Genomic DNA, 288,358 nt, shown 5'->3' with positions numbered 1-288,358 from the left:
GATGCCATGATAAGGGCCTTTAAACAGACCTGGTATAATCCAAAATTCAGGCTGATTGCAGAGAGTCTCTGTCAGAGATGTTTGACATGTCAACAGTACAATCCAGGAAGAAAAACAGTGGTGAGTCTGGGGACCATAGGTCGGGAAGGAGGACCTTTCACTAGAATGCAAGTAGATTTCATTGAAATGCCCCCTTATAACAAACTGAGGTCTGTTTTGGTGGTAGATTGTCTGTTCTCTAGGTGGGTGGAGGCATAACCAACCAGAAGAAATGATGGAATCACAGTGTCCAAGCTATTGTTGAGGGAATTCATCCCAAGGTACGGGTTCCCAATAACCATTGAATCAGACAGAGGAGGACATTTCTACAATGAGATCATGAAACTAATTTGTGAACAACAGAAACTGCATTGTGCCTACCGACCAGAGGCTTCTGGTGTGGTCGAGCAAATGAATGGTACCATCAAAAATAGAATCGGAAAAATGTGTTTGGCCACAGGGTTGAAATGGCCCGATGTCTTGCCTCTGGTCTTGATGACCATTAGGTCTACTCCAGATAGAACCACAGGTTTGAGTCCACATGAGATCATCATGGGACGTGCCATGAGACACATGTTTGTGCCAGTCAACAAGCTGATGACTATAACTGATGACATGATTTTGGATTACTGTAAAGGCCTGGCTGACGCAGTTCATTCTGTGTTTCACCAGGTTGGAGCGGATGCCACCACACTTGAAAAGAAACCAGCCCATGATTTGAGCCCAGGGGACTGGGTAAGGATAAAAGTACACAGAAGAAGAAACTGCCTGGTTCCAAGGTGGGGAAGGCCAAGACAGGTCATCTTGACCACAACAACTGCTGTGAAGTGTGCAGGACTGAAGAATTGGATACATGCTAGTCACACTCTGAGAGTTCCAAATCCAGCAGACGGCATTGGAAAAGAATACTTTGATGAATCAGAATCAAGTGATGAGTCAAGCAGTGAGAACATAAAAACAAAAGAAAACCCTGAAAGGGGGGGAGAATGAGCCAAGACTAGTTCAGACCCCCAGAGAGGAAATTCTGAGGAAAAGATTGCAGATTTCAGATACTTCAGATTCGGGAGATGAGCAAAACGCCAATGGTGAACACAGAAAGAAGAAAAGAAAAGAAAAGAACATTCAGTCAGAAGTAACATTTACACCAAATGAGAGAGTAGAAGAAATTCCACCTGAGAAAGTATTGGAAGAAGAAGAAGGGACAGTTGTAGAAAGAGAGGGACAGATTGCGGAAGATCCCCGAGGAGGTGTAGGGAACTGCAACACCCAGACAGGTGAAGGGACAATAAGTCAGCAAGAAGATTGCGTGACGGAAACCCGAGGAGGGACAGAAGTAGGGCCAACCCAAGAGGTGGAAAAGGAGACTTCTGAAAAAGAAAAATCAAATGAAACGGAATCTGAAGACAGTGAAACAGAGATACCAGAAGGTCGAGTTCTGAGAAAGAGAACTTGGATCGAGGAAAGAAACGGCAAAGACGGCAAACCAAGAAGGAAGGCCAAAGGAGATATTTGGCCAAATAAAATTAGGAAACTGAGATATAGATTGATACGAGCCAAACCCTCGGAAGCTGAACAGGTGAATGAAGTAACTAGTCAGCGCCCAGAGAAAGAGGGAGAAACAGAAGTATCAGAAGCAAACAAACGAGCAAGAAAGCCAAATCAGAAATATAAGTCACCTGAATGGACGTACGTGGCACTGCCTGAACAAGGATAAGAGGCAGATAGTCAAGGAAATCCAGAGGAGACTTGGCTGAAACTGATAAAAGAAGAAGAAACTGGGGAAATCCTGAGAGTTATCTTATCCGACATTGGAGAAGAAGCGGAAGATCAGGAAATCCCACATGTGGATGACGAGAAAGAAGTAAAAAACGACGAAAGACCAAGCTGAGAAAAATTCAGACGATCCTTGTAGGAATATACAGGATTGAATAAGAAAATTGCAAAAATTTGGACAACTTGATAAGTTTAGCTGTTAAAGGCTATAAGGGGTGGAGTAGAAGAGGCTAAGTCAAAAGACACGGTTAAATCTAAACAAGATGGCTAACATAGATGATTATAAGAGTAGATGTACATTCATGAGAAGATGGTGCAAGACATGTTGCTGTTGTACAGTACTATTAATGCTTCTTTGGAGCGTACTCGCTCTTTTGATCTCTTTCAAAGTAACTTTAGATACATTAGCAGGACATACTGAGAATATGACTAATATAGTGAAGAATTCACAAAAAGTAATACCGGTTAGAACAAGCACAGAGCATGTGCATCAAGATAGGTCAATAAATGATTTCTCTAGTAATGTGTTTTCAAAATTATTATATGAATATGTTAAAACAATGGAAGTAAAGGATTGCTACGTCTGCATGCAATTACCTGCATCTGTTTCAGAAGGGGTGACTTATCATCACCTCCCAGCAACTTATGGAATAACATGTAGCGTCTTAACTAGTATATTTTATCAAGTAGGAAAATTAGAGTATAATTTGTCTAACATAGATAATATTCTTGGATGATTGCCTATGAATAAAGAATTAAATCCAGCAAAAGAAGCTAATACATTAGGAGAAAGTTTTATAGAGACTAAAGGACTAACCTTAGAGTATATTTTTAAGAACAATTTAACTTGTAGTTTGAAACCAGAGGAGAAAACATTCTTGGATATGGTTGAGGAGAGAAGATTGAAGATACACAAGAATGCAGAAGGACATAAAGAAGGGGAAAACATTTGGGCAATAGATGGGAACAAGCAAACGCAAGGTGATGTTAGACCAACCATAGCTATAGATTCACCACAGAAAGGCAAATGATGCATCATGAGAGAAAGATCCCAGTATGATTACATATACATAGGGACAAGTGAGTGTCATGATACATACTTCATTGCATCTGGATGGGGATTTAGAGGTGGAGAAGACCCAGTTTTTCCTGGATTATATTATATTTGTGGGAATAAGGCTTATTACAGGCTGCCTGACCATTGGTATGGCACATGTTATGTAGGCCTGGTCTTTCCAAAAATCTTTCATATGGATAGAGTAGAAAATAGTGGGCCAAATAACCTACTAATGCGTAGCAGAAGAGAAACCTGGTTAGAAATTGTAGGTGATATTTTTGGAGCCTTGATACCAGCAGTGGGAATATCTTTGAATGCAAATAATATTCGGAAGCTGTCCACCATTGTGGATCGTTTGTCAACAAGCACAGCTGGAGGATTTCTATTGGTAAATACTGAATTAGTTGCCATGCGTGCTATGATTATGCAAAATCGACTTGCCCTTGATATTCTATTGGCAAAAGAGGGTGGAGTCTGTGGAATGCTGAAAGTTCAACATTTTTGCACTTACATTCCTGACGAAAGCAGAGATCTAAAAGTCTATATAAAAAATATTACAGAATTGCATGACGAAATAAAACCACTGGAGGTTGAAAGTATCTGGACTAGAATTAGTAATAAGATGGCTGCTATAAAAGCTTTCTTAGGTAAATTAGGTAGTACTATAATAGGGAAAATATTATTTCCATTAACCTGTGTGATTTTCGTATTATTACTACTTAGATTAGGATGTATGTGTTGTAGATATAGAAGAAATAAAAAGAAGGTTAAAAGAGAAATTTACAAAAAGAGAGAAAAGAAACCAGAAAAAGATCTCAATGAAATAGAAATGGAAGAATGGAAGGAGAGTATGTATGATAGAACCCAGAGAGAAGATGAAAGGGAAACAGAATTTTAATTAAGCAAAAAGACATTTCAAATTTCTGCAAAAAGGGAAAAACCAAATTGAAATTTGTGGGTTGATTTGGTGGTGATAAAATCACCAAAGGGGGGATTGCTGGAGCGGGTAAAATAAAAATATTTTGGTATACCCAATCCATTTACATAAGTTTTATTAAACCGACTAAGAAACTAATTCTAATGAATAATAATGTGTGGTAATTGAACTAATCAACCTTATTAACCAAACGAATATACGTGGGAATGCATTTGCATGGCTAAAATAATAAAGTAAACTAAGTTTGTACGCATATTAAATTTATATGTTTAGTTTAAGCAATGTTAATGTGTTTTGCGCTTAAATAAACCAGCATTAACGGCTTTAAATGTCACATATGGCTAGATAAATGCATACACATAAGGGTATTAGCAAGGGAATAACATTCTTTTATTCATTTCCATGTATTAACCTCTTCAGCGCGGCGCGGATTTCCGCGCCACGCTGAAGATTCCGTGCGCGGGCGGGGCCATGACGGAACGGTTCCGTCATAAGCACAGCCCAACCGACGTGCATGACGGAACCGTTCCGTCATGCGCGTCGAAGCGGTTAATTACGTTTTGTATTTCTTTACCTTAAGTTGACTATTTCGGCCTGCTAAAAGATGGCCGCCAACTGAATCCACACTAAAGTACATGACTTCATGCAATTGACAGCAGAGGAAGGCGTCTGCACTGACTACGTAGCAACCTCTCCTTGAACCCCTGAACCAGGTCCATGAAGACTACTCTGGGCGAGATGCCAATGTCCCTGAACACGGATGAAAATGTTGCAAAGTGGGAACCAAAAGCCACCTTTCCACAATAGACTGATACTTTCCTGACCTGGGAACGATTTTCCCATACGCCTAGTTTAATACATCATCCGTATGAGAATTTTTAAATTGTTGCTTAAAATCTTGGGACGGGGCTGAATTCAGCCAATGAAAAGCCTAGAAAATATGAAATGTTTCTATTATATGTAAATTTTAGTATAAATATTAGTAGTCCAGAGAGGGAAATTAGGTTACCACCCAACGAGCTTGAGACACACCCTGATCGATTCTTTCCACTACGCTGACAGCAGAGGACGGGACGCTAGACTCTTTGATGAATTTCTGAGGACCCGATTCTGGCTTAGAGAACGACAATTAGCCAGGATAGGTAATTATGACACAAGATTCTATTGCATTTGTTAGGATTTTAACCTGTAATTTAATTAGATAAAGAAAATTTATTATTTGAAGAACTGTGTCGGGTGGTTATTTCTTGAAATGTTTATTTTATTAGTATAAGAATTGAAGTGTTTGTCATCAAATCACTAGTTCAACTAAATGATCCAATTGGCCTCCGGATGGAGGAATTGTTAGGATAAAATTAAATAGATGTGGTCTCCTCCATCCAAAGAAAATAGAACTGTAGTTCAGAAGTTAAATTGAAGACCTCTCTCTCCTCTGTAGGCACGGATAGATTGATGAGAATGAATGTTGGTGTTATGGGCCCCACCAGCGTATGATGTATGAATGTGTGTGTGACTGTGGAATCATTCCGTCCGTGGAAGCAGAAGGAGATTTTGTGTTCTGAACTGCACCATACTCACCACTCTGGGTTCATAAGGTCAGACCAATAGTATCTGTACCTACAAAGAAAAAGAAAAAAGATGGTGCAGTTGTACATGAAATCTAATACATTTAATAGTTTCAAAAGAAGACTGCTGGAACAGTATGTTTCAGTATTCCACATTGGGAGTGAGTGTATCGCATCAATTATGCGTCTAAAAGGGATTAACTACAAAAAGGTAGGTAAACAAAGCGGGTAGAATCAAGGTTGCAGAAGTGTGTATCGCGCTATGTTGGTATAAGCGTCTGAGGATTGTGAGGAGAATTTCTTGTTATCGTAATGGTCAAAAGATTCTCAAAAAAGGGTGAATATGCTGTCCCATTCAGCGCACATGTACCCGAATTCAAAGTGTCATGCATTAGTATACAGTTTACATACTTTAAATTGGTGAATACGCTGTCCCAGTTTAGCGAGTTTTTAGTTGATTCTTGGTATCTTAATTACAGGAAGCGCTTGTAAAACTGGTCGTACAGACCTGAATGATAAGCTAAATGGATCCTAATCTTTAGGGGAGAATTTGTTTCTCTAGCGGACTTAATAAGTCTGAGCGGCTAGAATTAGCAAGATTCATGCCGATCGAGAATGCGATATTGAGAACTCTGTGCGTTATTGACAAAAATACATTGTTGGCAGGGAAATTACTCGCTGTTGAAACGCGCAACAAACATACAAGTTAACGGCGGCCTTTACCTTATAAGCGTTTATTAAAAAGCTTCATGGAGTTACCGGTGGGCCTCTGGATACCGAATCCTTTCTGGGGAGAGAGGTAAATGTTACAGTATCTTACTTGAGACTTGGGTGACGGCAGGGAAATCTGCTCAGAGGTTCGTTCGTATCTCTCACCAGTTCCTGTACAGTGATTCACTTGTGCTGGCTCTCACCACGGTGCTCCGAGTGACGCGGGGGCCGGTCACGGTTCGTTTGTATTCCCGGTAGTCATTGAAAGGGAAAAAGGACTATTTTTGAAATTGGTTGGCATGGTTGGTTGGCATAGGATCCTCTGTTATTAGTAAAAAGACTATGACCCTGTAAACTGGTCTTTCAGAGGAGTCTGAATTAGAAGTTAGTGTAAAATAAAAGTTAGTGTAAAATAAATAAATATCACATAGCAATTTGTTTGTTCTGAAACTGGTCGTAATTACAGAGAAGAATTCAGTGTGTAAGGAGTGTAAATCATCTTTTATTTCTAAAAGGACAGTTGGAATTTGCTTCCTTAATTATGATTATTCCTCGTAAATGACAGTCCCTTTGATAATTAAATTGGTTACACTCAGAACCAGAAGAAAAATAGGATATAGAGCAAATAAGTTCTATCTATCATTCTAATGGGGTTTTTTTTTGTAGACATTCATGTGTTGTAGGACTTGATGGTTCATGATAGGGCATGCCACGGGATATTATCGTTCATTCCTCCTGTGTCTGTGTGGAGGCGGTAAATCCAACGTTGTTCTTTCTCAAAAAGAATCTTCTCTGCGTTGTGCGACTTTATTTGTAAGGTCTCAAGAATTACCCATTGGAGATCATCAGGACCATGGTTATGTTCAATGTAGTGTTTGCTCATCTTGGTTGTTATTCGTTTGCTCTCTGTTCACAAATTCGAATCTTCACTTTTCGGCACGTCATCCCTATGTACTTAAGGCCACAGGGACATACGATCATGTAAATCACATGTGTAGTATTGCAGTTCGTATGATGGCGTAGCGTCCATGTGAGATTGGGTAGAAGTTGTAATGTTTTGGTTGTCTTAGTGAGTTTACATACTGAACAGGAGCCACACGTGTAGTGTCCAACTATTGGGTTTAGGTTCCAGAGTCTTGTTAAGGTTCCATCATTTGTAGTGACAGTTGGTCTTGTGTGTACAAGGAGATCTTTGATGTTTTGTGTGCGTTTATTTGCAAAGCGTGGTTTAGGCCAATGCAGATTGTTGGATGTTAGAATCCTCCTGTTCTTATTTATTCTTTTCTTCACAGCGTTTGTGGATGTACAGTAAGTTGTAACACATGTCAACAAATCTGCTGGTTCCTCTGGTGGAACTGATTCAAGTAAACTTTCTCTGGGCTGATTCCTTGCTCTTTTTTGGCTCTTCTTAATTATCTTCGTTGGGTAATTCCTGAGTTCTAGTTTGTGTTCTAGAGCTTCTGCTTGGATCTTATAATCAGTCAGCTTGCTGCAGTTACGTTTCAGTCGTAAAAACTGACTGTAGGGTAAGTTTTCTCTCAACGGTCGGGGATGGAAACTGTTATAAGATAAGATGCTATTTCTTGCTGTTGGTTTGTAGAAGGTTCTGGTTTGCAAAGTGTTGTTTTTAGAGAAAATCGTGACACTGGGCGCGAATGTACTGCCCATCGAAGTACCGTGACGTTGAGCAAAGAGGGTGCCTTCATATTCAAAAAAGTTTTCAGTGAGGGCCATCCTGCACTATTCCAATACAAAATGTCTCGGGGTTCTGTATTGCCAATCTTGGGAAAAGAGAATGTTCTCTAGAGTCTCTAGAGTTTTTTGTTGTGGTAGACTTGTATGAAGACTCTCCACATCAAGTCCTACCAGGAGCATTGTCCGGTCATTATATGTTAGATCTACTAACATATTGAGGAGATCTCTGGTGTCTTTCAGATAGGTGGGTGTTTTCTGTACTATTGGTCTCAGGAATTGGTCTGCAAATTGTGAAAGTGGTTCAAGTACAGAACCAATTCCTGAGACTATGGGGCGTCCTGGTGCGGGTGATTTATTTTTATGGGTTTTTGGTAGTGAGTAGAAATATGGGATTCTAGGGGATTTGGTTCTGAGAAATTCAGCTTCATGTTTAGAAATCCACTGATTGGTCTCGGCCTCCTCCACCATGAGTTCGATTGTTCTCTGTAGTCTCTTGGTTGGGTCCACAGTTATCTTTTGATAACATTTTGTATCTGAAAGTAGTGATAAGCATTGGTTTTTGTATCCTTGCTTGCTCAGGAGAACAATGGCTCCCCCTTTGTCCGCTGGTTATATTATCAGATCTTCATTCTGACGTAGTTCCTTCATTGCTTTCTTTTCTGGTCGTGTGATATTCACAAAGGGTCTTTTTGTCGGTCTCATATTTTCTATCTCTTTCATGATTGCCTGCTCAAAGGTTTGTATTTCTACGGGGACCATCTGGGTAGGTGGACAGAAAGTTGACTTGGGTCTGAGGTTGGTGTCACTATTTTGACTGTAGTTTTCTTTATCCATAAAGAAAGCTTTTAATTTGATCTTCCTGCAGAATTCTGACAGTTCACACTTTAGTTTGAAAATATCAGTCGTAGGTGTAGGGACGAAACCAAGTCCTTTATTCAAAACCTTCTCTTGGTCAACTGTGAGAATGGTATCAGTGAGATTGACTACCAATGATTCATTGAACTGGTCCCTGGTTGCTCTTTTGTCATGCTTCGTGTGTGTACTTGTCTTTCTTGTTCGCTCCATGTTACTCCTTTTCTCCTTCCTCTCTGAGTGTTTTGGCCTCTCCCTAAAAAAGGGGGCTGATGTATATTCAATAGGGGTCCCATGGTGTTAGGGCCCTGGAAGTAGGGGTTCATCCAGCCTTGAAAATTGGGTGCATAGGGTTGGAAATGGGGTTGTGGTTGATCATAATATCTTGGCATTTGCCTGTTGTTAGTTCTTCTTCTTTGATTGCGCCTGAATTGTCCTCTCCCTCTTCTGGGGTTAGGTCCTTCGTCACTGCTCCAGTCAGAATTATTACCAGAACTCTCTCCCGTTGTGTCCTCATCTTCTTGGTGGTCTGGTACAACATAGTCTGTTCTTGCATAGGGGTGCATTTTCTCCATTGAGAATTTTTTCAGATCTTTGTCCAATTTTTGAATTTTGTTTTGAGTGATGTAATCTTTTGTCTCATTCATTTCCTTATTTATCTCTTCCAAACGTTTCTTATATATGGAGATCTGGACCGTCGTTTTGAGATTAGCTTCACTGACTTGGATCTTAATGGTCAGGGCTTCTACTAATCTAGTTGCTGTTTTTATTATGAGTACTAAATAATCCTGGGTACACTTCCAGGATATGGAGGACCAATCTTTGCGGAAGGCAATGTCTTTAAGGAATATGCGTGGAGCATTTTGTACCCACAGGCCTTTTGGGGCCGAGTTTGCTCGTAAATATTCTTTCATGATAATCCCATGTATGGCAGTCCTTACTTGATCTTTCTTCATTTCCGTTAGTTCATCCCATTCGTTATTGTGTGTCAGAGTATGTGTTAATTCTTTATCTTGTAATAGTGAGGCTCCTGATAGAATAGCATTCACTTCTTCTTCTGTGTAGCTTAAACCTTGGTTCTCCGCCATGTTTACCAATATCTTCTTGTTGTATAGTATGCCAGTTCGTCTGCTGACACTCTTTTAAGGATTGGTTTTCCCACAGCTGCACGCTGCTTAATTATGTAATAATCAAAGGGGAGGGAAAGAGAAGCTATGGTCCATCCGGCTTCCAATGGTTAGTTATAAATCAAGGGGGGAGAGAGAGAATGGACCACTTGTCCTGTGTTACCAGGGTCTTTCGGTAGTGTCCGTCATAAAAAACCCTCATACATGTACACAGGTCGATGGCGGTATATTTTCATTCTCTGCCTTTTGTGTACTGTTTCAGCGTCATCATTGGGTCTTTTTTCTTTGTAAAATGCTGACCTCCGCCTGGAGGAAGACCCGCTGGTACTATCAGTAGTGGTCAGAAATAAAGGTGAAAATGTGCTCGTGCTATTGTGAAATTATTAAAATCCCTATGTCACTTATAACCTCAATGATTTATTGGGGAGGCAGTGAAATGGGAGGTTAAAAAGAGGTGTTGTGCGTTTCTTAGAACAAGTTACTTATCTTACGCACTATTTAGGGTCAACATGTTTCAGCCCTCTGTGTATTCTCGGGGCTTTCGTCAGGACCGAAGTTAAGTGTGCGGAGCCCCTTTGGCTCTGCATGGAGTGTTGTACTCACCACTCTGGGTTCATAAGGTCAGACCAATAGTACCTACAAAGAAACAGAAAAAAGATGGTGCAGTTGTACATGAAATCTAATACATTTAATACTTTCAAAAGAAGACTGCTGGAACAGTATGTTTCAGTATTCCATATTGGGAGTGAGTGTATCGCATCAATTATGCGTCTAAAAGGGATTAACTACAAAAAGGTAGGTAAACAGAGCGGGTAGATTCAAGGTTGCAGAAGTGTGTATCGCGCTATGTTGGTATAAGCGTCTGAGGATTGTGAGGAGAAATTCTTGTTATCGTAATGGTCAAAAGATTCTCAAAAAAGGGTGAATATGCTGTCCCATTCAGCGCACATGTACCCGAATTCAAAGTGTCATGCATTAGTATACAGTTTACATACTTTAAATTGGTGAATACGCTGTCCCAGTTCAGCGAGTTTTTAGTTGATTCTTGGTATCTTAATTATAGGAAGCTCTTGTAAAACTGGTCGTACAGACCTGAATGATAAGCTAAATGGATCCTAATCTTTAGGGGAGAATTTGTTTCTCTAGCGGACTTAATTAGTCTGAGCGGCTAGAATTAGCAAGATTCATGCCGAACGAGAATGCGATATTGAGAACTCTGTGCGTTATTGACAAAAATACATTGTTGGCAGGGAAATTACTCGCTGTTGAAACGCGCAACAAACATACAAGTTAACGGCGGCCTTGACCTTATAAGCGTTTATTAAAAAGCTTCATGGAGTTACCGGTGGGCCTCTGGATACCGATTCCTTTCTGGGGAGAGAGGTAAATGTTACAGTTTCTTACTTGAGACTTGGGTGACGGCAGGGAAATCTGCTCAGAGGTTCGTTCGTATCTCTCACCAGTTCCTGTACAGTGATTCACTTGTGCTGGCTCTCACCACGGTGCTCCGAGTGACGCGGGGGCCGGTCACGGTTCGTTTGTATTCCCGGTAGTCATTGAAAGGGAAAAAGGACTATTTTTGAAATTGGTTGGCATGGTTGGTTGGCATAGGATCCTCTGTTATTAGTAAAAAGAGTATGACCCTGTAAACTGGTCTTTCAGAGGAGTCTGAATTAGAAGTTAGTGTAAAATAAAAGTTAGTGTAAAATAAATAAATATCACATAGCAATTTGTTTGTTCTGAAACTGGTCGTAATTACAGAGAAGAATTCAGTGTGTAAGGAGTGTAAATCATCTTTTATTTCTAAAAGGACAGTTGGAATTTGCTTCCTTAATTATGATTATTCCTCGTAAATGACAGTCCCTTTAATAATTAAGGTGGTTACGCTCAGAACCAGAAGAAAAATAGGATATAGAGCAAATAAGTTCTATCTATCATTCTAATGGGGTTTTTTTTTGTAGACATTCATGTGTTGTAGGACTTGATGGTTCATGATAGGGCATGCCACGGGATATTATCGTTCATTCCTCCTGTGTCTGTGTGGAGGCGGTAAATCCAACGTTGTTCTTTCTCAAAAAGAATCTTCTCTGCGTTGTGCGACTTTATTTGTAAGGTCTCAAGAATTACCCATTGGAGATCATCAGGACCATGGTTATGTTTAATGTAGTGTTTGCTCATCTTGGTTGTTATTCTTTTGCAAGTTATGTTGCTCCTGTGTTCACAAATTCGAATCTTCACTTTTCGGCACGTCATCCCTATGTACTTAAGGCCACAGGGACATACGATCATGTAAATCACATGTGTAGTATTGCAGTTCGTATGATGGCGTAGCGTCCATGTGAGATTGGGTAGAAGTTGTAATGTTTTGGTTGTCTTAGTGAGTTTACATACTGAACAGGAGCCACACGGGTAGTGTCCAACTATTGGGTTTAGGTTCCAGAGTCTTGTTAAGGTTCCATCATTTGTAGTGACAGTTGGTCTTGTGTGTACAAGGAGATCTTTGATGTTTTGTGTGCGTTTATTTGCAAAGGGTGGTTTATGCCAATGCAGATTGTTGGATGTTAGAATCCTCCAGTTCTTATTTATTCTTTTCTTCACAGCGTTTGTGGATGTACAGTAAGTTGTAACACATGTCAACAAATCTGCTGGTTCCTCTCGTGGAACTGATTCAAGTAAACTTTCTCTGGGCTGATTCCTTGCTCTTTTTTGGCACTTCTTAATTATCTTCATTGGGTAATTCCTGAGTTCTAGTTTGTGTTCTAGAACTTCTGCTTGGATCTTATAATCAGTCAGCTTGCTGCAGTTACGTTTCAGTCGTAAAAACTGACTGTAGGGTAAGTTTTCTCTCAACGGTCGGGGATGGAAACTGTTATAAGATAAGATGCTATTTCTTGCTGTTGGTTTGTAGAAGGTTCTGGTTTGCAAAGTGTTGTTTTCAGAGAAAATCGTGACATCTAGGAAGTCTATTTTTCTGTTATTTGATGAGTATGTGAACTTAAGGCACTCATCTCTCGTGTTTATCCAGGTTAGAAAGTCTACTAAAGCTTCTTGAGTGTCTTCCCAGATCATTAGAATGTCATCTATGTATCTGCTCCAGAATTTCATCCGATCCAGAAATGGATTGTTGGAGTTCTGTATCCATTGTTGCTCAAAATCGCTGACGTATAATCCCGCTACACTGGGCGCGAATGTACTGCCCATCGAAGTACCATGACGTTGAGCAAAGAGGGTGCCTTCATATTCAAAAAAGTTTTCAGTGAGGGCCATCCTGCACTATTCCAATACAAAATGTCTTGGGGTTCTGTATTGCCAATCTTGGGAAAAGAGAATGTTCTCTAGAGTCTCTAGAGTTTTTTTTTGTGGTAGACTTGTATGAAGACTCTCCACATCAAGTCCTACCAGGAGCATTGTCCGGTCATTATATGTTAGATCTACTAACATATTGAGGAGATCTCTGGTGTCTTTCAGATAGGTGGGTGTTTTCTGTACTATTGGTCTCAGGAATTGGTCTGCAAATTGTGAAAGTGGCTCAAGTACAGAACCAATTCCTGAGACTATGGGGCGTCCTGGTGCGGGTGATTTATTTTTATGGGTTTTTGGTAGTGAGTAGAAATATGGGATTCTAGGGGATTTGGTTCTGAGAAATTCAGCTTCATGTTTAGAAATCCACTGATTGGTCTCGGCCTCCTCCACCATGAGTTCGATTGTTCTCTGTAGTCTCTTGGTTGGGTCCACAGTTATCTTTTGATAACATTTTGTATCTGAAAGTAGTGATAAGCATTGGTTTTTGTATCCTTGCTTGCTCAGGAGAACAATGGCTCCCCCTTTGTCCGCTGGTTATATTATCAGATCTTCATTCTGACGTAGTTCCTTCATTGCTTTCTCTTCTTGTCATGTGATATTCACAAAGGGTCTTTTTGTCGGTCTCATATTTTCTATCTCTTTCATGATTGCCTGCTCAAAGGTTTGTATTTCTACGGGGACCATCTGGGTAGGTGTACAGAAAGTTGACTTGGGTCTGAGGTTGGTGTCACTATTTTGACTGTAGTTTTCTTTATCCATAAAGAAAGCTTTTAATTTGATCTTCCTGCAGAATTCTGACAGTTCACACTTTAGTTTGAAAATATCAGTCGTAGGTGTAGGGACGAAACCAAATCCTTTATTCAAAACCTTTTCTTGGTCAACTGTGAGAATGGTATCAGTGAGATTAACTACCAATGATTCATTGAACTGGTCCCTGGTTGCTCTTTTGTCATGCTTCGTGTGTGTACTTGTCTTTCTTGTTCGCTCCATGTTACTCCTTTTCTCCTTCCTCTCTGAGTGTTTTGGCCTCTCCCTAAAAAAGGGGGCTGTTGTATATTCAATAGGGGTCCCATGGTGTTAGGGCCCTGGAAGTAGGGGTTCATCCAGCCTTGAAAATTGGGTGCATAGGGTTGGAAATGGGGTTGTGGTTGATCATAATATCTTGGCATTTGCCAGTTGTTAGTTCTTCTTCTTTGATTGCGTCTGAATTGTCCTCTCCCTCTTCTGGGGTTAGGTCCTTCGTCACTGCTCCAGTCAGAATTATTACCAGAACTCTCTCCCGTTGTGTCCTCATCTTCTTGGTGGTCTGGTACAACATAGTCTGCTCTTGCATAGGGGTGCATTTTCTCCATTGAGAATTTTTTCAGATCTTTGCCCAATTTTTGAATTTTGTTTTGAGTGATGTAATCTTTTGTCTCATTCATTTCCTTATTTATCTCTTCCAAACGTTTCTTATATACGGAGATCTGGACCGTCGTTTTGAGATTAGCTTCACTGACTTGGATCTTAATGGTCAGGGCTTCTACTAATCTAGTTGCTGTTTTTATTATGAGTACTAAATAATCCCGGGTACACTTCCAGGATATGGAGGACCAATCTTTGCGGAAGGCAATGTCTTTAAGGAATATGCGTGGAGCATTTTGTACCCACAGGCGTTTTGGGGCCGAGTTTGCTCGTAAATATTCTTTCATGATAATCCCATGTATGGCAGTCCTTACTTGATCTTTCTTCATTTCCGTTAGTTCATCCCATTCGTTATTGTGTTTCAGAGTATGTGTTAATTCTTTATCTTGTAATAGTGAGGCTCCTGATAGAATAGCATTCACTTCTTCTTCTGTGTAGCTTAAACCTTGGTTCTCCGCCATGTTTACCAATATCTTCTTGTTGTATAGTATGCCAGATCGTCTGCTGACACTCTTTTAAGGATTGGTTTTCCCACAGCTGCACGCTGCTTAATTATGTAATAATCAAAGGGGAGGGAAAGAGAAGCTATGGTCCATCCGGCTTCCAATGGTTAGTTATAAATCAAGGGGGGAGAGAGAGAATGGACCACTTGTCCTGTGTTACCAGGGTCTTTCGGTAGTGTCCGTCATAAAAAACCCTCATACATGTACACAGGTCGATGGCGGTATATTTTCATTCTCTGCCTTTTGTGTACTGTTTCAGCGTCATCATTGGGTCTTTTTTCTTTGTAAAATGCTGACCTCCGCCTGGAGGAAGACCCGCTGGTACTATCAGTAGTGGTCAGAAATAAAGGTGAAAATGTGCTCGTGCTATTGTGAAATTATTAAAATCCCTATGTCACTTATAACCTCAATGATTTATTGGGGAGGCAGTGAAACGGGAGGTTAAAAAGAGGTGTTGTGCGTTTCTTAGAACGAGTTACTTATCTTACGCACTATTTAGGGTCAACATGTTTCAGCCCTCTGTGTATTCTCGGGGCTTTCGTCAGGACCGAAGTTAAGTGTGCGGAGCCTCTTTGGCTCTGCATGGAGTGGTGTACTCACCACTCTGGGTTCATAAGGTCAGACCAATAGTACCTACAAAGAAACAGAAAAAAGATGGTGCAGTTGTACATGAAATCTAATACATTTAATAGTTTCAAAAGAAGACTGCTGTAACAGTATGTTTCAGTATTCCATATTGGGAGTGAGTGTATCGCATCAATTATGCGTCTAAAAGGGATTAACTACAAAAAGGTAGGTAAACAGAGCGGGTAGATTCAAGGTTGCAGAAGTGTGTATCGCGCTATGTTGGTATAAGCGTCTGAGGATTGTGAGGAGAATTTCTTGTTATCGTAATGGTCAAAAGATTCTCAAAAAAGGGTGAATATGCTGTCCCATTCAGCGCATATGTGCCCGAATTCAAAGTGTCATGCATTAGTATACAGTTTACATACTTTAAATTGGTGAATACGCTGTCCCAGTTTAGCGAGTTTTTAGTTGATTCTTGGTATCTTAATTACAGGAAGCTCTGGTAAAACTGGTCGTACAGACCTGAATGATAAGCTAAATGGATCCTAATCTTTAGGGGAGAATTTGTTTCTCTAGCGGACTTAATTAGTCTGAGCGGCTAGAATTAGCAAGATTCATGCCGAACGAGAATGCGATATTGAGAACTCTGTGCGTTATTGACAAAAATACATTGTTGGCAGGGAAATTACTCGCTGTTGAAACGCGCAACAAACATACAAGTTAACGGCGGCCTTTACCTTATAAGCGTTTATTAAAAAGCTTCATGGAGTTACTGGTGGGCCTCTGGATACCGATTCCTTTCTGGGGAGAGAGGTAATTCTTACAGTATCTTATTTGAGACTTGGGTGACGGCAGGGAAATCTGTTCAGAGGTTCGTTCGTATCTCTCACCAGTTCCTGTACAGTGATTCACTTGTGCTGGCTCTCACCACGGTGCTCCGAGTGACGCGGGGGCCGGTCACGGTTCGTTTGTATTCCCGGTAGTCATTGAAAGGGAAAAAGGACTATTTTTGAAATTGGTTGGCATGGTTGGTTGGCATAGGATCCTCTGTTATTAGTAAAAAGACTATGACCCTGTAAACTGGTCTTTCAGAGGAGTCTGAATTAGAAGTTAGTGTAAAATAAAAGTTAGTGTAAAATAAATAAATATTACATAGCAATTTGTTTGTTCTGAAACTGGGCGTAATTACAGAGAAGAATTCAGTGTGTAAGGAGTGTAAATCATCTTTTATTTCTAAAAGGACAGTTGGAATTTGCTTCCTTAATTATGATTATTCCTCGTAAATGACAGTCCCTTTGATAATTAAATTGGTTACACTCAGAACCAGAAGAAAAATAGGATATAGAGCAAATAAGTTCTATCTATCATTCTAATGGGGTTTTTTTTTTGTAGACATTCATGTGTTGTAGGACTTGATGGTTCATGATAGAGCATGCCACGGGATATTATCGTTCATTCCTCCTGTGTCTGTATGGAGGCGGTAAATCCAACGTTGTTCTTTCTCAAAAAGAATCTTCTCTGCGTTGTGCGACTTTATTTGTAAGGTCTCAAGAATTACCCATTGGAGATCATCAGGACCATGGTTATGTTCAATGTAGTGTTTGCTCATCTTGGTTGTTATTCGTTTGCAAGTTATGTTGCTCCTGTGTTCACAAATTCAAATCTTCACTTTTCGGCACGTCATCCCTATGTACTTAAGGCCACAGGGACATACGATCATGTAAATCACATGTGTAGTATTGCAGTTCGTATGATGGCGTAGCGTCCATGTGAGATTGGGTAGAAGTTGTAATGTTTTGGTTGTCTTAGTGAGTTTACATACTGAACAGGAGCCACACGTGTAGTGTCCAACTATTGGGTTTAGGTTCCAGAGTCTTGTTAAGGTTCCATCATTTGTAGTGACAGTTGGTCTTGTGTGTACAAGGAGATCTTTGATGTTTTGTGTGCGTTTATTTGCAAAGCGTGGTTTATGCCAATGCAGATTGTTGGATGTTAGAATCCTCCAGTTCTTATTTATTCTTTTCTTCACAGCGTTTGTGGATGTACAGTAAGTTGTAACACATGTCAACAAATCTGCTGGTTCCTCTCGTGGAACTGATTCAAGTAAACTTTCTCTGGGCTGATTCCTTGCTCTTTTTTGGCACTTCTTAATTATCTTCGTTGGGTAATTCCTGAGTTCTAGTTTGTGTTCTAGAACTTCTGCTTGGATCTTATAATCAGTCAGCTTGATGCAGTTACGTTTCAGTCGTAAAAACTGACTGTAGGGTAAGTTTTCTCTCAACGGTCGGGGATGGAAACTGTTGTAAGATAAGATGCTATTTCTTGCTGTTGGTTTGTAGAAGGTTCTGGTTTGCAAAGTGTTGTTTTCAGAGAAAATCGTGACATCTAGGAAGTCTATTTTTCTGTTATTTGATGAGTATGTGAACTTAAGGCACTCATCTCTCGTGTTTATCCAGGTTAGAAAGTCTACTAAAGTTTCTTGAGTGTCTTCCCAGATCATTAGAATGTCATCTATGTATCTGCTCTAGAATTTCATCCGATCCAGAAATGGATTGTTGGAGTTCTGTATCCATTGTTGCTCAAAATCGCTGACGTATAATCCCGCTACACTGGGCGCGAATGTACTGCTTATCGAAGTACCGTGACGTTGAGCAAAGAGGGTGCCTTCATATTCAAAAAAGTTTTCAGTGAGGGCCATCCTGCACTATTCCAATACAAAATGTCTTGGGGTTCTGTATTGCCAATCTTGGGAAAAGAGAATGTTCTCTAGAGTCTCTAGAGTTTTTTGTTGTGGTAGACTTGTATGAAGACTCTCCACATCAAGTCCTACCAGGAGCATTGTCCGGTCATTATATGTTAGATCTACTAACATATTGAGGAGATCTCTGGTGTCTTTCAGATAGGTGGGTGTTTTCTGTACTATTGGTCTCAGGAATTGGTCTGCAAATTGTGAAAGTGGCTCAAGTACAGAACCAATTCCTGAGACTATGGGGCGTCCTGGTGGGGGTGATTTATTTTTATGGGTTTTTGGTAGTGAGTAGAAATATGGGATTCTAGGGGATTTGGTTCTGAGAAATTCAGCTTCATGTTTAGAAATCCACTGATTGGTCTCGGCCTCCTCCACCATGAGTTCGATTGTTCTCTGTAGTCTCTTGGTTGGGTCCACAGTTATCTTTTGATAACATTTTGTATCTGAAAGTAGTGATAAGCATTGGTTTTTGTATCCTTGCTTGCTCAGGAGAACAATGGCTCCCCCTTTCTCCGCTGGTTATATTATCAGATCTTCATTCTGACGTAGTTCCTTCATTGCTTTCTTTTCTTGTCGTGTGATATTCACAAAGGGTCTTTTTGTCGGTCTCATATTTTCTATCTTTTTCATGATTGCCTGCTCAAAGGTTTGTATTTCTACGGGGACCATCTGGGTAGGTGGACAGAAAGTTGACTTGGGTCTGAGGTTGGTGTCACTATTTTGACTGTAGTTTTCTTTATCCATAAAGAAAGCTTTTAATTTGATCTTTCTGCAGAATTCTGACAGTTCACACTTTAGTTTGAAAATATCAGTCGTAGGTGTAGGGACGAAACCAAGTCCTTTATTCAAAACCTTTTCTTGGTCAACTGTGAGAATGGTATCAGTGAGATTAACTACCAATGATTCATTGAACTGGTCCCTGGTTGCTCTTTTGTCATGCTTCGTGTGTGTACTTGTCTTTCTTGTTCGCTCCATGTTACTCCTTTTCTCCTTCCTCTCTGAGTGTTTTGGCCTCTCCCTAAAAAAGGGGGCTGTTGTACATTCAATAGGGGTCCCATGGTGTTAGGGCCCTGGAAGTAGGGGTTCATCCAGCCTTGAAAATTGGGTGCATAGGGTTGGAAATGGGGTTGTGGTTGATCATAATATCTTGGCATTTGCCAGTTGTTAGTTCTTCTTCTTTGATTGCGTCTGAATTGTCCTCTCCCTCTTCTGGGGTTAGGTTCTTCGTCACTGCTCCAGTCAGAATTATTACCAGAACTCTCTCCCGTTGTGTCCTCATCTTCTTGGTGGTCTGGTACAACATAGTCTGCTCTTGCATAGGGGTGCATTTTCTCCATTGAGAATTTTTTCAGATCTTTGCCCAATTTTTGAATTTTGTTTTGAGTGATGTAATCTTTTGTCTCATTCATTTCCTTATTTATCTCTTCCAAACGTTTCTTATATACGGAGATCTGGACCGTCGTTTTGAGATTAGCTTCACTGACTTGGATCTTAATGGTCAGGGCTTCTACTAATCTAGTTGCTGTTTTTATTATGAGTACTAAATAATCCCGGGTACACTTCCAGGATATGGAGGACCAATCTTTGAGGAAGGCAATGTCTTTAAGGAATATGCGTGGAGCATTTTGTACCCACAGGCCTTTTGGGGCCGAGTTTGCTCGTAAATATTCTATCATGATAATCCCATGTATGGCAGTCCTTACTTGATCTTTCTTCATTTCCGTTAGTATATCCCATTCGTTATTGTGTTTCAGAGTATGTGTTAATTCTTTATCTTGTAATAGTGAGGCTCCTGATAGAATAGCATTCACTTCTTCTTCTGTGTAGCTTAAACCTTGGTTCTCCGCCATGTTTACCAATATCTTCTTGTTGTATAGTATGCCAGATCGTCTGCTGACACTCTTTTAAGGATTGGTTTTCCCACAGCTGCACGCTGCTTAATTATGTAATAATCAAAGGGGAGGGAAAGAGAAGCTATGGTCCATTCGGTTTCCAATGGTTAGTTATAAATCAAGGGGGGAGAGAGAGAATGGACCACTTGTCCTGTGTTACCAGGGTCTTTCGGTAGTGTCCGTCATAAAAAACCCTCATACATGTACACAGGTCGATGGCGGTATATTTTCATTCTCTGCCTTTTGTGTACTGTTTCAGCGTCATCATTGGGTCTTTTTTCTTTGTAAAATGCTGACCTCCGCCTGGAGGAAGACCCGCTGGTACTATCAGTAGTGGTCAGAAATAAAGGTGAAAATGTGCTCGTGCTATTGTGAAATTATTAAAATCCCTATGTCACTTATAACCTCAATGATTTATTGGGGAGGCAGTGAAATGGGAGGTTAAAAAGAGGTGTCGTGCGTTTCTTAGAACGAGTTACTTATCTTACGCACTATTTAGGGTCAACATGTTTCAGCCCTCTGTGTATTCTCGGGGCTTTCGTCAGGACCGAAGTTAAGTGTGCGGAGCCTCTTTGGCTCTGCATGGAGTGGTGTACTCACCACTCTGGGTTCATAAGGTCAGACCAATAGTACCTACAAAGAAACAGAAAAAAGATGGTGCAGTTGTACATGAAATCTAATACATTTAATAGTTTCAAAAGAAGACTGCTGGAACAGTATGTTTCAGTATTCCATATTGGGAGTGAGTGTATCGCATCAATTATGCGTCTAAAAGGGATTAACTACAAAAAGGTAGGTAAACAGAGCGGGTAGATTCAAGGTTGCAGAAGTGTGTATCGCGCTATGTTGGTATAAGCATCTGAGGATTGTGAGGAGAATTTCTTGTTATCGTAATGGTCAAAAGATTCTCAAAAAAGGGTGAATATGCTGTCCCATTTAGCGCACATGTGCCCGAATTCAAAGTGTCATGCATTAGTATACAGTTTACATACTTTAAATTGGTGAATACGCAGTCCCAGTTTAGCGAGTTTTTAGTTGATTCTTGGTATCTTAATTACAGGAAGCTCTTGTAAAACTGGTCGTACAGACCTGAATGATAAGCTAAATGGATCCTAATCTTTAGGGGAGAATTTGTTTCTCTAGCGGACTTAATTAGTCTGAGCGGCTAGAATTAGCAAGATTCATGCCGAACGAGAATGCGATATTGAGAACTCTGTGCGTTATTGACAAAAATACATTGTTGGCAGGGAAATTACTCGCTGTTGAAACGCGCAACAAACATACAAGTTAACGGCGGCCTTTACCTTATAAGCGTTTATTAAAAAGCTTCATGGAGTTACCGGTGGGCCTCTGGATACCGATTCCTTTCTGGGGAGAGAGGTAATTGTTACAGTATCTTATTTGAGACTTGGGTGACGGCAGGGAAATCTGCTCAGAGGTTCGTTCGTATCTCTCACCAGTTCCTGTACAGTGATTCACTTGTGCTGGCTCTCACCACGGTGCTCCGAGTGACGCGGGGGCCGGTCACGGTTCGTTTGTATTCCCGGTAGTCATTGAAAGGGAAAAAGGACTATTTTTGAAATTGGTTGGCATGGTTGGTTGGCATAGGATCCTCTGTTATTAGTAAAAAGACTATGACCCTGTAAACTGGTCTTTCAGAGGAGTCTGAATTAGAAGTTAGTGTAAAATAAAAGTTAGTGTAAAATAAATAAATATTACATAGCAATTTGTTTGTTCTGAAACTGGGCGTAATTACAGAGAAGAATTCAGTGTGTAAGGAGTGTAAATCATCTTTTATTTCTAAAAGGACAGTTGGAATTTGCTTCCTCAATTATGATTATTCCACGTAAATGACAGTCCCTTTGATAATTAAGGTGGTTACACTCAGAACCAGAAGAAAAATAGGATATAGAGCAAATAAGTTCTATCTATCATTCTAATGGGGTTTTTTTTTTGTAGACATTCATGTGTTGTAGGACTTGATGGTTCATGATAGGGCATGCCACGGGATATTATCGTTCATTCCTCCTGTGTCTGTGTGGAGGCGGTAAATCCAACGTTGTTCTTTCTCAAAAAGAATCTTCTCTGCGATGTGCGACTTTATTTGTAAGGTCTCAAGAATTACCCATTGGAGATCATCAGGACCATGGTTATGTTCAATGTAGTGTTTGCTCATCTTCGTTGTTATTCGTTTGCAAGTTATGTTGCTCCTGTGTTCACAAATTCGAATCTTCACTTTTCGGCACGTCATCCCTATGTACTTAAGGCCACAGGGACATACAATCATGTAAATCACATGTGTAGTATTGCAGTTCGTATGATGGCGTAGCGTCCATGTGAGATTGGGTAGAAGTTGTAATGTTTTGGTTGTCTTAGTGAGTTTACATACTGAACAGGAGCCACACGGGTAGTGTCCTACTATTGGGTTTAGGTTCCAGAGTCTTGTTAAGGTTCCATCATTTGTAGTGACAGTTGGTCTTGTGTGTACAAGGAGATCTTTGATGTTTTGTGTTCGTTTATTTGCAAAGCGTGGTTTAGGCCAATGCAGATTGTTGGATGCTAGAATCCTCCAGTTCTTATTTATTATTTTCTTCACAGCGTTTGTGGATGTACAGTAAGTTGTAACACATGTCAACAAATCAGCTGGTTTCTCTCGTGGAACTGATTCAAGTAAACTTTCTCTGGGCTGATTCCTTGCTCTTTTTTGGCACTTCTTAATTATCTTCGTTGGGTAATTCCTGAGTTCTAGTTTGTGTTCTAGAGCTTCTGCTTGGATCTTATAATCAGTCAGCTTGCTGCAGTTACGTTTCAGTCGTAAAAACTGACTGTAGGGTAAGTTTTCTCTCAACGGTCGGGGATGGAAACTGTTATAAGATAAGATGCTATTTCTTGCTGTCGGTTTGTAGAAGGTTCTGGTTTGCAAAGTGTTGTTTTCAGAGAAAATCGTGACATCTAGGAAGTCTATTTTTCTGTTATTTGATGAGTATGTGAACTTAAGGCACTCATCTCTCGTGTTTATCCAGGTTAGAAAGTCTACTAAAGCTTCTTGAGTGTCTTCCCAGATCATTAGAATGTCATCTATGTATCTGCGCCAGAATTTCATCCGATCCAGAAATGGATTGTTGGAGTTCTGTATCCATTGTTGTTCAAAATCGCTGACGTATAATCCCGCTACACTGGGCGCGAATGTACTGCCCATCGAAGTACCGTGACGTTGAGCATCCTTTGGAACCTCCTGACAGGTCTCGTGTATTGTATGAAGGGCGGAGAATAGAGTTGGCTGGTTACTTTGAAATCATCCTTGTACTCAATGGTAGGAAGATATTTGACAAAGTTTATGTGGCAATCAAGCAGTTATCTATTCTTGGGTGGTTCCATCAAGGCCTGTTTCAAATGGTTCTCAGACCTGCAACTAAAGAACAGGTCTGCATTGTCTCTTCTAATGATTATTCTGAAAATATTTTTCGACGTTTCCATCCATTTTTGGGTAAGGACTAGGACAGATCAAGGGTTTTACACATCTTATCAGGGTCAAGGATGATGCTATTCCAGTCAAGCAGAGGCTTAGAAGTGTTTCTTTTAGTGTCAGGGACCGTCTTGAGCAAGAGCTTAATGATTTCTTTGACAAAGGCATAATTGAGCCTATCGAGTCTTCCCTTTGGCTTTCTCCTTTGGTGGTAGCCAGGAAAAGAGATGGAAATCTTCACGTTTGTGTGGACTTACACAGTCTCAATAATAATATCTGGGTTGACTCACATCCTCTTCCCAAAATTTCAGAGTTGCTGACAATGATTAATAGGTCCAAGTGGTTTAGCAAACTGGACTTAGCATCAGCTTACCACCAGGTAGTTTTGGATCCTTCTTCGGGACACCTCATGTTCTTTGTGTCGCCTATTGGGACATTCTAATACTGCAGGATGCCTTTTGGTCTTGCTGCGGTGGCAGCTGTTTTTCAAACGATAATGTACCATATGCTTAAAGGGGTCAAGGCTGTTGCTGTATTTCAAGATGATGTACTGATCTATGGTGCGTCTAAGGAACAGCATGATGAATTTTTGTACATTGTCTTGGATATAATGCAAGAGAGGGGTACTGTTCTGAAAAAACAACAAATGTTTGTCCAGGTGCAGAAGGTGGAGTACTTGGGACATGTTTTGTCTGAACAGGGTGTTCAACCACAGCCTGGTCTGGTGAGGGCCATTGTTGAGTGCATTGCACCTTCTGATATGTTTGGACTCAAGTCATTTATTGTTCTCTGTGAATCTTACTCCTGGTTTGTTCCTGATTATGCATCTAAAGTTCAACCTGTCACCGATATGTTGAAGAAAAGTGTACATTTTGTTTGGGATGAACATTGTCAGGAAGTTTTTGAAAGGATCAAGACCTAGTTAGTTGGTCCTAAAATTCTCAAACCTTTTGATCCCAGCGCCAAATGCACCATCACAGTCAAAGCCAGTGGTGTGGGTCTGGATGCCATTCTCACGCAGTCTAAGGATGGTGCAGAGAATACTTTGGGTTACGGCTCTAGGGTTTTACGTAGTCCAGAGCTTAATTTTTCGGTCATCCAAAGAGAGTTGTTGGCATGTTGGTGGGCTATCAGGAAGTTTCATCCTTACATTTGGGGCAATCATTTCAAGTTACACACTGATCACAGTCCTTTTGTTTCCATACTTTCGGGGGACAGAGATCACACTCCCAGACTAGCCAGGTTGTCCACCAAGTTGTTACAGTACGATTTTGAGGTTTCTTACATTCCTGGTAATAAGAATGGCAGGGCAGATTTCTTCTCAAGGTTTCCTGTGTCCGAGGATGATTCAAGTTCTGGTGACGATGAAGCTGTAGACAATTCTTTTATTGGCTCCATGGTTATGGGCGAAATATGTGCTGTAAGTGAGGAGGAATGGAGAGATGAATTATCCAAGGATGTCATGTTGTGTCATGTCATGAAGTGTGTCAAAGGTGCTTGCCTGAAAGAAAAAATGCCCCTTATTCCCTGCAAACTTTTGTAACTTCCAACTTAGCACATAATATTGGCAATGGCTGGTCCACCGTTCATCATCCTGCTTCAAACCCGCAAATGGTGTCACTTTTACTGGCACTGAGGTGGAAACTGGGCTCACCAATTATCTCACTGAATCCAAGTAGAGGAGAGGAGTTGGCCTTAAGGCTAGGGCGGTTGACCTCGAATCTGGGGAACCGGGTTTGAGTCTTGGCAACGACGTTGAACATCCTGTGATTTTGCGCTAATTACTTAATCTCCCCGTGCCTGACAAAAATGAATGTGTCCTCATGTAATGCAACTGGTGCTCGTGTAAAGCGCTCTGATACCCGATAACTTCAGGTCAAGTTTGCGCTATATAAAACTCTGTAACAAAGGTCTCTCTTGAGCTTTCAATGGAGGACGGCATCCTTGTTAGGGGTGACAGTTTGATTCCTCCTGATAAACTCAGAGGAAGATTGATGTGGGTGCCCACAAGGGGCATTTAGGTAAAATGCTCACGAAACGCAGGTTACATGAGTGGTTTTTGGTGGCCTCTTATGGACCAGGATATTGATGCATTTGTGGGTGAGTGTGTTTTATGTTTAATGCGGAAAAGGGGATAAAGGTGAGGACCCCCCCTTCAACCCATTGATCTCCCATCTAGACCCAGGGAGAAAATTGGTATTGATTTGGATGGGCCTTTTAACCTTCTTCCCTCCTCTTCTCGTTATGCTTTGGTTGCCCTAGATTACTATTCTAAGTGGCCAGAAATTTTGTTCTGTGGCGAGCCAAATTCGAAAAATGTCATCGATTTCCTCAGGGACATTTTCTTACATGAAGGTTTTTCTGCTACAATTGTTTCAGATAACAGGGTACAATTCGTCAGGCAGGAATTTCAAATGTTTTTGGGCCAAAGTGGTATATCTCACTCAAAGAGTTCTCTCTATCACCCACAGACTAAAGGCCTCGTGGAAAGAATGAACAGAGCTCTGAACAACTGTGTGCAGTGGGCTGTGGCTAGCAAATGTGTTGTTCAAAATGCTGTGCGCTCCATGTTTTGGATTTACCATACCACTCCCCATTCTTCCACCAAGCTGAGCGTTTCATTCGTTCAATTCATGCAATAAATTAGGTATTAGTCAGGGCACTAGTCAGGGTACACGCAGGTACATGGCGTCCACCCACTCTTTTCACAGGGTGGACGCCGTCCCCCCTGCCAAGAAGTTGGGCCCCAAAGAAATATTCTGAACTTGTCCTGGTGTAAGACACCGGGAAACATTCAACAGCGCCTGCACGTTTTCTGCTTTCCATTTCCAGTAGCAACGTGCAAACAGCGAGGGGTGTTTTTTTTTTAACCTCCAGCCAGGCTGTAGTTAAGGGGCCATCAGGCCTCCTTTTCTTTGAATATCTGGACTGGAGGTGGCCTGGAACCTCACACAAATGTAAATGCCCAGAGGGAAACAAAGGCACACAGCTGGCTATCTCTTCACAGGTACTTAAGAGATTAATGCTTTTGCCTTTGTTCTGTCCCTGTATATAAGTGCAGACACTGTAAGACTCAGATGGGGTGGTCTGTCCCAGTATTTACACAAATAAATTAAATAACACCAGGGCACAAGTAAGGGTACCACGCGGGTGAATGGCGTCCCCTCACTTATTTTCCAGGGTGGACGCCGTCCACCCTGTTTATCACAACGCCGTCCATCCTGCAGTGGTCATCCAAAGCGTGATAAAGCGTGCACCAACCAAACCACGTATTTCCGGGTGATTACCTCGTGCTACCGGTCACCACGCCCCTGCAGGGACCTACCAGTAGACACTGTGATCTGCGACCAATCAGTGGTCGTAGCAGACGTCACTGGATGGGTGTGTCTGCAACTTGGCAGTCCCGCTCTCATGCTCCATGCACTTTATTTTTCTGGCTTGTCTGCTCTGGCTCCTTTCCTTTTTGGAAGTGACCAGATTCGGATATCAACGTGTCTCGCGGCTCACCCTCTCTTCCTGGCCATGCCTGCTGCCTGACCTGCCTCTCGCTCGAGACTTCCCTTCCTGCCTGGCCTCGCCTGCTGCCTGACCTGCCTGACCTGCTCGAGACTCCACCTCCCTTCCTGGCCTCGCCTGCTGCCTGACCTGCCTTGATTGCCCGTGGCATCTACGATCTACTCCTAGGAAAACATTTTCGGCTTGGCGACGGTTGGCGACAGTTTCAAGGTAGGAAGTGTTCAATACTGAATACTGAATCGTGGCGTGTTGCTGAAGTTTTATATATAGCGCAAACTCGACCCGAAGGTATCAGAGCGCTTTATATGAGCACCAGTTACATTACAGACTGACTGACGCATTCATTTTTAGGCACCGGGAGATTAAGTGATTTGCCTAGAATCTCACGATGCTTGATCCGACACCAGACTCCAACCTGGTTCCTCAGCTTCAAAGTCGGCCGCTCTAGCCTACAAAATTAAGTTAGACCTAGATTACGAGAGTCTCCTTAAACTGCGCCCCCCCTTTACAAACACCTGTGTACAGCGCAGATGTTGTCATTAGAAGTAGTGGAAATTTTTCACATTCTCTTGATTTTTCCCTATTGAAATTTTGGCATGTCAAACCAGCGAAATGTAACTGGGGGTGGAAAGTCCCGGTAAATATCGTTGAATGCTGTTTTTGGCGCGAAAAGCACCAACATTCGCATGCTGTGCCCCATTTTGTTTACGAGCAAACTCGTGGTTGGTGCTGTTTATCACACTGGGCGAATTCAGAACTTCTGGGTATCGGATTTCAATGGTTGCAGAAAAGGGCCGTTTATTTGCAGTTTTTCAATACGAGCAATCAAACAACCGGAAAAGAGTGCACGCTATCTCTTCGTGTTTCAGCTGTGGAATGTGGGTCTTGCATTATCATGGACACCTATAGTCTCCATACACCCAGGGATGGAGAAAGTGCATCATGTACACCTTATGAAGAGATATCCGATTATGTGCCATTACCAGGGCCACTGGCAGAGGAGAACCAAATTATGCGGCAAGAAAAGGCAAATTATTCGCCCTAATACAGCACTTTTTGTGATACTATTTCTTAATTCTTTTGTAACTTTTTTACATGTTGACACTGCTCGGCAAAAGTTTTACCTCATCCAAATACAGTACTATGCAACAGAAAACCGACAGATCAGCTTTTGCATAGGGCATTCCACTGAGCGGCACCACGGGTCAATTTCAGTTATTTTGGTCAGTTTGAGCCCCAAAAAAATTGTTGTTGTTAAATTCTGTGTTCTATGCGGTAGACAATGGATTATGTGGCAAATGCAGAATGCCTATAATAATGTGTAGAATTATGTCACAGAATCGGTTTAATGGCTTAATTCCAGTGGCTCTAGGTATAATGCACAGAAACCTGAAGTAGGGCTCCCGGTTTTATGGTATTTTTTTTTTAAACATTTCCGGCTGTTTTTACCCATATTTATTTTGTGCTTTGCGTATAAATCAGGTTGTCAAACTGTACATTCATAATCACTATTGTAGTTTCTAGCATGTGGTTTTCTTTGGGTTTTTTCAACGCACAAACTCTGCTTTTGCTCATGGTGCCATGTTTTAGTATGCCTCGCTTACAGCACTTAATGGCTTGACTAATGTAGTTGTACGCCAAACTTCATCCACATTTAGTCTGTTAATTCCTCTTTACAGGGACCTTAAGTCACAGGCTTAAGTACTGAGCAGCTTCAATTGTTAAATCTTGCAATATGTGCAAATGATAGATCTGCTGCACATGTGACGTCACTTCCTGTTGTGATGTCACTTCCTGTTGTGATGTCACTTCCTGCCGTGATCTCACTTCCTGTGACACCACCTAACTTGGAGAGTCCCCCCACTTCTTTTTTTAGGACTTGTGCCCTGAATAACACTATTTTATTTATTTTATGGCGCTACGTTGTGACATCGTGTGCTGTGATGGCACGCATCATGATGTCAGTTGCACAGTGTCTAACTTGGTCAGTCCCCCATTTCTTTTTATAGGACTTTTGCCCTGGTATTAGTTCAATCCAGAGATAAACTCAGTTCTTGTAAACTTGAGGGGTTACTTTATAGATATCGAGTTATTGATTATACATGCATTGGTGCAGAGATTTAGATTTTGTCATCAAACAATTGCTACGGCAATTCAAAGGTCTGCAGTGTTTGCATATCACCCTGCACTACTCATCCGAAACAGCTCTTCCTGCTCTGCGTGAGGCAGTTGGCAGTCCCGGCCGGCGCGCGCTTCCTCGTGCCCCACGCATCCGGCGCGCTATAGAACGCTTCATGCAGATTTATCTCTTGTACTAATACAGAGGCGTGGATCAAATGCTGCGCGGCAATAATGTGTCTCCGGGTCAAGATAAAACAAGCATTGGCATAGCCAATAGGTATCGCTTTTGGGACCTTATAAGTATTTAGTTATGCAGCCCAATGTCCTTGGTGCAACAACATCAACTGTTGCATGACTAAACACTGATAAGGTCCCAAAGGCGAGACCTATTGGCTATGCCAATGCTTGTTTATTTACTGTAGCCGCCACCAAGTATTAAACAACAGAGTGGGATAAGCCCAGTGGGTAGAGCATCTCATTATAAAACCTCAAAAAATAATGCACAGGGAAAGGATGGTTCAGTGCCAAGAACAGACAATGATGCTTGCTATACAAATCCACAGAAATTCCACTAAAAACTTCAGTTGCAATGCAGCGCTACAAATACACTGAATGGTGTCGAGCAAATCAGTCAAAACACCCCAGAATGCATTGCTCCTGGCCTCATTAAGGTGCCCCCGTTGATGACGCATGGGCTCGGGCTTCACTCGTAACCCTCTTGCTTGTTAAAGGGGGGCGAGGGGGCACAGCAGTGCTGGGAGACAACGGAGGCGAGCTATGGGGTTAAGTAAGATTTCATAACATCTGGCAGGCAGGTGTTGTGTTGTGTGCCCTAGGCCCACATGCTTCTAAAAGGATTGACGCGGACACAGTGTCTATCGTTATTCAACTAGCCCCGAGCACGTGCACTCTGGCCCTTTTATTAACCGGGTCACGTCACTCGTGACACCGGTGATGGATGGGTGTGGGGTGTGAGTGTGCCCACTCCCATAGGGGAGTGGCTACTAACTCTGTGCCTGTCGAGACACTAGAACGTGTCTCGCAGGACACAACATTCCTCCCAAATTTTAATAAAAATAAAAGTTCCCTAATCCAACCTGTAGGGAGAAATAACAATGAAATATACACCACAGGGTCCATCAGTTTCTTGGGTCAGGCATCCAGAAGACAACAGACCAGGACTGGTGACTCCAACGGTAGCAGGACAATCTCGGCGGGCCTTCATCATTTAACCAGTGTGATTCAGGACACGAATGCTTGCTTGAAGATGTCCGCGCCACACTAGTAACGTGTCTGTGGAATCATGTCCTTTGGTCCCAGATGACTTCCCTTCGCTTGAGGATGGTAGGTGGTGATTAACAACTGTTCATTAACTGGGTGCGTCAAGATCATGGTTGGAGTCCATGGTGAAAGTTCACTGGATTATTTCTGTATAGCCGGAAGTCTCTATGAGGCTGTCTTGCTGTGTCCGGTGACCTGTCGGTGGGACAATGTCTTTTCCAGTTCTCCCGCTTAGGGAGGCCCTTCTTCGGACTTGCCACGGGACTGCTGATAGGCTACGATTGGGGCTGCGTCTGTGCCGGCTGGGGGCAGCTGCAAGCCGACCAAGGAGCCAGTAGCCAGTCTCTCGCACAAACCTCAAGGGTGTATGGATCTTGGTCAGGACATGCTCTCGCTGCCGCAGTTCAGGTGCAGACCAGGGTTAGCAGGTAGTCTCTGAGTTTTCTTGTTGGCTGGTTTGGCAATAGCGTAGGACTCCACTCCATGTGTCTTCGAGATTGTGTTGGTTGACGCACTTGAGGACTGGCATGGTGGCGTTGCCAGGCGTGTGGTGAATCTGGACGATGGCGGGTGACGACTTGCCTTGATGGATGCAGGCATCTAGTCGGGAGTCGATCACCTGAGGCAGGGAGTGGCCAGGTACCTCCATGTTCTCAGGGGAGGCATTGGGAATTGTGAACTGGTGCTTCTTGGGCTGTTGGGACTTTGATGACGGAGGAGTGATGAACACGCTGTTAGAAATGGTATTTCTGGTTGGCTGAAGCTTGCGCCAAAGCCAGGCAGAAATCACCACTCTAGTCAGGGTAAGGGGGTACACACTGTAGATAACACCTGCTCACCCCCTTGGTAGATTGGCACGAGCAGACAGGCTTATCCCCAAGGCAATGTGTAAAGTATTTGCACACGCACAGTAACACAGTGAAACGTCACACAAGTTGTTTATAAAAATATCAGTATCTTTATATAGTTTAGGTCAGCTCAAAACAGTAGAAAAATGCACATACATATAAATAAAGATTTTCTGTCTCTGAAAATGGCTCCTTGTTATGAAAAGTTCACTTCAGGAATGCCTGTTGTGCTCACACAGTTCACCTTGGTCATGCTCTTGGCTATCAGCCCAATTCCCTTCAGAAATAATGAAATTGGTGCTCTTCAACACCCCAGTAATGCTGCCTTCTGTAGCGCGACATGTGCGCCCCTGGTTGACTCAGGGGTAAACAAGGAGGAAATCACCAACTCCCCCCGTGTCCCAAATGCGCGAGTGCGCGAAGATCCTTTCAGCTCAAGAACAACAACACTCCCGTGTCCCAAATGCGCGAGTGCGCGAAGATCCTTTCAGCTCAAGAACAACAACACTCCCGTGTCCCCAATGCGGTGATTTTCCCTCGTTGCGGACGAGCCCCTCTCAGGGACTCCCTTACGTTACTGAAGAAATGCTCCCACAAAGCGTGAAGTTACACCACCTACCAGAGGGCAACGGCCTCGGTACCGCAGCCCTCCTGATGCCGGTATGGGCCTCACCGATTCCTTTGCACTGAAGCTGCCACCGTCGAATTCCCCCACCGTCCTCATTAAAAAGCACAGGTTATGCGCAGAGACACACACACAGCTCCTTGCACAATTTTTTCTTGGGGAACTGGATGTCCCTGCGTTCCCAACAGGAGGCCAGCTCAGCTCAGGCTCTTGGAGACTCTTAGGACACAGCACACAGCAAAGTCCTTTCTTTTGAAGCGGGGCGGGACACAGCACACAGCAAAGTGCTTTACCCTCACCCTCAGCAGAATCAGTACACTGCAGGTCAGCCCCAGAACACACTGCAAGGGCAGCCCTTCTCCTCAGTTTCTTCAGGCGATCTTCTTGGGCAGAGGTTCCTCCTTGGTTCCAAAAGTAGTCTGAATTACAGGGGTCTTAGGTCTTACTTTTATACCCCAAAAGTCTTTGTTCATACATGTGTGAGGGGTCCAGGATCCAGTCTCAACCAGTTCTAGGTGCCCTCTGCAGGGGATGCCTTCTTCCTTTGTGAGGGGAGGCCAGGGTCATCAGACACACCGCAGGAGGTGGAGCCAGCATTGTGGAAGGCAGGCACAGTCCTATTCAGGGCCAGGTGCAACTCCTCCCACCACTCTAAGTGTAGATAGGTCTATTCAGCCTAGGGCTGACTCACCCAGCCTCCTGCAGCCGCCCCCAGCCCCTGTCACTCACAAACCAGACAGTCAATGCACAAACCGGCAGAGGCACACAGAAAGGTTGAACAGGAAAATAGTCACTTTATAAAACACGGAATTTAAAAACCATCTTTCCTAAAAGATGTGTTATCAAATTCTGAGTTCAGGGATACCAGACTCCATATGTCTATCTTGCCGCTATGGGAAGATATGCAGGTAAATATGATACACAGCATTCCCCATGTTAGCCTATGGGCAAGATAGCCTTTCAATAGTGAAAAACGAATTTGGCAGTATTTTCACTATCAGGACATGTCACCCACACTAGTACATGTCCTACCTTTCACATACACTGCACCCTGCCCAGGGGGGTACCTTGGGCCTACCATAGGGGTGTCCAATGTGTAAGTAAAGGGAAGGGTCAGGCCTTGTCAGTGTGTACACTGGCCAGGACAACATGGCAGTTCACAGACTGCGCACAGGCACTGCGGTGGCAGGCCTGAGACACCATTTTAGGGCTACTCAGGGGGCACAATCAGTGCTGCGGCCCACTAGTAGCATTTGTATTACCAGCCCCGGCACACTCAGTGCACTTTACTAGGGACCTAGTGGTAAAACAAATATGCCAATCATGGATAACCAATCACAATAATAATTTACAGGGAGAGCATATGCACTTTAGCCCTGATCAGCAGTGGTAAAGTGCTCAGAGTCCTATTGCCAACAACACAGGTCAGGAAAAACAAGGGAGGAAGAAGCAAAAAGTTTGGAGATAACCCCGCAAAAAGGGCCATTTCCAAAACACGCTGAGGAACGTAAGGCTTGAGGCTCTGTTCGCGCAGGCTATGCGGCTTACTCTCGGACTCCCGCTGTGAGGCTGCCAGTTCCTTCTCGGGCTATTATCCTCTTCCCTTGCTGTCGTTGTGTCAGGACTCACTCCTGATGTAGCTTGGGTTCTCTTCATCGACTGGCCCTGACACTCATGACTTCCCCTTCTGGCCTCAGTTGGTTGTCCGATTCTCAGTGCGGACCCTCCGGTCATACTTCCACGTTTTCTTGCTGAGTGCGGTGTCGGGTGACGACTTGCCTTGATGGATGCAGGCATCTAGTCGGGTGTCGATCACCTGAGGCAGGGAGTGGCCAGGTACCTCCATGTTCTCAGGGGAGGAATTGGGAATTGTGAACTGGTGCTTCTTGGGCTGTTGGGACTTTGATGACGGAGGAGTGATGAACACGCTGTTAGAAATGGTATTTCTGGTTGGCTGAAGTTTGCGCCAAAGCCAGGCAGAAATCACCACTCTAGTCAGGGTAAGGGGGTACACACTGTAGATAACCCCTGCTCACCCCCTTGGTAGATTGGCACGAGCAGACAGGCTTATCCCCAAGGCAATGTGTAAAGTATTTGCACACGCACAGTAACACAGTGAAACGCCACACAAGTTGTTTATAAAAAATATCAGTATCTTTATATAGTTTAGGTCAGCTCAAAACAGTACAAAAATGCACATACATATAAATAAAGTTTTTCTGTCTCTGAAAATGGCTCCTTGTTATGAAAAGTTCCCTTCAGGAATGCTTGTTGTGCTCACACAGTTCACCTTGGTCATGCTCTTGGTTATCAGCCCAATTCCCTTCAGAAATAATGAAATTGGTGCTCTTCAACACCCCAGTAATGCTGCCTTCTGTAGCGCGACATGTGCGCCCCTGGTTGACTCAGGGGTAAACAAGGAGGAAATCACCAACTCTCCCCGTGTCCCAAATGCGCGAGTGCGCGAAGATCCTTTCAGCTCAAGAACAACAACACTCCTGTGTCCCAAATGCGCGAGTGCGCGAAGATCCTTTCAGCTCAAGAACAACAACACTCCCGTGTCCCCAATGCAGTGATTTTCCCTCGTTGCGGATGAGCCCCTCTCAGGGACTCCCTTACGTTACTGAAGAAATGCTCCCACAAAGCGTGAAGTTACACCACCTACCAGAGGGCAACGGCCTCGGTACCGCAGCCCTCCTGATGCCGGTATGGGCCTCACCGATTCCTTTGCACTGAAGCTGCCACCGTCGAATTCCCCCACCGTCCTCATTAAAAAGCACAGGTTATGCGCAGAGACACGCACACAGCTCCTTGCACAAATGTTTTCTTGGGGAACTGGATGTCCCTGCGTTCCCAACAGGAGGCCAGCTCTGCTCAGGCCCTTGGAGACTCTTAGGACACAGCACACAGCAAAGTCCTTTCTTTTGAAGCGGGGGGGGGGGGACACAGCACACAGTAAAGTGCTTTAGCCTCACCCTCAGCAGAATCAGTACACTGCAGGTCAGCCCCAGAACACACAGCAAGGGCAGCCCTTCTCCTCAGTTTCTTCAGGTGATCTTCTTGGGCAGAGGTTCCTCCTTGGTTCCAAAAGTAGTCTGAATTACAGGGGTCTTAGGTCTTACTTTTATACCCCCAAAGTCTTTGTTCATACATGTGTGAGGGGTCCAGGATCCAGTCTCAACCAGTTCTAGGTGCCCTCTGCAGGGGATGCCTTCTTCCTTTTTGAGGGGAGGCCAGGGTCATCAGACACACCGCAGGAGGTGGAGCCAGCATTGTGGAAGGCAGGCACAGTCCTATTCAGGGCCAGGTGCAACTCCTCCCACCACTCTAAGTGTAGATAGGTCTATTCAGCCTAGGGCTGACTCACCCAGCCTCCTGCAGCCGCCCCCAGCCCCTGTCACTCACAAACCAGACAGTCAATACACAAACCGGCAGAGGCACACAGAAAGGTTGAACAGGAAAATAGTCACTTTATAAAACACGGAATTTAAAAACCATCTTTCCTAAAAGATGTGTTATCAAATTCTGAGTTCAGGGATACCAGACTCCATATGTCTATCTTGCCGCTATGGGAAGATATGCAGGTAAATATGATACACACCATTCCCCATGTTAGCCTATGGGCAAGATAGCCTTTCAATAGTGAAAAACGAATTTGGCAGTATTTTCACTATCAGGACATGTCACCCACACTAGTACATGTCCTACCTTTCACATACACTGCACCCTGCCCAGGGGGGTACCTTGGGCCTACCATAGGGGTGTCCAATATGTAAGTAAAGGGAAGGGTCAGGCCTGGTCAGTGTGTACACTGGCCAGGACAACATGGCAGTTCACAGACTGCGCACAGGCACTGTGGTGGCAGGCCTGAGACACCATTTTAGGGCTACTCAGGGGGCACAATCAGTGCTGCGGCCCACTAGTAGCATTTGAATTACCAGCCCCGGCACACTCAGTGCACTTTACTAGGGACCTAGTGGTAAAACAAATATGCCAATCATGGATAACCAATCACAATAATAATTTACAGGGAGAGCATATGCACTTTAGCCCTGCTCAGCAGTGGTAAAGTGCTCAGAGTCCTATTGCCAACAACACAGGTCAGGAAAAACAAGGGAGGAAGAAGCAAAAAGTTTGGAGATAACCCCACAAAAAGGGCCATTTCCAAAACACGCTGAGGAATGTAAGGTAAAGAGACTCTGTTCGCGCAGGCTATGCGGCTTAATCTCGGACTCCTGCTGTGCGGCTGCCAGTTCCTTCTCGGGCTATTATCCTCTTCCCTTGCTGTCGTTTTGTCAGGACTCACTCCTGATGTAGCTTGGGTTCTCTTCATCGACTGGCCCTGACACTCATGACTTCCCCTTCTGGCCTCAGTTGGTTGTCCGATTCTCGGTGCGGACCCTCCGGTCATACTTCCACGTTTTCTTGCTGAGTGCGGTGTCATGCACATGGCACTGATGACATAGCTGCCATTGGGACTGGACGACAGGTGGTGACGATTAACTAGGAGATGAAGCTTCTGGATGGACGTCGTAGCCACATGATTGCTTCTTCTGTATCTTCTCTTGCACCTCTGGCTTTTGCGGTCTAGGAGCTCTAACTCCAACTGCCGACACTCGGGGCTAGACGGTCTCACGGTCTCACTGTGAAGTGATGGGAGCAACGCGGTTTGCGCTTGCTGCGGCTTATGTGTGGTTCTCCCTTGGTGCTGTCGCCAGGGCCGTCGGTTCACCTTAGTGACTGTCTGGTGTCTTTCGAGGTGTTCTTGGCTTGTGGTGCTTCGAGTCCTCGTGCTTCTCCTCTCTTTGTCTGACATGCCTGCGTTTGTCCGGCTCTTCGGGGTGACACGATCTCCACTCTTCTTCTGCTTCTCCTCCGGGTGCAGTGACATGCATCGTGTTCTAACAAGGCCAACGGGCCTATTAACTTCAATGGTCTCCGGACCATACAGGCAAAACTTCAGTCGCTTTTCTCGGCTGCATAGCTGTAGTGCCAAACTTAGATCTCCCCTGGACCAAGGTATGTACCGTCACTTTCCCAGGGAGAGAATATCAGTTCCAAACTTATGGAATATAACATATACACAACACTTCCTAAGGTGGGCAAACTTTCAACACTCCCCCAAAGGCAAGGCAAGAAAACAATATATACACAGACTTTGCACATCACTTGCCAGGACTAGAACAACTTCCTATAACACAATTACCTGCTAGAAGGGAATTCACCCATCCTTCTACAACAGAATACTTGGCCAAGAAGAGTCCACACCTCCTGCTACAAGGAAAAGACGAATTGGTATATCTGGGATGTATTTATTAGTAAATAGCACCACACGGTAAGCCAAATGCACCTATCATAGTAGACTCTAACATATCAATAGTATGATTGAAACACAATCAAGGCAAACATATATGTAGAAATATATATGGATGGATTTAAGAATCAGAAAATAAGAAGGAAAGGAGAGAATCAGTAAAGAATCAAGAGACAGTTAGTAGCAGAGACACCTCACCTACTGCTCCATCATTTCATCCCACTTCGCTCAAGGGGAGTCCATTGCTTGAACCGGGCGAAAGCTCAGAGGTGAGACCAGCCTCCACTCTTCCGTTACAGCACGTCTGCTCCTTGGCGTGAACTTCCACCAGGCCAGTGTAGGCTCCCCTTTTTAATACAAATTCAAACACAGCGAAGCTTCTAGAAAGCCTCGCCCCCTCGTTCTCATGAGAGCCCGTACCAGCCTGCTCCAAGGCCACCGCAACGGTTGATCAGGCCTTTGCTATGGCTCCAAGACAGACCATGTACATTCGTCTGATAAGAACCAGTTCTCTCTAGTCAGAAAAATGCGAAAAACAGGAGGCAGAGCAGAACATGCCCTCTTCTTCGTGCAGGCACAGAAAGTTAGTTAAGCCATGCACACAAAGGCCCGAAGCAAGATGGAACCAGAAAAGCAAGGATGACATGAAACCATGTCAAAGGCAATAGTTAGCACCTATAATTCTCATCCACACAACTTACAAGCACCACCGTGCACACAGAAAAGTTTGAAGCAAGGTAAAGTCAGAAGGCAGAATTACATTAGACCACGTCAAAGCCAATAGGTCAAAGTCATAATTCACCGATCCCAAATAACACTATAGACTTTATCCTTCAGTATGCCACATTGAGCACATGTGTGCACCACCACCCACAAGACTGCACCTCAACATCCCAAACCTTCTATTCTTGGCATGACTATTCTACTAAAAGGCAGAAGAGAAGCAGGCATATGCAAGCCCATCCTACATTAAGTCTAGGGCAACATAGCACACTTAAGTCAGTACAAAATGGTGGTGGTTGAGGATCATCATAGGGTGTCAGACCACAAAAGTGGCTCATTCACTACAATGGCAAGCAGCCATTCATCTTGGGTGTTCCTTTTTCAGGCAGCTTCTCAATGCTCCTACTCTGAGTGTTCCCTCTCCAGGGAATGTCTTCCACGGGCAGTGGCGATGTGTCCAAAAACTCTTACTCCGGGTGTTCCCTCTCCAGGGAATGTCTTCCCCTGGTAGTGGTGAGCTGTGGTGGCGGCTGGCCACTTGTGGTGACGACTCTCCTCTCATCAGCCTTGGGTCACTGACGATTCCTGCTTGAGACAGTGTGAGGGAGGACACTGTGTTGTCTTTGGCCCACTGTGGGGCATCGCTGGTGTGGTGGAGATGTGGATGCTCTCCTCGCTGTGTTGAGCAGCAGCATACCAGTGCTTCATCATTGTGGGGATGTCTCTATCCATTGAGCGCCTGACCGGACTGTCAGGGTCGCCGGCATATCTGTTTGTGCACCTCATGCTTTCTGCCTTCTTCTTGGGCGCTCTCTGCTCGTTTGCGGTGGTGGCCATTCACCACTGGGATGGGTGGCGCGTGCTTCTCGTTGACTCAGTCTGTGGGCTGTCCTTAGATTCCTGGCAGCTTTGCAGTTGTGGCAGCTATGGCTTTCCTGTGGGGGTTAACAGTCAACAGTCTCTTCCCCTCATGTGTGCTAGGTGGCCACTGTGGGGTTGCGTGCATGGTGCATGTTGTCCTTGCTCCTTTATGGGGCTTGGCTGCTTTCGGTCCTTTTCCCTTCACTGGACTCTTGACAGCTTCCTTGGCTGGGCAACTTGTAGCTTGTTGAGGCTCTCTGCTTGATGCATCAGTCTCTTACTGCAGTATGGATTTCCTTGTTGCAGTATCCAGTCTTTCTCCCCCTTTTACTTCTCTTCAGCAGCCTGGAACTGCCTCTCTCTGATCAACTTCTGTGCTCCTCAGTCCCTCTTTCCTGGGTCTGTTGCACTTCATTTGTTCAGCGGGTGCGTTGCCGCTAGATGGCCACTAGGTGGCGCTGCAGGACTAGCTATAGGACCTTCTATCTGGAACCTCACTCGGTTCCGTGGTGCTGCTGTTTGTCCTGCTTTCGCAGGCGTCGTTGGGGGCAGAGAAATGGAGGGCGGCTTGTGGCGGGTGTTGCCTTCTTTGCACCCGATGCCCTCACGCTGCAGACACCTGTGTGCCTCTATGAATGCTGCCTGTGATGCGTCCACATTGCCAGAGCCTGGATTGGCCGCGGGACTTCTGCATATGCTGCGGGCCTTGCATTTCTTTCTGCTAGTGTTTTTTTTTCCCTCAATCATGTACTGCAAACAGCCGGTCCTGTGCTGCTGTGCATTTGCTTGGCAGTGTGTTTTCCCTTTTTCCAAATACACACGTGGAGCTGCCTCTCCTTCTGCAGTGTCTGCATGACTTGGCAGTCTTCACTGTGTGGTGACTTTCGGTTGCAGTCTTTCTTGTGGCATCATGTGTTACATAGTCCTTTCTTTAATTTAGCGGATGGAGTACCGCTAATAGGCCACACAATGGCAGTGTTGCTTTACATGGAACGTGGCCCAGGCAGCTCCCCAGCATCCGATGCCTCACGCTCGCTTCATTCGGAGAGTACCTTTGTGACAAGTACTGTTCATAGTCACTTCCCTCACAAGGCACTACCATTTGCAACAAGGTAAGTCCAACTCTTGTTCATTTCTCTTTCTGTCCGATCTCGACAGATGGCATTCATCCCTTGCCAGTACATGCACACAAACGGGGCACTTCTCTGCCGCACTCATGCAGGCACCCAGCTGCACTGCGATTGTCTTGAGCAGGCCTCACTTTCTGCAGGCCTCACTTTCTGCAGGCCTCACTTTCTGCCTTTGTTATTGCGGCCTCATGCGCACACTTCTCTTCGGGACGGTGGGGCACTGGCACCGGAGGCTGCTCCTACAACCTGCCCCTCCAGAGGTGCTCTCCACTGCTGCCAGCGCCTCTGCCTACAGCCGCCTCCCTCTCTTTTCTCACCCGCCGGCAGCCTCGCTACACACACGCTGCACGGGGACGGGGGGCTGGCTTCAGTTCTCGCTGGCCGCTCTGCACGGCCACGGGCCGCCCGCTGTCTCCTTTCCACGGCTTCGCCCCCATCGCAGCAGCCTCACACAGTTCACTTTGCTGCACGGGGGGGAGGGAGGCTGTAGTTGGCATCCGAGATCGCTTTCTCCATGGTGGGGCAAAGTTCCTTTTCCTTCACGGGGGCGGGGGAATGGGTAGCCACTCCACCCTCCCGCTTCAACTCCACTTTGCTGCACCTTCCAATCGTGCTCCGGGCTCACCTCCTTCCTCAGATGCGGGGTGGGCTCCCGCGGGTCTCTTCGCTTGCTACGGCAGTCTGCGGCTCTTCCGATGCGCGGTGGGCTCCCGCTTGGTTTCTCACACCCCCGGGGCTCTTCTGCACGCCCTCAGAAAGTGCGGCGCGTTCGGCACTTGGTCGTTGGGGGGGGGTGCAGTCAGCGGCAAGCACTACGGGGTGGGCACCCGACTTCCTCGCCTTCACCCCGGGGCACGTTGCATGCCCCGCGGGTCTTCGCGGCGGTGCGGGGTGGGCTCCCGGTCACCGTCTTCATGCCTGGGCTCTTCACATGCCCCGCAGGTGATTAGCCATCTCTCACTGATTCACAGGGGGGTACCCCTCGCACGGGCAGCTCTCCCCCTCACCCCCTTCCAAAAGGCGGCTGCACACGCGGGATTCGCCCACTTGTTGCCATTGTTGTGTTGTGGGCCCCAGGCCCACATGCTTCTAAAAGGACTGACTCGGACACAGTGTGTATCTTTATTCAACTGGCCTCGAGCACGTGCACTCTGGCCCTTTTATTAACCGGGTCACGTCACTCGTGACACCGGTGATGAATGGGTGTGGGGTGTGAGTGTGCCCACTCCCATAGGGGAGTGGCTACTAACTCTGTGCCTGTCGAGACACTAGAACGTGTCTCGCAGGACACAACAGCAGGGAGAGTTGAAGCAGAGTCAGTCACACAACAGGCTCCGGCTGTCATCCAACTGTCCCTGCCCCAGCCCTACTTGCCTCTGGGAGCCACCGGCCGTTACTTCCCATGATTCGTAAAAGTACTTTGGAGTAAAGAATTCTTTTATTGCGAGTCTTATTTTTCTTTCTAAAGGCCAGGAAAGGACGGCTGTTGGGGTTGCTAGACTCGGCTTGTCCAAACATACCATATACTTGTAGACCTGTTAAATTGGCAGCCCTTCAGACTGTCTTCCATGTGCTCGCTCACCAGTCCATTTGTAGTAGCACCGCCTTCTAGGGGCGTTACTGTCACTACAGGCGCACCATGTCGGACAAGGTGGAGGCCAAATAAAACACAGAGCAATATGAAACAATGAAATGCAGATTCATAACATTATTTAAAATTCGATAACAAGGCAAGTTCACGGGGCCTCTCTTTTTTCTATAAGTGTGTTTTACTCCCAAGAGACTTGTACTAACAGATTTGTTAATTGGGCCCAGAGTGAACAAATTTGCTTCTATGGAAACGCTAGGTGTAGTGGCAGATGAGCTCCTTGGCTGAAGCGTGGCACTGGAAAGATGAGAGGTGTGACTAACTAAATTCTTTCTAACTAAATTGTCAGTGCAAAACGGATAATGGGAATGGTTGAAGGCGATGGGAGGGTGGATGAAAAGCACGGAGGAATACGGAGAGAAGAGGCAGGGAGGGAGAAGAGAAACACAGGGGCAAGCCGCGCGCGAGAGAGAGACAGAGAGAGAGAGAGAGAGAGAGAGAGAGAGAGAGAGCGAGAGAGAGAAATTACAGGTGAGGGTTTGCCCAGAAGCACACAGTCTATTAAGCACTGGGGTCATACATAAGCACACAGTGCAAGAAAGTGGGGGGTATGGGAGAGAAGAAACATAGAAAGGAGAAAGATAAAACACATGCACGCTCATGGAGCCCTTCACAAAAAACAAAAAATCGAGTTCCTGGAAAGCAAGCACTCATGGAAGAATACAAGAAGCCAACCAGAGAGGTAGTTAAAAGGCTATGCGCCATGGGAGGGACAAACACAAGCTGGACAGCTTAAAACAAATAAAGGCAGAATATAGAAAGTAAACAAACGGAGATGACAAAAGCCAACGCAAATGGTAAGCAGTTTGTGGAATGCCCTTCTAGGTAAGCTTTCTGCATGTCCCCAATATGTCTTTCTTAACCAGACAACTGTGCAGTCTGGTAGGCTTCGATATAGAAACGGCCCCTACACTGACCAGTAAGACTAGTCCTTCTGGCACTGCCAGATTACCCTATAGGCCAGTCCAAACCTAGTCAGAGGGAGAGTAGTATATGTACACAAACTTTGAAACCCAAGATTTTTGTTCAGATGTTAATAATGCATCCTTCCCTACACTACTCAATCTGAGTATTGGACTTACACAAAAATGTGATGAGTTGTCCTCACACACCACCAGGTGTCATGCTTTATCATAGGACAACCCACGCTCTCCAAAAACCCAGTTTGATGGAGAGCAGGCCTTCATCTGGAGTCAGAGAGGCACTTCTAACTAAGAGTGGACCTGTGAATAAAGTGTATTAAAAACCAATGTGACATCCTAAAAACCTTTTACTCACTAGACATGACACTTGGTGTTAAAATCAAATGTGGGGACAAGGGGATTTAGTACCTCATCACCACTATTACCGTCGACATGTTTCTGTCTTGTGGCTGAACTGAGTCCATTGCATTCTTCAGGACAGGTATACGGGATCCTAATAAGGTAACCTTGCATTCAGAATAACCTCTAAGAAAGAGTGTCTTATGTCTACCTCTTATATATTCTGGCTCTTATACACCCCAATGCTGGGTCTTCTGCGCCCCATGGAGGGAGGACTAAGGAACCCCTGTAGTCACACTTTTGTCAAGGTGCGTTCCTCACACTCAGCTTAAACATGTCTGCTCCTTCCTCCTGATGTGTGTAAGGTAGAGTAGCCCAGATTCATCCTACGTGTTCCTACAATTTCTAACTCCCATAATGCACAAAAACAATTGTTTCTTGGTTCAGAATTTTACTACTCATGGGGGAGGCAGTAATGCTTAGAGAGCAGTAGCTATTAATGAACAGTAATGAACATTTTAAACAAAAGTTTTCACCTACTAAACACAAATAAAGTAACTAACAATAAAAAATATTTTACGTTGACTTATATTTCTCTGAGCCCTACGCATGCTCTGTCTCTTGTGAGACCGTTTATTACCTTATAGTGGGCTTAGAGGCTGTCCATGGGTTACCATTGGTTGGTTCAATTGCATCTCTCATTTGCTTGCGTCTTAATCGTCAGCTTCTGTAAGCTTCCTACTTCCTTTTGTGTGTGTCCCTGCCCTGGACATGAGTGGCTTACTGTGTCCTTCCACTGCTCGCGTTATCAGGTGCTCCCTCCCCCATTCAACAGCCGCCCACCTGTGTACTGCCACAGCTCCTCCCACCCACCCTCCGTTGTCCGTGTGCTCCTCAAATCCCTCTCGCCATTCCACAGGAGAGGGGGAAAGGACAGGGAAGAGGAGTTGGGGGAGCACATGATAAAAAAAGAAAAAAAGCTCTATGGCACAACTAACGCTAATGTGATATTTTTTTTTTTAAAGTGCATCAGTGAATGCCACGTCATAGCACGTTTATAAAATTATTTTTAGCTATTCTGTATAGCAACTGCACTGCTGTATAGCATGGCTACAAATCATTGCCAAAGACCTAGCTCTGACAGGCGAAACCCAGAGGCTTTCCCAATGTTTGTTTGCTTTTGCAATGGAGCCTAGAAACGAACAATACAGAAAAAACATCCTGGCTAATCCTGAACAGAGTCACAAGTATTGATTTAGCACGTTCACTTCCATTCAGAGAGGAGAACATACATAGATTCTAAAAGAGGGTGGAAGCAGAGAATGCAAGAGCTGCTTATTCCATATTGTTTGTGTATTTGAAGTTTCTTGTGAAGTACGGCTGACCCTAGAGTATGTTAGTAGTAACGTGAGCCTCCTGGTCCTGTAGCTCTGTTGCTGACGAGTTTTTAGTTATGTGGTAAAAATTTTTATGGCTTAATGATCATGCTGTGCACTGCCAAGCATTTGTTTCATTATGATGATACAATTATGCAAATGCGACAAGAATCTGTATAGACGACTGAAAGCAGACATACAGAAAGGCTTGACATCACAAGATGAGGAAAAGAAGCTACAAACAACAAGAGTAAAATATTTATTAGATCTGAAAGATAACAGTTTGCAGACGAATAGCACATTGCAAATGAATGACTGGAGCGTTATTTATAAAGAGATCTCAAACTTAGGGGGTGTTTTATATTCTGACGGGCAGATGGATCTGCCTGGGCGATGGAGTAACCGCCTGCCAAATTTAGAAATGACAGGCAAGCTGGCAGTTGTTCCTGAAGCCTTGGCAGGAACAACGGTCACAGCGGTTCCTGTCAATGCATTTTCAAGTGAGGCATGGCTCTGTCAACATGACGGAGCTGTCCGTCAAATGTATGTGTTTTTTTATTTTCAAAGAAAAAATTCCAATTCCAATGTAGAAAACAACACCCCCCTCGCTATGGAATTCTTGCCATGGGAGTCACTCCCATGGCGAGGGGGGCATTCCATTTTTTTTAATGCCCCTTATCGACAAAGTTTTCCTGACAGTGACTGGCAGTAAAAAACTCAGTGGCGGCTCCTCCACTAAGGCAGAGGAGAGTCGCCCCACTATTTTGCAGAAAGGAAAAAATAAATGATAATAACACAATGTTATTATAATTTTATTTTTCCCTGCTGAAGCAGTTTTGCTGGGTGGGAGAGGCTGCTCTGCTCACAGAGAAGTGGGAGGCGTGGAGTGCACACTCTGTCAGTGCCCATGGCGTTTTGGCCGGCCGTCTTGGGCCAGCCAAACAGTCATGCACACTTTGCATGTTCTCCACTTTCTGTAATGCACAGCCTGGGTGGAGAACATGCACAGGCTCCCACTACCTGTCTGAGTACCAAACCACTGCGCTCAGACCAATCGCAATGCTGCATTCCAGCATTGTGCTTGGCTTAGGGGAGCCTGTGTGCTTCCTGCTTCCATTCCGGCCTGAAGAGACATGGAGAGATGATGGAGGAGAGACGCAGTTAAAAGGTAAGTGTATTCTTTTCCTTTCTTCCCCCCTAACCCCTCCACGATCCGTGACAGCTGCCGTTGACAAAAACTGCTACATGTCCATCCATCTAAATTGGACAAATAGCCATTTCTGGAGTAGTCTTCACCGTCTGCATAGAAATTTGGCCGGCGGATCATTATATTGGTTGTAAGCATACTCCGTTTCAACGGAGCATGCTTACTGCCATTATATAAATCAGGCTGTAAGTATCCCAACACTTCAAATCACAAAGGTGAATCTGTTCAAAACTCAATCAGAGGAGTTGCCAAAGCGGTAAGTTTTGAATAAGGGGTAAAATCATCATACTATTGGAAACCAGTAGAGTGCTCCAGGTCTCAGCAAATAAACAGGAAAAGGAACGAACCCCAGTCCACCCCACTTATTACAAGGAAGTGAAAGAATGTTAATGTTAATGTTAAAAGTTCTTATAAAGCGCAAACAATCATCCTGGGTAGGATATCACGGCGCTATAGTGACAGTGATGAAGTGAAAGGTAAGTACAAGATGGTTAATTTTAGTCAAGTTTAGGGAAGAGAAATGTTTTCAGTTGCTTCCTGAAGGACAGGAAGCTGTCTGCTAATCTAAGATTCACAGGCAGCTCGTTCCAACTGGTCGCCGCCAGGTGGGAGAAGGCTCGCCCGCCCCTCCTTGCTGTTTTCACACGTGTAGTTCTTGCTCTAGCTGTAGTTTGGGAGCGTAGATTTCTAGATGGGACATAGAATTTGATTCTGTTTTTTAGAATACAAGGGCCTGTATTGTGCAGTATTCTATGCGTTATGCACAGTAACTTAAAGATAGCTATTTGTCTCATTGGCAGCCAGTGCAGTTCTCTCATACAGCTCTTGGCTGGGTCGTATTTTCTTTTGTAGCAGATTGCCTTGGCTGCAGCGTTTTGTACGACCTGTAGTTTGGAAAAGAGATAGTCAGCCATTCCTACAAACAAGGAGTTTCCATAGTCCAGCCTACTCATTAGTAGAGACTGGACCAAGATCTTTCTACATTCAGTGGGAATCCATGGAAAGACTCTTCTGAGCATTTTCAGGAGTGCAAAGCCTTTACCACAGATTGTTGATACGTGGGTTTTCATACTTAAAGTGTTATCTAGTGTCACCCCTAGATTCTTGGCCGTCAGTGTCGGGCTTGGGGGGTGCCTAATGTTGTGGGCCACCAGCTGCTGTCCCATAGCTGTGTATGTCTGTCAAACAACATTATTTCGGATTTGTCTGCATTTAGTTTAAGACAGTGACTATGCATCCAATTGGCTAGTTCCGTAAGGCAATTTAGTAATCTATCTTTTGGGTCATCCTCCTCGTCCAGTGTGATCATCAATTGGGTGTCATCTGCCTAGGAACATATATCGACCCCCCCCCATTTTCGTCCTATTTTGGCCAATGAAGAGACAAACACATTGAACAGAGTTGGGCTTAATGATGCCCCCTGTGGGACCCCATACTTGATGTTCCGGGGAGAGGATGAGAAGTCACCCATCTGTACTGATTGTGTCCTGTCTTGCATGAAAGACTGTAGCCACCCTAGGGCATTTTCCAGGATTCCTTTTGCGGCAAGAATTTCCAGTAACCGATTGTGAGGTACGGTATCAAATGCCGCCGAGAGGTCCAATGGTATCAGGGCGACTGTTTTCCCCTGATCCACCTGGGTTCTGATGTTATCCATCACTGCTAGGAGTGTTGTCTCCGTGCTGTTGTTGGTCCGGAACCCTGTTTGAGATATATCCAGTAGATCATTGGCTTCCAAGAAGAAAGCTGAACTTAGAAAAGCGCATCATCCTAAGGATGAAAAAATGTAAGACCTAAGTGGTATATGAAGAGCAGGCGGGGAGTGTGGTATGTATGACTTGGAGCAGTGAGACAGAGAGGGGTATGTAGCTGTGTGTGGTGTGAGGGGTCTACAAGTGGAGTGTCACCAAGGCTGTGTGAGACAACTGATAAGAGCTAGTGATGATGATGGCACATTAGGGTCAAGGTAGCATGTATCAGTAGACATACAGAAAAGTAGATTGTATGTTTTCTGTCCTTTGAGGATTATTATTCAACATGCTTATGTAGTCCTTAGAAACATCAGCTTTGACGTCAGCAAGTGTAAATAATGCCGCCTGCTTTCTGGCCCTGTGTGCATGGCAGGCCTCCATTGTTGGATGGTGAGTGCTGGAGTGATAACAGGTGATTGGCATTTACAGGAAGAAGTTAGAACGAAACCACTCTACAAGTACCACGGAATTTGGTTTGAGGAAAGAAAGGGGGGTCGCACCTTCCAACTTTCTTTAATGATAACTATAGCAACAGCCTTGAATTTGCTTTGCAAAGGCAAGTTTGCACCCTCGAGGTAAATTTTGTTAACATTTGTTTCCGACTCATGCCTACTAGAATCCATATTAAAATGCTTGATCAAGGAGGCAATTAATCAACGCCCAGAGCATAGACTTATACCCTGATTGGTTTTCTTAAGTAATGCTGTGCAGCTAATCAATGCTAGGGAAAGTCAATTACAATACTTCATTTTAAAATGCTGGCGAGGGTTTAGCAGAAAGCATTCCTTCAAGAAAGACTTTGAATACATTGCTGTGAAGGAATATGCTTGGATGATAGGATACAATAGGGAACCTGCCAGCAAGACCTGAATAGCCAGATTCCTTGATGTTTTCACTTATTTCTTCTGAAATAATTCTGTGGTAGCGGAAAGAATTTCAATAGTAATACAAGATGGTAACTATGTGATTATGGGGAGGTATCACAGCTGTATATAATTTGTTTAAAAACGGGCTCTGCTACGGCTAAGAACATGCTTTTTAAAGCATGCTTTTATACAACTTGGTTTGCAGAGTGGCAACAAAACAGAGTTACTTCCCAAACTAACTGGAAGCTTTTATTTTATTTTTTAAATAATGGTTCAAAACGAGTTTTTATTCAGAAAAATAAGTGTCTTTTAAATGTATTTGTGAATTATCAGAGTGTGTAAACTGTCATATTTTGTACAAGTTTATCACTATGCCCGTTTGCTTAATGCATTTTTTAGGTTCTGTTTTTAGGGACCCAATAGTGTGCGTTACATAATGATATCAGTATCCAATCGTTTTAATTAAATGTATTAATAAATATAAACTAAAATATTAACAAAAAAAGTTTCGAAAAAATATCAGAGAACAGAGAGCATGACGGAATTAATTGATTGTTTTTGCTTAAGACAACAGTCTTGACTCCAGCCTCCCCACTGCAGCTTAAAACCCAGCAGCCAGCAACATAGGTAAGATTTATTCAACGGGGCTACCCCGGTTCCACCAAGCCGGAAGTTAGTTTTACATTATGCTGGACACTGGTGGCGAAAGAGTTCTTGAGGAGTTTGGAATCCATCCTGTCCTTGTGGGTAGATCTCAAGAGATCCAGTGTACATCATGCTAGTGTAATAATACCGTAGAACCCTTGAAAGGGGAGTTTGTCCCAAATGTGTGTCTATTTGTGGCAAGTGCTTCTTGGCACAGGGGCTATCTCCTAGGACATCTTGGACCACAGGGCCTGTTTGAGCAAAGGTATAATCGAAAGATATTGACTAGGCAAGTTACTAACATTAGACTGATGAACCTTGATGGAAGTAACCATTCCACACATTTCACCAACTAGCATTCATACTTAACTGGAGACATGTGCTCTATCATTGCGGCCTTGCGTAAAAAGCCATGGGTCGATGTTGCAGTGATAATTCTTTTTGAATTTATTAAGTATGCCGTGTTCAATTTCAGGGGCAAAAGAAGTTAATATGAGCTCTTTTCCAAACGGCTTCTCGCTCTGAGTGGAGAATCACTCATTCTGCAGTTTCCATAAGGTTTGTTCAAAGCCCGGTATGAGGAAGCATAGGGTTTACTTTGCTTGGTGGCTTGCTTACCTTCAAACACGGAAACTACAATCAAACTGGGATGAGCATTCCAGAGAAAGTAATATGAAAAACCTGTTCAGCCCAAAGCTAGCCAGAGTTAACCAATAACTGGTTTAGTCTACAGACAGCAGTCCCCTTAATTGAAGGACAGTTTAAATGATAATGATTGGGGGGTGTCCTATCTGAGTGGTGAATTCTACGGGAGGATTTCTTGTGTTGCCCGGGATCTCTGACGTCTTCTGCCTGCCTGTGCCCGTGTCTCCCTCCCGACGCCGCGCTTCAAACACCAGCGGTTACGGCAAGGAGGGAGACTACACTTCCCAGCAGCACCTGGTGGGGCGGGGTGGAAGTTCATGCCCTCTGGACGCGCCTGGAGGCGCTTTAAAACCGAGTCCACCCTCGGTGGAGCGGAGGTGTCCTACCTGAGTGGCGAATTCTACGGGAGGATTTCTTGTGTTGCCCGGGATCTCTGACGTCTTCTGCCTGCCTGTGCCCGTGTCTCCCTCCCGACGCCGCGCTTCAAACACCAGCGGTTACGTCAAGGAGGGAGACTACACTTCCCAGCAGCACCTGGTGGGGCGGAGCGGAAGTTCACGCCCTCTGGACACGCCTGGAGGCGCTTTAAAACCGAGTCCACCCTCCGCGTCGTGGGACCGCGCGCGGGCTGAGCCCGGGCAGAGGGCGGGCCGTCTGTGGCCGTCAGGGGCAGGAGGAGGCAGGGCAGGGCCACTCCCTTTAATCGCTGCGATACGGACACTGTTGTAAGGTACTGTGATATTTGCTATCGTTGGGACATTGGCATCCTGTGGCACGTTGTGGATCTGATATTGCTGTACAGTGTTGACTGGGTCCGCGCCAGTTGCTTACTACACACTGCGCTTTCGTGGCATGTAGTTGGGCCTCTGTACTTTGTGGTCCCAGGAATACTGGTTAATTCCAGATTTGCATTCACATAGCACTTTTACTAATCAGTGTCCCATTTATGGGTTTTACCCGTGGTATTGTATTGTTTTCATTTTATGTTTAATGTTTATATTGTCGGAATCATTTCATAGTAAGTGCTATTTTAATTTTAATTGGTAGTTTTCTTTTTTGCTTTCGCAATTTTTAATTCCAAGGCAACATGTCCAAGTCAACTGCGACTTCTCGCCCTATTGTCTCTACACTAGATAATTATTTAGTCAAAGTTGTAGATAAGAACAACAAGGAACGTAGACTATCCCTGGGTCTGGCCAGTAATAGTGGCCTTGAGTCAATGAGCCAACTAGTCCCTGTAGAGATCCACCCCACTGATGATAGCCAAGTATTGGCTCTTACAGACTCCCCAGTGAGGTTGGGTACATGCGTAATTGAGCCAACACAGGTTCCTTTGTTTGATAACGATCCCTCCAAGGTATCTGATATTAGTAGGTCCCCTAATGATATTGTTGCTTTGACTCCTGTGGTCCTTAAAACGCACAGAGTGTTAAGATCAGGGTCACATCTTAATAGACCTGTTCTGCCCAAAAAAGGGGGCCGCAAAAGTAAAAAGAACATTGTCTCTGCTTCTAAGGCGGGCTCCTTTGAGCATATCTGTTCAAATAATGATGTTAATTTTACACACATGACACTGGCCCCAGATCAGCTTGAGTTGCTAGTTGGTATGATTGACAGCAAATTAGATAAAATTATCTTACCACTTTTAGATAAACTCGAGGCTGTAACTAGGGAAGTGAACAGATTGGGCGAATTGGTGCAATTTGGATTAAATTCCAATAATAGCCCTCAACCGTCCGCTGTGGTAATTGGGACTGCGGGTTTGACTGGTAAAAGTGTGCAACCTTCTAAAGATCCATCCAGTATCGGTCAGACATGTGCGGGCATGATTATCCCCTCACAGACAATGAGCAGGACCAATCCTGCTACTGAACGGCAGGGCTTTGTTGGTAACTTAACACGACCTGTTTCTGGGGACGCACCTAGTACTATTCCAGCCACACTTTCTTGCGCTAATGGTACCCCCCTTAACGCTGCTACCTACGCCTTGGGGAACGCGACTAGGACTTCTGGTAGGGGCAAGTTCAATAACCATGGCCTCTCCCAACCAAATCTGCCGCCTGACTGCGCACCCTATGTGGCAGTTTTGACCAATGTGCCACCTATCAGAGAGGATGGGCCTCATCGCTCTGTGGAATCACATGATTCCCTTAAAAATAAAACCGTGGCATGGCTTAACCGTGAGTGTGGCTTTCCTGTGGCTATGGCAGATCAGATTCTGGCTACTACCAGAACCAACTGGATTGGAATGTCCCCTAAAAACATTCCTGGGGATTGTGTTATCATTAATTTCAGTACCCCCCACCTTGCTACAACAGCTTTGATTCGAGCCACGTCCCGCCCCAGCATTGACCAGGGGATCTCACTCCGCCCTCTTGGCTTTTTCTATAGTCAGCATATAGAGCACTTTTCAGTGCACCATGGGGGAGGGAGATTAAGGAGAGAAGGGGTGTTCAGCTCGGTAAACAGCTCCCAGGTTGAAACTGCTAACCGTTTTCAATGCCTAAGCGGGTTGGACCAAAATGACTGACTTGAGGTGGGTGTCGTCTCAGGGTTAACCGAAGATCCCATATCAACGGACAAGACGGGTGACCCTGTAGTCTGTTCAGAATCTCGATTAGAGGTGGGTATGGTACCCCCGGATACTCCGGGGAACCAAGTTCTGTTGGGTTTGGCCCTAAACATATGTTTGCCAGGGTTGGAGGAGGAAATTCCTGGGTCAATCGTAGTCTGTATGCCTCTGGGCAAGGAGGGAGATCCAGTAGGTTTTCCTGTGTTAGACAAGGAGACCCCCAACTTGGCCACTTCTCAACAGGGCAGTAACTGCCTTATCTTGGGGTCAGGAATCCATGGTTTTTCTGGTTGTTATATTGCCAGTTGGAATATCGCTGGAATTAGATCGAAATCAGATAGTCTGGGGTGGTCAGAATTTTTAGATCTTTTTGATATAATTTGTTTACAGGAAACCTGGTGCACTGATTTTAAAGGCTATAGTGGTTTCAATTCATACCAGCTACCCGCTACTGGTTCGGTATCGGGAAGAGCTAAGGGGGGCCTACTTGTTTTGATTTCAGTTAAAGCCCCTTTGTCGGTTATAAAATATGTTCAAGTTGGGGCCCACTCCCAGATCTTATGGCTGTATATAAGAGGAGGTAGGAACATTCTTTTAATTAATTTTTATAATAATCTTTTTAACGATTCTAGGGATCAGGCGGTTAGAGATCTTTCACAGGCACTGGGTGATTTTCTCAAGGACTCAAATGAACTCTTTGACCTGTTTTTGGCAGGGGATTTCAATATTACCACCTGTCCTTTCTCAGAGGTTAATGTCTGCGGGTTGGTGGACGGTCATGGGGATGGGATTCTTCATTTTCAACACAATTATTATGGAGATGCCCTGAATAACCTCCTTGCCTCATATAACATGTATATCATGGCCAATGAGAAAAATGCAAAGGGGGAGACTTGTCCTACCTTTATAGGCCGGGGAACGAATTCAGTAATTGATTTTATCTGTATTTCCGCGGGTCTTGAGGCCTGGACCACGGCTCCTAAAGTAATAGACATTCAACTCAGTGACCATAACTGCCTGGTAGTAAAGGCTATGCTATGGGAAAATTATGGTGCCCGTAGCACGGGCCGCACTGTTAATAGTATTGAGGCCGAGCGCCCCAATGGCACAAGACTCAGATGGAAGGGGGATAAGGCTGACATCACGTCTGATTTTATTATATCCAGTTGCATAGTAGATATTATCGCGATCCTAGAAGACAATCGAGGTACTATTGGCTCTATTGAGCATTTTATCAGTATCAATGCGGCCATCAACTCTAAGCTTACAAGTACATGTAAACAAAAGGAGGATCGACCGCGGGGTTGGTTCAACTCAACCTGCACGTCTGCTCTGAGGGAGCTGACATCTGCTCTATCAGTTATACCTAGAGATAAGGGTCTGGTCGTAGATTTAAGAGCCAAATACAAAGAAACCCTTAAACGTAGGAAATTGGAACTCCGGCAGGAGGCATGGGACAATTTGACTAAGGCAGCTGAATTGAACAATTGTTCCCTGTTCTGGAAAACTGTCAATTCTCCATTTCTTAAAGATGACAAAATTCCGGTATTAACTTCCAACGTTATGCAGGTAGAGTGGGTCTCGCATTTTTCTAATATTTTCCATTCAGATAGTGCATCCGGTGTTTTAGGGAATAGATGGCCGCATACTCCATTAAATTTTACCGTACAAGAGGTTTTAGATAGTATACGGGACAGTAAAGGGGGAAAAGCACAGGGCCCAGATGGGGTACCAATTGACGTGTACAAACTGGTCCCAGAAATATGGGGGCCCCTGCTTACTAATATTTTTAATGTAGCTGTCAGTAATGAGATGCCCCCGACCTGGGAAGAATCCATCTTAATCCCAATTTTTAAGAAAGGCAATCGTGGGGAAGCCAAGAACTATCGACCGATTTCCCTGCTGGATTCTTCTGTAAAAGTTATGAGCCGAGTGCTCCTAGTGAGATTGGAGGAATGGGCGGAGGAAAATTGTATTTTAGCTGAGAGCCAGTTTGGTTTTAGGAAGGGTCGCGGTACGATTGAGCAGTCTTTAAATTTAGAACTGCTCGTCGGTAAATATACTTTGGCTAAGACCGGCACTATTTACCTCTGCTTTGCGGATCTAAGTAGTGCTTTTGATTTGGTGGATCACGGTATTCTCTGGGCAAAGTTGTTAGAAATGGGGGCCCCGGAGAGTATCGTCTTCTTTTTAGCACGCCTCTATTCCAAACTGAGAGCAAGTGTCCGTTATGGACCGCAAGGTGAATGTACAACCATGTTCAAAATTGGGCGTGGAATACGCCAGGGATGTGTGCTAGCCCCACTGCTTTTTACACTTTTTATCAATGAGATTGATTCCTTTCTTAAAACTCTGGCAGTGGATGCCCCCAAAATCAAAAATTAATATGTCCCTGTGTTACTTTACGCGGATGACGCGGTTTTAATTTCACGTACACCATATGGTCTTCAACAGCTGCTGGATGGTTTTATGCAATTTATCCAAAGCAGAAAGTTTGTTTTAAAGAAATCCAAAACTTATGTTATGGAATATGGTCGTAAGCACGGAAAGAAACAGCCCTCCTTTTTTATAGAGGGTCAAAAGGTTCAGGCTGTTGACAACTTTTCATATTTGGGGGTTACTTTTTCAAACAAAAATACCTGGGCAAACGAACATAAGAATGTACGGTCTAAAATGGCCAGGAGCGCTTACGGAATTTTTACAATGGCTACTAAATTGGGAGATAGGCGGGTAAACGACATGCTGAAAATTTTTCAATCACGGTGTGTTTCAATCGCCTTGTACGGAGCCGGCATATGGGGCTACGCCCCGGCAGGATCTCTTCAGGTTGAAGAGAATAAATTTCTGAAGAAACTTTTGTGCCTGCCAAGCTCTGTCTCTAATGCCTTAGTGCACAATGAATTGGGCATTTACCAACTTTCTGATTTAATTCTCCTTAGACCATTGACCCTATGGCGCTCCATTTGGACCAAAGAAGAGACCTCTTTGTGTAGAGCTATCATTTCTGACTGTCTTACTTTGGACTATTATACAAGGATCCCATGGTTAAAGTATGTTATTGATAACTTTCGGGAGATCTTCAACATCAATATCATTGTGGATCATCATGGGGCAGATGTGCTGTCCAAATCTGACCTTAAACAGTGTCTCTTTCACCAGGTTTCCATTAAGAGAAATCAAAATAGCTCTAATCTTTCATCTTATGTTTCTTACCATGATTTAAATGAACTTGTGGGTTTTCAACCATATTTGTCTCAAGTAACCTGGAAGGCACATCGGTTTGTGTTGACCAGACTTAGAATGGGAGTAGTCCACAACCTTGTTGCCTTCCCCTCTTTGAACCTACATCCAGCTGGTCCATGCCCATGTGATAACTCTACTCCCCAAAGCACCGTGCACTTTCTTCTGCTTTGCCAGTTGTATAAACATTTCCGGACAGCCTATCTGAAACCCTTGTTTGTAAAATTTGGGGTCAGATCACTACGCGACTGTATGTGTTTACTTTTTAACTTACATCATCCCGATGTGTGTTTTTTCACGGCTACTTTTCTTCTTAAATCCATTAATGCTAGGAAAAGTATGCTCTTTTAACAATTTTAAGCCAATGAATTTTCTGCCTCTGAATGTTTTTATACTGTTGTTTATTAATGTTGTGCTTTTATGAACTTGTTTTATGTTCGAATAAAGCCTTATGAAATGAAATGAAATGATAATGATGCAAGAAATGGCTCTCTTTGCAAAGGATCCCTATTGAGAGCCTGCAATAGGAGTTGTTTTTCTTCCGTCAGTTCAAGAAATACAGCAAATGACCACTTCTGCATGAGGCAATGTGTCTTAAGATAAGGTGCAAAACAGCATATTAAAAAATATAGTCAAATATGGAAGGACAGACTCATTAAGTGAGTTCTAGGATGGAATTAGAAAATGTAGAAATATTTATTACAAAAATTAAAAGAGTACTATACAAAAATTGAAAGTTCTGATGCATAAAGTCATTGCCATGAAGCCTTTCAAACATAGAGCAATACAAAATAATAGCCCAAATCAATAATTATCCTAAGTCCCAAATGAGCAGCAAACTGGTAAAAATCGATCATCAGCTAGCAGCACTGCGAAAGTCTCTGGCTTAGCTCCAAATTTGAGGCCTTATATAGGAAATATTCTCATAGAATATAGTAAAAACTGCAAATCCATCATAGTGTGAGCAAAAGAGTTACAGTTTCAGCAAATCAGAACATTGAAAATTAAAACATCATACTGCCTTACCAACTGAGCACTATCCCACTAAATAAACACTGATTCAGCCCCCTCTATGCTAATGTCATACACAGAGAGAAGAACAAACTAGTTATTAAACAGTGAACTAATGTGAATGAATTTGATACTGTGAGCAGGCAGAAGAAATCTTGAAGGTTGAAACATTACTGACTTTATGCTAGAGAGTCTTCTTCGAGAACAAAGTCATTTGGAAATAAAGTAATTTGACTTGCACGAATATGTGCAACAGAAATAATAATTCGTAAATGTGCAAGGTGAGACATCCATCTTGAAGAAGATGGAATTGAGGCCTAGCTGAGGCCTATCTAGCATAAGTCTGGAAAAGTCACTTAAGAGGTCATATCAAAATTGTTTTAAAGGCAGTAGCATCATATAAATATACACATGTTAATTTAAGTGTAGACCCATATTATGCACATTCTTAAGTATCAGTAATTAATATTAATTCACACAGTAACAGAAAAACATTTAAAAATTCTCCTTTCTGATTATCCTATAATCACTAAAACGCACATTTAACTATAATACAGACTGTCATTTTCTGTTTCTTGCTATTCGATTCCTCCAATATTGTCATTGATTATATACTCTATCTCTTTGCATCATCTAGTTCAAATTCATTAAATTTCTTTTTAGATAACTTCTTTTTCTATTTACACCCACAGTTGAGAAATATGAATTCAGAAAATGTTAATAAGATAAACAGAACTACAGCACAAATTGACATAAAAAATACATGGGTTAAGATTGTCCTAAACACCCCCCTCCCCCGCCACCAAGCTATCAATCCACTCACCAACCTTACTAAACACCCTTTTCAACTTCGCTAAACCAGGATCCTACTGCTTCACACAAGCCATACCCTTCAAAAGCTTGGACTTCACAAGAAATATTAGTTATATTTGAGACAAATGCATTAATAACCCCATCGTTATCTGGGATGAAGGTGCAACGCTTTTTCACCCTCAAAACCATGGAAACACTGCTTTTCTTCACACTGCCTTCCTTCATTAGAAGGATATTTAGTGAGAAGCGGTTTTGCATAATCAATGCACGCATAGTAATTCATTCACTGTGCATGTGTGTTAGTGAGCTGATCCACAAGTGTGGATAATTTTCTCATTTTCACATCATTCATATTCACTCCAATAGATGGAATCACAGCTTCTAATACATCTAACACAATCTGACCAAAACCACGTTCCACTCTCTTCAAACCAATACCATCATTCCTTTTATTCATTTGATAGACTCTAGGAAATTCCAAAGGCAGATGGCAACATCCCACCCAATTAAGTGGTAGGTTGAAATAGGCAGTTTAACCACACACATCATAAATTCATCTGAGTATTGGTTCTTCACCAACCAGGAAATCACCACTGACAACATAACTTCTTTCACACTCACTCTTTCCCACAAACTCTATTAATCTGTCTCCTGTAGGTTCATGATGCACCATAAACAATACATCTTTTCTCTCATGCTCAATTCTCAACCTCAGATGCAAATTTAAAGACCTAAATTCCTCTGCAGCCTTAATCTTTTCTCTAATTTTCCACTTATTTTTTCAGTCCCTCAAAAGCTTCACTCTCCTCTTATTATACTCTTAAACAAAAGCACGTTCTTCTTTACTCTATGTACACACATGCTCCCGCTAAGTTTGTTTAGTGTTAGGGTTAGTTTGTGCAACTGTATTTAAATATTTACTAAAGGTTACCCTATTCTCAGTATCTTCAGAAACAGGAAGGTCTTCCACGAAGCACTGAAATCTGACAAGCATGGCAATAGAAATTCTTGCTCATTAATTATACTAACAAAAACATTATATGAAAACCTGTAAGACATCAGCAATTCTAGATAGGTCACTCCTTCGCCTACAGAAGAAGGAAGAAAGGTACAAACTATGCAGTTCTTAACTTTTTTTTTTTTTTTACAGAGTTTTATATAGCGCGAACTTGACCCGAATCGGGTATCAAAGCGCTTTACATAGCACCAGTTGCATTACATGAGGACACATTCATTTTTGTTAGGCATGGGAAGATTAAGTGATTTGCCCAGAATCACAGGATGATTAGCGTCATTGCCAAGACTCAAACCCAGTTCCCCAGATTCGAGGTCGACCGCCCTAGCTGTTAGATCAACTCCTCTCCCCAACTTCCATTATGCTCACATATTCACCAGACATATTTTTGAAAATGTTTTTTAATAATAACTAATCTTCTTTTCTTTTTTATAAACAATAATCAAAGTAAAGAATTCAACTTCAGAGTATGTTTTTAAGTTCTTTTTTTCAGTTCATAGATCTTTTATCTTCCTAGTGCTTTCCTTTACATATTGTCTTTACTGCCTTAGGAGATACAAACTTGTATCTTCACTTCAGACTACTGCTGAGTCCTCTTCAGTCACAGTTGAACTTGTGCCTTGACCAGCATCAGCAACTCGACTTACTATGAACTGCTTTCTTCCTCTGGGGATTCTTGAGATTCAAATTTTCAACTGGAGCCTTTCATGAGCTGGATCAGAGACTATTTCTTGCTACTGCTCGTGACTGTGCAACAGTTCTTCACTCTGACCATCAAAATAAAACCGGCTACTTGTACCTTCACCAGGATCGTCACTTTCATTTCCATCAGCAACTTCATACTCTTCACCAGTTTCCTCTCCAGTATCTCCCCCCTCTAGATCCATGCTGAGAGCTTGAAATTGACTCTAAGAATCAGTGATTGTTGTCACCACCTGTTCATCTGCTGTCTTCACTCTTCTGATGTGAGCTGTGTGAATCCACTGCAGGATTCCAGAACACTTTATAGCAGTGATAGTCACATGCACAATTTGATGTGGCCCTTTCCAACCAGGCTCAAGGCCTCTCTGGCAGATATGCTTCTTAACCAGGACTCAGTCTCCTGGTTGCAATGGATGGCACTGAGTTACATTTATTAGTGCTGTAGCCAAATTCACCTGTTGAGAGACACATTTAACCACATCAGCCAAACCTTTGCAGTAATCTCATATGATAGCATTAGTTATTGACACAAGTGTTGCTGAAGGGATGGATGTGGGCAATCGTCATTACTCTGCCCGTTAACACTTCATGGGGGCGAGAGTCCAGTCTTTTTGTCTGGGGTTCTTCTAATGCTTATGAGAACGAGAGGAAGAGCGCCTGGCAATTTCAAATTAGTAGAAGCACATTCTTTAGCTGAGGGCATGGCTTAGTAACAAAGAAAGGGGTAAGATCGGTTTCCACGATTTGCTTGCAGATCAGAGTGTCATGTTCAAGGTTGCCAAACTCACCTATGACCCCAGAAGGGTTAGGGGTTTGGGTGAAGCACTGTGAGGCAACTAGGAATTGGGCCAACAGTCACTGATAGTGTAGATGGATTCAGCCCCTGCACCCTGACGTCCTGTTGCCCTAATGCACAGTCCTACATTTTCTAGTGGGAACCGTATAACAGGCATTTTGAGGGCAGGTGAACTATATACATTTTCTTTTAATTCTCAGAAGGCCTTCATACAAAGTTTTCCGACCGACCGATTATGATGCAAGTTAGGCTTTAGGAATATCCTAATCTGAACCTGACGGCATTCAGAATGACCGAGCCGTACGGAGCAGACTTGTACGTTTCTGAATAACCGATTACGATACTGGATACTGGATTCAGACAGCCTTTCTGAATCGTGCCGTCTGACTTGAATCTGCAGTCGGAATCAGACTTTGGGGGCTGTAGCACCGCCCCTGCCGCTGGAGCCTTCCCAATTGGGCCCATGGGGGTACCCATGGGTCCCCCCTTTCCAGCTATGCACAGTGTGGCAGGAACCAGGGGGTGCCTGCCACTGGGTGCCCAATTTTCCCCAGCCACAACTTTCTTCAGTCGGAGCCTATGAATTTGGTCAGAACATAGTCTCCCATTAAAGTCAATGGAAGTCCAACCGAATCGTATCTGGAAGCATCCGGATGCATCGTAATCGGTTGGTCAGACTCTCAGGATCCGAGTCGGTCGGAAACCATTCCCAAACCGATTTGGTCGGAATGATTTCCAAACTGCATCGTAATCGGGCCCTCAGTGCAGATTGTTAGAGGTTTCTCCAAATGCTTTGGTTAAAATGGTAGTAACAGCCTTGTATGGTTGTGTGTAGGTACAGTGCTATGATAGTTTGGATCATGGCTTGTTCAAAATCTGTTCATATTTTCTGTGGGGAGTAGCTTGCTTGTTTTAATCTTAATGCGGTTTAGTAGTTTGCAGTAAGTACCTCTTTGGTTTTTATGTAGTAGGGCGTACATGAATAGTATATTAGGCCCTGATTATGGGCAGTCCTAACACTGTGTCCACCTCCACTACGACACCCCTGCGCATGCGATCTACCGCCTGCCATATTACAAGTTGTGCTGCCTGAAACCCCAACCATGGCGCTCTTCACGCTGGGACCATGCGTGGTGGTCTGTAATCTTAGCGGTGCATCCTCCAACGCCATCACGTCCACGGTCCACCCGCTGAGTGTATTATGACTACACAGTCATACTTGCAGTCTCCCAGTGGCGGTTAACAAACAGCAGTTACCCAACGGTGGTAGACTGCCACGGTACGTGCAAAAAAAAACACCACAACATTGACCATTAGATGGATTTAAAAACAACACAGCTGATGTGTTTTGGCAAGTGGACACACCAGCAATTTACACTATAAAACACACCTCATCCCTGACTAGCATCCTTTGCTTCCCAACTGCAGCCCACAAGATAGGCCGCCCTTTTCTCAGCAACCCATTTTCATCTTCCTATTTAGCTCTCTCCACCACCTGTTATTTTTGTTTTGCACCTTTTTCCCTGTATCACTTGGTTGTTTTTCCTTTCATATACTCACTCACATTTTTTCTCATCATGCCTGCAAAAAAACAAAACACGCTTCACTGAGCAAGAGTTGACAGTTACGAAGGATGAAATCATTAGAGTAGATCCCCAAATATTTTGTTCCCAAGTCCAGCATACTCCTTTCAGTAGGAAAATAGAAATGTGGAACAGGATAGTCAACAGAGTTAATGCTGTTTGTACTACCTTGTGCACACAGAACGACTTTAGGAGGAGGTGGACTGACCTCAGGTTGAGGGTGTGTACCAGGTACAACAACCACCACCTGGCCCTCCCATTGTCCTATTACAATTCTTTACCTGGGCGGAGACGGTCTTGGCCACTCTGCTTTCTGAGGGCTTGGCAGAAATCACTGGGGAAGTGGACTCTGTTAAGTCATCCTTCAATAAATGGCACAATATCACAGTGTCCTGTTTGCTCTCAACTCTGCTTTTGTGTTCTCTGTCTACTTTCCTAACATGGAATACTCAAGTATCTAAGATGTTGATTTTTCTGTGTCAATGTGTATTGTTGCATATAAGACCATATTGTTGTTTAGTTCCTATATTACCTATACAGGATCTGCGTGTTTTGGATAACATAAACTGTGGGTTTAGTGGCAGACTGGTTCCGTGCACCCCTACCGGATACGTTAGCCTGTTTGCGTTAGCTAGCTCACAGTGCCACTAGAATCTCCTCTTATCGGGGAGAGAAAAGTTTCTGGCAACCTCAGAACATGACAACTCTGATCCCTCAGGATCGTGGAAACAATATACTACTTTTTGCTCAGTCTCTCTTGCTCACTTGGTTTGTCTCATAGATACACAGAATAAACAGTCTGGGCGTTTCAATAAGTATTTATTAAACAGTTGTTATTCTAGTGTTGAATATATGAGCCGCAACAACCATTAGACAGTAGCAGAGATATATGGTTAGCAATACTACAAAAGTAAAAGGATGGTACAGTTCTACCATTTTGCAGTAATCATGAATATATACAAGTACATAGAATACATGATAATAAAGTGCGTACTCCTTAGATGCCTCTCTAACTAGATGTACCTAAATGTACCTAGCATCTGTGTAGGTGTTATTCCAAGAATCCTTCTAGGATCTAGTCCACCCCATTACCAGAGAATTAGAGAATGTGGGACCCGTCCTGGTCTCGAGTTGGACACCCCACGAGGGATGTTAGACCACTACTAGCTGGAGCATCTGCATGCAGGAACCTCAGCGTCTCTGGTCAGTGTGTCAGCCGGGAAGTCACGGTCTCCTCTGTCTCTCTAAGCAGGACATGATGTATATATACCCACAGTTCTCCCCAGGGGTCCTACCTCACTGTGTTACTGTGTCGGCTTAAAGGATGACGTCGGACCTGAACTTTAACATAGATATTATACAGGAGATGTTCGTCCTGCTGTGAGTCCTGCTGTGCGTCCAAGAAGCCTCATGCATAATGTATGAGTGTCAAGTCTCTTACCTTGCATGCCCAAATCTTACACAGGTCTCAAATCCCAACCGGGTGTGCCAGTACAATCAAATATTGCACCCACGGGGGAAAAAGGGGAATGGGGATAAAAGAGAGACTGCCCTTCGGATTGAGAGACCTGTCGAACTTTCTATTCACGGGGTATTTTTATTCTCTGCATGGTGCATGTTGTTTCTACCCTGGAACGCTCTCTGACAGACTCTGCAGAAATGAGAGTGAAAAGACCTTAAACAACTCTAAACATTACTACAGCTTTCATTTCCTATTCATTAATAACGTATTAAATCTACCTGAAATCCTAACAGGCTTGCCCCTCTCTTAGTTGATGGTCAGTATACAACTTATGACTTTTAAAATCAAGAACTGTTTGAAGATACAAATGGTTCTAAAATACATTCACTGCTTAGAGTGACAGAAAGTTCAAATCCTTTTTCTATTAACTGACGAAGTGGCTGCTGTTTCAAAGGCTACAGAGTTCTTGCTTTTTCATTAGCTTTCTAGTCTTACTTCATTCAACGATACCAACGGCTTCCAGAATTCAGCTTCCGCAAAGTAGAATAGTGTCCAAAGACGAAATGCTCAATTACTCAAAAAAGGGAATACCCCTGATGTGCACACCCTTCCGGGATAGGCGGGGTAAAAAATTAGGAAATTACTAAGTCGAAAATTCTCCTCACCTTCGGCGCGTAGGCAGAATGCTGCTCTCCTGATCTGAACGACAGTTGAAGTGCGCGGCTCTTAGAGAGCGTGTGCAAGAGGTACACTACCGCTCGAGGGCTTTGTAGAAACACTAGAACGCCCATGAGCAGTAGCATGGCGGTGGCCATCTTGAAAAGTCTCATAACCGGTATTGGCAATCAGAAGCAACAGTCTATGCAAAAGTAGCCAAAGATGCGGACGTTGCCTCAACCACCTAGGATAATGATCTTATTTAGGTCTTTTCAGCTTAGGTAAGCGAACAAGGACACTTGCAATTGTTTTCCTGACAATGAGTATCGAACCAGGGAAAATCCCAATTTCTGAATGCAGTGTCGTATCTAGGTAAAAGGTAAGTGCCTACGAACTGTTATGTATGTAATGTAGGGAAGAATATACATGAAAGGTTGTGATGTTTACCTGTGCCTATATAATGTACCTATATGGAATATAACAATATGCATCCAACTCCATGACATGCCACATGTTGCAATGCTGTCCGTAAGTGCATTACTGTAAAAATACCAATCCAGGACCCATGATATGTATGAATATTTAAAAGAATGGTCTATCCCAAGTGCATGTTGCCAACAGGCTTTGTACAATAACCGTTTGTCAAGTTTTGGTTATGTGAGATTGAAGTGACTAAAACTATCATGGCCCCGTCACTGCAACTCTAACTAAGATGCCTGACTCCTTTGACCCTTCTCACTTGCCTGCCATGTTACACCTGATGTTCACTCATCATGCAGGTCACCATTTGTCAAGTGTTGATAATGTGAGGTTGAAGTGACCACAACTAACCATGAGGGCCTGTCACTGCAACTCTAACCAAGGTACTAGACTGCTTTTGCCCCTTCTCACTTGTCTGCCATGTTACAACTGATGCTCACTCATTATACAGGTTACTATTTGTCAAGTGTTGGTAAGTTGAGATTGAAAAGCTACCACTACTATACTGAGGCCCGGTGACTGCAACTCTAATCAAGATGCTAGGCTGCTTTTACCCCTTCTCACTTGTCTGCCATGTTTCTACTGATCTTCAATCATCATGAACTGTGCAATGTACAGACAATACTCCACTCAGATATATGTCTGAGTACGTTGCTTGATGGTGTCCTGGTCTCATTAGCTGAAACTATTGATGGCATGAGTGACACCATAACAATGGAGTACCCCTAATATATGTGAGCCATGAAGGAAACTCAGCAGATTAGCAGTGGCAGGCAGCTCCCTGACTCTGCACTTCTCACATGATGAACAATGCTAAATAAAGAAACAGGCTGGGTGTTTTCCTGTATTAGACAGAATTAGGCCTGGGAATAGACAAATACACATGTTGTGACTACACTGTGTTTGTAGCACAGTTTTGGAGATGTCATGTCTATCCCTAAAGCCAAAATGCCACATATCTGCTCATCTAGGGCCTCATGTAGGTAAATAAATTTTACCGGTTCTTAAATACCGAGCCGTACCGAATCGGTAAATTAGAATCGGTAAGTTACATGTAGGTAAAAATTCGGTAACAGTTACCGATTCGGTAACAGTCGGTAAATACGAATCGGAATTCACCGATTCGGTAAATACCGAGGTGATAATTACCGAATCGGTAAATACCGAGGTGGTATCTACCGAATCGGAAAATACCGAGGTGGTACGTACGGATTCGGTAAATAACATCACATGACTTGACGAAACAGCTAATCCTGTGCAACGACAGCCCACCCAACCAGGAACTGCCCACACCCAGGCAGGTGTACACAATTAGCCGAAGTGGCCACACCCAGGCAGGTGTACATAATTAGCCGACCCTGGAGAGGCTCGGAGTGCAGAGGAGAGGCAGGGAGCAGTTGCATGTGCGAGCGGGAAACGAACAGCATGTCCAGCCAGAGCACACAGAAAGACGGAGGGGAAAGGAGGAGGAAGCTCAAATTCAGCCCCAAGGAACTCCAGGTGCTGGTGGAGGAGGTGGTGAAGCAGCACCAGAAGCTGTTTGGGAGGCAATCCCTGCAAGTGCCTGAGGCCGAAAAGCGCAACATATGGCTGGCCATCCAGGCGCAGGTCAATGCTGTGGGAGTGACCCACAGGGAAATTGAGGTCCTCAAAAAGCGCTGGTATGACCTGAGGATTGTGACCAAGAGGAAGATGGGCGACATCCAGAAGGAGGCCAGCCAGACCGGAGGTGGAACCAACAGGGCACCTGCCCTCACCGAACTGGAGGAGCTGGTGGCGGCCACACTCGAGCAAGAGAGCGTCGTGGGTCTTGGGGACGCCGACAGCTCTGCCAGAGCCGCAACACACCAAGGTAAGACGAAAGCACAGCAATGTAGCCGCCCCTACCCCTATCCCACATCCCCCATTGTGACACGAGAATCACACTGCAGTCCACACGTGTCAGTGCAGACAGGCAATGCATTCCGGGAGATGTAGTCAGGGCAACACTAACCATGACGTAAATGTCACAGGGCAACAAGGCATGTCACGCACTCGAGGCACAAGGAGACAGAGGACAGATTGGAATGTGAAATGATTTATTGTGACGCTTGCAATGCAGCCCTTCGGGGACACTGAGCCAATGTTGTTTTTCTGTCCACAGATGTGACATCATGCAGTACAGGGCATGCTGCAGGGGAGACGGCACACCGGCCACAAAAATCACCTCTAGCCAGCACGAGTGCAGACCAGGGAGCAGGCCCACTTGCAGCCGCACCACCTACGCAGCCAGCCTCGCCGCACACAGAGCCAGCATCACCTCACCGAGAGCCAGCATCACCACCACCAGAGCCAGCATCGCCACTCATGTTCGATTCACCGGCCACATCTCCGCTTGCAGGTGTGAGAATGAGGAGGCGTCCAGCAGCCAGGCTACGAGCCTTAGACACCTCGTCAGACGACAGCATGGGCCCAGAAGACCGCACCGGGCCCCAGGAAGGGAGCCATCCCACTGTGCCCCAAACATCACAGGCAGCACAGACGGGAGCAAGAGGGCGCCGCAGGTCGCGTGTCCAGAGTCCACCAGCACCCACTGACGGCCATGGTGTCTTCTTGGGGCTCGAGGGCCAAATGTTGAAGCAACAGCGCCTGCAATCAAAGGCAGTAATGTCAGTCCAGAGGCACATGCGGGTGATGAGGACAAGCTTAGTCAACATGGACACAAACATTGGCGGCATGGCTGCGGGCATTCGGGACATGTCCCAGTCAATCCAGCAGTTGTGCAGCAAATTAGATGCTGACATCGAAGCACGGCGCCGGGAACGCCAGAGAAGGGACACTACCAGCAGGGCACTCAACCGTCTGGCAACTGCGACTTCCCTACTTTGCCGGCGCTCTGTGACGATGCAGGAGGGCCTAACACAGTGCTGCAGCGACCTGTCACGGGGGATGGTGCAGGTGACAAGTGCACTAGGGGTGCTATTGACAAGTCAGGCGTCGACAACTGCTGCAGGGGATGCTGCGGAGAGCATCGACACCAGCAGCAGCATCACACCCCCCGTCCCCGAAGCACGCAGGAGCAGCAGGCGGCTTGGGGTTGGCTCTAGTGAGGATGCACAGGCCGTGCAATCCACCACTGCAGCGCGTATGCGCAAACATTGATGTGGCCCTGCTTATCCACTTGCCATTGGGTGACGTAACCCTGGACATACTCATTGTATAGATGGCATATTGCCAGATTGGCCTGTTCATGTGTTCATGGCGTGGTGCCACATTAAACTACGTCATGACTTCTCACGACTCGCTGTGTCCCCTCACTTACTCAGAAATAGTTGCATGTGATCTCTGCCCGTCTCTCTCTCCCATCGATTGCAGTTGGCACTCTAGCTGCGCTGCCCTCTGGCTGGCCTGACTCATCCTCGTTGTCCTCAAAATATGTTAGTTCCACATCTGTACCTTTTTTCGTGGCAAGGTTGTGCAGCATTGCACAAGTGGCAATTATCTTGCAGCAGGTGATGGGTTTGTACTGGCGTGCGCCTCCGCTCTTGTGGAGGCAGTGGAACCTGCTCTTCAGCAGTCCAAACGTGCGCTCCACCACATTGCGTGTAGATTTGTGGGCCACGTTGTATCGTCTCTCACTCTGGGTTGCTGGGTGTAGGTAGGGAGTGAGGATGAATGAACGGCATGCATATGCACTGTCGCCTGGATGAGTAAAAGGGAGCCATCAGTTACATGCCTCTATACACTCTGATTTGCAGGTTTCAAGGGGCGTCACTGTTACTTACCCAGCAGGTATCCCTCTCCGAATTCTCCGGCTCTCAGTCGTGTGTAGATCCCACTATTCTGGAAGATGTAAGAGTCGTGGGTGCTCCCAGGAAACTTTGCAACAATATCTGTGATGATGTTCCCTGCATCACAGATCACCTGCACATTGATGGAGTGGGTGGACTTCCTGTTCCTGTAGATGTGCTCTGTGTCAGCTGGAGGACAGATTGGGATGTGTGTACCATCAATACAGCCGATGACATGGGGGAACTGTGCCATGTGATAAAAGTCTGTTTTTGTTTTCTGCAGTGCAGCCTGTGTGTTTGGGAAGCTGATGTAGTGGTGCATTCTCTGCATCATGGCATCCAGGAACTTCCTGAAGAAACGGGACAGGCAACTCTGGGATACCCCACCCACCGCAGCTATCACCACCTGATAACTGCCGGATGCCAACAGATGTAGGCTGCAGAGCACCTGCACATGTGGGGGTATGGCGTGCGCCCTTCTTATTGGCTGGTCCAGGAGTGGGTGAAGGTCCCTGATTAAGTCCATGATGGTTTCGGGGTGTAGCCTGTACCTCTCATGTATCTCTGCATCAGTCAGCTGGAATAGTGTGATGCGCTGTCTGTAGATTTGTTCCTCCCGTCGCCACACCCTCAGTCCTGCTGCCTGTAGACGTAGGCGCCTTGCAATGACGTACATAGCGGCCTTGTTGTCCACGCTGTAGCATTTTGGGATTGCTCATATGCATTGTTGATGGTTACCACCTGCTTTCAATCCGTGTTAATTACCGACTCTAATTTACCGATTTTCTTGGATTTCTTAATTACCGAGTGCTCCTACATGTCATTTTCATTTTTACCACTTCATATTTACCACTTCATATTTACCGATTCGTTAATTATGTATTCGGTAACTCTGAATCGGTATTTTGGAATTCGGTAAATATGAATCGGTATTTACCGCCTCATATTTACCGAAAATTGGTTTTGGGACTCCTACATCTCACTTGTCTGAATACCGGTCGGTAACGGCATATTTACCGAAAATCGGCCGTTACCGACCGGTATTTGGCTACCTACATGAGGCCCCTAATGAGCTAATGAACTCTACTGCATCAATTGAATGTCAAAAATATGTAGTAACCAACTTCAACGCCACGCAAATAGATGACAATGCTAATCTCTATCTTTTTTGTTCCATTCTTGGTCCCTATTTACTTTGATACAAACAACGCAGATGTAGGTACCGCCATTAACAATGTTTTCTATTTCTCAACAGGTCGATCCACCACTACACCTGCACAGAGGTTGGAAACCGAACAGAGTCCTTTCCACCCCAGGACGAAGCCCTCAGTGATGAAAGAGCTCCTGAAGAGGTGGATGTGGATGACAGTCATGGCCTATCAAGTCATCATGGGCAGACACCAACAGTGGGGCTCACTGTGCCCACAACAACAGCTCCCACCACAGCTGCAACAACATAGCCAACCATTGCTCCTCCAACCTGTGCATCTAGCACATTCAGTTCCATCCTGTGCCCCCCCCCCCCCCCCAGTCCTGGATTCTGAGCCGGCTATCTCCACCCCAGTCACAGAGGAGCCAGGACACAGTGGGAGGGTGCAGTCTGTGCCAAGGCCTCAGGGCGTTAGGATAGGCATAATTGGAGGGTAATTGTGGGCCCGCAGAGTGAGCCCACTGGGGACACTGACACCCATGCTGCCATCACCCAAGTCCTGGGAGTCTACCAGGACTCCCAAAGTGTAATGGGCCAGGTATTGACTGAAATCCAGGAAATCAAGGGGCTGCAGGGGGACACATACCAGGAGATGGTCGACATACACACCTAGGTGGCCTGCATGAACACCAACATAGCCTACCTGGTTGGGGTGCTGTGGGACATCAATACCATCCTCTGCATTGCTTTTCCACCTGCATCCATCCCTTCCTGTGGTCCAAGTACATCCAGACCACCAGCATCTGCCACAGCCACAGCCACATGAAGGGAGGCCCTGTCAGAGAAGGACATGCCTGCTCACGCCCCTGTCTCAGCAGCTCCAGATCCCCCCCTCTCAGATGAGGAGACATCCACCCAAAATTCCAGGAACTTAGGATGGCAAGACCCACCACCATCAGAAAGAATCCTTGCCCCTAATGTCATCGTGTGTATGCCACACATTCACTTTGTGAAATATTTCTGCACCAACTTTCCATATCTGATGGAAGGAGTATGTTGGACTTTGGACTCCTGACAATTTGGACTCTACTGCAATTGTTTCATCCACCATGACTGAAGACTTAACTTTTTGCTTGCACTGTGTAATTTTTAGCTAATTTCTTGATCTCATTCTTGTTCAATACATTAAAAACACACATCACCAAATCATTGTCTCTTGTAATTCTCACAGATAGCAATGTAAATGTACTACCATGAACTTTGCAATGTCAAGAACTGGGACTTCTGGAAGCATGGATATGTTGTATGTAAACAATCTCCATCTCAGGAGCACTACCATGTCACAACAACACATACATACAAGTGTCTGATCTGATAACATCTTTATTCCATTGTCCAAATTATAGTTTCTGACATAATGTCAGAAACATAGCAAATAAAACATGATTCAGTTATTCTGTGTGAGTGATCACATATTCAGTTGCAAACTTTCAAAACATGGAAGAAGGGCATACATATGACAATATCCTACACAATAGACAACAATAAATTAGGTCTACATCATCAGCTGGAGCTAAATTGCCTACCTCCCAAAAGGAATCCTACATCGAATAAGCAATTAAACAGACACATGTCAGAACACAAGTTTCAAACCACAGGGTCATTTCAATCCAGTGTTGCTTGCATCTGATGCAATGTCACAAACAAATGTCAGTGATGTGCCACAAGTCCTTTGGCCCGGAATGAGGAGACACATCAACAGCTACATTCAGTTCATACAAAATGAGGATTTAGCCAATGTGAAGGGAGACTACCATGAACTGGACCCAACAGTAAAAAACCTGATTTTTCTAACATCTGTGTCTGCCCTCCTCGGTGAAGATCAAAGCAAAGGTGTGGCCCCATTATTATTTGATGTTGAGATCACACAGTTTGTCCGTGAAGTCTCTAGGGCATTCCATCATCAATGAGGCAAGATACTGGAATATTTGTATGAAGTGTCCCTTGAAGACCAGGTCTGCCTTGTGACGTGAGGCTTGTAAAATAGCTTCCTTTTCAGTGAAAGAATGCACTTGCGTGAGGATATCAGGGATGATGTCTGGGCGTCCTGGAACCATGGCCACTCGAGCTCTTTCTAGGGTGAAGGCGGAGGCATCCTCATCCCTCTGGATCATCTGGAGTAGATCCGCCTTGAATGCCATGATGTCCGAGCCTTCAGCTTCCCCAGGCACACCATTAATGCGGAGGTTGTTCCTCCTGCTCCTGTTTTAAAAGTCTTCCTGTTTCAGTTGTAGGTCAATGTGTTGTTCATCTAGGGTAGAGATTCTGCGCCACAAGTGTTTCTGGTCTTCTGAGCGGGCATTTGCCGTACGCTGCAGATCGTCAACATGCCCCCGATCTCAGTAATGTCACGCTTAAGGTCATGAAGGCAGGCTTTGAATTTCATCATGACAGAGCCAATTTCAGACCTTATTTCCTGGAGGAAATTGTTAATGTAAGCTTGCGTAAGTAGGGGGGGGGGTCGGGGTCACCGGGTTTGGATGCAGTAGTAGAATTGATGGTAGCCATAGTCGGGGGTCTGATTTACGCCACAAAGAGGTGACCGGGTTGTTCCTAGGATGGCTGGCTGGGGTGTATTTCCTGGATGTACCACATGGCATGGCAGAGGGAAGGTACCGCCACCTGTGAGCATCCGTGGAACTACGAGGTGTAATACTATGGTGTGATTGATAGCCAAAGTATGTCAATGGCTATGTGAGTCCAGGGCAATTGCGGTATGATCCCCGTGAGTGCTGGAGATCTGCAAGGGGCTCCCTACACAGTCTAATCCTGAGTCATCAACAGCTGAGAGGCCCTGTAGAGAGCACCTCATCCAAAGCAGGCCAACCACAGTTGACGATGCAGGGGCCCCAAGAGCCATGACAGTCTGCCGTGGCCAGGAGAGACCCACGAGGGGCCAGGGAGAGAGTGCTGTACAACACCATACCAAGCCAGATCCCGCAGGGCTCCTGCCACGAAGCAAGGTGCCTCAGAAGCTACTAGCACCAGTGATCATACAGCCCATTGTGTAGAGGAAGACACAGGCAAAGATCTTCCCCAGGTTAAAAATCCACCCTTCAGCAGCACAGCCAGGAGGCAGCCTGAGCAAACTGGCACCCTGGAAAGGATAGAGTCATAAACAGCGCAGGCTAGGCTCTAAAATGTGGCCATGGAGGCAGCAGGAAAGGCACCCAGGGGTTCTGAGCCCAACAGGTTGCCCCCAATAGTGTCAGAGTGGTGTCAAAGCACTGGGTCAACAAGTCCAGTAGCTGCTAAAGGTCATCAGCATGGGAGGATAGCAGTGCCAGTGGGGTAAGTGACAAGCATGTGCAAAGGTTCCATGAGAGATAGTAAGTGGAGCCATGTGGTGTCCAGGAAGGAGTAAGACCTCGCGGGGGGCAAGGCAATGCCGTGGGGGGAAGGGTAGGGAACAAGGCTCGCTGCTTGGCTTCGCAGCTGAGCACCCCTTACATCTGGTGCAGGACCCCGACGCCCGGCAAGCTCAGGCCGGTCCAGGGACCCCTCCTCAGGCTGTCACAGAGATGGCAGCAGGCACCAGCCCGGGCCGCAAGCATCAGTCGCTAGTTTTTGCCCCCTACTCACAGTGGGGGGCGTGGCACAAAGCTACAATGTTGGGCGGGCCACTTTGCAGGGTCTGGGGAGTGAAGTGCAGGCTCTATGAGGAGCAGTGTTGTCGTTTTTAAAATACACAATGCCAAAATAATGTAAGGGTTTTTGGAATACCCGAGGGTAAAGAAGGAGGTGGCCCCAGAACTTATGTTGTCAATTTATTTCAGCAAGCATTCCTGGATTTGGTACACTGGGACATGAACTTCCAGATCCAACTGGCAATCTTTTTTAAAGCACGTCCTGCAACACCTATAACAGTAGACTCCATGTCCATTTTTGTCCGATCAGATTTATGTAAGGCCACAATGGACAGGTGCTGGAAGCTGTGTCAGTTAATAGAGAATATGTGTCATAATCCCGCAAGACATTACCCCGCATACCATTACCCCGCATTTTTTACAACGCAAGTGCAATTACTACGCGATACCATCACCCCGCAAACTTTCACTCCGCATATGACTTAACCACGCATGCCATTACAACGCAATGGCATGCGTGGTGAAGGCATAAACTGTATAAAAGTGCTTTACCTATATATATATATATATATATATATATATATATATATATATATAATCTACTGGCGGTCAGTAGATAGTTATAGTTAGGACCGTGTTTCCATAGGAAATCTCAAAATTCTATTTTGAATAACTTTGGCGCCGGTTGACGAATCTTCGCGAAATTTTCAAAACTAATGGGGCGCTCCACTCAGCTCCTACCCTGAAAGTCTCGGGGTAATTCGTCAAGCGGGGGCTGAGAAAAAAGGGGGGTCCCAAAACGCGTTTTCCCCATGCATTTTTCCATAGGACCTTTTAGTCGAAGGTACAGCCCGAACGGCTGAACAGAATTACTTGAAATTAGGCAGAGAGGTAGTCCTCAGGTCAGGGAAGTGCCTTTTGCATATATGGAGTCAATCTGTTCAGTCATTCCTGAGAAAATTGCATTTAAAAGCACATACATATCTATAGCCGCGCACCGTGCGCGCACCGTGCGCGCACCCTAACGTGCGCGAGCGTAATTCTGATTGGTTGTTACATGTCAGTCAACGTTCGAATTGGTCGAAATCAGGAAGTGTCGGCCGCCATTTTGTTTGTTTTCAGTGCGAGAGTGGAAAAGGAAGGTGACGAACGTGAAAAGGGGGCAGGGTAGAGAGTTCCTGACCCCCTAGCCTTGGTCAGGGGGTCCCTGAAGGACCCCGAAGGCAGAAAAAAACATTTTAATTTTTTTTTTTAAATCGCGGAGGTGCGCGCACGGTGCGCGCATGGTGAAAAACAATAAAAAAATAATAATTTTTTAATAAGTAGTTTATTGAAAAATAAATATATAAAAATAATTATAATACATACATAACTTAGCATTTAAAAAACCGTAAAAATTCACTGAAAAAAACATAGGTTTCACACACGTTATAGTTAGGTGGATATTTCACTCATAAAAAAACAATGAAATTCCCGCATTATAGTTACTTCAGATAACTATAACTCGCGCGACCGCCACTCTATCACAAGGATGATGTCATCAGTGATGTCAAGGGTGATGCCACTGACCATGTCATGAGTGATGTAATATGTGACATCATGAGCACAGGATTGCGGGCGCGCGAGTTATAGTTATCTGAAGTAACTATAACGCGGGAATTTCATAGGTTTTTTATGAGTGAAATATCCACCTAACTATAACATGTGTGAAACCTATGGTTTTTTAAGTGAATTTGCAAGGTTTTTTAAATGCTAATTCCTAACTATAACGTGTGAAACCTATGGTTTTTTCAGTGAACATATATATATATATTATCTACTGGCGTTCGCCAGTAGATAGTTATAGTTACAACCTCGTTTCCATAGGAAATCTCAAAATTCTATTTTGAATAACTTTGGCGCCGGTTGACGAATTCTCGCGAAATTTTCAAAACAAATGGGGCGCTCCGTTCAGCTCCTACCCTGAAAGTCTCGGGGTGATTCGTCAAGCGGGGGCCGAGAAAAAGGGGGGTCCCAAAACGCGTTTTCCCCATGCATTTTCCCATAGGACCTTTAGTCGAAGGTACAGCCCGAACGGCTGAACAGAATTACGTGAAATTTGGCAGAGAGGTAGCCATAAGGTCAAGGAAGTGCCTTTTGAAGGTCTCGTGTAATCTGTTCAGTATTTCCTGAGAAAATAGCATTTAAAAGCATATAAATATCTATACGCGTGCACCGTGCGCGCACAGTGCGCGCACCCTGCCGTGCGCGAGCGCAAATCTGATTGTTAGATGTCGGTAAACATTCAAATCGGTCGAAACCAGGAAGTGTCGGCCGCCATTTTGTCTCTCGCAGTCTGAGGGGGTGAAAAACAAAGGTGGAGAACGCGAAAAGGGGGCAGGGTGGACAGTTCCTGACCCCTAGCCTTTGTCAGGGGGTCCCAGAAGGACCCCCAAGGGCAAAAAAAGATTTTATTTTTTTTTCGAGTGCGCGCATGCTGAAAAAACACACATAAAAAATTTTTGTAAAAATTTTTTAACTGAAAATTAAGCGAGGTTTGCGCACCGTGCGCGCACGCAATCCTCTGCTGATGACGTCAGATATTACATCACTGATGACATATGTGTCTTTCTGAAAAATAAATATTTGTAATATATGTATAGCTAAAGATTAATGGAAGAAGACATGCGTAAATAAGTGTCTAAGGGCCTCATGTAGGTGGGCTGGCATTTACCACTTCATAAATACCGAATCATACCGATTCGGTATTTATGAAGTGGTAAATGTAATGTAGGTAATGAGTCGGTAAATATTACCGATTCAGAAAAATTCGGTAATTTCGGTAATGAGGCATACCTTCCCATTGATGGTAATGGGGGGTACACATGCAAGGGTGGCAGGGTGTCACAATGACACCCTGTTGCACCCCTGAAAAGGGCATGTATGTCTGCCACATTGCACACTTGTAGGCGCTTTGAAATGCATTTCCACATCCATTCTTCATTTACCACCAACTATTAGTTGGTGGTAAATACCGACTCCAAACATCACCCACACACTCCCCCTACATCTCATTTCTGTATTCGGAATTTACCGAATCGGTAAAATTACCGATTCGGTAATTTTACCGATTTGGTAAATTCCGAATACAGAAATTGTCCCCCTACATACCAAAAGCCTAAATACCGGTCGGTAACGGTATAATTACCGAAAATCGGCCGTTACCGACCGGTATTTGGCTACCTACATGAGGCCCTAAATACAGTGATGTAATATCTGATGTCATCAGCAGAGGATTGCGGTCGCGTGAGTTATAGTTGCCTGCACTAACTATAACAGGGGAATTTCAATGGTTTTTTACGAGTGAAATGTCCAGCTAACTATAACATGTGTGAAACCTATGGTTTTTTAAGTGAATATATATATATATATATATATATATATATATATATATATATATATATTACAGCTCCACACTGCCACTCGGTAGTCATACCGGAACACAGACGACAGCACTCACGGGGGGAGAGTTCCAGAAGTAATTTATTAGGAACCCTTGGCGCTCATAACAGACGCGTTTCGGCAACTCGCCTTTCTCGATGTTAAGCTCGGAACGCCAGCATTGCCACTGTTTTAAAATCATGTTTTCGCGCTCACATTAACAATCAACATGGTAGAAGGACTAACGAACTCCTGTGATCAGGATGTCAATAATCCGCCATCTTGAACGTACCATCAAGTGTCATAGTACATACAATTCATCAACAGTAATAAAGCCCAGGATGGGCATACGTTCATATAACGCGAAAACAGGCATGATATCTCAGTATTCCGCTAGAACGTGTCAGATAGTGACTCCAAGCATCCAAATAAATGCATTTCATCAACAGTCATAAAATTAAAGCCCTGGATGGGCATACATACTGTGCGAAAACAAGCCTAATATTTCAAAGCAGTAAAATAAAATAAAACAGTGGTCAGCGGCTTTCAATCCTCAACACATAATGGTTAAAACCAGTGCCTGTAGTGACAAAAATAGAAAAGAGGAAGATACATAGAGAGAGAGGACTCAATGAATACAAACGTCCTATGCAGTAACAGATGATAGATATACAGTAAAATAATTAGATGTATCAATCTCCTAAATGCACAGCCAACTCCTCACTGCTGTTCAAACCAGACGGATTTTTACTTTGCAGATCAATAATGTACCGTGATTCAAGACGTCTAAGTCTTTGTATCCTATCACCCCCCCTAGGGTTAATAGGTACTTGATCCAAGCAAAAGTATGTTAGTAAATCACGATCTCTCTTGTGGCATTGATTAAAATGCCGAGCAACAGGATAGGACTCGTCAAAATTGGCAATAGCCCTCATGTGCTCCAGGATCCGTATCTTGGCAGGATGGATAGTGCTGCCAATATAACGGAGTCCACAAGGACAGGTCAAACAGTATATGGTGTAGGGAGTGGTGCATGTAAGAAATTTAGTAATTTTCTTCGGTGTTGCTAGACCTGGGACAGTGTAAGATAAGGTCCTTTTACTTTTCTTGCAGGCTTTACACTTACCACAGGGGAAAAAACCATTAAGAGCCCCAAATGGAGATTTCGTATCTGTAGTAGGTTGATAGCTGTGTACCAGGGTGTCCCTAAGGGATCTGGCCTTCTTGAACGTTATCAGGGGATTAGGAGGTAGGTCACTACCAATGATGGTATCTGATAGAAGAATGGCCCAATTCTTTTTTAGGATGCGTCTCAGATGACCTGCATCCTTGGAAAATGTGGTGACCAGTCTGAATGTACCAGTGCTTTCTTCCTCCCTCTGTTTGTATTGGTTACTTAAGAGGTCCGTTCTATTTGCACACTTGGCCTTGTTGAGGGCTTTATTAAGTATATTCTCACTATACCCTCTCTGTCTGAAACGTGCAAGGCTTTCTTTAGCCGAAGAATCGAAATCTGTCGCCCTGGTATTGTTTCTCCTTAAACGTAACAGTTCCCCTTAGGGGATACTGTCAATCAGTTTCTTAGGGTGAGAAAGGCGAGTTGCCGAAACGCGTCTGTTATGAGCGCCAAGGGTTCCTAATAAATTACTTCTGGAACTCTCCCCCCGTGAGTGCTGTCGTCTGTGTTCCGGTATGACTACCGAGTGGCAGTGTGGAGCTGTAATTTGATGGCGGGAGCACCCCCGCCGTGACAAGCACCGTTCATGTGTGCGCTGGGCTGGTGCCTAACTCAGGAGCGATATATATATATATATATATATATAAAAATATTTTAAAATACCCACTAAAACCCATGTGTCCATTTCTATCCCTAAAACTAAACTTCCCCAAAAATGTTAAATTACCCATACCACACCAATACCAATACCCACTTAAATCCTAAATTACTCTTGCCACTCCAAAACTACCCTTTACCCTAAAATTACCCTGCACACCCCAAAACTCAAACCCACCCTGATCCCTAAAAATACCCCCAAAACCCTATCCCACCCTGAAACCTAAAAATACCCCAGCACCCCAAAACCTAAATGCACCCTGAACCCCAAAAATACCCCAGCACCCCAAAACCTAAACTCACCCTGAACCCTAAAAATACCCCTGCACCCCAAAACCATAACCCACCCTAACCCCTAAAAATACCCCAGCACCCCAAAAACCTAAACATACCCTGAACCCCAAAAATACCCCAGCACCCCAAAACCGAAACCCACCCTGAACCCTAAAAATACTCCCTGCACCCCAAAACTTTCACCCACCCTGAACCCTAAAAATACCCCCTACACCCCAAAACCCTATCCCACCCTGACCCCTAAATATAGCCCAGTACCCCAAAACCTGAACGCATCCTGAACTCCAAAAATACCCCAAAACCTAAACCCACCCTGAGCCCTAAAAATACCCCTTGCACCCCAAAACCCTAACCCAGCCTGACCCCTAAAAATACCCCAGCACCCCAGCACCCCAAACCCAAACGCACCCTGAACCCTAAAAATACCCCATGCACCCCAAAACCTAAACGGACCCTGAACCCCAAAAATACCCCAGCACCCCAAAACCTAAATGCACCCTGAATCCTAAAAACTACCCCCTTCACCCAAAAAACCTATCCCACCTTGACCCCTAAAAATACCCCAGCACCCCAAAACCTAAACGCACCCTGAACCCCCAAAATACCCCAGCACCCCAAAACCTAAACCCACCCTGAACCCTAAAAATACCACCTGCACCCCAAAACCCTAACCCACCCTGACCCCTAAAAATACCCCCTACACTCCAAAACCCTATCTCACCCTGACCCCTAAAAATACCCCAGCAACCCAAAACCTGAATGCACCCTGAACCCCAAAAATACCCCAGCACCCCAAAACCATAATTGGCTTTTGTCATTTTACAGCTCGGCAAGGACAGCACTGTGCTAGTCCTATGCTTAAAGACTTTGCTGTACAAATGGCAAAAGACTTTGGGCCTCATGTAGGTAGCCAAATACCGGTCGGTAACGGCCGATATTCGGTAAATATGCCGTTACCGACCGGTATTCAGACAAGTGAGATGTAGGAGTCCAAAAACCACTTTTCGGTAAATATGAGGCGGTAAATACCGATTCATATTTACCGAATTCCAAAATACCGAATCAGATTTACCGAATACATAATTAACGATTCGGTAAACATGAAGTGGTAAATATGAAGTGGTAAAAATTAAAATGACATGTAGGAGCACTCGGTAATTAAGAAATCCAGGAAAATCGGTAAATAAGAGTCGGTAATTAACACGGATTGAAAGCAGGTGGTAACCATCAACAGTGCAGATAAGCAATCCCAAAATGCAACAGCGTGGACAACATGGCCGCTATGTACGTCATTGCAAGGCGCCTACGTCTACAGGCAGCAGGACTGAGGGTGTGGCGACGGGAGGAACAAATCTACAGACAGCGCATCACACTATTCCAGCTGACTGATGCAGAGATACATGAGAGGTACAGGCTACACCCCGAAACCATCATGGACTTAATCAGGGACCTACACCCACTCCTGGACCATCCAATAAGAAGGGCGCACGCCATACCCCCACATGTGCAGGTGCCCTGCAGCCTACATCTGTTGGCATCCGGCAGTTATCAGGTGGTGATAGCTGCGGTGGGTGGGGTATCCCAGAGTTGCCTGTCACGTTCCTTCAGGAATTTCTTCCCCCATTTCATTGGCTGCATTGATGGTACACACATCCCACTCTGTCCACCAGCTGACACAGAGCACATCTACAGGATCAGGAAGTCCACCCACTCCATCAATGTGCATACCGAATGGAATGATTTTGTGAATGGTCCTGTGGGTGGCAGAACCAAAAGGTGGGCGTATGCTATTTACAACGAAGTCTGCAAGTTGTCGCACAGTGAGGCGGCTTCCAGATTGAGAGCTATTGACCAAGCAAACATGGAGAAGGCTTAAGCCGTTATAGATAATAGCTTTAGCACTCTCTCCTCTAGGATTCATACATGAGACAATAGGCACATGCAAGTACACGGCGCATGCAATGTACAAGCCCAGATTTTTGCGTGCGTACTACGAGGTATCCCAGTGGCTGTGATTACGCCTTCTTTCACTGTGCTTGCAAACGGTATATATTTAATTTTGAATAATGGAGCTTGCTGCGGGATGTGAGTGGGAATCCCGTACATAACTGTCTCGCATAAAGTTGTCTGCTGCAATACTGTTCTTTTTCCACCCCCGCATGTGCGGCTGGATGTTTCCATCTGGCCTTCGATTCCAACCTTGAAAGCAGAGTTCAACAAGTTGAGCAGAATAGAGCGCTATTGTCCCACAAAGAGGTGCCTTTGACTTCCTCTCGTTAAACATTTGTCCTTCACGTTGCTAATACGCGCACTGAGGTACAGGCGCCTCTGAATACTGACCTCCCCCTGCATTTCGGCTCTTTGATCCAAACTATTTTCAATGCCTCGTCCACGACCGCCCTGGCTCATTTTTTGAAACATGTGGCCTCGGGTCTCGTGACCTCCTTCCAAACTATTTTTTGGTGTAATTCCGGCATTTGTTCATTCACTTTTCTCGAGCATCTTTGGAGGTGTCCCGCTGCTCCTGGCGCTAGTGGCAGGTGTGCTGCTTCTCCGTTTCATACTCCGGAATGGCTGCTCCTTCTGTGCCACACGAGCACCTGTCCCGTCTGCATCTTCTTCGTGATAGGATGCTTGACTACTATGGTACTTTGCCATTGGCGACTTTGAGCCTGGCTTATGGTTTATCCTTCAGGTATTCCTACTTCACCTGCGTACAACCTGTATTTCACTGCCTGGATTGTCCCTTTGAATGGCCTCTGGATTTGTGCTTGACCAACATGGTGTCTCCGGTGCCGGATTTCGATCGACTGATGAGGCCCTTAGTGTCTCACGAGTTGTCCTGTTCTGGTGTCCGGATCATGGCGTGTGGTGCGGCGCATGGTATCCTGGGTAATTGGGACATCTCAGCGGCAGCCTACGACTTCTTGTCTATGAGCTATTTGGAGGAACATTCTGGGTGCCCTCTGATTGTGCTAGAGGCTCCGTTGGTTGGAGAACACGTATGTTCCTTTTCTTTACTTAATTGGATGGCTGAGACTTTCAGTGGCCCTGCAAACGATTTTTTGTTGGAAGCCGTGGCCACATATGCTGCCTATACATTCATGGATTAACTGGATTGTCGTCCATTGCGCCTGTGCTACTGGACAGCACCCTGGCGCAACATTTATTTCGTTTATTTCTCTTATTTCTCTTCCTGATGGTCGGTTTGAGTTTTTAACTATACTTGCATTGTGTTTTTTGGAATATTATGCTGCTATTAATTGGACTTTAGGACTTTGGCGCTGCATTGGTTACGCCTTGTTCTGCTCTGACGAAACTGAACTCTGCGTTCTCTCTTTTCTTGCCTATTACATCTTGCTTCGCTCAAGGGGGCGTGTAGTGAGTTCTCCCTGAATACGTACATACATTGTTCAGTTAGCATAACCACGTTGAATGTTATGTAGCCATCTTTTTGTCTTTGCACACGACACTGCGTTTACATGTTCTTTCTTGAATAAACTGCTGACTCGAGACTTCCTTCAGACGAGTGCAATCTGTTGTTACCATCCCAAGCTCTGCGCAGCGACCTTGGTCTGTACATGCTGTGCCACACAGTCTGGAATTTTACACAATGCATGTTTTCCAGTCTAGGTTGTTCGACCCACTATTTAGCCATGACACACGCGCAGCTGCAAATACCTGCAAGTTGGTGCTTTTCATATCACAGACGTCATGTTTATTATTCAGACCGAAGACGAGCCTTCCTGCGAGAAGGCTCCTGATGCTCCTGTGATGTGATTTCACTAAGCTGATTTTTGAGGTATGGGGTCCCCTATTTACGCCTAAGAGGCCTTCTATTGTAGCATTATTATGATATTTGCTACTTAGTTAAGGGAAGGTGGTAGTATCCTCGGTATTTTCCGATTCGCTAAATACCACCTCGGTATTTACCGATTCGGTAAATACCACCCTGACCCCTAAAAATACCCCAGCACCCCAAAACCCGAACACACCCTGAACCCTAATAATACCTTAGCACCCCAAAACCTAAACCCACCCTGAACCCTAAAAATACCCCAGCACCCCAAAACCTAAACGGACCCTGAACCCCAAAAATACAGCAGCACCCCAAAACCTAAATGCACCCTGAATCCTAAAAATACCCCCTGAACGCCAAAAACCTATCCCACCTTGACCCCTAAAAATACCCCAGCACCCCAAAACCTAAACGCACCCTGAACCCCCAAAATAACTCAGCACCCCAAAACCTAAATGCACCCTGAACCCTAAAAATACCCCCTACACCCCAAAACCCTATCCCACCCTGAACCCCCCAAATACCCCAAAACCTAAACCCACCCTGAGCCCTAAAAATACCTGCACCCCAAAACCCTAACCTACCATAACCACTAAAATACCCCAGTCCCCCAAAACCTAAACGCACCCTGAACCCCCAAAATACCCCAGCACCCCAAAACCTAAACCCACCCTGAACCCTAAAAATACCACCTGCACCCCAAAACCCTAACCCACCCTGACCCCTAAAAATACCCCCTACACCCCAAAACCCTATCTCACCCTGACCCCTAAAAATACCCCAGCAACCCAAAACCTGAATGCACCCTGAACCCCAAAAATACCCCAGCACCCCAAAACCTAAACCCACCCTGAACCCTAAAATACCCCTGCACCCCAAAACCCTATCCCACCCTGACCCCTAAAAGTACCCCAGCACCCCAAAACCTAAACGCACCCTGAACCCCCAAAATACTCTAAAACCTAAGCCCACCCTGAGTCCTAAAAATACCACCTGCGCCCAAAACCCTAACCCCCCATGACCCCTAAAAATACCCCGGCACCTCAAAACCCTAACCCACCCTAACCCCTAAAAAATACCCCAGCACCCCTAAAGCTAAATGCACCCTGAACCCCAAAAATACCCCAGCACCCCAGCACCCCAAAACCTAAACCCACCCTGAACCCTAAATATACCCCCTACACCCCAAAACCCTAACCCTCCCTGACCCCTAAAAATACCCCAGCACCCCAAAACCCTAAACCCACCCTAAACCCTAAAAATTCCCTCTGCACCCCAAAAACCTAACCCACCCTGATCCCTAAAAATACGCCTACACCCCAAAACCCTAACCCACCCTGACCCCTAAAAATACCCCCAAACCCCAAAACTCTAAACCCACTCTAAACCCTAAAAATTCCCCAGTACCCTAAAACCTAAACCCACCCTAAACCCTAAAAGTACCCCAGCACCCCAAAACCCAAACATACACTTAACCCTAAAATTACCGCTGAACCCCTAAAACATATACCCCCACACCCTAAACTCAAAACCCTTTACTTACCTTATACTTACATATAAAAAACATATGCTTTTACCATTCATGCATTTACAACGAATTACGTTGTAAAAGCATGCGTGGTAAAAGCATATAAAATCTAATGCCATGCGTTGTAATGGCATTGCGGAGTAATGCTATCTGCGTTGTCATTGTATGCGGGGTGATGGTATGCGGGATAAAAGATTTGTTGTAATAGGTGTTTACCTTTAATAGATCTTCTAAATTCAGTTGGGGCACAGGTATTTTTACAGGATCCTGCGCGACTTAAGGTTATCAAGGACAGATGATCACAGTTCTTTCACTCTGAACTAGAGGCCTCTCAGGCCTTGAGCCGTTGGAAATGAGCATCATCACACTACGGATGGGGGTTAAAGTTGGGCTGTCTTCTTAGCTATTTAGCTGTCTTACAGAGGAATGCTCACTTGAACTTAAGCTATGATTGTCTTCTTTTTCTTTCTTTGTTCTTTTTCTTTCTTTGTATAGTGTGATAGAAATGGGGGGCTTATAATTATTCTGATCTTTTAACTTGCAGGTGGGTGGGTGTCAGGGTGGGGGTGGTTCTGAGGTGTACCACTAGAGGGCTGTCATACCAGGTGACAGCAAAGGGGTTGGATGATTCCATTTTCCAGATACGGGGTGGGATGGGCGGTTCTTAGGGGGTTCTGGGGGGGTCACAGGAGGGGTGATTTTTCTCTTCTACATTACTGGTCACTTGGGGGACTTTAGGAAGTGTATCTTTTAGTATTTTCACTGTGGGTTTTTAGGAGTCAGTGCTTGTCACTCTTAAATCTTGTAATACATGCCTTACTTCGTTTTTAGTGACATTTGGGGGATGGTTGTGTTTCCTTTCATCAATAGCAACATCGTAGTGGCTCATCCATAGCAAGAGTTAGAGTAAAATTTTGTAAATTTCCAACTAATAATTTGTGTGCTTGTACTTTTTTTGCTGTAATTATAGCCCATGTGAGAAAGTAATGGTTTCCCTTTCTATGATGTGATGTATCTTGCTCCTTCTGTCATTAGGTCTGGAAATACTGCAATAATACAAATAATTAAATGATTAACATTTATAATACATTTATGGTTGGCATATAAAATTATGGTACTTGTTTCCTATTTATACTTACATTGTGTTATTCCTGGAAATTGCAGGCTTTGTTTTCGGGTTTTCCACTGGGGGTGTTGTATTGTGGGTCTGATGTTGTTTTTCAGTAGATTAGTATTTTATCAAAGTTGTAGTAATTTCTTTGTAGTATCTAAAGTTGAAGACATAAAAGCAGTACAGTGTTTTGTTAGTTATTTATTATTTCACTTTTTATTAAATTAATTAATTTATAAGTTAAAATAAGTAAATGTTTTACTCGGGTTGTGTTCCAGCAGAGTAACGTCTTCTAGCATCTTTTGTAGTTTACGTTTAGGAAGTAGCCATGTTATGTGTGACCTTTATATGGTTAGTTTAAATGATTGAATAATTCTATTGGCTAATTTGGTTTCCGGTTTGTTTGTATTGGGTAATATTCTTTTAGTTGACATTTTTTTCAGTTTTTGCCTTTAATATTGAAAGCTAATTAGGGTTTATTTTGTAATTTTAAATATGTATTATTGATGTATCTATTTATAATTATTTTTGCTTCATGTTTAAATATTAGTACTTGTTGGAAATATTTTGTTTTACTAATGTTTTATTGCATTGAAGTATATATTTTTTCTGGGAAGTAATTTATGTTTATTGTAGTCATGTATAAGTGTTATAATAAAGTTATATATTATATATTTTTTATGTTTATTTTAAATTTTTGTTCAACATAAAATGTTTTTATTGTTATGTTTTGTAATGAACCCCTTCGCTGCTAGGCCTTTTCCCTTCCTGTGCTAAGCCTTTTTTGGGCTATTTGGGGTAGTGCGCGCTTAGGCCCCTGTAACTTGTTTGTGGATTCTCCTAGAGGGTTCCCAGAAATTAGTCAAAATACAGCAAAACTTTGTTTTTTTTTGTGAAAAATGGGAAAAGCTGGCTGCAAATGAAAGCGTCTGGGTTTTTCTCTGCAAATGGTATCAAAAAAAGGTTTGTGGGGCTGAAATCACCATTTCTCCAGCTTTTAGGGAATGACAGATTTTTGTCAGAATTCCAACATTTTTTACACAGTTTTGGCATTTTTCTGGGACATACCCTATTTTCGCTATTTTTTGTGCTTTCAACCTCCTTCCAGTTAATGGTAGAAATGGGTACAAAAGCAATAATGGATCCTGGAAAGCTATACATTTATGAAAAGTAGACACAATTCTGAATTCAGCAAGGGGTCATTTGGTAGAACCATCAAGGTTTCTTTATAGAAACTAACAGTTAAATATAGGAAAAATTGAAAATTAGTTGCAAAAAGCAGCCTTTTTGGGATCAAGAAACCTGCCAAGAGGAGAGAGGCAAGATGGCCGCTGACTGACTGCAGCAGACAGTCGCATCAGACCACCCTCCTCTAATATGCTTAAATGCTGAAAAAACTAGGATAATGCCGGTATGAATAATCAAATTGATCTCTCCTACCTGATTGTGGATATTACAGCGCTTTGGTGGTTTGCCAGAACGAGAGCACTCCTCGGCGATCGGCTGCTGTTTTCATCTCGTGGCAAAAGCTGCTTGGGTAGAGTCGGCAGAATCGGGAGCGCTATGCCACCCAAAGCATCAAAACTACAGAAGGATGCGGAATCGGCAAAGCGGTCACAACCGCCAGTAACCAACACCAAGGAAAACTCTGTGAAGGAAAACGACAGAGAGACCTCGATGGCGGGTGCCCGTGCAACGATGATGCAGCGCAAGAGCCTTCTAAAATCAGCAGAAACATCGCGTGGCAATGGCGGCAATGGCGGAAATCAGGAACTCCGCGGTGGAAAAGACAATAATAAGGAGCTTTCTAGCCTCACATCGAAGGGCAATGCGGCGGGAAGGGATCTGACTTTTAGGCAGCCCTCAGTTAAAGAATCTTTTGCTGCGAAGGCGCCGGAACCTGCGGAGCCTCCGGCGGTGACAGAGATGCAGAGCGTAGCGGCGCCTGCAAGCTCCGAGCCGAGTCAGAGGCAGAGGCAGAACAGGCAGGGTGATGCAGAAGCGGATGCTGCCCATTCGAGTGAGGAGACGGAGGCGAGGCAACGGAGTGAGTCCTCTGATGGAATACAAATTCAAGACACAAGTAAGCAGGCACAAAAAATACCGCCACAATTCCTAAGGGCTGATATAGAAAGAACTGATGGCAGAACATTGACAGGGGGTTCAAAAGTGGGAGGCATAGCGACCATAAGGAAAATTACGAATATGGCAGTCATTTCTGAGGGGGAGGCCCCTGCTACACCTGATGGGGAGTGTTTTTTCTCTGTCAACGAGGACTCTGGGTCAGAGTCCTATCTTTCTAGCGAGCTGGGGGATGAAAGCCAAGAAATAAGCTCTGACTCTGAAGCCAAATCCTCTATCCAGAAAGCTCCACCAGGGCATGCAAGTTATCAGAGAAGTAAAAAACGAGCTAAAACAAACCTCTCAAGCAGCCCTCAACTGCAACCCTCAGATTCAAAACTTTGCTGGGATTACTCAGCAACGTTATCATTATATCAGGAGGAAGAAACTGAGGGGGCAGTCAACGGGGCAGGTAACTTAGGTGCACCCCCCTCGACACCCTCACTGGGCTTGTTGTATGAGACTCTGATGCAGATGCAAGCAGAGGCCAGAACCGAGAGTCGGAGAGCTAAGGTGGCGACAAAAAAGATACAGAGCTCCATGTGAAAAATGAACAAGCTGTATGAGGAAATGGCAGACAGAGTATTGCATGTGGAGGAGCGTACAGCCAGGCCTAGAAGACGACGTTACTCGCTGGCAGGCTTTCAAAGAGACGCATGAGAAGATGTCAGAGGACATAAGATGGAAACTCGAGGATTATGAAAACCGGCAGCGCCAGAACAATATAAGACTACTGGTGTGGCCGAAGGGGTGGAGGGGGAGGATGTGAGGGCCTATGTAATCAACCTGTTAAAGGGGGCTCTCCCAGATATTACCAAATGGAACTGGGAGAATGAAGTTCGGAGGGTCCACCGGTTTCCATTGATACAAAGGAACACATATGGGGGGTCGCAATCCACGAAACCTAGAGCTATCCTTATATATATTGGAAACTTTTTAGCTAGGCAAGATATAATGAATAAGGCAAGACCAGAGGCTAGGCGTAGCTTTGAGGGGGCCACATTCTTTGCAAGACCAGATTTTTGTCATGCCACGGTGGAGAGGAGGTGGCGCCTTAGGCAACTGATAGCTCCTGTACAGAGCCTAGGCCATGAAGCATACCTACTCTACCCAGCGAGGATCAAGATTATTGTTAAGGGATACGTAAAGATGTTTACTTCTGAGATAAAAGCGCAGCAATACATCGACGAACTTAAGGGGCAGAAGGTGGGATAGGTGATTTTTTGGATACGGTAGGCTTAGTTAGGAATTATAGGGGTCTTAACCCTTTTAGCCAGTACCTCCTCCTCTTCATACAATGATTCTTGTTTCACATTTAGGCTGATTACTTTTTCGTTTTGTTAGTGGGGGAGTGGGAGGGAGAAAGCAGGTTAACAACTGGCTTTCAATGAGGGGGGGTGGGACGCGACTGCTGCTTTCAAAAGCTGCCACACATAGGTCACGGCTGACCTATTTGCCTGTAGATGGGGGTAGGGGGGAGGGCGGGAGTCCGGGTAGGGGGGAGGGGGGTGTCAAGGGGGTCAAGGGGGAGAGGGGGGGGGGTTGGTTGTTATATGTAAGTTATGCACTTTTCACAGCATGTACGGTACTGCATACTCTTTACTGCTTTTTGGTGTTCACTCTAGTTACTCTAAAGATCTGGTTTTTCTAAGTGGTTGTACATTTGACGTGTTTTAATGTCATGCAGAATTGCATCAATTAACATTTGTGGGCTGAACGATGTCAACAAAAGAATGAGAACTGCTGCAATACTTAAAACACTACGGATAGATATTCTGTGTCTCCAAGAAACGCATATTGAGGGGGGTAAGGGATATCTCCTGGAACAACTGGGCTTTCATTTGCTGGCTTATTCTAAGCAAGGGACAAGGACAAGGGGAGTGGCAATCTTTGCCAAGAGTAGGGAGGCTGTTGTAAATAGAAAAAAAGAGGATCAATGGGGGCGATGGGTGGTGGTGGAAATAACATATAAGGGAGAGAAGTGCACTTTGGTTACAATATATGGTTCTACCGAGGATGATCCGGAGGTCTTTCAATTTCTAGACACTGAGCTGGCTCACTGGCCAGAACCCATAATATGTTGTGGGAATTTTAATATACACGACCCACTTAGCTCTTTTACGCAAGAAGGGGGGCAATACACTGGAAGAAAGAAGAAAATGTACAGGGCTCTGGCTGCAATGGTACACCACAACTCTCTGATTGATCCGTGGGTTAAATTGTACCCTCACAAGGAAGGTAGCACCTTTTTCTCTGCACCGCATAAGGTTTTGGTTAGGCTTGACTATTTTCTAATCTCTAGTTCTCTCGCTGCGAGCTTTTTTATGGAAAAGCATCCTAGGATTATTTCAGATCATAATCCCCTGATTCTAGTAGTGAATATAGGGCAGTCACAAAGACAGGTTTCACAGTGGACCTTCGAGAGAGCAGTATTAAAAGATGAGGGATATAGAGAACATATGAACATGTGGATCAAGAGTTTTTGGGTAATGAACAGAGGGACAGCATCCCCAGGAATGGTATGGGACGCGTTTAAAGCTGGGATTAGGGGGGAGACCCTCAGCTATACTGGCCATAAACGTAAGGGGGACAAGGCTAGATTGGATGGCTTAACTAAAGAACTCTGTAAGGCGGAAAACGAGTTGGTTCAAGGAGTTCAACTACATCTACCTCTGGAGGACCAGCTGCTCAAAATTATGTTGATCAAAACTGAAATCATTGAGAACATTGCTACGAAAGCAGCAGTTAGTTACCTAATAAGAAAAGAGAATGCATATGAACTAAGTGAGAGAGTGGGGCACATATTAGCCGTCCGTACAAGACAGAATGTATCCGCGGCGGATATCAAGGAGGTTACAGATGGACAGAGTAAGTTGATCTCAGACCCCGACGCCATAAGAGAAGTCTTTAGACAGTCTTATTCTGATCTGTACTCCCGTGAGGGTGAAAACCAGGGATTTGATGTTGCAGGGTACACTAGTAACTTACTGCCACCGAAACTTCCGCAGGAAGAGAAAGCAGCCTTAGATTTACCAATTCAGCTGGAAGAAGTCACAACAGCTTTGAATAGTCTTCCCTCAGGCAAAGCAGCTGGCCCTGACCAGATCCCACTCGAATTCTATAAGGTGTTTCTAGATATACTTATGCAAGATCTTTTTGATATTTTGAGCCGAGCACAGACAGGGGAATCAATTCCTAACTCTTGGGGGGGAGCAGACATCATAATAATTTTGAAGAAAGGAAAGTCTCCGTTACTTCCCGGGTCTTATAGACCTATCACGTTCATGAACGCAGATGTCAAGATATTTTCTAAAATCTTAGCTAAAGATTGGGTAGAGTCATTGAGAGCATGGTTAGCCCAACGCAGCATGGTTTTATTCCTGGGAAAAGCACTACCCAGCATATTAGGCGGTTAGTCACACTATTTGATGCAACGGAGGTCCTGGGAGACCCTATGGCAGCCTTATTCTTAGACGCGGAGAAGGCGTTTGATAGGGTTTCCTGGGATTACCTTTGGGCAATTATGAGATGGTATGACATAGGGGAGGGATATATAAAAGCCATTCAGACACTATATAGAGATCCTATGGCTAGGATAAGGGTCAACAGAGGGTATTCTCCAACAGTCAAGATAAGCAGAGGGACTAGACAGGGGTGTCCGTCATCCCCCTTGGTATTTGCCCTTTTTATGGACCCATTCTTACGTAACCTGGAGGCCAACGATAAGATACCTGCAGTAGTGATTAATGACAGAGTGTGTAAAACCTTGGCCTATGCGGACGATGTAGCCATTATAACGTCTAATCCATCGAAGGCCATCAGGGAGGTGGAACATGAAGCCTTCCGCTTTGGGCAGCTCTCAGGGTATAAACTTAACAGCACTAAGACACAGATTGTTAAAAATGGGTGTACACACTGTAATGATGATCGAGTTGTTAGGACGGCAGTATATCTCGGCGTTGAGCTTTCTGCAGAGGTGGAAAGTGTGATGGAGCAGAATATGACCGCTCTCATGGCAACGGTACGACTAGATTTGGAGCGATTGAACAATCTTCATGTATCTTTGGTTGGGTGTACCAATATAATTAAAATGGTAATTTTGCTGAAATTTCTTTATCTTTTTAGATCTATCCCCTTGTATTTTGAGGCTAGGTGGTTCCATGCATTAGAGTTAATTTTGAATAGATTTATATGGGCTCAGGGGAAAACACGGAGGGCTTATACATTTATTTCTCTTTCTAGAGAAAGGGGGGGTGGGGTGCACCGGATTTTAGATTATATTATTGGGCCGCGGCACTACAATATATGCAGGGTTTAATTGGGGGGGGGGGGTCACGACCGCAGGGTCACTAATAGCTCCACGGATGTATATGCAGTGGTTTTTGGTGAAGAAGCTGAAAACTGTCTCCTGAATTGTACCGACTTTTCATATTACAAGAGGATTAGGTTTAAGACAGTTAGTGCAGTTATCAAGATCTGGACTGCATTCATGAAAAAATTTGGAATAGGTAGATTCAATAGATATACCCGATTATATCGGAATAGGTCATTCCCGGAATTGATTTTTGCGGATAATGTTATGGCAGAATGGGCGAGCAAAGGGATAGGGCAGATAGGGGACCTGTTGGATCAAGAGGGAGTAGTGCAGTTTGCGGATCTAACCACTAAGTACCAATTGGATGTTAGAAGTTTTTTTTAAATATCTTCAAATTAGGAGTTTTTTGAACACTAAGAAAGGGGGGCCTGCCGGATTTGGGAATAATGTAATACTGGATAAAATAAGCAAGGGGGGGATTGTACAAAACGTAGTTTTTATGCAGTATTAGCAGAAGCAAAACCAGATGATATCTCCAAATATGACGCTAAATGGATGGGGAAGTTATCCATTGAATCGGGATTGTTTCAGGAATCATTGGTCCTTGGACATACCGTCCTCTGTTCAGCTCCACTGCAGGCCCAGCACTACAAAACAATATATGCTTTGTACTATACTCCTGCTAGAATTGCACAGTGGGGGGGCACCAAGGGGACTAGTTGCCCAAGATGCAACTCTTTAGGAGCAGATATTACTCATATATTTGCATCTTGCCCTCAGCTATATACATTAAGTCGGGATTTGGAAATGTTCTTAGCTACATATTTAGGTATCCAAGTCTCGCTTACACCGACTTTGGACTAGGGGTTAGCCCAGACCCGGGGGTCCCACATCGTGAATTCCTGTTTATAGCAATGGCAGTGTATAGATTAATTATTGCCAGGGCTTGGTTGGATACAAGACCCCCTGTTATGCACCAATGGCTGGCAAGCTTACTGTCCGCCTACAATTTGGAAAAAGCAATCTATGCACGCAAAGGCAAAAAGAAGAGGCAACTTGGATTGAAACTTTGGGAGCCTATAAGGAAATGGAAGGAGGAAATGGTGTCATTTTAAGGACTTTTTTCTTATACACTTGAGCTTTTTCTCTGTTCCATCTGTATATATATTCATTCTATCTTTTTAATGTTCCTTCAGGTTATGAAGTGATGATCAAAAAAATATCAATGATGTATGATTATTTTGTTATAAAGTAACGTCAATATTATTGAGCTAATATTGTATATAGGTCTATTTCATTGCAAAGTACTGTATAATGCTGTGATAATGATGCATTAATGATGGAAGATAAGTAAAACTTTTAAAACTAATAAAAATGGGTAAAAAAAAACAAAGAAAAAAGCAGCCTTTTGTGTCAACGTTTTCACCTGTAACTTCTTCTAATTATGACATCTCTTTGAAAGCAATGCACCGTTACATCCGCTGGACCTTCCTGGTTTTGGGGATATATAGGAGTTGTAGGTTCACCAAGAGCCCAACGAACCCAGAGTAAAAAACTGAGCAGCATTTTGCAATGGTTTTTTATTATGTTCCGGGTATATAGCAATTATTGTGGGAAAATGTATACATGGAAAAATCGGTATTAAAGACACCTATGTATTTCTGAAATGGGAACAAATTACAGAGTTTAGAAACAGTGCATATTTGCACATTTTCGAAATTGGGAATACTCATACTAGCATGAGAATTATTGGTGATTTTTCAAAATGACTTTTTTTTTACACAATGTCTTTCATTTGGAATGAAGAAATGCATCAAAGATCAATAGGTAATAACAGTTGCTTTACAAATCTGAACTACTCTAAGTCTCCCGATAAAAATGGTACCTCACTTGTGTGGGTAGGCATAGTGCCCACGACAGCAAGTGGCTCAAAACCTAACGTGAACACACCACATTTTCACAATGAAAATTTACACATTTTTTGCAAGGAGTCTAGCTGTAGTTTTTGAACCCTAGCTCTGCTGGCACCTAGGGAAACGTAGCAAACCTATACATTTTGTAAAAGTAGACAACCAGGGGAATCCAGGATGGGGTGACTTGACTGCCTCCCACCATGATCTGTTACCCAGAATCCCTTGCAAACCTAAAAATCGACAAAAAAAACACTTTTTCCCCACATTTCTGTGGTGGAAGGTTCTGGAATCTGCGTGGATCCATAAATTTCCACCCACCCCGTGTTGCCCAAAGTCTTACGAGAAAAATGGTACCTCACTTGTGCAGGTTGGCCTACTGCCCGCGACAGGAAATTGCACAAAATGCAATGTGGTCACACCTCAATTTCGTAGTGAAAATTGACCCTTTTTTGGCAAAGTGCCTAGCTGTAATTTTTTAACCCTAGCTCTGCCGGCACCTTGTGAAACCTAGAAAACCTATACATTTTTGAAAACTCGACACCCAGGGGAATCCAGGATGGGGTGACTTGACTGCCTCCCACCATGATCTGTTACCCAGAATCCCTTGCAAACCTAAAAAATTGACAAAAAAAACACATTTTCCCCACATTTCTGTGGTGGAAAGTTCTGGAATCTGCGTGGATCCACAAATTTCCACCCACCCCGCGTTCCCCAAAGTCCTACGAGAAAAATGGTACCTCACTTGTGCGGGTCGGCCTAGTGCCCGCCACAGGAAACGGCGCAAAAACGCAACGTGGTCACACCTCAATTGTGCAGAGAAAAATGACCCTTTTTTGGCAAAGTGACTAGCTGTAGTTTTTTAACCCTAGCTGTGCCGGCAACTAGGGAAACCTAGCAAACCTATACATTTTTGAAAAGTAGACACCCAGGGGAATCCAGGATGGGGTGACTTGACTGCCTCCCACTATGATCTGTCACCCAGAATCCCTTGCAAACCTAACAATTTACAAAAAAACCACTTCCTCCCCACATTTCTGTGGTGGAAAGTTCTGGAATCTGCGTGGATCCACAAATTTCCACCCACCCCGTGTTCCCCAAAGTCCTACGAGAAAAATGGTACCTCACTTGTGCGGGTCGGCCTAGTGCCCGCGACAGGAAACGGCACAAAACGCAACGTGGTCACACCTCAATTTTGCAGTGAAAAATGACCCTTTTTTGGCAAAGTGACTAGCTGTAGTTTTTGAACCCTAGCTCTGCCGGCACCTAGGGAAACCTAGCAAACCGATATATTTTTGAAAACTAGACACCCAGGGGAATCCAGGATGGGGTGACTTGAGTGCCTCCCACCAGGGTCTGTTACCCGGAATCCCTTGCAAACCTAAAAAATTGACACAAAAAAACACATTTTCCCCACATTTCTGTGATGGAAAGTTCTGGAATCTGTGTGGATCCACAAATTTCCACCCACCCCGCGTACCCCAAAGTCCTACGAGAAAAATGGTACCTCACTTGTGCGGGTCGGCCTAGTGCCCGCGACAGGAAACGGCACAAAACGCAACGTGGTCACACCTCAATTTTGCAGTGAAAAATGACCCTTTTTTCGCAAAGTGACTAGCTGTAGTTTTTGAACCCTAGCTCTGCTGGCACCTAGGTAAATCTAGCAAACCTATATATTTTTGAAAACTAGACACCCAGGGGAATCTAGGATGGGGTGACTTGAGTGCCTCCCACCAGGGTCTGTTACCCGGAATCCCTTGCAAACCTAAAAAATTGACACAAAAAAACACATTTTCCCCACATTTCTGTGATGGAAAGTTCTGGAATCTGCGTGGATCCACAAATTTCCACCCACCCCGCGTTCCCCAAAGTCCTACAAGAAAAATGGTACCTCACTTGTGCAGGTCGGCCTAGTGCCCCCGACAGGAAACGGCACAAAACGCAACGTGGTCACACCTCAATTTTGCAGTGAAAAATGACCCTTTTTTGGCAAAGTGACTAGCTGTAGTTTTTGAACCCTAGCTGTGCCGGCACCTAGGGAAACCTAGCAAACCTATATATTTTTGAAAGCTAGACACCCAGGGGAATCCAGGATGGGGTGACTTGAGTGCCTCCCACCAGGGTCTGTTACCCAGAATCCCTTGCAAACCTAAAATATTGACGAAAAAATCACTTTTTCCCCATATTTCTGTGATGGAAAGTTCTGGAATCTGCGTGGATCCACAAATTTCCACCCACCCCGCGTTCCCCAAAGTCCTACGAGAAAAATGGTACCTCACTTGTGCAGGTCGGCCTAGTGCCCGCGACAGAAAACGGCGCAAAACGCAACGTGGTCACACCTCAATTTTCCAGTGAAAAATGACCCTTTTTTGGCAAAGTGCATATCTGTAGTTTTTGAACCCTAACTCTACCGGCACATAGGGAAACCTATCTAACCCATACATTTCTGAAAACTAAACACCCGGGGGCTTCCAGGGAGGTATGGCTTGCGTGGATCCCCCAACGTTTCCTTACCCAGAATCCCCTGCAAACTTCAATTTTAGCTGAAAAAATCACTTTTTTCACACATTTTGGTGTGGGAAAGTTGTGGCATCACTGGGCTCACACAAATTTACCACCACCCAGCATTCCCCCAGGTCTCCCGGTAAAAATGGTGCCTCACTTGTGTGGGAGGCCCAAGTACCCGCGGCAGGCAAGGGCCCAAGACGTAGTGAGGCGACATCAAAATGGCCTATCGCAAAACCACCTGGTTTTGCAAGGAGGGCACTTGGGTTTTTGGCCCAGTGCTCGGCGGCCATCTAGGGAAACCTACCAAACCCATACATTTCTGAAAACTAGACACCCGGCGGCTTCCAGGGAGGTATGGCGTGCGTGGATCCCCCAACGTTTCCTTACCCAGAATGCCCTGCAAACCTCAATTTTAGCTGAAAAAAATCAATTTTTTCACACATTTTGGTGTGGGAAAGTTGTGGCCTCCCACACAATAGAGGCACCATTTTTACCGGGAGACCTGGGGGAATGCTAGGTGGTGGTAAATTTGTGTGAGCCCGGTGATGCCACAACTTTCCCACACCAAAATGTGTGAAAAAAGTGATTTTTTTCAGCTAAAATTGAGGTTTGCAGGGGATTCTGGGTAAGGAAACGTTGGGGGATCCACACAAGCCATACCTCCCTGGAAGCCGCCGGGTGTGCCGCCGGGTGTCTAGTTTTCAGAAATGTATGGGTTTGGTAGGTTTCCCTAGATGGCCGCCGAGCACCGGGCCAAAAACCCAAGTGACCCCCCTTGCAAAACCAGGTGGTTTTGCGATAGGCCATTTTGATGTCGCCTCACTACGTTTTGGGTCCTTGCCTGCCGCGGGTACTTGGGCCTCCCACACAAGTGAGGCACCATTTTTTACCGGGAGACCTGGGGGAACGCTGGGTGGTGGTAAATTTGTGTGAGCCCGGTGATGCCACAACTTTCCCACACCAAAATGTGTGAAAAAAGTGATTTTTTCAGCTAAAATTGAGGTTTGCAGGGGATTCTAGGTAAGGAAGCTTTGGGGGATCCACGCAAGCCATACCTCCCTGGAAGCCACCGGGTGTCTAGTTTTCAGAAATGTATGGGTTTGGTAGGTTTCCATAGATGGCCGCCGAGCACCGGGCCAAAAACCCAAGTAACCCCCCTTGCAAAACCAGGTGGTTTTGCGATAGGCCATTTTGATGTCGCCTCACTACGTTTTGGGCCCTTGCCTGCCGCGGGTACTTGGGCCTCCCACACAAGTGAGGCACCATTTTTACCGGGAGACCAGGGGGAACGCTGGGTGGTGGTAAATTTGTGTGAGCCCGGTGATGCCACAACTTCCCCACACCAAAATGTGTAAAAAAAGTGATTTTTTCAGCTAAAATTGAGGTTTGCAGGGGATTCTGGAAGGAAACGTTGGGGGATCCACGCAAGCCATACCTCCCTGGAAGCCGCCGGGTGTCTAGTTTTCAGAAATGTATGGGTTTGGTAGGTTTCCCTAGATGGCCGCCGAGCACCGGGCCAAAAACCCAAGTGATCCCCCTTGCAAAACCAGGTGGTTTTGCGATAGGCCATTTTGATGTCGCCTCACTACGTTTTGGGCCCTTGCCTGCCGCGGGTACTTGGGCCACCCACACATGTGAGGCACCATTTTTACCGGGAGACCTGGGGGAATGCTGGGTGGTGGTAAATTTGTGTGAGCTCGGTGATGCCACAACTTTCCCACACCAAAATGTGTGAAAAAAGTGATTTTTTCAGCTAAAATTGAGGTTTGCAGGGGATTCTGGGTAAGGAAACGTTGGGGGATCCACGCAAGCCATACCTCCCTGGAAGCCGCCGGGTGTCTAGTTTTCAGAAATGTATGGGTTTGGTAGGTTTCCCTAGATGGCCGCCGAGCACCGGGCTAAAAACCCAAGTGACCCCCCTTGCAAAACCAGATTGTTTAGACATAATTATTGGTTTGTTTCTACAGCGTGAGAATTTTGGAACAATATTGCAATGAAAATGTGGCAGACATTTTGAGGTTTGCAGGACATTGGGGATAAAAAAACTTTTTGAATTCACAAGAGAGACATCACCATGAACTCCCGTGGGTTTTCGACAATATCTACAGTTGGTGGGTTATTCTTACATGGAAAGTACACCTTGGCAGAGAAACTAAAGACAAATCAATCAATCAATCAATCAATCATAGCATTTTGTATAGTGCGCTACTCACCCGGAAGGGTCTCAAGGCGCTTGGGGGAAGGGGTCCGCTACTGCTCGAACAGCCAGGTCTTGAGTTGTCTCCTGAAGGCGAGGTGGTCCTGGGTCAGCCGGAGGTGGATGGGGAGGGAGTTCCATGTCTTGGCCGCCAGGTAGGAGAAGGATCTGCCTCCGGCGGTGGCTCTTCGGATGCGTGGTACGGTTGCGAGGGCGAGGCGGTAGACCGTAGCTGGCGGGTGGGCGTGTAGAAGGTCAGGCGGTCGTTGAGGTACTTGGGGCCCAGGTCGTGGAGAGACTTGTTTGCGTGGGTGAGGAGCCTGAACGTGATCCTCTTGTCAACGGGGAGCCAGTGCAGGTCCCTCAGGTGGCCGGAGATGTGGCTGCATCGGGGGATGTCCAGAATGAGTTGGGCGGAGGCGACAAAGATTCCTGCACAACCATCTATTCCTCAAACACACACACATACTGGTTCGATTTGGCACGAGGGCAAGTCATGGTTCAGTGTATTAAATTTTATTAACAAGAGATTTCACAAAAATGAAATGCACTGTCAATAATTAAATGCACAAAAAACCAAACCAATGACTCGCAGCTTGTGAGCTGTAAAGCCACGTCAAGGCACCAACCACTTTACAGGCCATTCACACACCTTTCATACGTGATACAAACAAGACCATTCACACCACCAGGCACAAAAGCAACACATTACAAAATTCACAAAAAGGGACAAGGTACACCCTGCTTCAGAAAGACAAATGTTACTGCACAGCCATCTAATCCTCAAGCACACACACATACTGGTTGGATTTGGCACGAGGGTGAGTGATGGTTCAGTATATACAATTGTATTAGCAAGTGATTTCACAAAAATGAAATGCACTGTTAGTAATTGAAAGGGCGAGAAACTGAACCATTGACTCACAGCTCGTGAGCTGTAAAGCCACGACAAGGCACCAACCTCTTTACAGGCTATTTATACACCTTTCATACGTGTGAGACATACAAAACCATTCACACCGCCAGCCGCGGGCCCATCACATAACAAAACTCACACCAGCACACAGCGCCATTCAAGGGCCCATCACATTCACACGCCCACAATCCTGACACAGCAACTACACAGGCTGATGGATTGCGTGGAGTGGCACTCAGCTAGCAGTGTGTGTAGTGACCAGCAGAAAGTCACTACTCACACACAGCGAGCCGAGCGCCAGTCCACACACACCGCTAGCAGAGCGCCAGTCCACGCACACCGCTAGCCAAACACCAGTCCACGCACACCGCTAGCCAAGCGCCAGTCCAGGCACACCGCCAGCCAATTGCCAGTCCAGGCACACCGGCAGCCAATCGCCAATCCACGCACACCGCCAGCCAAGCTCCAGTCCACGGACACCACCAGCCAAGCACCAGTCCGCGCACACCGCCAGTCCATGCACACCGCCAGCCAAGTACCATTCCACGCACACCGCCAGCCAAGCACCATTCCACGCACACCGCCAGCCAAGCTCCAGTCCACGCACACCACCAGCCAAACACCAGTCCACGCACACCGCCAGTCCACACACACCGCCAGCAAAAAAACAGTCCACGCACACCGCCAGCCAAGCACCATTCCACGCACACCGCCAACCAAGTGCCAGTCCACACACACCAACAGCCAAGCGCCAGCCTACACACACCGCCATCACATTTAGGATTTTTTTAGACAAAAATAAAAACACAAACAAATCGCAAATAGATACAAAACTACAAACACAAAATCAGCAACTAAATACATTGCACTAACGCCAACCTTGAAACAGAATCAAATTTTCCAAAGAATACAGACCAGGCAGTTCACTTTACCACTCATGAATGCTCCCAAAAATTCTTTTGCGTGTGGTATGCTCTAAAACAAGCAGGGACACACAGCCTAGGTTTAGAAGGACAGTCGGGGCAGTACATACGAATCTCCTTCCGCGTACCTCTTCGCCAACAGACTCTACATCTCCTACTGGGAAAATCTTTTGAGGGTGTGGGAGGAATGTGATCAGGAAAGTGGCGATCTCTCAATCTAGCAACATCCTCCACCACTCCAACTCTAGGAACACTTGCCTGTTCCACTACAACAAGGCTGCCTATTACAGACTCCTGAAACTTAGCAAACGTCATCTTTGACTCAGGGCAAGAATCCTGGAACACAACAAAAGCATTAAAGGTTGCCAAGTGGAAAAGATGGATAGCCAACTTCTTGTACCAAATGTAAGCCTTACGAAGAGCAGCGTAAGGTTCCAACCTCTGATCTACTCTGTCAACACCACCCATGTGCCTATTATAGTCTAAAATGCACACAGGTTTGCGCGCTTCAGCGACCTGACCCCAAACAGTCACAGGTGCAGTGCTTTCATCATGGATGGTAGTCAGCATGTAGACATCTCTCCTGTCTGAAAACTTCACAGCAAGAAGCTCCTCGCAATGCAACGCAACGCACTGCACTGTCCCCGCACAAGCTTTTGACAAACAAGTTCTTTTGGGAAACCTTTACGGTTAGAGCGGATTGTGCCACAAGCAACAGTGTCCACTTTGGCCAATTCCCTGAACAACCGCACACCAGTGTAGAAGTTATCTACATATAAATGGTGGCCTTTGTTAAAAAATCCTCTACCAAGTTCCCAAACAATTTTCTCAGCCACTCCAAAAGTGGACGGACAACCATGGGGGTTAATCCTGGATTCCTTACCGGTGTACACCCTGAAATTAGAGACATATCCAGTCCTACTGTCAAACAGCATATACAGCTTTATTCCATAGCGTGCCCTCTTACTAGGAATGTATTGCCTAAAAACCAAGCGGCCCTTGAACAACACCAAAGTCTCATCCACTGCAATTTCTTTCCCAGGAGCATAGATCTCAGAAAATCGATCAACAAAGTGATCAAGGACAGGCCTAATCTTAAAAAGACGGTCACACTCAGGGTGATCTCATGGCAACGCTAAACCATTATCAACAACATGCATCATCCGAAGCAGAAGCAAATACCTGTCACGACTCATGACTGCCGGAAAAATAGCAGTTGCCATCAAGGGACTAGTAGACCAATATGAAGACATTGATGGCTTCCTTAGCAAGCCCATCAAAAAAGTTAAACCCAAGAACTTCTTCATCTCTTCAAGATTTGTGGGAGTCCACCGGGTAGCTCTAGAGTGTGGCTTAAAACTGGCACTGTTGTCCCTCAAAAACTGATCAGCATACAAGTTAGTCTGCTCAACAATCTCTGCCAAAAACACATCGTCCATAAACAACTGAAAAAAATGTATCGGCAAAAAGTTTTCAGTATTCACTCTACACCCTGGAACACCAGTAAAGTCTGGCAATGCCGGCTGCACCATGCCAGGGCAACCCAGAGGTCATCACTTTCAAAGGGAAGCCTTGCAGCCCCAGCCTGCAGCCCAGAAGCCTCTTGCCGCACTACACCAACGGGAAGCCTTGCAGCCCCAGGCTGCAGCCCAGATGCCTCTTGCCGCACTATCGGCACATCAGTCTCCTCCTCTAACACAGGCACTTCATCCACACTAAGAGTATCTTCATCATCCGATGACTCCATATGGAGAGAAAACTCACTGCCAGAATCGTCCCCTGCCTCCTCTGCCTCAGATGCAGAGTCAGTCTCTGAACAATGGTCAGAGGAAGACTCAAAAAGCAAACCAACAACCTGCTGAGCAGTAATCCTGCGGCTAGCCATTATACTTACTAAGATAGAAGACTGCACAAACAAGTCAACAACAACCAACAATGTGCAAACCAAGTAAGTAAAGAAATGTGTACCTTTATCACAAAGATCAATGTACTCAAAAACTAAACAATTCAATTACAAGAGACAGCTACACTCACCAGAACCTACTCTGCAGTGACACAGCAAAAACCAACGATATCCAACTAGAAAGAAGAAAAAAAAAAATTACTCACAAGACAACAAAATACGCATCGAGCACAAATGCAAACAGTTTTTGACACTCAAAAACCAAACATACTGCTATTATAACACCATTTGCAAAAAAAAAATTCATGCAGAGAAATCAAACACATTTACATTATACAAAAAAAGTCTCTTACCAAACTACACAAACAGCAGAACCACCAGTAACGAAACCGCAAACTGGAAAGAGCAAAAGCCTTCTCCTAGAACAAAAAAGTAAAAAAAAAAAAACATTACAATTGCAATTCACAAAAAATATAACAATAAACATTATAATATGCTATGTTACTACCCAAATGGTCAATCGGGTTATGTGCCAGGTGGGGCAGAAAACAGCAGGAAAAAAAAACAGGCTAATCTGTCCAGGGGTGGGGGGTCCAAATACATATTATAAAAAATTGCCCGCTGGAAGCGACCCTTGCCCAAGGGGTCACTTCCATTTTTATTTAAACAAATTCCCTGGTGTCTAGTGGGCTTTTCTGCCCCCCCCCCCTGGGACCAGAAACGGCTACACACAAGACCGATCTGCCCCCAGGGGGGGCAGAAAAGTCTTGATAAATAATTGGGCCCCCAGGAAGCAACCCTTGCCCAAGGGGTCGCTTCGTTTACTCAAAAAATAACATCCCTGGTGTCTAGTGGGCTTTTCTGCCCCATCCTGGGAGCAGAAACGGCTACAAAAATGACCGATCTGCCCCCAGGGGGGGGCAGAAAAGTCTTAATATTAATTTTGCCCCCCAGGAAGCGACCCTTGCCCAAGGGGTCGCTTCCTTAACTCAAAATATAATATCCCTGGTGTCTAGTGGGCTTTTTTGCCCCCCCGGGAGCAGAAACGGCTGCTTAATCAACCGATCTGCCCCCAGGGGGGGCAGAAAAGTCTTCATTAAAATGTTGGCCCCAGGAAGCGACCCTTGTCTCAGGGGTCGCTTCCTAACACTAGAAAAGACATCCCTGGTGTCTAGTGGGCTTTTCTGCCCACCCCTGGGAGCAGAAACGGCTACTTAAACGACCGATCTGACCCAGGGGGGGCAGGAAAGTCTTAATAATATTTTTAGCCCCCAGGAAGCGACCCTTCCCCAAGGGGTCGCTTCCTAACACTACAAAAGACATCCCTGGTGTCTAGTGGGCTTTTCTGCCCCCCCCCGGAGCAGAAAAGGCTACATAATCGACGCATCTGCCCGATCTGACCCAGGGGGGGGCAGAAAAGTCTTAATTAAAATTTTGGCCCCCAGGAAGCGACCCTTGCCCAAGGGGTCGCGTCCTAACACTAGAAAAGACATCCCTGGTGTCTAGTGGGCTTTTCTGCCCCTCCCCTGGGAGCAGAAACGGCTACTTATGCGACCGATCTGCCCCCAGGGGGGGCAGAAAAGTCTTAATAATAATATTAGCCCCCAGGAAGCGACCCTTGCCCAAGGGGTCGCTTCCTAACACTGCATAAGTCATCCCTGGTGTCTAGTGGGGCATCCCTTCTCCACGATCGCGACGCTGTGCGCGATCGTGAAGCAGGAATGCCCAGCATTGAGACATCAGGGGAGAGGAAATACTCTTTCCTCTCCCCCAATGTCTCAAGGCATCCCAATTCCCCCCCCCCGCCACACCGGAGGCAAACACCTACCTCGTTCGTTGGACGCGCTGGAAGAAATGAATTCCAGCTCGTCCAACGCTTCCTGATGACGTCGGCCAGGCGCGCAACACCCATTGGACTCACAGGGCTTCAGCCCCCCCGTCGTGTGTGGCAGCCCGGGATGAGACAGCTTCCCGGTGCACACACAGCCGCACCCGAGCACTTCAAAGGTCTTTAAAAGACCATTTGCATGTTATTGAGGCCTCGCTGTTGTTTCACCCCTTCTAAGAGCCCCTGCAGCTCCACTCTGCCTATGGCTTAAAAGATTCAGCCCCCCCCCGAAATTTTTTCTTAGCCCCCCCCCCCGAAATTTGGCTCTAGTTGCGCCTCTGACGTCGGCGCACGCTGTGCACGCTGACGTCATGGGGAAGCGTGGGGGGGCTCGGGTGGCAGCGGAAACTCTTCCGCTGCCAACCCCCCAATTGGTAAAAAAAATTGAGCCCCCAGGGGGGGAGCGCCAACGCTTCCCCCAGGGGCTGTGCTCATGACGGAGCGGTTCCGTCATAAGCACAGCCCAACCGATGCTCATGACGGAACCGCTCCGTCATGAGCATCGAAGGGGTTAAAGTCATTTATTTTTATTGATATTAATGTAGTCGATATTGCGTGTTGTGATATATGTGACTGTGTATATGTTTACTTAAAGATTACAATATTTTTTATTACAATATTTTTGTTATCGATATAGGTGAAAATAGATATCGTTGACAGTGATTTTCTGGTTACCAATATGTGTATTCATATTAGTTAAGTATAGAAAGGCAATATTTTTGCAAACGATATTTATTTTCCGATACTTTTGTGAATCAATATTATTAGCATCGATATTGGGTCAGTGGTCCCCAGTATCGACCAAAAATGATAGGAGAGGGCCATTCACATCACCATCTACATATGCGCCACTCTGGTCTTCCTCTAGGACTACACCAAGCATGCAATCCTCCTCCCCGCTCGTCACTGTCATTGGGAATTAGTCCCTATTGTAAACTAATGGAAACTGTTATTCAGAATCAATGGCTTTTGATGATATCCTGTATTATATGGCATTTTGTTTTTTATGTGTTGCTGCATCATGGACCTACAGGAACAGTGGTATTGAACTGCCCTTAATTATGCACCTTCTGTATGGAAGGATGTAAGCATATTGCTTCTCAATTTGATTGCATTTGTTTTGCATTTTGCTGTATCTGGTGAAGAAAATCATTCTGAATTTGACCTTGATTCTATCTACACTTACACTTCCAGTTGCCAATTCTACCTCAGAAATGACAAGCTGTATTTGAATTCACTCCAGAATTATTCACATTTGCTCTACCACGACCTTATATACGCATCATCTCATTCCTTATTCCGACACCTTGCATAAGATGCACTTCATTTTTATGGGTGGTAATTATTATATTTTATTATGTATGCATATTGTATGTCATTGGTACTTGTTATAGTACATTTTATGTGTCCTAGTTAATTGTTTCTATTTGAATGTACTTTTAATTTTGAGCTTTGTGATTGTTGACCTTTTTGTTTGTTTAACGAATTGATATACATATTCTACCTCAGAAATGACAAACTGTGTTCTTCTTCACCAAATTAATATTTTAGTTCACTCCAGAATTATTCACATTTGCTCTACCACAACCGTATATCTGCCCTATCCTATTCCTCATTCCGACACCTTGCATAAGATGCACTACATTTTTTTTGGGTGGGAAATGTTATATTTTATTATGTATGTGTGTTGTATGTCTTTGGTACTTATTATATTAAATTTGTTGTAGTTATGTGTTACTATTTGAATTTACTTGGAATTGTGAGCTTTGTAGTTGGAGACGTTTTTTGTTGCTTAATTAATTAATATCAGAATTATCAGGAAGCACAAAATATGAATCAGAACCCATGATCTGATTTGTGTTGCTTTTCTGAATCTGCTTCATTCATGCAATCATCAACTTTGCCTTAATCTTTTTCTGCATTGCATCAAAACAATTGCTATAATATTTAGCATACTTTAAGATCTTATCAATACTCCTAGTTTGCCAGCACATCACACTCTGCTGAATATGAGAACTAAGGTCTAGAAGCACACCCAAAACGAAAGCCCAAAATAATCTGCTAATATCTTCTTTCTCAGGCTCTTCAATACCACTGTACTTGCTATAAATCTGCATGAACGGACTCCTTTGACTGTTGTGTAGCACTTATTATCTTAGCTCAGTTCATTTCTTTTTCTGGCACTTTATTTTTTTTAATGATCTATAATTACACTGTACTTTTCAGAAACCACCCCAGCTAGTGCAATGTTTGTTGCAACTCTAGTTAGTTTGTCAGCCGGCCAAGCAACAGCAGCCTTGCACGCATTCCATAAATCACTAGGACCAACAATTTCAAATACTGCAGTCAAATAAATCCGAGACATTTAAGATATTGTCACCAATCTATGAATTTCTTTGTACGACTTGTCAGGTACCTTTGAAAATTTTGGGAAATTTGTCATCGTGGCATAAATATCACACCTAGTTCAAGGCACATGAACATAATTCTCTCCATGCACTTCTCTCAAAGGAAATTCCGATAAACTTTCTGGTTCTGAATCACTAATCACCACTTTTGTTTCTTTCCTGTCTCTGTATTTTTCTTTTTAGTAATAACTTTCTTTTTCCACTTTTCGCTGTATTTCTTTAGGTCTCTCCAGTCCTTAGGTTTGTCAACTAAATCTTTAATGTGAGCTTACAAAGTCACTTAACTAATTTCTTATTTACACAAAAATACATTTTATAATTAATTTCTTTATAAATTCCTTGTCCTGCTTATATCAACTTCAGATTCATCAGCTAATTCCTCAAGTTTATTATGTGCTTTATTCACACACCTTGCTGCTTCTCTAATCAAATATCTAAATGAATCTACATTATATGGTTTTAGTCTATTTAAATCAACTGTTCCCTTTAAAATGTTTCCGAATTCAGTCCAATAGTAATCTGCCTCTCCTTAGGTAGTACAATAGATTTAAGAGAGGCAGGAACAGTAATAGGCCTAGTTGTCAAAAACGTAGTAGAAATAGTAGCAATAGCAGTATGCTCAAGTCGAGCACTTTTGCCTGCTGATGTACTTGCACTTGTCACTGCAAGCGCCACCTGTTTCTGTGCTCTCTTACTTGGTTCACCTCACATGCCAGGTACCAGGAAGGAGACCACTTGTGCCTGTGTCTACGGAGAAGATCTCAAATTCATAAGATCATTTAAAAAGTTATCCTCTTCATCTGAATCTTGTTCTTTGTCTTGTTCTCTGTCTTCCTCATCAGCTTTCTTCTTGTCTGCTGTTTCATTAACTATTGCAGGGAGAATTCACTCTTTCTATCATATCCTTTGTCCAAAATCTCTCCTAATTTTCCCACTCGTTTTCTAACCACTGCTTCAATGAACCCTTATACTATTTCTCCATTTTCTTTTTCTCCTCCTCTGGCCATTTAAACCTATTTGTTCAAGGCTGTGTAGGTCTAGGTAGTAACTTTCTCTCATTCATTGTCTTTCTTGACAAAAATCGGACTTTCTAATGTTAAATGTACCCTCTAAAGGAATCTGCATGCCCTTGTCGCCAGAGGTATACTCATGACAAGTACACGTATAAAGCCCAACATCCCTCAACATTTCATATGCAGATGAGCCCTCTGGAGGAATCTTCTGTCCATCTGGCCTACAGCTTTAGGCTTTTTCAACACAGCCCTCATTATCCTTTCTACTCAAAATAATCCTAAAACCATACAAAATTATAGCAACAACAACCAATCCAAGTGCGGCTATGCCAAAGGTCAACCAACCACAGTGCGACTTTGACAGCAACCAGCCAATGACAGCGCAACTCTGCGACAACATCTCACCAATCCCAGTGCAACTCCTCAGCTGGTTTACCCAATCGCAGCCCAGCTCTGTCTGTGAATGGAAAACATAACACAGCCTTTCTGTTGCTGAGCATCCACAAATAAACAAAAGCAAATCTTTTCTGTTCAACCTAAATAGGAGAAAAATCAGGCTAAACAAAAAGGAATATCACAATCAATACTATCGGGATGAATGCCTTTATATGCACACCAAATCAGACCTCCGCACAGCATCAATAAACTGCTGGTTAGAGTACTCACTCCTGTGAACTGAGGAGCAACACCAACCTAATTAGACACTCCAAACTCTGAAAGGAAAACTAGTTGTTAGAAAGAATCCCTATCTGTGTGAATATGGTGCCTCACAAATTACACTACCTTTTTGCAGACAAGTTTAACAATATCTCGAGATCTTATATTACGATAAATCGATTTACCGACTCAATTAAGACTAAAACCAAAACTTCTTCAATGCAACTCACAAATATGACAAGTACATCACAACCACAGCAATCAAACCACCAATTGAATCAAGAATCAACATTGCATAATCAAAAACCTCACATGCAACATAACAATCCATCACTCAACACAAACCACACTCTCAACTACACATCCGAAAATGCATCCCAAAAACACTTGTAATCTCAAAAATCACTCATCCCTAGTAATACTTACAATGCTTTACTCAAGAACAGCAACTGCAGATCCAGGAACTCAGAAAATAATCCAAAGGAGTGAACTCAAGAATGGAGATGAAAATAAAGTATAGAAAATGGAACAAACATTTGTCTATCCCCTTTATCTTCAACCACCCTCTGCTACCAAACTTTTGTGGGTGCAGGAAACCCCTAAACTGTTACACCCCAAAATACACCTCAGCAACATGCCCACATGTTGGGGGATCAGGGTGGTGTGTCAAGATAAGGTGCAAACAACACTATTAAAAATAGAGTCAAATAAGGAAGAAAAGACTCAAAAATTGAGTTCTAAAATGAAATTAGAAATGTTTTGAAAGATTTATTACAAAAGTTCAAAGAGTAAAATACAAAAATGTTAAGTACAAATGCACATCGGTATTGTAATGAAGGCTCATAGAAATAGTGCAATACAAAATTATAGGCAAAATCAAGAATTATTCCAAGTCCCAAATGAGCAGCAAACTGGTAAGAAATCGGACAGCATTGCTAGTTTTAGTTTTAGGCTCTCACGGGTCGGAGGAAGATCTTTTCAGGTGACGGCCTCCCGCCTTTGGAACGGTCTTCCTCTCTCACTCCGTCAGAATTCTGATCTTTGGTCCTTCAGACGTAATCTGAAGACGTGGCTCTTTCAGCTCTAGCTTCCCCTCCTCTACTTTTCTGGATGGCTTCTATGGGCATTTGTTCTTCGCTTTTGTTGGTTGTATGTGGTCATCTGTAGCGCCGGGACACTCCTTGGAGTAGCCGTGCGCTGTATAAATCCCAAATAACATAACACATAACATAGTTTCATCATAAAAGTCTCTGTTTCTCCCCTAAATTTAAGGGTTTATATAGGAAAACTCCTCATAGAATGTAATAGAAACTACGAATTCATCATGGTGTGAGTAAAAGAATTACAACTCAGCCAATCATAACATTGAAAAATTAGAACATCATACTGCCAATCCCCTGCTACGCTAATGTCATTCAGAGATGGAAGAACAAACTAGTTACAAACCAACAGTTAGCTATTGCATATGAATGCAATGCAGCGAGCAGGCTGAAGACATCTTGAAGGTTGAAACATTACTGAGCCCTTGCTAGAGAGCCTTCTTCGAGAAAATCACTCGGAAATAAACGAACATAACACATGAGTACATGTTACAGTTATAAACAGTGAATGTGCAAGATAGACATCCATTTGGAAGAAAATGGCATTGACACCTAGCTTAGGCCTTATTAGCATAAGCTGAGAAAAGGCACTTTAACAGGTCATATTTAAAGTCAGTAGAATCATATATGTATACACATTTGAATTTGTGGGTAGATCAATATTATGCACATTGGTAATTATGCACAAATAATAATAAAGAACAAAAATATGTCCACTGGTAACACCATACCATTTGCTTGATGGCGTTCTTTGGGAAAATGTGCCTAATCAAAATTTGAGCTCTACAGAAATGATTCAAATTCTACCTATTTTGAGAATCTCATTGGATGACATTGTCATCCCAGGTCTTTTTGCAAATTCAAGGTACATAAATGCTGTTAAACCATTGATGACTGACTTGAGTTTGAATGATCAATTGGACAATGAAGATCCATGGTTTGATGCAGATTATCATCAAACAGTCAACTGGATTAATACAATTTACTCAGAAAGATCACTGTGACACCCTGCCAAATTACGAGCTTAAACATTTTCAGAAAGGTTTTTTTATTTTAGAAATCATGACAGATCAGACCCATCTACACTTTATTTCCAAGACCGTGAAAAGTTATTAAAAAAATAATTACCCATAGATTTATATATTTACTACAATTTATTGATTCATTTCTTGAGCAAAGCTACACATATTGGCAGGATAATATCAATGAAAAAGGTGTTTGCAGAACAAACATTTTACAAATTGAGGGCATTGATACCTTCGACAGAGCAAGCATAATTCCTAGACAAATTATCTTTTTGAATAAAATTGTGCTATCTTATCATGTAAAAGTGGGTGGGCATTGTCTCACCTTAGCAACTGTCTAAGTGATCTAAACTTGTGATGAATAAATACCATAGATGTTGCCAACGCTATGGCCAAACAGGAGCCCTTACCACAGGATGGTTGGCCTGGTTGATGGAGAGTTGCTTGATGGACCTGTGGAGATACACACACCCAACTGAAAGAGACTGTACACCCTTTTCAGCTGCATCAAAACATATACACAAATATATTACTAGCTAGGCACAACAACAATAAGAGCACATGTGTAAAAGGTAGAAATTAAACATGTATGACTGTGAGACCATGCCCGATGTCTACTGTTCGCCAAGTGGTAGTTGCGAAGAGGTGACCTGAGACATGGAGGTAGAGGGGTAGCATTATTAAACACGAAGTTAACATTGTAATGATGAATGAAAACATCACTTGCTACATGTAAGACAAGATTTAAGGGGAAGCAGCGGTGCGTACACTTTGGGAAGGTACTGAAAGTGTTGGATAGAAAGGAACGGATATCTCTGTCAGCTAATAAAAATCAGAACAAAACGGAGAAGCAAGCAGAACAAGAGGAAAGAGTTGAGTTAGAAGCCATTCACATGCGTACTGGGGCCTGCAAGTTGAAAGTAAATTAGGTGCCTCACACGCCCAAAATGTATGCACAGCCACTGCTCCCGCAATATTGATTTGCTTGTTAACTAGTGATGTTTTCCTTCACCAATACAATGTTCATTTCATGTTGAAGCGCTTTGATTTAAACACGGCAGAATATCCTTTCCTTCACTTGCACTATAAATTTTACATAGGGGGGGCAACATATTTGGGAATATACTGGCACATAAACTATGATCCAGAGTAACTAAAGTGCATTCCAGAGGATGAAGGTCACAGGTGATGAGCAGATTGCTACAGTATTAAGGAATTTCTATCAGGCTCTCCACTCAACACAGGAACACAATAATAAAATTACCCTAAACTTAGAAGAGGCACATTCAAATAAACTAAAATTTGAACAAGTCAAGAACCTTGAAAAGTCTTTTAGAAATGTGAAAGTCATATCAGCCATTGAAAAGCTATAGCCCCTCAAGTCTCCAGGGTTCCAGATGGCTTTATGCCTTTCTGCTATCAAGCTTTCTGATAATCCTTGGCCCCAATCCTTACTAGACTCTTTAATTCCTTTGCTGAAAGTGGGACACTAACGCAGTCTATGCTGGTGGCTTTCATATACAATATCCACAAATTGGGGAAAAACAGGCTGCTCTGTAGATCATATAGACCTATCTTGCTGATTATATAGATCACAAACGTTTGTCCAGCATTCTGGTGGCCAGACTAAGGGCTATATTTAAATACTGGTGGGTGGCCCCTTGTTCCACCAGTGCGAAGGGGTCAATTAGTCCATTGCCTTGGTGGAGGGGCAGCCCGCAAGATTTATAAATGACTACCAAGCTGGTTGTCATTTGTAAAGCATTGCTAGGAACTGCTGTAATGGCGGTTCCTGTAATGGCGGTTCCTGTAAATGCATTTCGCTGTGTGGTCCAGAGCTCTGTCACCATGATGGAGCCCTGCACCAAACACTTTTCTTTTTTTTTTCAAAAAGAAAATCCTGAAAAGGATTTTCTTTTTGAAAATAAAAAAAAGAAAATGCTCCCCTCACCATGGGAGTCCTCTCCCATGGCGAGGGGAACACTTAGCAGTTTTCATTTCCCCTTACCACAAGGGTGTTGAAGGACAGTGAAAACTGACCTATATTTCGACCCTTCTAAATCAGGTGGGTGAATTAGAGATCTGCCTCTGACGGCCCTTACTCTGCATGGCCGTTGAATTGGTTTATTCACAGCGGAGATTGAGTAGTCTACACAGTGATTAAACCTATGGTCTGGCCGCATCTAAATTGGGACGGACGATTATCTTTGCAGTATGTATACTTTGTCACTGTTGTGATGGATTATACATTTCTGCAAGATATGAATCAGGCCCTCAATCCTCATATGCATCATTTGGTGAACCCAGACCAGGACGCTTTTATACTACACATAAACTGCGGTGATAACACCAAGCGTATACCCCACCTTATAGAAAAGGTACATACATCAAAGAGGGAAACTCTGCTACTTGTAATAAATACAGAAATGTGTTCGAAAGGGTCCACTATCCCTATTTGATTCACACTTTGAGTCATTATGGCTTTGGAAACAGGATTCAAGACAGCCTGGCTGATGAGGGGTGTTACCCCAAAACCGGTCCCGGTATGCTTGTTTCCAGTCCAGGAAGACCTAGCTTGGCAGTTTGGGCTGGACTGTTCCAATGAGGCACAGAGTCAAGACTGATTTGCATATGGCTGGGTTTGAGCTGGGGTGGCGAAGTGAGCTAAAGAACGATGATGGTTTCAACCCAGATCTGTGACTGGAGTGAGTGTCTGAAAAGTTTCAGTGCTCCGTCCATCATCTCCTTGAGTTTGCTTTGTTCGCCCTAAGTTGGCAGGGTATGCCCAGACGTGGGTCCCTTGCTCACTTTGCCACTGGATTCAAGCTAGCCTGGCTGATGAGGGGTGTTACCCTGAAACCGGTCTCTGGATGCTTGTTTCCGGACCAGGGAAGTTCATTCCATTTCCAATGTGTTAAAGGAAGTGGTAGTGTTGTTGTGAGGTCCTATTATGAGTGGCTTTCAAAGTGAACATGTGTGTGTGATTACATTTAATGCCAATATTTTAGCAAATAGCTTTAGGAATAGCTTGAGATATTGTGGGTCACAGATAGTCTATGCCATACATTATGTATGCCAACACCAAGGTTAAGGATATGCGTACAAATTCTGGCACGTGATTGTCTGCCCAGCCTTTGGCATAATGGGCCTCATTTTTAGACGTGCTACATCAGTGACGGGGTAGTGGAAATATGTACTTGGGGTACATGGTTGATTCATATGATTGTGGTGGAGTGTGTGGTAAAAGGGTAAAGAGAAGTGAAGATTTGACTCTCTATAGTTGTGTTGTCTGATAAACACTTCAATTGTGAAAAAGTATCGGCATACCTTTATTTTTTAAATGTTTATAGAAGCTTAGTGATAGAGTGCTAGCATGATATGTTAGTGTGACCTTATGCATTTGTAAAACATGCTTGGGGTAGTTAGCTGAGTGTTAATGTGGGTATGTAGTGTTAGACATGTGGCCAGACAGGGAGATTGGGTAAATTGCTGTTCAATATGGTTTAGTGTTTATAAAGTTAACTGTAGTGGCACAGCTACTCAACACAGTGCAGTTAAAAAATAATTTTAAATGTTTTACTTATGTTCTATTTAGTTGTGGATTGTGTTGTTCAACCATGATTACCAGATAGAGGTCACGGCCTTGGAGTAGCAGGAGCATATTGTTAGAGTAGGAGTTGTGGTTGCTGCGGGCAGTGTTTCGCTATTAATGCTCTTTTTCCTTCAAAATCATTGCAGAGGATGAACTGCCTTGTTTCAGTCGATTGAAATTATACTCTAAATACAGTGGATGGATTAGTCTCTTTTTGTCACTTCATTTGTCGTCTTTAGGGTATACAGCCATCGAGGGAGGAAGGAAAATGCAGGTGGAGGCAGCAGATAGTTGATGAACTTTCATCCATCAATCTACCATACTCTAAATCAGATGGGTTGACCTCCATGGAGGCCAATGGGTTAACATATGTATTTAGATGGCCTGTCTGCATCCGCTAAACTCTAAATCAGGCCCATAGTATAGATATTTTGGTTGTGTCCATCGATGGTGATGAGAGTTTTAGAACTCAGTAATACAACAAATATTCCTTTAGTCTCACAGGACTAATGATTGTTCTGTATAAGCAATCATCAAGTAATGCATAGGTGTTTCATGGGTTACAGTCCACCAGATCTGCTGACTCAAGTTGGTAAGTTGGCTCAGCCTGCACTTCTCCAGAGGGTTTCGGGTTTCTAAACTGGGCTGTATTTGCTTCTAAAATATAGAAAAAACATGTCAGGGTCATGTTATGGTGGTAGACCTCAGGACAGAAAAAACTGCATGCAGGAACAATGAAAGCAGCATAATAGTAATGTAGATGGATTCCAATGTCTACATGTTCTCACCTGGTCCGTTGGTTTGTGAACTATAATTAATGCTCACCTAATATTTTTATCTGGTTCACTTGTCCATCTGCTTTTCTATGATAACTGAAAGAACGATGAATGTTGATGTTGAAAACACCTATACTAGTGAAATATTTTGCAAGAGTGATAGGGTTCACAGGAGCTCCCCTGGAGCTTCTGTATCTCAATGAAGGTCATAGTCGAGGAGGCACTGTATTTGGTTGCAAGAGACCTTGAGCACCGATATGAGAACTCTTATTTTGGGCATACACTTTCCATATCTGCTCAAGGAATTGAAGGTTCTTGGGCATAGATATCATAAAGAGGAACCATTGTGTCAACTGCTTTGGTTTTCTCCCCCTGTGTGAACCACTAGGGTGATTTATGAATAAAGGTAAGATCTGCCCTTTTAGAGCTTGGGGAAGAATGCGAGGAGGATAGCTATGTAAACTGAATGCTCTATGCTGACAAATGTGGAGGTTTGGCTGTCATAAAATCGAAACGCAGCAAGGGAGGCCCAGCGGTCTACAAATCCCACTGGAACTGCACCCCCGTCAAAAACAAACAAGTAATGCATGCTGCAGTGACAGAAAAGTCAGGGGTGAAGTATTTGCAAGTTCCAGGAAAGTTAGCAAACAATGTAACTGACAGAGATTAAGATGGCCAACATTTTTCATCCATTTTAATGGTAATAGGTGTAAGGATAAAACCTAAAAATAGAATGTCATCTTTACATTCAGTTACAGATAGATCCAAAAGACCTGAAGGACCTCATTTATAGAAACAAAAAAAAGTAAAAAATGGAAAGTTGCTATGATAATATGAAGCCCAAAAGACATAACATATCACTCACAGACACAGAACTTTATGTGAAATGTGATCTTCTACCCAGATTCTCACTAGAACGCTGACAAGGTGGTATGCTCCATGCAAATCCAGTTTTGTACACATGGTTGCTTCCTAAGTAATTTAGATAGAAAACGCGAGAATGATAGGCAGCATATGTCTGTTTTTATTGTGATTTTATTAACAGTTTCATTCCCTGAAGATTTACCCATTTTTATATTAATCAAAACAAGGGAGAAGAGATGGAGGATATTGAATACCAGAAGAAACAGTTGGCTAGGCTCTCCTCAGTAAAGTGCCAAAGGTGTTCATTTTCTTAGTGCATATGTCCGATTACACGGAGGAGAAGCTTCTGAGTGCAGGTCATTCTCATAATGAAATATCAAAGGGAGACCTACACTTGCCCAAAACATTCTGGAATTCAGAGTACTTGCTAGTCAACCAGCCGACAGATAGATCGATATTCTCTAGTGAGTGAGAGGAAGATATAGTTCCACACTACATTGGTAAAATACATGGCTGAAGACTAGAAGGCAAGCAGTGCGTGAGACAATCAATATAATTTAAGAGCACTGCTCTAGCAGCTAAGCAATGATGGATTGTTTTTATTTAGCCCGGGGATACCCAGAATGGCTCTGAAGTGGATGAACCCAATCAGGTCAAATGCAATGTCCTTATTATGCCAATTTATGGGAGTGTTCGATTTTGGGTCTAGTAGAGGATGTGACCTGAGGTTATGTTTTTATAATTCACTCCTCAGGTAGAGGTCTAGTTCAACTTTTCCTGGTAGAAAAACTGAGAAAATAGTGAGAAAATACGCTTCTAGGTAGATCCAAGCTGTCCCCAAATCTATGAAATGGCCTGCTCAAGTTTGTGGTTATTTTCCACCATCAAAGTTATATACATGGTTAATGCTGTTGTGAAGTTTGTTGCATTAACCAAAGATAGTTAGATCATGGAAGCAGAACATCCTGACGGCGTCATTCACAGTCTGTGTTGAGCAGTGCAGTTTCCATGGTTGGAACGGAGGGATGATTTTGTCTGAGTTTTAGATTTAGGGAATCCTTCCCGGAAAAACGTCCAAATTGGCTGAACTATACACAGTGGCTCGGCATCTCTTTTATTTATCGTCTTTTGGCAATTGGCCTTAGATTCGTCTATAATTACGTGTGCTCGACTAGGCTCAGGTCCAGACCTTTGGAGGGCTCGGGCGTTGTCTCCATTAAGAATATCCATTACATTCAGTTTTACTTCGTTCTTTTACTTGGAAAAAGATTGGTCTGATTTTACTGCTTAGTTCATCCAATCGGAACTAGACTAATCCAGTGTTTTTTTTTTAATCAAAGTAGGAAGGAACAAACTGCTCAAAGGCATTTCTTACTAACATGCTCTGAGGTAGTATAGCAAAGCATCCTCTCTCTGGTACAGGCCATACATGCAAAGAGCCTCCGAAGTTTGATTATAGGTGGGCCATTTTGTACTGTTTCTTTGGCGTGATGATTGGTTGACACGGAAAGTATACTTGATACTTCTTCATGAATACTACAATTTTTGTACTCTCTCCTCACAATCTCACATTAAGAGGCGAAGTTGCAGCAGAAGACAAGAACCTGATTAGATTTAGACAAGTTAGGTTCTTAGCCCGAGAGTTGGCATATAATTCGGAGAGATTGTTGGTCTGCTGTGGTAGAAATGATTTTGCTGAAGTGATGTGGAACTACGATTTTGCTGGCTGAAATGCTGGTGGATCCCTATTTGAGTTGCCAGTGTACTTGCAAGGAAACGGGAATGATACATCTTTAGACATTGTAGAGCTGGTTTGGCCACAGGAGGAAACAACACCTGTGGCAATATGTCCCTAACCTGAGTTATATTAGCACAAAGAGCAGGGTTAAAACGAAAAGGAAGAGTAACCTACGAGGGCACACTATATCAATTAAGCACAAGCTATAATGTATTAATTTTATTGTGTATTTATTATCTTTGTTATTTATTTAAGGTAGTTGTATAGTGAAGAGCTAACCTCATGGACAACAAAGCAGTCATGTAAAACTCTACATAGAACAACATGAGAAACTTGAAGAAGGCAAGTGGGAGAACAGGTACATACAAGGGAAGTAGCATCTTTATAGTGCTGGATAACTAAAATGGATAATAGGCTAAATATTAAAGGACATTTTGAACAAGTGTGTCTTTAGATCTTTTCTGAAGGATAGCAAGTTAGTATTGATTCTTACATTATCCAGAATATAGTTCAAGAGCAGAGGTCTTCAAACGAAGGGGGGACCAGGTCCTTTGGGGAGGGGGAATTCATGTTGGGGTGGGGGTTGGGGGGTTTTGGGCTCTGGCCAAGATGAACTTAATCTCTTCATGGCTAAAAAGAATGCGTAATGTAATCTGGTGCTCATGTGAAATGCTATACCCCGCACACAATAGTACCTAACCTTTCTCTGTCTCATTTTAATTATCTAAATTGTCATATGGCTAGACTGTGGACCACTGTCCAGCTAGTGTGTGCTAAATAAATACCACTGAATCAGACACATACATACTTGCATTCCTTTAAAGTCCTTATCTGGTCCTGGCAACACCTGCAGGCTTTGTAGTGAGTGCACTGTAAGCTTGCCTTGTAGCCCGTCTGAACTACTGGTTATCCCCATCAGACTCCTCTTATTCTCACTTCCACTACTCCCCAGCCAGTTATTCTCACCGACAGGCAGGTTTCTCCTTGGCTCATCACTGCATATCACTTTACTGGCAGCATGTCCTTCAATCAATCAATCAGTCAATCAATCAATCAATCAGGGGTTTGTAAAGCATGGCTACTCACCCATAAGGGTCTCAAGGCGATGGGGGGGCGGGTGGGGCTGCAGATACAATTGGGTGAGGATGTTCAGTCGAAGATCCAGGTCTTGAGGTCCTTCTTGAACTGTGTCAACAACTTGGATTGCCTGAGGTGGAGGGGCAGGGTATTTCAGATCTTGGCGGCGAGGTGGGAGAAGGATCTTCCTCTGATTCTGGTCTTGTGGATCCGTGGGACGGAGGTCAGGGTGCGTGCCAGGGAGTATAGGCGTGTGTGTGGAAGGCAAGGAGGTGGTACAGATTTTCTGGCAATGCGTCGCGGAGAGCTTTGTAGGCATGTGTGAGGGGCTTGAAGGAGATTCTCTTGTTGATAGGGACCAGTGGAGTTGTTGGAGGTGTTCTGTCATATGACTGTGGCAGGGGATGTCCAGGACCAGTCTGTCTGTGGCATTTTGATTTCTGTAGTTTCCTGAGCTGTTTCTGGGTGACTCAGGCATAGAGTGTGTTGCCATAGTCCAGTCTACTGGTGATGAGTGTGTGGGTGACCATCTTTCTGGGTTCTTTGGGGAGCCATCTGAAAGTCTTTTGAAGTAGGCAGAGCATCTGGAAACAGAATGAGGATACTTCGTTGATTTGGCGGTTCATTGACAGCGAGGTATCCAATATGGTGCCAAGGTTGCGTGCATGGTCCAGAGGGGTGGGAGGGGTTTCTTGTGTGGCGGGCCACCAGTAGTCGTCCCAGGATGAGTACTTCTGTCTTGTCCGAGTTGAGCTTAAGGCAGCTGTCTTGCATCCAGGTAGCGACTGCCTTCATTCCATTGTGAAAGTTGATTCTGGCGGTTGTGGGTTCGTTGGTGAGGGAGATGATCAGCTGGGTGTCATCAGCGTAGTAGACAATGTTGAGTCTGTGACTTCTGACGATGGCTGCGAGGGGAGCCATGTAGATGTTGAAGAGGGCAGGGCTCAGAGAGGAGCCCATGGGCGCTCCGCAGCTGATCTCTGTAGGTTCTGAGAGGAACTGAGGTAGTCTGACTCGCTGTGTTTGGCCAGTCAGGGAGGAGGGGATCCAGTCCAGTGACTTGTTGTGGATGCTGGCGTCGAGGAGTCTTGTGATTAGGGTGCAGTTGGAGACAATGTTGAAGGCGGCGGAGAGGTCCAGTAGGATAACGGGCTGCGGTTTCACCCCGGTCGAGGAGAGAGTGGGTGTCATCGGTGGCAGTGAGGTGTGTGGTCTCTGTGCAGTGGTTGCTTCGGAAGCTCGATTAGGAGGTGTCCAGGACGTGGTTCTCTTCAATGAACTTGGAGAGTTTGGCATTGATGGCCTTCTCAATGACCTTGGCTGGGAAGGAGAGGAGGGATATGGGTTTGTAGTTCTTGAGGTCTGTAGTTTCGATGGACGGTTTCTTCAGCAGGGGGTTCAGTCGCCTGGGTAGGTGGCAGTTTTGATTGAGCAGTTGATGGTGCGGCAATGCTGGGGGGCGATGGAGGCCACTGCTCTGTGGAAGATGTGTTACGGGCAGGGACCTGAAGGGGCTCCTGAGCAGATGCTCTTCATGGTCTTGAGTGTGTCATCGGTGCTGAGTCCAGTTGAGCATGATCTGTTGGTGGTTACGTGCGGTGGTGGTGGGTGTGGTGGCAGGGTCTTCAGTGTTGAAGCCATCATAGATCTGCCTGATCTTCTGGTGGAAGAAGGTGCCGAGGTCTTGTGTGGGAGGGATGTCTGTGGTCTCACTGTAGTGCCTGGCAAATTCCTTGACGATGGCGAAAAGTTATTTACTGTTGTGTGCATTGGCATTTATTCTGTCTTGGAAGGATGTTTTCTTTGTGGATTTGAGGAGAAGGTGGTGTGCATTGATGGCGGATTTGAAGATTGCGTGGGTTTCCGGCATTTTGTTGTTCCTTCATATCTTCTCGAGTTGTCGGTGAGTACGGCTGGACTCGTGGAAGGCGGGGGTGAACCAGCTGGCTTGCTTGTCTGGTGTCTTCACAAGGGGGGACACAGTTTCGGCGCAGTTGGAGATCCATTGGTGAAGCTTGCGAGCTGCAGTGTGCGATGAGGTATACGATGGTGTCGGTAAACAGCAGGCGGGGCCGGGGGGCCTGTAGATGAGGGTGCATCGGAGGTCGGTCTTGGGGTTGGTCTGGATCTGAAAGTGGAGATGTTCCTTGGTTGCCATTGGATCATTTGAGAGCTTGGTCAGTCGGAGGGTTTTCTTGTGGATGATGGCGATGCCTCCTCCTGTTCAGTCAGTGTGGTCCTTGTGGGTGATATTGTAGCCATCTGGAATGGTGACTGTGATGTCCAGTCCAGAACTGGGGTTGGTTCAGGTCTCCGTGAAGAAGGCGATGTCAGGAGCGTCGGCGTCGAGGAGGTCCCAGATTTCTGTTGCGTTTGTGGAGGGATCGCACATAGAGGTGGATGCAGTTGAGCCGTCCGGGTACACTGTTGTTCAGCTGGACGGCGAGAGAAGCTGGCATCCCGGCAAGGGTGAAGGCATGGTTGCAGTTCCTGCAGGTGAAGGTTCCATGGGTCGCCTTCTGTGATGTGAGGCGGCAGGCGACGTGGCGTCCACAGTTGAGGGCGAGAAGGGTGCTGGTGTCAGAGCGGTCAAAGGTCTGAGAACCAGGGTCCCTGGCATTGGGCGTGGTCCAGGCATGGACGGGTGCACATGTTTAAGTAGTGCTGCGGGGGGCTGGACAGCTGGGAGGCGGGAAAATGCGGGAAGGGTCCAAGTGGGTGGGGCCGTGGGGGATTGCTCCGGCGGGGGCGACGAACAAGAAAACAGGAAGACAAGGACAGGGGAAGAAAAGCAAAAGGCACGGGCAGGAATGAAAGGAATGAAATAAAAGCAAGAGAGAAAAGCAGAAAGAGAGACAAAGGGGCAGACAAGCTGCAGAGCAACAACGCTCTACCACTGGACCACCAGGGATGAGGCGCAGGCAGGAGCCTGCGTGTGGAGGAGGGCCTCAAACTCCTGACCTCTGGGTCAGCAGCAGTGATGGGGACACAGCAGCTACCAGACGGAGCTGCGCTTTGAAAGGAGCAAGTCCACTAAAAGGTTAGTCCACAGCAGCCACATTTTTAGCTACAGACAGGCATACTGCAGCATTTTAACTGTTGTCTTCAACAGACCACTTTTTGCCTCCCAAGGGCAGGACTTCCTTGCCCAAGCAGAGTATTTTAACCCCTGGTAGGTAACTTGCTCTTGTATCCATCAACTCGGCCAGGTTTGTTCTTGCCACACAGATTGTGAAAGAGTTTATTTGTATGCATCATTAAAAATGAGCAAAATGTATTTCCGAACTCGATTATACATGTATACATGGATATGAAACTGTTGCTTTTTAAAACAAGTTATCTATGATGTGTAGAAGGTTGGTTTTCTAACATGGATTAACTAAGCCTCAGATTACACAAAGTGCAATCTTGTACAAGATGGATGCCATCATGTCACTTCTGTCCCCCCCACCCACATCTTTTCTTTCAAACTCTACAGCAGACAGTCAAGCAGAGGTGTACTGATTTATTTCCACTGTTATTGTTATTCTGCTGTTGATTAACTTTCCGTCACAATCTGATTAATTTCCAAGGTCCTTCCACTGGTTCATCATGCCTCTTCATTCATATAACATCTTCATGTATATGGCTTTGTTCTAGCATCTGTGGACGACATTTGCATAGAGGGTGCTGAATAATTATTCTTGGAGTGGGATTGTGCTTGAGTATAAAGGCAATGTAACATAAATTTTTGATGTGCTCTGATTTGGTGATAAAATGCTACATTTGCTCAGATTGGGTAATTTCATATTCGAAAATAATGTATAAAAACCATCATGCTTTGTGGGTGATCCAGAAGGCTTTCCTGTTCTACTATGGATGCTTTCTGTTTCTTTCCCGATTTTGCTGCCTATTTGGTACTTTCAGATTTTTGCATTCCCTGGATACATTTCCATTAAAAGTCATCATGGCATGGATTCTGTACTGCTTAGTTTTTTTAATCTGTAATATAACCTTATAAATGTAAACTTAACACAATTGCCCTGTTGAATCATTTAGCTGACAATGGTCATAAAGCTTCTCCCACAAAATGCAATTTTGTGAAAAGGAGGTGGCTTATCTTGGTCATCACGTTGAAAATGAAACCAGTAAAGTCTCAAAAGAACATGTTTCTGCAACCCTAAAAATGAATCCTTCTGCCACTTGGAGGGAGGTGAGGATGCTCCTGGGAATTGTTGGCTCCTGTTGTCAGTAGATTCCAAACTTTTCCTTGATTGCAATGCCTTTAGTAAGGCTGATTCACAAAGGTATAAAAGATCTGGTACCATATGATAAAGAATGCTTAGAGACCTTCCAGGTATTGAGAGAAAGTTTGTGTAATGCACTTGCCCTTGGAAAACCTGATAATAATTTGGAATTTTACCTTTTCTGTCATGAGAAAAGCTGGTGTGCACTTGCCATCCTTACACAAAAACATGGAGAAATCACAAGGCCTGTAGCCTATTCATCAGTTGTATTGGATGCATTAGCTGTAAGTCTTCCTGGTTGTTTCAAAGCAGTTGCAGCTGTTTGCATTGCAATTGAGCAAAGTGAAGGGATTGTAATGTGACATGCATTAATTGTATTTGTTACACACTGCTGAGATTTTGCTGACTCGTCAATGAACTCAGCATATGACAAACAGTCGACTGACCAGACATGAACAAGTTATATTGGCAGCTAAAAACATGTACATTAGAAGAGGCAATTTCTCATACACTGCAACTTCTCTGCCGATTACAAATAAAAGCTTGTTTTCTTAATGGGTTGAGGCCTATCCCACTAGGACATCGGACAATCTGATGGTTGCCAAAATATCGACATGGGATTTGCCATCAAGCTTTGGCCTGCCAATCTCAATCAAGACAGACCATTTTTTAAATAATATGTACAGCTCTTCAGATTGATCAGAGGATTGTAGTTATCATATTCAGCCCTCTGGAATAGTTGAAAGGTTGAACTGGACCATTAAAAACAAACTGGCCAAAGTTTGAAGTGATTGGATGCTCTTCCTCTTCTTTCGTTGAGTGTTACAAGTACTCCTGACAAAAAGACTGATCTTTCATCCCATTAGGTATTGATGGGCAGAGCAAAGAGATTGGTTTATACTCCTTCAGAAGGGCCAGGCTGGGAACACAAACCAGCCCTGGCAATTCTGCTGGACCGGCCCTAGAGAGGGAAGGTGGGGGGTGCTAGTGAGAAGCGAGACTGCTGCTGCTTTTAATACAGGGGGCTGATATTGCAGCACTGCTACAAAACTGGCCCCCGCCACTGGAAAAGAGGCCCCACCCTTCTGGCCCACCGGGAAAACTCCTGGTGCCCGCTACAGCCAGTCCGGCCCTGTCCTTCAGCAATTACTGATGACATCATTCAATATTACTGCAAAGGTCTGGCTAACATGGTGAAATCTGTTTCTCGCCAGGTGAACTTGGCAACAATACAATTGAAAGAAACTTCATGTCAATCATTAAACCCAGACGACTGGATAGTTATCAAAAGACATGTTTAAACGACTAACCCAGAGGAGGTGGTTAGCCCTTATCAAGTTATACTGGAGACTAACACTTCTGTGAAGTGTGCCAGAACTCCACAGTGGATCCATGCCACTCAAAAAGAAAAGAGTGAAGGGTGTGGATGAATAGGTAGTGAACACAACCACTGATTCCCAGTCAGGCTAAACATTCACAGTATGGAACCAGAGGGGGTAAAAAAATTGAAAGTGAAAGTTAAAAACAACTTAAAAGTGGGACTGGTGAAGACATTGAAATGTAAATTATTGTTGATGAGAGTGAAGATCCTGGTGAAGGTAATAACAGTAGTGGCCAGTTAAAGTGAGGATCAGAGTGAAAAGCTGTTACAATGTGAAAGTCACAGGCATAAGTGACAAGAAGTAGTCTCTGATCCAAATAGTGAAAGACTCCAGTTGAAAATTTGAGTCACGAGAAGCCCCAGAGGAAGAAGGCTACTCACAATGAATTGCACTGCTGATGCTGATCAAAATTTAAGTCCAGCAGTGAGTAGAGAAGATTCAGCAGTAGGTACACGTAAAGAAGAAGGGGCTGAAGTAAACAAGTCACTGAAAAGAACCTGTAAAAGAAGACACTGGTAGAATAAGAGACTGAAGCCAATCAATGAAGAAATTGAAGTAGACTTAGAAAATAGTGAAAGTGAATCACCAGCTGCTGAAAGACCAGCACAGACAGGAACTCCAAACGTAAAGTATGTTTCAGCTGAATGGTTGTTTCTAGTATCAGCATCTGAACAGAAGAAGAGACTGAACCATAGATCTACAGTTCAATAAACCGTTGCAGATATATTTTTAAAAGTGAACCTGAAAATGATCATGCAGAAGAGGAGCCCACTTGAAAAATCTCAAATACTTCTAATTAACAACATTTTTTTTTTTTTTTTTAAATATTTTTATTTGCATTTTCAACACCGAAACATAACTAGCATGTCAGAATGAATTGTCCAACACAATCTACCCCGTCACTACCCTCCTTCTAATGAACAAAATTGAACTGTGTGTACATTTTTGGGAAATCTAGGAAAGAAAAGAAAATATTTTAAGTATATGAACTGAATTAACTTCGAGAAAGAAAATGAATAAAAAAGAGGGAAAAAACGTTTTTGAGTTCATTTTGGCTTTTGATTATTATTTTCAAAGAAATAAGTAAAGAAAAGAAATTATTATTGTTTTACAGAAATATTTTTCTTTTTAGAGCTTCACTATACTTTTTTTGTCTCAACAAGAGAATATCATTTGGTAAATGTTACAAAATTGTAAGTTTGATTGCCTTTCTAATGATATAATGGTACTATTGAAACTAACAGTGGAACCTTCTAATTTACAGCACAGTATCGGAGGGTCTATCTGGGAGCCTATCCTTTTTTTTTTTCCGATCGCAACCAGCATATTGCGGTATGGTAAATACGTCTTTTAAACAAATCTTTGATAAACTTGCCAGCCAAACTGATGTTATCACCACGGTCTTGGACACACTCAGTATAGGGAAGATTCCCTCATATGGAAGAAAACTTTAGAGAGGATCTATTTCTCATATCACTAATACCGATTATGGAGTTTACAACTGATCTCTCATATAAACTGCCCTGAAGAAGTCCTGTCTTGGGACGAAACGCGTCGGCTGTGCCGCACTGTAAATGTTTTATGAACTCGGAATAAAGAAACAAAATTAAGGAATACTTTTCCGTCTTGTAATTGGAATGAGACCATATGTATTGCCTTAATTGATTATCACTGTACATGTGTGGTGCACCTTAGCTTTTTGATTTGCCTTTCTAATGATACTAATAATCGTAGGTGTCTTGTTGTTGTGTCTCCTCTCTCTGGTGGGCCATGACTTCACAAACGTTGAATTAAGTACATTATGTCATAATATTAAACATAACACACTGATACATAGGGAAAGTCAGCTAGTAGATTTCATGATAATATTTACACTAAAATGTAGAAGAATATGTTGAAATTATGGGAATAAAAAATTACTATGCTTGTACATTCCTTCTTCTGCAGGTGAGGGTGCTTTACAATTATCAATATCTAATGGGTTGTTGAGCAATGTGTTCGTTAGTATTTTGTAATAAACATGAATTAGTATCTCCATTCCTGATGAATTTCAGTGTCTCCCCAGAAGATCTATTTATTTCTGAAAATGAAGATAATAATAATGGTCTCATGTAAATGCAAAACTATGCAGAAACATAAAAGTACTAACCAGGAGTATGTGTGTAGTTTAAGTAATGAATAGCTTGAGTTTGTTAAGTAATATAATGGAAAAAGAGTTGCAATGAAAGTAGAGTAAGAGAGCAGTGTAAGGCTGAGGAAGAATTTAGATTGCCAAGTGTGCATTCTAACGTGAAAGAAAAGGTGAGTTGTGTATGGTTCATTGGGAGCTTACAAAGATTGGAACAACTGAATATGTGTAAGTAAATGGTGATTTATTATGTGTGCAGTAAAACTGCTTCTTTCAATTTGCCATGCAATTAGGATAGATCTTGTTATCTTGCTTTACTGTTTCCTAGTGTCTATCATATGAGTGGAGTGAATGTTGCAATTAGTTTGAAGAGATTAAAACATGTTTTTGGACAGATTGTTTTAGATATTTGGAGCCATTATTCCACCTATAGGTGTGGCTTTGAATGATGTGAAAATTAGTCTTTTGTCTACACTTAAGAACTAGCTTGATTATAAAACAGCTGGAGCACTGAGCCAAATTATTTCTGAACTAACTGCAATGCCGGCAATAAATATGCAAAACCACTTAGCACTAGATATCCTCTTGCGAAAGAAGGCAGTGTAAGCAAGGTACTGAGGGTAAACGAATGCTGTACCTTCATACTGCATAACAGTAGGGCTAATAATGCAAATGCACAAAATATTACTAATGCTTCCTGTGAAGTTCAAGCTTTAGAAGAGCATGGCATTTGGGAAGTGGTAAATTCCTGGCTTAATGAGATAGGAAAGGGTTTTAGTGAGGTTGGTGAATGGATTGAAAATTTGGGAGGGGGAATATTGAGATTAATTCTAACCACTGTAATAATTGCAAAGTTTTGTTCATTTGTCCTATTTCTCTTCTTCAAAGTTTTTGGGTATCTATTTTGAAATTGCAGGTATAATGATGAAGCAAAATCATTTAAATGAAAGAGGATGTTAAAGATTGTGTTTACAACCAGTTAGAATTGGTGGAGGAGTCAACACAAGAGAAACAAATAATGGCCCAGACTGTGCTATAATTTTGGCTAGATTAACCTTATTAATTGTGCATTCAGAGAATATAAAAATAATCAGAGGGCGGATTTGTTGAAGATTTGTATGTTTTATATTTTTGTGCATAATTATCAATGATCAGAATATCTTTCCTCGTGCAATTATAAATGTATACACTGATATAGTAGTGTTGCTTTTGAAACAAATTCTCGCTGACTTGTGAAAGTTTTTTCTTTAACATGTGTTAACTAGACCTCAGGTTAGACATAAGCACCATCTTTTCCATGATGGAAGCCACCCTATCACTCATGTTTCTTCCTTCACCTGCCCACTTCTCTCCTCGCAAACTCTGCAGCCCACAGTCAAGCTGAGATGTACTGGCTTATTTCCAATGTTATTATGCTCTTGATGAACTTTCAGTCACAGCCTGATACATTACCAAGATCCTTCCACTGGTTCATCGTTTCACTGTGCCTATTCATTCATACAACACATTCATGTATCTAGTTTTGTCCTAGCATCTCTGGACGACGTTTGCATAGAGATTGCTGAATAATTATTCATGCAGTGAGACAGTGCTTGAGTGTTAAGGCAATGTGATGTTTATTTTTCATGTGCGCTAACTTACTGATGAAATGCTACATTTACTCACACCACGGTGAGTCTGAAAATTGTGTAATTTCATATGCAGAATAATGTATAAAAACCCTCAGTTTTGGGGCTGGGCCAGAAGACTTTCCTGTTCTATTCAGGATGTTATCTGCTTCTTTACCTATTTTGCTGCCTATTTGGGACTTAGAATAATTTCTGATTTTTGTATTCTCTGTATATGTCTTCATTTAAAGCCTTCATAGCATTGATTCTGTACTTTATTCATTGATGCACTTTAATACAGTCTTATTATCGCTATACTGTATATTTTACAAAGTGAAGTACCAGATGATGCTGGAGAAAAAGGCAAATGCTAACAACCACTGACTGCATTTAAGCGTAAATAATTTTAGCGCACAAACCGAATATCGTTGTCATTTATTTCATTGGCTTTTATGAGGTTGGTGTACGGATAAGAGAGAATGTAGAAATGGCAGAAACTGAAACATTAATGCTGCACATTTTTCAATTCTACCAGGCTTCTAAGACTCGTATTGTTTCGTATCACTTCAAAATCATTGGCATTTTGTAAGCAAACGTGTATGACTTGATGTCAAAATAAAGTGACTGAACTGAATCTGTACTGCTTAATTTGTCATTTATGTAATAAAACCTTTTAACATTTACATTTATCTAGAACTCAGTTATTGAGTGGGCCATTCCATTTATCAATTCCATTGAATTTTTCTAATTGTGATGTTTTGGGAGGTGCCTTAATGTGAGGACACATTGCCCCATGAAATTGAGATTCAGCACGTTCTCTGATCCAGTATATGCTGGCATTCTGGCTGAGGTAATATTTTTGGGGTGTCCAAAAATCTCAGGATTCATCTTGCTCAAAAGATCACAAATACTTCCCACAGGCAGGTTCTCCTCCCAATCAGGCTTCCCTCATCCAATGAGGGAATCAAATCATAATTCTGTTAGTTACACTACGCCATCAGCATTCTCTTACTCTGGAGCAGCATGCCTCTGTTTACCTCCACCTCTTTGTTGGCTTACAGAATCTTTCTGGTGGGGCTTTGGGTGAGGTGCAAACAGACTCATCACAGATGTAGGGACATATATATGACCCGGTTTGTGTCGCTCTTGCACCAAGTAAAGTGGTGCAAGACGGACTTAAAGCAAAAGTCATATTTTTGAAGCCACTCAAAGCCACTTTGCATGGCTTTGAGAGGCTACAAAAATATGGATTAATGCAGCACATATCGCTGTGTTGCATTACCGTGCCGTGGGTAGGTGTTCCATGTGAGTTGTGTGGACGTTCCCACGTTTTTGACGCATCCCCAGAATTTCAAGACCTGGTAACGAGGAGAAATATGTTTTTTTCTCCTTGTTTTTTCCTCCTATGCATGCTGCTTTCTGCAGAAAACATAGAAAGAGGAAAACGCCTCTCTGGATTGTTATAGTGCAGGAAGGTGTCCCTTCCTGCAGAAAAACAATCCTGCCTACAACACAGGCCCTCTTGCACCATGGTGCAAGGGTGCCGGCGATGGCGCTAGACTGCCAAAACGGCGCCAGTGCAAAGGAAAAGGACAGGAATGCGCTGTATTGTATTAATACATCACATTCCTGCTCTTTCCCCCATGATACAATGCAGCAAGGTAACTTGCTGCACTGCCCTGCGCCACTAAAGTCGTAAATATGGCCCGTAAAGCCGAAACTCTGACACAATAAAATGGTTCTTTTTTATAAGCTGCAAAAAAAGCAGGTACTTTATATCGTCTTCTGTCCACTCGCTCTTCCAGATATTTCTCTTAAAACTGTCACAGAAAATCATTCTAAACGTGCAACCCACAGCAGCATCACTGCCTTCATCATCATCATTGTTTAAGGCACTCATTGCACCAACAAGGGACACAACATACCACAACCTTCATCGGTAGCTGAATATACATTTGGAAAATGATTGCTCTTAAACACTTTAACTTGCAACAAACTTAAAGCAAAACTTGTTTCCGATAATGAATGTGGCTTTGTTCCTACCGACAGAAGTTAATTTGCAGAAACGGAGTGGAGGAGTTGGAGAAGGCGCGGGCAACTAGGACGTGCCGCCATTATGGTGGTCGCACCAGTCCCCGGCCTCCCTGAAAGGAGGGGGGAGGCCGAGTCAGCAAGTGACACAGCACTCCTCCCCCCGCATCAGCCAATAGGGTGATAGGTTTGTTTGTGCGCCGGAAGCACTCCAGTGCTTCCAGCGCAGAAACGTCCCGCTAGCGTCCAGGCTGACCGGTCTCAGCCGGTCGGCCTGGGTGCCCTCTTTAAAAGAGGTGGTGGGGAGCAGAACAGTCTCTTGTTCTTGCTCCCCACAGATAGGGTCCCCGGGCCGGCTGCGGGCCCGTAACGTTTCTTTCTTTTTTCTTTCAGGAACTCAGCGTGCGTGGAAAGAAGATCGTCGCTGGACCACGGAAGATCGCGGTCTACGAGCAGGCGTCATGCGCGGATCCTTTGGAGCGGAGCTGCGGGTGTGGCAGAGAGCGTGCGCGGATCCTTTGAAGGGGAGCTGCGGGTTTGGCGGAGAGAGGTCTCCGAGCAGCGTCTCTTCCAGCGTGAACATCGTCATCGTGCGGAGAGCGGTCTTCGAGCAGCGTCTCTTCCAGCATGAGCATCGGCATTATCTGCAGCGAGTGGAGCCCCCATCGTCAGCGGTTGAAACGTTTTATGTTGGCGGTAAGCGCAGCGGTTTAGCGGGAGGGGGTTCCTTTGGCGGCAGCGCTGCGAGAGGTCTGGGGACTCCAACTCGCATGGATACAGATTCAGTGCCCATTGATTTCTGATTGTAGATCGTTTGAGTTTGTGGCATAAAGCAGCAGCATGTTTCAAGAAATCTAAGCGAATGACTAATGGTTAAGGTCTGAGACTCTTACTCTCAAGGTTGCAGGTTCAACCCTCATTGATTCTGATCCTGTAGACCCCTTAAGTTTGGGGCAAAAGCAGGGACAATACAGCCACGGTGCCCTAAAGTCTGGGACTCTTACATAGGCGCGCGACCATCTGTAAGGAGTGGGGATTCTGTATTTGTGCACTGCTGCTGTGTTTTCATGTTAAAGGTATTTCCTCTGTACGTTTGAGGGTTATTAAAGGGGTCAGGTGGCTAGTATTCGAATTTTGGACTGTTACTGCGTGCTCACTCGAAGGTGTAGGCAATAGTATTTCCGCTGAAAATCATTCTCAGTCCCCTGGTTTCCCAGTGTAAAAAGGATGGGGGGGCGGTAGGCACTTAGTCCTTCCTTTCAGTCCCAAGACGCTGTAGGGTTTGTCTGCGAACTAGCTAGGACTCCGCGCAGCGCAACTGGTTTATTTGTGTTTCCACAGTGCCAGCATTACGTGAAGGACAAGACGGTATCAAGGTCCAACGAATTCGCTGGTGGTGATTTGGGGGGACACGTTTGGGCGGCACCAGCTAGCCAGCATCTCATCTCTTCTGGGAGCCACAGAGGGTTTGAGCGGGCGGCTCACCTGAGCTTACTGGATTAGCCAGTAAGTCATGGCTCTGGTTGTGTGGGTGCAAAGGTTGGCTGGTGGCTGCTGCTTCCACAGGTAAGAGGTGACACAGTCACCTACTGGGGGGTTATGGTTACGCGAACAGGCAGGTCCCATTTAAGTTGTTTACATGGCGCCCCCGGTCCGGCGGCACGAGAAGCGATCGCGCACGGACGTCCTCCTGGAGGCTTTAATGCAGCAGGTCCAGGTCATGGGGCAGACGCTCAACAGGTTGCAGGATAAGGTGGAGGGTCCAAGGTCCCAGAGGGGAGGGTTGGCGGCCTATTGTACCACCAAGACCCTACTCCCCGCCACCGCCAAAGAGGTACAGGCGCAAGCCAGGTGGAAAAGGGGCAGCAGTCCCACCAAGATGTGAGCCCGCACCTGCGACTAGCCCCCAGGGTGAAGGGGGCGCAGGTGACCCAGTCCCACCCGTGGACCCGCCGGGCCCCGTGGGCAATGGGGACCCAGGGGACACTGTGCCAGCGGGCCCCATTGGTGAACCCACTATTCCCCCAGTGGAGGGGGCGGGCAGAGAACACCCAGCTGAACCAGACATAGCCGCCAACTTAGCGGTGGTTCTCCCCTGGCTGGAAATGGTAGGGAACTGGTCTCACGCCGCAGGGGCGACAAAGGGCGGGGTGATGCCATTGAAAGGGCTAAGAAATTGATGGCTGAACTAGGAAAGTGAAAGCCAGGCGAGGTGCCGGCAATACTGGCAGGGGGCGTAGTACCCGTTGCCCCAGCACCAGCTCCCGGTGGCGAGGTGCCGGCAGTACCGGCAGGGGGGGGCAGCACCCGTTCCCACAGCACCAGCCCCCAGTGGTGAAGGTGCCCGGGAGATTAACAGCGATGCGATGAATACAGACGCGGGCAAGACGGCAGATACAGCAGGTACGAGGGCAACACTACCTCCACTAGGTTTGGGGGAACTGCGCTCCGGGAGGGAATAGTTGGGGCGGCATCTGTCAAAGGAGACTAAAGAAAGGATCTGGAGAGGGGAGTACGTTAGCATGTTTTCCCTCTTGATTGATGAGGCAGACAGGGAAGAGGCAAAAAGGAACAAGGAATGGACACACTACAAAGAATGTCCAATATAGTCCTGAAATACAGAGTTAAGGAGAACTTGGCCAATTGGATACAGGGTTTCACTATTCATGGCCGTCATGTTAGAGCATTTCCCAGAGGTTGGATCTGAAATGGCGTGTTATCAGAATAGGATCACAGTTGCCCATGCTACACAAGGTGGTGATGGGTGGAAAGACTATGACAAGGAATTTAGAAGGGCAAAAGCGCAGGATCCAACCCTAAGATGGAGCCAGACAGACATGTTTATTCATCTGAGACATTTGGTGCAGGGCACAGGTGAGAGTGGGCGGGGCCAGGTACCTGACGCCGGTAACACGGGGGGTTCACGGGAAAGCCAGGGAGCAATGGAAAGAAATGCGTCTGTTTTCACTTCAACAAACGGACCTGCAGTAGAGCACTGGGCACATGTAGGTTCAAACATTCCTTTGGTTACTGTGGTAACGCATCCCACCCAGAGTCCAGGTGTCACAAGAAGTCCAGAGGCAGAGGGGGGGGGGGAAAGCAAGAATAGCAACCTGCTACTAAGGAAGGCTATTTCTCCTATTAACGTTAGCACTATGATACCTTGTCTAGAGTCTTACAATTGCCCTGAGGCAGCCAGAACGATCAGGGAGGGCTTTGTAGAAGGTTTCAGGATACCAGCCCTGGGTTACAATGGGGTGGCGCATTGCCGGAACCAGCTGTCAGTGAGGTCCAATGTAGGCATAGCAACAGCAAAAATCCATAAGGAAGTGAGCCTGGGTAGGGTAGCCGGGCCTTTTGTTGACGTCCCAATGAAGGATTTTGTGTGTTCCCCTCTAGGGGTAGTACCTAAGAAAGCCCTAGGCGAATACAGGCTGATCCACAATCTTTCTGCGCCCAGGGGGGGGTTCAGTGAACAATGCCATCTCTGACACACTTTGTAGCGTGAAATATGCATCTTTCGACCAAGCGGTAGACATGCTTAGGTCTTTGGGTCCAGGGGCTTTGCTGGCTAAAGCTGACATTGAGTCGGCATTTAGATTGCTACCCGTGCACCCCGCGGATTTTCACTTACTGGGTTTACAGTTCCAGGGGAAGTATTATGTCGACAAATGCATGCTCAGTGTCCTGCGCCTATTTTGAGAAATTTAGCTCGTTCTTGGAATGGGCATTCAGACGGGTGTCAGGGCATCGCTGGGTGCTACACTACCTGGACGATTTTCTGTTTCTGGGGGCGCCACAATCTGGGGAGTGCGAGTCAGCATTGTCAAAATTCTGTGCATTAATGCAGGAGTTCGGTGTGCCTTTGGCGCCTGGCAAAACAGTGGGCCCAAGCACAACAATCGAATTTTTGGGGATTGAATTAGATTCTGTCCAAGGGGTCTTGCAGTTACCCGCTGACAAAGTTAAGGATTTCGGGGCGGCGTTGCAGCACTGCCTCAGGAAAGAGAAGGTTACATTGCACCAGCTACAGCAGGTGGTGGGGCAATTGAATTTTGCACTACGCATAATCCCAATGGCGCGCCCCTTTTCGCGCATGCAATGTCAGGTCTCAGGGAGAAGCATCACCACACCAGGCTGTCCGGTGAGGTCAGGCAAGACATGTTGATTTGGAAGACATTTTTGCGCGATTTTAATGGGAAAGTGGTGTGGCCCAGCCCACCTAAGTCCAGCCCGGAGTTGGGTCTCATGACTGACGCTGCAGGTAGCGAGGGTTTCGGGGCCATCCTGGGGCACGAATGGGTAGCTCAGCGTTGGCCAGACTGGTGGAGGGAATCTGGAATCACCACCAACATAAGTTTCTTAGAGCTTTTTCCAATTCTGGGGGTACTGATTGTGTGGGCAGAGGTTTTGAGAAACCAGTCTGTGATATTCTGGACAGACAACATGGCAGTAGTAGACTGCGTGAATAGCCAAACGGCCAAATGTAGAATGATACTGCGGTTGTTGAAGGAGATTGTTTTGCAATGCATGAAATTGAATGTCCTTTTTAAAGCTAAACACGTGCCAGGTATTCTGAACCACGCGGCTGACCCATTGTCTCGTTTTAAAATGCAGGCTTTCAGGTCACATATTCCAGAGGCAGCAGTGCACCCATCACCTTTCCCAGAACAGCTGTGGCAGATTGGTGCCCCAGAGTATCGAACCTCGTGGCAGCAAGCCTAGCGCCCAGAACGAGGAATGCCTACGAAGGGGTGTTTGGGTCTTTTTGCTTGTTCTTGGGGGAACAGTGGGAGCACAAATGGCAGGACCATGAATCAGTAGTTGACTACCTGGTGTACATGAGAGAACAGGGGCGCACGGTCGCAGGGGCGAGAAGGCATATCTCAGCCATATCATTTTTTGCAAAAATGAAAGGAAAGGGGGATCCCACAAAGAACTTCATAGTATGCCAGGCGCTGAAAGGGTGGCAACGCTTGCAGGGAGGGCAGCCGGATGTCAGACGACCCATAGGATTCGAAACACTAGGCAAGCTACTGGGGGCTCTGCAGCGGGTTTGCACTTCCTCAGACGAAGTCATTTTGTTTCAAGCTGCATTCTGCATTGCATTTTACGGTGCTTTTTGGGTAGGCGAGTTAGTCACCAGGAATAAGGAAGATTGGCTGGGGGGCCTGCAAATGGGACACGTTAGCATCAAGAAAGATTCAGTGCTGATTTCCATCCGCAAATCAAAAACCGATCAAGAAGGTAAGGGTGAGAGCATAGTATTACACAGAGCAGGAAACACACAATGCTGCCCGGTTTACAGGCTTGAGGTTTTCATGGCCCAACGGGCACGCACTCAGGGAGGGCCTCTCCTGATACATGGGGACGGGACACCACTCATGGTATTTCAGTTCAGGAGAGTCATGCTCCTAGCGTTGAAGAGTGCCGGGCTAGACCGTGCCGATTTCGGGACTCATTCGTTTAGGATAGGAGCAGCCACCGAGGCAGCCGCAAGAGGGCTGGGGGACGAGCGTCTCAAAAGGATCGGTAGGTGGTCCTCTAATTTCTAGATATGTGCGGGTGCACATGCTCTAATACGGTGCGACTGTCCAACTGTTAGGTGCACAAGGGGGTTTCCCCCCTTTTTTCTCCCTGTTTCTCAGGGAAAGGGGTTGTGTCAGTGTCGCTAGCTGACAGGCGCTAGACGCCGTTTCATGGAATTTTGTGTGTTTTTTATGCCAGCATGGCAAGGCACTTACCCCCCCTCTTGTTTGTTTCATCGTCAGTTGCAGTTTCTTCATCCTGTGACTCAGGAGAGGAGTCTGGACTCTTTCCCATTCACAGAACGCAAGAGCAAGCAGTAGTACGGCGGGTGCCGAGTTACGGACAAACAGCAAGCATGGTGGCGCAAGTTCACTCTTCGCACCAGGAGGATCAACATGTGTGGATGATAGGGCACTCATATTTTCGACGTTTGAAGAATTTCTTTTCAGGAGCTGCCAAGACTAGGGCCACTCAGCTAGGGTTAAACTTATCCTTTTTCGGGCTGGGTGGTTTGTGCGTTGGTCAATTCAGGGAGTTGGCGAACCGAGCTTTGAAAGCAAGTACGGGACCACCCGCAATCTAGATCCTGCACTTGGGGGGTAACAACTTGGCCCGGTTAGGCAGGAGAGTGCTGGTCGAGGATCTCCTCACTGAAGTTGGATGGCTTGCAAGGCAGTATCCCCAGTCGATAATAGCATAGTCACACATGATTCCCAGGTCGCACTGAAGGGGGGGTGAGTCAGTGAGAGCGTTGAATTACGCGGTAAAGCGGATCAACAACAAATTTGATAAACTATTTAGGCTCCCTAGGCTAGGGTCCATAGGACACAGATACATCAAGGGGGAGCAATTTTTTCTTCAGGACAGGGTGCACCTCTCACATAAAGGGAATCAGGCTTTCATAGAGGATATCCTAGCTTGGGTGGAGAGCGTAAGGCGCAGCGCATGACCTTCCTAGAGGGTGAGGGGGAGACCAGGTAGTCGGGCAACTACGCTGGCCTGTGGCGGTAAGGTCATGATTGGTAAGCATAGTCTTCGGTCCTCAACGGTCAGCACCATATAACTCCAGGGGGTAGTGACAGCCGGTAGGCAGGCTGTCGGGGTGCGGGGGCCGGGGGAGTCATCCTTCCCAGTGGGCATGGGGCCACCACCGCACGCGCATGTGCATTAAGGCGCCACTATGCAGAAGTCTGCAGCCCCCACGTAATGGAGTGTAAGGCACAGGGCGTAGGGGGGGCCCCGGGGGAAAGTATCCATCCGATAAGCTGTAACCCCCTGTGCAACCTTATTAGTACACGGGGACCGGGGGAGCTGCCAGTCATTGACTTTGCCGTAGGCTCTAGAGGGGACATGCAGAAAGTAAATAACATGTATTGATAGATTTACGGCAGGAGTGTCTTGTGTACTAGACTGTGTTAAGGTTAGCCGTGGAATATCTGACTGTCAAAAATATATCTGTACTTTCTGCGTAAAGTTTCTGTATATAATGTTTTTAATTTGTTTTGTTAAATGTTAATAAATACGGCCGGGGGGGGGTTACTCCCCCGTAATCCAAAAAGTAAAACTATCTGTGTGGTCTCACAAGTGTTGCACTGAAGGGGAGGGAAATGTCATCCATAACCACAGGGTCAGTCGTTAGAGTAGGGGACATGGGTAAGTACCAGACCATATGGAGAAGGCGCGGGTGACTAGGACGCGCCGCCATTATGGCGGTCGCACCAGTCCCCGGCCTCCCTGAAGGGGGGGGGAGGCCGTGTCAGCAAGTGACGCAGCACTCCTCCCCCCGCATCAGCCAATAGGGTGATAGGTTTGTTTGTGCGCCGGAAGCACTCCAGTGCTTCCGGTGCAGAAACGTCACGCTAGCGTCCAGGCTGACCGGTCTCAGCCGGTCGGCCTGGGCGCCCTCTTTAAAAGAGGTGGTGGGGAGCAAAACAGTCTCTTGTTCTTGCTCCCCACAGATAGGGTCCTTGGGCCGGCTGCGGGCCCGTAACGTTTCTTTCTTTTGCCCACCCACCATCCCCTAAGGCAGGTATTGTGTGAAGGTTTGGTTTTCCGGGTTGGGTATTGTGTCTGATTATTTTGCCCCCTTTTTTCCAAAGTATTGGCGGGGAACAAAAGCAATGGTATCAGCATTTCTGTAGTAATGTATAAATAAAGCACAACTTCGAATTTCTCTTTCAATTAGATATTGTCGTAGTTAGAGTGTCTCTGGTCAGGCGGTAAGGTCATGATTGGTAAGCATAGTCTTCGGTCCTCAACGGTCAGCACCATATAACTCCAGGGGGTAGTGACAGCCGGTAGGTAGGCTGTCCAGGTGCGGGGGCCGGGGGAGTCATCCTTCCCAGTGGGCCTGGGGCCACCCCCGCACGCGCATGCACATTAAGGCGCCACTATGCAGAAGTCTGCAGCCCCCACGTAATGGAGTGTAAGGCACAGGGCGTAGGGGGGCCCAGGGGAAAGTATCCATCCGATCAGCTGTAACCCCCTGTGCAACCTTATTAGTACACGGGGACCGGGGGAGCTGCCAGTCATTGACTTTGCCGTAGGCTCTAGAGGGGACACGCAGAAAGTAAATAACGTATTGATAGATTTACGGCAGGAGTGTCTTGTGTATTAGACTGTGTTAAGGTTAGCCGTGGAATATCTGACTGTCAAAAATGTATCTGTACTTTCTGCGTAAAGTTTCTGTATATAATGTTTTTAATTTGTTTTGTTAAATGTTCATAAATACGGCCAGGGGGGGGGTTACTCCCCCCTAATCCAAAAAGTAAAACTATCTGTGTGGTCTCACAAGTGTTGCACTGAAGGGGAGGGAAATGTCACCCATAACCACAGGGTCAGTCGATAGAGTAGGGGACATGGGTAAGTACCAGACCATATAAGTTGCGCACCGTGCACAAAGGAACGCTGAGTAAACTGACAATCTAGATCCATGCTGATAAAGAACAGCTTTCTGCACTAACTCGCCGCAATATTCAGAAGGAACACGCTCAGCTGGGTGTATGCATTTGATTTGCTCAATCAATTCTGGACCCACAGATAGCGGTGTTCAAATACCTTGCTGTGCAATGTTTACCGTCCGTGGTTCTGCTCAATCGAACACAAACCATTAGCGATAACGGGAACAATCGCCCAAAGATGCCAGATGGCATGTTGCTGAAAAGAGTGCCCAGCCTTCACTATGGGCGTGCATTTATTGTAGCGGGTCAGTCGTGCACGCAATCCCACGTCATCACAATTTAAGAGGAAACTTGATACAACATCTTGTCTGCTGGGGCTCGGGCGTGGAATTTCCTCTCATGGCACCTTGCAGTTGGGAGAGGGACCACACTCAAGCTCGTGTTTATAAAAAAAAATGATGCTCTTTTAGTCCAATCAGGCAAATCTTAAAAGGTAACGATCCTTCGGCTTAGCCACACAAACTTAATTACCCTAATAGTGTTCTAACTGTGACATTTCCCCCCTTCCTCCCGTCCTAAACATTACACTCGCCTTAAGGCTCGCAATCCCCAATGCTCCCAAAATAAGGAGCCACACCGTAATATGTTTTACTAAGGAACTCCTATTTCTCACCGTTGGCTCTTACATCTCCATCACTTCACCTTCTTCACTTCACTTCTTCACCACTTCACCTCTCATCCTAACCCTACTGTCTCTTTCTCCCCTTGTCCTTTCTCTCCTGTGCCTGCTTCAGCAGCTAGCCACACGCCATTTTATCCAAACATCCTTCAGGTTTTTTTGCCCTGCCTGCTTCAATCAAAACTTCCTATCACTTGTACCAGGTAGGGCGGTGGGCTTATCATGGGGCAAAAGGAATTCTGATGCCCTTTGTGCATGCTCCCCTTTTGCAGGTACATGACGACCCTGCAGTCACTCACTCACATCTCTACCCTGTCCCTCACTCAAACTCTCAAGAACACAGAGAAACTGGACCCTCCCCTCCACTGCGGTTGTGTGGGGGGGTTCCTTGGGGTATGTTTGCAACTGACTGAGTCTGCCTACTGCCTGTTGCTGCTGACACAGGGGTGGGTGTCTGTCTCTTCTGTGTAAGAGGAAAGCCACCGGGACAGGGAAGGGCAATACATTGTTAAAGCCTCTCAATTCTCAGAACAGGTTGGTAGGTTCAAGTCGCCTGATGTCCCACCTCCGTCGTCCATGTTGTCTTTTCTGTTTTTGTTATCTTCCTGCATCATAGTGCTTTTTTTTCTTAATATAACTTCAATGGCACTTTAAAAAAAAAAATTCTCGAGAGTGTTAATTGTTTAGTTTTCTACTGGATCTCTTATGCAATATGCTGTTTTTTCCCAGGAAACACCGCAGTTTTTGTCAAAGTCTATGAAGCTACAAACACAACATTTACAGAACAATAAAAGAACACAACAATAGCAGCACAAAACATACAACAAAACAACAATAACACAATCCAATATAAATGCACAGCAATGCAATACAAAAAAAACACACAGCAAAAGACAGTAACATAACCTCAATACAATAACAACACAAAACAGTAAGAAAGTATGATACAAGACCTCACAAAATGTCAACAAAACAAACCTCAACAACCCAGATGCAACACAACACATCCACAACACAAAAACTCAAACTAACGCAATCTAGTAGGATACACTACAACCATATTTGTTACTGTGTGCTAGTGTTGTGTTTATGTTTTGTTGTTATTCCATTATGTTATTTGTTGCATTCTTTTGTGTTGATGTTTTGTTGTTGTGCTGTTTTGCATTGCGGTTGTGTTGTTGTGGGGTGCGTGGGGTTTTGGCTGCAAAAAGGGTTCAGAGCTTTGCATTATACATGCCGGGCCCTGTGGCTAAACCAATAAGTACACTGCCACAGGCCAGGCGCAGCTGAAGTTGGTCATAAAGTAGGTTTTGCACAGGGCCTGGTGGCAAGCGAGGCTGTTCAGCCAACTAACATGCACAGGGCTTAAGCCGCATGGTAGACTGGGCATGGGTCCTGTGGCCTACCCCCAATGTGTACGGCCTATCTATGTGTGCAAGGGAGTTGGCAGCACTGAAGAGCTCCGGCCCCCCCAGGTGACCTGCCCCTACTGTGTACTGGCAGTTGACGTATGGTGGGTTGTATTAAAAACCTTTGTGCAGGATGGATGTTGAGCAGAGGCTCTGCTGCCAACCTCCACTGCTCATGGCCAAAAGACACAAGTGACAGCACTGGGGGTTGGGTGCAGGGCTGGCTCTAAGCCAAAACTGTCACCAACCCTGAGTAGGCAGAGCCAAAGGTGGCCTCACAGTCTCTGCAGTCATCCCCATTCTGCATTGTCAAAGGTTGGGATGGCCACACAGTGTGTTGAGAACAACAAAAAAAATATATACAGAAAAAAACTTTCATTAACTGTAAGATGTGGTTTCATTTGCTTCTAAAATACACAAAGTTGATGGTAGGATGCTTGCAATATGTCTAACCACTGGCAATCTCTTGGGTAGTATTCCAACCCATTGTTCTTTTGCCCACCATGCCACCTTAGATTAGACCCAGCCATATGCAAATCAGTTTTGAACTTGCTCCAATAGGAACAGACCAGCCCAAACTGCCAAGTCAGATCCTCTCTGAACTGGAACACAAGCAACTCAAGACTGGTTTCGGCCTGATTGGGGCTCCTCAGTCCGGTGTAGCTTGGTCCCGGTGGCACAGTGAGCAAAGGATCCATGTCTGGGCATACCCTTGGCCATTTAGGCCTTACATCAAACACATACCTTTTGTGTGTTTGATGGAACACCTTAAGTGTATGTCTGGGCATACTCTTAGCCAATTAGGGTGTTACATCAAACATGCACCTTTTTTGTGTTTGAGGGAACACTCTAAGTGCCCTAGGATATGCCCAGACAAGGATCGCTTGCAGGAAACAGCGTTTACATCGCAGCCGATACATTGCATGCCATGACAACTCGGTCGTTACAACGACCGCGTTGTTACATCGCGAACCATTACATCGCAAGTCATTACAACGACTTGCTGTAGGGGACAGAAGGTGTTGGATCCAACACCTTCCCTGTTGTTGCACAAACTGGAGTAGGAATGGTAAATTATACTATTCCTAAGTTCAGCGCACCCCCTACAGAAGTCGTTGTAACAACTTGAGATGTAATGGTTCATGATGTAACAATGCAGTTGTTGTAATGACCGCGTTGTAATGGCATGCAAAGTATTGCATGCGTAGTAAAGAAATATTCATCGCTTGCTCACTGTGCCACTGGAACCAAGCTACACCAGATTGAAGAGCCCCAATCAGGGTAAAACTGATCTTGGGTTGTTGTTGTTCCAGTTCAGAAAGGACCTGGCTTAGCAGTTGGGTTTGACTGATCCTGCTCTTTAGAGAGCATTCCACAGTATATGACCCACTGGATTGTTGTGCACTAGAGTGGGGAAGAAAAAAAGGAACAAATATCCTCTTCATTCATATTATTTTTTTACACCACTTAATTGTTGTCCTGTCTCAGTTTTCTCTGCTTGTAAAGCACTGTTGACAAATAGTTATAGAATATAGCCTAAGCAAAGATGCATGCTTTAAAGACCTTTGGCGTCACAAATGAGGAATTCAGTAACTTAATAGCTAAGTCATCTATGGCAGATAAAGCAATAGTGTTAACGAAAGCAGATACCAGTGAATGGGTGAAATTAATTAAACTAAAAAAAAAAAAAAAGGTAAAAGGACACAATCTAAGGCACAGTTTATGTTAGAGTTTTTGAGAGCATTTCCATCAGGATTAATAGCAAGAAATATACTGACTTTATTTGAAGAAATGAGGACATTCTGGAGAAATGGTCCCAGATTTCAAAACGTTGTTCTAAGGACTGGATGATCCTTATTGGAGAGACAGCAAGGAACGTTGTGGTTATTTTAAATAAGTAAATATTGGAATTGGAAGAGAAACTCCACAATTTAAATAAAGTTAAAAAGCAAAGAAAAGCCTGAAGAGATACATTTAGCATTAAAATATTTTGAGGAGTATCTGATGAAGAAAAACACAGATACATTGAAAATTGAACAGATTTCTGAGTCAAGACAGGATCCTCAACTGCATTATTTGACACATAGGCAACAATATTGGAGACTTTAGAGCAGAGGGGACAAGCGGCCATTTGATAGAGAGTGATTCCATCCCTATATTCAATTTATCTTCTGAACGCTTTAGTCTAGAAGACAATTGCCTTCTATCTAGAGGTCTTTCATTTGACTCAATTCTGAGAAGTAATGTTTTTCAACTCAATAAAGATATATATCCTGATGATATATTGATATATTGATACGTTGACGAGTATTTTCTTCTTTGGTAGGTTTATTCTGTGACCAAATGCCCAGCCAACAGCTGTTTTACTCCTTACGTCTGGCGTACTCGCTTTGAGTTCCACAGAGTTTGTGCTGTGTTTTGATCATGGTACTTACCTTACCTCACATCCGGGACGGAAGTATAACCGGCGGAGTGACACACCATTTTGCCTTTACTTGCCCATTAGAAGAAGTCTTGGGTTATACACCCTGACGAAACACGTGTTGGCTGGGCATTTGGTCACCGAATAAACCTACCAAAGAAGAAAATACTCGTCAACGTATCAATGTTCATTGACTTTGTGTTCAATTAATTTTTTGTTCATTCAATTACAGTAATCAATACTGCTAACACTGTACACGTGCACAGGTTTTCTGCTTTGGATCAGGAAGACATCCACAGCAAGGGGAAGAAATGGGATCCAGTGGACATCATGGACACAGCTCGATGACCTGGACTTTACAGACGACCTGCCCCTACTTTCTCATACCCATCAGCAGATGCAAGACCAACAAAGTAGCAGTCACATCAGCACAACTTGGCCTCAACATCCAAAAGGGAAAAAACAAGATAGTGAATGCTAACACGGCCAGCACAATTGCAGTCACTGTTACAGGCAATGCACTGGAAGATGCTGAGGCCTTCACCTACCCGGGCAGTGTCATAGAAAAGCAGGGGGACACAGACGCCCACGTCAAGGCAAGAATCGGCAAAGCAAAGGGCTGCCATCATTCAGCTACAGAAGATCTGGAGCTCCAAGGACCTTACGCTACAAACCAAGATCAAGCTTTTTAACACCAGTGTAAAAACGATCCTTCTGTATGGAGCAGAAACTTAAAGGACAAGTTAGTGAAGTAACAATTTGGATAGATACAACAATCCATTGGAGGAGGCACCCCAGTAAAGGGTAACTATTGATGTGGGGCCTGTCATGCATGCAGGCAGCCATCGTTACAGATAATTGGGAACACAACAGATATAGGATTGTTTTGAAAAACAAATGACTAATTTAACAAGTCCAATGATTGTTTATTGCATCTTGTGCACTTGTGGAATGCTTGGGAATCTGGTAGGGAATTTAGGATAAGATTTGGAGAGCACTAGTTAGCGGTGCAAACAAAGAATATGCAGGCGCTACTATTAGAACACTGTTTAGAAATAGGTCATCATGAATCGGAATTTAAATGGTTGATCCTCAAGAAGGTCAAATCTTACTGTAATCAGTCAGAGACTATTAAACATAAAAAAGGGAAACATTTTGGATCTTCACCCTTAAGACCAATTAATTAGGTCATTGAAGAGATCATCTGGGTAGGAATCTAATCCATGTAATTAAAGGGTATTACATACAGCAAGTGTCAATCTTGACAACTTGCGAGAATTGATTATTCATTTTTCCTTTAATAGGTTGGTTATATGTGATAACGTATTGAAGTAATTTGAGATGTAGGTGACTTCCTGCTGGCTTGATCGTAGGACTTTTTAGTCCTTAAGGTATCAATTCAATTCAATTCAAAAATCTTTATTCGGATATTGACATATCCATAAAAGGTATCATTGCTTATGGATTTTTAGTTATCCTAGGGAAAATATATATTTGGAGACTAGATTTAGGGTGTTCTCTGATGAATGTAAGATCATGACTATGGCAGAGGTCTCTGCTGTTTACCATTAGGTGAATACTTGATTGGGATTTAACTAGCAATAGTTATGTAGAGGAGCAGGAGTGTAACTAGATTAAGATCGTGAGGCATCGTAAATTGGATGTCTCATAATTTATAGCCGAGAATATACAGGAGTAGCTTTGGTTCTTAATTTTTTTTATATTGTTATATATAGGTATGGTTTGTAGTTACATAATGAGGATGACCCCTAGCAATATGCATTTATTAAAGTGAATGGATACTAGTTTAAGAGGACGACATCTTGTGACCTAATTATTATGTGATTTATGAATGTATGGTTTATTGGTAATATATGTTGAGACAACTAGCAACATTTATACACAGGAGCAGGAGTTTTATTAGATCGAATATGGTGGTGCTCCAGTATGCAGAGGTGATATGATTTAAGAATAAATAACATTTTCACTTAGATATATCACATGAGTAAAAATTACATGTATGTGTTAGAGCGATGAAAATATTAGCCTGAGATGGTGGTGCCCTGTGGACTGTTTGTTACGTGATTTAGGAATTAATGCTAAAAGCACACACACCTGGCTTTCATTTAGTTTGGCATTGGGTATTATTTATACAGGCACTGGGGATCCCTCCCAATGACCCATGTAGCCAAGATCCGAGAACTACTGTTACCAACAAAAACAGCGCCAAGGAGGTATGTGGAAAAACCTGTGAGTCAGTATGGCGGGTGGAAATGTTTAGTCAGAGGGATCCAATATTGTGTGAGGGTGACGACGAGTGGGTACAGTATGTAGTAATGAAGGTAATGCAGTAATGTGGTTATGGTTGTTGACAAGTCAGGTTTTCCACTTTCTGAGAATTGCGAAATGACCACAACAAGAAAAGATTTAAGATGTTGACTTTTATGCTGTGTTTTTGTTGTTTATTACCTTTTTGCTAAACTTTTCTTGTTGGTCTAAAAATAAACTAGATTCCCTGTAGTGAGAGAACCTAAGAAGTAGAGAGAGTGGTAATACAGTATATTGAACTGTAGCAGCCATGGAGAGTAATAGAGCACCAAAAAAATGATGAAACACACCGCCTATCTTTCGTTGTGGCAGCTGGAAAGTATGGGAGAGAATCCATCAAGTGCCTCGTGAACCTATGATGTGGTAAATAGCCTTCTCTGAAAAGACTGAGGGAATTTTATACAATCTCTTTAGTATGATTCTAATTAAGGTTTCTGGTGGGTTTCCCTACTTGAAGGAGGATTTAGTAACAAATATGGCCTTATTCATCCCCTGTGGATAGGAGAGTTGTGAGCACCATCAACAAAGTTTGGAGATTATGACCAGTTGATGATACATGTTTGGTACAGGAATTATAGTGTTTGACAGTATGTAAATTCTGTATGTTGGAATAGTTTGTGTGGAAAATATGGACCACTGTAATGTGAATGGGACAAGACACGAAGATAACATCCTTTTTTAGGTGACCTATGGTTGGATATTTAACACACAGGTGTCTTTGGTGATGGTGTGTCAAAACACATGATAATGATTTATGGTGATAAATACAGTAGGGTCAATCTGGTGGAATCTTTGATTTCTCATGAGGTTAAGTAATCTGTTGGATTATATACCTATCCACCTATCTAGTAAAAGGAAAAAACTTTTTTGTTGTTGTTTGGAACAAACCCCATATATATTTGTATAAGAACGAGGACATTGGAAGAGAGTTCCTGTAGATGGTGGTTACAAACTACCTAGGTCACCAACATATGCAGTGACAGTTTAGTGAACCCCCCGGCTAAGACACAGCGATGGAAGACTGAGAAGTGCTCTGAGAATATGTGACTGTGTATGTTTGGTATGGATGTGAGAATTGTTTGGAGATTGTTTTATGTTGTTTCAATTTATTTTGGGTTTGATGAAACTACTATGATGAAATATTGTGTTTTTAATGTATTCTTGAAAGAAGTAATAACGTTGAATATATAGATTAATGATGATTCTTATACTATAGGTGGGAATTTCTTATGAATAATTGTGGTTAATTAATAAACAAATATTATTTTGAAGTTATTGATGGATGAGTAATGATTGAAGATTCATGCTTTGTAAAAAGTAAAAGCTAGTGGGATTTTTGTGTGTGAACTTATTGGAGCAATGTCAAGACTGATTTGCATATGGCTAGGTCTAATTTGAGGTGACATGGTGGGCAAAAGATTGATGGTTTGGAATGGTACCTTCAGCAATTGCTAGTGACTTACTGTAAGCATCCTCCTATCACCTTTTGTGTGCTCAGGTGCTCTTAAGACATTAACAGGTGTTTAAAAAAATGCAGAAATTTCCTAAAAAAGCACAAGTAGAGTGAAGTTATTGTTTCGAAAAAAATCCCTAAAACACATGAAATTGGGGAGTAATGCTTAGTTACACAAAACATAACGCATGTCCCACTGTGCGCTTCAAATAACCTACACATCGCAACACAGATGAAATAATCAATTAAATTAGTCAAGGCATCTCATATGACATCACAGTACTCTGATACTCCTGGATCATGTTTGCGCTTTATTAAACTCTCAATAAATAAATACATTACTCCTGTCCTGCTCCTACCCATTGACTCATTCCTGATGCAGTGAAGCTTTTGTTTGGACAAGGAGGGAGGTTTCTCTTTGACTGACTCAGCAAACTTGCACTTCTGTCATCTTTCTATCACTCTCAGGAGCATTTTTCCCTATTTCTCTGACACATCATAACCCGGATAAGATACCGTGGGAAGGGGGAGAAAGACATGCACAATCAAACTACTCTTAAGAGTGGCATATGAAAAGTCCTAACAAACAAACATAACATATATACAAACATAAGGACTGGCCACACCCTGCGAGTAATAAGTCATGGTCCCTGTTGAAGAAACACTGACCTTTATACGCCTTGCCAATTTTGACTATATGAGAGCTTAACCTGCCTTGAGCCCTGGGGACTATGGGCCAGATGTACGACGGCCAAAACAACGCCTTGCAAATTGCGACTCTTTTGTGACTCGCAATTTGCGCGGGGCTATTTGGATGTACAACAGTGTGTAAGACACTGTTAGCGATTCCTGATGGGGTCGTAAATAGAGAGGCTCGTGAATATTAATAAACTGCTATCAATTTGCGAATCCATTGGGAATCGCTGCTATTTACCTGGAAAAAGATGAGGTATCTCCTGACGCCGCAAAAAATTGTCTCACAGGTTTTTAAATGGTTAGCGCAGGCACAACTTAAATGCAACGAGGATAAGACTGAGGTCCTCCTTTATGGGTCTTTCCCGCAGAACTTTAGGGATGACCTGTGGCCAGAGGGATTCCCTATGCCAAAAACCATGGGTATCCCAGCTAAAAATATGGGGATATGGTTTGGCGAGGACCTGCGATTCCCTACGCAGAATAACAAATTGGCGGGAGTGTGCTTTGGCACTCTGAAACTCCTTAAGAAATTTTTGCCGCTACTCCCGAAAGCGGCTAAAGAAATGGTGACCCGCGCTCTTATCCTCTCGCGGCTGGATTATGCTAAATCTCTTTACATTGGCCTTCCCTGTTACCAGCTAAAAAAGCTTCAGAATGCGGCCGCCAGAATGCTATTGGGCATTCCGGGCAGATCCAGTATTAAGCATTCTTTGTGGGATTTGCACTGGCTCCCGGTTGAACAACGCATTCTGTTCAAGGCACTGACTATTGCCCATTCTGCTCTTTACAAAAACGGACCTCTATATCTTAGGAAGCGCTTTGAGTTTTATATTCCATCGAGACAATTGAGGTCCGGGGGACAATGCCTGGCAGCTGTTCCTCGCTACCGCCTCACCAGAATGGAAGGGTGCTCCCTCTCTGTAAAGGCAGCTCTGGCTAGGAAGAGCCTGCCTGTTGAGCTCAGGAACATACACGATCTTAGGGTGTTCAAAAAGCAGTTAAAAACATGGGTTTTTAGCTCTTCTGTCGCATCTTTCATTTCTGATCTCCCCTGCCTAGGCTTTCGTGCCGGGACACTTCCGAGTAGCCACGCGCGCTATAAATGCTGGTTAACATAACATAACATAACATAACATAACATAACATAACATAACATAACAATGGCAGGCCCTCCCAGGTATGGTGGCCTGTTGGGCTCAGCAGACCACCATGTCTGGGACTGCTTTTAAATAAAGCATTTTTTTTTGTTAATGAAATCTTTTTGTTTCATTTTCGTTTCATTTTTTAAGGGCAGACACAAAACATTGTTACATGGGGTTGCGCTCGCTATTATGAACTTCCTAATAGCGAGTCACAAAACCCTATTTTGCGAGTCACAAAAAATTGTGACTCGCAAAATAGAGTTTGTACATTCCCCATGCTGTTTTTGCATGCGCAAACGGGTTCGCAAACCCGTTTGCGCATGCAAAAAATGGTCATATATCTGGCCCTATGAGGCATATTTACAAGAACTGATGCATCAGCACTGAGGCATCAGATTTCTTGCACCTGCCACAAATGTCCTAATGACGCCATGGATGCGCAGTATTTACAATACAGTACTCCATGGCATAAGGATTCACGGATGTGTCAGAAATTCTGACGCATCTTTTGGCACTAAAGTGATGCATTGCTGGAGTTGGTTGTAAGACTGACGCAACTCCAGCAATGCGTCAGAACACAGAGGCGAGTCCCATGTTAAAATCCCTGTGTCAATCCTTACACTGGGTTTGAGAAGGTGTAGGGATTTTGATGCAGTCAAGTCATACAGTGATGCCGTGATACGTACATTTTACTGCATCAGTTCTATGTGGCTTTTAATGTGGGACCCCTACCTTGAATACATTATACCTGGCGCAGGTATAATGTGATGCAGGCCTTTACAAACGGAAGCATTGGACCCAATGCATCAGTTTGTAAATATGGAGCAATGAGGAGCACTGATTGCGATGCCCCTGAGTAAAAACAAAATGATGCTGCGGTGGTGCTAGCGCCTTGTAAATATGCCTCTATGTCTTTTTTCAATGTTGTGAACTGTGAACAGGGCTGGCCACTGTCCACCCCACAGCATGCCTGAGTCCTACACACCATGCAACAAGCTCATGGGCAAGATGATTCTGTACGTCTGATGAAATGACTTCCGTCTCCCTTTTAGCATTCAGAGAGGTTGTGCTGATACCTCTTCACCAAGTCCCTTGCTTGATTTTGATCTTGGGTCTCTTTCTTTGATATGTGACAAACTAGGGCACACCATTTTGTCAGGGTACTTCTAACCTCCCTACGAACGGCACACATTGGTTCTTTTGCCAGTGACAGCGAGGAAGGGCTGATCCCTTGGTGCTTTCCGTCCCAGTAGAAAAAGCAGAATTACCAAGTTCTCACCCCTTGTGCTCCCTGGGGTGGGGGTGTTTTTGTTTCCCCCACTCACCAACCTCTATTGCTGATAGCTGACACACCTCTGCACACTCCCTAGTTGGCCAGGATGCACCCCACACACAAACGTATCACCTATAGCACCCCGTCATAGACAGCGCTGTCCGGCAGGTACCCTCTTTCTCCTGTCTCAGAGTTACTCTAATACACGTGAGGCTCCCCTGTACATGTCCAGTGGCACTCCCCTGGACACCAGGAATGTGCATTCTCCCAATTTCAATGGGCTCACCCATTACATAAAACACAAAAATGTCCTTTCCTACATACATGAACGCCGCCCGATAATGACCCCCCCCCCCCAGCACTTCTCCCAAACAGAAAGTGAGAAGTTATGTAGAGATTGGGAAGGTGGAAATATCATGCATTCAACAGCCACCACACAGGGGACGATTTTTCTCCACCAAGGCCCTTTCGGAAGGGGTCAGTAGCTCTCCTGATCAGGCAATGACCCCGGCATTAAAGTCCTGGTCTCTCTAGATGACGAAAAGGCCTTCAAACGGGTAGAGTGAGGTCACCTGACCTTGAGAGAGTCACGCACAGAGTTTATATCCAAGATCAATTAGCTCTATATGTCCCCCTCAGTGGTGGTCTCCTGCAAAAGCCATAAATAACAGCCCTGGACATAGCTAGGGGGATGCGGCAGGAATGCCCACTTCCTTCGTTGCTCCTTGTCTGAGACCAAGAACTGCTTGCCGTACCCATCTGCCAGCATCAGGAGATTCATGGCATACACACCCCAGCGGGAGACCTGAAAGTGTTACTCTATGCCGACGATATCTTGTTAACTCTATTTCACTCAGCGACATCTTTGGCACACCTCACATCCCTAATCTTCAGATGTTCCTCCTTCTCAGGTTACTGCAATAACAGGGAGAAATGTGAGGCTATGCTCTTGACTCGCTCACCCACTAAAGCAGCCTTGGGTTCTTTACTGTTTCGGTGGAAACATGTTCATTTGAAGTACTTAAGCGCCCTACTTAATATAGGCCTCTCTAATATCATGGATGACACCCCCTCATGCTTTCAAAGCTTTGGCAGGACATGAAGCAATGGAAGCTCTCAACCTAACTCCGTGGGTAAGAGCGCAAGTCGTTAAAATGAATGTAGGCCCTCGGGTGAATTACATTTTTGCAATGTTCCCCCTTGTGATCCCAAAAGCATCAATCTTGAACCTCACTCGCAAGTTCAAACTATTTCTCTAGATAGGAAAGAAGCTTCAGCTGACGATAGAGAAGCTGTATGCTTGTGTCATTTCAAATGTCTCAACTAGGCTTTTTTCTTCAACCCACACCGGAGCAGCTGCGATGGGTCCCCATTGAGACCTCGCTATTAAGTGGGAGGAAGGAGGGAGAATACTGTATTCAAGAGATAAACAACTACTCATTAAAGTTCACCCGATTGTGAGCATCTGTTTATGTATGGCAGAAGGCACAACGTATACTGAAAATAGATGACAAACTCAACCAGGCAGCACCTTTATGGGGTGGTGGGAGATTCTGAATTGTTAACCGAGAACCTTACTGGACATGCTTCATGGACAAAAGGGTACATAAGACATAACATCACCTGACGGGGTAGACTCATCACCTTTGCTGAATCATGCACGGCCCACAACCTTACACTTAATTACTTATTGAAATGTCATCAACTGACTGTCTAACTTTGACCCAGGGTCTAGCTTCAACCCTGGGTCCTCAACCCCTCGCTCTCAGCCATTCCCCAATGGAATCTTCTGGAATTAATCTTATGTACATGGAGCACAAAAAAAAGAATGGCTTTGGGATTATACTGGATACTCGATGAAGGGACCATCTTGTCCCTGGTACAGTCCTTCTAGTAGGACTCGGGGTCTATCAGACTAGGTATAGACTACACATACGAGGACTAGGCAAATTTTCTTTCACACCACAACAAATACTTACGGGAGACATGGCCCACATAGGGGTAATACAAAATACTACACCATTGGTATTGGTCTCAAGGGCGTCTGCAGAAATTTTTCCAGGGGGGGGCTAACCTGGTAAATGAAGGGCCGTGGCTAATGTTAATCAATAAGGGCGGGGCTAAAATGGCAGACAATCAGGATCGGCCAAGCTGAGAAAAAAAAGTGGTGAATTCTGCATTTGAAACTGGACAACAATTAGAGCACACATGAACCCTAAAATTACCCCCTGGCCCCTTAAAACTCATACATACCCTGATCCATAAAATTAGCCCCCTGGCACCCCAAAACCCATAACCCATACCCGCCCTGACCCCTAAAATTGTCCCCCTGGCAGCCCAAAACCCATACCCGCCCTAAACCCTAAAATGTCCCCCCTTGCACCCCAAAACCCATACCCACCCTGAACCCTAAAATTACCCCCCTGGTACCCCAAAACCCATACCCACCAAGAACCCTAAAATTACCCCTGCCCCCCCAAAACTCATACCCGCCCTGAACCCCAAAATGACCGCCCTGAACGCTAAAATTACCCCCTGGTACCCCAAAACCCATACCCACACTGAACCCTAAAATTACCCCGTGGCATAACAACACCCATACCCACCTGGAACCCTAAAATTACCCCCTGGCACCACAAAACCCATACCCACACGGAACCCTAAAATTACCCCCTGGTACCTCAAAACCCATACCCACCATGAACCCTAAAATTTTCCCCTTGGCACCCCAAAACCCATACCCACCCTGAACCGTAAAATTACCCCTGCCCCCCAAAACTCATACCCGTCCTGAACCCTAAAATTACCCCCCTGGCCCTTTAAAACCCATACCCGCCCTGAACCCTAAAATTACCCCCCTGGTACCCCAAAACCCATACCCACCCTGAACCCAAAAATTACACCCTGGCACCCCAAAACCCATACCCACACTGAACCCTAAAATTTCGTCCTGGAACACTAACACCCATACCCACCCTGAACCCTAAAATTACTCCCATGTGTGAACGCAGCGCCCCGAAGTGAGCTCACCAGTTAATCTAGGGTGACCAACTGGCATGGTTGCAAATTCAGGACGGTAAGTGTAAAAATTCAGGACAAAGGGTCAAAAATCAAGACAAAAATCCAGGACAGAATGTCAAAATTCAGGACAAATCTTCGGAACAAAAGGTAGGTTTTACAGATACATCAGAGGAAGTTGCGCGATAGTATAAAAGTAAGTAAATAGACAACCACTTAAGTACAAGTCAAGATAAGTTTATATTAGGTTGAGACAATCGTGCACTTCACGGTTTTTCGGTATGCATACAGCTTTGAGCAACTGTGCAGGTCTTTTTGAGGTATTTCATATGATAATAATCTATTTATATGGTTACTGCACTGGATTGTCCAGTCTGATACTTTGTTTACAACTCATGGTCATAAGCAGACATGTATGGTGAGAGAAGAGCTCAGGAAGATCCGCTCGGATAGACTTTGTTACTAGCATCTCATATCTGAGTGCTATTGTGAGATGTAACGCGGCAAGCCTAGGTGAACTAAAGGGAGGATTGCTGTGATGAACCCACTATAGGGAACGCATTATGGGTGTTTCAGCAAGTGGAACTTAAAATATGGAATCTGACTTTGCTTATGGGGGCTTCGCAGAGTTGCACTAGCTGACGGAAGTCACAAAGCTGCTTTTCCCTGCAGCTTCCTTAAAGAAAGCACTGTCAATACACTATTATATAGTTTATTTTTGGCACCTTGCCTATTGTTACAAACAGAATATACATCTCAAGCGCAGCTCATGGCACTATGAGGCTCTCCCCAAAACCTTACACTTAAAACAAGGCATGCAAACATTTACAATTACTAGTGTAACATTCAAGTAGCAGTTGGGTGTCACTCAAAATGTCGTATGCATGATGTATGGATCCCACACATAAGCACACAGCAAATACAGAATAGTAATACATAGGCAAGGGAGTAGCCAGAAAATTGAAATACCTCCCACTTTGAACTAAAGCTCTTATGGCACCAAGAAAGCAAAGTAAGTCATCACAACCCTCCCCAGAATAGATCTCTTGTCCAAGGATCTAGTCATTCATCCTTCCATCAAACCCCTGACATCCACCATTTCAAATGTACTTTCTGTTATCTATTAATTTTTTCATCCACCATTCATTCTGCCCTTCCATCTGTGTTCCCATCCATATGCAAACCTTTTCAACTATTTGCAAACCTATCCAACGTCTATTCTTCCATCCATCATGTTACTCATCCATCCCTCATCCACCCTTTCACCCAATCCATTCATCATCCATCCACCCTTTCACCGAATCCATCCTTTCACTCATCCATCCACTCTTCCACCAATCCATCAATTCACTCATCCATCCAACCATTTACCCAAGCCATCCTTTCACTCATCCATCCACTCTTCCACCCATACGTCCGCTCCTCCATCCAACCACTTACCCTTTCACCCATCCAGCCTGCTTTCACTTATCCATCCATCAACCATCCACCCTTTCACCCAATCCATCCTTTCACTCGTCCATCATCCATCCACCCTTTCACCCAATCTATTCTCTCACTCATCCACCCACTCTTCCACTCATGAATTCTATTCACTCATCCATCCAACCATTTACCTTTTCACCCAAGCCACCCTTTTACTCATCCATCCACTCTTTCACCCATCCATCCATTCAGTCATCCATCCATCCATTCATTCACCCTTTCACTTATTGATTCATCAATCCATCCATCATTTCTCTCATCCATCGACCCATTCACTCACCCATCATCCACCCTTTCACTCATCAATCCCTCCTTTTACTGATCTATCTTTCATAATTGGTGGTGTGAAGGGTGGGAACCCCCAGGACAGCGCACACATGCGCAAACTACTGTTCTTTCACATCCCCTACTTCTCACCTTTACTGGCACAATCAAATCTTTTCTACTGCTGCCTGCAGTCAGTCTGGTATTTTTCTAAATGGCCCTTGTAATTTTATTGGAGCTGTTTGTGTTTATTCTTGAATACAGACAGACATGCACAAACATTTCTCTATCTCTCTCTTTCATTACAGACAATTAAAACAACAGATTGATTTACATTTCTTTAACAGTTTCATTGTGAGATAAATCGTCATCCGTTCCTCTCACACTACAAAATGAAACAAAATGAAATGGCAATGGAGAGTAACGAGACCACACAATTTATCAAACACAAGCAGGTACATTTGTTAGAAGATATGCGTCTTCTTATGAGAGAAGGGCGAGATTATGCTTTCAACTGTACGATCCCCTACTTGCATTTTTTCCAGGACCGAGACCCCCCAGGGTAACCCCTTTGCCTTCACTGTGCGCCCCAACTGCAAGTGGAGACTTCTTTTAACCCCGCAGTGCTCTTCTGCTTCTCCTACCATTTGTGTCATATTTAAGCTTCAACTTTGAACTTTACCTTCCGCTGGGCTCCTCAGTGATTTTAAGCTAAGGCGCTTTAGAGGTTCTGGGTGGGAAGTATGCTTTAGCAGCTCAAACTGGCCATTGTCATTCTGTATGTGACAATCAGCCACAGACAGAATGACAATGGGCAGGAGGGGCTGCGAGGAGGATTGCGAGGCGCCCCATCAGGGAGTTGAGGCCTCTGGCAGGGAACAGCTCTGCTTCCTGCAAGGCCCAGAATTACAGACAAAAGGCGGCCGTAAAAGCATGGGCGTACGCGGGGGGCAAGGAGGGGCGCTCCAGGGAGGGGCAAGCGCCCCTCCTTGCCCCCCCCTGCGGACGCCCATGATTGGTCTCCATACACGTTGCATCAAGTATTGATCACGGGGGATTCCACCTTTTGGAGCCACCCTGAGGTAAACTGTGACAAAATACATATACTGTGGGAATGACAGAAGCTCTGTCACTACTGGACGAGCATACGGATGCAAGTGCAACACTGGACCGAGATCCGGGGGGGGGGCGGGGGGGGGGGGAACCTAGGAATCACCATGGCGATGCTTCATGACTGCTCACAATACCCAGAAATTAGGCCACGACAAGGGCAGTGGTTCACCACAGCCTTGACTATTGCCACACTGGATATCCTTTGTTATTGGAAACAGACACAGCACCCACTGTAGAGGTGTGGCAGAGAGAAATGTTTCAAATGGCCTCTAATGAGAGAATCATATACAAATTTGAAGACAGGCTACCTGTGCTTGATTTGAGGTGGGACAAATTCCTCAACCAGAGCTGAACCTTTGGACAGAGAAGGGAACATGGGACTGCTGGGAGCTATCCCATAGGATTCAATGCTACAGTCTTATTGAAGAGGGCAATGTTGATGTACTGTGTTTGCACCATACAGGGGATAAAAAGTGTAATGTTTTTCAGTATCTCTAAATTAGCTTGTTTAGTATATAATGGCTCTGTATCCTTGACAAGGTCCTCTGCCTTTATTTGTACTGTTCACTCTTTTGCTGTTTGCCACAAACTTGTGCTGGGATAGTGCACACCATTTCCCCCTTTCTATGCCATGTGAGTGTTGCTACCAAACAATCCAATTAAGATATTTCTATATCCATGAATATATATGTGCAGAATATCCAGTTTTAACTGTATCTATCTTAGGGAATATCATTTGCCATGCTAAGAATACCAAATGTAGTGTGCAGCTGACATTTTGTTTTTGATAAATGGCACAATGTGGTCAAACTGTCAGTGTATATAATGGTGCAATTTTTTGTAGGTTTTATAGATTTGATATTCAAAATTGTAGATTCTACCATGTTTAATGCAGTGACTTATCTGTGCGTTGTGCCAGGTTTAGTATACCTAGCTTGTAGAACTTAGTGGCTTAACTCTTGTAGTTAGTCAGACACCAAACCTCATCCATATTGGGCTGTTAATTTCTTCAGACAGGGAACTCAAGGCATAGGCTTAAGTACTGATAAATGTTCTCTTGATAGACCTTCTAAACATATATAAGATCTGATGTCACTTCTCGTGATGTCACATCCTGTGAGGGGATGGGTCGTGATGACACTTCCTGTGTTGTAACTTCCTATGAGGTCATGGTGCCACTTCCTGTGATGTCACTTCCTGTGATGCCACATGCAATCCCACGCGCAGTGATGTCACACACTGATGTCACTTTCATACTGCCTAACTTGTCTAGTCCTTCCACTTTTGCCCTGGTTTCATGGTGGATAACACTGTAATAGTACAGTACTCTAATTGGCATAGTTTGAGTTCTCAGTTGCCACCCCTGGGATGTCTTTCTTTTTACACATATCCCAGTGAGCGTCAATAATGTATAATCATTATTATGGCGTCGTTTAAAATATAAAGACAGAGGACTTCTCACGTCTGCTCTTCTGAATAAGCTTTGCTGTCCCAAGGCCCAGCTGTCTGACGTTAGAAGGCATAATTGTCTGACACCTTTCCTTCAAACTGGAGTAGCCCCATTGATCAAGGATAAGATTCAAAATCAGGTGTTAACCTTTTGCAAAACAAAGCAGATAAAGTATCAAGACATTTTTAACAAGTTTCGGCAGGTAGCAGAAACGGCAATAGCGATGGTTTGTACAGAGCAGTAGGGGCAAGTTCGAGTACGAGTAAGTCAAAGAGGCGTAGGCGTCAATAAGGGAAGTGTGGAGACAAGTTTGGGGTAGTGGACTGGTACAGTGCCTTGTAAGTCAGTGAGAAGGCTGGTGTACAGGTAGGGCACCATATGGTGAGGCATGTGCAGAGTTAAGGGAGGAATTTGCTCATCAGGAATGATTTTGCTTCCCTTTTGAATAATGGTGTAGACAAGATTTTTCTGATGCACGGAGGTAGAAATTTCCAAATTCTTGGTGCCGCTCCAGAGAACACTCTGTCTGAAGTTTTTTTCTTACTTAAGCGGGAGGGTTTCAGAAGTAGGTTGTCAGAGCTCCTAGAGTGTCTGTTTCCTACAGATAAAGTGAGTTTCTGGGATAGGTACTGGAGGGTGTTGTGGTGGAGAGCTTTATGAGTAATGCAGGCCATCTTTAGGTGGATTCTGGCTTTGTAGGATAGCCAGTTGAGCGCTTTGAGGTGTGGAGATATATGGTCAAATTTCCTAGATCCTGTTAACAGTCTTGCTGCTGCGCTCAGACAGGCTTTTAGAGGGGCAGTTGAGACTTTCGGCAGCCGCACGAGGGTAGTACAACCGTATTCCAACCTAATATGACTAAAGCCTGAACTGCAGTTTTGAGGTCAGGGCTCTTGATGAAAGGTTTCATTTTTCTGAGATAGCTTAGGTGAAAGTGGGCATTTTTAGCCAACAGGTTGATGTGTGTTTGCATGTTAAGGTTTTTATCCAGTGAAATTCCCAGCAATTTGGTGGAGTCCACTAGAATTGGTGTGCAATTTAGAGCAGTGATCAACTTGGTCCATTCCTTTATCTCCAGAGAGTTTTTAGGAGGGGAGATTAAGAGAAATTCAGTTTTTTGCAAGTTTAGCTTGAGGAAGAAGGTCGTTAACCAGTTGACGGTCTTTTCGAGAGCTTGATTCATTATCTTTATCTCTTCAATGGAAGTAATCTTGATGTAAAGTTGAGTGTCATCCACATACATGTGAAAAGAGATGTTCGCCTGCTGTAGTAGTTCGCTTAATGGTTCTACATAAAGGTTGAATAACACTGGGGATAGGGTTGAGCCTTGAGGTACTCCTAGTAGAATGGGTGAAGAGGCAGAGAGATTTTTGTTTACCATGAATGCTTGCGTTCTGTTTTCCAGAAAAGATTTGAACCATTGAAGGACTGTGCCAGAAAAGCTCATCCTGCTTTCCAGTCTTCTTAGAATTTTGTCGTGATTGACTTTGTCGAAGGCTGAAGAGAGGTCGAGCAGGACTAGTACACATGTTTCATTACGGTCAAGAGCAAGGAGGGAGTCATCTACTATATGCAGAATAGCTGTTTCTGTATTATGCCAGGGTCTAAAACCCAAATGGCAGTCGTTCAGTAGTTTGAAATCTGTGATGTGTTGGCTCAGTTGTTGCTGAACACATTTTTCCAGGACTTTGGCTAGCATTGGTTATAGGTCGGACATTATTAGGGTCAGAGGGGTTTGCTGTTGTTTTTTTAGGATAGGGGTGAATTGACCAATTTTTAGGCAATCTGGGATGTGACCTTGCACTAGCGAGGCATTGATGATTTTGGTCCAGAGAGGGGAGATGATATGGTGGATGTGGGGTAGGCAATATGAGGGGACAGGGTTATTGAAGTGGTTATTGGGTTTGATAGTAGCTAAGGTTTTGGTGATGTCACTGGGATCGTAGAGATTGAAGGTTGACCAGTGAGGATTATTTTTAGGCAAAGGTAGAACAAGTTGATTAGGATTTTCAACTTGTGTGATCATTAGGGAAGCTGGTTTAGTTGCTGTAGAACTAAGTTCGAGTTGGAGGGAGTTGATTTTTGCTGTGAAAAATGAGGAACATTCTTCACTACTAAGCTGTGAATTCAAAGTTTGGAGAGCAGTTTTGGTCAATTTGTTAGATTGCTGTTTTAGCATTTCGAAGAGTTTCTTCAGTCTGTTTTTGGCATTGTCTAGTTCTGATTTGAAGAAGTCTTTTTTTGATAGTAGAATACTTTTGTTGTAGGAGTTTCTAGATTTCCTAAGTAGTTTGAGTTGGAGGGGAGAGGGATGTTGTCTCTATTTATGTTCAGTTAATCTTAGCTTACGTCTCTCTTCATTCAGGGCTCCATTGAACCATGGGTTTTTGTCTTTGTCAGGTATTCTTTTCAGTTTTGGTGGAGCTACAAGGTCAAAGACTTTGGTTATTGTGGAGTTGTAGTGAGCAGTGAGGTCACTGACGTCTGACATGTTATTAGGAGGGGTGAGAACTTTCTCACAGTGACTAGCTAGGTTGTTCCAGTTGAGGATTTTCGTATTTCTTATCCACTGTTTAGGCTGGGATAGTTGTGAGTGAGTTTTCTTTCTGGCGGAGTGAATTTGGAAAGTAATAATGTGATGGTCTGACCAATCACAAGGGGTAATCAAAATAGATTTAATCCTTTTTTCTTTGGAAATGATCCAATCAAGAGTAGCACCTTTGGAGTGAGTGGACTTTGAGATGGCTTGGATTAGGGAATGGTCTGTTAGGCAGGTTTTGATAGTGCTGACCTGCTTGTCTAGGGGGTATTCCCAGTGGAGATTGAAGTCGCCAAGGAATATGTCATTGGAATGAGGGGTCGAATTAGTTGTAATGATTTCAATAAGTTGGTCTGTGAAAGCAGCGTTCTTACCCGGGGGATGGTAGAGTATATGTAGTTTGTGGGAGTTTTCATCTGAGGATTTTAACCTTTGGGGTAGCTGTACAAGTTAAAGCAATTGGAGTCCCCAAACCGACTCACTTAATCCCAAGATAACTGTCTCAATAGAATCTGACGACAGCACCTAAACACACTTAACTATGTGTTCAATACAAATGTTATATTATATAATGTTTATTGGAGCACTGTGAACCACATATTTCTGACTCATACCAGAACTAACCTTCTTGACTACAAGGGAGATGGCAAAAGGGAGACACTTTGCTTGCCAGTGCAGGAGCAGATTGACCCTTATAGAGTCTTGTTGGAAAACGAGGCAGCATCTGTGAGGCCTGCACAAATAACATGACTACATTTGTCCTTCACTGGGAACCAAACACCCAATTGTAGCGCCTGACTCTCAGAGGACAGCGTTGCAGAGCAGTCTGAGGCTTACTCAAGGGAGGTGGTGTGGGCTAGCAATCGCCACTTGCAGGTACGCTGAAATAACACATTGATTGTCCAGTCTGTACTTTGCTTTATAAAAGTATGAGTACATTTATTAAACACACACACTACTCAATACTATGCACCAATTTACAAATATACATAAGCTGTTGGAATTACTTTGTGACATTGCATAACATCTCCACCCCTCCCGCAGGGGGGGTGGGGTCTAGTACCACCACTCCCATGTTAGCACATCATCTTGCCCCCAATGCAGTTAGTTGAACATAATCTGAAGCGAGGGCCCTGCTCACTGGCACCATCCCAGTGGCGACCCAACCCATAATCTCAACAAGCATTTAAAATAGGTAACCCTGCCTTGGTGACACACAACCCTGACTGAGCATTTCCTACTGACCATGAAGTATACACCTCTACATCTTAAGGGATAGCAGCCTGGGTTCTTCACCTAAGCGCAGCAGCAAGAATACATGTTTAAACATCACTTTAGAATGACAGTACTCATCACATTTGTAGATCATTAGAATGCATTGCAATTACAGCCCCTAAAGGTATCACAGATGAATCACAGGATTACGCCTATCCAGTCAGACACCCTAGCAGGAATGTCTGGCAACATAACCCCACTTCGCTTATGACATCACCTTACACATGTGACTTACAGTCCCTTTGAAAGAAATAACCCTGGCAACTGCTCTTCTCCTGCAGTTGCACCTCTTCACTTTAAAAGGAATTACAGGTAAAATCATAGGATTACGTAAATACAGCCAGACCCCCTAGCATGAAAGTACAGCAACATAACCCCATTTATCTTAACATCACCTTACACAGGTACTTCACCTTGAACATGTGACTTTCAGTTCCTCTAAAAGAAATAACTTTAGAAAATGCAGTTCTGGTGCAATTACACCTCTTCACCTCCAGGGCATGCCCTTCTCTAGACATCCCCAACTCAGCCCTTCATCCCTTGGTGCACTTCTCAATACACCTCCAGCTGTAGAACAAAAGTCTCAGCCGAGGAGATGTTAAAATGCTGGCTGAGTCCTTGAGGGGTTATTCTTTTTCAGTCCCCATGAGACTTAGGGAGGGACTTCCATTTTTCCGTGCTGGGGGAAACTGCGTTCTCCTGCAGCCCCCCCTGCACCTGGGAACACATGTAGTGGTGACCCCTCACTCAGTGGGCCACCACAAGCAGAAAAACGCTGGTTTCCCCTTGCAGGCCGGTCCAGGCCTGCAAGGCATTATGGGCGCTCCAGCATATTTGATGAGCGGCTCTCCTGCTGTGCCGGGGAAAGCCACGCTGTCGGTCCTCTGCCGCGTTTGCCTCCTGTTGAAGGGTAAGGTCCCACCCGGACCCCCAGGTGAGTAAGACGGCTTGGGGAGCCAGACCCCCGGCCGCTTATGGGCCCTGCTTAGGGCCCCTGGCACCTTTTCTCACGGTGCCTGGTCCCACCCGGGCCCCGCATGGCCATGCCAATAGAGAGCCACCTGGGGAGCCCACCCCCGGTGGCTCCCGCCGGCTCCCCATGCAGCCAGCACCCTTTTGTGCTGCCGCGGGAGCTGGCTCAGCATTTCTGGTCTGCCCGCTCTGGCGGGCAGACGTGCAGACCTTCACTGGCCTCTCCGGTCACCCGCCATCCTGCACCCAGGGCCCGGGGATGGGATTCCGGGCCCCCGAACATCTTCGGGGGGAGCGATGGCTCTCCCCCCATCCATCATTGCCGGGGGCCAGGGTGGGCTCCTGGCACCCCGCTTGGGGGCATTTTCACGGGGAGCACAACGGCGCTCCCCGACTTTACTTCGGGGCCCGGGGATGGGGTCCCGGGCCCCTTGCGACCACATATTTGCAGAGGGGGCGCGACGGCACTCCTCCTCCTCCCAATCTTCACGGGGAGTGCGATGGTGCTCCACGGTCTCATTTTCGGCGGGGGCCAGGGTGGACTCCTGGCACCCCGCAGGGGTCTCTTCACAGGATGCGCAACAGCGCTCCCCGCCTTAACTTCTGTTGGGGGCAGCCCCCTGGACCTGCCCCACCCCAGGGGTGCTTCTGGGACGGCGGCGGAGCCCCACGCACTTCCTCCTCGATCCTCAGGGGTCAAAGGTCACCTACATTCTGGGGGGCATATCTAAGCCCCCAGGGGTCCAATCTTCATGATCTTGGCCTCTTCTTGCTCCTGGTGGCACTCCCCAGCCTCTGGGAGCACTCCCCTTCGTCCTCTGGGTCTCTGAGAGGGGGGATTCAGCAGGGAGCTGTCATCACCGGCTCCCTGCACCAGCCTTTCAACTGGCTCTCCTCCTGGGCCCCTCTTCTCCCTGCGCAGAGGCCCCTGCTTCTGCACCCTGGTCCTGGACTCTTCTCCTGGCGCTGTTCAGGAGCCTGGGGGCAGTCAGGGGGTTCCTCCTTCCAACTGCCCATTGCACCAGGCTCCAGCACCTTCTGCCTCAGCAGACCACAGCCTAGAGAGAGCTCCTCTTCCTGTGCAAGTTCTTTTAAGAAAGTTGGGGAGGGGGCTGGCAGGAAGTTTCTGGTTGCCCTATCACACAGAGACACATCACTTCTCTGCCCCTGCTCCCTCCTTCCTGCCCAGTCCTCTGGGTTTGTTCAAGATGGCGTCGTCCATGGTCTCCTGCCACATGGTCTCTGAAAGCCCCTTCCCCCCAGTGCTGCCTTCACCCTGGTGCAGCTTGGTGCCTGGCACCCAGTGACAGCTGCTGATGGATTAGCCTGTTGCTCCACCCATCTTCTCTCCTTGGAGGGAAGGTATTCACTCTGGGAAGAAAGGTCATTAATCTAACCTGCCAGGGCCAGACCCCAGCCAGGTCCTGGTTATGAGCTGACTCAGAGAAATATGACAGTTCTAGATGACCCAAAAGCAGTACAAATATGACTTTGAACTCTGCAGAATACTTCTTCTCACAACCGTTACAGTGGACTTTAGTGCGTGTCTGGAATCTGTAGGCTTTAGGAAAGCTAATCTAGCTAATGGGCTCCACATCCCCATAAGGGAATAATGCAGTGAAAAACACAATAAAACCCACTGACTTTCCCTGGGATGTTTCTTTCCAGTGTATAAAGCCTATTCCATGTCACCACCCCATTCTGCATAAGCCTTTCCACACCAGTTTATCTGCACCTGCTCCTTGGCTTCGCATGCTAGGAATCTCCCCTGCGCAGCCTCTACACGTGTGCACACGCATGTACACATGTGCCTGCATGTAACCAGCCCGGTGTCCCTTACTCCAGCTGCTGCGCAATGGCCTGGTCAAGCCAGGGGGACACCAGTAAAATCCCCATGCAGTCTCTTTCATTAGGAGTTCACTGTGGGTGAGTCCCAACTTATGAGGCTCCCCCACAGTAAATGCTCAACAATTAGGTGCTCAAAAAGCAAAAAATCTGGGCGTCCCATAGTGTCAGAACCACCTTCTAACAAGTCCTCACTAGGGGTGGACGAAATGTTTCATTCCTCCCACGGAATTGGCGGAATTTGGCAACTTCGCATTTCTATTGTAAAGCGAAGTTCGGGCCAAATTCCACCATTCTCGGCGTGCCTGAAATCTTTGCCCACAAAGCGCAAAAAAATACGAGATTTGGCGCACCCTAGCACCATTCTCTAATGTGGGCGGTCGTGGTCAGAGGGTTGCTTCTCAAGTAGATTTGCTGCAGCTCAAGTGAATTTCCTACTCAAGTGGCAGCAAAATCAACTCAAATGGCCACATGCTCTTGGTGCTGTTTGTGTTGATTTTTCAGCGCTGTTTGCTCTTCTCTCGGTACTCTGTGGCATCTTGCAGAGTTTTTATGTAACTGCAGAATTCTATGGAGTGAAACTGAGCAAGTTCTGCCCACCCCTAGTCCTAACCTCTCACCATTATTGAAAATAAACAGCAACCTTTGCTTATTGTTGTCTTTGCAGACACAGAAAGCTACTCCTTGCCTTCCGCAGTCTATTCCTCCCTGAGCATTTAGCACGTGTGAGAGCTGAGTCCCTTGACTTAGGCCTGAACATTTGCTAATCTTGCTAAGCACTGAGCCAAGGTGAAGATGAGAGTTTTAGGGCCTGCTCCCATACAAAAATAGATTCTGGCATCTGAGCCAGACTCTGTGCAGAGGTAGTACATGTCAGACTGTTAACAGCCATTTTTGTTTGTCTTGAATGTGGTAAAGATGAAACATACAGAGTTAGGCAGATTGCCATGGGATACAAACTGTTGCAGTGAAGCTTGCACTGCTTTTACAGACCACTCATTGAAATAAATCCAATGTAGCACTCCAATTAAAACTGCAGAGACACTTTAAAAACCACCTGATTGCCTGTTTTGAAGAATAGCCTCTCTGCTGAAATGGTAATTGGATCTCCCCCATGAAATGGATGACAAACGGAAAAGTCATTATAGTGGAATAGGAGATGGAGATGGATGGTTCTACTGAGTTCTCATTGTTTAATGCTTTATTCTTAATCTGGCATGAGCAGTAGCAACTGCTACTGATCAGGGGTTGTGGGGCGGGGACGGCGGATGGAGGGAGGGGAGGGAAATAATAATAAACAAATGCGCTCACCTTTTCTCTGCCGACTGCAGCCGCTGCCTCTTCATTCTCCGTCCTCCTCTCCACTTGGCAGGAAGCACCCAGCCTGCCAGAATCCCCTGACCAATCACAACACTGCCTTAGCAGCGTTGTGATTGGTCTGAGCGCCGTGGTTCAGCACTCAGACAGGGACAGGCAGCCTCTGCATGTTCTCCACCCAGGCTGTAATGTAGCCTTCATGGAGAACATGCAGAGTGTGCATGACACTTTGACCGGTCCGAGAGGGCCGGTCAAAGCATCGTGCACACTTTAGGTGCAGCCACCATTCCTCCCCCTGCAACGCGTGGGGAGCCTATTCCCACCCTCTTGGCTTCCGCTGCAAGCTGAATGCAAAAAACAAAATGATAATAATAACAAATGTTATTATCATTATATTGTTTGCATTCAGCTTGCAGTTGAAGCAGTGGGTGACGCTCCTCTGCCTTAGTGGAGGAGCCGCTGCTGGCCTTGAGGTAATACCTCAGTACGAAGAAATAAGCAGGCGGATTATTACATGCAGGAAAAAAAGTTGTTGCATGGAATTTGTCTTGAAAAAAAATAACACTATTGTTTTCTGAAAATAGTGATGTATAAAAAATTACATTCTTCAGGCAATACTGACAAGATCACAACTTTCAGACATCTGTGTACTTTGCACGACTTCCTCTGATTTAAGGTTTGTACAAAACCGTTGTTGCAGGAGAGCTTTCCCCACTAAAATGTAGATATTGCTGGGTGTATGTCATTTTAGCAAGTTTTCAAAAGATTTACTTTAAGAAAATGACTATGCAAGAAAGGATCAGGGTGGATTTTTGAATACGGTTTGATAGCTCTCTTGCTTGATCAAAGGAAAGATCACCTGTGATTTTTCTATCCTGAAGGAACACAGGTGCTGGTTAGAATTTTCTACTAAGTTGGTGCTACTTTGCAATTCCACTAGAACTGGATAAATAATGCAGAGTTCTCTGATGCCTAAAGCAATATATAAACCATGGGAAGATCCATCTATAGGATCGTTCACGTTACCAGATATCCTAGACATGCGTTTCCACATTTCCACAGGCGTTTGGAGACACCAGCTCCCTGAAGATTTGAAGACACCAGCTTCTTGTAGGACTTGGATGATTAAACTATACGGAACTAGAAGTATTCTTCATTTGCTCAAGCACATGCCTATTTATAGCCTCTGGAATGAGCATTTTAAGCTGTATAATCTGATGGTAGTTTGATTTTATTCTAATGCCTTTCTAGAGTTCTGACCATGATGTTTTAGTATTTGAAGGTTCTCACTGAACCATTTGTTAGACCTCACAGGACATCTATACCGCGAAACAGTAGAAACCAGGATACTGAGGGCTTTGGTTAACTTTAATTCCAAGTGAATTAACATCAACAGAGACTCTAATTGAGGATCTAATGTTTCCCCATAACAATTAGACTATGATTGCTGTTTTTATCATGTTAAGGTTGCTCCAGGAAGAGGGTTGAACAATGCCAGGGGTATTCTCAGATCTGCCAGATAGTTACAATTATAGAAGCAGGTCTCTATGACGGCCAGGAAGTGAAGTACATTGTGAAGCATGAAGTCATAAACGTCAACAGCATATTTAACTATAGATCTAGCATTTCTAAGGGCAGCAAGAGGTGGTGGATAATGAATCATCCAGTGTGGTACTATGGTTTGTGGGACATGAAAGCTCAAAGGGGGATCCAATTGAGCTTAGTTGGGAACAAAAACATTAGAATATTTGTTAGTTATTTTAGTTTACAGAACCTTTTTTTGTCTTCCTCAGGTGAGGAACATAGGGCCTCATGTAGGTAAATAAATTTTACCGGTTCTTAAATACCGAGCCGTACCGAATCGGTAAATTAGAATCGGTAAGTTATATGTAGGTAAAAATTCGGTAACAGTTACCGATTCGGTAACATTCGGTAATCACGAATCGGAATTCACCGAATCGGTAAATACCGAGGTGGTATTTACCGATTCGGTAAATACCGAGGTGTTATTTACCGAATCGGTAAATACCGAGGTGGTATTTACCGAATCGGAAAATACCGAATCGGTATGTACGGATTCGGTAAATCAAATCACATGACTTGACGAAACAGCTAATCCAGTGCAACGACAGCCCACCCAACCAGGAAGTGCCCACACCCAGGCAGGTGTACATAATTAGCCGAAGTGGCCACACCCAGGCAGGTGTACATAATTAGCCGACCCTGGAGAAGCTTGGAGTGCAGAGGAGAGGCAGGGAGCCGTTGCATGTGCGAGCGGGTAAACGAACAGCATGTCCAGCCAGAGAACACAGAAAGACGGAGGGGAAAGGAGGAGGAAGCTGAAATTTAGCCCCAAGGAACTCCAGGTGCTGGTGGAGGAGGTGGTGAAGCAGCACCAGAAGCTGTTTGGAAGGCAATCCCTGCAAGTGCCTGAGGCTGAAAAGCGCAACATATGGCTGGCCATCCAGGCGCAGGTCAATGCTGTGGGAGTGACCCACAGGGACATTGAGGTCCTCAAAAAGCGCTGGTATGACCTCCGGATTGTAACCAAGAGGAAGATGGGCGACATCCAGAAGGAGGCCAGCCAGACCGGAGGTGGAACCAACAGGGCACCTGCCCTCACCGAACTGGAGGAGCTGGTGGCGGCCACAATCGAGCAAGAGAGCGTCGTGGGTCTTGGGGACGCCGACAGCTCTGCCAGAGCCGCAACACACCAAGGTAAGACGAAAGCACAGCAATGTAGCCCCCCCTACCCCTATCCCACATCCCCCATTGTGAAACGAGAATCACACTGCAGTCCACACGTGTCAGTGCAGACAGGCAATGCATTCCGGGAGATGTAGTCAGGGCAACACTAACCATGACGTAAATGTTACAGGGCAACAAGGCATGTCACGCACTCGAGGCACAAGGAGACAGGGGACATATTGGAATGTGAAATGATTTATTGTGACGCTTGCAATGCAGCCCTTCGGGGACACTGAGCCAATGTTGTATTTCTGTCCACAGATGTGACATCATGCAGGACAGGGCATGCTGCAGGAGAGACGGCACACCGGCCACATAAATCACCTCTAGCCAGCACCAGTTCAGACCAGGGAGCAGGCCCACTGGCAGCCGCACCACCAACACAGCCAGCCTCGCCGCACACAGAGCCAGCATCACCTCACCGAGAGCCAGCATCACCACCACCAGAGCCAGCATCGCCACTCATGTTCGAATCACCGGCCACATCTCCGCTTGCAGGTGTGAGAATGAGGAGGCGTCCAGCAGCCAGGCTACGAGCCTTAGACACCTCGTCAGACGACAGCATGGGCCCAGAAGACCGCACCGGGCCCCAGGAAGGGAGCCATGCCACTGTGCCCCACACCTCACAGGCAGCACAGACGGAAGCAAGAGGGCGCCGCAGGTCGCGTGTCCAGAGTCCACCAGCACCCACTGACGGCCATGGTGTCTTCTTGGGGCTCGAGGGCCAAATGTTGAAGCAACAGCGCCTGCAATCAAAGGCAGTCATGTCAGTCCAGAGGCACATGCGGGTGATGAAGACAACATTAGTCAACATGGACACCAACATTAGCGGCATGGCTGCGGGCATTCGGGACATGTCCCAGTCAATCCAGCAGTTGTGCAGCAAATTAGATGCTGACATCGAAGCACGGCGCCGGGAACGCCAGAGAAGGGACACTACCAGCAGGGCACTCAACCGTCTGGCAACTGCGACTTCTCTACTGTGCCGGCGCTCTGTGACGATGCAGGAGGGCCTAACACAGTGCTGCAGCGACCTGTCTCGGGGGATGGTGCAGGTGACAAGTGCACTAGGGGTGCTATTGACTAGTCAGGCGTCGACAACTGCTGCAGGGGATGCTGCGGAGAGCATCGACACCAGCAGCAGCATCACACCCCCCGTCCCAGAAGCACGCAGGAGCAGCAGGCGGCTTGGGGTTGGCTCCAGTGAGGATGCACAGGCCGTGCAATCCACCACTGCAGCGCGTATGCGCAAACATTGATGTAGCCCTGCTTAGCCACTTCCCATTGGGTGACGTAACCCTGGACATACTCCTTGTATAGATGGTATATTGCCAGATTGGCCTGTTCATGTGTTCATGGCGTGGTGCCACATTAAAACTACGTCAGGACTTCTCACAACTCGCTGTGTCCCCTTACTTACTCAGAAATAGTTGCATGTGATATCTGCCCGTCTCTCTCTCCCATCGATTGCAGTTGGCACTCTAGCTGCGTTGCCCTCTGGCTGGCCTGACTCATCCTCGTTGTCCTCAAAATATGTCAGTTCCACATCTGTACCTTTTTTCGTGGCAAGGTTGTGCAGCATTGCACAAGTGGCAATAATCTTGCAGCAGGTGATGGGTTTGTACTGGCGTGCGCCTCCGCTCTTGTGCAGGCAGCGGAACCTGCTCTTCAGTAGTCCAAACGTGCGCTCCACCACATTGCGTGTTGTTTTGTGTGCCACGTTGTATCGTCTCTCACTCTGGGTTGCTGGGTGTAGGTAGGGAGTGAGGATGAATGACCGGCATGCATATGCACTGTCGCCTGGATGAGTAAAAGGGAACCATCAGTTACATGCCTCTATGCACTATGATTTGCAGGTTTCAAGGGGCGTCACTGTTACTTACCTAGCAGGTATCCCTCTCCGAATTCTCCGGCACTCAGTCGTGTGTAGATCCCACTATTCTGGAAGATGTAAGAGTCGTGGGTGCTCCCAGGAAACTTTGCAACAATATCTGTGATGATGTTCCCTGCATCACAGATCACCTGCACATTGATGGAGTGGGTGGACTTCCTGTTCCTGTAGATGTGCTCTGTATCAGCTGGTGGACAGATTGGGATGTGTGTACCATCAATACAGCCGATGACATGGGGGAACTGTGCCATGTGATAAAAGTCTGTTTTTGTTTTCTGCAGTGCAGCCTGTGTGTTTGGGAAGCTTATGTAGTGGTGCATTCTCTGCATCATGGCATCCAGGAACTTCCTGAAGAAACGTGACAGGCAACTCTGGGATACCCCACCCACCGCAGCTATCACCACCTGATAACTGCCGGATGCCAGCAGATGTAGGCTGCAGAGCACCTGCACATGTGGGGGTATGGCGTGCGCCCTTCTTATTGGATGGTCCAGGAGTGGCTGTAGGTCCCTGATTAAGTCCATGATGGTTTCGGGGTCTAGCCTGTACCTCTCATGTATCTCTGCATCAGTCAGCTGGAATAGTGTGATGCGCTGTCTGTAGATTTGTTCCTCCCGTCGCCACACCCTCAGTCCTGCTGCCTGTAGACGTAGGCGCCTTGCAATGACGTACATAGCGGCCTTGTTGTCCACGCTGTAGCATTTTGGGATTGCTCATATGCATTGTTGATGGTTACCACCTGCTTTCAATCCGTGTTAATTACCGACTCTAATTTACCGATTTTCTTGGATTTCTTAATTACCGAGTGCTCCTACATGTCATTTTCATTTTTACCACTTCATATTTACCACTTCATATTTACCGATTCGTTAATTATGTATTCGGTAACTCTGAATCGGTATTTTGGAATTCGGTAAATATGAATCGGTATTTACCGCCTCATATTTACCGAAAATTGGTTTTGGGACTCCTACATCTCACTTGTCTGAATACCGGTCGGTAACGGCATATTTACCGAAAATCGGCCGTTACCGACCGGTATTTGGCTACCTACATGAGGCCCATAGTGAGTAGAGCAGAAGGTCGGTGTTCACGTCTTCTTTTACATGATTGAGATAAATGTCAGCTATTAGCAGCTAGAGGTTTTCAATAAGTTAGATCTGAATTTTTTCGTGCCCTGATTAGTGAGGACTGATGCAGGATATTGGATTCCAAAGCTGATGGGCCTTTAAGAGGCAAGATGTGTCACAAAGGAAGTATAGGTAAGAAGAATAGGTGGACCATAATGTGGATGAGAAGAATCAACAATAGATGGGAGGCAAAATCATCAAGGAGCAAGGAGGTTTAGAAGGGTAATCAGATTTACAGCAATTGAGAAAGTATCACTTTGAATCCAGTGCTGAGTAGTAAAGTGAAGGAGGAGGAGGTAGTCAATGAAAGCAGCAGAAAGGAGAAAGAAGTAGGGTGAGTAACAAGCAGACCTTGGCCCAGGCAAATCTTTGCCAAGTCAGTCAAGCATGGAACCAATATCAGCAATGAAGAGGCCTCCTACTAAGTAATACAGCTGGAAGTAACATTGGAGGCAGTCATGTCACCAGAGGTGAAGGAGAACAATATGGTTGCCACCATAGACCAACTGAAAGTGAATTATGCACCTACACGCAACAAATGTTCCTTGTTTTCCCCCATCATGTTTCCGCCTGGTATCATCACGAAATATCAATGACCCCCATGGGGGAGGAGCCCTATAAAGTATTGGCAGATGTTCTAACCAAGCAAATTGGGATCAAAGTACCACCAGGACCTATCCAGTTAGAGCATCCCCAGCAGACAGCCTGATTGCAGGAAGTAAGTTCTAAAGACACTGAATACTATCAACTTCTGGAACAAACTCAATGGCCACAATTGAGAAATATTTATGTAATGTATGTAGTCCACAGAAGTTCTGCCCCTTGACGATGGTGATACATTTTTTGAACATTCAGCCCATTAAAGCTGCTCAAGAAGATAAGACCTTCTGGGCTCTGGTAACACTTAATTGATGCCACTTTCCACCTAGTGGTTATAAAGAAGTCTATGGATTCCACTGCTTAATAGGTGACCTCCAAATTGACCACTAATTTATGAACGTTCCGGCTGTAATTTCAAGCACTGTTCGGAAGTGCAGTCAAGACGGTTCCTGTCAATACATTGTACCTTTGCTGGATGCCTCTATCAAACAACACAGAGCAGTCCGGCAAAGTTACAAATTGTTTTTTCAAAAAGAAAAAACATGCCCCCCTCTCCATGAGAGTTTCCTCCCCATGCTTAGCCCCAATAACCGTCCAGGCTAAAAACGGATATATAAAACGAAATAGGAATAGCCTCACAATCCCAGAAACTGATGTGTTGTGGAGCTCACCAACACATTCCTTATGGCTGCTGTTGTGTAGTTCCTAATAATGCATAGGATCTGTGCGTTCAGACAACATAAACTAAGGGATTGGTGTCCAGACTGATTCCAGACACCCCCAAAGGATATGTTAGACTTTAGATCCATTGGCTCACAGTGCTACTATAAGCCCACTAACCTTACCAAGGAGCGAATAGTTTCTGGAAGCTGTCAAACATGAGAACCCTTGATCCTTCAGGGATCGTGGAAACAGTACAGTACTTTTCGCTCAGTCACTCGTGCTCACTTGGTCCCAGAGAGATACACAGAATAAACGATGGGGACAATTTCAATAAGCATTTATTGAACCAGCGTCCTTCTAGTGTAAAACATGTTTGCTGCAACAATCATTAGACAGAAACAGATATATAAGATTACAAGCAGCGACAGAGTAAATAAAAGGTAGAATTCTACCATGGTCCTAAAACTGTAAATATATGCAGGCATTTCGATACAAGGCAGTAATCGAGCGTACTCCTAAAATGCAAACCCTATCTAAGTGTACCTAAGTGTACCTTGCATGTATGTGGGTGTAAAGCCAAGAATCCCCTAGGATACAGCCAACCCTAGAGAGAACAAAGGACCCCGTCTTGGTCTCGAGTTGGACACCCTGCAAGGGATGTCAGACCATGGCGTGCTGGAGCTTCTGCAGGCCGGGACAACCGCGTCTAGTGTATGTGTGAAAGCTTCTCCTCTGGTTACCCAGCGAAGATGTGGTTCTTTTATACCCAAAAAGTACCGTCAGATATGTAATGGCTTGCCATTATGTATAGTGGACCTGTGTTCTGAGGATGCCTACGGCTGACATCTCTGCAGTTTTGGAACTGACTGACCCCTGGTCGGCAGTTCAAAACCAAAAGTATGATGCAATCGCACATGGTGCGGTCGCAAACTCCCATTTCCCTAGGGGAGCTTGTGCGGCGTTCGGAAACTGGCCGCAGCACAAGCTTCCATAGAGAAGTGAGAGTTACTGTAAATCCCTGCACCGTGTGGCAGGCACAGTGAGGTGCAGGAATTTACAAGGGGGCAACCAGAGGCCGCAGAATGAGGGGGGCCCTGCTAGGAACCCTCAAAGTTGCTTTCCAACAGGCTTTTCATGTCAAAAAGCCCAACATGGAAAGCCTTTCGGAACCCGACATCATAATCCCAACGGCGGAAATGCTGTCCGTTAGGCATTATGATCGTTTTCCGACTGGCTAAGGGGCTCCGGGAGCCCGTTAGAAGTCAGTCGGTTTGATCGTCCGGTTTAAACTCCGACCGCCTCCTGTGTAATAAGGCGGATGGCGTTTATACCATGGATGTCGACTGACATCCAAATGAGCCCCGTAGTGAAAGTGGCGATCCATAGGTGTTGCATTGGGTGTTTCCACACAACACCCATGGAATCTTAAGCATTCCCAGATTTACGAGGAATCGTAAACGTGGTAATGCGCCAGATTCTAACGCCAACCCGGAGGTGCCTTTAGGGAGGCGCAACAAGGATAAAAATCTTCATTTCACCTCATTTTTTCCTGTTTCCATGCATGCTGCAGTTTGCAGCATGCACAGAAAGAGGAAAATGCCATTAATGATTGTTTTTGTGCAGGAAGGTATCCCTTCCTGCCCCAAAAATTCATTCCCGCAGCGCAGACACCCTTGCAACATGACACAAGGGTTCCCGTGCTGGCGTATGGCAGCCAATTGCGTGCCCGCACAGCTTTGAAAATGGCACAGCATTTCACAGCTAAGTGGCTTGCGGTGCTGCGCTGCATCATTTTCTTGTAAATGAGGCCCCAAGTGTTTTGACTTCGATATGAATTTTTGCCTGACACCAATAAAAGCTAATGGCTAGCAAGTAACAATTTCTATGGAAGATACAGTAAACACATACTTTTAAAAACAATCCCTGGTCTGAGGCAGTGTAACAAGCATTAATCTGTCACAGACAAATATATACATTAACATTTAGGCCCAAAACCAATGAATATCTGTGAGATATGGGAGACTCAGGGGTCCTCTCATCACATTCTGCAGGGGGAGGGGCCATAATTTTGCGTTACACCAATGAAAGGAAGGTTTAAAGAAAATAAGGACAATGTAACCTAATAAATTGAAGCCTGAATGGCTGGGGATATTGAGGTACAGCATTCCACCAGTATCCTGTCATGCCCTGTATGTGGCAGCTGAGACTGTTTTTGTTCCAGCTCTTGCTGTCAGAATACAGGAGCAGTGAGCTCAAACCTTTAGAGGTGTTTTTACTTTGAACCACCTTTCAGACATTACAAAAAGAACTTCTCTTGACATCATTAGGGATGGACAGTGCATCTTTTCTGTTTTCTAACAGAAACAATATTTTTTACTTCACAATATGCCATCTCATTTTGTGAAGCATACTAAATGTGGGGAAAAAATGCCGAAACATACCCTCATGCTGTCAGTATAGTCTGTCTACCTTCTTCTCATTGTTCAGATTCTTGTGACTTCTAAAAGAAGATCTCAAGAAGAACTTTGAAGGATAGAGAGAATATAAGGCTGCATGATCTTCAGGAAGAACAGGACAGGCATGAAGAGAAATGTCACGCAAAAAGTGCACCAGGATCCCATGCATGGGCAGAACAATTTAGTGTTTAGGTCTAATAATGAAGATTCCCTGGAGGAGAAGCAGATCTTCCTTCTATTGCAAACAAGATAATCTCTGCTTTGGGGGAGGCAGAAGAAATGTTCCCTCTGAAAAAGATGCAGGATGTCCAAGAACTAGACACAGCTAAGCTATGCAGTAGCCATTAGAATGACACTGCATCGAAGGATGTCCTTAATTTTCTGCAGCACTCTCGGAATCAGAAGGGTCAAAGTAAATGTATATTGGAGCTTCCTTTTCCAATCAAACACCCACCCTTCCAACCTCCAGGAGGTTATCTGCTCACTCATTGATGCCTGGTGTGTTGTTATAATAACAGCAGATGGGCGCCCTTATGGTTAGAAGCTGTTGCCAAGGACCAGAAGATCTTTTGAGAGTGCCCAACTGCTTTCAAGGATGACGGAGGGCTGTGTGTTGGCCCTAATCATCCTGAACCTGAACATTGGAAGGCTTTTAGGGCCTCATTATGAGCCCTGTCATAATTCTTATGGGGTCGGTGATGTGAATTACTGGACTCATTGAAATTATAACAACTTCAGAAAAACTGTGGGTCCGCAGAAAACTCTCGGGAAGAAAATAGCATGGCAATCTGTGTAAAAACACTGATTTCTATGTGCTATTCCCCAAAAATATATCATCAGGCATCAGTAACTGAATGGGAATGGTGGTTTCATACTGGTCCATTTTTCTTCAAGAAGACCGGTATGAACGCCAAAAGGTTAATGCAAAAGAATGCATTGTATCCAATCTCACAGAAAACTAACAGAATGATGCCCAATTTAATCCCCCAACTGAACTCTAATGAATCTGCTGTAATCATAATCTGCAAGCGCAGAAGTTGTACCCCACCAGAAGAAGCTGGTATCATAAGACAACCATCACAAAGTTGGTAGGATCAGGTTTGGGTTGATTGTCCAGCAACTGATCCCATTATGCTGCTACCGGTAACAGCAGAGACCACTTTTGGTGCTTACCATAGGAGAACATCGGAATGCCCAATGTTTTGTCCCATAAGCCTCTGGAACTGCAATGCTCACATGACATTGATCTTTGCAAACAGATTGATAGTCTGTGTGATAGTTGATACTCCATGGGGAGGGAACAACTTTGCAAAGTGAGAATCCAAATAAGTTGGACAGCATGATTCCTTAAAATGACCAGGGAGGATATTGAGAAACTCACTAAAAATACACATTAGAAGAGAATACTGAAGATTGAACTCTACCATTTCCTTGACAATGTCCTTAGCAGGCTATATTATGATTATTTATCTTTACTGTCTGAATAATGAAAATGATTACAATGGAAACGAAGTATAAAACCATATGCACATTAATTCATGAAATATATTAAGGAAAAATATATTAAATAAAACCATTGAAAATTCCATAAAACGGGGGAGCTAGAGGGCGCATGGCAAGATGGCCGCACTGTAGTGCAGCTCTGCCGGCCGCCTTCACTATCCTGCAATTATCCTGATCCCTAACTGCAACACAGCTGATATCCTGGTGCAACAGTGCGGTGCTAAATACCTGCTTTGGCATTCGCTGTGAGCCTCTGCTGGCCGGCTAACTGTCAGAGCGCAGGCCTCTCAACAACATGGCGGCATGGTGATCAGTGGTGATGTGGATGAAGGCCTGCAGTGTACATCGGATGCGATCCCACCCTAGCATGTATCCTGCACCTGACAGCGCAGTGGTGAGGGCGGATTGCTAGCTGCGGCCTTGCTGTAGCTGCTGTGGGCGGCGGGATGGCGAGATACACGCCGGAGTATGTGGTGTTTGCTGACTCAGCCGGCGGCCTAATCGAGCGGGGGAATCAGCCTCTACCCTCATTTTTGTGCTTGTGTAGGGGGAATATTGCATCCTGGCCCGCCGCAGCTGGCGACATGTGCGCCTGATCGCGCCTGCTGGCACCGTGTGGTGAAAATTGGAGCTCCACCGGACGTCGTACTGCGGACTACAGCCCGACCTGCCTACCCGGCGGCTGATGTGGTAGGCGCGCAGCCGGACCTCGATGTTCACTGGCTGGCCGCCGAGATCTTCGCGCCGCGGCTCCTGTGGGGCCAAGGGGGCTCCTGCTGTCTTGGTGGTTGTGTGTACGGACTACGGAGGTGTGCAGTCTATACTGCATGGGACCTGATTTGCCCGCAGTGAGTACCCGGCCCATGTGAACGTAGATTGTGCTGTAGGCATTTTTATTTTTTTTAAAAGGAGAAACTGCCGTGAGTTGATCGGGTGTGCTCCCATGTCTAGGTTGCGTGCTGGGCCTCTATCGGACACTGCCTGACCTGCCTACCATTGTGACTGCTAGTTGTGGCTGATTTGGAGCGGGCCTGTACTGCCGACACCTGGTGGCGATAGGGCCCTCTGTGTGGATCTCCTCCAGGCTGCGCACTCAGGGAAATGGTGATCACAGGTACAGAGCTCGCTTGTAGTGCCCGTAGTTTGCCCATATCCGCCTATAGCGCTCGGATTGTCCTGTCTGAGGGTACATTGATATATATCGCCCTGTTTTATACCTCCACAAAAGCGGCGGGCCTCTGTCGTGATATACTTGTGCTGAGCCAGCGGGTTTCCGTCGCTATGGGCACACCAGATAAAAATCTGCTGCAGGCAAGGGCAGACTGCGGCATCTGACTCGGAGCTGGACAGCGGCAATGGACCACCCACTGCACTGGAAAATACTTTGTCTGCCATTCAGGCTAGCTTGCAATCTATAGATGGTAAAATCGAGGCCATAAATGGTCGCCTGGACACTACATCCACTAAATTAGACAGACACGCCGTTCTTATCGGCGAGGCCAAGCAATGCATCTCCAATGCTGAGGATGGACTGTAGCGGATCACCATGAAGGTCTCTGACATGGAAAAGGTTCTGGCAGTCATCCAAGCGAAAAACGAAGACCTTGAATCGCGTTCACGGCGCAACAACGTGTGCATTTTAGGGCTGCCAGAATCCACAAACTTAGGCAAATTGGAAACCTATGTAGAACAAATGTTCCGTGAAATCTGTGGCGCCGACAACCTGTCTGCCATGCTCGTTGTGGAGAGGGCTCATCGGTCTTTGACCTCTCGGCCACCTCCAGGTACGCCCCCCAGACCGATTATTGCCCGCCTGATGAACTACAGGGACCGGGATGCAGTCCTACGTATCTCTGGTCAAAAGGGATCCACATCCTACCAGGGCAATTCTCTAGCCTTTTATCCGGACTTCACGGTCACTGTTCAGGCAGCGCGGAAGGAATTCCAAATGGTGAAAAAGCTCCTGGTGAATGAAAACATCCAATACGCTATGCTGTATCCAGCTCGCCTGCGTATAGGTGTGGACGATAAAACCCGGATCTTCAACAGCCCCAAGCAGGCCATGGAGTTTGCCAAATCTCTCTGTCGCAAACAACGTGTTCCTCCTGATCCATCCAATAATGAGGGCTGATGCTGGGTCCAGCTATGCTTCTTTGTGGGTTTCCTATAACTGATGATGGCTTTGGGGTTGTGCTACACAATTGTTGCCTATGGGCTTCTCTTTAGCTAACTAGTTGGTTCAGTAGTTCACACTGTGTAGATTGTTTATGACTGTCTCATCTGTCAATACCCTGCCAGTTCTCATGTGTGCGCAGTTATTGCTGATAACGGATACCAGATGCAATACCACTGGATCAGATGCAGTTGTCTCGTTGAAATGGCATTGCTGATGCTACATGTACACCTTAATGGATATGTTATTGTAGAAGGCGGCCACCTCCCTGGTTCATCTGGGAGTTGTTGTGCCACAGTGTCCCCCAATGGGTATACCCCACTACAAATGTTATATTTGTTCTCTATGTTGGGGCTTGGTATATTTTGGGACTATGACTTTGGCAAATTGGGACTGCTGAAGTGGGTGGGGTGGGGGGTATCATTGTTCTTAATGGGGTATTGTTTTTTGTGATTGTACTTATATACTGGCCACATTGCATATCTACTGTTACAGTCCTACGGGCTTTGACTCAGTGCACGTTTCAGCTTCATATCATTATTTTAGCTAAGGTTCGATAGGTACACCTGTCTGACATGGAACGTTAGAGGGCTCAATACCTCCAAGAAAATCTGTCAAGTGCTGGCCCATCTATCCAGGCACTTGGTTCAGATAGCTCTCCTACAGGAGACCCATCTTACTAAATCTTCGGAGGCTCGTATTGCAGTTAAATGGTCTGGTCACAAGGTGGCGTCTTCATACTCTTCATACGCCAGGGGGGTCCTTACTCTGTTGTTTAAGAGAGGACTACAGTTTACACCACTCAAAACGTATATTGACGATAAGGGGCGCAGTGCCATGGTCCATGGAAAACCAAGGATATCGATGGTCACATCATTAACATCTATGGCCCCATTCTGGACAAACCGCAGGTCTATCTTCGCATGCTTAATGTCCTGCGTACCTGGCCAGATGCTGCCATTTTATAGGGTGGGACTTTAATACGCATTTGGACCCTGCGAGAGATAAGTCCAACCCACAGGATGTTAGGAAGGGTACACACGTCACACCCGCGTACAATAGCTCGTCCCGTCTGGACTATTGGCTTCTAAGTAAAGTATCCAACGGTTGAATTACAGATGTTGCTCCGCTTCCACGCACCCTATCAGACCACAACCCTGTGAAATTGTGTCTAAATATTCCCACCATTTATTAATGCAGCAATCAGATCCCTGCCGAATGAAAAGGTCCCGGGTCCGGACGGACTCACAGCAGAATTTTATAAGGAGTACGCTGATCTTTTAGCGCCCTATTTATTAGAAGTGTACGCGGAAGCTCCTGACACCGGCATATTACCGCCATCTTTGCGGCAGGCTCTAATTATTACCCTGCTCAAAAAAGATAAATCCCCTTCCCAATGCGAATCCGTCTGGCACACTATTGGTAAGTTGACGGCCAAACTCCCAATCTGCCGATTACACATTATGCCTCACTTTCCGTTGCACAAGAATCGGTTGCGCTCCACACCCTGCAAGCGGTTGGTATACAGCACATGCATTATCTCTTTGTAGGGGGTGGTTTCTCACATCTGAGGATCTCCACTACATCACCAACCAGACATTGCTATTTCAATTCACTATTCATCACTTGAAACTTGCGCTCAAAACACATTATGAATCATTTCCGCTGGAGCAACCCCTGTTACAATCACTGTAGCTTCTGTTAGTGGCACCTTCGAAACTAAAACTGGTAACTAAATTATACAGGGCTGTGCGTGCTGAAATGGTGAGAGGGGAGGACCGTAGCCTGGCTAGGTGGAAGAGCACATTAGATCCTCCATTGACCCCGTCTGATTGGGAGCACATATGCACACTAACCGGCAGCTTAACCCCCAATGGAAATCTTAGGATAATTAATTTTAAATATATCCACCAGATCTACCACACACCGTCTAGACTGCACAAACTAGGCCTCCGAGACACAAGTAATTGGAAAAGGTGTGGCCAACCAGCATTTGGCATTTCTGGCATTTGGCATGGCACTGTGATCTTGTCGCAAAATTCTGGGCAGAGGTCATCAACTGTTTACAGATCATGTCTAATCGAATCTTGAAATGTGCACCCGTAGTTTGTTTACTTGGTTTTGTACCTCAAGTCAAGGGTGCTCTGGGGAAATTCTTGCAGATTGCTTTGTTACTAGCAAAGCGGCGGGTTGCATTGAACTGAGAGGGCTCCCTGGCCCCTCGTGCTGACCATTGGATGAAAGACATGGTATGTTGTAGGGAGACTCTTGAATTGTATGCTGAAGAACTTCCGTCCTCCTCTAAACCCAAGGACATCTGGGAACCATTACGACAAAATCTGTTGGCGAATAGTCAAAGTAACCCCATATCGAATGACTAAATGATATTCTTCTGTAACGTGTACTTATTGTATTGTGGTTTATAAGCAACAATTGGCACTTTATCTTTAGTATATGGATATAGCAAAGTATCAATCACACTTGGTTTGTTGTTTTTCTGTTGTCATTGACAGTATGCCGCCCTGCATGGCGGCTTTGCAATTTGCTTTTTCTTGAAAATCAATAAAAAGAATACAAAAAAAACCCCATAAAACTCAAAACTATTATGCTACACATACTATGATGCTTTGGAGGTAACATACCATACTGGGACATTAATAGCACGTATGCACATCATTAAAACAACATTTCATGAGTCAGATAAAACTATAAACACTGTAATTCAATGAACAGTTGGATGATCAATAAAGTGCCTCCTTTGCATACGTCATTACTGCACTCCACATTAGTCAATGAGAATTTTGAGTCAGAATTTAGCATGTTATTTAAAATAAGAATGAACTTAGCAAATTGACTGATTAGACATATTGATGTCCTGTAGAGGCAAAGTATTATACCTTGACGGCATGTTCCCACCCCGCTGTCGATAAAAACGGGTTTCAACAAAGCTTGCCACTCTTAAAGGTGGTGGGGGCAGATGCACACAATATGTAATAAAGTTTCATTAGGGAAACCACAGAGTCTACAACTGTATGATGACCATTGTTTTATCCATCTTGGAGTACCATCCTTTGTTGGGTATCTACCAAATCTGAACCTGAGAAATTGATCCCTTATGAAAGGTTTTGACGAGACATTAAATATGGTTGAGGCTCTATTTTATTAAACATATTGATGACCGACCAGGCATGCTTTTTTACCACTAAGGCCTCTTTACTCAGCAATAAAGATACAACATATGTTGATCGATTTTATAAGTGCTTGAAAGAAGTTTTGTTTATATCCAAATGACCAAAAGGCTGGAAGTTAAAAGTATGTAAGCTCTCAGATAAGCAGGTTCTCCAAACGCTTGCATAGTCATATGTTATAAGTGCTTGCCAAAACAAATATGCAAGAGTGTAAGGGCCAGATAAAAACAAGGAATATAAAAAAAATTTAAACGCTGAATGTCTCACTAGGATTTGGCTAGTCAGGCCAAACTCCAGTCGGACATTAACATGACCAATATTTTTCGGAGACTTAAAAATAGACTTGAACACTTTAATTTGTAGATTGTCTAAAGGTTTGGAGTCTTTGCCTCAAACAATTACTGACCCTTAGGCCAAGGAGAGGATCAACTTTGCCTTCATAATTTTTACTAAGTGCTCATGACTAGGACATGAAAGCTTATTTCACACGTTCTAAAAACAAATGAGAGTAATGTGACTTTGGCCTTTAAATTAGTAAAGTGATATTTGAAAGACACTCTTATCCTCAAATGTGATTCCTAAATACTTGTAAGACATTACAGATTTCATCACTGATCAATTTAGTTTCCATTCTCGTATAGCGGGTTTCAATTGACCTATCGTCATAATTTTAGTTTTCCTTGTCATCATTTGTAAACCATTAGCTATAATATAGTTGTTAAATGGTTCTATTCACCATTGTAAGCCTTTTGGCATATGACTGAGCGATATGGTGTCATCAGCTTACTGTAGGTATTTTATATTGTAACCTGAGAGATTTGGAGGGTGAGCATTAACATTTTGCAAATGGAGAGGTAGGTCGGCCATGAAAAGATTAAAGAGAAGAGACATGGTGCTATTACACACCTTTGTTTCAATCCGCTAAAGGTTTCAAAGTGACAAGTTGTACGACTGCTGCCCCCCAATGTCACCTGAACCATGTGTTTGTGTATAACAGTTTAATCATGTCTAATAAGTTTTGCGGCACACCCCATGCTGCCACGTTGACCAGGACACAACACAAGAATTGCCAATACTGATGAACATTCAAAGATCACATGACCTAATCGCTATGATCTAGAAATATATTTTTTTATTTTCTTTTGATTGTTTTGATTCTTACTTTTTATTTCATCTCGTTTTTGAAAATGTGTTTCGTTTTGATACGTACAACCATTTTTAGATATTTAGACATACAATGGAATCACAACAAGAAAAAACAGACATACAAATTCACAATGCATTTTCAATACATAAAAATATCACATTACAACAAAATAACATGAACATATATATAGCTCAGGTTCTGTATAGGTTTTTCAACCACAATCATATTAACAATCAACACCTCTGGTTACTTTCTCATTTAGTAATATTTTGATTATTTACAGAGGTAGTGACCAAATGGTGACCTTACTCTGCTCACTCTAGTTCTTTGTAGCAGCAAAAAAAAGAAGAAGTAATTTGTGAGCAAAAAGTGGTGTTGCATCAACCTGAACACCTATTTGGCCAATGTAAGAACTAGCTATAATTACTTTGAAGGGTTCTCCTCAGAATACAGAACACTTGAAGAGCTCTGTCTTTTGTGGGTACTCCAATATCCTTGTTTTTGTGCCCACTGTTCATAGTACAGGGACAAATGCCTCCTGTGGCACCATTGGGTGTAGAGATTGGAACTCCTAACTCGCCTCTCTTTGTTACGGATAAAATCGTGAATTTTTTATTTCCACAGTCTATTGAGATCCATCAAGGTTTAGCGTTCGACTTACCTGAATTGCAAACCAGAGCAAAGAGCGGGGAGCAGAGCCAAAAGCGCCTTGCAAATCGACAAAGATTTGCTTTGTATAGCTTTTGGCTTTTACGTAGTTCCCTCTCCAGTGTAAGGGACAGTAAATGTGTAATTGTTGACTGTCCTCTTCGAAATACAGATTGAAAATGTGGTAATATGTTTAATTATAAGGCCCACTCTTCCAGATACTTAAGTAGGCTTGTTGCAAAAACGTTCCCCTCCACATTGGTTAGGGCTACTAGCCGATATTTGGCCGCGTTATATGACAGGCCGCTCTTATAAATAGGCAGTAGAATGCTCCTTTGCCAGGATTCCATTACCAATGTGGTTGCTATCACATCTTTAAATATTGGCAGGCTATAATCTATGTCAACAAAACACAGAAAATAATCCACCATAGCCAAAAAGTAACATCAGGTACTGATAGTTTTGATTTATGATTAAGAACTAGAGGTACTTTATGTGCTCCCACAGAACCAGCCGTTCAAAAGTATGAATCCTGTATATCATTTAACACTTGTTCTGGATTCTGCAAGTGCAGTAGTCATCTCTGTACATTTAAGGGAACTGCCCTCCCAGCAATTCCTTTCACAGTCCAATAGGTTTCGTGGACAGCCAATATCGGTTTTGATGGCTGCCCACAAAACGCTTGACTTATTTGTATTTAAGAAACAAACTCCCAAAGTGGGAGTTTATTTCCGAAAACGTGTCTAATGTCTCCCCCACCTTGGGAATCTTTCTCCAGGTTTTAGGTGATGGAGAGGGAAAAATAGCATTACACTGTTCGCCCTAAATAGGGCGGCCCCTAATCCGCTGGGCAGTCAGAGGAAGTATTCTGTTGAAGGAGCCAACGGGGGCTCCGTCAACAGAATACTTAAGAGCCAGCTGTCTCTAAACGAGGACAGAAGATTTGACAGGCAGGTTACTCTTTCATGTTTGCTAGGAAGTACCCTGTCCACCAAAATCTAAATCAGACCACAACCTATTTATTTAGACAGTTGTCCAGAACAGTAGGCATGAGAGCACTATACAATGTTTTTAAATACACAAACATCTTTGTTAATAAGAATAAAACAATCATTCCCATAAACATACAGCAATAGAAAAATATTTCATTATGCCAAGCAAAACAATTGGAGCTTATGTAAAATCTATGTTTACAAGACACACCTACAAGATAAAAATCCCGCATTTGAAACAAGTTAACCTTTCACCCTACCCTGTTACTTTGCTTCGTGTGCTTGTGAGCGAGCCACCTAGTGAGTTGGCATATTCTTTTTGAGCTACTTAAGCAGTAAACCATATTTTGTTGCAATACATTGAGCAGTTTCCATGGCGGTGCATACTGCCGATAAATTTACTGGAGAATCCGTGCACCTTGCTGATAGGACAGAGCACCAGGGCCAGGATGATATATTCCACTAGTGCAATTTTGCACCAAACAGTTCCAGAAAAAATACAGGCTCATTTAGGTTACACCACGAATCACATTTAATGATAATATGCAAATAAGTGATTACCACATACACATATTTCTGCTGGGTGGTGCAGTTTTGTAGGGGCAGAGGTCCAGTAAGACACAACACAAATGTTTTTGCCATAGTAACTACTGACTTTGAAGAGGCGGAATAATATGCTGCAGAATGTGTGGTAAAAATGACTGCACGTCAACCATCTTTTTACGACATAGAATTTACATCCATGGGAAATGCTAAAAAATAAGGGGGCAGATTTACAAGCCCGTTGCGCCACTTTTGCGTCACTTTTAACATGGGAAAAGTGATGCAAAAGTGGCGCAAGGGGCTTGCAAATCTGCCCCAAGGTTTTCATCATGTCTTGGCATTGACTCCATATTTCACACAGAAATCTATATGTATACGTGTTTGTGAGATAGCCCTGGCAATCCACAGTTACAGATTAAATACAATCTCCTGTAGGTCCAATCTGGCAGTATTTTGATTTACGCACGTTTTTCCTATCAACACGTAATTGAAAGTCGAAATTCTACTTTGGATTATGCAGTTTTACCGTGGGGGCGAACTGGTACGACTACATCAAGCATACATACTTTTTAAAGTTGCAACTGATGAACAATTGACATTGTTTGTGCCAATAACAATATGGTAAAATGCGTGGCAATAACCTCACTGAACGTTATTTATCATTTTACCACTTGGCACTTAAATCTTAACTCAAGGGAAAATGCTACACATTATCATTATTACCACATCTGGTCATGAACCTCCTTTTTAACATATATTTAAATGGGCATGTAGAATGCCCAGGTGCCCGTGCAATGTGCCAACATTTGCGAATATTTGGTCAGCCAGAATGGCGCAACATGTACATTTTACACTGGTCAGTCGGAATAAATATTTTTGGTGCCAAAGGGGGGCAGCACAGACCACAAACTCGCTCTTTATGTGTGAAAAAGGCCACTTTATTGAAGACAGGTGCACCTCACAATGTTCACCTTGGCCTTTGCCTTACGAAACTACACATAACTATACATTTATTCACCTACGTGCTCCTCACCACAGCCCTAAGGTTCCCCCCTTATATCCTTTCATTGCAACTGTTTAAAACCCCTACTCGGTCATTAACTGTTGAACTTTAACCTCTGTAACCTCTTACCTACTTCTATAAACATCGCCCTATCGAAATATCTCTTATCTTAACTTCTCATTTATAGCTTCCTCCTGGTGTAACTTGTTCACAACCGTAAACTTAACCTGTAACCCAGTAAAAACTAGCTGCCAAACGCCACTCAGAAAAGTCCCTCCTCCTCCCTGACTTTTCTGATCCCCCCCACTAGGAAAATCTAGGATACCTCCTTATGTTCAGAGCCTTGTCCAGGGATTCCTGCCTCTTAAACACTGACGGCACTTCTTGAAATGGGCACATGCCATTCCACTTTTGAGAACAATTTGACCACTGTAGACCTAAACTCACAGAGCTCTGCCTTACCAAAGCCGTCTTCCCTACCAAGCTTCTTGTGTCCCTACAAATCATTGTCCTTGCTTAACTACAGCAGCTGGCAGCGCAGCTCCCTTTCACTAACTGAGGAGCAAGCTCCTGCCCAAGGCCAAACATCCAGATAACTACTTACCTATGCCCCGCAAACCCCTCAACATCTGTTATCCGCAAAGCTAACTATACGCCACTAATTTATACCTCCCTACATGCCAAATTAACACAACAGTTCAAAAGTGGCAGTTCCTCAAAATTACCAATAAAGCAGCAATGGGCACCACTCCTCCCACCCATCCGGTACAGTTTGCCAAAGAATCAGACCATTCTTATATTGCTTTCTGTGCCGATTCCCCGTACCGAAAGATTTCTTAATCCCAGGTGGACAGCTATCCCACATCCGACCCTGCTACTGCACCTGAAAAGACACACAAGTAAGCGATGGAAATGTACATTTATAGACCCATGCACCCCCCCCCCCCCGTCGGACAGTCTGCGAAAGCAATCAGAAGTCAATTGCCCCACTGTCATAGCCAGTCCCTGCCCCCACCCAGACGCACTGCATCTATAGCAAACCCACCCATGAAACAGTGGAAGCAACATACTCAAGGGGGGGAGGTCCCTGACTGAGGAAACCCCTCCCCAGGACCCAACCTGCCTCAGCGATAACCCCACCTCTCCCGGATTTCTGCGGAAAACACCACCCCACACCTGTCAGGCAAAATTACAAGTCCCCACCACAGGGCACCAGGCCGATTGAAGGCAAACTTTCGTCCACAACACTTTTCTTTACCTCCTTGATCTGGCTTAAAGTGACCCAGTGACACCCACAGAGAAACTATATCCCTGTCCCAACTGCCTCCCAGTCCAAACCCTGGCACACCCCATCTCCCCAGCGATTGGACCTCCAAATATGCTGGCATACCTCCAAAGCCTCAAAGTGGAAAACAACTCTGTCTCCGCACAGCCATTGCATCTCTACTGCAAAAACCCTTAACATAGTCACACAAACGTGTCTTATGCCTGGCATCTTAACCCTAGTTCTGGTCCACGTCTCCTCTGCCTACCCTTTCAGCATGCCCTTTCCCATACACCTGCCGAAGGCACGTAACCTCGAAGGGGCTGCCCCAAGCAGGCAAAACCCCAAAAGTTTCCTGGCAATCCTAATTTGGACATACATTTGTCCACACATTACCCCATAAAATGGGCAGCATCTTCCCCTATTTAACCAGGCCTACGACCCCTTCCATGCACCCCACAAAACAAAACTTAGCCTGTTCCTCACTGGCAGGCTGTCTAATGGTCATGTGTACCTCCTCAAACGTCCACTCTATAATTGACTATCCCATGCGGCAAATACTATTCCCATGCCTTGACTGATACCCCTAGCAGAAAATTCAATGACGGCAAAACTTTAACCTCCAAGTTGCCTGTGTCCTGCCACTGATTCCCTGCACTCTTTACCCTGCCCACCTAAACCAAAAGTTTAGCTCCTGCATGTGAGAAGTTAGCCTGGCATATGCTGGTCACTATTTATAGTGGCCACCTTGCACCAGTCCAATTCGACTCTTGGTAGATAGGTTTAAAGACAACCTTTTAAAGAAAGCTATCCTAGTGGTAGCTGTGGAGAGCAGCCTTCAGGCTAAGTCTCTGAGGAATGTAAAGCAGCTTGTTTTACCTTATAATCTCTTGAATTACCAAATGAAAAGACACCACACAGGTATATATATCAAATATATATGTATTTATTTCTAAATATACTCTACTAATCTCTTTATGAGATTAGAGCCAGGTAAACATTCAAAAGATCAACAGTTCTCAATAAATTAAGCACAAATATGGCTGTAGCCCTAGGGGCGTACCAGACCATATACTAAAATAATGGGTTAACAAACTCGACTTGCAAAATGAAGAGGCCTAGGGCCTTGGGAATCGCTGGGGCTTCACTTCTGCAGTGTTAGCAGGTAAGTAATCAGCCCACAGGAGACGCGTGCAGTGTCTAAACACACACATGGGTTTTCAATGCGTTTCAATGGCAAATGTCGCGGTTTGTACTGTACGGTTCTAGGGCACTTCGCAAAAGTCAACAGGCAAGCAACTTACAGGGTAAGTATTTCGAGGGCCAACACACACTTGGGCACCGGAGTGCACAAGTTACCTAACCCAGGGAAGCCGGGTGCATAGGTGTCCTTTGGTGTCGGGTCGCGATGCTGTTTTCAATGGAGATCCTTGAAGACTTGCTGCTTGTGACGACTGGAGAGGTGTCCGTTCGAATCCGACGATGGATTGGAGTTGCAGAAGACCTAGAAATTGAGGGGACAGAGCTCAGAGTCACTTGGCAGTGACCGGTGGCCAGCAAGATGGATGACTACAGCTGTCGCGTCTCTTCAGGTCGATGATGGTGTTTTGTTTCTTCCCTCACGAGGACCAGGAGGGATCGAAGATGACCAGCAGCTGGCTTCGGAGGTTACCACAACGTCTGCAGCTGATGACGGTGTCAGCACCCGGATTGGAGCCAACAAGCCTTGGCAACTGCAAGTCTCGTGTAGAGTGAAGATTGGCAATGGTGCAGACCAGCAAGGTTTGATGGACTTACCCAGCGAGGGTAAGTGAGGGGAGGCCTAGAGCAACCAGGCGAGCCCTTGAAGTTGATGTGGAAGTCTTCAGGTGAGTTACTAGCCAACGGGCAAGCAACCGCAAAGACGCCTTTGCAGGAAAAGTTTAACAACAGCCCACGGTCACTCGGGACGGGGTAGGCTGCTGAATTTCGGTACTAGACCTGCTAGGAACTTGGACAACAAGTGGTCCAAAGCACAACTTCGTTGGACGTAGATTAGGGCTTGCACTGGAAATCAGTGCACGGTTCCCTGGTATTCCTGTTCCTCATCACTCGTGGGGTCCAGATGCCACAGCTTCGCTGGGGACTCAAAATGGCAGTCGAGAGGTCAGGAAATCCACTTCAGGGGATGCAGGGACTTCGGGCTCCGGCGGGAGCGGTAAAGTTTGCAACCGTTGTTGAAGAGTTTTGGTGCCTGCCAAGCAGGGGAGTCACTCCTTGACTCCAAGGGAGATTCTTCAGTCTTCCAGAGATAGTGGAACGTCAAAGGGCCAGGATTCTTCTTAGTAGAGCGTCGTCCAGGTGTAATCTAAATTGCATTGGCAATGTGTGGTATCTTATAGTGAAAAGATGGGAGGGACTAGCTCTATGACCACTCCTCTAGGAGGGTCAGGGTAGTGGGTGGTTACACCCACTTCTCTTTGTCCAGTTTCGTGCCAGAGCAGGGGCAGGTAGCCCCTGAACCGGTTTGAGCTGGCATATGCATAGAGGAGCCTACTGCTCCCCCAGTGCAGGACTTCAAAAGCACTCTAAGAGTGCACCCACCCAGCTCCAATACACTAAATCCTGTCTGGGAGGTGGTGACACCTCCCTGTGACAGGAAACCCTTTGTTGGGCTCCCTCCACTGTGAGTTTCGGTCAGCAGCAGGAGGGCAGCCCGGTGTCTGTGCTGGTGGCATCCATTTTGTGATGCCAGGGCTCTAGATGATTTCTACCGTGTAGTACAGTGGGTACATGTCGTCCCCTCTAGAAGGGTGGGATCCTACTCCTACACCAGTTACTGGTGTGGGGGTAGGATTCCAAGTTGTTTGACACCAAACACGACATGTTTTGATGCAGTCATTCCAAAGTTAGCATTTACCGCAAGGTTATAATGCACTTAAGAGTATATGGTTTAACCGCATCCACAAACAGCAGCAGAGAATAGACTCTGCCAGCTGCAGAGGGGTCCTGCTCAGGCAGAAGCACCCCCTCACATAGTAAACCATGCACCCTGCCCTTGGGATTGATAGGGCCTACCATAGGGGTAACTGATAGGTTTATGTGTGTGTGTATGGTGAGATATAGGAGCCTATACCTCAGTGAGGAGTGCTAACACTACCTCACACAGGCTGCAGTAGCAGGCCTGTGGTGTCAGATTGTGAGTGCTTCCCAGGGGTGGCATAATACATGCTGCAGCTCCTGGTAGGCCTGTGAAGTACCAATGCCCTAGGTACCTAAGGTACCATATACTAGGGGCTCATAAGGTACCACAGTATCCAATCACTAGTGCATCTAATATGCACACCAAGTTGTTTAGAGAGATCAGTTAGACTGGGGCCCTGATTAGCAGGGACCCAGCCAGACTATAGCCAGAAACCAGTCTATACATCAGAAAAAAAGTGGGGGCAACACAAGTGCAGATCCTACTCTCCTACACAACCCCCCCCCCCAAACGCAGGGACATTAAACTAACCTTGACCAGTTAAGTCTTCATGTTCTAAGTGGAAATACCTTGAGAGTCCATCTGCATTGGCATGTTGGGTCCCAGGTCTATGTTCCACTGTATAGTCCATCCCCTGTAGGGAAATGGACCACCTGAGCAGTTTAGGATTTTCACCTTTCATCTGTTTGAGCCATAGGAGGGGCTTATGGTCAGTCTGAACTATGAAGTGAGTGCCAAACAAGTATGGCCTCAGCTTCTTCAGGGCCCAAACCACAGCAAAGGCCTCCCTCTCAATAGCTGACCAACGTTTCTCTCTAGGGGTCAGCCTTCTGCTTATAAAAGCTACTGGCTGGTCTTGACCTTCATTATTAAGTTGAGACAGTACAGCTCCCACACCCAGCTCTGAAGCATCTGTTTGAACAATGAACTTCTTTTTGTAATCTGGACTCTGTAAGATGGGGGCAGTGCACATTGCCTGCTTGAGGTCATCAAATGCCTTTTGACAGCGAGCTGTCCACTGAACCTTTTTTGGCATTTTCTTAAAGCTTGGATCATTTAAGGGGGTAACTATAGATCCATATCCCTTAACAAACCTCCTGTAATATCCAGTCAGGCCCAAGAAGGCTCTCACCTGTGTCTGGGTGGTTGGAGCTACCCAGTCCATTATGGTCTGGATCTTGCTCTGCAATGGTTGAACCTGGCCTCCACCTACAAGGTGGCCCAGGTACACAACCTGACTCTGCCCTATCTGGCACTTAGTGGCCTTGATAGTGAGGCCTGCTTTCTGCAGGGCCTTCAGTACATTCCTGAGGTGGACCAGGTGATCCTGCCAGGTGGAACTATAGACAGCAATATCATCAAGATATGCTGAGCAATAGGTTTCCATACCAGTCAGAACTTTATTCACCAACCTCTGAAATGTGGCAGGTGCATTCTTCAAACCAAAGGGCATTACCACAAAGTGATAGTGCCCACCAGGGGTTGAAAATGCTGTTTTAGCCTTGGTATCATCAGCTAACTTGATTTGCCAATAGCCTGCTGTAAGGTCAAATGTACTGAGATACTTGGCTGAGGCCAAAGTGTCTATTAGTTCATCTGCCCTTGGTATGGGGTAGGCATCAGTCCTGGTGACTGCATTGAGGCCCCTGTAGTCAACACAAAACCTCATCTCTTTCTTACCGCCCTGGGTGTGAGGTTTTGGGACAAGTACTACTGGGCTAGCCCAAGGGCTATCTGAGGGCTCAATAACACCTAGCTCCAACATTTTCTGGACTTCAGTCCTGATACAGTCCCTGACATGGTCAGGTTGCCTGTAGATTTTACTCTTTACAGGCAGACTGTCTCCAGTGTCCACCTCATGGGTGCACCAGGAAGTCTGACTTGGGGTCAGGCCAAACATATGTCTAAACTGCTGTAGCACTTGTCTACATTCAGTTTGTTGATGTTCAGTGAGGCTGCTTGCCAAAGCAACACCATCAACTGACCCATCTTCAGGGTTCCGTGAGAGCAGGTCAGGGAGAGGGTCACTCTCCTCCTCCTGGTCCTCATCAGTTGCCATGAGCAAGCTCATGTCAGCCCTGTCCGCATATGCTTTAAGTCTGTTGACATGGAGCACCCTAAGGGGGCTCCTGGGAGTGCCAAGATCTACCAAGTAGGTGACCTCTCCCTTCTTTTCAACAATTGTATGGGGGCCACTCCATTTGTCCTGGAGAGCTGCTGGGGCCACAGGCTCCAACACCCACACTTTCTGGCCTGGCTGGTAAACAGTCAAGACAGCCTTTTGGTCATGCCAAGCTTTTTGGAGTTCTTGGCTTGCCTCAAGGTTTTTACTGGCCTTCTTCATGTACTCAGCCATCCTGGAGCGGAGACCAAGTACATAGTCCACTACATCTTGTTTGGGAGGTTTGAGAGGTAACTTCCATCCCTCCTTCACCAGACATAATGGTCCTCTAACAGGGTGCCCAAACAGAAGTTCAAAAGGGCTGTAGCCAACCCCCTTCTGAGGAACCTCCCTGTATGCAAACAGAAGGCAGGGAAGTAAAAGGTCCCATTTTCGCCTAAGCTTCTCTGGGAGTCCTTTAATCATTCCCTTTAGAGTTTTGTTGAATCTCTCAACTAACCCATTGCATTGTGGGTGATAGGGAGTAGTGAATTTGTAGTTTACACCACACTCCTTCCACATTGCAGTTAGATATCCTGACATAAAGTTAGAACCTCTGTCAGAGATGACCTCCTTTGGGAAACCCACTCTGGAGAAAACTCCAATGAGGGCTCTTGCTACCACAGGAGCTGTGGTAGTCCTTAGGGGTATAGCTTCTGGATACCTGGTGGCATGATCCACTACCACCAGTATAAATCTGTGCTCAGATGCTGTTGGTGAGTCAAGGGGACCAACAATGTCAATCCCTACCCTTTCAAAGGGAACCCCCACCACAGGTAGTGGTATCAGGGGGGCCTTTGTGGTGCCACTTGTCTTGCCACTGGCTTGACAAGTGACACAGGAGCGACAAAACTCCTTTGTGTCTTCAGACATGTGTGGGCAATGAAAATGTGGTACAAGCCTGTCCCAGGTCTTGTTTTGGCCCAAGTGTCCTGCCAATGGGATATCATGTGCTAAGGTCAAGAGGAACCCCCTAAACTTCTGAGGAATTACCAGCGTCCTGGTGGCTCCAGGGGTAGGATCTCTAGCCTCAGAATATAGGAGCCCCTCATCCCAATAAACCTTATGGGACCCACTAGCAGTCCCAGCAACCTCAGCAGCAGCCAGCTGTCTGAGGGGTTCAAGAGTGGAGCAGCACTGTTGCTCTTTGCTCAGATCTTCCCTGGAAGGGCCACCTGCCCCCAAGAACTCAACCTGACCAGGCTCAAGTTCCTCTGGGGCAGTTCCTTCTACAGGCTCTGCTTCTCCTCCCTCAGGAGGGGAAGGCCCAGCCTTAACCCTACTGCTCTTCCTCTTGGGTAGCACCTGGTCCATCGTTTCAGGATCCAGAGCTGGTTCAGCTTTATGCATTTTGGCTTGTGGCCTGGTCACAGCAAATACCTCTGCAGGTATGCCCAACATCTCAGCATGAGTCCATAATTCTACTTCAGACCAGGCTGAAGTCTCTAGATCATTGCCCAACAAACATTCGACAGGGAGGTCTGCACTGACTACTACCTTTTTGAGGCCAGTTACCCCTCCCCAGGAGAAATTCACAACTGCCAGGCTATGGTTGGTCCTGGTGTTGCTTGCATTGGTTACCTGGTACATTTCACCCAGGATGATCTGTGTAGGGTCCACTAGGTCCTCTGCCACCATGGTGACACTAGCACCTGTGTCCCTAAATGCCAAAGCCTGCTTGCCATTTATGATAGGCTGCTGTTTGTATTTGCCCAGATTACTGGGGCTCACTAGGAAGGACATATCAAAGTCTCCCTCACAAACTAGCATAGCCTGTGTTGGTACTCTGACTAGGCCAGAGTCCACATCAGAACCCAGGGTCAACCCTACTACACCCTTATTCTGAGTATTACCTCCACCACTTGCTGCACTAGGGGGAACAGTTGCCTTAGGGGCTGGAGTGGTGGTGGTTTGGTCTTTGGACTTTGTACAGTCAGAAGTCCAGTGCCCTTTCTGTTTACAGAATTTGCACCAGGGCTTCTTTTGGCCTTTTCCCTTTGCAGATTGTGACTCCCCAGCAGATGCAGATTTTTGGGGCCCTTGTGAGTCACTTGCCAGTGACCGGTGGCAAGCAAGATGGATGACTACAGCTGTCGCGTCTCTTCAGGTTGATGATGGTGTTTTGTCTCTTCGCTCAAGAGGACCAGGAGGGATCAAAGATGACCAGCAGCTGGCTTCGGAGGTTCCCACGACGTCTGCAGCTGATGATGGTGTCGGCACCCGGATTGGAGCCAACAAGCCTTGGCAACTGCAAGTCTCGTGTAGAGTGAAGATTGGCAATGGTGCAGACCAGCAAGGTCTGATGGACTTACCCAGTGAGGGTAAGTGAGGGCAGGCCCAGAGCAACCAGGCGAGCCCTTGAAGTTGATGTGGAAGTCTTCAGGTGAGTTACTAGCCAACGGGCAAGCAACCGCGAAGATGCCTTTGCAGGAAAAGTTTAACAACAGCCCACGGTCACTCGGGACGGGGTAGGCTGCTGAATTTCGGTACTAGACCTGCTAGGGACTTGGACAAAAAGTGGTCCAAAGCACAACTTCGTTGGACGTAGATTAAGGCTTGCACTCGAAATCAGTGCACGGTTCCCTGGTATTGCTGTTCCTCGTCACTCGTGGGGTCCAGATGCCACAGCTTCGCTGGGGACTCAAAATGGCCGTGGAGAGGTCAGGAAATCTGCTTCAGGGGACGCAGGGACTTCGGGCTCCGGCGGGAGCGGTAAAGTGTGCAACCGTTGTTGAAGAGTTTTGGTGCCTGCCAAGCAGGGGAGTCACTCCTTGACTCCAAGGGAGATTCTTCAGTCTTCCAGAGATAGTGGAACGTCGAAGGGCCAGGATTCTTCTTAGTAGAGCGTCGTCCAGGTGTAATCTAAATTGCATTTGCAATGTGTGGTATCTTATAGTGAAAAGATGGGAGGGACTAGCTCTATGACCACTCCTCTAGGAGGGTCAGGGTAGTGGGTGGTTACACCCACTTCCCTTTGTCCAGTTTCGCGCCAGAGCAGGGGCAGGTAGCCCCTGAACCGGTTTGAGCTGGCATATGCACAGAGGAGCCTACTGCTCCCCCAGTGCAGGACTTCAAAAGCACTCTAAGAGTGCACCCACCCAGCTCCAATACACTAAATCCTGTCTGGGAGGTGGTGACACCTCCCTGTGACAGGAAACCCTTTGTTGGGCTCCCTCCACTGCGATTTTCGGTCAGCAGCAGGAGGGCAGCCCGGTGTCTGTGCTGGTGGCATCCATTTTGTGATGCCAGGGCTCTAGATGATTTCTACTGTGTAGTACAGTGGGTACATGTCGTCCCCTGTAGAAGGGTGGGATCCTACTCCCACACCAGTTACTGGTGTGGAGGTAGGATTCCAAGTTGTTTGACACCAAACACGACATTTTTTGATGCAGTCATTCCAAAGTTAGCATTTATCGCGAGGTTATAATGCACTTAAGAGTATATGGTTTAACCGCATCCACAAACAGCAGCAGAGAATAGACTCTGCCAGCTGCAGAGGGGTCCTGCTCAGGCAGAAGCACCCCCGCACATAGTAAACCATGCACCCTGCCCTTGGGATTGATAGGGCCTACCATAGGGGTGACTAATAGGTTTATGTGTGTGTGTATGGTGAGATATAGGAACCTATACCTCAGTGAGGAGTGCTAACATTACCTCACACAGGCTGCAGTAGCAGGCCTGTGGTGTCAGATTGTGAGTGCTTCCCAGGGGTGGCATAATACATGCTGCAGCCCCTGGTAGGCCTGTGAAGTACCAATGCCCTAGGTACCTAAGGCACCATATACTAGGGTTCATAAGGTACCACAGTATCCAATCACTAGTGCATCTAATATGCACACCAAGTTGTTTAGAGAGATCAGTTAGACTGGGGCCCTGATTAGCAGGGACCCAGCCAGACAATAGCCAGAAGCCAGTGTATACATCAGAAAAAAAGTGGGGGCAACACAAGTGCAGATCCTACTCTCCTACACTGCACCATCAGATTACATTTGTACATTCTGTCCCCCTTTCTGGCGTGTTCATAATAATGTCAATGGAGTCGTCGCTGAACTCGAAACCCCATGCATAACTGTTTCCTTTGCCCTTGCGGATAAATGTATGTGATAGCGTTGCTACCCAAAGTCCTTCATGTCAAATGGCCTACGGAACCTGTACCACCGTGCCCATCACTTGTAGATTAGCCAACATGTCATCCAGCAACTTCTGCATATGCCCTTATTCATCTGTTGTTAGGCATGCCACCACTGTCATAAAACAATTCAGTCCCCAGAAATGACAACACCGTGCCTGGACCTTCTCTAGTGCCAGGGGCATTCCCAGCACCACCTGAGCTCTTAGACCTTGTCAACTGTTGCTGACAGTCTGCAGAACCATTTTTGCCCACCAGGAAGGTGTCGACAAGGTAGTGTGTCACCGTCACTTTAACCATTTGCCCTGAAGAAAACCCATTGCCAAATTGCACTGAAACACTCCAACGAGGCACAATATGTAGCACCCTTTTGTAATGCTGTGTCCACAAACCTTTGACCAATAACGGGACACCCAATATCTGGAAATCATCAGGTTGCACCGCAATACTGCAGCATCCAACTGCTTTGCATTATGCCTTTTCCTGCTCTCTCAATCAGGCCCATCTACGTATATCATAAAGTATGAAAACTGTTTAGTACTTCATATATAGAATGCCTGGAACTCCCACCCGCCAAGACCAGTGCTGCAACAATCTGAACTGCCTAGCTTCTTACTTTGGAACTCTCTCCCCATAGGTGAGATGCTGAATTCCCTGATAAGCCAAGTTGCAAAAACAGGCCCTCCTTCTTGCTGCCTCACCGTTTTGCACGGCTCATCCCTTACCAACGCTGTACCTGCGTGGACTGACCTGAAGTTTTTTGTTGTTGTTTTTTTTATTTGTTGGCCTGGTCCTTCGTACCTTAGTGTAAACCCCTCCCGCAAACCTTAACCTTGACTTGACCACATTGCCTCCTTTTTGTGGGATTAAAAATGATCGACAATGACCGAAATGTTATTTTAATGTTGTACAACCTGCTCCCCAGTATCTTTCGCCCCAAGACCATCCCCTGCTGTAGGGTGCTGATTCCCTTGGCCAGACTATCGTCCCTTGACAGCAGCTACTACGCCCCTAAACATTATATAAGTGGGTGTCAGCTTGCAAATATCAAATTCGAATCAGAGTACACCCCCCAGATGGGGGTGCACTCCTGACAGGGTTTCCTGAACTTACCCCAAACCCATCTACCAGAACAGCTCTTGATCAACCCCACCCCTTTGTGCCTTGGGGTCCCATGCCAGCCGTGCCCCAAATTCCTCGTTGTAGTAAGGCCTATCCACCCTGCATTACCTGTGCCCTGCTGATCCCAACTGTGCGTCTCTCTGGGTATTTCCACGCCTAAGAAAACCTCAAAAGGCAGGAAACTGCAGTCCTATTCTCCATTGACATTCGGCACCTAGTCCTTTCAGACAACTCTCGTTCTCCCCCCTCTTTTTTTCGAGTTTTCCTCTTAAACTTGCCAACATTAGCGTGATCCAAACTCTTGTCCTGCAAGGGCCTGTTCCTCTAGCGCCAAAAGCATTACCGCGGACCTCTAGCTTTTCCTTCCACACTTTTTTAAAATCCCTCTGTCTGATTATCTGCAGGACCTAAGAACCAGCCTGCTTGTTAACCCTTGCCTCCGTTATTCCCTGCCCTTGCTGAGTTACCTCCTCGATGTCCTTCGCCGAGTACTGCGGGCCGTAGTACGCCCTCCTGTTCCAGCTTGTTGCTCCTGTTGCTCCCCGAGGCCTCAGAGGCCGCCTTGACCCAACTGGGTGTTGCACCGCCGAGGCCACCTTGGCCTTCATGCATTGTTGAAACCGTCCCTCGCCGCACTCCGGCTGGCAGCCCCTGCCTGTGCCATCCCTTCCTCTCGAGGTCCTTGAGCCACATGTGACTCTCCCAAGTCTGCCTGTCCCTGCTGCTTCCCCTGCAGCTCCCAAGTAAGGTCCAGCGAGCCTGGGATGCCAGGCCTATCTGCCATTCCTTCCCTTCTTTCTGGAATTTTTTGATCTCTCCAATAACACGCTGTCTATCCCCCGTACTTCAAAGATCCACCACCCACCCAGCCCTGATCTATGTACCCCACTGTGGAGCCCCCTCCAAACATTGTCCCCCTTGTACATTGTGGGGAGGCTGGAGCTTAAAGCCCGCCCCTTTCCCCGGACTGAGACATTCTGTTTCCAGTGCATCTCCCGTATCCCCAACCCCTTTATTTATTATTTTTCCCATTTACTTATTTAATTTTATTTATTACTTTGCACCTGACTGCAAAATTGCCCTTGGGCGGCCACCCCTCCCCTCCAAACTAGCTGTGGTCTACAGGCCACCCCCTGTGACACCCCCCCAGTCAGCTAAGCTGACAGTGCCCTGAAGACACGAGTGCCCAAGCCGAGCCCCTGGCAGGACATGAATCCCGGCCTGAAGTGCTCTGAGACACCAAGCACCTACCTTACTGCCTGAGAAACCCCTCGCCTGGCCCCACCCCCCACCTAATTGGTGCCGGCCGGAGAATGAGCAGCGGGCCCGCCCCTCTGCTATGTTCAGTACCTCAGGACACTGCGTGGCGCACCACCCCTCTCCCCTCCTTAGAATTATGGGGGGAGGACACCTAATCCGCCCCAGGCCCCATCCCAGCTATATTTGCCGCTCCATGTCAGCGGCAGAGAAACGGCCCGACGCACTGCCCTTACAAGCTTTTTAGGTCTCGCCTTGCTATCGCGTAAGCGATCGCAAAGCGAGACTATTGTAAAAGGGCATTTCAAAGTGCTCCCAAAAAGCGGATTGCATTGCTAGCACGCGCACAATCACGCGCTTGGTGCCACCATGCACTCCGCTTTTTGGAAGCACTTCAAAGGGTTTGCTCCCCCGCCTGGAATGCGCTCCCCCGCCCCAAAGCGCGCGCGCGCCACGCTCCGCCGGGCTTGTCTTGTTTTATTTTAATTACCGATGTTAAGCCTACGCCGAGGCTCGTTTCCAAGCATCCCGTCACTTGTTTTTGTCAGTAAGCACTCTTTTCTTTACTGAGTTTCCTGCAAGCACAACGGGCTTTGAGACATTCAGTACACCATGCCCACTTTATGCCACATTTGCCCGCTCCACCACCATTCTGAGATAGCAGCTTTTTATCATTATTTTTTATGCTCGCGGCCACCCATTTCCTTTCGTTTTCATTACTTTTGTTATGATCTCAGCACCAGCACGGGTGCCATGATTGCATCAAAAGTAAAAAATAGAAAAAAAAGTCCTTTTTTAATTCTTTACATTTGATGCAATCGTGGCACCCGCGCCGGTGTCAAGATTGTAACAAAAGTAACGAAAACGAAAGGAAATGGCGTGCAGGCGTTTTCAGCATGTGAATAAACAGGAAATAAGTAGCAGTCTTTTCTTTGACAGTCGTTTTCTTCAATAATTTTCTCGTACAATAAAAAAATAAAATTCTCATTTGTTGCGAGCACAATTTAAATCTTACTGTCTTTAACAGGAGTGAGCGGGAGCTACAGTAGAAGTAGACAAGACAACGTCGTTCCTTTTGTGGGCTGCGGTTCTTCACCATTATTAAAGGAAGACACACTGGCAACATGGGAGTTCCTTTATTGTTGTTCTTATTCCTTTATTGTTGACCCCAATGAAACAGTGGCATTGGCACAACACGCAGTAAAACAAGACACAGCAGGGCCCTGCTTCGATGTGTATGCATTGTTGCCGTGGGCAAGGAAACCAGACATTCATCTTCTGTTGTCTCTTCCTTTTAAAACTGAAAAAGTCCAGGATTCGCTGTGCAAGGATTTATACGTGTTTAGAGCAAGATTAAAAAAAAAACAGGTTAATAGTTTTAATCCTTGGGGTTAATCCTTAAAACGATGGTATTTCCTGTTACTGTCTTCTCTAAAACGGACTCAGCTGAGTGGGTTAATGTGCTTGCTTCAGAAATCCGAGGAGCCTGTAAGCAGCTCAGCTTTTGAAGTATGCTGCAGAATGTGTGCATTTTAATCACTGAGAACTCCCTCCCTCACTATGTGCTTATTTGAAACCTGGCACTGATCATTTACCCGTACAACAGAGTAGCTAACCTCCAGGTGTTATATTTACGGAGTCATTGATTTTGTTACTCGACTGCTATGTAACCGTAAAGGTGTCGTCTAGGACTGTGCATCAGCATCACGGCGGTCATTTTGTGTCACTCTCGCTTCAGTGATAAGTTGTAGCCGTAGAAAAACATGCCCGATTTGTTTACGGGCTTTGGGCATGGTTTTTAGTGGCAAACTAGGTGGATTGTGGTCAGCCCCACAGAATAACATCATCTGGGGCCTTTGCAGCTGAAATACGTTTCTCGATTGCAGTGCTGGAAACGAAACAAGCATTTACAATGCATTAGGTCTTGCATTTTTTTTTTGTTGCTTAGTAAAACACCTCCTTTCTGCACCACATACTCCTGCTCAGGCATGAAGCTGTATCTTAAGCATTGCATGTCTGTTCATGGCTGCACAGTGTAACCCGATCTTCACAGCGGTGCTTTGAACAAGCACTTACACTGCCTTTCCCTTCCCTCTGCTGTGGGATGCAGGACACTGCTTTCCTGTGTTAGTCATGCCAAATGCAGTATATTTGTTTTCGCATGACAAAGAAAAAATACAAATGGAAAATGAACAGTTAGTTTTTAGAGATATATAAAAATGCAGGATATCCCACACGTGCAAATGTATAATCTAGATATTAATACTCGTAGTGTTTGAAATTAATCTACTAAAAAACTACCAAACAATCATAGTTGGGAGGGTATAACCTTTCATAAAGCAACATCAAAACTAATTGTATGGTTAAATAGGATTACAATGAGGCCTTCTAGGGGGCTGAATTCAGAAACAAATCATCTTTGTCAATTCTGTGCCCTGACACTGCCACAACCACCACTACAATATAATTGTATTTTTAACAGCACTTTATACTATGGGTCTACCATTTCTAAACCCCGCAAGTAACAGGTGTTAACATTAACACATTTTCCAGTCGATTTAGCAGACTCTGGGACACAAACTTCTGACCTGCAGAGCATTGCATTTTTCAGCAGTGAGCGTTCAACTCACTGACCTATCCTGCGGTCTAATATAATTGCCAACTACCTAAAATGAAGTAACCAGAAGTGAAATGACACACTTGGAGACATGATGACTTTGCGATGATGGTGCACAGGGATAGCCAGTGCAGTCCCTATAACTGCAGCACAGCGCAGCCTCTCCCTGTGCAGGCATAGCGCCTTCAGTTCAGTGCGCAAGGTGAAAACCCACAGAAGCTACACAGAATGTGGAGGCGTCTCTCGTCTGCTCCTAATGTACTGCCATGTTACCTCAGCAGGAAGTCGTAACAAAGACGCACCAGAAGCTCAGGGACAGAAATGCATTCACCAGAGTAACAAGATGTGCGCCCAGACACACACACTGCACAATTTTCAAATCATAAAGTTTTTAAAACACAGGAAACGTGTCAACGTAGCATCAGCAAAGCACAGGAGGATACAAGAACACACCTACAATGTTTATTAACACCACATGAAAGATGCAAAGCCCATAATATACACTGAAGCTACATCCGAACTACAAAAAAAGCAAAGTGTGTCTACCATCACCAACCTCCATGTTGTAGCCTACCAAGAGTTAACCCTTGCCCAAGTAAGCAATAAGGTGACCGGGTGACAAAGCCTACCTGTGTGTGTGGAAATTATTGGGCAAGGCCTTCTCTGTGGGAGATCTTTAACCAGCGAGTCTTGATGTGGAGTTTTAAACATGTAGGGGTCCTTGTGCTCCATTGACACCCATCTGGGAACCCTAGACCCAGTCCAAAAGAGGCCCCATGGCTACTGCACCCTGAAACATGGGCAGGTAAATAAGCATTTGTAATCCAATAGGTCTCGCATTTGTTAAAGTTAGAGCTGTTGGCGTTGAAAATGACAATGTCTTTTACTTTTGCTTTTTCTACAATCGCACTATGCAAATATAATTTTCAACTGCAAATGAAGAAACAAAAGTAAAAAAACATTGTCATTTTCAACGCCAACAGCTCTAACTTTAATAAACGCGAGACCTATTGCATTGCAAATGCTGGTTTAAAGCCCTGCCTGAGAATCGAACCCAGGACCTGCTGTAACGGACGCTCTGCCTGCTGTGCTACACAGGGTGCACCTTAAAGCCTGGAGCTGCTGGGGACTGAAACCTGGGCATACCTGCCAAACAAGCGCTGCTTTCAAACCCCACCTGAACATTTGTTTCTGTCTCCCCGCCAGCTGCCGTGTCACCTTACTCAAAATGGTGACACGGAGCGCAAAGTGGCCGGATTTATATCCCGCCCCTAGGCCAAAGGGATAGCCCCAAAAGAGCCAAATTTTGACCGTGCCGCACCATTGCCCCAAAACCCCCGGGGGGTGCAAGCCTCCCATGTGGTCGGCTGTCCCCCAAAGTCCCATTCTACCCTTCTCAGGCAGAGCAAATGTAATTGCAAAGTTATAAAGGCATTAGTGTTCTCTTTGGAACATGGAAGTGTTGGTGTAAATCTGCCCAATGGCCAATGCAATAATTTTACTGTAACTTTTAATCATTTTCAATTAAGCAAATGTATTTTTCTAGTCTGTACTTTTCAGATGCCAGCACACTGGCCATTCACAATGTTGGCTTTAATGAGATAGACATGAGTGCATCGGTCATTCACAATGCTATTCATAATGAGATGGCAGTGCATCAGTTATTCACAATGTTGGGCCAAATTTATCAAAACATTGCACTGGTGGAAATTCACTAGAAGTGACGCAAACCAGCTCAAAGTGTTGATCTTTGGGAAGTTGTTTGAAAGTAACAGATTGGGTGTTCCTACACTACGCCATATGATTTTTGACACAATACGATATACTAACAGGGCCTTCTGCTTACGAAGACTATGCCACTGAGGGAGGCACAAAGTAGGAGAAAATTTAGTTTTCTTCAAACTTCAAAGTAGTTAGGCAAGCAAATAGACCAAACACTCTAGCGAACATCAGGAGTGGAACCATTAAAATATGCTGGCCTTCCTGGCTCTGAAGAGGTTATTCAGGCAAGTGATTCTGTCCCTGACTACTACTGTTCCACTGGGTGCTTTTGCTAGGGACTACACCAAAGAATTCCTAGTATGTTAAAAAACATGGTTTTTGATTTGATAGGGGTCTCCTTGACTGTGGCAGTCAAATCCTCATACTTCCATTTGTAGCTGGCAAAAAATATCGAGTCCCTCATGAACACTTAAATGTAGGCAGCCTCATGATGATGGCAAGTTCCAGGACTATCAATGGGCAACCCGTTATTTATCAGGTGATATCACTCGTCTGCAACAGGTACCAAATTGAGCTATTTGCATGATCTGCAATCATGGACCTGGCGTCACATTACATCTGATTGGGCAAACTTCCATTGTTTCTATTGTATGCAAGAGCTAAATTTAAGGTCCTTACAGCGCTTCACACAAAAACTCTGGGGTCCATTAGGATATAGGGCAGTGGGACCACCGCTGCGCCGGCGGTGCGGAAAAATATCTGCTAGCAGCGGACATCACAGCCGCCATATTAGTATGGTCAAACAATGGCCAATTTCCGACCGCTGCGGTGTGACGCGCACCGCCATCAAAGTGCGCACGCCACCGTGGTGGTGGGAGCCAACGGAGACCCTCCGCCGTGCGGAATGACGTCCGCCCTGCTCCACAAATTAGGATGACTCAAGCAAGCAGACACACCGCAGCGGAGACTCCACCCAACCAGAGATGGCAGAAACTCGACAGCGGAGCGCGAAACCAGAGTCCCGGTCCACACCACCCGGACACGACCGCAATGGACCCAGCTCTACACGTCTTTCCGGTGCTGTACCTGCTACATCACCAGGAACTCATGGACCGCCGTGGACGCCGCCGCAGGTACGCAATAATACAACACACAACCCACGGCCTAACACAGGGTCCAAATCCACATCAGACACCCTAGGGGGGACAGGGACACATCCACAAGGGCACCCACACATCACCCACCTGCCACAAAGTCAGCCCGCTGCATCCTAGACACACAGCTACCGCCACCATGCAGCAATGTCCCGGTCACGTCACCGCAGCGGTGAACACAAGCAATACATGCGCACAATGCAGAAGACAGGGCTAGTACCAGGCATGGGCAGGGCACAAAGACCACAGGGACACACCCACTCCCACCACACACTAGCACACCCCATGAAGGCACATGACATGTGCCCCCCCTGTGCACTCCATGCACAACAACAAGCCAGGGCAATACATACCCTGCACCACACAACAAACAATCATGGAGACACACAATGCAGGAGTGGCTGCACAGGAACACACAACACGCAGCACAGTAGCACAGGGCCAGGGAAACACACAATACACCACACTCAGGGAAAAAGCAATGAGGACAAGCGACAAATGAACACACACAAGGAATCAACATCCAAATGGACACACAGCCTGCACAGTCACACATACATATCACAGACTGACACACACACACATACACACCCCACATGCCAACAGCAATGGAGCACAACAAATAGGGAAACCAAAGTGGGCTGCACACAAATGGAAGGCCAAGGAGACACACAACAAGCATGTGTACATCACATCAACACAAGGAACAGAGCACAACACCCTCACAACATCAAAGCACACATGGCTGGCACAGTCAGTGAAATCAAACCACAGACAGCTCAGTGCAACAACATAGGGAGACAGCAAGGCAAACCATGTAGAGGCACAAGGATGAAAGGAAGGACCTTAAGTCAAACTGGGAACAGCCACACATCCATACAACTACTTCACAGGAGTACCCCAGCAGCACTACATACAGGGACCATCTACACACCTCAGGACTGACAAACACCTGTAAGAATCTAAACAAAAACACCCCTCACACCAGTAGCACACAACACCAGTGCCAAACACACTGAAGGCTGCCAATACTTGACAGGCAATACACACACAAACAACCACACACCCTGGGCTCAGCCACAAACATCACACACACACACACACACAGGGATGCCACCACAAATGTGGAAACAAATACAACAGACAAACACATAACCCAACAGAAACACACACAGAGCCACAACACCAACAGACATGCCCGGTGCAGCTAAACTGGGGAAAGGCAATGGGAGCACAGACACAACAGGAGTGCACAACCTCATCACTCAGGAACAATGCACAGGCAACATACCACAACACACACAAGAAGGGCACCATCACAGAACAACACAGCCACAGCAAACAAACAACAGATGCACAGGCAAAACAATCACATAGCAAACATAGCACGACATCAGGGGATGCACACCAGGCAATCACAAGGCAATATACACACACAGCACTGCATGCACAACAAGCGGTGTGCGCACACCAAGCATACCAGACACACACACAGACATCAGTGTCGGAACAGCAACCCACACAACACCATACAGCACAGCACAAAGACAACAGCACACCCAGGAAGTGAAGCAATAACACAAACAACACACATACATCCAACACAACACCCAATAGATGCACAAGACTGGAACACCAAGGTGGAAACAACTTGACCACAGGACTGGGCAGCACACACAGTTGAACTGCATAGCAGCAACCATGACTGACAAACAGCACCAGAACATCACACATGACCCATTGGGGAAATGCCCTGAGTGACACATTGACCCTGGCCAAAGAACTGCACCAGAAAGCACAGTGGCACAAATGAAGTCATGGGGAGGCACACACACATACAAACCAAGGGGACAGCTCACACCAAAGTGAAGTGTACTGCATGTCAGTAGGGGACATGGCAGGAGTGTAACATACACAAAGAGAGGGAGCGCAGACCCACCATGGGTAGGCAGCTGAAGCACAGATAGGGGATGGCATGCCAACACACAACTTCCACACTGGAGGCAAGAAGGCACCATGGGACAGCAAGGCATGAGAAACCACAACCACAATGGCAGTGTGGAGCAGCAGGTCTGCACAGACCCCACAAACAGCCACCAGACACATGGATATGCAACAAAACACAACACTGAATTGCCAGTAACACCCTCTGCATACTCACAAGTAACAAAAACAACAAGTAGGAGTCAGACAGAACTGCAAGGACACACCAACACACTGCGCAGTGCACAACATACAACTCACACATGGGCATACAACCACATCCACAGGGATGAACAATCAAAACAACAGACACACAACTCCTGGGTGACATGTGTGTAGTTGACATTGCATAGGCATGCACACATCAACACTCCCCACAAACTCACCCCCTTCACACTGCATACTACCTGGCCAGCCAAGAGCACACATGGAAAGTAAGCCATGGGACTAGGGTGACTGGCCATCACAGGATGACCATACACATACACCACTGGCACACATATAGGAAGAACACACACATGATGGCCCTGGACAGCCTGCCTGCAATACTGTGTGCAGAAACCCACCCTGTGCTGACAGTACCCCCCAACCTGACATGTGTACAATAGAGCCAACATGAACTAATCAAGTACATGACAACTGCAAACCATTCAAAATTGACACCGTTGCCACCACAAGCATCTGTGCCAAGAAGAACAAAAGACCCCGTCACCACTGAAAAAAAGAGAGCAAGTGAGCCCAAACATTGACCATGTTGAAGTGCCACACAGACCATGTGGCATAGTAAACCATTTACACACAGCAAAATAACTTTATTCAGTAAGGACACTGACAAAAGAGACAACTGGAGCAACTGTCTTTATTCACAAATTGCACAGATAGGCACCATGAGAAGACAAGAGTAAGGCACAAAATGCAGAGCATGTCCATGAGAAGCTGCACAGGCAAGGGCAAAACAGCGGTGAACAACAAGGCCAGTGGCCAGGGCAGAGTGCAGAGCATGTCCATGAGAAGCTGCACAGGCAAGGGCAAAACAGCAAGACCAGTGGCCAGGGCAGAGTATGTCCATGAGAAGCTGCACAGGCAAGGGTAAAACAGCAGTGAACAACAAGGCCAGTGGCCAGGGCAGAGTGCAGAGCATGTCCATGAGAAGCTGCACAGGCAAGGGCACAACAGCAGTGAACAACAAGGCCAGTGGCCAGGGCAGAGTGCAGAGCATGTCTATGGGAAGCTGCACAGGGATGGGTCCAACATAGCAGTGAACGGCAAGGCCAGTGGGCATGACAAACTGTAGACTGAGTCCATGAGAAGCTGCACAGGGAATGTGTGCGACTGTACCTTTCCATGGCCAGCAACACAGTCAGGGCGCAACAATGTGCAGTACAGGCCCACCTGTGTGAGACCCAGGTTTGTGAGGGTGACTAACACTCAGACTTGGCTGTCAGGCAGACTGGGAGCTGGCTGTGTCTCGGGGACTGTCGGGGCACTTAAAGGGGGAGAGAGCGGAACAGCTAAGGTAGAGCTATCAGTGGCTTGGCAAGCTGGAGGGCTGTTTGGACCAGGTGGTGTAGTGGCACGTGGAGGTGGAGTCATGCAGACGGGAGTCACGGTGTGGCTGGGAGATTGTAGAGGGGTGCCCTTCCACTTCTTGGGGATCCTAAATGGCTTGATTGACTTGGGATCAATGGGAAGTGGTGTGGGCACAACAGTCACACACACCACCACTGCTGCAGCAGGTGCAGGCGCTGGCAGCCCCTCTGGTGATGTGCTGGACCCAGCAAAACGCTTTGCCTTCCTCGCCTCTGCCCCCCCTTCCCCTGTTTACTAGGTGTTACCCCTACAGTGCCCTCCGGCCCCTGCTTCACTGGGCTTGGAATGGGAGTCGAGGTGGTTGGTGATACTGCCTTAGAGCCCTTCCTAGGTGTACCCTTGGCATGCACCACCTCCTTGGTGGGCACAGACACTGTACGATTATCTTTGCGTGATGCTTTAGGGGCAGGAGAGTCCTTGGATGGGGATGTCACTGAGGCATGTGTGCCTGAGGTCTGCTGCTTTGCTAATTGTCCACTGGTGTCGCCCGACGGGCTTTTCTCCCTGCGCTCTGGGGTGCCTTTGGTCTTCTGTGGGGATGGTGTCTGCTCACGGGACCACTTGGGTTGCTGCTGCTGTGTGCTCCGTGTACTGTATCGTGACTTTGATGTATGTGGACCCTGGTCACCATCGTCAGACATGGCCACTGCCCGGGGGGGGGGGGGGGAGACAAAGGGACTGGAGCTGGACTGTGAGAATATGCCTGTTGCAGGGCAGACGTCACTGTTGATGACAAAGCCTGGACTGTCCGGTGCAGCCCACCCACGTCGGCATGTATGCCCTCCATGAAAGCAAGCACCTGGGCCAATTTCTTGTCGTGGTCAATGAAGGCATTGAGGAAAGCTGTCTGGCCTACACACAGCTGGCGCAAAAGGTCCACAGACTCAGCACTGATGGCAGCAGGGGGGGCAGGGGCAGCAGTGCGAGGGGTGAAGGACACTCTTCCCCTCTTAGGCAGACATGGGCAGCAACAGAGGAAGTGGCTGGGAGGGTGGGCAATGGCCGCGGTGTGGTGGAAGTCGATGCAGAGTCCCCGTTCCCTGTGCCCTCCAACATGGATGCATCCCCGCTGGCATCGGAGGATGTGGTGCTTTGCGTCTCAGGCTGGGACTCCTCCAGCAGACTCCTGTCCCCCTCTGATGCGCTGGTGACATCTGTGCCACTGGGCTCCTGGGCAGCAGTGGTGCTAGTTTCAGCCCCACTGGTGTCCGTCTCCTGTCCCTCCATAACCACAGGTGATGCTGCACGGGAGAGAGAGAGATGTAGGGTCAGGTCAGTCGCAAAAACAGAACAAACATATGCAAGCAATGCATGACAAAAGTAGAGCTAATCTACATGTTGCACACCACCCCGTGCAATCACATCGTGCCAACTCACTACATAGACTCAAGCAGTGCGTGGAAACTGGAAACTCAGGCATGAGTGAGCCATGTGATGACCAGACAGCACAACACCCTGCTTGTGGCTCTGTTCAAACAGACACACAACTAGTTCTGAGCACATGTAGGGACATGACGGGGGCACAGTACTAGTTGTCAATGACAGCACTGGATGGAACAGGAGGGGACAACACAGACCCAGACTACAACATGACAGTCCACAATGGACATTAGACTGTGCCACCCACCAATAGAATGCTGCACATTGCTGTAAGATGTCTAGCCCTCCCCAATATGGGTGCATGCAATGGACGCATTGATGTACGCACAGTCAGATTGGGCACACTGCCGTTCCCTCCCATGGGATTCCCAAGACTACACCAATGCAGAAGAAACCTGAAGAGCACAACTCAGAATGTAATGTGAAGGCACAGCATCCAAATCTACTTTGCAGGTATAGGTAGGGCAAATGCATGCCACAGGCACCCAGGCCAGCAGCCACTTACATGCCACAGCATCACACTACCAACATCACAGAGGCCAACGCCGGCACAGGCTCTGTACACATGCAGCCACTCCCATCCAAAGTCAGACTCCCCAAATGCTCACCCCTGGCTTACTGCTGATGCTCCTTCAAACGTGCATGCTGCTCAGGCTGTGTCACCGCCAATATGCTCCCCATTAGCGGTGTCATGCTGCGCCGTGCCAGACGCACAGTGCGAGGAAGCAGCCCCAGGGTCATATCCGCCACATTCTTTGCCAGCCGGCTGATGTCGTCCCATCTCTTGTGGCAGTGGGTGCGCCATCGGTTTGAGACCCCCAGGGCTCGCACCTTCGCTGTAATGGCCCTCCACATGGCCTTACACTGGTGTACCTTGAGCTGCAGGCATGGGAGACAAGAGGGAGAAATGATCAGTGTTGGACTTGGCCCTTTTTGCAGGGTCATCCCTGAAATCTTTGCCTTCCTCCTATATTTTTTCTGACCTGTTGGCTGTTTTATGACTTTGGGCACTTTACCACTGCTGATCAGTGCTAAAGTGCATATGCTCTCCCTATTGTAAATTAATGTATGAATTTGTTATGCCATGATTAGTTGGTTTGGTTTACCTGTCAGACCCTAGTACAGTGCACCAGGAGTTCCCAGGGCTTCTAAATCCAAATACTGCTGGTAGGCTTGCAGCACTGGTTGTGCCACCCACAGAAGCAGCCTGTAAAAGTGTGTCTGAGGTCTGCCATTGCAGAGCCTGCGTGCAGTCTGGTACTTTCATGCTGACTGGGCAAGTGCACACACTTGCCAGTCCCTAAAACCTTCCCTTTTCTTCATATCAGACACCCCTATGGTAGGCCCAAGGGCAGGGTGCATTGTAAGGATAAGGTAGGACATGCCCTGGTGTGTGTGGCATGTTCTAATAGTGAATTACAGCCATTTTCGTTTTTCACTATTGCAAGGCTACCTGATCTTCAGAGGCCAGAATGGGCAGTTTGGTTATTGCATCTTATAATCTTAACTGACTCAGAGAACATGGTAGAAATTCGAATTTAGTATGCCTGAACTCAGGATGATAAAATACATCTTTTAGTGAAGTTGGTTTTAACGTTCTGTGTTTGAAAATGCCACTTTTAGGAAGTAACATAGAAAAAGCGCAGCACACATGCACTCAATAAACTAATTCAAAACAATTATCAATAATACATAAATATCAACAAAGTTTTATGAAAAGAGTGTGTGCACCAGATGAGGGGTTCTGCAGGCCACCTAGTTCAAACAAAGAAAGCAAAATACCTGGAAATGTATCCAGGTTAATCCAGTGCACTACAATAATGTCACCAGAATGGTGTACCAAAAGTAATCACAAAGTTTGTAGAATGGTGCTCGTTTTAATCTACTGTCACAACAATAATCAAAACAATATATCAATGTTTCAGAGTGTCCATAAAGTTCCAAAGAATTTTCCGGAAACAGGAATGAATTAAGGTCTGTTTTAATTCAGAGTCCTTATAAATTAAATCCAACGATGCACAAAGGAAATAGCGTGTATACAGCATACAAAAACAAAGACTTCATGAATCCCAATGTATTTCGGGCTGAAACCGCCCTTCATCAGGGGATTCTGAAACAAGTAAATATGCGAATTAAACATTCAAAACTATCTACTTAGTTGTCATAAATAGCATAAAGACTGACACATAGGCTCAAGCAGTCAGACAAAAGAAACTGCATAGGGTGACAGAAAAGCACTGCCTGCCTTTACTAAACCATGCTCGATAAAAATAAAGAAAATGAAATGGAATGGAATAAAATGAGATGAGAATACAATGTGCAACCTTCGTGAAATAAACCAAAAAGGAGAAAAGAGTGCCCAATTTCTCCAAACCGACTAGCGATACTCGGTGAAACAAATGTGCCTGTGAGCTAAAAAAGTTGGGAGAAAACAACCATGATGCCAGAAGATACCACAGCTGCCAAACTCACAACCCATAAGAGAAAGTGAAGAGAAAAGCTAACAGTGCTGAATAAACCACACATACCTATCGGCAAAATTTGAAAACATATTGCCAGAAAACCAAAGCCAACAGGCTCAGAACGAATGCTGCCAAAATAATCACATAACAAGTTAAGTAAAAATGTTACTAAAACGTGAGAATGCAAACGCAACAAGGCAAGAGGAAGCCTGCTTACCAACACTCAAGGCAGAAACGGTAGCAGTAATCTCCTAAAAATACGACAAATAAGTACCTGAAAATGAAGAGAAACCGCTATGAAATTACAGTAAGATATAACGAGAAACCAGCAACCAACAAAGTCAAAGGAAGCAAAGTACCTTTCAAATTCAAAATACGGAGCTTCTCGAAGTCACCCTTTTCCAACAGTGCAGGGTACGCGTACAACCTGACGCCAAAGCGCGCCAAAGAAATAAACGTAACGCGATAACTGGAACAATAAACTTTCAAGTTCAGTATACGGAGTCTCTCGAAGTTGCCCTTTTCCAACAGTGCAGGGTGCGTATACAAATTGACTCCAAAGCGCGCCAAAGAAATACACGTAAGCTAACCACTGGAGCAATAAACATAACAATGGGACTGGAATGATCAGGGGATCGACATCAACAGAAATAGGCCATAAGCTGAATCAAACCAAAAACAATGAAATATGATGTGGAAAAGAGAACAAAAAGTAAAATAAAATAAAATAAAGTAAAACGAAACAAATAAAGCGTGCACTACGGTAAACAAAGAAATAGGACTCAAAGGTAGTCAAGAAATGAACGGGGCAAATTCCACGACCCACAACTACCGAGGTCTGGACCAACGACTCAACCATATCAAACAAAAGAACGGTGAAATAAGAGGACATCAAAGAGTGAATGGTGAATTATACAAAACGTGCAAAAGATGAAATGGAATGAAATCAAACAGACACTACTACTGATGGATAGACTAATCAGAAATAGAATAGCTATGACTAAAAATGAAAACACGGAGTGAAAAGGGTAATAAGGAAGATATTTAGAATAGTCAAATGAGTGGTGTAAAAGGCAAGCACAAAACACGAAAAATAAAAATGGAAAATGCTAATAAACAATTCACATAAAGAGCACACTAATGAGCATGGTAAAAGAAAATGCAGGTGCCTACTAAACAAAACTAATACAAACAGAATACTGACTGAACAATAACAGCAAACCTACAACAGAAAGCAATTACAAGAAGCATGATAATTCAAATGTATCATTGAGCCCATTAGGGGACAAAGTCTACATGAGCCAGATCCAAAATGATTCACGTTGAGATAATAATTTAGATGTGTCTCTCTCCATCCGATTCTCTAAAATTTCAATTACCCCAAATCTAAGTTGTGGAATGGAGTGTTGTTCAGTCTGCCAGTGTAGGGCTAAAGGTGAACTCACAGATTTCGTCCTAATTCTGCTTTTATGTTCTGTGATTCTGATACGGAAAATCCTCTCCATTTTCCCTACATAAAACAAATCACATGGACATCTAATGAAATAAATCACATGGTGACTGTTGCAATTGGCGTTAAACTTCAAATAAATGTTTTTTCCAGTGCGAGGATGTCGCACACTGTTTCCAACTATTACATTATTGCAATGTGAACAATTCATACATTTAGACATTCCTTTGAATGAAACTTTATTGATGTCTAAAGGTTTATTTGGATTTCTTTCAGATTCCTCGCTCTCTTGTATGCGAATAGAGGAAGACTAGAAAACATGCCCTTAAAATCTGGTTCAGACTGGAGTAAATCCCATCTAAGTAAAATACTGTTTTTCACAAGGTTAGAGCGAGTGGAAAAAGTGTAAAAAAACACTTCTCTAGGAAGAAACACAGTAGATGTTCTTTTTTTCAGTAAATCCTCACAATTTAACACTAATGCTCTGTTTTCAGCCTGGTCAATCACTTTAAGGGGATAACACCTGTTTAGAAATTTCTGTTTGGAGTCCTTAATGGTCTGCATTCCTAACTCTGCATCCGAAGTGCTGCGCTTGATCCTAAGAAACTGGGAAAAAGGAAGCCAAGGGTGAAAACTCTGCTAAAGTAAGGCATTATTACGATCAGTGGGCTTCTTGTAAACACAGGTCTCAATGGTAGTGCCAGAAAGTTTGAGCATGACATCAAGGAAAGCAATGCACTGGGGTTCAATATGGTAAGTAAATTGAATCCGAGGATTGATGGTGTTTAATGTCAGAATCTGTGACTCTAATGAACTTCGTGACCCATGCCAGATGATGAGTATATCATCTATAAAGCGCTTGTAAACACTCAAATTCGAAGTCCAAAGATTGTCAGATAAGATATTCTCAGTTTCAAATTTAAACATGAAAATGTTGGCATAGCTGGGGGCTCCCGAAAAGCCCATAGATGTGCCATTGGCCTGAAGAAAGAATCGGTGGTTCCATTGAAAGTAACTGTGAAACAAGCAAAAATGAAGAATTTCTAAAAGAAAAACCTTGTTGGCTCTCATATCCTCTTGTTTCAACAATGCCCATTCAATGGCCTCAATGCCTTCTGTATGAGGAATGGATGTGTACAATGACACGACGTCAATCGTACACAACCAAGTGTGTCCATCCTCTGGGATGACGATCGTACGTAGAATGTTCAACAAATGAGTAGTGTCTTGAAGATAAGATGGACTTGCTTGAACTATTGGTTGGAGAAACACATCAAGGTAATGCCCAAGAGGCTCATGTAAAGATCCACAACCTGATACTATGGGTCTTAATGGAGGATCTCTCAATTTTTTATGTATTTTAGGGAGCATGTAAAGACCCGGTCTACGGGGAAAACGAGTAAACAAGAATTCTCTGGTTTTGGAATTGATCCACTTCATGTCAACTGCGTTGGTCAAAATAGAATCCAACAGAGTTAAAAACGCATTGGTGGGTTCTTCAGTGAGCGGTAGGTATGTAGACAAATCTTGTAGCATTAAACTGATTTTGTTCTCATAATGAATGAGGTCCATCACAACCAAAGCTCCACCCTCCTCAGCTTTAGTGAAATGTAAAGATTGATTTAATTGTAAGGATTTCAAAGCTGATCTTTCGCTAATGGATAAATTAGATTTACCTGAAATGGCAGTGGGTAATCTGGCTAGATCTTGCTTAACCAAAGACTCAAATAAATCGAGAGTTTTGTGTGAAACTGGAGAAACAAAAGTACTCCGTGGCTTGAATTCAAGGTATTCATCATCCTGTGAGGATGATGATTCAAAAGATGTGGTGGAAAAAAAGTATCTGAGTCGTAATTTCGTCATGAATTTGTATAGGGCAATCTGAGAATCAAGGCTATTGGCTTGGTGAGTAGGGACAAAAGAGATGCCCTTATTGAGAACGGCAGGTTGGTTGTCAGTCAATTTCTTGGACGATATATTTACCACTAGTGTTTCTTGCGACGTGATTCCCCCTGTTTTTGCTGAATCAATGACCTCGGCGAGTTTTACTGGCTCTGTTACCGCCTGTGCGGGGGTGGTTGATTTGCTGCCGGACTGATTACTAAAAAAGAAACCTTGGAAGCAAGCACTAGCACCAACTGTGGCAGTGTCGCCCAAGGTTAGTGGAATGGATAAGGATACTGGTGGGCGGGATAACTGAGTGTCTGTGACAGAAGCAAGACTTTCTTCAGAAGAAGCTGTACCTTTTTTTTGCCAACTTCGTTTGTGAGCATAGACCTCCGCCCAAGAATAAACTTCGTCCAATTTATAATCTATGGTGTCGCTGCGAAATTTTCTAATTTTTCGCTCATGGATTTCTTTGGCATAACTGTCGAGTTTATTCTTGATTTCTTCTAATGTGGTTGAAAGGACATCCATTTCCATTCTAGACGCTAAATTAGCCTGAAGCTCTTTAATCTCTAATTCTAAACCGACTAAAACTTGAGAAAGTTCTACAAAAATAAATAAGATGAGGTCTAAAGAACATTTATTTAAAATCGCATACCATTTTTCCATGAATGTTTTGTTCATTTTAAAAAGCATAGGTTTGATAGAAAGACGTAGCCCCCTGGGTATGCGGCTAGCTTTGTGATATTGGATGAGAGTAGTGGCATGCAAACGCTGATTAATCTCCCTGCGCGTTAAGTACTCAAGCTGACGGATTTGTTGCTGAACAGGACCAGTGGAAGTATCGAATGTCCTGACCTCACGAATGAGACTATAAATGTCAGTCGCTTCTGAAGCAGAGTAAACTTTAGTTTGTGCTCTGTTCTCTGTCAAGTAAACAATATCATCAGCATGTTTTTGTATGCTGTATACAAGCTATTTCCTTTGTGCATCGTTGGATTTCATTTATAAGGACTCTGAATTAAAACAGACCATAATTCATTCCTGTTTCCGGAAAATTCTTTGGGACTTTATGGACACTTTGAAGCATTGATATATTGTTTTGATTATTGTTGTGACAGTAGATTAAAACGAGCACCATTCTACAAACTTTGTGATTACTTTTGGTACACCATTCTGGTGACATTATTGTAGTGCACTGGATTAACCTGGATACATTTCCAGGTATTTCGCTTACTTTTAAGAAGTATGTATTTTCTTGTCCAACCATTCAAACCTGCCTCTGCTAGGCTGTGTATTCCTTTGTATGGTTTCTTTGAGTGACAGGGCTGGGGAATTCCAGGAGACAGGGTGAGGTGTCCCAGTGGTGAATAGAGAGATCTGCATCTAGATGGGTGGGAGGAGTTGCACCTGGAACCTGAATAGGGCTGTGCCTGCCTTCCACAATGCTGGCTCCACCTCCTGGGGAGCGGCTGATGTCTCTGCCCTGCACAGTGAATGAAGAGAAGGAATCCTGTCAACAAAGTGCTCCAGGGCTGTACTTACCTTCCACAATGCTGGCTCCACCTCCTGTGGGGCGTCTAATGTTTCTGCCCTAAACTGTGAAAGGAAAGGAGAAGTCTGGTAAACAGAGTGCTCAGGAACTGGTTTGGACTGGGCAAAGGTCCCTCTGCCCTCAGAGGACAAAGGATGTTGGGGTATAAGTATTGGGACCCTGATCCCAAGAATTTAGATCACTTTGGGAAAACAAGAATAACCTCTTCTGAGGGAGGAACCAGAAGAAGCTGAAGAGGAAACTATCCCTGAACCTGGGGGATTGGCCTTACTGCCAAAGAGAAGAGAAAGGAACTTTGTGTGTACTTTTGCTCAACTTGTGAAGGATCTCCAAGGGCTTGGATAAGAGCTTGCCTCCTGCTGAAGTCTCAGGAACAACAGACTTCACCCCCCAGCTCCCCAGAGTTCTTTGGAAGTGCCTGCTGCTGTTGTTGGGCCTTCTGAGGGACTGCGTGTCGCAAGGAGCTGGAAGCACGACTCAAGAAGGAGAAGCGTGCCGCCGTCGGAGCTGTTGTCGTTGCATCTCGTAAAGTGTGTCGCCGCTGCAGCATTGCATCAAGTGGAAGCGTCTTGCATCAGCCAGGAAGTGTCTCGTAACGCCGAAGAAGCGTGTCGCCATCGCAGGCATCGTAGCTGACGCATTGCACTGCATCAAGAGAAGAGTCTCGCATCGAGGAAGAAGCGTGTCGCCATCGCAGCCATCGTAGTTGTCGCATTGCACCGCATCAAGAAAAGCGCCTCGCATCCACGGAGAAGCGTGCCGCCATCGGAGCTGCTGTTGTCGCATCGCGTAAAGGGGTGTCGCCGCTGCAACATCGCATCGAGCGGAAGCGTCTTGCAAACGACGGCGATAGTGTCGCTGCCAAGGCCATTGTCGTCGCATCGCGTAAAGTGTGTCGCCGCTGCAGCTGAAGCATCGAGTCGAGTCTTCTCGCAACATCGGAGAAGCGTACCGCATCTGGAAGATCTCCATGTCTTTATTCCTTTGCACCAAAAACTTCATCGCATCAACATCGTTGCAACACTTTCGTTGCCTTGCGTGTCGCATCTAAAAGGTACATTGACTTAAAGTGTCGCATATAAGAACTTAAGAGAACTAAGCAAAATTCTACCATCTAAAGTAACAGTATTGTGTATTTTCGTCGTTTTATGGTCTTGTGGTAAAACTATATAAAGAATACTTATTTTTGATATAAAACCTGTGTGGTGTCCATTTATAGTGTTGTCCCTTGATTACTGTATGTGTTCACAAATGCTTTACACACTGCCTCTGAGATAAGCCTGTCTGCTCGTTCCAAGCTACCAAGGGGGTGAGCAGGGGTTACTTTAGGAGTGTACCCCCTTACCCTGACTAGAGGAGAGGGTCCCTATTTGTCACAAGTGCAAACCTGTGCCAACTAGAGACCTCCAAGTCTAACAATCAGGGACACAGTGCCATGTACCGACATCTATCAGTATGGCAGCAAGATACAACATCATCACATATACAACGATAGGTCAATCAGAGACTATAGTACAGCCCACATGGGACCCCTGCATGGGAAAAGCTGATGTTAAAGCATGCAGGTGTGAGGGGAACACAGTCCCTACACATCTCACACACATGTAGGATGCCAGCACTGAAACACCAATATAGCCTGCCCACATCTCCAGTCCATTGTTTGCTTGAGCAACACATACATCACATGTCAACCTGTGTTTGTGGGTGGACTCACTGTGTCCAAGACTGTGCAGCCATCAATGTCCCTGTCTTGTGAATATTTGAATGTGTCATGGTGGTCACATGGATGGACATGAGATCACAAAATCCAATATGTCAATCACAAGGGCAGTTGTGTGCAAACCACAGTGCTGAGATGGACCATAGCTGGAGTGATATGTGACAAGACTGATGTCATACTCTGTAAGTTGAGTGAGTTGTCCTAGTCTTTGTAGGCGGGGACTGTGCAGGCCAGCTGGGCTCACACTGAGATGGACTACAGGGGCACACACAGCCATCGAGCCAAGCAATCACTGTTCTGACTACAGCATGAACAACCTTCTGTGTCACTGTATGGCTGACAACACAACAAAGGTCACTCATACATACATGTGCATGGAGGGAAAGCTGTTGCATTGGGTACACACACCCTCCCACTGGAGACAGCATGTCAGGCAGTGCATGACACTACCCCACACTCCCTGGCACATACTGCATCAGTCCACTACATGTGTGGCCCCCCTGCCCTACCACAACACTGTTGAAGGCTTACCATGACATTTGGGTCACCATATAGCCTTGGGTACTGTGTGAGCACCTCGTCCACCAGGACCTCCAGCTCCTCGCTCGTGAAGGGACTGGCACGGATCTTCTCTGTCCTTGCTATCACTGTGGATGTGAGACAACAGCAGGGAATTTTTGTGGCGAGGGTTCCCAGGCAGCAGTCCCTGGAGGCAGCAGCAGGTGAGGGGTCTCAGGCAGCAGTCCCTGGAGGCAGCAGCAGGTGAAGGGTCTCAGGCAGCAGGCTCTGTGAGCAATGGCAATGTGAGGCTCACTCCCACATATATAGCCCCCTGGGGTCGTTTCAAAGATGCTAAGCTGCACCAATTGGTGGTCCAGGTCTGCCTCTTTCAAATGCATCCAATGACCGCCTCCGCGGTGGCGGAGCACGCCTACCGCGATCTTCAAAATTGCATTATGTCACCACAATCATGGCTCCCATTGGCTGTAAGGGCATGCTCAATGGCGGTGATACAACGCTGGGGCCCGGGGTGCGCTACCATGATGGTGCATCTTTCAAATGCAGTCAATGACCGCCTCCGCGGTGGTGGAGCACGCCTACCGCGATCTTCAAAATTGCATCATGCCACCACTATCGAGCTTCACATTGGCTCTAGGGTGAGCTCCATGGCGGTGTGACACCGCAGGGGCCCGGTGTACGCTACCGCGATTTTAGTGGCGGAGCATGCCAACCGCCATTTCCACATGTCTCCATGCCTACGACTATGTGTGAATGGGGGTGCTGGTGACACACCGCCGGTGCCAGGCGGTAGCTACCTCGATATGGGTGCCATGCATTGACACAAGGCACCGCTATTCTGGTGGCGGAGCATGCCAACCGCCATTTCCACATGTCTCCATGCCTATGACTACCGCACTTGCGTGAATGGGAGTGCGGGTGACACACCGCCGGTGCCAGGCGGTAGCTACCGCGATATGGGTGCCATGCATTGACACGAGGCACCGCCATTCTGGCGGCAGAGCATGCCAACCGCCATTTCCACATGTCTCCATGTCTATGACTATCGCACTTGTGTGAATGGGGGTGCTGGTGACACACCGACGGTGCCAGGCGGTAGTTACCGCGATATGGGTGCCATGCATTGACACGAGGCACTGCCATTATGCCGGCAGAGCATGCCAACCGCCATTTCCACATGTCTCCATGCCTATGACTACCGCACTTGTGTGAATGGGGGTGCTGGTGACACACCGCCGGTGCCAGGCGGTACCTACCGCGATATGGGTGCCATACAATGGCGATGGCCATCTGTCAACCATCAACAGTGCACAGTGCCAACATGTTCAATGGCACATCATTGTGCACACAATGCCAATGTTCAATTTATTCCACTGATGGCTACACATGCCATGTTTGTGTGTGTGTAACGTAGATTTGTCTGTACCCACTCACATGTCACTTAATGATTTGATGCTGGTGTAGGCAGGACAGTGTAGTCCTGGACTGTACAATGTGTACACATGTCAATGTGTTGAGGTCCAGTGACAATCATAGCAATGCTCGTCTCGAAGAATGTTGATCTATTTAGCATTGCCTCTCATGTCTGCTCAGGAACACATTCATCATTCCGGCGCCGACTGTGGTCATTGTGTGGTGGATGTGTGCAAGGTTGTAATGGCGCATTAAGGTGTGACCGGTACAGCAGCTAGGTATGAGACAGTGGTTTTGATTAGTTACACATATTCTGGATGCTAGACTCCCAGGCGTGCACATGTGTACTGTGGCCATATCCCTATGTGCATTCACATAGCCAAAGGTGGTGTTTGAGGTACTTGTCTTGTGTAAGTTGACACGTGTGCCCTTTGTGTAGCTGAAGGTGTCCCTCCATGTAAGCTGGTCTGTTAGTCACTATAGATGTCAGTCATTGTTGTCGTTCTGTCATCCAGAACGTGATATGCTGTACACATCTCATGATGTATTGTATTGACATGTGTCCACTATCATCTCCAATGGGAGGAGGCTAAATTTGACTCGTCACTTGACGGTGCTGGAGGACATGGAGGATGTTGCGATCATATGTAAATGCCGCCTGGACAGAGCCACCCTGAAAACCCTTTGTGATCTGTTGGAGCCCCACCTGCAGCCACGCAGGACATATCCAACAGCTTTCACCACTACTTATAAGGTGATGGCAGCCCTGCATTTTTTTGCCACAGGATTGTTCCAGGAGACTGTGTCCAGCGCTGGTGGGATGTCACAACTGATGTTCAGCATGGTGCTGCGTGATGTACTGTCCACCATGATGCTATACAAGGACAGATACATCCATTTCCCCAGGGGTGCTGAACTGCCTGCTGTGAAGGGAGACTTCTATCCCCTTGGACACATCCCCAATGTTGTTGGGGCCATTGATTGCACCCATGTTGCTCTTGTGCCACCACAGGCAAGTGAGCACATTTACCGCAATCGCAAGCATTACCTCTCCATCAATGTGCAGGTGGTGTGCCTGGCAAATATGACCATCTCGCAGGTGTGTGCAAAATTCCCAGGCTCGGCCCACGACTCCTACATCCTACGGAACAGCATAGTGCCCCAGCTGATGGTTATTCTTCTTCCAGAGCGTGCATGGATTGTGGGTGAGTATGCCTAGTCATGTGGCGTGCTGTGTGTGTGACCTGCTCCCCTGAGACTCTGTGACGTTGCAATGTCTATTTGTGTTTGTCATACCTAGGTGACTCTGCACATCCCATCCGTCCCTGGTCGCTGAGCCCACTGCGGAATCCCCGGCTGAAGTTCGCTACAATGAGGCCCATGGGAGGATACGTCGTGTGGTGGAGCGTACTTTTGGCCTGCTCAAGTCACGTTTCCGGTGCCTGGACAAGACCGGAGGTGCACTGGCATACTCGCCCGGGAAGGTGTGTCAGATTGTTGTGGCATGCTGCATGCTCCACAACCTAGCCATTCACAAGGAGATTCCCCTGCTCCTGCTTTAAGGTGAGGATCCAAGGCCCCAGCCTGCAAACCAAGCCGTGTCCAGTGATGAGGACAGTGGAGAGGAGGAAGGTGTTGACCTGCGTGAACAGCTCATCACCCGCTACTTCACTTGACGGTGGGTGTCAATGTGCAACATACCCATTATCTGATGAAATTGCTGTTGTCGTGAAGGGGCATGTGAGAATTGTAGCATCAGCCAGTTGTAGACCCAGTGGTGGTTGGAAATGTTTCTAGGACATGTCATTTGGGATCATCAACAGGACGTGTATGTTGACACTTGGGGGCCATTGTGACATGTACATGTTGGGTTATCCTGGTGTTAGTGCTTGTGTGCTGTCTGTGATGCCACACCCAGACCAGTGACAGTTGTTCTGTTGTGTTTCCCTAGGTGACTTCGACTTCTCCTTGCCTACATACAACCCATGGTCCTGGTACATTGTGATCATGTTGAAGACTGTACACCCTGCAATAAAGATGGAGCAGACACAACAACGTGTGTGAGGATATTTTATTTACTATGGTGAGATGCGAGGGGGGTGTACATTTCCATTGGGGGGAGCAGTGAGTTGACAGTCATGGTAGATGAGATGGTCGAGTAGTCACCACATTGCTGTGGTGACCCAGTCCAACAGACAGATGCCATTCACAAGGACTGTCCAAAGAGTCAATGCAGTGGTGGAGAGGGTTGCCATCATGGCTGGCTCCATGACTGGCGTCTGGCAGGTGCTTGGCCTCCAGATACTCCCAGGGTCTTCTTGGGACGGCCCCTTCGTCGTTTGGCAGGGGGGGGGCCTGCTGCAGGGCCAGTGGGGTCTGAGGACTCACTCCTCTCTGTGGGTGCAGAGGAGGATGGTGAACTGTCATTGTGAAGCCCACCAGAGGGAGGTGGAGGTGTTGTCTGGGGTGCATGCCTGTCCCTCAGTACCACCACTTGCTGGCCCAAGAGGTCCATGATTTGTCCCATGCGTGTGTCGATGGACCTCATCAGCAGGATGAGCTCGTGCAACAGATCGTTCGACCGGCCCGTTTGTCCCTGGACTTGTTCGTATGCGCCCAGGACTCTGGTGATGTGTTCAAGGGAGTGGGTCCCAGCCTCCTGGTGTCCCTGGGTGACCCTGCCCCTCCCACCTGCCCTGCTGCCACTGACTTGTTGCCTCACCACTGTGGGCACCCGCATACTCTCCCTGCCCTCCTCCATGGGTGGTGTGTGCTGGGCATCCTCTGGGACAGGGAGGGTGTTGTAGGCAGCACTGGTGGTGGTGGTGGCTGCACAGGCTGTGACAGCAGGGGTCTGCTGTGGAGTTGTTGTTGTCGCAGATGTGGTGGGGGGATGCTGGGGTCCTGGGACCTGTTGCTCCCTGGCACACCAGATGGGCCGGCGACGAGCTCATCGTCCACGGAATCCTGGGAGTCAACATCCGAGAGTCCTTGTACCGGGGGTGGAGACTGGCTCTGCAGGTTGCTGGTGTTGTCCTCGGCAGTGAGTTCTTGGTCACCTGTGGGTCAGATGTGAAATGGTCATTGCAGTGCACCCGGCAAGCTTTGTGTTAGCTGTGTGTCATTCACTTTTTGTACACTGCACAATTGACATATTATCACATAGTTGACTGTGTGCAGTACTGTGCTTCCTGACATGATGCAGTGGTACAAGCATTACTTGTCCATGGTACGAGGTGTCAAGACATACCATGCGAACCGTGTACAATTGAGGTTTACTGGGACTTGTTGCCATCTAGGACCTGGCACAACATGTGTTCAATTGTGGACTCATGGTTTATTTGTCTGACCTAGCAGACGTCACATCTGGCCATGGACTGGCCATTGTCATCTCCTGCATCCCTTTGTCCTGTCATGTGCATATCTTGATTTGTGCCACCACGCATGCTTTCATATTTTTAGAATGGTCCTTGTTTCACTTGCCCCATGCTGATGCACATGTAAGTAGTTGCTGTGCATGAATGTGCCCAGGCTTTCTTCTACTTGTGCATTGGTGTGTCACACTTTGGTGGTTGTGACAGTTTCCTTAGCTTACCTGTGTGCACACTGTGCTTGGCAATGGGGTAGGTATGCCTCTTTGTGCAATGAGAGGGCTGATGTTGTCATATGGCACCATTTAATTTGTGAAAAATGGGTGGGTGCACGTACTGGCTACCTACCTGTAAGTTTGTTTGGTGTACTGCCATGGCTTCCAACTGCTCCTGGGTGAGGTGGGGGAGGGCTCCATCCTGCTGAGGTGTGGGACGGAGGGAATGTTGGGAGTAGTAGTGCAGCCCTCCCAGACACAAACACCCTCCCAGGGAAGATGGCTACCTACCTGTACGTTTTATGCGGGTTGTGTAATGGCTGACACATGCTTCTGGGTGGGGTGGTGGGAGGGCTCCATCCTGCTCAGGTGTGGGACAGGGGGCATGGTGGGAGTAGTGGTGCAGGCCCCCCACCCCCAGACACCCTCATTGTGAAGATGGCTACCTACCTGTAAGTTTGTTTGGTGTACTGCAATGGCTTCCAACTGCTCCTGGGTGGGGTGGGGGAGGAATCCATCCTGCTCAGGTGTGGGCCAGGGGACCTGGTTGTTGTTGTAGTGCTGTCTATCTGTACACATGCCCCCATGGTTATGTTGTTAGCTATGTTTGGGGTGAATGGGAGTGGGTGAATGTTGGATCTGTGAGCCATGTTTTTGTGAGTGTGTGGTGTAGATGGATGGTATGTGTCCTAGGTGGTGTAGCTTTGTAGTTGTGCAAGGCAGTACATTGCAGAGTGGTGGTAGTCATTTGTTTGTACTTGCCAGCCTCCACTCCCCCGGCCACTCCTGTGAGACTCTCTGGATGCAGTATGGCAAGCACCTTCTCCTCCCATTGTGTGAATGGTTTTGGTGGAATGGGAGGGCCACTGCCAGTCCTCTGAGCCAGCTCACGGTTCTTGCTCCTCCTCTCCTTGACCACCCTCTTCAGATCATGCCACTGCTTCATGATCTCCTTTTTTGCTTTGCCCCTTTGGACTATCCTAGCCCACATTTGTGTCCTTGTGGCTAATGGTGTCTGTTGGACCAGGGTACCAAAAAGCTGTGGTTCCACTCTGACTATCTCATCTACCATGACCTTCAACTCACTCTCAGTGAATTTGGCCATGTTCTGTGTGGCCATGGTGTGTGGTTTGCAAAGTGCTTGTGGGTGCAGGAGTGTGAGTGGTGGTTGTGGTTGTGCTGTGTATGGTGTGTGTTGTGCAGGGGGTTAGTTGTGCTGGTTTGGAAGTGGTGGTGGTGCTGTGTGTGGTGTGGCTGGTGATGTTGTGTCCTTTGCCTCTCCTGTCAGCTGGGGTATGTGTCCCTTCTCTCCTGGAGTTTTGCAAGGGATTGTGGTCAGGGAAGGGGTTGGTTTTATACTCAGCTATATGGGTGTGTCCAATTGGGGTGTTGCTGACAGGTGTGTTGTCCTGGGATTTTTCTTTTTTCGTTTTGCCATGTGGTTATGTCATTGGGGTGTGTTTTGTGTATTTGGGAGGCACGTCTAGTTTTCTGTGTGCACTTTTTGGCCTTCTTGTGGGGTTTTGGCTTCGTCCGCCATATTTTTGACAGTTCATCCACCGAGGTGGCTGTGCTTCAGCTCTTCCACTGGCTCTCCCATTCATCCCATTGTGCGACCGTGGCGGTCGGAGACGGCGGTACGTATCGCGGGACCGTCGGGGATATACTCATTTCCGGGGTGGCGTCTCTGCTATACTTGCGGCGGTTTGTTGTTTTTCCGCCACGATTTCGACCACCTCGGACGGATTTTGGCCAGCTCCGCCCTCTACGGGCGGTTATTCTGGGCCTCGTACCGCCGCGGACTGATTTTTTGGCCGGTTAATGCTAATTTGGCCACCGGTTTTCTCACGGGGCCGGCGGGCGTTTGTTTTCCGCTTCCATGGCGGTCGGGGTGTTTTTCCGCCCTACAGCCTAATGGACCTCTTTGAGTGTAGGCCTGAAATTTCTGAGGGAGATGCTTTCTAAACACAAGCATGTGTGCAGCCAGGCTTGTGAGGTGCTACTTCGATTGTGTACAAGCCTAGGCTCAAGAAGTCTTAACCCCTTCAGCGCTGCGCGGATTCCCGCGCAGTGCTGAAGGATCTGAGCGCGGGCGGGGCCATGACGGAACGGTTCCGTCATAAGCACAGCCCAACCGACGTGCATGATGGAACCGTTCCGTCACAAGCGTCGAAGGGGTTAAAGAAGCAGTCCTTCCCCAAGTGCCGTGTGTGCAAACTTTGCAACTCTCACCTGGCTGACATACCAAATCAAAGTGCCACAGTTTTAATGAGCATGCGCGGTTCAGAGAGACACTTCAGACTCATATTTTTACCGAGCAGTATGTCCCTCTCTGCAAGGGAATGAGGATGCGTTTATTGCTGTTCAGCTTTTTTATATTTTCTTTGATAGTCCATCGGGTCTATGACCCACAATCTTGGAAACATCCATTGAGGACGTATGAGAAGCACAGTCTACAGAGGGCTTAAACTTAGCGTACTTTTATGTATGACAAAAAGTATGTTTTTTCTTATGATATACGGTCATGCCATCATCATGACCCTGACCATCATATCTCCCTAAGCCACATTAAACCCCTGATCGCTTTCTTGATCCTACTGAAAGTAATTTCAGTTTTTGGTTTGTGAAATACATGTAGAATCTGGACTGTGAACCAACACCAACAAGCAATTAATAATTGTTTCAAACACAATGTTCCTTTATTATTTGTATTGTTTTTTATTATTAATGATGTATTCTTTATTTTTTATTTATGTAATTCTTTATTTATACTTATTTATTATTCATTACTTCTTTTTTATTCTTAATTACTTGCTTCAAATAAGCAATTCATAATTGTTTCAAAGACACATTTAGCAAACACTTGGATGCACGTCACTAATATATCGAAGCTAGGTTAGTGCTTGGAATGCGTGGTACCGTGCAGATAGATTCCTTCATACAGCAGTAAAATAAATACACATAACGCTATAAATAAACCCTTCTTAGTGTCGCGTTTATTTAATGCTAATTTGCATATTAGCGCGCTCGCGCTAAAGAACCACAGGAGCCGGTAGTTTATACTTTACACGCGGCTCCCGACTGACTCGCTGAGGCCACGCCTCTTTATTTATAACCGCCAGCGTCTGACATCACGCGTCAGCGCTAGCGCACCCCGGCAGCGTGGAAGGCTAGAACCCCTCGTCGCGCGCCGGACATTACACTCCTTCCAACCTTTATCAAAACAACAACTAATTAACACAAAATGCAAATGAACAATGGGTCTGTTATTACCAGTCTGCCAGTCCTTGCGGGTTACACCAGATAGTCAGCCAGCTGGGACGATGGTGCGGGATTCTTCCGCAGGCCATAGCGGGATTGGCCGCCTCTGGATGGGGCCACGTCGGGGGTCCTGCGCTTTGGGGTGTTGTGCTCCTCCCGGGATGGGGAGCAGCTGGGCAGGTTGCCCCCAGGAGTGGCTGGCAGGGACTGGGAGTCACAATCTCTGGGATCACCATCCTCATCCGGCCCTTCCTCCCCCTCCCGGTCTCCGGTCAGTTGGCGGGGGCTTCGTCCCTCTGGCTCGAGCCCGGGACGTGAGGGCGTCCCAGGATGGACTTTCTTGAAAAAGGACACGTCTCGGGTAATGGTTTCAGCTCCTCTCTGTGCGGTCACCATCGTGCCTGTCCGGCGGTTGACGGTCCATGGTCGTGGTTCGAAAGGGAGTCTGAACTTGCTTCCTGGGTATCGGTCCTTGACGTACACCTGATCTTGCCATTGGATCATTGACTCCTTGGCTCCTCTCCGTCTGCTGGGTTGATCATTTGTGCGAGTCCGATTGGCCAGAGTCTTCTCGTTACTGGCCTGTACCGGAGCCCAGGTCGGGTGGTGGGGAAGCGTGTCACTCACTATCCTTCCTATGGTGGCCGTTCCCGGCACTGCCTCTGTTGTGACATGGGGGGTCATCCGGTATTCCCTCAGGAAACTATAGATCGCCCTTTCCAACGGAGATCCGTCCGCCATGGCTATACGTATGGTCTTGTTGAGGGTCCGCATAAATCTCTCCAACTCCCCGTTGGCTTGGGGCCAGCGTGGTGTAACCTTGCGATGATGGATCCCCCAACTCCGGAGGTACTCTGCAAACTCCTGCCCTTGGAAGGGGGGTCCGTTGTCAGTCTTGACCACTTCAAATATGCCATGAGTGGTGATGGTTTTCTCGAACTTCGCTATCACCTCGGCGGCTGTCTGGCTTCCCAATATTTCGACCTCTGGGTATTTGGTAAAATCATCGATGATGACTAGTGCATAGCGTCCATCTGGGAGGTGTCCGAAGTCGGCACTCACGCACTCCCACGGCCTCTGGGGGTTTGCTTTGGTTACCACTGGGTGAGGGCGGTCCGGCTGGCCTGCCGCTTGGCACCAATTGCAGGTTCTCACAGTCTGTTCTACCATAGCGTCCATGCCAGGGAACCATACCTTGGCTCTGAGCCTGCCCTTAGTTTTCACCATCCCTTGGTGCCCTCTGTGGGCTAGGTCTACTGCCTGCTGGGCAAGGCTGGCCGGCATTACCAGTCTGGGGCCTCGTAGAAGACATCCTTGGCCGTCGATAGACAGGTCTCCCTTAACTCTCAGGATGGATTCCAGTGTCAGTTTGGCTTGGGGTGTCCTCAGACTTAGCGATTCTTGGATTGCCTTCCAATCCCCTGACCTGACAGCCTCCACCGCTGCTTGCAAGCATTCGTCTCCTCTCGACGCTTCGATGATTGCAGCTAGGCTCATCAGAAGGGGTCGTGACCGCTCCGTCACAAACCGGACATATTCCTCTGTGTCCTCCGCCTCTTCCTTTTCTTCCTTGGTGGCTTTCCGCGGGTGCCTTGACAGGTAGTCCGCCGGGTTCGTGGCCCCCGGTTTGTACTCCAACCGGTAGTCGTACACTTGTAATTGGAGTATCCATTTTTCGATTCGGGGTGGTGGTTTCGATGCTGACCCTTGGAAGAGAGGTATGAGGGGTTTGTGATCAGTCGCCACCGTGAAGTGGTAGCCATACACGTATACGTGAAAATGTCTACAGGCCCAGTGGATGGCAATGGCCTCTCGCTCAATTTGCGAGTAGCGCTGCGATGGGGGCCCACTCTCCATTGCTCTGAAGTTGAGCCAGCACCGCTCCCAGACCATAGGGGCTTGCGTCCACCGCCACGTTGGTGGGCTTCGCAGGGTCGAAGTACGATAAGGTGGTATCTGCCGAAAGGGCTGCTTTCGTTGCTTGAAAAGCTTGCTCTTGTTCAGGGCCCCATTGCCATGTGGTCAATGATTTCGTCAATTCCCTGAGAGGTTTGGTGAGGTTGGAGAGGTCAGGGATGAAACGTCCACAGAAGTTTACCATGCCCAGGAAATTCCTGGCTTCTGAGATGTTTGTTGGGGCTGGGGCTTCCTGAACGTCCTTTACCTTGACTGGGTCTGGGGCCACTCCTTGATCCGAGAAGGTGTACCCGAAGAAACTAATCTTGTTTTGCAAGAATTGGCATTTCTCTCGGTGCAGGGTCAGGCCTGACTCCTGGATCCTTTTGAGGACTCCCCTCAACCTCTGGTGGTGTTCCTCTATGGTTGACGCATAGATCAGCAGATCATCGCTCACATTTAGCACTCCATGGAGCCCGCTGAGGACTTCTCTAATGGTATTTTGGAATACCTCCGCGGCGCTCGAGATGCCGAAGTTTAGACGCCGATACCGCCTAAGGCCCACGTGTGTGGAGAAGGTGGTTATGTACCTCGAGTCCGGATGGAGTGGCAGCTGGTGGTAGCCTGATCGAAGGTCCATTTTCGAGAACCACCTGGCCCATTTCAACTCCCCTAAGATGTCATCAATGGTGGGCGTCAGGTGTCGTTCCCTTTTTACGGCGGCATTAGGGAGGCGCATATTCACACAGATGCGGACTTGTCCGGGCTGTTTTGGCTTCCTGGCAATGACGATCGGGGTACCCATGGGGTTGGCCCGCTGACCTTCTCTATGATGCCTTGTTTTTCCAACGCCTCCAGCTCCTCTTCGACCTTTTGCCTCAGATGGAACGCAATCCGCCTGTGCCTCAGCGCCATCGGTTGGACAGATGGATCAATATGTAAGGACACTTCCTTCCCTTTCAGGCACCCGATCCCTTTGAAAACTTCTCCGAACACTTCCATGATGGTATCCAGCTCCTCCTCGAGGACCGCCATGGCAAACGATATCAGTCTCAGCTCTTTGGCCGATTGCCAGCTCAGCAGCATCCCGCTGCCTTCTTCCGTGACATAGACGGTGGTGCCTATTTTCGTCTCCCCGTGTTGCAGTTCCGTCTTGAAACACCCGATGAGAGGGATTGGCGTCTTCTGGCCGTATGCGAATACTCGGATCTTTGCTTCTTGCAGCGGGGGTTTGGTGCGTAGCTGGTGATAGACGTTGGCGGCCATCAGCTCAATGGACACCCCTGTATCAATGGTCGCTTTTACTTCCTGTTGGTGGATCAAAATGCGACACTTTGGAAGTCTGCGCTTCTTCCTTCGTGGCTGGTTAATCGCGAACACGTAGTGGACTGGGTACTCCTCGGTGTCATCGTCCATGTCTTCGCTATCCGCCTCCTCTCGCACTGCATGTGCAGCTTCTTTCTTGACTCTGGTGGACCTGCACACCGCTGCGAAGTGGTTCATCCATCCGCATGCGCTGCATTTTTTCCCTCTTGCCGGACAGTCCTGCATGCGGTGGGGCTGGCCTCCGCAATACCCGCATTCTTTTTTTTTTGTGTCCGGTTGTCTTTTCCCTCCGGCGGGTCTCACCTTGGGCCGTACCACATTCACCGTTTCCGCCACCTGTACTTGTTCGGTCTTCACGGGGTGATGCAGGGCTGCTTCCATGTGCGAGGCCCTCGCCTGCGATAGCTCCTTGGACCGTCCTAGAGTGAGGATGTCCGCCAGGGGCTTGCCGTCTTCCTGGAGGACCGTGACTCGGTGCTTGGACGAGTAACACCCTTGTATGATCTGCCCTCGGATCTCATCCTGCTCATCTCGGAACCCACACGTGCTGGCTAGCTCCTTCAGTCTACCGTGGAACGCATCTAGGGACTCTTCCGCCTCCTGCTTGGCTTGGCGAAAGATAAACCTTTCATAGTCTCTGTTCGCCATGGGTTCGAAATGGGCGTTTAGAGCATTCAGCAGTGTGAGGTAAGTCTTTGGTGTTGCCTCCACGATGGTCTTGTAGATGCGGTGGATGTCTTTGCCTCCCAGGTGGAGTAGCAATGCTCTGCGTCATTCTCTCGAGATGCCTGCCCCCTCAAAATAAATTTGTAGGCGGTCTGTCCAATCCCTCCAGCGCGGGGCAAGGGACGACGGGGCACCATCAACGACGAATGGCTCTAGGGTGGGAATCGACGCCATCTTGGCACGTGCACAGCGTGCTGCGGAGACTGTCTGCTTCACTTCCCCGTGACAGCCACAAATGGGGCAACGCCCTACGCGCTTCCCATGTGGTCCACCCTTAGCCCTCCACCCTGCGGGGGCACGACACTCATGGATCCAGCTGCAGGGTCCTAGGAGTCTTGACGCTGCAACAGGGCATGGGCCTGCTCCGGGTCACCGTGCAGGCACGTGCTGGCAAACACCAAGTTCATGAGCAGCCACCAGGAGGTCGGTGGGCAATGTTCCCGGGGCACATGGATGGGGCTCTCACCTCTCCTCCCACGCGCAGCACCAGCCGCCTCTGCAGGCCTCCAGGGAAACAGTACCGAACTCCGGCCACCAGCATGGTGCAGGCACTCAGCCCTGTGGGGACATGGGCACATTTAGCAGGGTCCAACACCCCCTCGTCGCCAGTGTCGCGTTTATTTAATTCTAATTTGCATATTAGCGCACTCGCGCTAAAGAACCACAGGAGCCGGTAGTTTATACTTTACACGCGGCTCCCGACTGACTCGCCGAGGCCACGCCTCTTAATTTATAACCGCCAGCATCTGACGTCATGCTTCAGCGCTAGCGCACCCCGGCAGCGCGGAAGGCTAGAACGCCTCGTCGCGCGCCAGACATTACACTTAGCTAATGGCTGCATTCACAGACAAGGAAGTTGAAAAGTTAGTTACTCCTTGTTTAAGTGCTAGTTCATGTTGGGTGCAGGTAGCTCCTTTCCACATTGGCAGCGGACTGTGAGGGATCAGGTGTCCTGGGAAGTTCGCTTCCACTTCTGTGCTTCTTTTAACCTGATGAGTGCATTCTGGGACTGATAGCGCTGTTGCAGATCATTTCAACTGATTTGTCCAGCCCACGTAAAAAACACGGATTTGTAAATGAAAACCAAAAGCCAATATCTGGAACAGTTGTGTCCCAGTGGCTTGCAGTCAGTCACATGTTGCTTTAATTCCAACTGAGTTGTTACCGATTATTGATAATGCAATTTTTTTTAATTAAGTGCCTAGTGATGTTACAAGCAGTAAGTTAGCTTTAAACTGTTATTCACTATATAAACAGACAGGAATGTGAATCAACACCGGGATGAGGAGACACTACCCTGGACTAGGGGTGGCTGGAACAGCATGCATATAGCAATCGCCTCAGCAGTCGAGGTCCCCTTGGGAATGGGCTTTTGGTTCCCAGCCTTTGAGCACCACTGTCACTGGGGTCGGGCGCGCGTTTCCTGCCATTCATTCCTGAATTAGAAAAGTTGACGCAGGCAAATTCTGTGTTCTATCTGGGCAGGCAGAAGGAAGTGGGACAGGTTCACCATAGATTTTGCATCGATTGAGCATTGACTGCCGATTGTTTTTCTTAGCTCGTACACGTCCTTCCTTTTCAAGTGAATGCAACATGGAGACACCTTTCACAGTAGTGTGATTCTGAGCGTGACTCGAGACCAGAGGGCATATGCACAAATCCCTATCGCCATGAGAACGTCACTTTTTGTGACGTTCCCTTGGCGATAGGGGCCTTGCCTTATGTACAAGGCAGCGTTAAGCCACTCAATGTGGCTTAACGCTGCTTTGTACATAAGGCACCCTTTCACGCTATGTTTAGCGTGAAAGGAGCATGCAGTGAGCATGTCACTAGCCATTGATGAATATTTGAGCTTTCCTTTAGTGGAAGACCTGTCTGCCACAACCCATGGCAACGTGGGGCATTCCCGAAATTGTAAAATCGGACAATGGCCCACTCTTCAACAGCAAAGAGTTCTAAGAGATTCTTGTCTGACTCAATGTCAAACAGCAAAAGAGTACACCTCTCTGGCCCCAAGTCAATGGTGTAGTTGAACGATTCATGGGCACCCTCAAGAGGGTCATCCAGTCCATGGAAGGAATTGATCTTAAACAAGCCATGTGCCAGGGCCTTCGGGCCTATTGGACAACTCCTCACTCCATAACTGACGAGTCCAGCCACCCTACTATTTGGGAGAGCCATCAGAACAAAACTACCTCAATGGACCTCAGATCGATCAGTGAATACTGACCAGGTTCGAGAGACCAATGCGACTCGGAAAAAGTAAATGAAAATATATGCCTATCAGCGTCGGCGTGCCCAAGAGACAGTCTTTGACAAAGGAGACTGGGTATTGGTTAAACAAAAACGATAATGAAAAATGGACACTTCTTCTGCCACTGACCCTCTACAGGTTGTGGCGAGCAAGGGACATAAGACAACAGAACATCGTCCTAGACAGTCCATCACTCGAGACATGTCACATTTCAAACATGTACTGCAAGACTTGTCGAGTCCTGATGCCATGGTGAGGCAGCCCTGCCAGCAAGTCTGGCTCCAGCACCTAAGCCTATGCACCGTTGTCTGATCAAGGTGACCTTGATAACCTAGGATCACTCGGTCTGGCCGACGAGTGCAATCACCTTTCCGATTGATTGAAGAAATTTGATTTTTGCAAAGTCCAACACTTTCATATTTAACAAAGGTGGAGATGTAGCATAATAATTGTATACGCAATGGGACACTCGTGATTCTGGGGCGGACTTTGACCAGAAACTATGTCATATGCAGGGAGGTGTTAGGGTGTTGTTAATATTGAGTATGAGATATTGCGCAGTGTGTGAGTGTATGCTGAGGAATTAAGAAAAGTTTAACTGCAGCTCCCAAGTGGAATCATTTATTTGCATGCTCTAGGGCTGAGGAAGATGATACAATAAGGATGCACAAGCCCCTCCTAGTCCCTGCACTCTCCTCACAAGGTCAAATTTTCGTTTAGTTGGCAGGTCTATTCACTGTTAGTGCGGGTCTCCCTCAAATTGGTGCTTCTCCTGAATCTCCTCCGCTTCTGTTCCCCGTGAGTGTAACTGGGTGCCGTGGACGATAGTCGTCAAAATGCAAAAAATGTTGATGCATATTTACAAGGTCTCTGAGCCACCAGAGCTTCAGTTTTTTGATGCTTCAGTGGTGCACAATGCTGAGCCATATTTTCAAGACCACTCAAAGCCACTCTGTGTGGCTTTTCATAGCCTTGTAAATATGGCCCCCTTTCAGGCATTACTCTGAGTGAAAGGGGCATTCCATGGGTGTTGCTGTAGATGTTTCCACACAACAGCCATGGATTCTGATGCATTCTCAGATTTACAAGTTTTCATAAACCGGGAATGAGTCAGATTCTAACGCCTCCACAGGGGAGGCATTAAAGTGGTGCAACAAGGAGAAATAACTTTATTTCGCCTTGCTTTTTGCTCTTTTTGTGTGCTGAACTCTGCAGCATACATAGAAGGAGGAAAACACCATCAATTATTCTTTTTGGAGCTAGGCAGATGAATGTGCGCCATTGCAGAGGAAAGCACAGGGATGCGTCGTATTGCTGTAAATACAATGCATCCCTCCACTTTCCTAATGATGCAGCTACGCGCAGCAAGATGGCTTGCAGCATTGCACCGCACTGCATCACTTTCTAGTAAATATGCTCTGTTATTTTTTTCTTTAAACACGACACGTGGAATTGCTTCAACTTAGTACAAAACTTGAAGTGATTCCATGTGTCATGGTTAAAAAAAGAAATACCCTTTTTTAATTTTGACAGACGCTTAGTGGATATTGTCAGTTTTTTGTTTTTACAGTCTAAGAAAGCTTTATTGAAATGATTTTATCAAAGAGGTACATCTAAAATAAAACTTGTCCAATAAGTGAGAGAAGCGATAGTATTAATATAGTAATGCAGAAAATATAATACAATTAGAGCATGACAAATATTGAAATACAGCATTCTTAAGGTTGAACCGATGAAGAAAAACGTAAAAAAAATAGTAACGTAATAATGCCACAAATTATGTCATATTAGGAGAGAAAAGCAGAAAAAGAAAAAAAAGAAAGGGAGGAGAAGACCATAAAGGAGACAAAAAGTGGAATAATACAGGTAATCAGGTTAACCAAGGACAGTTATTGTGAATTAGCAAAAGCATTGTACACACGAATAGCAGCAAGTAATAACATCTGAATGTTATAAACAATAATGAAAAGTTCATGGCGGTTGAAAAATGGAATTACTATCCTGAATCCGTACAGGCGGAGTAGAAAGGTAAGTAGTAAGAGGAGACCAAAAAATGTCATTCTAAAGAAGTTCATACGTGGACGTGGTGGATGCTCTGTCGAGTCTCAGGTGGTGACAGAGTAGATTCCACCATCCAATGAAAGTAACTTTGGTAGCGTCTTTCTAGTTAGATGTAATGTTTTGAAAAGCAACAGCAATAAGCAAGTCTATAAACGTGTCCAATTTACGAGAACCAATCCCGGTAGGAGAGGAACTTCATAAAAAATAGATTTTATCTCAAAAGGAAAGTTAATAGAACATATAATTGAAACTGTTCTACAAATCCTCATCCATTAAGAGCCAAATTAAGGGCAATAAAAGAATTCATGTAAATATGTGCCGGGTGTGTTATATTTACAAATAGAAGTAGGAGTTAAGAACAATCTTTGATAAAAAATAATCTAAAGTTTGTGCTGTGCTAGCATTACATGAGGTGTGATTCCAGGTTTGTGTGGAAAAAGAGTGTTGTAAATTTGATTCCCATAAAAGTTATATTTTATATTTGGGACGATTAGATATAAAATATTAGAAATATTTATACATGTAGGAGGACATAAAGGGTAAGGAAAGGAATGATTGTGCCGAGGGCAGATTGGGTGTGGAAGAAGTTGCCTGTAAAAGCAAAGATATATGTTGTGTAAGATAATTTTTTAATGATTCATATTTAAGGGTGGAAGCAGCAGAGAGGCCTAATTCATTTTGAAATTCAGATGAGGTGAGGAAACTTGCCCCTTGAAGTAGATGTTTGATCTGAATTATTCCTTTAGCAACCCAGTCTTTCCAAAAGTTAGTATGATTTGATATCTTGATGGATTTATTTTGCCATATAGATGCTTCTGGGAAAACATAGGGGGGATGAGAGAAGTCTGGTAAGGGTTGGAAAGAGGGTGGAAGTAGAATGTGTAATGGTAGGTGATGAGAAAGAGCATGGAGGTTGGGGAAAATGAGACAGGGACTGAAAAGGAAAAGGGAAAACCAAGGAGTCATCCAAGTGGAGCTAAACCGGTAAATGTGTCTCATGAGATAAGTGAATGTGAGTTAAAACTTGTTTATGTAAAAAATTAAAAGGAAGTATGATACTGTCACAAGTTAGGAAAATTAAGTCCGCCCTTATCTTTGGGTTTGCATAAAAAGGATAAAGAAATGCATGCTCTCTGTCCGTTCCATAGAAATTTATTAAGGGAGCTATTAAGGAATTTGAAGAATTTCAAAGGGATTCCAACAGGTAGCATGGATAGATACAAATTAATAATGGGGAGCATCATCATCTGTAGTGTATCTAACCTGCCCGACCAGGATAAATACAGAGGAGACCATTTATCTGACATTAGAAGACTTTTTTGAAGGACGTCATCCAAATTAATCTGAATGGTTCTGGTGATCGAGGAGGAGTATTTGATCCTAGACATTTAAAATAATTAGAATTCTATTTAAAACCATTTTCTGAAAACATTTCCTGCAGACAAACTGTATTTAAAGGAAGGACATCAGATTTGGTAAAACTGAGTTTGTAACCCAATAAGTTAGAAGTTTGTGGGTCTGAGACGTATAGAGTAATGTCATCCGCATAAGCTGTGAATCTGATTGCTGTGTTTTTCGGAGTGAAACATTGAAAAGAGGGTGAATGATGCAAAGTATGTAAAAAGGGACCCAGAGATAATATAAAATGTAATGGAAATAAAGGGCAACCTTGACTGGTACCACATTGGAGAGGAAAATAGGAGGACTGGGTGCCATTAACAAAAATAGAAGGAGTTAGAGAAAAGTAAAGCAGACTAATAAACTGCAAAATTCTGGGACCAAAGCTATGTCACTTGAGAGTTCAAATCATAAAATGCCAATGAACTTGATCATATGTTCTCACCGTGTCTAAAGTGATGGTGGCTATAGGATTATAATTCTTAGAGGTAAGGTGAACAATATTTAGGAAGGCTCTTGAAGTGTCGGCCATATAGCTACCCTTAACAAACCCAGTTTGTTCCATCCCAGTGAGGTCCAGGATGAATTCATTAAGTCTGAGAGCTAATATTTTCACGAAAATCTTGCAATACAAATTGGAAAGGCAGATAGGCATAAACTTAGCACAGGAAGAGGCGTCTTCGTCCTTTTTAGGAATCAAGCAAAGCTTTGCTTCCAGAAAAGTGTCTTGTGCTAAATTATTATGAAAAAAGTGTTGTTATGAAGATAGAAGATGCAGAAATAAAATGTGTGAAAATTATAAGTTGAATTGGGCAGCGAAACCATCCAGTCCACGGACTTTATCTCTGGGTAAATTCAACAAAGCAGACTTAAGATCTGCTATGGAAATGTCCTCGTCAAGTGTGGAAAAATCTTGGGGCTGATGAGAGCGAGGGTGAAGACATTCAAAGAGAAAGTCTAGGACAGCATCAGATGGGGAGGTTTCCGGTGTGAACAAATTCTGGTAAAGGTCAGTAAAACATTGCAAAATGTCTTAGTCTTTAAGATGGTTAACCCCTTTGTCATATATAATATTTACTATTTTGGATTTTTGGCATTTGACTTTTAAGTAGTTCACCAGCATCTTTCCTGCTCTATTGTACCCACCATAAAACTTAGAATTAATCTTTAAAAACTCACCAGAAGCCTCTTCAGGCAATATTTTGTTAAAGGCTAACTTTGCTAGAACAAGGTGTTTAAGAGTGGTTTCATTATTGGAAGTACAGTATTCATGCTCAAGTTGTTTGATGGAAGAGAGTTGGAGTGCAGATTCTTTCAGGAATTTATTCTTTTTAGCTGCGACATAGTCAATAATATGACCGCAAACCATTGCCTTAAAATTGTCCCAGATGATATAGAATGGTAGGTCCAAAGTAATGTTTCAGTCTAAATAACCCTTCAAATAAAGTTCAAAATGTTCCACAAAGGTTTGATCTTTCAATAAATAGTTATTTAAACACCATCTTTTTGAGCTAGAGGATACAAATGATATTTCCATATCAATAAAAACAGGTGCTTGGTCAGATATTAATATAGATCCGATTTCAGCATGGACTAATAAGGGGGTATTTGAGGTGTTATAAAGATATAATAAATTCTGGGTTTGGAATTATGCGTGGGGGAGTGAAAAGTAAATTCTACGTTTTCTGGATAATAAACCCTTGTAGCTTCTATCAAACCCCTGGATTGGATAGAGTTTATGAACGTTTTTTGCATTCTATTATGTTGGTAAAAGGATCCATAATTTGGTTACAATCCCCTCCCACCACAAGATAAGTGCCAGAAGATGAGTGTTAAATGTGAGGTGTGTTCCCAAAAGTGTACGTCTATGCCAGTGGGGCCGTATATGTTAAGGAGGGAAATTGGAGTGTTATTGATAGTGGTATGAATAAGAAGCCATCTTCCATTATCACCCTTCTCCTCCTTTTCAATTAATAATGAAAGTGACTTTTGAAATATGGTAATTACTCCATTTTTTTACTGATTTGTGTGGCAACAGAAAACCTGACTTACCCAGTGCTTCTTCAATGAGTTAATGTCTTTATCAGTAATGTGAGTTTCTTCTAACATAACAACTTGCACTGTAATCTGGTTAAAAGTGCAAGCACTCTCTGTCTCCTAATAGGGTGCATAGACCTTTCATGTTCCAGGACACTATTCACAGACTGTTAACCATATATGTGAAGAGACCGCTTATATTGTAAATACATTCTAAATTCAATAAAAGATAAAATGCTAAATGAAAAAGATAACCAAGCCATGCAAATGAACAGGTAGCTTGTATTGCCAAGGTGAGACTCAAATAAAAAAAGGGAGGAAGAAAAAAGAAAGGAGCAAGGAGAAGGAAAAAAGAGAAAAAGCAAGTAGTAAAACAGGATAAGATGGCAAAAAGCCTTCAACCATAGGAGAAATGGGACACATCCAGTGTAGAAACAATAACAAGGAGGGGCGGGGAAGAGTGGGGAAAAAGAGTGACAGCTATAGATGAAAGATGGAAGCCACTGACAGCAGATTGGAGACATATAAGAAACTAAAAAGGGAAGGTAATACCAAAATAACAAGAGTACATAGTTGACTAATAAAGAACACTTACTGACAAATGTAGATAAGGTATATACAATAGGTATGGGATATGAAAATATGTGGGAGAAGAAATTGCTGAGGAGGGAGTCCAGGTTAGACAAGAGACATCTGTAAAAGGAAAAATGCTATCAATATTTTAAGAGAACATTTTAGAATAAGAACACTAAGAATAATTTCAATCAGAGACAATTTATACATAAAGAGAAAACATATCAATAACAATGCAGCCCTAAAAACACTTCAAGTTTTTCCAAGATGCATTTCTTCACTCTTGCGCTGATAAATTAAGTTTTGCAGATTCAAATGAAAATTTTCTATCTTTGTAGATCACTTTGAAGAAACAATGTTGTACTAGAACACATTTAGAATTTATGGAGCATAAAGCAGGGTGAAAGAAAAGGAATTCCTTTCGAAGAGCGGCTGTTGAGCGAGCCACATTCTTTGACCGGACCAAAGCATTTGCTTCCTCTGTTTGGCTGCAGATAAAACCATGATAAGTTTGATATATTCTAAAAACATGACTATTATAGCCCTTGGAAGACCACATGATGAGGCTCCAGAAGACTTATGACCAATTCTATCAGAATGTTGTAGATTAAGATATGTATGCTCCTTAAGCCCAACTATCTCCGGGATGTGTAGCTTAAGAAAGGCAAGCATGTCCGAACCTTCTGGCCCTTCAAGGATGCCAAAAATTCTAAGATTATTACGTTGATTGCGGTTCTCCAAATCTTCAGTTTGTTGCTTTAGAAGTGCAATTTCCTTGGAAATGCCCTCAATCTTAGTAGCAGCATCCTGTATATTGCTAATGTGTTGCTCTACATCTGACATCCTGGATTCAAGATTAGACTATGTTTCCTCTATCCGCTGAAGCTTAGCGTTGGTTTCCATGACGAAAGGTTTCATAAGTTTTATTTCTACCATAAGGTCTTCCATGGTCAATGTTAGTGGAGACTTTGCTGGAGAGACGGGAAATTCTTTGTGTCATTTTGTGGCTGTGTTGACATCTTTGCGGATATAAGCATATTTCCGGGAGAGTTTGAAGCTTTTTGACCAAAAGTTGAAGAAGTCTCCATAAATGATAAACCAACAGAGTCAGGATACAACCTAGATTAAATGCACCCAAACACAGCAGGCCTCATTAGAAAATATTAAAGTTCCTTAGAAACAAACATTTACAAGGTAATTATTTTTCAGGACAACATGTGGAGGTAGCGCCAAACACAACAAAGGCAAAAATGGACCAGTAAGCAAGCCTCCCCCAAGATCAGTTGTGCTCTATAATTAGGTGAAGCAGAACCAGTTCATACAAACAACAGGCAATGACGGAAAGCACTTAATACCAAAACTGTATTCTGGGGTGCCAGTATTTGCCTGACAGGAGGGACGGACTACAGCCCCCAGTGTCTCTTGTGGCAGCCGCCGCCAATGCCACGTTTCCCTCTCCCAGAGGCCCGTACAAAGACTGCCCCGGGCTCCCGCAGTGCAGGACGCGTGCTGGCGCACCCAGATGCATGCCTGGGCAAAGACCGGGCCAAGAGCAGGCCCGTCTGCACCGGTCAGCGGCCGGCAGGGGCTGGGCTGGGCCCCCCCTCTTTCCAGTAGTACAGCAGTGCCGGCCTTAAGGTCCAAGATGAGTGCCAGCCCACAATAACAGAGTTAGTCGAGCAACAGTCCGGCCAAGTAAGCGGCCATGGGGAAACAAACAGGTCTAATGACATCAGTGTCTGCGGAGGGGTCAGGCAGGGATATGTTCTGGCCCCTTTACTTTTTATTTTATATATTAACAACCTAAACACATCCCTAACAGTGCTTACTAAAGATGTCCCTAGAGTTAACGGTCATATACTCCCAGCCCTGTTTTACCCTGATGACACGGTATTAGTGGGTTGCACACCTAATGCCCTGCGCCTTATAGTTTGGGGTTTTGCTATTTTTATGGCCTCTTTAGACCTATTCACCAATTTTAAAAAATCTTTTATAATGGCTTGTGGCCCGAGGAAGCGCCCTTTAAAAATGATCTCTGTGGGTAACCAAATTTTACAATGCACTAGCACTTTTCCCTACTTGGGGCTGGATTTTGCTGATAACGGTTCATGGTCTGATCATACTGCATACTGCAGGAATACGTTTTCCAAAGCAATTATCTTGGTTCTTAGTCTCCCCCAAACCAGGAGGGGTTATTTTAGCTATTTTAAAAATGATTAAATCTCAGTGTATACTTACGACAACCTATGGCGCTGAGGTATGGGGCCTCTCAAAGAGCTGTAACATCCAGCATGAGGAGAATAGGTTCTGTTGGAAACTCTTGGGTGCCCCAACCTCTACGTCTCAATATATTTTTCATAGTAAACTAAACTTACATTATATTGAAGACTATATAAAGGCTCTCCCTACCCTATTCTGGCTAGCCATTTGGAAAAATCCTGCGGCATCCCTCACAAGAGAAATTATAAGAAATTGCCTTAAGTGTGAAAAGGGCATGGACATCCCATGGCTAGCTGAGGTGAGATCTAATTTAAGCAGGGTTGATTATGAACACATCTTTGAAAGATAGACACTGTAAGTAAAAAAGATCTTCGGTCGGCACTTTATACGTATTATAGAAAGGATAGACTTGACAGGGAGTCTAGGAAACAAACTGTAGACACTTTTATGTCTATCAAGAACATTCAGTATCAGTTGGTCAGCTATCTCCCTAAACCTATGGGCCATTGGGAGTGGGGACACCTCCTCGGCCTAAGGGCTCGCACAGTGAAATTTGTGTTATGTTTCCCCCTTGGTTTCCATACTAACCTTGATTCTTTGCCATGCCCCTGTGACGGCCGGACAGGGCACACTATACTACACTTTTTATTTTTTTGTAAGTTTTATATACAGTACACTAAATTGTTTTTAATGCCTTTTTTTTAAAAACACTCACCTGTCCGTTTTGGAGACGCATGTAGGACTCTCTTGAACTTGGAAGATGATGAATTAGTATTTTGTGTGGGTGCCTTTTTTGAAAACTGCTGTTCGCGGACGTAACACGATGTGCTCTGTATAAATAGCATTTTTATTGTATTGGTTTTATACAACGGTTTTATGATCAATATGAATTTGTGTATTTTATGTATACCAGTACGAACCGCTCTTTTTTTTAAATAATCCACATTTGTAAAGCGCGAACAATCACCCGTAAGGATCTCTAGGCGCTGGGGGCCATTGGGAAGATTAAGCAAGCTATTGCCCAGAGTCACATGGTGCTGGGCTAATCTGCCGCCGGTGCTGGGAATCGAACCATCGATCCCCAGATTCCGGAGTCAGTCGCACTGGCCGTGGCGCCACACCTCTTCCATGGATATGTTTTATCCGAATAAAGTAATGGAATGGGATTGTATTCTGGGTGGCAGGTTCATCAAATATGGACAGTCACAACATTGCTTACAAGATGAAGAAATCTTTGATGTGCAGAGGAAGCGCAACGTAATGAGCCCCAGTCACAGAGCTGCAAACTCCTCTGAAAAAAGCAGGTGGAGATGCAAAATATGTGACCAAATGAGAGTAAGGCTGCTGAGAGGGCCTACTGAGGCACAGCCATGGTTTAGTGCATCAAAACACGGGGGAACTCATTTGAAGACAACAAAGTTCCTTGATGGTAAACAGTTGCCGGTAGGATTATTGGCAAAACAACGGGCCCGATTCACAGAACTCATCTGAGACAAAATCCTAAACTTACTACTTTTGGTATTCACAGAATTCACTTACTGCTTTTGGTTAAACTTACTACTTTTGGTTAAACTTACTACTTTTGGTATGCACAGAAGGCATTTAGTACTACTACTACTAAATGCCTTCTGTGAATACCAAAAGTAGTAAGTTTAACCAAAAGTAGTACGTTTAACCAAAAGTAGTAAGTGCATTCTGTGAATACTAAAAGTAGTAAGTGGCTTCTGTGAATACCAAAAGTAGTAAGTTTAGGATTTTGTCTCAGATTAGTTCTGTGAATCGGGCCCAACATGTAGAGGCAGCGTTAAACTGTATGTAAAACTAAAAGGGGCCAGTGGCAAGCCTCCAATAAGTTCAAACCATGATCTATAATAAAGCAGAGCAGAACCAGTTCATATGGGTGCGGGCAACATAATAAGGCTCTTAAATCAAAGATGTTGTAAATTAGAGTGGCCCAGAATCTCTGAAATAGTAGGCAGGACAATGCTTACTTCATTTAAAAACAAAAGCATTGTTTGAAGGCAGGGCAGCACAGGGAAATCACAGCACCATCGTGATATTCTTCAACAAAAGTGCGGCCACCGAGTGTGAGGAGAGACTAACGTGGGGGAAAAATGCAGGAAAATGGCTAAAAAACACACAAAACCAGAAATACCTGACTCTCCTGCATCCGATCAGTTGCTCCTGCTCAGCTCATGCCCATAAGCCAGGAACTACCGTCACTCGCTAACTAGAGGCTCCAGTGGTACGCGGAGCTTCGGAAGATTGCGGCCATCTTGAGGGCGGTTCAGCCATGCCCCGATACTGCCAGGCTTGATGTTATTTATGTGACATCCGCAAGGCCTGGCATCCACCAAGGGGCAGGGCATCAAAATACAGAAAAGGTTATTTCTTTATTTAAACATGACATGTGGAATTGCTTCAACTTACGTACTAAGTTAAAGTGATTCCTCGAGTCTTGTTTAAAGAAAGATATAGTATATCCTTTGTGGCATTTTTACGACCGCTTGGTGGATGCCATCGGGTTTCATAATATCTATAAGAGGTCATCAAAAAGGGTATTTCTTTATTTAAACATGACAAGTGAAATTGCTTCAACTTATGTACTAAGTTAAAGTGATTCCAAGTGTTATGTTTAAAGAAAGCTATAGTATACCCTTTTTTGCATTTTGACGACCGCTTGGTGGATGCCATGGGGTTTGAAAATAGCTATAAGCGGAAAATGCAAGAAAGAGTATTTCTTTCTGTAGTGCTGTTGTCTTTACTGGTGTGGTGGTGGGCGGTGAAGCTAGAAATATGCACACTCAGAACTTGTGCAGTCAGTCTGGGGTGGCCTTCCAATAAAGAGATGTGTGGCAAAATGGATGAAATTGAGTTGCAATACCGTAAATCAGGCATTCCTAGAGACCTTAGTTGTATGTAGTAATACGTTGGCCCATGCTTAGGCAAGGCCTGAAACTAAATCCCACTACATATTTAAAGGGGCATATTATTGTGGTTTTGCTTCTTTCTTTCCTTTTCCTTCCTTCCATATTCCTGTGCCCTCTCTTTCTTTCCTTCCTATCTCTGTTGCTGGGCTGTGTCCCTGCATTCCATGTGTCATTGCTTGACAACAGAATGCTCTGTTATCTGTGGCTGCATCCTTAGCAGTTGGAAGCTGACTGCTGCCTGGGCTGGTGGTCCTTTTCTTATACTTATGAATAAACCTATTTACAACTTCCAGTGTGCCCCTTGGACTTCTTTACACATATACAAAATAATGGCACAGCGAGGCTTCTTGCTGCCCTGTAAGGAATGTGCAGGGATGTGTTGTATTTAAAACAATATGACGCATCTTGGGCTTTTTTCTGTGCAACGCACAATAGCTGCCTAGCGCCAATGGAGAGATGATTGTTTTTATGCAGGATGGCACACCTTCGTGTACAAAAACAAGAATTTATGGCATTTTCCACCTTCTATGTGTGCTGCAGAACGTAGCACACATAGAAAGAATAAAAAGCGAGGAGAAATAAACAGATTTCTCATTGTTGTGCCACTGTTACGCCTCCCCTGGGGAGGCATTGGAATCTGACACATTCAGTGGTTTATGAATACTTGTAATTCTGGGAATGCATCAGAATCCAAGGGTGTTGTGCGGGAACACCTACAGCAAAACCCATGGAACACCCCTTTCACGCAGAGTAATGAATGAAAGGGGTCATTTTTACAAGGCCATGAAAAGCCACACAGGGTGGCTTTGCGTGGCATTTTAAATATGGGCCAGCACACTCCACCACAGGAGCGTCAAAAAAAGTGAAGCTCTGGTGGTGTAAGTCTCTAACTTCTGTGGCATCATTGTTTTGAATGCTGTACATAACTGTGTGACTATTTTATTTTTTTAACTCCAACCTTCATCAGCAAAAGTTGAAGTAGCATGTGTGTCGGTGGTTCAGTATCTTCCTGGTTTCAAGTTTACTGAGTAGTGTTCATCCTTTCCAGCTGGATCAGGAACTGTCCTGTAGGGACAGCATGTTCTTGTCTCAGGTCTGAGAAGTATTCCACCTGCATTGTCGATTACCAACATTTGTGATGCCATCGTCAGATCCGGTAGTCATGTGTTCCCACAGTATAGCATTACGGGGCCTGGGAAGGCACCATAGCAGTATCTCGGGTGCATATTCTGTCTTTTCTAGGAGGATGTTGCCACGCAATACTTTGCTATGTGCAGCAGTTAGGGGTATGACTTTTTCTGGACTGTTGTTCCAAATACCTCAGTTGCTACGTCCGATTGGCTCGGTGCCCTCTGTAGGTATCGAATTTCCGTGGAGTGAGCCGAGGTGAGCCAATCAATCACCCGCTACGGTAGAGCTAAGTAATATGCTTTAATGTCAGAGCACCAAACCCACCTTCTGAGATCCGAGGCTAGCTGTAATTCCAACAAGTATTTGCAATGCAACAGGTCTCGCATTTACGCGAGTTTGAGCTACTGGCATTGTAAATGACAATGCCTTTTATTTATGTTTTGGGTTTTGAAACATAAATAAAACGTATTGTCATTTATAATGCCAATAGCTTAAACTCGCGTAAATGCGAGACATTTTGCATTGCAAATGCTTGTTTTTCATGATTCAGTGATGTTTAGTTTTCACTGGTGGTAGAGAGGAGTAGGCTTCAGGAGTGAGTATTTTTTATGGATGCTAAGGAGGGTTTAGGGATGGGTGGTTTTCAGGGGTCAGGAATGGGCAATTTTTAGGGGTGGCAAAACATTTTTGGGGTTCGGAGATGGGTGTTTGGGGTGGAAAGGAGTTAGAGTTTTAAATTTAAATAATTTTTAGATGTAAAATATTTGTTTTTGAATAACACTAGGAAATTGCATGCATTTTTAAATTTAAAGCTAAAATATTAACTTGTAATTAAAATAATTTACTTAACTAATTTTGAGAATTAAAACCACATATATATGTATGTGTGCACACATACATACATGCATAGGTATAAGAAAATACACTTACCATCAAAGCTGCAAAGTAAAGGCACTCACAATATAAAACAAAAAACTATGATGTAAAGGTACTCCTGATGTACTTACCACAATGTCTTCCCTTCCGATGTAACAGCATGCGAAGTAACTACTGACATTCTTGTGAAGGCTGACTTCTGAGGTGGATGCAGAAAAAGTCTTAAGTACGTTGTTCCATCATTTGGATATGAATTGGGTGACGCTGGTCTATCTAAACAGCCACAAAAAGGCAGTTTGGTGGAAGGAAATGACTCTAAAAAGGGGCATCATTTGAAGAGATAGTATCAATCTCCATGAAGGACCTTTACTAAATCCATCTAGAAGGAGTATTTGACTCTCAATGCACATGATGCGCTTTCTTTGCCCTCTCCTTCTAGGCCTCTTTCCACTGTGACAGCTATTGTCGTATAGCTTTCTGTCACGGGCCAATCTCATCCTCCTATTTAGTCATTTGCAGGTCTAACTTTGTCATTGGCACCATTAACAACAGCCTTATTCACGGAAATCCTATGAAGAAATTTGCTCCAATCTCAGACAAAATGTGTCCCTAAAGTCCTTTTATTTTTAGATGCCTTGTCTGGCAAGGTACCACCATTTTCACCTCCAAAAATCCTAGCTGCCGTGTATGAATCTGAGGATGAGCTTCCGTTTGACCCTTCTGCAAGTCAGATGCAACTCTGTGTCCAGTATTAGGATATAGATGACAATGAGGATATGGCAGACCAAAACCAAGATATCCAAGGCAAGCATGAGGTAGACAACACCTCTCACCCATACTGCATGGAGGAAGAATAATGTAATTTTCATATTACCACTGCTATGATAAATACTATCAGCAGCCTTCTTACCAACCTACCAAGATCTTACAAGTGCCGGTGAGCTTCATAAATGATGTCTATCGCATGATGTCAGACTACTATGCTCCAGTAAATTCTGAAACCGTTGAGTATGTTATCTTCCTCTGTCTAGCCATACTAAGCCTTCAGGTACATATTTAAAGAAATATTTCATGATTCTATTATACATATTGTAAAAGATGTGATTAATTTTGGTTTGGAAGGAGCCACACATAAAATTAGCTCCTCAGTAGTGAGATTCTCAGAACACTCCTGTAATATATTATGTAAGTTTGATGACAAACCTGTAGACAGCAAGGCGAAGGCGCGCTGCTGCGCGTGCTAGCCACTGTCGGGAATGGGCGTAGCAAAGGCGGGACAAGCACCCGCCTTTGCCCAATCGCGTGCCTTTTTTTGTGAAAAAAAACACGCGAAAGCCAATGCCTGACGGTGAAAGCTGATCTCACACACGAGTGTGTGGTCAGCGTTCAAAACCCCATACAAAAGGGCTCTCGCTGCGCGAGCAGTGCTGTGCACTACAACTAAGGCACGAGCCCTAAAAACAAGCTCCTGAGGTGGCAGCGGTTGATTTTGGGGGCGGGGCGCTCAAAATGTGTACTTGCCATCAGCTGTGCAGAACTTCCAAACACAAACTGGAGACCCGTCCTGTGCAGGGGCTTACAGCTCACCTTGTGTCCCTTTGTGAGTATTGCAGCTCTTCACTGGGAGACCTCGTGAATGGTGTCACTATCATGTGCCTCAATGTGACACTGTACGAGTAACAAAGCTGGAGTTATCCTTTACTACATAATCAGAGGCTGCAGTCAAAGTAACCTGCTTGCGTTAGGGCCTTGGCACCTATAGTACAACCCTGACAGTTCACAATACCTGCTCTGCCAGACAGGCAGCAAAGAGATAATGTAATGAAATATGAATTACAATTAGCAGGTACAGATTGGCAAATCCCTCAGGCACCGGACATTTTCTCAGTGGGTTTGGAGGGTGGGGGCAAGTGCTACTGCTGGTGGGTGCAGGATTGGTAGCTGGCACAGCTGCATTTCCTGTCCACAGCACTTTAATAACAAACAAGGCACATTGACTCTCTCTCTCTGCTGTTTTGTGATGGGCCAAAACTGACTAAACTACACAAAATATAGACCTCTCCAGCAGAGGCATTTGCTTCCAGCATTGTTTTGCCCTCATAGTTGTTCCATATGTTGAGGGAGGTAGTTCCATAGAGCTGTACCCCAGACTGTGGATCATCTGGCAGCTGAAGATAAAGCTTGAAATTATCATATTCTTTATTGGTGGAAAGGAGAGGGATCTGCATGGAGTATGCTGAGATCAGATCATGCAGCAATTTGGGGTCATCTTAGTCTTTAAATCATAACACCTCAACACAAATACTGCATGTGTGTCATTTGCAATGCCACACTTTGGGAGTGAACATTTGACTAACTTAGTCATCTTATTAGATTTCGTATGGAAACAGTGCAAGCTTTTTAAGGGTTGATTTTGTGTGATTATGTTGTTGCAGCAAGATTTTGGAGGCCTTAGATCTTCTTCTAGCATTGTCATAAGTCATGCATTCTTTAACTCATCTTATCCCATTCCTGTTTCTTGTTAATGAAAAAACAGGAACGATGTACATTGTGGGTGTAATTCATCAAACATGTTGACATTGATAGTTGGTGTAATATGGTTCACCTCTAGTGATTAGTGATGATGCTTTATATTTTTATTCTTTTTTGGCAGTAGTGGTGTTACAAAACCCTCAATTATAAGCTTTGTGGGGGGGGATGTACTGGGAGGCCAAGATGGTGGACGTGTGCTAGGAGAGCTTTGCAGTGCTTCTAGCATTATCTTGTCTCATCCACCTTTGCATACAGTCATCCGTTCCCCCAAACCATCTGTCCATGCTGAGGGTGCCATTGTGGGCTAATATTGAACATGGGAAGTGACCATTTGTGGCCAAATAAGGAGATCTCTGGACCCCTGCGTTGGCCCTGGGGACACAAGGCATCTGAACCAAACCCGCTGCTACCATCCTACAGCTGCATCACTTGACTGTGATGACTGCATTCACTGTTAGTGGTACGTCGGGGGCATGCCACATTTGACCATCCAGCATTAGGGGAGCCCCTGAGGACGCCCTCTGCTAGTGGGTGACACCCGCTTACTGGCCAGGCCCTACCGAAAGATGCTTGCACGCCCGTGGAGCCGCCTTACCAGGCTGTTGATGTAGTGAGGGGAGACAGCACCATGTGGGCATCGGACCTGCTGCTTCTTTCACTGCTAAGTTGCATACATGGGCCTGTGATGAAAGGCGGGAATTTAAGGAGCTGCATGTCTGCTCACCATGCCTCACTGGGCTCTGAGGAGCCGATGGACATGTACCCTGATTCCTGTGCCCTTGCAGATGACAACAGACTGTGTGCGGCCTCTTGGGGATGATCGGAGTGGCATGGACACTTGAAACTGCCTTGCCTGGGTGCTGTGTGTGGTGAGGGGGAGCCACGCCCTGCAGGCATCAGACCTGCTGCTTCCTTACACTGCTGGGTTAACCTCATGAGCATATGATAGGAAGCAGGAGTTCAGCCTGCTCACCGTGCCTCGCTGGACTCTGAGGAGCCAACAGACACTTGTGGCTTTAGAGGACTTCCTGGGACATCGAGGGGTGTGCCAGAACAATCTGATGTGATTGTCACAGCCTAAAGACAGTCTGCTACCCTGTGTGCTGTACCCTGAAGCAGCCATCATGCTCAATTGAAGCAGTTGTCCAATTGTTTGGCCACATGCTGTAGGACTGATCCATGGCATTACATCACCCCTTCCATTGACCCCTTCCAACACTGTTGACTATCTCCTAATAACCTGCTATTGTGACCCACCTGCATTGACCTTTCCTGCTGTGGAAATCTAAAATAATTTCTGTTAGCATAAGCTGAAGCCATCTTGGTTGTGGCATCCATTTTGTTGGCTTTGTAATTCTCCCATCCTCTGCCACTCATCTTTTTCCCTGCCTGTGCCGTCTATTTTAGTTGACTTCCTGATTCAGCTAAAAGCAATATGCATGCTAAGAGTTTGTAGCTGCCAGAACACCTGGTCTCAGACTCAACTGTCAATCATTTTCTGCTGTTGTAAACAGTTCTGTTCCCCCTCCCACTTTGCTGACTAAGTGATCTCCCATCTACCCATGTTTGTCGGTAACTATTCCTGTGTAGGCCTCTACCTTCTATTTGTATCCACATGCTTACCAGTGCAGAAAAAGCTGAATATAAGGCTTGTGTTCTGTGACTTCAATGTACTAACTCAGGCAGCACTTGAGAGTGCTGTGTGGACGTAGTCCCACTCATGAGTGATTAATAAACTTGTTATTTGATTTTCAGCTTCAGTGCCAATCTCTATTTTGTTGGTCTAAGGTCCCTGCTGAGCTGTTGTCCGCATTCTACTCAGTGGAATGTGCCGGTGTCCCTCCCACTGGTCACTTGACTCATGAACTATCGTGACAGGGACACTGTCTTGAAAGAAGGGTGCAAAAAAAGACAACCTGAATGTCAGTAACACTTGGATATTAGTGTTCTCGGCCGCCCAGTTCCAACGACACACATTCCTGGAGGTGAAACGCAAGCTGCAGGAAAACCATATCCAATACGCGTTCCTCTTCCCAGCATGCCTCCGCATCCACTTTGGAGATAAGACCTCATTCTTTACTGATCCGACAGATGTTTGGTCATGGATGGAACGTAACTGTTTAGCCAGCACTGGTCCCTCTTCGGATCCACACCGCTACTGAGGATGAGGGGCAAGAAACTTGCCTGGCACGTGCACCCGGCAGCCCCATGATCACTAGGGTCTCCTAACTTAGGGGAACTCATTCAAGAACGCTGCAAGGCCCTGCAAATAGCAGCTATCTACAGGGACCCAGCACCTCAGCCCAGTGTGGACGAGAACGGCCTGACTTTGGGTGACAGTGACTCTCTCACTTTCAGCGTCATCCCATGGAGTACAGGCGGGATGCCAGGGGTGACTCAGTCTTTCCATGATATTCTTTGATAAGTTGTACAACTATATCTCCATGTCTTGTTCTCCATATCTGTTATCATACATTATCATCTGGATTGGTGTGTGGCTGCGGCCTCCTGTTTGGTTTCACCTCCTACCTCGCTTTTCAGACTCCAGGGGCACCCATGTGGCTCCGTGGTCCGGTCGTTCCCCTGCCATGGGGACCTGGTGGCTGCCCAGACATCTGAAACACCTGTTCTACACTATGGGAGGTGGCTGATATTCCCCCACTTGCCGTATCTGCTCACCAGCTCCTTTATACCTGTCACAATTGGCGAGTGTGCTGGGAACGCACAGTGAATACTGCCCGAGTCTTCAGCACGGCCAGGCATTATCAAGAAAGTGTCCAGATACTACAGCTCCAATGATCCTTGGTGGCATTTACGTCGACGTCGAAGGGGACCGGAAAGCTTTATCCTGGCTTTCGTCTCCCTCGGCGTTGCCGATTATTCTGGAGCTGGAGTTCTCATAGCTTGGAGGTGCTTTTTGTTCCTTGGTCCCGGTCTGGTCAGGGTGCGGTTGCACCAATATTAGCTCTACTGTAATTCCAGTTTAGAGGCCATACACGATTCTCTCAGAGTCTATGAGAATACTTTGTGATACTACTTTGGGGCTATTTGCACATCTCGCTTACATTTTGGAACTAAATACTTCATTAACTTTGCGGGCATTTGTTCCTATCTGCTGATTTGTGTCCTTAAGGTGAATTTGACTACAACTGGGTTCCTCCCTGTTGGAAAGATACACGTTTGTAGTCTATTGCAGGTTGCAGGGACTTCGTTGTAAGTTTAAGCTTGACCATTTCCTTTCCTCATTTGGCAGAGCATGGTCATATGTTCATGCGGGTAGAAGGAACAAAACCATGACTTTTAATTACTCATTCATGAAACTTTATTGTTCCATCTGTCATTCCATTGGTGTGCTGCAAATATACCTGCCAAGAAACCTATTGTGTGCTGCTGCCTTGGGGGGGCTCAAGGGGAGAGCCGTGCATCGTTCACCATGCCCATATGAGCCCAGGGAGAGAGCCTGTTACCTGGAGTCCTGCTGGGGAATGGACTACAATTCCCATCTCCCTCAGTGGCTGGCTACCGGTTCCTGCTTCCGGCGCAGACGCTAAAAGCGCGTCGCACACCAGTGGCTAGTGTGTGCTGCCAAGATACCTGCCAAGAATCTTGTTGTGTGCTGCTGCCTTGAGGGGGCTCGCGAGGAGAGCAGCGCATTGTTCACCATGCCCAGAGAAGCCCAGGGGGAGAGCCTGTTAGCTGGAGTCCTGCTGGGGAGTGGACTATGATTCCCATCTCCCTTAGCTGCTGGCTACCGGTTCCTGCTTCCACCCCCATCGCTAAAAGCGCATTGCACACCAGTGGTACGGGACGCGCCCGGGCCGATGGCGGGCCCGTCCACGCCCGACGGAGCCCGGAGGAGGCTGGGCTGGACCCCCTCTAAGTCCTTCCATCCCACCACCTGGTATTAAAGTTTGGAAAAAGAATCTGGCTGGGATGACACAGATGGGGAAAAGGGAACCCACCACCAAAGGAGGTGAGCCAACTAATACCCTAGATGCCTTCCACATAAGAGCCTCTGACGCCCTGAACAAGGAGATTCAGACTGTGGAGCCTAGAATATCCATGGGTGATCTAGTAGTGCCTGATTGTATGACTAATAGCACTAACACTGGCCCCCCGAGTGTACCCATGGATGACTTGCCTCCCCTTTTATCACCTAAGCAAACTGTAACCCACTCCAAACGCCAAACACCCAGAGTTAATGCCAGAGTTCACTCCCTGCCTGTCCATGGTGAACCCCCAACAAAAAGGAAAAGAGGAAATGGAAGATTAGCTGCGAATCCAACTGACACTAACACACAGGAGGTTGCAACAGCCTCCATATCCTTTATGGACATATTACTACCAAAAATGGAGCAGTTCTTCATCCGCTTATTACAGCACCTTTCGGATAGAATGAGTAAAATTGAGGCAATCCTGGAGACCTTGAAATTAAATATAATAAGCACCAATGGTCATAACCAAGCTGGGGCTGGGGCTATGGTGGCACCCCTGCCCCCAGAGACGAGTGTAATACCTCAGTATTCTTCAACCATATGGGACAGTGTGAGACCTGATAGTGAGGCCCTTAGCTTAAGAGGTCCTCAATTAGGGGACATGAGGGCCGGCAAAGTTGTGAGTAATCTTCAACCTTTAAATCCACAAGTTACTCACCCCCCCCACACCAACCTCTGCATTCACAGGGGGCACCTCTCACTATTATCATCTACTCATACGACAGCGACACGCCCCAGAGACTATGACATTGAAGTGGAAAATGGAACGAACATACCTTGTGACTCTAGACTGGATCTTCCCCCCGCAGCCTGCCCCTATGTTATAGTCCTTGTGAACGTTCCTAAGGTAGCGGTCACTCAGGTAGAAACCACGGAAGAGCTTATTACCAAAGCATGTCACTGGATCAGTAAATACGGGGGGTAGAGAGGAGCTATTACCGTGTATTCTAATGGCAAGGCGAGTGGCATGGGTAGGGAATGCTAACAAAACCTTCCAGGGATACTGTGTGGTTGTTAATTTCAACTCACACCATCTAGTTTACCAACTGCTTGGGCGCTTACCCGATACAGCTGCTCAACAAACCCAGATGCTTGCATTGCCACTTGGTTTCTTCTATAGACTGGAAAGGCTGTTTAATACGGCCCATCCATATTCAATCTTACATAGGAAAAGCTATCATGATACCCCTCATCGTGCCCCAGGCTGCCCTCTTATTGACCTCCCCATTAATAACCGCTTCAGTCCCCTAATAGATCTGGATGGGTGTGATTGACAGAGGGGGACGGGATTAATATTAATGTACTTCAAAGTCCCAGGGACCTAGGGCCCAATTTCCCTAAATCTCCTGTGGCAACTTTCAACAATATGGCCACTTCTAGCAAACATATTAAACTATTGCCGGACCAAGGTCCAAAATGTCTAACCCAGATTGGTTAGCAATTATTAATAAATACGACCTGGTTTGTCTCCAGGAAACATGGGAAATAAGTCCAATCTATCTAGACGGCTATCGCTCTTTCTATACTCCAGCCCGCCCTTCTGCTTCTGAACGTGCAAAGGGAGGTATTCTAACCTTGTTAAATAACACCTTAAAATTAACAGTCTTATCCTATTCGAATGTCTCTCCCTATTATCATTTCCTTTATTTAAAAGAACTAAGTGGTGATACCATTCTCCTAATTAATTATTATAATAACCCCTTTAATGGGAATATGATAGAGGATGCAGATATTTTGGAAAGAGACCTTAATACTTTTTTTAAGAGCCTTAAGCAGCCCTCAAAAATTCTGTGGGTAGATGACTTTAACGCACATTGCTGTACCTTACCATATAAAACAGCATGTGGTATGTTTGATGACCTAGGTGATTCAGCTCCCCATTTTGTACACAATCCCTATGGCGATGCTCAGAATAGATTATTCTTTATTAATGATTTGGAAATCATGAACCCCATTGACCCTACTTCTGGTTTTCCCCAGCACACCTTTAGATCATCCAGACAGGGTTCAACTCTAGACTATCTATTGATCTCTTCACCTCTGAGCAAATTTACCTTTAACACTGCAGTCATGACATATGGATTCAGTGACCACCACGCTATAATTGCTAATCTGGTATGGGGAGGAAGTCCTACGGAGCATTTCAGACACATTAATCCAGAGATAGCAAGGAAAAATGGTATAATCCTAAAATGGGAAATGATAGATAAAGAGAAACTCATTAGAGAGGCGGTCGGTAATAGTCTTGATGACTTTATGATCTGTCTAGCAGTTACCCCTGAACCTGTACCAACAATGACAGCCTTTGAGAGGATAGTGTCAGAGGTAAAAAAGTTATTAACTAGGGAAAGAAGAACCCCTAATATTTCAGGTCCAAAATGGTTCGACCAGTCCTGCACGAAGGCCCTTTTAAATTTACATCAAGCTCTTAGATCCACCCCAAGGGATGCAGCACTGGTCAAGACCCTACGGCACCGCTACTCTGAGGCCAGGAAGCATAGAACTAACACCCTCGAGGAAGATGCTTGGGAGAAACTCCATCAATCGGCACTGGCAAAAAACCCTAGGGATTTTTGGAGAGTCATGAATGCCCCATTCCTTAAATCTCCCGAAGATCCGGGTATTGCGTGCCATGTGGAGGAGGATTCTTGGATCACACGCTTTTCCTCTATTTTTAACTCTCATACAGACAGGTTGGTTAGTCAGTTATTGTCAAATAATCACTCTATGAATTTTCCTTTGTCTTTTAACCTTCAGGAAATTAGATTGGCCCTCTTACAGTCCTCTACAAACAGAACCCCTGGTCCAGAAGGCACTCCAGTAGATTTTTTCCAGGAGCACCCAGGCTTGTAGGGGCCGGTGCTCACTAATGTTTTTAATGTAATTGCCATAGTGGGTCAACCCGAATCATGGAAGACGTCTATTATCGTGCCTATTTATAAGAAAGGAGACAAAGCCCAGCCAAAAAACTATTGGCCAATATCCATGCTAGATACCAAATTGATGGGTCGTGTTTTTCTCAACAGACTTGAGGAATGGGCCACTGACAATAACATAATGAGCCCGGTACAATACAAGTTCAAAAAGGGGAGTGGCACCCAAGATCAAAGCCTGATCCTAATAATGGCCAAGTATACCAAGATAAAGCAGGAAAAATTGTACTTGGCTTTCATGGACCTTTCAGCAGCATTCGACTGCGTAGCCCACCACCACCTTCGGGAAATAATGGCAGAAATGGGTATCGACGATGCGATAACCACCTTTATTAGACATCTTTATTCTTCTGCATCAGAATCCATGCGCTATGGAAATCAGGGTGAGTGCTCCAGGTCGATCCCAATGTTGAGGGGAGTGCGCCAGGGGTGTGTTCTTGCCCCACTCCTTTTTTACATCTATACGAATGGGGTAGAAACACCCCTGTTGAGCTCCATCCCAGACGTCCCATTGATTAGGAACATGCGCACCCCAATACTCTGCCAAGTCAATATTAGTGGCAACCTATGGAGCAGGAATCTGGGGATATACCAACACCCATTCTCTCCAGACTATTGAAAATTCCTTCTTGAAGAGACTCATTGGCCTCCCAGTTAGCTGTTCCAATTTTCTATGTCATGTCGAGTTAGATGTACCGTATGTAGATGATACAATTAGACTGTCTCATGCTGGAAGACGCCCTAAGGAACCCATGGTTATTATACATTAAAAACAGTCTCACCTCCCTTGGTTTAGGTCGATTATTTACATCACCTTTAAACTGCACTACAGTATCAAAAAAAGAAATAAAAATATTATTTTTTTAATCAAAGGGCCTTGGAGCGTTCTAAACTAAATTATTTGAAGGCATCTGTAAAACTATATCTAGAGTGCCCTATCGAGCAATTGGTACGATTTTGTCTTATCTGGCTGGCAACTATTTCTTAGTCTACCAGCCGCCTTGTCCTTGTGATAGCTCCTCGCCCCAATCAAATTTACATACTATATGTTTTTGTAAATTTTGTAAAGCGCACCGCAAAAGATTTATCTGGCTGTTAATGCGTAAATATCATTTTACTCAATGTCATCCAGCTTTGCATTTTTTACAATCACTACCCAAAGAATTAGTATGTTATACTGTGGCTTTAGATCTACTTCTCTCATGGAAGACTAGGCGACAGGACCATTCTGTTTCATGAACTATGAAATATATATTTTAAACCTGTTTTTAAATTCAATTTCTGTCATCAAATTTCTGTTACTATTTTTATCATGAAAGCTGGATTATTCTCCTTTTAAACTGTATATTGTGCATTTTTGTACTTTTATGATCTTAAAAAATTTAAGTATTGAATAAAGTGATCTGACTGACTGACTGATTACTATAACACCATATAATTTCCATGTGTGGTGTTAACATAGTCTATTCCTTTCATTTGCCGTACTAACAGGGCACTGAGATTGAGATGACCCGGATTCCCTCATACAGTCCCTGTGAAGCATATTCAGGCATTCTATTGGGTAGGTAGAAACAGTATAAGATTCAGGCACAGTGGTTCTATAAAGTTGTTGGTGATCATGGAGCTGTAAACATCGTTGTTGGATTTACAGATATATTTATGTATATCTTTATGTTATTTTTGTTACAGCATATACTTACTCATTGGCATCTACTCCATGGGTCACATCCTTGTGCTGCAGAGAGAGAGTGTGTGTTTCTGATGTGCTCCGCTGTAACGTTATTTTCCTTTACAGGTAAATTGTTACATTGTGTCTTTACTTAGTACTAGTAAAGTGATAGGTAGAGAGATAAGTTGAAGCACTTATAGAGTAATGTATTTATGGTGTGTTTCTCTTTCTCTTGTTTAGGTCTCCCTCCCCGCTGTCCCCATCCTTTCCTTCCCTCGCTTGATCGCTTCACTGATCTGTGCTATTATAGCAGACAGACTTGATGATATCAAGAGGTGGACGTACTTGAGCATCGATCCGACCCCGAGGAGTAGAGTGATCTGACAATACCGGTTTCCTTTTCCACTCATTGGTTTAGGTAAGCACCTGTTGTACACTTGCTCTCTATGGTATTCATTGTTCTATCTTTATTTCCTTGTTCTTATGCCAAGCACTCAGTCTTTCTGTACACCCTTACAGCAATACGTTTCCATTACCAGGGCTCCCTCCTCTGCACGCTCCCCTTATTGACTGCAACTAACATTGTCACTTGGAATGTGAGGGGTATCCATACCACCTCTTGCAGCTATGCAATCTATACCTACCTTCACCGTAGACATGCACATATAGTTTACAATAAGGAGTCCCACATCACAAGTCTGAAAGCTTCCAGACTACAGAAGAGGGGTGGGGTCAATTGTTTTCCACCAACTGCTCTTCCCATACCCGAGAGGTGCTGATTTGGGTTTGGGCATTAGTCCCCTTTGCTGCCACCCAAACAGTTGCAGACCCAGAGGGGAGTTATGTATTTGTGGATGGCTGCTTGGAGGGTCGCCATCTACTTCTCCGAGCAATCTACGCACCAAATGTGGACCAAGCTCCATTTCGACACTCTCTAACTGCATTACTGGGCCACTGGAGTGGTATACCCTGGGGAATTTCAACAGTGTTTCAGATGAGGGTCTTGACTGCTCCTTCCCGCCCCAACCATGTACAGTGGCCTTGTCCAATGTGCTCATGCTCACCCATTGCTTACACCACTGGGAGCTACTAGATATCTGGCACCACCATAATCCCTCCACTAAAGTTTACTCTGATCATTCACATGCACACAACCTCCATTTCTCCCCACAGGGGTCCTCTCTGAGTCCCACTCTTTTTAATGCATACATCACTCCACTTATTCAGTTAATTAGAGAGCATGGTTTTTCGGTCTCTTCATACACCGATGAGACACAGTTAGTGGTAAGAATTTTATCTAATCCAGACAAAGTAGCCTTGCAGTTCAGCACATGAATGAATAGCATTGCGAAGTGGATGCAATTTATCTCTCTCAAGCTTAACTCTGATAGAACAGAGGTGTTAATGTTTGGCAACAATAGTACCTATTGGAACTCTACCTGGTGGCCATATAATTTGGGTCCACTGCCAACTCCAGCCCTGAAGGTGGGAAATCCGGGTGACATTTTTGACAACAGATTAACCTTCATTGAACACTCATATTTTTTCACACTAAATTTGTTTTCAAAGATCTTACCATTTCTACCATTATGACATAGGAAAACAGTAATCATTGCCTTGGTATTATCAAGGATTGAATATTGTAATGCACTATCTGTAGGAGGTCAAGAATGTCTTCTTAATAAACTGCAGACTGTGCAAAATGCAGCAGCAAGAGTTCTTTTGAAGTTACCAAAATTTTTCTCAGTTTCTAAATTAATCAGGGATCTTTATTGGTTTCCAATTAGGTAATAGATCCAGTTCAAAGCCCTTTGTTGGGTACAAAAGGGGTTACATCAGTATGGTCCACTCTCCTTGCAGGACATCTTCTACTGGTATGTTCCCCCACGCACTTTAAGATCAACAAAGTAGAAATTCCAAGAATAAAGAAATCTCATTGGGGAGGGAGAAGTTTCTCCCACATGGCAGCGAAATGGTGGTATCGATTGCCGAATCATCTACAAGCTCAACCCAACCTTCACAAATTTAGGAGGGATCTAAAAAACAATGTTATCTCCTGGAATCAGCGGGCTGATGCTCCTTAAAAGATAGATCCACTTTTTTTTTTTAGATCATGGACAATATCAAGAGTCTTCTTGCCAATAGTACCAAGATGCCCATTCTGACAAGTTCCAACTATAGCGGGTCTATCATACCTAATAGTGACACCCTTATCTGTGTCCAGTGAATATATCAGGTGTTACATCTCTCACAAGGCAAATAAAATCTTTCTTTTTGAAACTTGTCATCTCCACGATGTAATAATATACAAGCATACTGAAATTATAAATGTAATGGAACAAAACAATATCATTATATCATCTTTCAACTACATAGTGCCATGCGAAAGGCCTAAAGAAGTTCATTCCGTGAACTAAATACATTGGCTAGAGGCTGTTTTTTAAAAAATGGAATAAAGAATGAAAGATTCTTAAAAAACTGGACTCTTCTGGCTTTTTATCTTTGGGTGCACCTTCCCATATTGTTTTCTCTATACTTAATTGCTCAGCAGAAATACCATTCAGTGGCTCATACTAGATTATGTGTTAACCGGACTCTTTATGGAACATTGTGGGGGATGAGATTCTTTGTTACCCGTCATTGTATTTTGGTTTGCAACATACAGTGTTGCATAGTGACATAGACTGGAGTTGAGTGTTGTACAGTGGAGGAGCATAGAGTGGAGCAGAGTTTGGTAGAGTGGAGAGGTAATTACAAAAATATCGGAACCAAAATATCGTTGTTTAAAATGTCATTGTTCAAAATATCTTTTATTTAAATGTCTTAAAAATAATACAAAATAATTAAATAATAAATACAATTAATAAAAACATAGTTAGAATTATTTAATAATGTTAAAAATGATAAATAATAAATGTAACATAAAAAGAAATTAAAAATACATATATAAAAAATTATATATATATATATCTTTACTTAATAATATTAATAACCAATTATTGTATTCAATTATAAAACGTTACAAACATAATAAAAACGTATAAACACATATATATATATACATATACCTGTAAAATGGATATAAAAATGTATTATAGACATAATAAAATAAATTATTAAAATAAATATTTATCTTTAAAACCAATCAATCAATCAATCAATACATTTGTAGAGCGCACTACTCACTGCGAGGGTCTCAAAGCGTTAGGAGGGGGGGAACTGCTCGAACGGCCAGGTCTTGAGAAGTCTCTTGAAGGTCAGCAGGTCCTGGGTCTGTCGCAGGTGGATGGGGAGGGTGTTCTATGTTTTGACGGCGAGGTGGAAGAAAGGTCTGCCGCCGGTGGTAGTTCGGTGGATGCGGGGGACGGTGGCGAGGGAGAGGTCAGCGCAGTGAAGCTGGCGTTTGGGAGTGTAGAAGGTGAGTTGTTTGTTGAAGTATGTTGGTCCGGCGTCGTGGAGTACTTTGTGAGCGTGGGTGAGGAGTTTGAAGGTGATCCTCTTGTTGACGGGGAGCCAGTGCAGGTCTCTCAGGTGGGCAGTGATGTGGCTGTGGTGGGGGATGTCGAGGACGAGGCGTGCGGAGGCGTTCTGTATGCTTTGAAGTCTTTGCTGGAGTTTGGCAGTGATTCCCGCGTAGCGGGCATTGCCGTAGTCTAGCCTGCGGGTTACGAGGTCCTGGGTGACCGTCCTTCTGGTTTCGGTGGGGATCCATCTGTAGATCTTGCGAAGCCTGCGGAGGGTGTTGAAGCAGGAGGAGGAGACAGCGTTGACTTGCTGGGTCATCGACACTGATGAGTCCAGTGATGAAAATAACATTTTACACTACATTAACTAACACAGTAGGGAAAATATTGGATAGCGTAGGAGATAAAATTACTATTACCACTCCAAGGAGTGCAACAGTAGGGAAAGTGTTGGATAGTGGAGAGGAATAATTTGCTATTCCCACTCTACGGAGTGCAACAGTAGGGAAAGTGTTGGATAGCGGAAGAGATAAAATTACTATTCCCACTCCAGTGAGTGCAACTGTAGGGTAAGTGTTGGATAGCGGAGGGGAATCATTTACTATTCTCACTCCAGCAAGTGCAACAGTAGGGAAAGTGTTGGATAGCGGATGGGAATAATTTACTATTCCCACTCCAGGGAGCGCAACAGTAGGGAAAGTGTTTGATAGCGGAGGGGAATAATTTACTATTCCCACTCCAGCAACTGCAACAGTAGGGAAAGTGTTGGAGAGCGGAGGGGAAAAAAATTACTATTCCCACTCCAGCAAGTGCAACAGTAGGGAAAGTGCTGGATAGCAGATAGGAATAACTTACTATTCGCACTCCAGAGAATGCAACAGTAGAGAAAGTGTTGAATAGTGCAGGGGATAAAATTACTATTCCTACTCCAGCAACTGCAAGAGTAGGAAAACTGTTGGATAGCGGAGGGGATAAAATTACGATTCACACTCCAGCAAGTGCAACAATAGGGAAAGTGTGGGATAGCGTAGGGGAATAATTTACTTTTCCCACTCCACAGAGTGCAACAGTAAGGAAAGTGTTGAATAGCATAGGGGATAAAATTACTACTCCCACTTCAATGAGTGGAACAGTAGGGAAAGTATTGGATAGCGGAGGGGATAAAATTACTATTCCCACTCCAACAATTGCAACAGTAGGAAAAGTGTTGGATAGCGGAGGGGAATAATTTACTATTCCCCCCTCCACAAAGTGCAACAGTTGGGAAAATGTTGGATAGCGGAGGGGAATAATTTACTATTCCCACTCCACGGAGTGCAACAGTAGGGAAAGTGTTGGATAGCGGACGAAATAAAATGACTATTCCCACTCCAGCAAGTGCAACAGTAAGGAAAGTGTTGGATAGCAGAGGGGAATCATTTACTATTCCCGCTCCAGCAAGTGCAACAGTAGGGAAATTGTTGGATAGCGAATGGGAATAATTTACTATTCCCACTCCAGGGAGTGCAACAGTAGGGAAAGTGTTTCATAGCAGAGGGGAATAATTTTACTATTCCCACTCCAGCAACTGCAACAGTAGGGAAAGTGTTGGATAGCGTAGGGGAATAATTTACTTTTTCCATTCCACAGAGTGCAACAGTAAGGAAAGTGTTGGATAGCATAGGGGATAAAATTACTATTCCCACTCCAATGAGTGCAACAGTAGGGAAAGTATTGGATAGCGGAGGGGATAAAATTACTATTCCCACTCCAACAATTGCAACAGTAGGAAAAGTGTTGGATAGCGGAGGGGAATAATTTACTATTCCCCCCTCCACAAAGTGCAACAGTTGGGAAAATGTTGGATAGCAGAGGGGAATAATTTACTATTCCCACTCCACGGAGTTCAACAGTAGGGAAAGTGTTGGATAGCGGACGAAATAAAATTACTATTCCAACTTCAGCGAGTGCAACAGTAGGGAAAGTGTTGGATAGCAGAGGGGAATCATTTAATATTCCCGCTCCAGCAAGTGCAACAGTAGGGAAAGTGTTGGATAGCGAATGGGAATAATTTACTATTCCCACTCCAGGGAGTGCAACAGTAGGGAAAGTGTTTCATAGCAGAGGGGAATAATTTACTATTCCCACTCCAGCACCTGCAACAGTAGGGAAAGTGTTGGAGAGCGGATTGCAATAATTTACTATTTCCACTCCAGGGAATGCAACGGTAGGGAAAGTGTTAGGTAGCAGAGGGGAATAATTACCTATTCCCTCTCCAGCAATTGCAACAGTAGGGAAAGTGTTGGATAGCAGAGGGGAATAATTTACTTTTCCCACTCCAGCAAGTGCAACAGTAGAGAAAGTGTCAGATATCGGAGGGGAATCATTTACTATTTCCACTCCAGCAAGTGCAACAGTAGGGAAACTGTTGGATAGCGGTTGGGAATAATTTACTATTCCCGTTCCAGGGAGTGCAACAGTAGGGAACGTGTTTGATAGCAGAGGGGATAATTTACTGTTCCCACTTCAGCAACTGCAACAGTCAGGAAAGTGTTGGATAGCGGAGGGGAATAATTTATTATTCCCACTCCAGCAAGTGCAACAGTAGAGAAAGTGTTGGATAGCGGATGGGAATAATTTACTATTCCCACTCCAGGGAATGCAACAGTAGGGAAAGTGAGCAATAGCGGAGGGGATAAAATTACTATTCCCACTCAAACAATTGCAAGAGTAGGAAAAGTGTTGGATAGCGGAGAGGAGTCATTTACTATTCCCACTCTGGGAAGTACAACATTAGGGAAAATGTTGGATAGCAGAGGGGAATAATTTAGTATTCCCATTCAACGGAGTGCAACAGTAGGGAAAGTGTTGGATAGCGGAGGAGATAAAATTATATTCCCACTCCAGCGAGTGCACCAGTAGGGAAAGTGTTGGATAGCAGAAGGAAATAATTTACTATTCCCTCTCCAGCAATTGCAACTGTAGGGAAATTGTTAGATAGCAGAGGGGAATCATTTACTATTCCCACTCCAGCGACTGCAGAAGTAGGGAAAGTGTTGGATAGTGGAGGGGATAAAATTACTATTCCCACTCCAGCAACTGCAATAGTAGGGAAACTGTTGCATGGCAGAGGGGATACAATTACTATTCCCACTCCAGCAAGTGCAACAGTAGGGAAAGTGTTGGATAACGTAGGGGATAAACTTACTATTCCCACTCCAATGAGTGCAACAGTAGCAAAAGTGTTGGATAGCGGAGGGGAATAATTTACTATTTCCCCCTCCAGCAACTGCAAGAGTTGGGAAAATGTTGGATAGTGGAGGGGAATAATTTACTATTCCCACTCCACGGAGTGCAACAGTAGGGAAAGTGTTGGATAGCGGAGAGGAATCATTTACTATTCCCAGTCCAGCAAGTGCAACAGTAGGGAAACTGTTGGATAGCGAATGGGAATAATTTACAATACCCACACCAGGGAGTGCAACAGTAGGGAAAGTGATTGATAGCAGAGGGGAATAATTTACTATTCCCACTCCAGCAACTGTAACAGCAGGGAAAGTGTTGGATAGCGGAGGGGGAATAAATTAATATTTCCACTCCAGCAAGTGCAACAGTAGGGAAACGGTTGGATAGCGAATGGGAATAATTTACTATTCCCACTCCAGGGAATGCAACAGTAGGGAAAGTGTTGGATAGCAGTGGGGAATCATTTACTATTCCCACTCCAGCAACTGTAGAAGTAGGGAAAGTGTTGGATAGTGGAAATGAATCATTTACTATTCTCACTCCACGGAGTGCTACAGTAGGGAAAGTGTTGGATAGCGGAGGAAATAAAAGTACTTTTCCCACTCCAACAATTGCAATAGTAGGAAAAGTGTTGGATAACAGAGGGGAACAATTTACTATTCCCCACTCCAGCAATTGCAACTGTTGGGAAAATGTTGGATAGCAGAGTGGAATAATTTACTATTCCCACTCCACGGAGTGCAACAGTCGGGAAACTGTTGGATAGCGGAGAAAATAAAATTACTATTCAAACTCCAGCGAGTGCATCCAGCGAGTGCAACAGTAGGGAAAGTGTTGGATAGTGGAGGGGAATCATTTACTATTCCCACTCCAGCAAGTGCAACAGTATGGAAACTGTTGGATAGCGAATGGGAATAATTTACTATTCCCACTCCAGGGAGTGCAACAGTAGGGAAAGTGTTTGATAGCAAAGTGGAATCATTTAGTATTCCCTCTCCAGCAACTGCAACAGTAGAGAAAGTGTTGGATAGGGGAGGGGAATCATTTAATATTCCCACTCCAGCAAGTGTAACAGTAGGGAAAGTGTTGAATAGCGGATTGGAATAATTTACTATTCCCACTCTAGCGAATGCAATTGTAGGGAAAGTGTTGGGTAGCAGAGGGGAATAATTACCTATTCCGTCTCTAGCAATTGCAACAGTAGGGAAAGTGGTGGATAGCAGAGGGGAATCATTTACTATTACCACTCCAGCAAGTGCAACAGTAGAGAAAGTCTTGGATAGCGGAGGGGAATAATTTACTATTCCCACTTCAGCAAGTGCAACAGTAGGAAAACTGTTGGACAGCGGTTGGGAATAATTTACTATTCCCACTCCACGGAGTGCAACAGTAGGAAAAGTGTTGGATAGCGGAGGAGATAAAATTACTATTCCCACTCCAGCGAGTGCAACAGTAGGGAAAGTGTTGGATATCGGAGGAGAATCATTGACTATTCCCACTCCAGCAATTACAACAGTAGGGAAACTGTTAGATAGCTGTTGGGAATAATTTACTATTCCCACTCCAGGGAGTGCAACAGTGGGGAAAGTGTTTGATAGCAGAGGGGAATAATTTACTGTTCCCACTCCAGCAACTGCAACAGTAAGGAAAGTGTTGGATAGCGGAGGGGAATAATTTACTATTCCCAGTCCAGCAAGTGCAACATTAGAGAAAGTGTTGGATAGTGGATGGGAATAATTTACTATTCCAACTCCAGGGAATGCAACAGCACGGAAAGTGTTGGATAGCAGAGGGGATAACATTACAATTCCCACTCAAACAATTGCAACAGTAGGAAAAGTGTTGGATAGCGGAGGGGAGTAATTTACTATTCCCACTCTGGCAAGTGCAACATTAGGGAAAATGTTGGATAGCAGAGGGGAATAATTTACTATTCCCATTCCACGGAGTGCAATAGTAGGGAAAGTGTTGGACAGCGGAGGAGATAAAATTACTATTTCCACTCCACCGAGTGCAACAGCAGGGAAAGCGTTGGATAACAGAAGGAAATAATTTACTATTCCCTCTCCAGCAATTGCAACAGTAGGGAAATTGTTGGATAGCAGAGGGGAATAATTTACTATTCCCACTCCAGCAAAAGTAGGGAAAGTGTTGGATAGTGGAGTGGATACAATTACTATTCCCATTCCATGATAATATTCCCGCTCCAGCAAGTGCAACAGTAGGGAAAGTGTTGGATAGCGAATGGGAATAATTTACTATTCCCACTCAAGGGAGTGCAACAGTAGGGAAAGTGTTTCATAGCAGAGGGGAATAATTTACTATTCCCACTCAAGCACCTGCAACAGTAGGGAAAGTGTTGGAGAGCGGATTGCAATAATTTACTATTTCCACTCCAGGGAATGCAACGGTAGGGAAAGTGTTAGGTAGCAGAGGGGAATAATTACCTATTCCCTCTCCAGCAATTGCAACAGTAGGGAAAGTGTTGGATAGCAGAGGGGAATAATTTACTTTTCCCACTCCAGCAAGTGCAACAGTAGAGAAAGTGTCGGATATCGGAGGGGAATCATTTACTATTTCCACTCCAGCAAGTGCAACAGTAGGGAAACTGTTGGATAGCGGTTGGGAATAATTTACTATTCCCGTTCCAGGGAGTGCAACAGTAGGGAACGTGTTTGATAGCAGAGGGGATAATTTACTGTTCCCACTTCAGCAACTGCAACAGTCAGGAAAGTGTTGGATAGCGGAGGGGAATAATTTATTATTCCCACTCCAGCAAGTGCAACAGTAGAGAAAGTGTTGGATAGCGGATGGGAATAATTTACTATTCCCACTCCAGGGAATGCAACAGTAGGGAAAGTGAGCAATAGCGGAGGGGATAAAATTACTATTCCCACTCAAACAATTGCAAGAGTAGGAAAAGTGTTGGATAGCGGAGAGGAGTCATTTACTATTCCCACTCTGGGAAGTATAACATTAGGGAAAATGTTGGATAGCAGAGGGGAATAATTTAGTATTCCCATTCAACGGAGTGCAACAGTAGGGAAAGTGTTGGATAGCGGAGGAGATAAAATTATATTCCCACTCCAGCGAGTGCACCAGTAGGGAAAGTGTTGGATAGCAGAAGGAAATAATTTACTATTCCCTCTCCAGCAATTGCAACTGTAGGGAAATTGTTAGATAGCAGAGGGGAATCATTTACTATTCCCACTCCAGCAACTGCAGAAGTAGGGAAAGTGTTGGATAGTGGAGGGGATAAAATTACTATTCCCACTCCAGCAACTGCAATAGTAGGGAAACTGTTGCATAGCAGAGGGGATACAATTACTATTCCCACTCCAGCAAGTGCAACAGTAGGGAAAGTGTTGGATAACGTAGGGGATAAAATTACTATTCCCACTCCAATGAGTGCAACAGTAGCAAAAGTGTTGGATAGCGGAGGGGAATAATTTACTATTTCCCCCTCCAGCAACTGCAAGAGTTGGGAAAATGTTGGATAGTGGAGGGGAATAATTTACTATTCCCACTCCACGGAGTGCAACAGTAGGGAAAGTGTTGGATAGCGGAGAGGAATCATTTACTATTCCCAGTCCAGCAAGTGCAACAGTAGGGAAACTGTTGGATAGCGAATGGGAATAATTTACTATACCCACACCAGGGAGTGCAACAGTAGGGAAAGTGATTGATAGCAGAGGGGAATAATTTACTATTCCCACTCCAGCAACTGTAACAGCAGGGAAAGTGTTGGATAGCGGAGGGGGAATAAATTAATATTTCCACTCCAGCAAGTGCAACAGTAGGGAAACGGTTGGATAGCGAATGGGAATAATTTACTATTCCCACTCCAGGGAATGCAACAGTAGGGAAAGTGTTGGATAGCAGTGGGGAATCATTTACTATTCCCACTCCAGCAACTGTAGAAGTAGGGAAAGTGTTGGATAGTGGAAATGAATCATTTACTATTCTCACTCCACGGAGTGCTACAGTAGGGAAAGTGTTGGATAGCGGAGGAAATAAAAGTACTTTTCCCACTCCAACAATTGCAATAGTAGGAAAAGTGTTGGATAACAGAGGGGAACAATTTACTATTCCCCACTCCAGCAATTGCAACTGTTGGGAAAATGTTGGATAGCAGAGTGGAATAATTTACTATTCCCACTCCACGGAGTGCAACAGTCGGGAAATTGTTGGATAGCGGAGAAAATAAAATTACTATTCAAACTCCAGCGAGTGCATCCAGCGAGTGCAACAGTAGGGAAAGTGTTGGATAGTGGAGGGGAATCATTTACTATTCCCACTCCAGCAAGTGCAACAGTATGGAAACTGTTGGATAGCGAATGGGAATAATTTACTATTCCCACTCCAGGGAGTGCAACAGTAGGGAAAGTGTTTGATAGCAAAGTGGAATCATTTAGTATTCCCTCTCCAGCAACTGCAACAGTAGAGAAAGTGTTGGATAGGGGAGGGGAATCATTTAATATTCCCACTCCAGCAAGTGTAACAGTAGGGAAAGTGTTGAATAGCGGATTGATATAATTTACTATTCCCACTCTAGCGAATGCAATTGTAGGGAAAGTGTTGGGTAGCAGAGGGGAATAATTACCTATTCCGTCTCTAGCAATTGCAACAGTAGGGAAAGTGGTGGATAACAGAGGGGAATCATTTACTATTACCACTCCAGCAAGTGCAACAGTAGAGAAAGTCTTGGATAGCGGATGGGAATAATTTACTATTCCCACTTCAGCAAGTGCAACAGTAGGAAAACTGTTGGACAGCGGTTGGGAATAATTTACTATTCCCACTCCACGGAGTGCAACAGTAGGAAAAGTGTTGGATAGCGGAGGAGATAAAATTACTATTCCCACTCCAGCGAGTGCAACAGTAGGGAAAGTGTTGGATATCGGAGGAGAATCATTGACTATTCCCACTCCAGCAATTACAACAGTAGGGAAACTGTTAGATAGCTGTTGGGAATAATTTACTATTCCCACTCCAGGGAGTGCAACAGTGGGGAAAGTGTTTGATAGCAGAGGGGAATAATTTACTGTTCCCACTCCAGCAACTGCAACAGTAAGGAAAGTGTTGGATAGCGGAGGGGAATAATTTACTATTCCCAGTCCAGCAAGTGCAACATTAGAGAAAGTGTTGGATAGTGGATGGGAATAATTTACTATTCCAACTCCAGGGAATGCAACAGCACGGAAAGTGTTGGATAGCAGAGGGGATAACATTACAATTCCCACTCAAACAATTGCAACAGTAGGAAAAGTGTTGGATAGCGGAGGGGAGTAATTTACTATTCCCACTCTGGCAAGTGCAACATTAGGGAAAATGTTGGATAGCAGAGGGGAATAATTTACTATTCCCATTCCACGGAGTGCAATAGTAGGGAAAGTGTTGGACAGCGGAGGAGATAAAATTACTATTTCCACTCCACCGAGTGCAACAGCAGGGAAAGCATTGGATAACAGAAGGAAATAATTTACTATTCCCTCTCCAGCAATTGCAACAGTAGGGAAATTGTTGGATAGCAGAGGGGAATAATTTACTATTCCCACTCCAGCAGAAGTAGGGTGTTGGATAGTGGAGTGGATACAATTACTATTCCCATTCCATCAAATGCAACAGTAGGGAAACTGTTGCATAGCAGAGGGGATAAAATTACTATTCACACTACAGCAAGTGCAATAGTAGGGAAAGTGTTGGATAGCGGAGGGAAATAATTTACTATTGCAACTCCAGGGAGTGCAACAGTAGGGAAAGTGCTGGACAGCATAGGGGAATAATTTACTTTCCCACTCCACAGAGTGCAACAGTAAGGAAAGTGTTGGATAGCGTAGGGGATAAAATTACTATTCCCACTTCAATGATTGCAACAGTAGGGAAAGTATTGGATAGCGGAGGGGATCAAATTACTATTCCCACTCCAACAATTGCAACAGTAGGAAAAGTGTGGGATAGCGGAGGGGAATAATTTACTATTCCCACTCCAGCAAGTGCAAAAGTAGGGAAAATGTTGGATAGCGGAGGGGAATAATTTACTATTCCGACTCCACGGAGTGCAACAGTAGGGAAAGTGCTGGATAGCGGAGGAGATAAAATTACTATTCCCACTTCAGAGAGTGCAACAGTAGGGAAAGTGTTGGATAGCAGAGGGAAATAATTTACTATTCCAACTCCAGGGAGTGCAACAGTAGGGAAAGTGTTGGATAGCATGGGGGATACAATTACTATTCCCACTCCAATGAGTGCAACAGTAGGGAAAGTATTGGATAGCATAGGGGATAAAACTACTATTCCCACTCCAACAATTGCAACAGTAGGAAAAGTGTTGGATAGCGGAGGGGAATAATTTACTATTACCCCCTCCACAAAGTGCAAGAGTTGGGAAAATGTTGGCTAACGGAGGGGAATAATTTACTATTCCCACTCCACGGAGTGCAACAGTAGGGAAAGTATTGTATAGCGGACGAAATAAAATTAATATTTCCACTTCAGCGAGTGTAACAGTAGGGAAAGTGTTGGATAGCAGAGGGGAATAATTTACTATTCCCGCTCCAGCAAGTGCAACAGTAGGGAAACTGTTGGATAGCGAATGGGAATAATTTACTATTCCCACTCCAGGGAGTGCAAGAGTAGGGAAAGTGGTTCATAGCAGAGGGGAATAATTTACTATTCCCACTCCAGCACCTGCAACAGTAGGGAAAGTGTTGGAGAGCGGATTGCAATAATTTACTATTTCCACTCCAGGGAATGCAACGGTAGGGAAAGTGTTAGGTAGCAGAGGGGAATAATTACCTATTCCCTCTCCAGCAATTGCAACAGTAGGGAAAGTGTTGGATAGCAGAGGGGAATAATTTACTTTTCCCACTCCAGCAAGTGCAACAGTAGAGAAAGTGTCGGATATCGGAGGGGAATCATTTACTATTTCCACGCCAGCAAGTGCAACAGTAGGGAAACTGTTGGATAAGGGTTGGGAATAATTTACTATTCCCGCTCCAGGGAGTGCAACAGTAGGGAACGTGTTTGATAGCAGAGGGGAATAATTTACTGTTCCCACTTCAGCAACTGCAACAGTAAGGAAAGTGTTGGATAGCGGAGGGGAATAATTTATTATTCCCACTCCAGCAAGTGCAACAGTAGAGAAAGTGTTGGATAGCGGATGGGAATAATTTACTATTCCCACTCCAGGGAATGCAACAGTAGGGAAAGTGAGCAATAGTGGAGGGGATAAAATTACTGTTACCACTCAAACAATTGCAAGAGTAGGAAAAGTGTTGGATAGCGGAGAGGAGTAATTTACTATTCCCACTCTGGGAAGTACAACATTAGGGAAAATGTTGGATAGCAGAGGGGAATAATTTAGTATTCCCATTCAACGGAGTGCAACAGTAGGGAAAGTGTTGGATAGCGGAGAAGATAAAATTATAATCCCACTCCAGCGAGTGCACCAGTAGGGAAAGTGTTGGATAGCAGAAGGAAATAATTTACTATTCCCTGTCCAGCAATTGCAACTGTAGGGAAATTGTTGGATAGCAGAGGGGAATCATTTACTATTCCCACTCCAGCAACTGCAGAAGTAGGGAAAGTGTTGGATAGTGGAGGGGATAAAATTACTATTCCCACTCCAGCAACTGCAACAGTAGGGAAACTGTTAGATAGCTGTTGGGAATAATTTACTATTCCCACTCCAGGGAGTGCAACAGTAGGGAAAGTGTTTGATAGCAGAGGGGATTAATTTACTGTTCCCACTCCAGCAACTGCAACAGTAAGGAAAGTGTTGGATAGCGGAGGGGAATAATTTACTATTCCCAGTCCAGCAAGTGCAACATTGGAGAAAGTGTTGGATAGTGGATGGAAATAATTTAGTATTCCAACTCCAGGGAATGCAACAGCACGGAAAGTGTTGGATAGCAGAGGGGATAACATTACAATTCCCACTCAAACAATTGCAACAGTAGGAAAAGTGTTGGATAGCAGAGGGGAGTAATTTACTATTCCCACTCTGGCGAGTGCAACATTAGGGAAAATGTTGGATAGCAGAGGGGAATAATTTACTATTCCCATTCCACGGAGTGCAATAGTAGGGAAAGTGTTGGACAGCGGAGGAGATAAAATTACTATTTCCACTCCACCGAGTGCAACAGCAGGGAAAGCGTTGGATAACAGAAGGAAATAATTTACTATTCCCTCTCCAGCAATTGCAACAGTAGGGAAATTGTTGGATAGCAGAGGGGAATAATTTACTATTCCCACTCCAGCAAAAGTAGGGAAAGTGTTGGATAGTGGAGTGGATACAATTACTATTCCCATTCCATGAAATGCAACAGTAGGGAAACTGTTGCATAGCAGAGGGGATAAAATTACTATTCACACGACAGCAAGTGCAATAGTAGGGAAAGTGTTGGATAGCGGAGGGAAATAATTTACTATTGCAACTCCAGGGAGTGCAACAGTAGGGAAAGTGCTGGACAGCATAGGGGAATAATTTACTTTTCCCACTCCACAGAGTGCAACAGTAAGGAAAGTGTTGGATAGCGTAGGGGATAAAATTACTATTCCCACTTCAATGATTGCAACAGTAGGGAAAGTATTGGATAGCGGAGGGGATCAAATTACTATTCCCACTTCAACAATTGCAACAGTAGGAAAAGTGTGGGATAGCGGAGGGGAATAATTTACTATTCCCACTCCAGCAAGTGCAAAAGTAGGGAAAATGTTGGATAGCGGAGGGGAATAATTTACTATTCCGACTCCACGGAGTGCAACAGTAGGGAAAGTGCTGGATAGCGGAGGAGATAAAATTACTATTCCCACTTCAGCGAGTGCAGCAGTAGGGAAAGTGTTGGATAGCAGAGGGAAATAATTTACTATTCCAACTCCAGGGACTGCAACAGTAGGGAAAGTGTTGGATAGCATAGGGGATACAATTACTATTCCCACTCCAATGAGTGCAACAGTAGGGAAAGTATTGGATAGCGGAGGGGATAAAACTACTATTCCCACTCCAACAATTGCAACAGTAGGAAAAGTGTTGGATAGCGAAGGGGAATAATTTACTATTACCCCCTCCACAAAGTGCAAGAGTTGGGAAAATGTTGGCTAGCGGAGGGGAATAATTTACTATTCCCACTCCACGGAGTGCAACAGTAGGGAAAGTATTGGATAGCGGACGAAATAAAATTACTATTTCCACTCCAGCGAGTGTAACAGTAGGGAAAGTGTTGGATAGCAGAGGGGAATCATTTACTATTCCCTCTCCAGCAAGTGCAACAGTAGGGAAACTGTTGGATAGCGAATGGGAATAATTTACTATTCCCACTCCAGGGAGTGCAAGAGTAGGGAAAGTGGTTCATAGCAGAGGGGAATAATTTACTATTCCCACTCCAGCACCTGCAACAGTAGGGAAAGTGTTGGAGAGCGGATTGCAATAATTTACTATTTCCACTCCAGGGAATGCAACGGTAGGGAAAGTGTTAGGTAGCAGAGGGGAATAATTACCTATTCCCTCTCCAGCAATTGCAACAGTAGGGAAAGTGTTGGATAGCAGAGGGGAATAATTTACTTTTCCCACTCCAGCAAGTGCAACAGTAGAGAAAGTGTCGGATATCGGAGGGGAATCATTTACTATTTCCACTCCAGCAAGTGCAACAGTAGGGAAACTGTTGGATAGCGGTTGGGAATAATTTACTATTCCCGCTCCAGGGAGTGCAACAGTAGGGAACGTGTTTGATAGCAGAGGGGAATAATTTACTGTTCCCACTTCAGCAACTGCAACAGTAAGGAAAGTGTTGGATAGCGGAGGGGAATAATTTATTATTCCCACTCCAGCAAGTGCAACAGTAGAGAAAGTGTTGGATAGCGGATGGGAATAATTTACTATTCCCACTCCAGGGAATGCAACAGTAGGGAAAGTGAGCAATAGTGGAGGGGATAAAATTACTATTCCCACTCAAACAATTGCAAGAGTAGGAAAAGTGTTGGATAGCGGAGAGGAGTAATTTACTATTCCCACTCTGGGAAGTACAACAGTAGGGAAAATGTTGGATAGCAGAGGGGAATAATTTAGTATTCCCATTCAATGGAGTGCAACAGTAGGGAAAGTGTTGGATAGCGGAGAAGATAAAATTATAATCCCACTCCAGCAAGTGCAACAGTAGAGAAAGTCTTGGATAGCGGATGGGAATAATTTACTATTCCCACTTCAGCAAGTGCAACAGTAGGAAAACTGTTGGATAGCGGTTGGGAATAATTTACTATTCCCACTCCACGGAGTGCAACAGTAGGGAAAGTGTTGGATATCGGAGGGGAATTATTGACTATTCCCACTCCAGCAAGTACAACAGTAGGGAAACTGTTAGATAGCTGTTGGGAATAATTTACTATTCCCACTCCAGGGAGTGCAACAGTAGGGAAAGTGTTTGATAGTAGAGGGGAATAATTTACTGTTCCCACTCCAGCAACTGCAACAGTAAGGAAAGTGTTGGATAGCGGAGGGGAATAATTTACTATTCCCAGTCCAGCAAGTGCAACATTAGAGAAAGTGTTGGATAGTGGATGGGAATAATTTACTATTCCAACTCCAGGGAATGCAACAGCACGGAAAGTGTTGGATAGCGGAGGGGATAACATTACAATTCCCACTCAAACAATTGCAACAGTAGGAAAAGTGTTGGATAGCGGAGGGGAGTAATTTACTATTCGCACTCTGGCAAGTGCAACATTAGGGAAAATGTTGGATAGCAGAGGGGAATAATTTACTATTCCCATTCCATGGAGTGCAATAGTAGGGAAAGTGTTGGGCAGCGGAGGAGATAAAATTACTATTCCCACTCCACCGAGTGCAACAGCAGGGACAGCGTTGGAAAACAGAAGGAAATAATTTACTATTCCCTCTCCAGCAATTGCAACAGTAGGGAAATTGTTGGATAGCAGAGGGGAATAATTTACTATTCCCACTCCAGCAGAAGTAGGGAAAGTGTTGGATAGTGGAGTTGATACAATTACTATTCCCATTCCATCAAATGCAACAGTAGGGAAACTGTTGCATAGCAGAGGGGATAAAATTACTATTCACACTACAGCAAGTGCAATAGTAGGGAAAGTGTTGGACAGCGGAGGGAAATAATTTACTATTGCAACTCCAGGGAGTGCAACAGTAGGGAAAGTGCTGGACAGCATAGGGGAATAATTTACTTTTCCCACTCCACAGAGTGCAACAGTAAGGAAAGTGTTGGATAGCGTAGGGGATAAAATTACTATTCCCACTTCAATGATCGCAACAGTAGGGAAAGTATTGGATAGCGGAGGGGATCAAATTACTATTCCTACTCCAACAATTGCAACAGTAGGAAAAGTGTGGGATAGCGGAGTGGAATAATTTACTATTCCCACTCCAGCAAGTGCAACAGTAGGGAAAATGTTGGATAGCGGAGGGGAATAATTTACTATTCCGACTCCACGGAGTGCAACAGTAGGGAAAGTGCTGGATAGCGGAGGAGATAAAATTACTATTCCCACTTCAGCGAGTGCAACAGTAGGGAAAGTGTTGGATAGCATAGGGGATACAATTACTATTCCCACTCCAATGAGTGCAACAGTAGGGAAAGTATTGGATAGCGGAGGGGATAAAATTACTATTCCCACTCCAACAATTGCAACAGTAGGAAAAGTGTTGGATAGCGGAGGGGAATAATTTACTATTACCCCCTCCACAAAGTGCAAGAGTTGGGAAAATGTTGGCTAGCGGAGGGGAGTAATTTACTATTCCCACTCCACGGAGTGCAACAGTAGGGAAAGTATTGGATAGCGGACGAAATAAAATTACTATTTCCACTCCAGCGAGTGTAACAGTAGGGAAAGTGTTGGATAACAGAGGGGAATCATTTACTATTCCCGCTCCAGCAAGTGCAACAGTAGGGAAACTGTTGGATAGCGAATGGGAATAATTTACTATTCCCACTCCAGGGAGTGCAAGAGTAGGGAAAGTGGTTCATAGCAGAGGGGAATAATTTACTATTCCCACTCCAGCAACTGCAACAGTAGGGAAAGATTTGGATAGCGGATTGGAATAATTTACAATTCCCAGTCCATGGAATGCAACGGTAGGGAAAGTGTTGGGTAGCAGAGGGGAATAATTACCTATTCCCTCTCCAGCAATTGCAACAGTAGGGAAAGTGTTGGATAGCAGAGGGGAATAATTTACTATTCCCACTCCAGCAACTGCAACAGTAGGGAAACTATTGGATAGCGGTTGGCAATAATTTACTATTCCCAGTCCAGGGAGTGCAACAGTAGGGAAAGTGTTTGATAGCAGAGGGGAATAATTTACTGTTCCCACTCCAGCAACTGCAAAAGTAGGGAAAGTGTTGGATAGTGGAGGGGATAACATTACTATTCCCACTCTAGCAACTGCAATAGTAGGGATACTGTTGCATAGCAGAGGGGATAAAGTGACTATTCCCACTCCAGCAAGTGCAACAGTAAGGAAAGTGTTGGATAGCGTAGGGGATGAAATTACTATTCCCACTCCAATGAGTGCAACAGTAGGAAAAGTGTTGGATAGCGGAGGGGAATAATTTACTATTCCCACTCCAGGGAGTGCAACAGTAGGGAAAGTGGTTCATGGCAGAGGGGAATAATTTACTATTCCCACTCCAGCAACTGCAACAGTAGGGAATGTGTTGGATAGCATATTGGAATAATTTACTATTCCCACTCCATGGAATGCAACGGTAGGGAAAGTGTTGGGTAGCAGAGGGGAATAATTACCTATTCCCTCTGCAGCAATTGCAACAGTAGGGAAAGTGTTGGATAGCAGAGGGGAATAATTTATTATTCCCACTCCAGCAAGTGCAACAGTAGAGAAAGTGTTGGATATCGGAGGGGAATCATTTACTGTTCCCACTCCAGCACATGCAACAGTAGGGAACTGTTGGATAGCGAATGGGAATAATTCCCACTCCAGGGAGTGCAACAGTAGGGAAAGTGTTTGATAGCAGAGGGGAATAATTTACTATTCCCACTCCAGCAACTGCAACAGTAGGGAAAGTGTTGGATAGTGGAGGGGAATAATTTTATATTCCCACTCCAGCAAGTGCAACAGTAGGGAAAGTGTTGGATAGCGTATTGGAATAATTTAAAATTCCCACACCTGGGAACCCATTGGTAGGGAAAGTTTTGTGTAGCAGAGGGAAATACTTACGTATTTCTCTCCAGCAATTGCAACAGTAGGGAAAGTGTTGGATAGCAGAGGGGAAAAATGTACTATTCCCACTCCAGCAATTGCAGAAGTGGGGAAACTGTTGGATAGCGGTGGGGAATCATTTACTATTCCCGCTCCAGCCAGTGCAACAGTAGGGAAACTGTTGGATAGCGGTTGGGAATAATTTACTTTTCCCGCTCCAGGGAGTGCAACAGTATGGAAAGTGTTTGATAGCAGAGGGTAAAAATTTACTATTCCTACTCCAGCAAGTGCAACAGTAGAGAAAGTGTTGGATATCGGATGGGAATAATTTACTATTCCCACTCCAGGGAATGCAACAGTAGAGAAAGTGTTGGATAGCGGAGGGGATAAAATTACTATTCCCATTCAAACAATTGCAACAGTAGGAAAAGTGTTGGATAGAGGAGGGGAATAATTTACTATTCCCATTCCACGGAGTGCAACAGTAGGGAACGTGTGGGATAGCGTAGGCGAATAATTTACTTTTCCCACAACACAGAGATCAACATTAAGGAAAGTGTTGGATGGCGTAGGGGAAAAATTTACTATTCCCACTTCAATGAGTGCAACAGTAGGGAAAGTATTGGATAGCAGAGGGGATAAAATTACTATTCCCACTCCAACAATTGCAACAGTAGGAAAAGTGTTGGATAGCGGAGGGGAATAATTTACTATTGCCACTCCAGCAAGTGCAACAGTAGGGAAAATGTTGGATAGCGTAGAGGAATAATTTACCTTTCCCACTCCAGGGAGCGCAACAGTAGGGAAAGTGTTTTACAGCAGAGGGGAATAATTTACTGTTCCCACTCCAGAAGCTACAACAGTAGTGAAAGTGTTAGATAGCGGAGGGGAATAATTTACTATTCCCACTCCAGCAAGTGCAACAGTAGAGAAAGTGTTGGATAGCGGATGGGAATAATTTACTATTCCCACTCCAGGGAATGCAACAGAAGGGAAAGTGTTGGATAGCGAAGGGGATAAAATTAATTTTCCCACTCAAACAATTGCAACAGTAGGGAAAATGTTGGAAAGCAGAGGAGAATAATTTACTATTCCCATTCCACGGAGTGCAACAGTAGGGAAAGTGTTGGATAGCAGAGTGAGATAAATTACCATTCCCTCTCCAACAATTGCAACAGTAGGAAAAGTGTTGGATAGCAGAGGGGAATAATTTATTATTCGCACACCATCAACCTCAGAAGGAGGGAAAGTGTTGGATAGTGGAGGGGATAACATTATTGTTCCCACTCCAGCAACTGCAATAGTAAGGAAACTGTTGCATAGCGGAGGGGATAAAATTACTATTCCCACTCCAACAAGTGCAACAGTAGGGAAAGTATTGGATAGCGGAGGGAAATAATATGCTATTCCACCTCCAGGGAGTGCAACAGTAAGGAAAGTGTTGGATAGCGTAGGGGATACAATTACTATTCCCACTCCACTGAGTGCAACAGTAGGGAAAGTATTGGATAGCGGAGGGGATAAAATTACTATTCCCACTCCAACAATTGCAACAGTAGGAAAAGTGTTGGATAGCGGAGGGGAATAATTTATTATTCCCCCCTCCAGCAAGTGCAACAGTTGGGAAAATGTTAGATACCGGAGGGGATTAATTTACTATTCCCACTCCATGGAGTGCAACAATAGGGAAAGTGTTCGATAGCGGAGGAAATAAAATGACTATTCCCACTCCAGCGATTGCAACAGTAGGGAAAGTGTTGGATAGCGGAGGGGAATCATTTACTATTCCCACTCCAGCAAGTGCAACAGTAGGGAAACTGTTGGATAGCGAATGGGAATAATGTACTATTTCCACTCCAGGGAGTGCAACAGTAGGGAAAGTGTTTGATAGCAGAGGGGAAAAATTTACTATTCCCACTCCAGCAACTGCAACAGTAGAGAAAGTGTTGGATAGCGGAGGGGAATAATTTAATATTCTCCCTCCAGCAAGTGCAACAGTAGGGAAAGTGCTGGATAGCGTATTGGAATAATTTACTATTCCCACTCCAGGGAATGTAACGGTAGGGAAAGTGTTAGGTCGCAGAGGGGAATACTTACCTATTCCCTCTCCAGTAATTGCAACAGTAGGGAAAGTGTTGGATAGCAGAGGGGACTAATTTACTATTCCCACTCCAGCAACTGCAGAAGTAGGGAAAGTATTGGATAGCGGAGGGGAATCATTTACTATTCCCACTCCAGCAAGTGCAACAGTAGGGAAGGTGTTGGATAGCGGTTGGTAAAAATTTACTATTCCCACTCCAGGGAGTGCAACAGTAGGGAAAGTATTTGGTAGCAGATCGGAATAATTTACTATTCCCACTCCAGCAACTGCAACAGTAGGGAAAGTGTTGGATAGCGGAGGGGAATAATTTACTATTCCCACTCCAGCAAGTGCAACAGTAGAGAAAGTGTTGGATAGCAGATGGGAATAATTGACTATTCCCACTCCAGGGAATGCAACAGTAGAGAAAGTGTTGGATAGCGGAGGGAATAAAATTAGTATTCCCACTCAAAGAATTTCAACAGTAGGAAAAGTGTTGGATAGAGGAGGGGAGTAATTTATTATTCCCACTCCTGTAAGTGCAACAGTAGGGAAAATGTTGGATAGCAAAGGAGAATAATTTACTGTTCCCATTCCACTGAGTGCAACAGTAGGGAAAGTGGGAGATAGCATAGGGGAATAATTTACTTTTCCCACTCCACAGAGTGCAACATTAAGGAAAGTGTTGGATAGCGTAGGGGATAACATTATTACTCCCACTTCAATGAGTGCAACAGTAGGGAAAGTATTGGATAGCGGAGTGGATCAAATTACTATTCCCACTTCAACAATTGCAACAGTAGGACAAGTGTGGGATAGCGGAGGGGAATAATTTACTATTCCCACTCCAGAAAGTGCAACAGTAGGGAAAATGTTGGATAGCGGAGGGGAATAATTTACTATTCCTACTCCACGGAGTGCAATAGTAGGGAAAGTGTTGAATAGTTGAGGAGATAAAAATACTATTCCCACTCCAGCGAGTGCAACAGTAGGGAAAGTGTTGGATAGCGGAGGGGATCATTTACTATTCCCACTCCAGCAAGTGCAACAGTATGGAAACTGTTGGATAGCGGTCGGGAATAATTTACTATTCCCACTCCAGGGAGTGCAACAGTAGGGAAAGTGTTTGATAGCAGAGGGAAATAATTTACTATTCCCACTCCAGCAAGTGCAACAGTAGAGAAAGTGTTGGATAGCGGAGGGGAATAATTTAATATTCCCACTCCAGCAAGTGCAACAGTAGGGAAAGTGCTGGATAGCGTATTGGAATAATGTGCTATTCCCACTCCAGGGAATGTAATGGTAGGGAAAGTGTTAGGTAGCAGAGGGGAATACTTACCTATTCCCTTTCCAGCAATTGCAACAGTAGGGAATGTGTTGGATAGCAGAGGGGACTAATTTACTATTCCCACTCCAGCAACTGCAGAAGTAGGGAAAGTGTTGGATAGCGGAGGGGAATCATTTACTATTCCCACTCCAGCAAGTGCAACAGTAGGCAAAGTGTTGGATAGAGGTTGGGAAAAATTTACTATTCCCACTCCAGGGAGTGCAACAGTAGGGAAAGTATTTGATAGCAGATCGGAATAATTTACTATTCCCACTCCAGCAACTGCGACAGTAGGGAAAGTGTTGGATAGCGGAGGGGATAACATTACAATTCCCACTCAAACAATTGCAACAGTAGGAAAAGTGTTGGATAGCGGAGGGGAGTAATTTACTATTCGCACTCTGGCAAGTGCAACATTAGGGAAAATGTTGGATAGCAGAGGGGAATAATTTACTATTCCCATTCCATGGAGTGCAATAGTAGGGAAAGTGTTGGGCAGCGGAGGAGATAAAATTACTATTCCCACTCCACCGAGTGCAACAGCAGGGACAGCGTTGGAAAACAGAAGGAAATAATTTACTATTCCCTCTCCAGCAATTGCAACAGTAGGGAAATTGTTGGATAGCAGAGGGGAATAATTTACTATTCCCACTCCAGCAGAAGTAGGGAAAGTGTTGGATAGTGGAGTTGATACAATTACTATTCCCATTCCATCAAATGCAACAGTAGGGAAACTGTTGCATAGCAGAGGGGATAAAATTACTATTCACACTACAGCAAGTGCAATAGTAGGGAAAGTGTTGGACAGCGGAGGGAAATAATTTACTATTGCAACTCCAGGGAGTGCAACAGTAGGGAAAGTGCTGGACAGCATAGGGGAATAATTTACTTTTCCCACTCCACAGAGTGCAACAGTAAGGAAAGTGTTGGATAGCGTAGGGGATAAAATTACTATTCCCACTTCAATGATCGCAACAGTAGGGAAAGTATTGGATAGCGGAGGGGATCAAATTACTATTCCTACTCCAACAATTGCAACAGTAGGAAAAGTGTGGGATAGCGGAGTGGAATAATTTACTATTCCCACTCCAGCAAGTGCAACAGTAGGGAAAATGTTGGATAGCGGAGGGGAATAATTTACTATTCCGACTCCACGGAGTGCAACAGTAGGGAAAGTGCTGGATAGCGGAGGAGATAAAATTACTATTCCCACTTCAGCGAGTGCAACAGTAGGGAAAGTGTTGGATAGCATAGGGGATACAATTACTATTCCCACTCCAATGAGTGCAACAGTAGGGAAAGTATTGGATAGCGGAGGGGATAAAATTACTATTCCCACTCCAACAATTGCAACAGTAGGAAAAGTGTTGGATAGCGGAGGGGAATAATTTACTATTACCCCCTCCACAAAGTGCAAGAGTTGGGAAAATGTTGGCTAGCGGAGGGGAGTAATTTACTATTCCCACTCCACGGAGTGCAACAGTAGGGAAAGTATTGGATAGCGGACGAAATAAAATTACTATTTCCACTCCAGCGAGTGTAACAGTAGGGAAAGTGTTGGATAACAGAGGGGAATCATTTACTATTCCCGCTCCAGCAAGTGCAACAGTAGGGAAACTGTTGGATAGCGAATGGGAATAATTTACTATTCCCACTCCAGGGAGTGCAAGAGTAGGGAAAGTGGTTCATAGCAGAGGGGAATAATTTACTATTCCCACTCCAGCTACTGCAACAGTAGGGAAAGATTTGGATAGCGGATTGGAATAATTTACAATTCCCAGTCCATGGAATGCAACGGTAGGGAAAGTGTTGGGTAGCAGAGGGGAATAATTACCTATTCCCTCTCCAGCAATTGCAACAGTAGGGAAAGTGTTGGATAGCAGAGGGGAATAATTTACTATTCCCACTCCAGCAACTGCAACAGTAGGGAAACTATTGGATAGCGGTTGGCAATAATTTACTATTCCCAGTCCAGGGAGTGCAACAGTAGGGAAAGTGTTTGATAGCAGAGGGGAATAATTTACTGTTCCCACTCCAGCAACTGCAAAAGTAGGGAAAGTGTTGGATAGTGGAGGGGATAACATTACTATTCCCACTCTAGCAACTGCAATAGTAGGGATACTGTTGCATAGCAGAGGGGATAAAGTGACTATTCCCACTCCAGCAAGTGCAACAGTAAGGAAAGTGTTGGATAGCGTAGGGGATGAAATTACTATTCCCACTCCAATGAGTGCAACAGTAGGAAAAGTGTTGGATAGCGGAGGGGAATAATTTACTATTCCCACTCCAGGGAGTGCAACAGTAGGGAAAGTGGTTCATGGCAGAGGGGAATAATTTACTATTCCCACTCCAGCAACTGCAACAGTAGGGAATGTGTTGGATAGCATATTGGAATAATTTACTATTCCCACTCCATGGAATGCAACGGTAGGGAAAGTGTTGGGTAGCAGAGGGGAATAATTACCTATTCCCTCTGCAGCAATTGCAACAGTAGGGAAAGTGTTGGATAGCAGAGGGGAATAATTTATTATTCCCACTCCAGCAAGTGCAACAGTAGAGAAAGTGTTGGATATCGGAGGGGAATCATTTACTGTTCCCACTCCAGCACATGCAACAGTAGGGAACTGTTGGATAGCGAATGGGAATAATTCCCACTCCAGGGAGTGCAACAGTAGGGAAAGTGTTTGATAGCAGAGGGGAATAATTTACTATTCCCACTCCAGCAACTGCAACAGTAGGGAAAGTGTTGGATAGTGGAGGGGAATAATTTTATATTCCCACTCCAGCAAGTGCAACAGTAGGGAAAGTGTTGGATAGCGTATTGGAATAATTTAAAATTCCCACACCTGGGAACCCATTGGTAGGGAAAGTTTTGTGTAGCAGAGGGGAATACTTACGTATTTCTCTCCAGCAATTGCAACAGTAGGGAAAGTGTTGGATAGCAGAGGGGAAAAATGTACTATTCCCACTCCAGCAATTGCAGAAGTGGGGAAACTGTTGGATAGCGGTGGGGAATCATTTACTATTCCCGCTCCAGCCAGTGCAACAGTAGGGAAACTGTTGGATAGAGGTTGGGAATAATTTACTTTTCCCGCTCCAGGGAGTGCAACAGTATGGAAAGTGTTTGATAGCAGAGGGTAAAAATTTACTATTCCTACTCCAGCAAGTGCAACAGTAGAGAAAGTGTTGGATATCGGATGGGAATAATTTACTATTCCCACTCCAGGGAATGCAACAGTAGAGAAAGTGTTGGATAGCGGAGGGGATAAAATTACTATTCCCATTCAAACAATTGCAACAGTAGGAAAAGTGTTGGATAGAGGAGGGGAATAATTTACTATTCCCATTCCACGGAGTGCAACAGTAGGGAACGTGTGGGATAGCGTAGGCGAATAATTTACTTTTCCCACAACACAGAGATCAACATTAAGGAAAGTGTTGGATGGCGTAGGGGAAAAATTTACTATTCCCACTTCAATGAGTGCAACAGTAGGGAAAGTATTGGATAGCAGAGGGGATAAAATTACTATTCCCACTCCAACAATTGCAACAGTAGGAAAAGTGTTGGATAGCGGAGGGGAATAATTTACTATTGCCACTCCAGCAAGTGCAACAGTAGGGAAAATGTTGGATAGCGTAGAGGAATAATTTACCTTTCCCACTCCAGGGAGCGCAACAGTAGGGAAAGTGTTTTACAGCAGAGGGGAATAATTTACTGTTCCCACTCCAGAAGCTACAACAGTAGTGAAAGTGTTAGATAGCGGAGGGGAATAATTTACTATTCCCACTCCAGCAAGTGCAACAGTAGAGAAAGTGTTGGATAGCGGATGGGAATAATTTACTATTCCCACTCCAGGGAATGCAACAGAAGGGAAAGTGTTGGATAGCGAAGGGGATAAAATTAATTTTCCCACTCAAACAATTGCAACAGTAGGGAAAATGTTGGAAAGCAGAGGAGAATAATTTACTATTCCCATTCCACGGAGTGCAACAGTAGGGAAAGTGTTGGATAGCAGAGTGAGATAAATTACCATTCCCTCTCCAACAATTGCAACAGTAGGAAAAGTGTTGGATAGCAGAGGGGAATAATTTATTATTCGCACACCATCAACCTCAGAAGGAGGGAAAGTGTTGGATAGTGGAGGGGATAACATTATTGTTCCCACTCCAGCAACTGCAATAGTAAGGAAACTGTTGCATAGCGGAGGGGATAAAATTACTATTCCCACTCCAACAAGTGCAACAGTAGGGAAAGTATTGGATAGCGGAGGGAAATAATATGCTATTCCACCTCCAGGGAGTGCAACAGTAAGGAAAGTGTTGGATAGCGTAGGGGATACAATTACTATTCCCACTCCACTGAGTGCAACAGTAGGGAAAGTATTGGATAGCGGAGGGGATAAAATTACTATTCCCACTCCAACAATTGCAACAGTAGGAAAAGTGTTGGATAGCGGAGGGGAATAATTTATTATTCCCCCCTCCAGCAAGTGCAACAGTTGGGAAAATGTTAGATACCGGAGGGGATTAATTTACTATTCCCACTCCATGGAGTGCAACAATAGGGAAAGTGTTCGATAGCGGAGGAAATAAAATGACTATTCCCACTCCAGCGATTGCAACAGTAGGGAAAGTGTTGGATAGCGGAGGGGAATCATTTACTATTCCCACTCCAGCAAGTGCAACAGTGGGGAAACTGTTGGATAGCGAATGGGAATAATGTACTATTTCCACTCCAGGGAGTGCAACAGTAGGGAAAGTGTTTGATAGCAGAGGGGAAAAATTTACTATTCCCACTCCAGCAACTGCAACAGTAGAGAAAGTGTTGGATAGCGGAGGGGAATAATTTAATATTCTCCCTCCAGCAAGTGCAACAGTAGGGAAAGTGCTGGATAGCGTATTGGAATAATTTACTATTCCCACTCCAGGGAATGTAACGGTAGGGAAAGTGTTAGGTCGCAGAGGGGAATACTTACCTATTCCCTCTCCAGTAATTGCAACAGTAGGGAAAGTGTTGGATAGCAGAGGGGACTAATTTACTATTCCCACTCCAGCAACTGCAGAAGTAGGGAAAGTATTGGATAGCGGAGGGGAATCATTTACTATTCCCACTCCAGCAAGTGCAACAGTAGGGAAGGTGTTGGATAGCGGTTGGTAAAAATTTACTATTCCCACTCCAGGGAGTGCAACAGTAGGGAAAGTATTTGGTAGCAGATCGGAATAATTTACTATTCCCACTCCAGCAACTGCAACAGTAGGGAAAGTGTTGGATAGCGGAGGGGAATAATTTACTATTCCCACTCCAGCAAGTGCAACAGTAGAGAAAGTGTTGGATAGCAGATGGGAATAATTGACTATTCCCACTCCAGGGAATGCAACAGTAGAGAAAGTGTTGGATAGCGGAGGGAATAAAATTAGTATTCCCACTCAAAGAATTTCAACAGTAGGAAAAGTGTTGGATAGAGGAGGGGAGTAATTTATTATTCCCACTCCTGTAAGTGCAACAGTAGGGAAAATGTTGGATAGCAAAGGAGAATAATTTACTGTTCCCATTCCACTGAGTGCAACAGTAGGGAAAGTGGGAGATAGCATAGGGGAATAATTTACTTTTCCCACTCCACAGAGTGCAACATTAAGGAAAGTGTTGGATAGCGTAGGGGATAACATTATTACTCCCACTTCAATGAGTGCAACAGTAGGGAAAGTATTGGATAGCGGAGTGGATCAAATTACTATTCCCACTTCAACAATTGCAACAGTAGGACAAGTGTGGGATAGCGGAGGGGAATAATTTACTATTCCCACTCCAGAAAGTGCAACAGTAGGGAAAATGTTGGATAGCGGAGGGGAATAATTTACTATTCCTACTCCACGGAGTGCAATAGTAGGGAAAGTGTTGAATAGTTGAGGAGATAAAATTACTATTCCCACTCCAGCGAGTGCAACAGTAGGGAAAGTGTTGGATAGCGGAGGGGATCATTTACTATTCCCACTCCAGCAAGTGCAACAGTATGGAAACTGTTGGATAGCGGTCGGGAATAATTTACTATTCCCACTCCAGGGAGTGCAACAGTAGGGAAAGTGTTTGATAGCAGAGGGAAATAATTTACTATTCCCACTCCAGCAAGTGCAACAGTAGAGAAAGTGTTGGATAGCGGAGGGGAATAATTTAATATTCCCACTCCAGCAAGTGCAACAGTAGGGAAAGTGCTGGATAGCGTATTGGAATAATGTGCTATTCCCACTCCAGGGAATGTAATGGTAGGGAAAGTGTTAGGTAGCAGAGGGGAATACTTACCTATTCCCTTTCCAGCAATTGCAACAGTAGGGAATGTGTTGGATAGCAGAGGGGACTAATTTACTATTCCCACTCCAGCAACTGCAGAAGTAGGGAAAGTGTTGGATAGCGGAGGGGAATCATTTACTATTCCCACTCCAGCAAGTGCAACAGTAGGCAAAGTGTTGGATAGCGGTTGGGAAAAATTTACTATTCCCACTCCAGGGAGTGCAACAGTAGGGAAAGTATTTGATAGCAGATCGGAATAATTTACTATTCCCACTCCAGCAACTGCGACAGTAGGGAAAGTGTTGGATACCGGAGGGGAATAATCAACTATTCCCACTCCAGCAAGTGCAACAGTAGAGAAAGTGTTGGATAGCAGATGGGAATAATTTACTATTCCCACTCCAGGGAATGCAACAGTAGAGAAAGTGTTGGATAGCGGAGGGAATAAAATTAGTATTCCCACTCAAAGAATTTCAACAGTAGGAAAAGTGTTGGATAGAGGAGGGGAGTAATTTATTATTCCCACTCCAGCAAGTAAAACAGTAGGGAAAAGGTTGGATAGCGGAGGGGAATAATTTACTAATCCTACTCCATGGAGTGCAACAGTAGGGTAAGTGTTGGATAGCGGAGGAGATAAAATTACTTTTCCCACTCCAGCGAGTGCAACAGTAGGGAAAGTGTTGGATAGCGGAGGCGAATCATTTACTATTCCCACTCCAGCAAGTGCAACAGTATGGAAACTGTTGGATAGCTTTTGGGAATAATTTACGATTCCCACTCCAGCAAATGCAACAGTAGAGAAAGTGTTGAATAGCGGATGGGAAAAAATTACTATTTCCACTCCAGGGAGTGCAACAGTAGGGAAAGTGTTTGATAGCAGAGGGGAAAAATTTACTATTCCCACTCCAGCAACTGCAACAGTAGAGAAAGTGTTGGATAGCGGAGGGGAATAATTTAATATTCTCCCTCCAGCAAGTGCAACAGTAGGGAAAGTGCTGGATAGCGTATTGGAATAATTTACTATTCCCACTCCAGGGAATGTAACGGTAGGGAAAGTGTTAGGTCGCAGAGGGGAATACTTACCTATTCCCTCTCCAGTAATTGCAACAGTAGGGAAAGTGTTGGATAGCAGAGGGGACTAATTTACTATTCCCACTCCAGCAACTGCAGAAGTAGGGAAAGTATTGGATAGCGGAGGGGAATCATTTACTATTCCCACTCCAGCAAGTGCAACAGTAGGGAAGGTGTTGGATAGCGGTTGGTAAAAATTTACTATTTCCACTCCAGGGAGTGCAACAGTAGGGAAAGTATTTGGTAGCAGATCGGAATAATTTACTATTCCCACTCCAGCAACTGCAACAGTAGGGAAAGTGTTGGATAGCGGAGGGGAATAATTTACTATTCCCACTCCAGCAAGTGCAACAGTAGAGAAAGTGTTGGATAGCAGATGGGAATAATTGACTATTCCCACTCCAGGGAATGCAACAGTAGAGAAAGTGTTGGATAGCGGAGGGAATAAAATTAGTATTCCCACTCAAAGAATTTCAACAGTAGGAAAAGTGTTGGATAGAGGAGGGGAGTAATTTATTATTCCCACTCCTGCAAGTGCAACAGTAGGGAAAATGTTGGATAGCAAAGGAGAATAATTTACTGTTCCCATTCCACTGAGTGCAACAGTAGGGAAAGTGGGAGATAGCATAGGGGAATAATTTACTTTTCCCACTCCACAGAGTGCAACATTAAGGAAAGTGTTGGATAGCGTAGGGGATAAAATTATTACTCCCACTTCAATGAGTGCAACAGTAGGGAAAGTATTGGATAGCGGAGTGGATCAAATTACTATTCCCACTTCAACAATTGCAACAGTAGGAAAAGTGTGGGATAGCGGAGGGGAATAATTTACTATTCCCACTCCAGAAAGTGCAACAGTAGGGAAAATGTTGAATAGCGGAGGGGAATAATTTACTATTCCTACTCCACGGAGTGCAATAGTAGGGAAAGTGTTGGATAGCTGAGGAGATAAAATTACTATTCCCACTCCAGCGAGTGCAACAGTAGGGAAAGTGTTGGATAGCGGAGGGGATCATTTACTATTCCCACTCCAGCAAGTGCAACAGTATGGAAACTGTTGGATAGCGGTCAGGAATAATTTACTATTCCCACTCCAGGGAGTGCAACAGTAGGGAAAGTGTTTGATAGCAGAGGGAAATAATTTACTATTCCCACTCCAGCAAGTGCAACAGTAGAGAAAGTGTTGGATAGCGGAGGGGAATAATTTAATATTCCCACTCCAGCAAGTGCAACAGTAGGGAAAGTGCTGGATAGCGTATTGGAATAATGTGCTATTCCCACTCCAGGGAATGTAATGGTAGGGAAAGTGTTAGGTAGCAGAGGGGAATACTTACCTATTCCCTTTCCAGCAATTGCAACAGTAGGGAAAGTGTTGGATAGCAGAGGGGACTAATTTACTATTCCCACTCCAGCAACTGCAGAAGTAGGGAAAGTGTTGGATAGCGGAGGGGAATCATTTACTATTCCCACTCCAGCAAGTGCAACAGTAGGGAAAGTGTTGGATAGCGGTTGGGAAAAATTTACTA

The sequence above is a fragment of the Triturus cristatus genome, chromosome 1_1 (assembly GCF_964204655.1).
Source record: "Triturus cristatus chromosome 1_1, aTriCri1.1, whole genome shotgun sequence".
Taxonomy (NCBI): Eukaryota; Metazoa; Chordata; class Amphibia; order Caudata; family Salamandridae; genus Triturus; species Triturus cristatus.
This window is presented reverse-complemented; position numbering follows the sequence as displayed.